The sequence below is a fragment of the Myotis nattereri genome (genome assembly GCF_964212035.1).
Source record: "Myotis nattereri genome assembly, chromosome: 1".
In the NCBI taxonomy this organism is placed as follows: Eukaryota; Metazoa; Chordata; class Mammalia; order Chiroptera; family Vespertilionidae; genus Myotis; species Myotis nattereri.
The window spans coordinates 132,183,713-132,427,505 of NC_138075.1; the positions used below are offsets into that span (position 1 = coordinate 132,183,713).

Here is a 243,793-nt window from a genome sequence, read left to right on the forward strand (position 1 = left end):
TCCTAATCCCCCTCTTCTCATAAGGATCAGGGCCCACCCATATGGCCTCATTTTATCTCACCTCTTTAAATGACTTCTTTAAAGGTCCTGTCTCCAAGTACAGTCACATTTGGAGGTACTTGGCGTTAGGGCTTCAACATATGGATTTGGGGAGGGGGACATCATTCAGCCCATATCTAGTGATCTTGATGTGGACATGCCTGAGAGGCAGAAGAACAAAGAAAATTCCAATTGTTAGCTTAGCCAGGAACTTGCCATCTCCTGAGACTGGAGACCTGCTCAGCATTTGCAGCTCAAGTTTGGCTGCATTTTCTGCATTTTCAATGAAGCAACAGATGAACTGCAGATACGGGCATAGCTCTACTATGGGTTACCATTTTCGGGGAGTTTAATGAGTCTGCCTTATTTCATGTGAGTGGGTTCTTCCTTTAAAATTATCTCTAATTTTGAATTTTTCTTCCTGAAATTGCTATCTACAACAGGTCCTTATGACCACATACCAGGATCCTCATAATAGCTTCGTGCATGATCTCCTGGCCTTCAACCTGTCCCAGTCCTCATTCATTCTATATTCATGGTCATTCGTTTTTCTTCGCAAGAGACCATGTTCCACCCTTCCCCCCATTTCCTGGAATCTTCAAAGGATTCTCAGCCCAGTTGTCTCAAGATAAATCCCCAAATCCCAACTTCACACTAAGTGTACTTTATCACCTCCCTACACCCTGCTTATGACTTTAATTTCTATTACTACCGAACAAAGGTCCTCTGACCACCTGGATTATTTCCTCACCTTCCGCTCATATATCTCACACCTTTCCCAGGACCAGGTCCTTGCTTATGTTACCCCATTTGAGATATCTTCAAAGGCTCCAGCTCTTAAGGGACAAACTATTCATCAAAAGAAAACTTTTATTCAAATTTTACTTCCTCAGAAATGTCTTCCCTGAACGTTCCTTCTAAAATACTGTTCCATTTGCCATTGAAACCCTATAACCCTGCTTTTTGTTGTGTTATGGTGCTTTGTGATGCTGTTATGGGTTGACTTTTCTCCTATGTGAAGAGTGGGTCTTTGGAGATATAAGCTCAAATGAGGTCATGAGGTTGGATCCTAATCCACCGTGACTGGTGACCTCATAGGAAGAGATAAGGACACAGGCACATAGAGGGAAGACCCAGTGAGGACAGAGAGAAGATGGTCTTCTACAAGGCAAGGAGAGAGGCCGGGAACAAACTCTCCCCTAGGGGCTCTCAGAAGAAAACAACCCTCCTCACATCTTGATCTCAGACTTGCAGCCTCCAGAACTGTGAGAAAACTTCTTTCTGTCATTGAAGCCACCCAGCCCATGGTGCTGTAATGGCAGCCCTAGCAAACTAACACCAGCGCATTCATTACTGCTAGGGTTTTTTGGTCTCTTCCCCTGACTAAAAAGTCAAGTAAATAAGGCCAGAAACTTAATTTTGCTCCCCCTCTATCTCCATATTTGAGTAGTGCTTGGCATATAGTTGCTGTTCAATAAATGGAGTTTGGAATGCCATTCCACATGCCTGGCCCCAGCCACCGCTGCCTAATTTGGGGGTTTAGCAAAGGATGTCCATTTGCCTGCAGATAAAAACTACATCCCCAACCAAGCCTTTATTGGTAACAAATGTCGTACTTCGGTTTCTGTTTGCTTTATATTGTTTCTCAGTTGGTTTAGAACTTGGGCCAGGAGGAATGCCAGCTATCAGTGCCCTCGCTCCCTAACATTTTGCTATCTTGCAAATAAATAGCAGTTACCCAATGAGTAATTTATCCAAAACTACCCTGTTTGCATATTTCCTGACAATTTCCACACATGTGTATTTTGATTCCCAGCTTCTAGAGGGCAGAGATTGTCCTCAGTGCCAGCCTTTCTGCCCTCTTGTAATAGTAGCTAATTAAATACTTAATTATTGAAAGACCAGTATATGCATTCACGGGAGCCCTGGGGGAAATATTAGCTCGGCTCCCAAAGAGTCCCCTTCTCAGAGAGTGTTCTCACTTCCTTACCCCTCATCTCCTCTCCACAGTGTACACAGCAAAGAGGTGAAATAGGTGAGTTTTTACTTTGAGTCTCTCTCTGTCCCCTTCCCCTTGGCCACAGACACTGGACCAGAGATGGACTCTGTGCCAGTAAGATGACTTTCCCCAGGAACTTGGATTGAGACCAAGAGGTTCATGATGGCCGTTCTGGCTGCATGACTTAATTTTTATATTCTCAGACAATGGAAGGAGGGCTATGGATGCCCACTGTATGGCACTGAGAAGGGAAGGCAATTCACAGAGAAAGAGGAGTATGTAGTCAGGCAGAGAGCAGCAGTGACAGGAGCCCTGAGAGCTTTCCAGGCATTTCCTGGAGCCACTTCTATTTCTGCCCATCATTTCCACCAGACAGCCCTCTGTTCCTGTCATCAATCCCCACATCTTTGCTTCAGTTGGTTTGAGTTTGTTTCTGTTGTTTATAAAAACAAAACAAAATACACACACAAAGATAAATAAAAAAAAGGACAAAAAATAAAACAAAACCATTAACTCACTCACTCTGTGATCGTTTTATTGTTTTGGTTTGTTTTTTAAATATGGGTCACTCCTTTCTGAAAATGTGGCATAAAAATCCCTTCCCCACTCCCCTACCTCTCACACCACACATTAAAGCCGCATCCTTTCAGGTAACCGAGGAGCATTGGCAAGCATCGGCCAATGTCAGGGTTGGACGGCATCTCTTTGCAATTCTTTCCAAATAGAAGGAAGTACACCTGCGCTCCCAGATCTACCAGGAGCACTCAATGTTTTTAAATCTATCTTTTCCTAAATTACCTCATAATTCTCACCATTCTCAGACTCACCTTTCTCAATGATACCAGCTGAGATCAACTCAGGTGGTTGCCCTGACAGTTCCAAGATGTTAAATCTGAAATGCTAAACAAAGATCTTTATGGGAGAAAGGCATTCATTTTCCCTCCCTTGTGTTTGCAGCTATACTGTTCAAGAGAAAATGGCAGGGGTGGGGCGGGAATCCTTGTGTATAAAATTAAATCCATGGTGGACTGAAAGAACCAATTGTGAGAATCATCTTCAAGGAGTCCCACCCATCTTCATTTGTATCTTATTGATAACCAATTAGGAGGTTGTTGCAATAGATCAGAGCAGATGGCAGCCTAGACCAGGTCTCAGAGGAAATGGTGATAAGTGGTCAGTGAGGGCTCAGTGAGCAAAGAACCAGGGGGCAGGGAAGGAAGTTGATCATAGGCACAGAAACAGAACATACCCAGCAATGAGGAGTTCTAGGAAGGAAATAAAAGCCGGGTGATGGGACAGTGCCCTGGGTGCTTCTGAAGGTTAAGGGAGCAGGGAGGACAGGACCGCTCTGAGGAAGTAAAATGTAAGCTGAGACCTGGAAACTCTGGGGAGGAAAAAGGAATCCAGGCTGAGGAAACATCTAGCGAAGGACCCCACGATATGAACAAGCCTTACATGCTGGTGAGCCAGACGTGAGGCTGGAACAGAGTGAAGCGAGGGGAGAAGAGGTCGGGGAGGCGGGAAGGGGACCACTTCTCAAGGTCCCTGGTAATGAAACATCTCTAGTGATTCAAGGGGTCTTTTTTTCCCTGCTTACATAGGATTTGTCCTTTTTTGAAAGAAAACCAATAGACTTTATTTTTTTAGATCAGGTTTAGGTGTCCAGAAAACAGAGTGGAAAGTACCGAGTTCCTATATAGCCTCTTCGCCCTCCACACAGTTTTCCCTATCATCAATGTCTTTGCTTTAGTGTGGGGTATTTGTTACAAAAGATGGATCAATACTGATCTATGACTACTGAAGTCCATAGTTTATATTAGGGTTCACTCTTTCATTAAAGGAGCCTTAGCATAGGCAGGGGAATGGAATGGGCTTGGTCTGATGTCCAATTTTGGAAGACTCAGGTTCACAAGCTACTGTTATTGAATTGTTTCTCCCCACAAAATTGATATGTCAAAGTCCTAACCCCACGTACCTCAGAATGTGACTGAGTTTGGATATAGGAGTTGTACAGAGGTAATGAAGGTAAAATGAAGTCTTTGGCATGGGCTCCAATCCAGTACAACTAGTATCCTTCTCAGAAGTCATTAGGACGGACACAGACACACATAGAGGGGAGACCATGGAAGGACACAGGAAGGCTAGTCATCTGTAAGCCAAGGAGAGAGGCCTCAGAAGAACCAACCCTGCCAACACCTTGATCTTGGACTTCAAGCCTCCAGACAATAAATGTCTATTGCTTAAGCCTCCTAGTCTACGGTGCTTTGTTATGGCAGACATAGCAAACTAATATGGCTATGAAGACCTGCTATTAAAAAAACCTGTTTAATTTCACTCAAGATTTAAAATTAGAGGGCTCCCTTTTTGGCTGTTACTGACCCTGCACAAGATAGCACTGTAGGTCCCACTGTGGGGCACCCTGAGTTAGAATGGAAGCTTTGGAGGGAGGGGACTTTGTTCTTGGCGCTGCTATAACCTCAGCCCCTGAAGTTGTGCTTGGAATTCAGTATTTGCTAAATAAATGAAATAGGCATGTGGCTTTACGCCATTCCATGCACATAAATCTATCCCAGGTTCTTATTCCATGTTCCCTTTACAAAATTCAGTGCCATTTGACCTCGGTTAAAGGTAAACATGACCTCATAGCTTTCCCTTATCTTCTATAAACAAGTCACAGGGAATGGGCATCAACACCGTCCAAAATCTGTCCTACTTTCATCTCCATGAGATTGAAAAATGCCACATGCTTCCCGGTGTTTCCTTTTCATCTAACCTTTATTTAATAGCCTTTCCATTTATAGCTTCTGTAGTGATATATATATATATATATCTTATGGAACAGCCATAAGAAAATAGATGTCAGCTTTTTCTCATCACTCTGCCCAGGGAAGTCTCCAGGGCACTGGTTCTCTAGGTGGTGTGCACCAGGTCCGGCCTTTCCTGGAGAACTCTTCCATCGCCTCAGAGTGCTAATGTGGCAGAAATACTCTAGTCCTAGAGCCCGGATGTACAAAGCACTGAGTGAGAAAGAAAAGTGGCCATCTTTGTCTTTCGTAGGTGTAAGAGGACCTTTGGGAGCTATTTAAGAATGACAAGAATGGATAGTTACGTATAACAATAATTTCCATGGGTTAAATGAGGCTTTTACAGTAGCCCATCATAGTCATATCTAAAGGCTCCAGGGTTATTCTTAAAGAAGAAACAGAGGCTCACTTCACAACTAAAGCAAAGGGTATGTATCATGAACATTTATCAGGGCTGAAGCAACATCAGGGAGTAAGGTGTCTTCAAGGACGGGCTTGACTTTCTCATGTCTGTATTCCCTGTGAAGTATTCTTATTTTCCTGACTTTCTGTGTGTGTGTGGGCACAGCTCTACTCTCAGTCCTATTGGTCATTCCTTTATGTAATCTCAGATTCTGGAGGAACCTTGTCTTCTTTGCTTAGTTTATTGATATAGTAACTCTGGGAGGAGTCCTTTGTATGAGGCCATGTCAGGTCATTGCACGGACTAAAGGCCTGGCTGCCCAGGGCCATGTCACAAGGCTTCGCAGGCTGTGCACGGTGACTCCAGGGCTACTGTGGGCCACGTGCACATGCTGGTCCAGGCTGAGCCCACTCTCTCAGAAGGAATAGTTGGAGTGTCTGGGATATGACAGGCATGTCTGGGACACCTTGCTTTTGCATCCCATTCATTTGAATCTCAGTTGCACTTAAGTTCTACTTGAAGGCTCACAGTCTGGAATGGTACATAAGGGTTGGAAATAAGCTTTAGATAACAATGAAGATCTCTATTGGTTATTTTCCTGTGTATTAACTTGATTTAACTTACTTTGAAAATTATACTTCATTTGCACATAAGCTAGTATATGCAAAACCCAGTCTTCTGTAAACACTTCAAATATATCTTAAGTTGAATGCAACATCTTGATAGTAATTTTTAAATATGTATCATCACTGGTAAACAAAAGCCTGATAGCAAATATTAAATATTACAGTAAATACATGGTGAAAACAGTCTCAGGCAAATAATGTTTAAGTAACTGATGAGGAAGAGTGAGGTCTGTATTTCCCTTGCCACAGAAGCAAGATCATGGTGTTGGTTTGAGGGACTTGAAGAAAATGGAAAGTTCCCAACAACAGCCAGTGTAACTGCCCTCCACAGCCCCTGGACTGAAGAAGGACTCACTGTCATTACAGCTCAGACAAACGCCCTTTCCTGCACCTGCACCGGTCCCTGGGCCTCATCTGAAGGCAGGCAAAGAGGAAAGAGTCTGTCTCCTGAAAAACAGGTTCTGAAGGTCCCAAAGGTCCTCTCAAAGAACCCAATTCATTTTCCAGCGACCGCTCAAAACCCAAGGGCTATATGGATCCCAGTTTAAAAGGACAGTCATTGTACAAGCCAAAGCATTGGGTTTAGAAAAACCGTAGGAACGTTTAGTCATTAGAAACACATTGAGCTGGTGCTTTATAGATTATGTGTATCGTATATAAAATTTGCTTGATGATGGGAAAGAAAAGAGGTGCCAAATCTGAGAAATGGCTGCTTCCATCAAATGTGTGAACAGGGAGAAAAGTTGATTTGTTTCCCACTGTCTGTAGAATTCCGGCTTTTGCAGGGATAAGGCGTCCTGTTTCCTTTCCACTGTACACTTGGCGGCTCCGCAGCTGGCCTTCTTTCCGAGGACTGAGGGAGATGGTGAGAGGCAAAGTGGGAGTTTTCCAGACTTTTGGTTGACACCCTGCTTTCCAAAATCAGTTATATCATTTCAAAGTCCCCAAGAAAAAGAGAAAGACAGAAATCAAGTGTTTTATTTTTAAAAATGGATGACGACAACAAGCAGTTGTTTCACATTTTATCTTGATCTCCGATAGCTAAATTTTGATCTTTGATGTCGTTTTATTTTTTCAAAAAACACCTCATATAAACTAAGAGTCATGTTTCTGCCGCCTCCTTTCTTTCCTGTTCAGCCTGGAACCCTCTGCAAGCATTTTTCAATTCCCCTTGGCTTGGGCGACAACATGTATCAGCTAGGGTGCTTTTTCCACACTTCCAGGTTCTCAAGAGCATTGTTGGTAGACTGCATCTTCCCGCATCAGAGTTGTGCTAAGGAAAAGGGTTGTTGACTGCAAAAATTAAGCTCCCTCTGCCGGCTGTGGGCTCCCTCTGCAGAAACAAATGCCTGAATATTCATTTAGAGGCGGGATTCTCCTTTCTCCTGCCCAGCCAAGAAAGCCTTGTTCACAATGGCGATGAAGAGGGTCAATGAACCTGAGACCTCGGACAGTCCGACAGGCACATGCTGGAGTGGATCCCGCTGAGGATGCTCTCTGAGGTTTTACGTGCACAACCTGGGATTCTGGACAGAGTTAATTGATAAGGTTTATAACTCTGAAAGGGACAGATGGCAGACCTACCCTGAAATAGCTTCTCTGGAAGAACAACACATGGTAGTTGCATTAATTGTAATAATCGCTTTTCATGCTTTGATAGAAACTGGCAAAGACCTTCAAAGATCTTCTAATCATGGCAAATTAGCACGGGACCCTTAGCAGTGACAGAGTTGCGATGCCGTGGCTCTGGCTTCTGCTAGGAGGCTGCGGGATCATAGAGCCTGGGAAGCACTGCTTGGGAAGAGGTGGCCGGGAAGCCCTGGGTATTCACAAGCTAGAGGAGGACCTTGTCACATCTGGGGCCAAGGGGCCACACACACACACACACACACACACACACACACACACACACAGTAGGTCCTCGGGTTACGTCGGAGATCCGATCCTAAGGCGCAACCTAACAAGATTTTCGCCGTAAGTCGGAACCTACCTACATAAGCACCTACGTCACTCACATGGAGCACATACACAGCAGTAATGAAGTGAAACAGTAAAAAAATTTAAAAGAAAGATACCAATTCCTGACCTTTACTTGTGGTAAATAAATAATAAAAAACATAAAGCACATATGTGCATATGTCAAAATGCTAGAACTTTTTTTTTTATAAATACTGTAAATGGGAGATAGCAATGTAACCACCAAACGACGTACATCGTGTCCGACATAACCCGAGGACTGCCTGTGTGTGTGTGTGTGTGTGTGTGTGTATTGATTTCAGAGAGGAAGCGAGAAGGAGTAGAAATATCAATGAGAGAGAATCATGGATCCGCTGCCTCACATGCCCTCTACTGGGAATTGGGCCCACAACCAGGGTATGTACCCTGACTGGAATTGAACTGTGACTTCTTGGTTCATAGGTCAATGGTGATGTTATGAGTCGAATTTATGAGTTGAATTTTCTCCTATTTGATGGTTGGGTCTTTGGAGATATAAGCTCAAATGAGGTCATGAGGGTTGGTCCTAATTCAATGTGACTGGTGACCTCATAGGAGGAGATGGGAACACAGACACACAGAATGAAGACCCTTGAGGACAGAGAGAAGATGGCCATCTGCAAGCCAAGGAGAGAGGCCCGGAACAAACTCCCCTCAGGGCTCCCAGAAGAAAACAACCCTCCTGACACCTTGATCTCAACCACTGAGCTGGTGGGGCGGAGTGAAGGTATTTCTTGTAGGTACAAATTCGGTTCATTAAATAACCATGGTAATGAGGGCTCCTCTCTTAGCATACACTGCAGGCGAGGGTTACGAAGGTTATGTTGGTGTCAGGGATTCATTCCTTTCAACTCAAAGAAACATGAGAGGGTGCCTTCCTATAACGTTGCTTTTTCTTCTGTGTTTTTTTGTTTAATTAACCATGTAACTGGAGGATAATTTCTACTATTTCTCAAAAGCTTTCCAATTTTTCCTTTTGTCTTTCTTCTATGAAGACTTCCATGTCCTGTATTTACTGTCCCTCCTTTAAGTATGTTGAGTCAAACATCTGCTTTGGGCATGGAATTAGTCTACAACATTGGTTGTTTCCCACTATTTTCATCTCTCAGGAATATTTATGTCTTTTTCTCTTCATTCACCCTTTCAACACGTGCCAGGAAGCTTCATGGAGAACGCACTAGATTCCAGGCACTCTCACAGCGAAGAGCATGTTAACGGCACCTGGGATACCAAGATTCTTTACAGCTGACATATTTGTTCCATTATTTGAAGCACTTTTGTAATATCTTATTTAATCTTCAAAGCAACCCTCTGAGGTTATTATTACCACCCTTGTTTTCCCAACAAGAAACCTGAGACCCAGACAGATGAAGCAATTTTCTCAAGGTCACACAGCTCACAAGTGGCAGAGCTACAACCAGAAATGAGGCGGTCTGCCTCCAGAGCCCCTGTTCTTCAGGGTTTGTATCTTCAAGAGCTAAGACTATGATGATGTATGTGGGCAAAACGGTGACTAAGCAAACAGTGTCAGCCTAAGATTTCAAAGACCTTACTATATAAATTTGGGGGAGGGGTAAGAAAAGTTTTCCCATCAAGGGCCAGATAATGAACATTTAGGCTTTGTGGGTTATAGGGCTCCTGTGTCAACTACCCAACTCCATCTTAGAAGCAAGAAATAGCCATAGACAATAGGTAAACAGATGAGGTGTCTGTATTACAATAGAACAGCGGTTCTCACCCTGTGGGTCACGACCCCTTTGGGGGTTGAACGACCCTTTCACAGGGGTCGCCTAAGACCATCAGAAAACACATTTATAATTACATATTGTTTTTGTGATTAATCTCTATGCTTTAATTATGTTCAATTTGTAACAATGAAAATACATCCTGCATATCAGATATTTACATTACGATTCATAACAGTAGCAAAATTACAGTTATGAAGTAGCAACGAAAATAATTTTATGGTTGGGGGTCACCACAACATGAGGAACTGTATTAAAGGGTCGCTGCATTAGGAAGATTGAAAACCACTGCAATAGAACTTTAATGATTAAAACAGGTGATGGGCTGGGTTTGACCAACAGGACTATAGTTTGCTTATCTCTATGCTCTGTGTTAGGGGATAACAAAGAATTGAGCATCAGCTAAGAGGTAGATGTTTGAATTAAGCCTTTGCTATCAGGCATCAAAAAAGGAGAAAGGCATTCTGGGCAGACAGAAACATATTTGAGAACTGGGGACATCTAAAAAAATGGATATTTGGAAACATGTGAAATTGTGAGTGACAAGAGATGCATAAGACAAAGGCAGAAAATGGGTTTGGAATTGAGGATTTGTTAACGAACAGTTTACTGTGAAATGTCTGCTTTCAACGTGTGGTTTAGTATATATATTTTTGGTGGGCTTTTTGTTTTCCTGCATGGACAACTTGTTTGTCTTCCCCTGAGACAACTTTGATTTTTTCCACTTAATTTCTAGCATGGAAAATATCTCCATGAGCCACTTTATCAGCAAAACAGGAAGAAGAAAAATCATGAAGGGTCTACCATCTACACATGGGTAAACATGGTCAAAGAAACATGGTATTTCAGAGATGCCAGGCTGCAGCATTCTAAGAGATACTCAGGTAAAGATGAGGACAAATTTTTGTCTTTTGTGAAACCCCGTGGGTGTAATTTCGCCATTAGTCAAGATGGATGTTTCAATGCCGAGACATGAGAAATCTCTGAAACACCAGTGGCATTACAAGAATGCTGCAGGGAAACAACATTGATTCCATTCTTTTTCTTGGGCTGTAAGTCAACTCAAGTTGCTTATGACAGCTTGCTGATGGAACATGATTTATAATGTTCACAGACACATGTCCAAGCTATTAACTTTATTAGAATGACTGCATCGGTCTGAAAGCTGTTGAATATTGTGTTGGATTCCAGTTTCTAAAATCCAGTGATCTTCCTGGGAGTATATGTGGGACAGCTTCTCAGAACAGTTTGAGCCTCTCTATGGGAGAAAAGAATGGGGCTGAAAAATAAATCAGCTTCCCTCAAAACAAGGGTATGTCCTTTCTTGATTTTAAGATTCTCCATCTGGAAAAAATAAAGTTGTTTGTTTGTGTTTTTTATAACTGAGACATCAAGTTAATTAGATGATATTCCTAAATCAGGTGCCAGACAAAGGTGCAAGTTTTCTCAAAAGAGAAGATCAAAAGGTATTATAGATTCTTAAGCCCTTACCCACATCTAAGGAATAAGCAGGTATAAAAATGAGCTATTAGGTTACATTGAGCCCTACTTCTCTGCACCCACCCAAGGGAGTTGGGTGGAGAGACTGTACCCTGCACTTACAACTTACTGGGGTCCATCAGGAACCCCACAGTTAGAATGACATGGTGGGCTCAGTGGGCTGGTTCCTAACTCCTGTCCTAAAAGATGAAGAACAGGCCAGCTAGCTCAAAGAAGTACAGTTTAGCTGGGCATTACCCTGACTATGAGAGTTTATCAGAGTAAAAGGGTTTAGCAGTGTCTCTTGTAGACTGGAGCTGGGTCATGTGGGAGAGAGCTGAGCAGCAACAGTCTGAATGAAGTCTAAGATGGCCACACAGCAGATGAAGGGACAGTGGCTGAAAGAGGCTGAGGGTAAATCCAGATTCACAAAGGTTGAGGAAACCACAGGGAAGAGAGATTCATTCTCCTGCGTTCAGGGAACTATAGGTGGGACAGCCATGAAGATATCACCAAAGAACAGAAGCATTCACAAGAGAAAGCACTCAACATCTGCCAGGCTAGAGAGCATGAAACCAACCTTCAACAGTCCCTGTGGGAAACTGTTTATTGTCTTCACTAACTGATAAGCGTAGACAGAGACACCCCCCCCCCCCACCAAGGCTGGGTGCCTTTGAAGCCCTAGCAGAGGTAGGAGCTAGGCGCCACCTCTCTTTGTCCAGACAGTGGTAGCTGAAACTACTCCCCCATTTATTATTATGTAAATCCTTGCTGATGGGCTAGTCTGCCTGTTGCCAGGGGTCACCTGCCTAAGGGCTATGCTATGGGTGCATCCCAGATCAATAAAAGCTTGGTGAGGCCTGAGCACGGGTGGAAGTCCTTCCCCTTGAGTTGGACTTGCCCGCCTGGTCCCCCAATATTTCCAAATTATCTCGAGTCTTTTCTCTTTCATTTGTGTGCGGCTCTGCTTCCAGTTCCTGAACCCTGACCCACACGGGACGTGGAAAGGAAACACTCAACAGTCCCAGCCAAATAAGAACCTCCCAGCCCACCTTCCACCCTCACTGTGAAACCCCACCCTCCTCTCTGCTTCAATGGGGGGGGGGGGTGTTAGAACCTCCACTTAGTAGCAGGGTGGAGGGGGAGAAGAGCAAAGTAAGGAAACAGAGCAGAAATTAATCACACCACCTTCCCAGACGACAGCATCTGGACTCCAGATGGAAAGAGGAAAAGCATCAACTTTGATCATCTTTAAAGTACTGACTCTTCCACACAACTGGACATTCCCACCACTAACTGACTCAGTGTGTTATGACCTAAGAATGATCAGAGAAGTCATGGGTCTGCTACCATCTTCATCAAAGGTAAGCAATTAAGGAGCCTCACTAATGGTATTTCAGCAAAAGGGAAATAAAGTTGCTTTGCTATTGCATTTGTACTGGTCCTGAATCTAGTTGCCTCCAAACCAGGGGTGGGCAAACTTTTGACTCGAGGGCCACAATGGGTTCTTAAACTGGACTGGAGGGCCGGAACAAAAGCATGGATGGAGTGTTTGTGTGAACTAATATAAATTCAAAGTAAACATCATTACATAAAAGGGTACGGTCTTTTTTTTTTTTTTAGTTTTATTCATTTCAAACGGCCGGCCCGCGGCTGCTCCAAACCCATGTTTTGCCTCATCCACTGTCTTCAGTATCACAGAGCTGTGGTAGCAGACTTTGGAACAGCCTCCAAATCTCCAACTGCTGGTATATACACTCATGGGGAAGGACTTGTGAAAATGATGAGATAGGTACCCTTTGACTAGGTTGTGTTGACTCTGCCTTAGCAGACTGGAGAGGGGGAATCTCCTGCTGGCTTAACAGAAGGAAGCTGCCATGTTGTTAGAGAGCCTGATTGCTAGGACATGAGCGCCACCTCCAGGAGCTTCTTGAGACTGCATAGCCACCCAGAAAACACAGTCCTACAACCAAAAGGAGTTTAATCCTGCCAACAGCCTGTATGAGTGTGGAGGAGGACCAGAGTCTCATAAAAGACCACAACCCTGGCCAACACCTTGATTTCAATATGTGTGACTCTAAGTAAAAGACCCTCCTAACCCAGTGGTTCTCAACCTTCCTAATGCCTCAACCATTTAATCCAGTTCCTCATGTTGTGGTGATATGCAGGATGTATTTTCAGGGGTCACGACCCACAGGTTGAGAACTGCTGCAACCCATGCCTGGACTCCAACCCAGGGAAAGTATGAAATAATAAATATGTGTTGTTGTTTTTAAATAGGATTTTACTCTTTTAAAATATATATTTTTTTGTTGATTTCAGAGAGGAAGGGAGAGATAGAAATATTAATGATGAGAGAAAATTATTGATTGGTTGCCTCCTGCATGCCCCATACTGGGGATCAAGCCCACAACCTGGGCATGTGCCCTAACTGGAAACGAACCGTGACCTCCTGGTTCATAGGTCAATGCCCAACCACTGAGCCACACGAGCTGGGAGATATGTGTTGTTTTAAGCATCTAAGTTTGTGATACCCAGTTATACAGGTACAGAAAACTAATACAGGAGAGTTAATTCTGGAGTCTATTTTCCAGGCTCCCGTGTAAGCGGGGCTCTAGCTGGGTTCAGTCAGTAAGAGGTACTGCAGGAAACAGAGGTGTTGGGAGAAAACAGGATATTTTCTCTGCCTCTCTGCGGCAGAGGGCTTCTGGGATAATCTCTGTGTTCCCATGGTGGTTCCAGCTGCCATGAGGTAAGAACTGTCTTCCACTGCCCCTCCTCTTGTCCCCCTTCTAGGGGTTAGAGGCATCGAAAACTGCTATAGGCACGATGGGGAAGGGAAGTAGACAAGTAAGGGAGGGGGATAGAGAAGAAGCGCATCGCACTTCACCCTGCCTGCAGGCTCCGGTGATTCCACCTCTTCTCACTGGCCTTGCTCCCTGAAGTTGCCAATTTTAGGCTCATCTTACTGCCCCACCTTTAGCTTCTCACTTGTTCTATACTTGGGAAACCCACTCCCATTAAAGCCCCTTTTAAAAAAATTCTAATGATTTCTGATTCCTGATTAGACCCTGACTGATAAAACATCCCACGAGTCATGTGTGTCCATATGACTATCATCTATCTATCTATCCATCTATCCATCTATCTATCTATCATCTATCTATCTATCTATGAATGAAAATTTTAAGTAAAAGAATGAACCAAGCAGATTCAGTGGACGGACTATCACCACTCCCAGAATGCTTTCAGGTTAGTAATAAACTTCTAAAAGAATACTGCTGTTTGCATTTAGTAAAACAATGTGTTGCAGGCTTTCACAGATGGATCTTTGAACTAATTAGAAATCCCATCTAATCTGTGGCATCACCAATCTTTGGGTGTTCTTAGCCTTCTCTACTAGAAACTGAGTCTAGAAAGGGAGTCAGAAGAAAATTCTACCCCCTCCTTCTTCTCTATCATCTTCTCATGTCTTCAATATTGACTTGTATCACTGGCCTAAATCTACAAAGTCCAGAATTAGCAAGTATCAGAAGCAGAGATATACAAGGTATTCTAGTTATTTAACAACATATTTTATCTATAGTAAAATGAGACATTTCAGAATCCTACTGATTTGATCATGCTGGCAAATTCCCCTAAGAAGTAGAAACACTTCCTCAAAGGGGTGAATTCCAGACTGTTACAAAATTTCAAATTTCCTTCCCCCTTTATGGCATGCTACATATGACTTAAATTTACAAAAAGAAAATGTTCAGAGGAAGAGACACTCCGATGCAAAGTCTCGGCAAACCAACAGAAGTGTCAGTGCTGCACTACTCCTTTACTTAACATGTGTTATGCATTACAAGCCAGTCCACGGCCTGGGCTGGGGATGGGTGTCCATACAGCTCTCAGTGTCTCACAGAGGTAAGGCTGGTTTGTGAATGCTGACCCAATTACTAGACTTACCCATCCCAAGATGTCCCACCCATCAGTAGCCTGATGAAAGCATTAGGCAGACAGAGGAAAGAACTATTCAATGTGATCTCACCCTAGTGGAAGAGCAGTACAGTCAACTCCTCATATGAAAATTTGCCAGGGAAAAGAAGCATCAATCAGCCTCTGCCATATCCCCTGTGGGCCATGAGAGAGCAGCCCACAGGAGAAGATGTTTGGTTATAAACAACAGGCAATACAGAGCACTTGCCCTCTGACCTTTGATTTTGAACTCACCATGATGCTAAGGACAGAAACAAATGACAATGGATTCAAACATGAGCAGATTGATTCTACAGCATGTTTTTGTTGACTTTTGATGAATTCTTGTATCTGTAGGCAAGCCATGGTTGCAAATGATAAATGAATTTAGTTCTGACATGAAAGTGGCTGATATTTTCATTTACATTAATGAATAAGAGGGAAATGAAACAACAAAGAAGACATATGTTGGAATTTCACTCATTTATCAATGACATGAGTAACTTCTCTGCTGAATCAGGTAATAATTTTGAATACTAGAATTCTACCTCATTTTTGTGCTACTCAATATATTAGCTACAAATATGACACAATTTTAAATTTCATCTGTGTGGTGAACATTTTATCCATCACTTAATCTTTTAACATACTAATTAACATTAATTTAATAGTTATTATAAGCCAGAAAGTATTCCAAGAACTGCATAGGTATTAAAACATTGAATCTTCTTAATAACATTATGAACTTGGTGCTATTATTATTATTCCAATTTTAGAGATGAAGAGATTAAATGACAGCCTGCTCTGTATGACTCAGTGGTTGAGCATTGACTTATGAACCAGGAGGTCAGAGTTCAATTCCTAGTCAGGGTGCATGCCTGGGTTGGGGGCTCAATCTCCAATAGGGGGCATGCAGGAGACAGCCAATCAATGATTCTCTCTCTTCCTCTCCTTTCCTCTCTGAAATCAATAAAAATATATTAAAAAAGAAAGAAATTGAGTGACAAAGGAATTTCCTGGTTCACCCACCAACAGTCCAATTCCCACAAAGCTTTCTCAAACTTGTCTCTTTAATATTCTTCACTTAATCTTAAGTCCAAATAATCAATAAAACAACCTCAGATGTGTGGTGCTTGCCAATTTCTCTGGTGTAAATCTTAATGTAATCCTCAGATGTTAATCACTAAGGTAGAAGCTCAATGAGGGCAAGGCAGAGCCTTATCTGCTGACTTAATGCTGCACATCAGGAGTTGGTACAGCTCATGGCACACGCATGGTAGATGCTCAAAATACACTTATTTAAAGGATGAAGTCCTCTCTATCTTCTCTATTCTGAAATAAATTGGAAACAGAAGTTCCTAACCTTTCAGTAGTTTCTTTTATTAAAATTCTTTGTTTTAGAGTTTATTGTTACTTTTTGTTCCCAGTTTGTTACTGAGATCAGGCAACCCCAACAGAGGCCTAAGGCTGCCTTCCAACACCTTCCCCTTTCTCGGTCAAGAACAGGGATGGTTGAAGAAAAAAAGTGAATAAAAAAATCCAAATTACATGTCTGCTCCTTAGTTCAGCATCAATTCCTGGCTGAACGTGGGTGACCAGAAAGGGATTACTAATCCCTTCTAAACTTGCCTTCTTCCTCCTCATATTTGTATCAGTTACAGTTTTTCTCTCCCTTTTGCCATCCTCATTCCGGTCCTAAGTGAATGCTGCCTCCGTCAGGCCTTTCCTTAAATATCACTTTGCTGTAATACAGGCCTTCCTTGGCCACCAACAGTCCGTATCTCAAATCACCATGATCTCTACCCTTTTTAAAATGTTCTCTAAAACTCTCTACATATTATATATTTTATATATAAATTATTTCTATAAAATTTATATATTTTTTTCTCTAAAATACTCCAAATACTATATACGTTTATATGTTCATTTGCTGCCTCCTCTGCCATCACCCGACCCCCAACCCCAATGCAAGCTACATGACGGTAGGGATTTTTGGGGGGGCAGGGAGGAGAGTGTATTTTACTTACAGTTATATCTCTAGCTCCTCAAACAATAAATACTTGTCAAAAAAATGAGCAAATGCTTCAAGTACCTATTTTGAGCCATATATTGTGCTAGGAATGTGTAATCATCATAAAGCAGACATGATTTTTATCTTTAAAATTGATATCATCTGGGAAAGACATTAAACAAAAATTAGACAACTAATGAATTAATTATAATTCTGTTCAATTGGAAGAAAAAGTACAGGGATATTAACTTTAAAGTCATGGAAGACACTGATTTTTAGGATGAGAGGTAAGTGGACACAAAAATGATCAAGAACAATAGCAACGGCGCTATAGCCAGGCATGCAGGGAGCACGGGAGCCCTTCTGGAACAGAGTCTCTTGCTGACAAGATCTAGCCAGTCATAAATGAATAAAATAAAACCTTTAGGAATAAAGCAGAGATAGTGAAGAGCTAGCTGTTGAATCTATTTAGATAAAGAACTAAGGATAAATATAGTGGCAATTATGGTTACAGACCACATTGAACATGTTATAAATCTTGACAATATAAAAACAGTAATATAACCATAAAAATAGGAAGAGAAGGGGGAAATTGTAGGAGGAAGTGTAAGTTCTAATTTCATCATTTTTGTAGCAAGGAGTTAGCAGATTCTGTTAAAATAAAAATACGCAGTTAAAATTTTATAATGGGTTGTTTATTTTCTTGAGGTTTGAGAGGTCTGTCTATATTCTGGACACAAATCCTTTATCAGATACATGCTTTGCAAATATCTAGTCCAAGTCTGTGGCTTGTCTTTTTATGCTTTCAACAATTTCTTTTGAAGGACAGAAGTTTTACATTTTGATGAAGTCCAATTCATCACTGTTGTAGCCTCAAGTTGTAAATAACCCAAATACCCATCAACAGGGTGTGACAAATAAATCGTTGCATATACATACAATAAAATACTATCTTCTATATATATAAACGCCTAAGCGACGGGAGTGACCGAACAATCGAAACGACCAGTCGCTATGACACACACTTACCACCAGGGGGCAGACGCTCAACACAGGAGCTGCCCCTTGGTGGTCAGTGTGCTCCCACAGCCAACCTCCCCCAGCTGGCCAACCTCCCGTGGTCCCTTTCCCTGGCCGGCAGGCCCCAGGCTGGAATGGGGAACAGGGGGTGGGTGGTGGCGGATGTGGCCCCTTTCCCAGAGGAGCTGAGAGCCAGCTCCCTCCTGGGGCCAGCGGCCAACCTCAGACCTAGGGTCCCCATCCATGAACGAATTTTGTGCACCAGGCCTCTAGTGTAACAATAAAAAGGAATGAATCACTGATGTACACACCAATACAGAGGAATCACAAAATAATTATACTAAGTGAAAAATGCCCAGCAAGCCCAGCTGGTGTGGCTCAGTGGTTGAGCATCAATTCATGAACTAAGAGGTCCTGGGTTTGATTCCTGGTAAGGGCATATGCCCAGGTTGTGGGTTCCATCCCTGGTGTGTGTGTGTGGAGCGCGGGGTGGGGTGGGGGCTGGAGGCAACTGATTAATGATTCTCTCTTATCAATGTTTCTATCTCTCCCTCTCCCTTTCTCTCTAAAATCAAGAAAAAGGAAAAAAGAAAAATGCCAGGCAAAAAAGTGTACATACTACATGATTCCATTTATATAAAACTCTAGAAAATTCAAACTAATCTACATGATAGAAAACACATCTCTTTGATGGGGCAAGGTTGGCAGGGAGGGGTGAAAGAGAAGATTTGCAAAGGGACATGAAGAAACTGCTATGGATGAAGGTGTGTTCTCTATCTTGAGTGTCATAATTTCATGGGTGTGTACACATGTAAAACTTACCAAATCAGACATCGTAATTGTATGATTTGTACAGTTTATATGCAATGGCACATTTTATGTGTAGCTCACTGCATGCCAATTATATCTTAATAAATGTTTATAAAACAGAATGGTTCTATTAATAATTTGAGTTTTTATTAACTTTAGAGGGATTTTCTAGGAAGTGATGTTACTTATGATGAAGAAACCTTTATCTTTCAGTTTCCCCTGAGTTTCTTTTAATTTATAAGTTCAAATAAATGTAAAACTTTTAACTTAAAATCTTTATATAATACAATCATATTTTAATAAAATTTTAAGCATTTATCTATCATTCTTATAAAAATGTAAACAAAATACATTATATATGTGTGTATATATATATATATATATATATATATGAAATGAATTTTTAAAAAACTATAGTTTGAACTTCTCTGTATCGGCTGGGTTTATTTCAAGCAGGCATTGTTTTCATAAGTAAATCTAGTTATTATGTTATTATGAAGAAAAAGGAGGGCAAGGAGAGAGATAGGAGGAGGGTCACCTGGACCGGCAGGAAGAGAGTTTGATGCCAGGAGAGGCCTACAGGGAGCAGCCTGCAGTAGGAGGGGCTTGGAGTGAAAACAAACACACACACAACCAAACAAACAAATAAATAAGCGTGCTCTCTCTCTCTCTCTCACTCTCCCTGGAATATGAGGGAGTAGCCAGAGATGAGGTGAGGACAGAGAGAGATCCCAGTTATGTGGGAACCTGCAGGCTGCTGTAAGGATTGAGGACTTCATCCAAGCTTGAAACAGGGAAATATGTTAAGATTTGTATGATACAAAGATCACTCCTTTAAAAATGTACCTAGATGGCTGCTGTTGTACAGAGGCTTAATATAGCGGGGGAAAAGTCATTTCTAGTGGAGTTAATTTAAAAATATCAGGGCTTGCTCCTGAAATGAGGTGAATTTGTTCAGTGTTACTCGACTCACCCATGCAGCCGGCACTTCCGCCGCGGCTAGCATGTGGCACTGGAGGGGAGTCTGGTCTTCGCATTCGGTTCTACCACCATCAGGAGAGTATATAGACAACTGGGTGTTCTCCTGGCAACTGTGAAATCAGGGTGTGCTTAGTTATGAGAAGTGAGTTCCGCCAGGTCTATCCATGTCTCAAAGGCTAAGAGGTCCTTCGTTAAGTCTCCGGGGCATGAACAGACTGGCATTTCTGGTGGGGGGCGGCGGTGGGGGAGGGGGAGGGGAGATGAGAAAAGAAACATACACTTATATGCATAGCCCATGGACATAGACAATAGTGTGGTGAAGGCTTAAGGAGGGGGAGGTGCTGGGCGGAGGGGGGGAAATGGGGGACATCTGTAATACTGTCAACTATAAAAATATATATTTAAAAAAGTGAGTTTTTCATTTAAGACTGGCAGAGAGGGGAAGGGAGGGAGGGAGAAGAAGAGAGGAAGAAAGGGAGACAGAAGGAACGGCAAAACTAAGCATAGTTCAATGAAGCACATAATGGCACTGAGGACAGAAATGAAAGAAAGAGAAAAAAAGGAAAGGAGGAAGGGATGGAGGGCAAGAAAAGATAAGAAACAAAATAAATGAAAAGAACCAATACCAGCAGAAGTGGTTGATCCCTTCAGGCCCTGGCCTTGCTATAATTATTTAGCTCAATGTGCTTGGGCACCAAGTGAGTCACCCTAAAGGGCTTGGATTAGAACCGTCACTGTGACCAATTAGTTGCACTGCATTCCCTGCTCGCTCAGCCACTTCCCATCACCTCCGGTCAGGTACTTTAGTTATCGGTTTGTCACCCTGAGATTATTTTCCTATAAAATGGGAGCATAGATCTTTTCTCTATCTCACAAGGCTGATTTTAAAAAATCTGTATAATTTACTTGAAGGAAGCTAGAATGTTAACATTTAAAACAGAATTCTCAATTCAGAGCTAATGATTTTGCTTTTCCTAGTTTGTAAATAAACAAAGATTGTCTAAGGGTCTACTTTTGTGTTCAAAGAGTTCTATTCAAAGTTCAAAGTTGTGGAGGAGACACGAAGCAGGTATTAAAAAGAGTCCCTTTTCATCAAAATTCAAATGACCATGTTAAAAAAATAAAAAGGCCCCATTGACCCCTTCTAGGCCACCTCCTTCCCCCTCGCCAGGCCTTCACCACACTGTTGTCTGTGTCCATGGGTTATGCATATATATGCATACAAGTTCTTTGGTTGACCTCTTCCCACCCAATAAAGGGGACATATGTAATACTTTCAACAATAAATATTTAAAAAAAAGGAAAGAAAAAAGAAAAGGCAATAAACTAATTGGAGAAAATATTATATAGCGGGTCCTTAAATAATATCATTTCATTCAGTATTATTTTGTTTTAACAGTGAAGAGATGTAGTAGGAATTTAACTCTTATTTATATCAATTAGCTTATAGTAAAATTGGTTTCATTATGTGTTGTTTTACTTCAAGTCACAGAACCTAACAATGATATTAAGTGAGGACTGAAAGTATATAAACTAGAGGCCCAGTGCACGAAATTTGTGCACTCAGGGGAGGAGGTCCCTCAGCCTGGCCTGCGCCCTCTCATAGTCTGGAAGCCCTCGGGGGATGTCCGACTGACGGCTTAGGCCAGCCATGGGCAAACTACAGCCCACAGGCCGGATCTGGCCCGTTTGAAATGAATAAAACTAAAAAAAAAAAAAAAAAGACCGTAACCTTTTATGTTATGATGTTTACTTTGAATTTATATTAGTTCACACAAACACTCCATCCATGCTTTTGTTCCAGCCCTCCGGTCCAGTTTAAGAACCCATTGTGGCCCTCAAGTCAAAAAGTTTGCCCACCCCTGGCTTAGGCCCACTCCCCCGGACATCCATAGTGCTGCCATGGAGATGGGAGAGGCTCCTGCCACCACCATTGTGCTTGCCAGCCATGAGCCCAGCTTCTGGCTGAGCAGCACTCCCCCTGTGGGAGCGTACTGACCACCAGGGGGCAGCTCCTGCGTTGAGCGGGATTGGGCCGAAACTGGCTTTCCAACATGCCCTGAGGGGTCCCGGATTATGAGAGGGTGCAGGCCAGGCCGAGGGACCCCACCGGTGCACGGTCAGGGTCTGAGAGGGACACGGGAGGTTGGCCAGCTGGGGAGGGACCACGGGAGGGCTCCAGGGTGTGTCTGGCCTGTTTTGCTCAGTCCTGATCGGCTGGACCGCAGCAGCAAGCTAACCAACTGGTCGGAGCATTTGCCCCCTGGTGGTCAGTGCATGTCATAGCGACTGGTCAATCATCTGCCCCCTGGTGGTCAGTGCACATCATAGCAAGCAGTTGAGTGGCCTTAGCATATCATTAGCATATTATGCTTTGATTGGTTGAACGGATGATGGGACGACCAGACACTTAGCATATTAGGCTTTTATTATATAGGATACAGTCATGTGCCACTTAACAATGGGGATACATACATTCTAAGAAATGCACCATTATGTGATTTTGTCATTGTGTGAACATCATAGAGTCACTTACAGACCCCTAGATGGTATAGCCCACTACACACCTAGGCTATATCGCATAGCCTATTGCTCCTGGGGTACAGGCCTGTGCTGCATGTAACTATACAAAACAACACAAGATTAAATCAAGCACAAGAAAAAATGATGTAACCAAGAGATAAGTAAACAGGAGATGTATAATGTTGCTGCTGTTTCAGCATACTATGTTACAGCAAACTTATTTTTAAAAGTAGAAAGGGTACACTCTAAAATAATAATAAAATGTATAGTAAATACAAAAGCCATTAACATATGTTGTCATTATCATAATCAAGTATTACATATCATCATTACCAAGTATTATGTACTGTACATATTTACATGTGCTACACTTTTATACACCTGGTAGCAAGGATTTGCTTACACCAGCATCTCCACACACACCTGAGTAATCAGCTACGGTGTTGCTAGCAATTGGGGTTACTGGCTAGGACAGGGGTGGGCAAACTTTTTGACTCCAGGGCCACAATCGGTTCTTAAACTGGACCGGAGGGCCGGAACAAAAGCATGGATGGAGTGTTTGTGTGAACTAATATAAATTCAAAGTAAACATCATTACATAAAAGGGTACGGTCTTTTTTTTTTTTAGTTTTATTCATTTCAAACGGGCTGGATCCGGCCCGCGGGCCGTAGTTTGGCCACGGCTGGGCTAGGACCTCGGTTCTTCTCATGGACGCAAAAAGATTTTAAGGTCAACGAAAATGAAAAGTAAAGCAAAATAGGGTTTATTGAAGATACACTCCAAATGAGGAGTAGGAGAGAGAGAGAGAGAGAGAGAGAGAGAGAGAGAGAGAGAGAGAATGAGAATGAATGGCTGGGCTGCTTTAGCTCACTGGGAAGTCAGAAAAAAAGGGGGCCTTGGAGATAGGTTCAGGGGATGAGCGCAGGAAGAGTTGCCACTGCCCATTGCTCCCCTGATTGCAGTCTCTTGGGGTCCCTTAGAGGTTGGGGGATATGTGTCTGTGGGGGAACTGCACAGGCATGCTCCTTAGAGGGAGAACGCACCCTGGGTCCTTTGTCCTGAGTGTATTTATCTCTCTCTCTCTCTCTCTCTCTCTTTTTAAAAAATATATTTTTATTGGTTTCAGAGCAGAAGGAAGAGGGAGAGAGACACAGAAACATCAATGATGAGAATCATTGATCAGCGGCCTCCTGCACGTCCCACACTGGGTATTCAAGCTTGCAACCCAGGCACATGCACTGACCAGAAATCAAACCTTGACCTCCTAGTTCATAGGTCAACACTCAACCACTGAGACACGCCAGCCTGGCTATTTATCTCTCTTTTGCAGGTGGAGATCTTAGGGGAGGTCTCAGGGGAAGGTGTCAATAGAATATTCAACAACTTTCCAGGTGTGCCCTTTCAGGTTGTGGTCTCCACCGATTGGCCAGTGCCAGGGCAGGGCGTCATTAGTCAATGTAGCTGGTCCTGAGGCAGCCATGGTGACATCTGTCTGGTTTTGGTGCTTTTCTGGGCCTGGATATGAAATACAACTGAGGCCTGGATGTTATCTTTAGGGAAGAAAAGGTCTAGGGTGTCTAAATCGCCTGACCTATGATATGAAAGATTAGTAGTCCAAACCACATGACCACTGATATGCTAGAAGAGGATAGGTTACTGGCTGGTTCCAAAACTGCTCATTGGCAGTCTGCTGGCTGCTGGGCCACCCACACAGAGGCAGGCTAAAGGCAATGTTCGTCTGACCCCTGTTCAGGACCCCAGGGCAGGCCCCACCCCAGCTGCTCCTGTCTAACTTCCTACCTAACAATGTTATATACAGCTATGATGTCACTAGGCCAGGGGTGGGCAAACTTTTTGACTTGAGGGCCACAATGGGTTCTTAAACTGGACTGGAGGGCCGGAACAAAAGCATGGATGGAGTGTTTGTGTGAACTAATATAAATTCAAAGTAAACATCATTACATAAAAGGGTACGGTCTTTTTTTTCAATAGTTTTATTCATTTCAAACGGGCCGGATCCAGCCCACGAGCTGTAGTTTGCCCACGGCTGCACTAGGCAGTAACACTCTAGATCCATTATAATCTTATGGGATCACTGTTGTATATAGTCTGTCATTGACTGAAACATTGTTATGGGGTGCAATACTCTATCTATCTATCTATCCATCCATCTAATAAAGGAATATATGTAGAAAATATAAAGAACTTTTACAACTACACAAGAAGATGAACAACCCAATTGTATAAAACTAGATAAAGATATGAAGGGACACTTTACCAGAGAAGATATGTTCATGGCTAATAAGCATATGAAATGATGCTCAACATCAATAGTCATCACCCATTTAGATATCACTCCACCCCATTAGAATGACCAAAATTAAAAAGATGTGACAATAACAAGTGTTGGCCAATATAGGGAATAACTGGTGATGGGGATATAAAATTGTTCACCCCTTTCAAAAACAGTTGGACAGTTTCTTATAAATATACACTTACTATGCGCCTTACCATACTACTAATGCATATTTACCCAAGAGAAATAAAAACATATATTCACAGAAAGACTGCTGGTTTAGGCCTGATCCCACAGGATCAGGCAATCAGGCAGGCAGAGGCAGTTAGGGGTAATTAGAAAGGCAGGATCAGGCCTAAGCTGGCAGTCAGACATCCCCCGAGGGGTCCCAGATTTCAAGAGGGTGCAGGCTGGGTTGAGGGACATGAATGTATAAAGCAGCTTCATTTATGGGAGCCAAAAAGGGGAAACAAACTAAATGACCATCATCAAGTGCATGGATAAACACATGCACTATCTTCAGATACCAGAGACCTAACAAGCCAAAAAAAAAAAAATGGGGGGGGGGGAATAAACTACTGATACATGCAATAAGGTAGATGAATTTCAAAAGCATTATGCTGAGTGAAAGAAGTTAGACACAATACACCATATGCATAAGATTCAATTTATATAAAACTCTAGAAACGACAAAATAACAATAGTGGCAGGAAATAGTTTAGCGGGTGCCTCTGTCGGAGGAGGAGGGGAAGCTGACTAGGAAAAGACAAAAAAGAAAGGAGGACTTTTGGGGAGATGAAAAGGTCCTATATACCTTGATTGTGGTGGTGGTTACATTTGTGTATAAATTTATCAAAATGTATTGAAATGCATGCTTTAAATAGGTACATTTTATTGTATATAACATATACCTTAATAAAATTGATTTAACTTAAAAAATGAAAGAATTCTTACATCAAAACCTTGCAGTCTAAGAAGAATTGTATCCTTAGGGCACTTTATTCCAAATTACATCAGCTTGAGGGCAGGGAGAATTTTTTAGTTAGGGGAATCTTAAAGCCTGTTCTAATATTAACATACTTTCTATATTAATGTTACCATCAATCATATCTCAATCTATAAAGTGACAAAGATGCTAAGTAAATCAAGTAGCATATCAACTCCTTCACCTGACATCTTGACTATACTTTATAATGTCATCTGCCTTCAAACAAATCAAATTTTGTCCTCAGAGATACTATTCATAATATTTGTGCCATCAGTTTTACATTTATCGTGCACACTGGCTAACAGTGAGGCTTTTTAAGTTTAAGAGACTTAAGTGACATTTGAAAAATATCTGAGATAAAAAATATAGTAGATGAATGGTTTCCTTAATCAGTATAATCGCCAAGAAATTGATTATCACAGTTTATAACTGATTCCTGAGAATATTTTTAAAGTCTTGGAGTACTGTCAAAATAAATGTATTACAAATGATCATTTATATTATAAAAAGATAATTAATAATAAAAAGCACCTTTTTCATATCCCTTCTACTCAAATTATTTCCAATTATTGTCATCAATTCTTTTGCGGAACTTCTTGCCATTACTTTTTCATGACAAGTTTGAGCTCTGGGTGCTCTGGGGGAGCAAGAATTTTGCTATGTGCAGAGTGTTGGTTACAGCAAAATGACAGACTGTAGTCACCCAAGGAAGACCACATTTCCTTATAGAACGTTCCTTGCGTGGTTCATCCTAAAGGTACTGACTCACCCTATCAGCCAACGTGGTGAAAAGATCCCCATTGGCCCCAGGATCCGGCAGGTTGCAGTGCCAGGGAAGCAGGCTTTTCACTTTCCCCTTTGTTTTTATTTGTAGCTGTTAAGGAAACTGAAGGATAGAGATGACTTGAGAGTCTCCTAGAGGTAACCACCTCGTGCACCCTACCTGATGTGGGAAACAGGGTTACTGGTCAGGCATCTCCGCTGGATCATATTCAGTACCAAGCTGCATGCTACTTGAGCCACATCCATCACTTCCCTAAAATGAACCAAGTGCCTACTGTTTGCGAGGTATGGCCTCAAAATGGTGAGACAAGTTTTGTGGGTAGCCATGAATCTCTTCCATATAATTGCAACTTGTACAAAGAAACTGAACTCACAAACTTAAAAACAAAACAAAAAACACCAGGTATGAAGAGTTTCCAATCCTATTAATTTCTCATTTAGACATTCCCTCCTAAAGCGCATATAGGATATAGGCTGAGAAGAAAGGATTATGCCTCTGAGGAGTTCATTTTATATTTTCAGATATCATCATTATCCAAAAGTATTTAGTCATTGCCAAATTAAGCTTGAGCTGTATCAGGTATTGCACAAAAATAATAGCACAGATGTGGTCCCTGGCTTCTAGACTCTTACTTTACAAATAGGTAAAGTATTTATAGACAGAATCAAAACTTCTAAACAATGCAGAAATAGGAAGTTTGCACATTGTACACAAGTTGAGAGCACTGAGAAGGAAAGCAGTATTGGGTAGAGAATTCTGTAATCACACCAAAAGCAGGGCAATGTGAAAGGAGGTGGTCAGGAGACCCCGCCCGCCAGTGAATCATGGGATCACGCCCATGATCTTCAGAAAAGCAGTTCAATTCATGGAGTTCTCATCTCTCCATCTGTTAAATGCCATGATATGATATGTTTAAGGACACATTGTTCTATTTGCTTATTCAACAAACACTGATTGAATTTTACCTCCACATGTTGATCCCTGTGGGTGGATCTTCAAATAAACGAATAAAAGCAACATAACCCTTACCGTCAGAGGAAGTTGGTAAAATGACATCTACTAGGAGAAAACTGTATAGTTAGGATGCTCTTGACTACATGTAACAAAAGATCTAAAAAGCTGTGCCTTACGTAATAAATATATTATCTCAAATAAAAAAGTCTCAAGATAGATTTTAGGATTGGTTAATTCCATGGCCCAGTTTCCTCACAAAGGACCCAGGTGCATTCTGTCATTCCCCTCTGACATCCTCAGAACAGTGGCTTCAGTCTCCTGGCTTGTCCATATTCACGTACACAAACGGCTGCCACAGCTCTGGGCATCACATCCCAAGGCAGCTGAGATAGAGATTTTGAGGACTAAGTCATGCATATATAAAGCATAGGTCCTGGCACATAGCAATTTCTTAATGGATGTTAGCTTTTACTATTTTTGGTATTATGTGATACTACTTTGCTGCACAGAAAACTGCTTATATTAGTCTGTTACCATAACAAAGTATCACAGACGCGGTGGCTTAAATAAACAGAACTTGCTGTATCACAGTTCTGGAGGATAAAATTTGAAATCCAGTGTTAGCAGGATTGGTTCCTTGTGAAGGCAGGCTCTGTTCTAACCCGGCTCCTTGGTTTGTAGACGTCTATCCCTTCCTTGCATCTCTTCACATTGTCCTCTCTGTTCTTGTGCCTTTCTCTTCAATGGCATCATTCTTTGCATAGACACCATTCATATGGGATTAGGGGCACATCCTATTGCAGTATGACCTCATCTTAACGAACTACACCTGCAGTGACTCTATTTCCAAGTAAGTTTACATTTGGAGGTACTAGGGGAAGTTAGAACTTCAACATATGAATTTGGGGGCAAGGAAATTCAACCCATAATACTGCTCATCAATTTGCTTTAGTCCAGGTGTCTTTACTAATACTTTTAAAAAGACCTTTCCTTTTAAGAAAGAGAAAATAAGAAATGGGCCAACTGTTCAGAGGACTAGATCTCCCTTCTAAGTAGCAAACTCTCTTTCTCTTACTATGGGTGGATTTATTTTTTTTAATATATTTTTTATTGATTAAGATATTACATATGTGTCCTTGTCTCCACGTTACCCTCTACCCCTCCCCCCATGCCCTCACCCCCCCGTTGTCCGTGTCCATTGGTTAGGCCTATATGCTTGCATGTAAGTCCTTTGGTTGATCTTTCCCCCTTAGCCCCACCCTCCCCTACCTTCCCTCCAAGGCCCGACAGTCCAATCAATGCCTCTCCGTCTCTGGATCAGTCCTTGTTTATCAGTTTATGTTGTTCATTATATTCCACAAATGAGTGAGATCCTGTGGTATTTATCCGCTCTCCAGTTCCATCCATGCTGTGGCAAATGGTAAGAGTTCCTTTTTCTTCTTCCTCTTCTTAAAGAATACCTTTCAGCATTTCATATAATGCTGGTTTGGTGGTGATGAACTCCTTTAGTTTTTTCTTATCCGTGAAGCTCTTTATCTGACCTTCTATTCTGAATGATAGCTTTGCTGGATAAAGTAATCTTGGTTGCAGGTTCTTGCTATTCATCACTTTGAATATTTCTTGCCACTCTCTTCTGGCCTGCATGGTTTCTGTTGAGAAATCAGCTGACAGTCGTATGGGTACTCCCTTGTAGGTAACTGACTGTCTTTCTCTTGCTGCTTTTAAGATTCTCTCTTTGTCTTTTGCTCTTGGCATTTTAATTATGATGTGTCTTGGTGTGGTCCTCTTTTGATTCCTTTTGTTTGGGGTTATCTGCGCTTCCTGGACTTGTAAGTCTATTTCTTTCACCAGGTAGGGGAAGTTTTTTGTCATTATTTCTTCAAATAGGTTTTCAATATCTTGCCCTCTCTCTTCTTCTGGTACCCCTATAATTCTGATGTTGGTACGCTTGAAGTTGTCCCAGAGGCTCCTTACACTATCTTCATATTTTTGGAATCTCTTTTTTTTTTTTTCTTTTTCGGTTGGGTATTTTTTGTTTCTTTGTATTTCAAATCTTTGACTTGATTCTTGGGATCCTCTTGTCTGCTGTTGGATCTCTGTAAATTATTCTTTATTTCAGTCAGTGTATGCTTAATTTCTAGTTGGTCCTTTTTCATGTCCTCCAGGGTCTCACTATACTTATTGAGGGACTCACTAAATTTATCGGCGGTTTCCATAAAATTCTTGAAAAACCTTATAAACGTGGCCTTGAACTCTATATCCAGTCGTTTGCTTTCCTCCATTTCTGCCATTTGTGACCTGTTTCTTTGTCTCCGCATTTTGGCTGCTTCCCTGTGTTGATAGAGTGGCTTTGTGTGCTAGGTGTCCTGTAGGGCCCAGTGTCTCAGCCTCCCCAGTTACCTGGGGTGGACACTCTTGGTGCACCCCCTTGTGGGCTTTGTGCACAGTCTTGTTGTAGTTATGCCTTGATTGTTGTAGGATCACTGGGAGGAATTGACCTCCAGGCCAATTGGCAGTGAGAATCAGCTGTGTCTGCAGTGGAAGAACTTCTGTGCTGGAGACACCCTTCTGGGGCAAGACTTGCTTCAGTGGGGCTTTGGTGCTCACTGAGTCTGGCCCCTGAGTGTGTCCCTTATGGATCTGAGGAGTTGTAATCTGAATGGTCCCCCTCTGACCACTGGATACACTGGCTCTTGGATCTAAGGAGGTGCTAATTTAGCCTCTGCCTGCGGTTACACAGCAGGAGCTACGAAGAGAACTGCAGATTCCCCTTCCTTTTTTGGAGTTTGGAGGTGCCCTGATGAGGCTCAGCTGTGAAGCAATGCAAGCCGCTGTGGGGCCTTGGGCCTTCTCTTGGAAGTTCTGGGTCTGTCTGGCCCGGCTGCAGTTAGGTAATTATCAGGTTGCAAAGGGGCGGGGCATTCATATGCAAAAGCCTCTGCCGCAGCCTGGGTGGGGCGGGGTCTCAAGGAATCAAAGGGCGGAGCAAGCAGCTATGGCAGATCCTTAGCCCTGCCCTAAGGAGTCGCGCGTCTCAGTGTCCCGGTAACGGCTGCAAGCACCTCTGAGGGAAAGCCGCCCTCAAGTTCGCCCACTGCCAGACAGTCCAGTTTCTCCCCGTATGAGTCCTGGGTCCCCAGAGACTTCCCGGAACCGGAGTTCAGAGCCATCGGGAGCTTGTGACTCCCTCCGGGTTCAAAAAGACAGCCGCGTCCTCAGGTGCCAGCCCCTTTCCACGCACGTGAGCCCCCGTACCTCTGCACTTTACTTTCGCAGCTCCTCTGGCTCTCAGTGTGCTTTTCTTTCCTTCTAGCTGTAGAATTTCCACTCAGCCAGCCTTCCTGTAGTTCTGGATGATGTCCGTTTTGTGTTCCTAGAAGATTTTTCAATTGTTGTGGGAGGCAGCAATTTCCCGGTGTTTATCTATGCCGCCATCTTAGTTTCCGCCACTATGGGTGGATTTATTATGATCCACCTGGAGGTGAAAGCCATTGTGAGAAATTGTGTGTAGACCTGGTGCTTTCATATATATAGAAGTAGAGGCCTGGTGTACAAAATTCATGCACTCGGGCGGGGAAGTCCAGTACCTCAGCCTGGCCTGTGCCCTCTCATAGTACAGGACCTCCATGACAATTGCCCCAAAGAAGTAGGTCCTGCCCACCTGGTCGGGGCTCTGTGATGGATCGCCCCTAAGAGGGAGGCCACACACACCTGCTGCAGCCCGCTGATCAGTGGCCTGGACCTCCTTCTTTGGGGTAATCATGGAGCCTCCCAATTGATTGATCACCCACCAGTTGGTGGTCTGGGCCTCCCTCTGTAGGGAGATCATGGAGTGATGGTCGGGGCCCTGACCAGTTGCATTGGCTGGCCTGACGCCAATAAGCGTCACAACGTGGTTGTCTGGAAGGTTGTCCAGGTGGTCGTTCTGCTGTTTGGTCAATTTGCATATTACACATATATTATTATAGACTAGAGGCCCAGTGCACAAAATTTATGCACAGGGGATGAGGGGGTCCTCAACCCAGTCTGCACCCTCTTGAAATCTGGGACCCCTCAGGGGATGTCTGGCTACCAGTTTAGGCCTGATCCTGCCTGCCTGATTACCCCTAACTGCCTCTGTCTGCCTGATTGCCTGATTCTGTGGGATCAGGCCTAAACTAGCAGCCAGACATCCCTCTCGCAATCTGGGACTGCTGGCCCCTAACTGCTCACCTGCCTGCCTGATCGACCCTAAACACTCGCATGCCTGCCTGATTGCCCCTAACTTCCTGATCGCCCCTAACTGCCTCTGCCTGCCTGATTGCCCCTAACCACTCTGCCTGCCTGTCAGATCACCCCTAACCACTCTGCCTGCATGAACGCCCCAACCACTCACCTGCCTGCCTGAACACCTCTAACCACTCACCTGCCTGCCTGATTACCCCTAACTGTCTCTGCCTGCCTGATTGCCCCTAAGCACTCTGCCTGACTGCCCCTAACTGCTTGCTTGCCTGCCTGATCGCCCCTAACCACTTGCTGGGAGGCAGCTGGCCGGGGTGAGGGTCTGTGGTCATTCTGGTCTCTGGTCGTTCTAGTTGTTCCACCATTTTGGCTGCTGGGCTCTTATTATATAGGATTATATTGTTTTCCCTGGTTTTATTCCTTTACTCTGTTCCCCTTCAACTGCATCTCACTTATTTCCTTGTCCTTTTTAAGAAAAGAAATCTCATTACAATAATTTGCATTTCTTCCCAACATGGGGGAGAAAACCAATGACCAAGAGTCTGTGAAAGTGCTGTTTGTTGCCTCCTTGTTTCCTGCTGAGGCTGTCCCTGGAATTCGGCCATGGTTCATGTTGACCACAGAGTAAACAAAGCATAATACTTGTTACCAGCTTACATGTTCTCCCAGGCGCAGGCAGAGTTTGTGAGCTATTAAACGTTCAGCGAGTGCTCTCAGCTGCTTGAGGGGAACACCAAGACCGTCTGCCCGGTCTGTCCAGCTCTCACCTAGGGCCGTAGGTTTCACTTCTGGAAAGAGAGGGAAGATAAGAGGGGACTCATGGGGCCTCTCCATGCTGCTCCTCGGCAGGACGGCACTCTCATTCGTTATGCCGACCTGAGCAGCAGTCTGGTCTCAGCACCCGCCCTCCCCCAGCCCCTGTCCACCTCCCCCTTCCTTCATTCTTTTCTACCAGACCTACTAGTTTTTGGGAACCAGAGCTTTTAAATGCTGTACGTTTGAACCACCCAAGACAAGCTGCTTCCACTCGTGCACCTGGGCACATGCTCTGCACCCCCGCCGGATGGAGAACCTGGCACTTGTCTTGCCGATGAAAATGATCAGGTTTGCTAATTGCGATTACTCACACACGCTTTATTCACAGTTAGATGTACAATTTATAACTTCAAACTTAGCTTTCAGAAAACCAAATTAAGTACTTTACCTTTCTTTTTTTTTTTAATGCTTACCATTAATATTTTTTCAGGAGAAATGAACAAAGTTTTAGCATCTCCGACAGTGTGTTCCATGAGTTTCCTGGTGGGAGGTGATAAAGGCATTTTTTTAACTGACTAAAAATGGTTAGCCACAACACCATGGAAAATATCTCAGAATGTTTTAAAATGAAAAAACTCTGTGACATGGAAATAGCAATTTAGAGGGGGGTCCAGCGGTGGCTGGCAGCTGTGAATGGCTGATTTTAGTCTTCCCTGGGCCTCATGATTTCCACACCAATTTCCATCTACTTCAAAAAAGCAAGCCTCCTGAGGTACAGAAGGGAAAAATATGGGACCATTTATTATTTTGGACACAGATACTTCCAACTGAGGGAGGACATTAAAATGTTTCAAGAAACACAGCCTTTGAAATACAGCAATAGGCTCACATCTATTATAGACTCTTCCGTAATGTGAGCCCCTCCACCAGCGCAGAACCCTTTGTGACTGGGATGCTTCAGATCCCAGCCCCTGGGCACCTTTATAAATAGTGGAATTTCGCCACAGCCTCTGCTGATGTTTAACAACTGCTTGCCCCACACACAGATCTAAGCCTAAAATTATGGTTGACAACATCATTCTATAAACGTCTACATTTTAAACTTTTCTGTGGAAAAGAGGTTGGAAGTACACTGCTTTGCTATGTATTCCCGAAAGACAACACCACACTTGTAAAGAGCTTTGTGTCCCTTAACCGGAGGGTTTCAGTTGATATGGATGGAAATAAAACAGGCTAGTTAGTATGTTGGAAATAGAGGTATGATGAAGGACACTTAGTTATTATTTATTGTTACTTCAAATAATACTGAATAAAAATGTGAATCTCATCATTCCAGTTGTCAATGGTGAATTATTTTATGGTGGATTTTTCATGACCATCTTTTTGCCATGCTTCTGTTTCTCCTTACTGTTATTGTACTAGGTTCTAGGTTTTGATGCCCATGAACCAGACTGCTAAGGGTTTTCACTAGAACATCCTTCTAGATGCTCATTTATTCTGGTCACCCCTGATTTTCCCTTTACTCAAGCTCCCCCAACTTAGGAAGAGCTGCTTAGGGCTTGTTGTAATCTTCTCTTGGAGGAGACAGGGTGCAAAGGGCTGGAAGAGAGAGCGAGCACAGGGGCAAGGCTACAATAAGACGCTTCTGCGAATGTCAATCAGGTTTAATGTGTAAGCCACCTTAGAACAATGAAAAAGAGCAATGACCGGAGATATGCAAAGCTAATATTTAGCACTAAGGCATGATGCTGGATTATTGAAATTTAGGTGAAACAACTTACACATACCCAGGCGCACATTAGGGGCCAGGTAAAATGAGCATTTTCCTTAAAAAGAAGAGATGGTCTTCTACCTCTTTGTTACTTTAGAGGAAATCTAGTCCCAACCTGAATAGATTGGCCCACAGAGACCTGCGGACGGTATATGTCTCTGTAAGTTAGGTTAGATGGATTTTTACTCAAATAGTTTTCTGCTTTAGGCAGTTTTCAAAATGTATGAAACCACCAGTCTCATTCCACTTGACTGTATTTAGATCTTTCTTTAGTTTTTTTCCCCCCAACAAAATGATCATCTTTGAAAGCGTGTTGCTCTATTTTGCTCAGATAACTGATGCAGAGGGTTTGTTTTTGCTTTTGGGGGTTGGGTCCCTCCCCCCAAACAAATCTCTGGGATTACACATATAAATATCCTGTTCTATTCTGTTCCAGGCAAGGGGCTTCGCCATGTGGCCGTCAGGAAGCTGAAATTGGATCCGAATGGATCCAGGAGGTTTGACTCATGTGCGCTGGTGGGGCTGAGGGTCTGCTCCAGGGCAAATAATGGTACCCGTGTTCTCAGGCCACTGACGCTGTTGACCTTTGGTAACTCCAAGCACTCCTGGAACATCAGATCTCTTAAGTAACTCAACTCCTCAGAGAAGAGAGAAGAGGCAGGTGTCATTCTCACTTTTCAGAGGAGGGAAGTGGGGTGCACTTCAGTGTGGTGATTACAGACAGTGTTAGCATACCTTCTGTTGCTTTTCTCCTATTCTTCCCCTTTACCATTTTTTAATGATCCCCAGATTATACTGGACATCCTGATTCTTGTCCTGATTTTGCTGCTCGTTGACCATGATCTTCTTGAATTTCTGGGATCACCTGACTTCTCTGGGCATCAGTGTTCTCCTATGTCCAATGCAGGGGTTGGATAAGATGATCTCCAAAACTGCCTGAATGAATCTCCAAGGTTCTCTTACTTTTTCCTGTTTTCATGCTATGATCTTTTTTTTTTTTTTTTAAGGGGGGAGGGTATAGATAAGATGGCAATATTTTATTTCCCAAACCTTTGATTAAACTAAATTGGCTGAATAGGAAACTGGTATCTCTCTACTTTGGTCTCCAGATATAACTTATAAGCTTAAGTTGCTAACTATATGCAAGAAAGCATTTTTTAGGGGGAAACGTGAAAAGTATAAATATGCTAAGAACTTTTATACTGCACACATATGATCTCTATAAAGTTGGTGATCTCTGTTCTCCTGCAGTGATAAATCATAAAGAAAAAAAAAATCAATGAGCTGCTTGCTAGGAGGGCTGTGTTAATGTCCTTGAAGAGTAAAGTAGCAAAATAAAAGTTGTAACAGAAATATCATTAATTGATCCAGTGTGATGATTTGGTGTCTTGTCTTGTTCTGGTTTCGTTACACAGCCCTGCGCTGATGACAGGTTGTTAAATGATGGTGCAACAGGGAACTTGTGCTAATTGATCTTCGTGGAGAAATAAAGTTTATTAGCTCCTTTGAAAGTCAGTGGTCAAAACAACCAGATTAAATGCCACCTTCTAAGTTTTTCCTTTCCTAGAGAAACTTTCTCAGAATGGACACACCATGACTGTGGGATCAGATGACCACCATTTTGCGAAAGCTGGTGAAATAAATACTGGTTTTCTTAACTTTGGAACCCACACAGCAAAGTGGCCTGACCAAGCTCACCGCCCAGGCGCTGCCAAAGCAGTCTGTACATCTGTTCTCCCCTTCCCCAAAGCGGTCTTCTAAATGTCTAAATCAGATCACATACAGTCTCTAGTTCAAATCCTTCAATGTTTCCATCTGAGCTTTTAATGAAATCCAGACTCCACCGATGGCTTATAGAGCCAAGTGCTTGTTTACTGCTGTGGTTCCGGTCCTGGGACCATAGAAGGCATGATCATTTGTTGGATGGATGACAATCTTGTGGGATCTGGTCCCTGCTCACCTCTCCTACCTCTCTTGACTCATCTCCAGCCACTCTGACCTGTTCTAGTTTGAGAAATGTCCCCAGTTCCTGGTCTGCTCAAGGCTTCAGCCTGAACTCGATTTCCCTCCTTCCTTCAGACAAAACACCATTCTCTCAGGCTTGCTGGGATGCCCTTATCTTATTTTGTCCCTTATATTATCCTTTCCTATAGCACCCACTTCTCCTCTTACAGAGGTTTATGACATCTGTGATTATATAATTATTTGTGTGACTAGTAATGTGTAGATGGTTTTTTCCATTAGACTAGACTCGTGATTTTCAACTGGTGTCCTGCAAGAATTTTTAAAACATGCAATATCTGACTGTTTAGTCAGGGGCACTGACCTCTTTTCCCTTAGATTGCCAAAACAAAAATGACAATAGGCAACACAACAATAGGAGTCTGCTGTGAATGAATCAAAATTATACCTATTTTTTTTTGCCAGATCAGCAAAATATACATTTTTTGGTGACCGCGGAATTTTAGTGATTAGTTTGTGTGTGCCATGAGATGAAAAAGGTTGAAAATCGCTGGAATAAACTATAAAATTCCCTGGGGCAGGGATTGTATCTGCTTTGTTTAAAACTGCATACTCTGTAATTAGTAGTGTCCATCTATACTGCATGCTCAACAAATATTTTAGAGAAACCATTGGCATTCTAAAATTAAATATATTTATTTATTCTAAATATTTATACATGTAGATACTTTCTAAAAAGGGCAGACAGTGAAAAATGTGTCCCCAATTCCTATCCCCAGAGGCAACCTCTGCTTCATTACCTGTGTCCTGCCAGAGATGCTCTGTGAGAATTAGCACATATTCCACACGTACCCAAGTGTTCTCTGATGAACGAGTTAATGAATCACCTCTATTAGCACAAAACCATTGTGAAAGTTTTCCAGGGGGCAGCTAGATGAGAGTTTTCAATTCTGTACACAAAACTGTATAAATTAAATCTTACCTAGGCCAAAAAGAAAAAAAATATATAATTTGGCAGCACAGAAAAAACCCTTTTCATATCGATTCTTTTCGTCTTTGTTTACAGTTCTGGGCCAGAAAATAAGCATGAATACAGACTGTCAACCAACACCTATAAAGAAATGAGATTTCTTTAATGAGGTAACCAAAAAGGTCTCTTTCCTCAAAAGAGAGAATTCCATTTTTAGACATTTCTGCAGGCAAAGAAGCTACCTGATAAAACAGGAATCACTCGGGTTCTTAATTGGGGAACTGGACGTACAGCCGGGAATGGGGTGCGGCATCTCCCTAGGACAGTCCAGGCTCACAGGCGGGAGCCTAGAAAGTGGACCACACCTCCTCTGGGTCAGCCTCCAGCACAATGAAAACCGCAGATGCCCTGCTTGCTCTGGCTTCTGTCTGATGAGAGGGGCAATCAAGGTTGGCCTCTCCCAGGGGGCAGCCATGTGAGTTCTGTGCTTGTTCTAGTGCCTGAGTTCCTTTCCTAGAGCCCCTGTAACAAAGTCCCACCAACTTGGTGCTTAAACTAAAAATAGATTATCTCAGTTCCATAGGTGAGAAGTCCAGAATCAAGGTGTCAGCAGGACCGTGCCCCCCTGAAGGCTTTGGGAAGCGTCCTTCCTTGCCTTTTCCAGCTTTGATGTTGCCGGCAATCCTTGCACCTGTATCATTCCAGCTCCTGCCTCTGGTCACTTGGCCACATTTCCCAAGAAGCCCCCCCACCCACCCCGCATCATCACATGGCCTTCTTTAGGGACAAAAGTTATTTGATTTAGGTCCACCTTATCCAGTATGACCTCATCTTAACTAATATATCTGCAAAGACTCTATTTCCAAATAAGGTCCCATTCTGAAGTCCAGGGGGACATGAATCTTTTTTGGGGGGGGGAACTATTCAACCCAGCCTAGTACCAAAGGCAGGCGACTTGTGACCAAGGCAAGCCAAGGCCAGGGCCCCTCTGAACGCCTCCACTAACACGGATGGCTCCCCTGACTGCAGCTCCCTCCCAGGCCTTGGGACCCCAGGCATCTTCGTGTGTCTTCACTGCAATTCAAACCACCTCTCTCAAACAGTTTACTTTGAGATCAAAAGTGGTTTCTATTGCCTTTCACCGAAACCTCTCCACTGCTGATGCTAACCACACAACCACCACAAAGCTGCAGCCCACACGAGTTTAAATTGGCTAGGCAATCTGGAGCCCAGACAGCGCCTCTGGGCAGGGCCTTCTGTAATGGGAGCCTCTGTCTCATGGCTGCGGTGTGATGGAAGTGGTTGCACAGTGACAAATACAGCAGCCCACACAGGCAGCAAGACCGGCCGCCGGGCGTGGCGGGGATATTTTGGTTGGTGCTCCGGGGGAGTTTGAATGGACGGACTGCTTCCCCTACTCTCAGCTGTAGCCAGTGGAAGCTGCTTTCCTCCTGGGCAGGAACCAGCCAGTGGTGCTGACCACACGTTTTCACAGAAAATGCCAACCTCAGAGCATGCAGGGCAGAAGCATCAAGAACCGGTGCCTCCAGAGACGGGCCAGGCTGGGTCTGTGAATGTGGAGGTGGGGATGCTCTCTGGGGTGGGAGAGCAGGCCTCGACCCCAGGCAGCAGTGTGTGCTGTCAGCTGTGGAACCAACAGCTTGTTCAGTTCTTACAGGAGGAGCTGACGCATTCCGTAAGTAGCAGGTGATGAGCAATTTTCCTAATTAGAGACCTTTCCTGATAACACTACGTTCTTACCCAATCCTGTTTACTTAGCTCACTCCTGATTCCTTAGCCTGCAAACTTATTAGACGTACGGCCCCATTCTTCAGGTCTCCTCATATCCCTAATTAGACATGGCCTACCGATTTATAAAATATGCATCGATGCTTAGATAAAATAGCAACAAGACATTTGACTTATCCAGTGGAAATGGCATCCATACATCCAATGATATCTAGATGTCTAATATGCTCTGAATATTATAGGTGACACTTTATTCAAACCTCTAAAAATGTCAAACTTTCACCTTCTTGGTTCTCTTGTAATGACTTAATTGTTGCATACTTAATTATTTAAAAGCCGCCCTTAAATAACTAGAGAGTTCTTGTGTAGCAGCTTGAACTGGAAGCGCCCTGTTCCCAGTTTACTTTTTATGAGTCTAGCCCAGGGGTGGGCAAACTTTTTGACTCGAGGGCCACAATGGGTTCTTAAACTGGACCGGAGGCCCGGAACAAAAGCATGGATGGAGTGTTTGTGTGAACTAATATAAATTCAAAGTAAACATCATTACATAAAAGGGTACGGTCTTTTTTTTTTTAGTTTTATTCATTTCAAACGGGCCGGATCCGGCCTGCGGGCCGTAGTTTGCCCACGGCTGGTCTAGAGAAAGGGCCCAAATGAAAAACCCAAAGTGCTCTGTCAGTGTGAGTTAATTGTAAGAGAACCTTCACCAAAATACACTCTGAGAAATGATGTTTAAAGATGGCAGGGCCAGCAGCCAAAGTACTACTGGCTTCTGTTCTACCCAGATACATTGTGACCTCAAATTAGGCATCAGTCATTCATGTATCTCTCTCTACATCTAGAATATGGTCATAAGGTCATACTACATATAATATATATACAAACCATAAAGACTCAACAAAAACTATTAGATCTAATAAATGCATTCAGTAAAGTTGCAGGATACAAATTAACATGTAAAATCAGTAGCCTTTTTATACAGTAACAATTAATTATCTGAACAAATAAAGTGAAAAAAATCTAATTTACAATAGCATTAAAAAACAATAATATACTTAAGGCATAAATATAACAAAAAAATGGATGATCTCTATACTAAAAATTATAAGACACCAATGAAAGAAATTGAAATAGAAAAAAATAAATAGAAAGTTTTCCTAGGATTGGAAGAAGATTTTTTAAATGTCCATACTACATGAAGACATATCAATGCAATCCATATCAAAATTCCAGTGACATTTTTTACAGAAGTAGAAAAAGCAATTATAAAATTTATATTTAACCACAAAAGACCCTGAATATCCAAAGCTATTTCAAGAGGGAGGCATTGGACTTCCTGATTTCAAGCTATATAATAAAACTATAGTAATCAAATGGTATACTACTGACAAAAAAAAAAGACATATAGACCAATGGAGCAGAATCAAGAGCCCAGAAATAAATCCATGCATATATGTTCAACTAATATTTGACAAGGAAGCCAAGAATACTCAATGAAACAACACAGTGTCTTCAACAAATGGTGCATGGAAAATTGGATATTCACATGTAAAAGAATAAAACTAAACTCCTATCTTACACTCACAAAAATTAACTTGAAGTGGATTAAAGACTTAAATGTAAGATCAGAAACCACAAAACTCCCAGAAGAGATAGGAAAAAAGCTCCTTGACATGGTTCTTGGCAATGATTTTTTTTTTTTTTTGATGACACCTAAAACACAAGCAACAAAATACAAAAAATACACAAGTGGGCCTGGCTGGTGTGGCTCAGTGGTTAAGTGTAGACACAGGAACCAAAAGGTAGCTGGTTCCATCCCCAGTCATGGCACATGCCCGGGGTTGCGGGCTTGATCCCCAGTAGGGGGTGTGCAAGAGGCAGCCGATCGATAATGTTCTTCTCTCATCGATATTTCTACCTCTCTATCTCTCTCTCTTCCTCTCTCTCTAAAAATCAATAAAAAATATATTAAAAAAAGAAAAAGATGACTCTCTTATTAAAAGAAAATACATAAATGGAACTATACCAAACTAAAAAGCTTTTGCACAGCTTAAGAAACAATCAACAAAATGAAAAACAGTCTACGGAATGGGAAAAATATTTGCAGACCATATATCTGATAAGGAGTTAAGAGCCAAAATATACAAAGAAATCATATAACCCTACATCAACAAAACAAATAATCCAAATTTAAAAACTGGCCAAACCCTGAATGGATATATTTCCAAAGAGGATATATGAATGGCCAACAGACACAGGAAAAAGCGCTCAACATCACTAATCATCAGAAAAATGCACATCAAAACTGCAAATGAGATTATTACCTCAAGCCTGCTAGAATGGCTACCATAAAAAAAACCCCAAGAGATATAAGTGCTGGTGAGGATGTGGAGATAAAGGAACCCTTGTGCACTGTTGATGAAATGTAAATTGGTGTAGGCAATACGGCAAACAGTTGAGGTTTCACAAAAAAATTAAAGATAGAAGTACCACATGATCCAGCAATTCCATTTCTAGAAATACATCTGAAGCAGAAAACTCTATGTTGAAGATATATTTGCATTTCCATGTTTATAGCATCATTGTTTACAGTAGCCAAGACATGGAAACAACCTAAGTGTCAATCAACAGACAAATGGGTCAAGAAGTTGTGGTACATTTCATATACAATGAAATATTATTCAGCCACCAAAAATGAAGAAATCCTACCATTTTTGACAACATGGATGTACCTTGAAGGCATTATGCTAAGTGAAACCAGTCAGATGCAGAAAGACAAACACAGCATGATCTCACTTATTTGTGGAATCTAAAAAAAAAAAAAATACCTCAAAAACTAACTCATAGAAAAACAGATAAGATTTGTGGTTACAAGAGATAGGGGGTGGGAAGTGAGAGATGACAGTGATAAAAAGTCAAACTTCCAGTTACAAATAAGTACTAGGGATGTAATGTACAACAATGACTACAGTTAACAGTGCTGTTCAGTATACTTGAAAGTGAAAAGAGTAACAGTTATCATAAAGGAAAAACATTTTTTTCTTTTTTTTATATCTGTATGAGATCATGGATGTTAAGTACACTTACTGTGGAATCAATATCTGTGTCAAGTAATTATGATATACACCTTAAACTTACACAGTATATGTCAATTATATCTCAATAAAATCAAGGGGGTTTTGGAAAAGCTACCTTTTAAACTGTGGGTCTTTTGTTAATCCAGGTATTAAGTAATTAGAACAAGTATGAAAAGATGTGGGAACCAACTTTAGTGACAAAAGAAAAAAGAAAACCATCCTGAGATTTTATATTATGCTTTGAATCATGTTTTCTGGATTGTGTAATATACCAATTTTATTTTTAAAAATATGCATTTAATACTTTAAAGATATACATGCTCATTACAGAAAATTTAAAGAACACAATAAGTATAAAAATAACATCTAAAAAATCTTAAAAGTGCCACACAGAGATAATTTATCAGCCATAAAATTCCAGTCTCTTTCTATTTAATTTTTCTGCACAAAAATATTACAATTTCTTTTTTACACAACCGGGGATATAGTTTTATACATCCTGCTTTATTTAACTGGATGATATAACTATTGTCCTTTGCCCTTAGATATTGTTCAATGATTTTCAATGTCTTCATAAAAGTTTACCATGTAGATACACCACAATTAACCCTTTTTCCATTGAGCATTTGGCTTTTCTCTGTTTCCATTTGTATATGCAGTGTTATAGGGCATTTTCCAAACATAGTTCTGTATGTGTATCTCTGATAATTTCCTCAGGGTAAGTTCCTAGAAATAAAAACTCTAAAGTTTTGCTACTTATTACAAGACAAGGATGCCCACTATCACCATTTCTATTCAGCATAGTATTGGAAGTCCTAGACACAGCAATCATATGAGACAAAGAAATAAAAGGCATCTAAACTGGAAAAAAAGAAGTAAAACTTTCATTATTTGCAGGTGACATAATACTATATATAGAAAACCCCAAATACTCCACCAAAAAACTATTAGAACTAATATATGACTTCAGTAAAGTTGCAATATACAGACTCAATGTACAGAATGCTGTTGCTTTTCTATATACCAATAGTGAACAATCAGAAGAAGAAAACAATTCCATTCACAACTGCATCAAAAAGAATACCTAGAATAAATTTAACTAAAAAATTGATAGATTGAAAAATAAAAGACACCAAAGAAAGAAACTAAACAAGATACAAATAAATGTTCATAGATTAGAATTAATAAAGGTACGATGTCTATACCTAAAATAACATACAGATTCAATGCAATCTCTAAGATACCAATAGCATTCTTCTTAGATTTAGAACAAATCCTAAAATTCATATAGAACCCCAAAGACCCTGGATAGCCAAAGAAATATTGAGAAAGAATAAAGTTGAAGGTAGCATGCCTCTGATATCAAACTACACTACAAAGCTAGAGTATGGTACTGGCATACACACACACACACGAAATAGAATGAAGAACCCAGAAATAAATCCTCACTTTATGTCAATTAGTCTATGACAAGGGAGGTAAGGATACACCATGGGGTAAAGACGGTCTCTTCAATTTGTGTTGGCAAAACTAGACAAGTACGCAAGAAAATGAAATTGGACCACTTTCTTACACAAAAATATACCCCCCAAAAATGGATTAGAGACTTAAATTAAGACCCAAAACCATAAAACTACTATCCAAAAACATAGGCTGTAAATTCTTTGACATTGATTTTAGTAATGTCTTTTTGGATATATCTCCTTGGGCAAGAAAAACATAAGAAAAAAATAAACAAATGGGACTACATCAAACTAAAAAAAGTTGCACAGAAAAGGAATCCATCAACAAAATGAAAAGACAACCTACTGAATGGGAGAAGATATTTGCAAATGATACATCTGATAAAAGGTTAACATACAAAATACATAAGAAACTCATACAGCTTAACACCAAAATAATCTGATTATAAATGGACAGAGGACCTGAATAGACATTTCTCTGAAGAGGACATATAGATGGCTAAAAGACTTATATAAAAGATGCTCAACATCATGGAAATGCAAACTGGAACCACAATGAGCTATCAAATTACACCTATCAGAATGGTTATCATCAATAAATCAAATAAAAAGTGCTGACAAGGGACAAGAAGAGATAAACCAAAGAACTTATACACTTAGATGTACAGCCCATGGATACAGGCAGTAGGTTAGTGAAGACCTGAGGAGATGAGTATGGCCTGGGAGGAGGAGGGGGAAATGGGAGATAGCTATACTACTATAACAATAAAAAATATATTTAAAAAAAGTACTGACAAGGCTGTGAAGGGAATCTTTATACACTGTTGGTGGAATTGTAAATTGGTACAGCCACTATGGAAAGCAGTATGAAGGATCCTGAAAAATTTAAAAATACAGCTGCTATATGATCTGCCAATTCCACTTCTGGGCATTTATCCAAAGAAAACAAAAACACTAATTCAAAAAGATATTTGCATCTCTATGTTCATTGCAACACCATTTACAAAATAGCCAAGAGATGAAAGCAAACTAGATCAACAGATAAATAAAAATGTGGTATAAATATACAATGGAATATTATACAGCAACTAGAGGCCCAGTGTATGAGATTTGTGCACGGGGATGGGGGTTGGGGGAGTCCCTCAGACTGGCTTGCACCCTCTCCAATCTGGGACATCCCTCTCACAATCCAGGACCACTGGCTCCTAACCACTCACCTGCCTGCCTGTCTGATCGCCCCTAACCACTCTGCATGCCGGCCTGCCTGCCTGATCGCCCCTAACCGCCTCTGCCTGCCTGATCGCCCCTAACCCCTCTGTCTGCCAGCCTGATTGCCCCTAACCACCCTCCCCTGCGGGCCTGATTGCCCCTAATCTCCTCTGCCTCGGCCCCCGCCACCATGGCTTAGTCCAGAAGGAGGACCAGATGACCAGAATATGTCCGCTTGACCCGGTCTAATTAGCATATTACCCTTTTATTAGTATAGATAAAAAGAATGAAATTTTGCCATTTGCAACATCATGAATGGACCTAGAGGGTATTATGCTAAGTGAAATAAGTCAGAGAGAGAAAAAAAAATTGTATTATTCCACTTGTAAGTCAAATCTAAAAATAAATTAACAAATAAATGAATAAACAAAACTAAACAGACCCACAGATATATAGAACAGGCTGATTGATGGATGCCAAGGGGGCAAGGATAGGGAATGGGAATTTTAAAAAAGGAATCTACACTAGAAAATTGAATTAGATAGAAAAAATATTGTAAACTCTTAAAAAAAAAGTTACATCCCTATGTTCCATTCCTTTAAATTATTCTTTCCAGTTATCAAAACTAATATTTTCAAATAGAAATGTCCCATCTTTTTCCAGAAAAAAGTTTTGCTACTTATTGTCAAATTGCTACCACTTACCTGGAGAGAAATTTATATTCCCAAAAGCAATGTGTAAGAATGTCTATCTCATGTTATTCCTCTAGCACTTAATTCTATCTTAAAAATGATTGCACATATTCCATTGTTACAGATTGCTTGATTTGTATTTTTTTTTTAATTACTAGTAAGTTTGGACTTTTTTTGCACATATTTTGGAGATATTTCCTCCATGTAGACTTATGTATATTACCCATATTTCTACCTAGAGTGTTCATCTTTTAAAAAATTATTCATAAGAGTATACTGATATTTTAATTAAACATTATGTTAAACTAACTCTCATATATTTTACTTTGCTTTGTTGTTAGTTTAATTTTAGATGTCTTTCCAATCAACAAGTGAAGCACTGCTCTTCCTCTTACAATTTCATGAGCAAAAAAATCAATTAAAAAAATTAGGCTGAGGCAAAGACTGCACCTAGAAAAATCACATCAACTCTACTCCCAAACAGGTGGTGGCAAGTGGGGACTCCTCTTCCCACAGCCAATGTTCGACCAGGGACTGATCCAGAAATAAGATCTTGATTGGCGGCCTCTCTCATTCATACATTTCCTAAGTAACAGGATTTTTTGTTGTATTTTGAGTTTGGCTTTTTACATGTTCCAGTGGTCCTGGCCTTGGGGATTCAACTGTGAAAGGAGATGATGCTGGTGTAGATCCACTACCATTCTCGAGTACGTTACATCTTCACACACCTTTTGTTTCCCGGCATTCCGGTGTTGGCAGCCCTCTTAGCACAAAAATTCTGCTTGGATGTATTTTCACTCACACACGTGTTACTGTTGATAAGAACAAAGCTGCCTGTCACAGCTGTTAAACAATCAGTGCTGGATGACTCTGCAAGTGCCGCTTCTACACGGGTGGGGGGTACAGTGTGCACATTTACACTTCTTTGGCATCACTAAATCCCCTTAGAAGAATGCTTTGATACGAGTGGATTTTTTGCAGTGACAAGAAACATACTTGAGCTTTTTTCTCTCTCCATTTCACAGCTCTTGACTGCCAGCCATGGGCAGAAGTCATCATTTGTCACCATTTCTTCAGCTAAGAAATGCTCCTTTCCAAAATCCTTTGGCAGAATCTCCCCGAGATCTGTTTTTCTGCTCCTTCCCAAATTAGCAACAGTCTTCAAAGAAAAAAACAAAACAACTGACAAGTCAATATGAGAAGAAACTGGCTCTAATTTTGCATTTTTTCATGGAAAGTTTCAGAGTTTATTATCTATAACCAATAAAAGTGGACAAGAAAATTTGCAGGAAAAAGTAAAAAATGTGTATACACATAAGAGAAGATTGTTCTTTATTCAAGAAACAACACATGATACAAATTCAAGATTTTATTAAAATCATTTGTAAGTTAAGTTAACATAATATCTCAGTGGTGCGGGGACATTTTTAATAACGCAAAAGAATGAGTTATGTGAATAAACAGAAGAGTGAACAGTGTTAACTGTGACATTAAATGATTACATGATTTAATTATTCTTTGGATAACAAGCAGCTTTGTGAACATCTTTTCAAGAAACTGAAACCTGTGCCTACTATGAAATTTGCAGTTGAATTGGAGCTTTGTTTCCTGCCTTTGGTAATTTTAAGGAAACAAATGGAAATGGTTTTAAGAACTTATAAAAATCTACCACCTACCAAAAGAAATTAAAAGGTAAGGTGGTAAACACTAGGAAGAAAAGTGCCAACCCCTCGCAACCCCCATGCAGCTGAAAATTCACATATAACTTCTGTTGTTGTTAATCCTCACCTGAAGCTATTTTTCCATTGATTTTTAGAGAGAGTGGAAGGGAAGGGGAGAGACAGAGAGAGAGAAACATCGATGTGAGAGAGACACACTGACTCTCGCACACACCCCGACCAGGGCTGGGGATCGAGCCTGCAACAGAGGTATGTCCCCTTGGCTGGAATCGAACCCAGGGCCCTTCAGTCAGCAGGCTGATGCTCTATCCACTGAGCCAAATCGGCTAGGGCAGTGGTCGGCAAACCATTAGTCAATAGAGCCAAATATCAACAGTACAACGATTGAAATTTCTTTTGAGAGCCAAATTTTTTAAACTTAAACTATATAGGTAGGTACATTGTTATTAACTTAATTAGGGTACTCCTAAGGCTTAGGAAGAGCCACACTTAAGGGGCCAAAGAGCCGCATGTGGCTCGTGAGCCGCAGTTTGCCGGCCACGGGGCTAGGGCCACATATAACTTTTGACTCCCCCCAAATTTAATACTAATAGCCTACTTTTGACCAGAAGCCTTACCAATCACATAAACAGTTTAACACATATTCTATATGTTATATTTATTACATACTGTATTGTTATAATAAAGTTAGAGGAAAAGTCTCATTAAGAAAAACCATAAGGAAGAAAAAATACATTTACAGTATTTATGGAAGAAATTCCATGAATAAGTGGACCCATTCAGTTCAAACCAGTGTTGTTCAGGGGTTAACTGTATTTGTTTGTGGGACAGAGCAAGAGAGAACAGAAGCAATAATGAAAAAAGAGACCAGAAGTCCAGGTCATACGAAGCCCTTACTTATTCTTGGCTGTCAGGGGTTTCCGGCTGATCTTTTTCGATTTGTCATTATTTTTCTTCGGTGGTTCTGGATTTGCCTGCATGTGTCTGCCATAGAGACTGAAAAGAAAGAGAGAAACAGTGAGATCTCCCTTCCTAATACAAGACATGCTTGTACTGGTAGAGCTTTAAACAACAGATTCATCTCCAGGAATACTCACTAAGCCAATAAAACAAAAAACCAAAAGATCACCTGCTTTCTCTGGGTCATTCACTGTATTTAAGAACTAAAAATTCTCTCTCTCTCTCTCTCTCTCTCTCTCTCTCTCTCTCTCTCTCTCTCTCTCTCTCTCACACACACACACACACACACACACAACATTCCAGGAGGTCCAGTTCTGGAATTTCACAGTCATTGGGCATGGTGCAAAAACACTGAAGGAAGAGAGACACAGGCCTGTGAGAACTGACAATGCTTAGCCCAGACATTCCAGACAGACTCTCCGAAGGCTGTGAGTGTTTAAGTAGACAATGACAAAAATTGGGTAGAACTGGAGAGATAGAGTATCCATTTAGTGAAAAGTGAGCATCCTGCCTGGCCGAAAGCTCGGGGGCTGGATAATGTGACAGAGAGCAATGGTGTCCGAGCCCGCGCTGGCTGCTCAGGCCTGATGGATAGTGCTGGGGTGGCGACCACACATCAGTGTCGCCTTAATAAGTACTGCTGATTAAATGTTGACAGAGCACCCTGCAATTACGGCGATGGCATTCGTCGCAGAGCAAGCTAGCTCTGTGGCTGAGAGGATTGAAATGAACAGCAGATAGTCATTAATTGATAATTTATGAGTAATTCTGATTAAACTGAATTAAAAACCACCCTAAAATAATACAGCTCAACCTCAACTCCCCTGACTGATATAACTGTGTCCCCAGGAGCCCGGCAGGTGTCCGGCCTCAGTAGGGGAGGCATTGCCTGACTCTGCTTGTTGCAGCTGACTTGTGCCAACCGAGGAGGGATGACAAAAAGACTGACCTCCATATTCAAGTTTTTCCTTGTCCTAAGGCCCATTCAAGGAAGCGGTGCCCTCCCTGACACTCACATTTCACCAGCGCACAGTGCGGCACTACTTGGCACGTGCATATCTCTCGATGACACCGGTGGGCCAGCTGAGGGGAGGACCTGGCACACAAAGTTGGGCAACTGGTCCAGTGCTTAGGGCAAGCTGGCCACTAGGGTTTTGACAGGTGATCCTGTATTCTGTCTTTTCCAGAAGTTTCCAAGCATCTCCTTAAAAGTGGTCTAAAGACCAATAGTGATCTGAAGACAGGTCTCTGCTCCCAGGAGCTCAGAATGCAGAGCCTGGAGCTGGCGGGGGACAGACCAGAAGCTGGAGCATGTGGAGCGAATGGAGCGCATACACCCAGCCAGGTGCGGGATGCTCGCCAGGTGCAGCAGAGGGCCATCTGTTGGGTCAAAGAGGTACGACATTTCCTGGACAGGTAACATTGGAGCCTGCAAATTAGCTTTCAACTTCTGTAAGTGCTTAGACTTTTTGCTAAATCTAACGGAGAGGCCCAGGCCTACCCAGGCCAACAGGGGGCCACCCTGAGCTTCTACAGGAAAAACTCCTCCTTCCTCAAGAGACTCTGCTACCAAGAAAAACAGATCCTTAAGCCCATGTTTGCTGCTTTCCCTCACACTTCACAAATGCCAGGTTTCCCTGAAGTCTACATCATGGACACCAGGGGCCCTGGATCCCAGATGTAGAACCACTGGTTTAGGCAGAGAGGCAAGTCCAGCCAGTCCAGCTTCACTGACATGGCCACCTCAACCCAGGGCTGTCCCTGTCCCAATCCCCGGAACCTATGACTGCCACCTTATATGGCAAAAGGGATTCTGCAGAGGCGATTAAATAAAGATCTTGAGATAGGAATATTATCCTGCATTATTTGGGGGGGGGGAGGCCTGCACACCCCCTTCTCTCATCCCTCCAGCATCCCTCTCAGGTACATCTGACATGGAGAGGAAACCCTGAGCCAAAGTAGACTTGTTGATTATAGTCCTTGATCACACAGTATCTGAAGCATGCTTATGGACTACCAGCCTGACCTCCTCAAGCTCAGGGGCTTGGAGCTCAGTGTGATGTGCTGGGAGGGAGGTCTCTGGTCTCTAGGCTCCTCTCATTGGGCACAAAGCAAAGATCTGCGTCTACTCTGTGCATTCACATGGCCCCAGGATCGTCAGTTATCCAGCTTTCTTACAGCTTCATGTAGCTCTCCTCTACTTTCTGAGTCCTTATCCCCATAAGGGAAAAAAAGCTACATGTTCTTACTCACAGACAACATCAAACTTTAAAAGTTACAAAAATCTGCATAAATTCAATGCCATGGTTTCTCACTGGGAAATGCAGGGCACTTTGGTGCTAGAAAGTGTTAATGACAAAAATGAGGTGGGAGGAAGGAGAAGCAAGATTTGCTAAGGGCCTGCTATACCATGTCCTGCCTCGTAGGCCTGGAAGGCTTCCCAGAGGGGTGGGGGTTACCTGGACCCTGACAGCGGTCATCTAGCAAAGTCATTTCAGAAGAGGGTGCAAAAGCTGTTGGGACTCAGCAAGGCTCCTCTTATTAGGAAGGAACTGGGATGTTTCAAAGTTTCCATTCCTTTTTCCAGACCCCCCTTTGTGCCTGAACTTCCTGGGGCTGCACAGCAAGTCCCTATGAAGGGCCAGGTGCACAGCAGTGCTGAACCTGATGTTTAAATCCGAGTTTTGTCACCCCCTAGTTATTGACTCTGGTCAAATGATTAGCGTCTCTCACTCTCACCGTGCCTAGGTTTCTCCATATGTAAAAAACAAATGACATGGTTTTCCTCACAGGGTGGCTGTGGTTAGAAGAGCCAGCGCCATGACAAGCCTATTGCAAGTGGCCAGCAAATGCCTGTTGAAAAATAGGACCGACGTGGGGTTACAGTCAGAGAGATTAACTATAGATAATTATATGATTACTTTACTTCTTAAGGGATTTTTCCTCTGAAAAAAATAACAAGGTGTTTTCTATCAACGCAAATCCCCAAGCATCTCTGGAAGAAAGGTCTTAATCCCCTTTGAAGAAAGCAACCATGGCAGAGCTAAATGCAGTGCCCCACTTCCTGGGTGAGTCACCGCAGAGCCGGGATGACACTGCCCTCCCTTCTCTGCGTGATCCTTTCACTCCTCCAGCTTTGTGGGCAGATGCAAGTCGCCGCTTTACTAAGCGGCCAGTCCCACGTGGAGACGTCACTGTGGCAGAGCAATAAGGACAAGCATCTCAGGGTCCAGAGCCTCAGACTCCATTCCTGGCCCCACCAGTGATTAGTCCTGGGGCCTCCCTCTGGGAAGTGTGGTAGTCAGAATAATGGCCCCCAAACGTCCACATTCCAATCCCTGAAACCTGGGAATGTATTACATTGCAAAAGAGACTTTGCACAGGTGATGAAGGATCTGGAGCTGGAAAAATTAACCTGGATTTTCTAGGCGGGCCCAAGGGAATGGCAAGAGTCCTAGAGGGAGGCAGGAAGGTCACGGTCAGAGAGATATTTGAGCCTGTGACCCTCCTGGTTTTGAGGATGGAGGAAGGGGCTCCTACCCAATGAATGTAGGTGCTTCCAGAAGCTAGAAAGGCAAGGAAATGTCTTCTCCCCTAGAGCCTCCAGAGGAAGCAACACTGTGGATCCCTTGATTTCAGACTTCTGACCTCCAGAACTATAAGATAATACATTTGTTTTGTTTTCAGATGCCAAGTTCATGGCCACTTGTTACAGCAGCAATAGGGAACTCATACAGTAAGTGAAACCCTCTGGGTCATACACAGGGCAGCCCACCAGGGAGATGCTGCTTAATTTAAGCAGAAAAAAATAGAAACTGTCTGAGGTAGCACTGAAAAGAAGGGAAAGTGAAAAATTACATTTCAGAAAAGACTCAAAGTGTACCCAAAGGAGTAATGGGCACTGTTTCTACCAGAAGAAGGGGAACAGGCAGGCAAACTGTCCCCTCTTTACTGTAGTTAGACTCGATGGTCCGGCTGCCTCCATTCTCTGAAGCTAACACTCACAGCTCATGTTTTGAATGTATCTGAGTTTAATTTATAGAGGGTCATGGAGGGTCACTGAGTGATGACACGGAGAGGTCAATGCCACTGAAAGAAGTTTTATTATATGCAGTTCCTGAGAGGAGGGGGATATACCACACCATGCAGGGCCACGTGGGGAAGTACGAGGGTCGGTCAGGAGACAGAAGGAGTCGTAGGAGAGAGCAGGGCCTGGAAAGGAACGGGTGAGGTAGAGTAGGCAGGTTTGAGAGAGTTTAGAATTGGAGAGTTTGAATAATTTCAGTGGCCTCTGGGCCACAGGGATGGTCTAGTTGTCCGAAATGGGGAAGAGGGGAAGTGTTGTCTTGGTGCGTGTACTTTAGATAAAGAGGGTGGCTGTGGGTAAGGGCTTTGGAGTGGTTGGTTTGTATGTGAAAGGCATACCTTCAGGCATGCTGGCTGCTGTCTCTAGGAGTTAACTAGCCCTGGGAAGGGCAGCCTCTCCCCAGTCAGCAAGACCTCCATATGTCAAAGCTTCACAAAATATAGAAAAGACATGATTAGTTAAAATAGCCCACAGCCGCCCTAACCGGTTTGGCTCAGCGGATAGAGCATCGGCCTGCGGACTCAAGGGTCCCGGGTTCGATTCCAGTCAAGGGCATGTACCTTGGTTGCGGGCACATCCCCAGTGGGGAGTGTGCAGGAGGCAGCTGATCGATGTTTCTCTCTCATCGATGTTTCTAACTCTCTATCCCTCTCCCTTCCTCTCTGTAAAAAATCAATAAAATATATTAAAAAAAAAATAGCCCACAGCCTTTGGGGTGGATTTTTGTCCTGATTACCCATATCCTCCTCTTGTGAAGTACTTTTCCCCTTAGGGCCTTGGTGACTACAGTTGCCTCCTCCACCTGGGAAATTCCAACCATCCTTCAGACCCTGGCACAAGGCACTTCCCAGACTAGCACATCGCCTCCGCACTCTGCTCAGAGGGACTGACCCGCCTGCCCTGAGGATCCCCGGGGAACAGTCCAGTCTTCACTGACCTCTCCTCCCCACACCCTGCCTGGCTCTGAACGATGTGTGACTTCGGGCAAGTGACTAACTTGCCACAGTTCTCATCTGCAAAATGAGGATAAAAATTTGCAGCTATCTCACAAAGCTTTGGAGAAGATTAACTCAGACACGGACAAGGTCTTGTCTATTCAGGCACGCAACAGGTGTTCCAGGCTGCTACGCCACTTTAACCTCTCATGAAGGTCCATGACTCAGGCCAAGATGGCCGGTTCCTTCCACTTCTCAGCCGCTGCCAGAGCACAGCCAGGAATGCACTTGCTCTGCCATCAATCCCTTCTCAGTGGAGATTCTGGTGGGCAATGAAATCGGCCATGCCAGCTTGAGAATGTTGGCAAAGGGAGCCTGGCTCAAGGTCACCAATGTGGCAGCTGCTGCCAGTGGGCAAACTCTTTAACCCAGAAAATGAAGAGAACCTATGGCACAGAGTCTTAGAAAATCTCTCCCCTGAAATCTGAGGTTTCTAGATCAGTGGTTCTCAACCTTCTTAATGCCGCGACCCTTTAATACAGTTCCTCATGTTGTGGTGACCCCCAACCATAAAATTATTTTCGTTGCTACTTCATAACTGTAATTTTGCTACTGTTATGAAACGTAATGTAAATATCTGATATGCAGGATGTATTTAGGCGACCTCTGTGATAGGGTTGTTCGACCCCCAAAGAGGTCGCGACCCACAGGTTGAGAACCGCTGTTCTAGATGATCACTGGGAGATGATTAAGGAGGAGAAAAAAGCCAAAAAAACCCCAATCTAAAACGACAAGAAAGGGTTCATTAAGCTCAAGGGTCTGATGAACAGGCTCCTGAGGCTGAAGAGAGTATGGAAGGCAATATGTGTGTGTATGCCCTTGTGGTGGGTCATGAGCGAGCCAGTACCACCAGGCCCTGAGGGCTCTCCATTCGTCCCTTTGGGATGGGCCCTGCCCTGAGCAGTCACCTGAAGACTCCTTGCCAAAGACCAGCATTAGAGGAATCATCCCGAAGTGATTCAGGGACTGCTGGGGTCACCAGCCTGATCCCTTCTGAGGCATCCTGTGCAAGCAGCCTGCACACTGGCCACTTGAAGCTCCATGCAACTGAACACTCTGCCTGTGTACATCTAAGACTGCACAGGAGAAAAGTCCAGCATGCCCAAATCAGAACACATTTTGCAAACAATTATTATATTAAGCAGGATGGTAAGCATGCTTTTCTATTATTGATAGGTAAATTTTATTTACTACGTGTAACTTCATTAGAAAAAAATCTGTATGTCTTATCATTTCTGTTGGATCCAAGGGTCTCTAGCAGATCCTCAATCCCGTCTTGGCTGCAGCAATGAAGACCAGAGTGGACCACCTCATTCCTTCTTCAAAATTGCCTCCTTGGTTGCAAAGCACTATCCTGGCTGCTATTCTCTCTGGACACTTCTTTGATTTTTGGGTTTCTGCATTTATCTCTTTGTGTTCTCTTCCCTGGAACAACCATCTAATTTTATAGCTTCAACTATTACTTCTGAGCAGCAGCCCTCCAAGTCACCGCCACCTTCAACCCCTGCTGTGCCTTGTTCCCACCTGGACAAGTTGCTCTAAAACACAAACAAAGCACATAACAGGTCTCTACCCCAACTTCCAGTCTGTCCCTCTATGTCTCCAGACCTTCAGGGTCAAAACTGAAGTCACCACTGAAGTCATTTTGACGTCTGCTTCTTTTTCCTGTCACCACATGAGTCAAGTTTGACTGACACTTCCTCTACAAAAGACATTCTTAGCCTGGGACCAGGAAAGTATCTGAAACTCCAAGCAAAGCTGCATTTTTCAGCAGAAGGGGAACAGTTTTCATTAGCTTCTCAAAAGATTCATAACTCAGTGGATTAATTAGTCGCTTTATGGTGAGTATTCTTACTTTCATCACCCAATGATCTTATCCATTCTTTTCCTCCTATCCTAATCCAGGCCCCTATCACATGGCCACTGGATTATTATAATGGGTCCCTTTTTTGTCTCCCTGATGCTAATCCATTCCCTCCTCTACAGTGTCCTACACACAAGTGACAGAATAATCTCTCCTTGGTTTACTCATGAAAAACAGCAGCCCCTGCCCATGGGATCAAGTACCCAGCCTGGTGTATGGCATACAGCTGCCACAGAACATGCCATGTCACACTTAATTTACCCAACCTCATCTCTGTTCACTAACACACCTGCATATAGTAAGGCTGGTCCAGAGGCAGGCAGCGTGGAGTGTAGGAGAGAGGGACCGAGTGCGAGTTCTGCCACGTATTAGTTGAGTAACCTAGAGTTGCATCTATTATTTTAGCTGGCATATGGGAGTATCTGCACGTCTGCCTTTCAGGTGTATCTGGCCAGCAGACTTGCTTCAGTTCACTGAAATGCTGTGAAAAATACAGAAGTGCTAAATCAACCCGAGTCCTGGGATTGGCTTTCCTGCCCGCCTGCATGCCTTTTGGTCCTTTTTTTGCTGATCTGTGTCACTATTTCTTGGAATGCCTGTCTGAGTCTTTTCTGTAATTCAGATCTCATTCATATTTTTAGGCATTCCACAGCCTCCTCCACTTCCCTTGTACCCCGATTTCTGTGGGATTTATCAGGATTTCACCATTAAGTCCTTGGTGATCCATAAAGTGATTCCTGCTCCTGGCTTGCTATTTTGAAGTATCAGTAGAGTGCCTTTACAGGGACACATTAAAATATGGCTACCATTCGTTCAACATTCGCTGTCACAGCAATCCAACGAAGTGGAGGCTTTATTGTCTTCATTTTTCAAATGAGGAAACCGAGGTGTAGCAAGTTTAGGCCCTGATCAAACCCAGGCAATCACTCCCGAAGATCAAACTCTTGATTCACTAAGTTACCTTGTTTCCCAACTTTGTGGATTTCTCAGTTTTGTCTTCCTAATAAGCTGTCCACTTTCTTGAAAGCTGATTTCACTTCTAATGTATTCTGTATACTCAGGCACTGCTAGGAGCACATGTGGGCTAGGTAAATATTGTGTTTCAGAATGCCAGGTATGTGAGGGGAACAATATGCTGTTCTTAAGTCATGTGCTCACGTCATCTGCCTCCCTCATGTTGTTTTAGTGGTTTCCATGGAAAGTCCTTACACAGACCAGGAAAAGAACCAATTTTAAAGTCTAAGTATATGGCCAGTGACAATGATGAAGAGAAATAATTTTGTTTATACTCTGTAATCTTATGGTAGGGTGCTAAATTTAAAATCTCCACAAATAAATCTGCGGACAGAGTGGGAAGCCGAGGTTATTAATAAGCATTTGAAATAACTTTATCCCATCTAGAAGCTATGAGGGGCTGGTGACAGAACCTTAGCACATAAACTGCTGAGTCTTAAAGAAAAAAATATTAACAGTTAGCACGAGAAGTCTCATTAATTCAAAAAGCAATGGTTTTTGGAGATCAAACCTTCAAGTGATGGTTCCATGTAATTCACCAACGGTAATATGTGTCTTTCACATTCACATTATAACCAACACACAGTATAAAAAAGAAGCATAAACATACAGTGCCAATGGCATCTACATAAATAGCCAAAAAACATGTAACAGCTGGCTTAGAACAGATGTTAAGCTACACAAAAATATAAAATATAAAGCAGATTTTAAAATATGCCGTATATTCTAGACTCGCTATCTGCCCCACTGAAGGACAGAAACAAGGATTCTGGCAGACCAAAACTAACAATCTCATGCACAAAAGATGCTCATTAAACTTCATCATCCTGTCTACTTTAATGACGCTTTTACTTAATAAAAATTCCCTGAGCAGTTGCAAGGATATTAGGCAAGGTCTTTGGTTATGTATCAGAGGTCTGAGCTGTCACCAGCAAGCATGCAGTTCAGAGGTATGGTCCCTGGGGAAGGAGCAAATACAGCTTCCACGGAATACATGCAGAGAAAAATCGATAACTGCACCTTGCTTCCCACTTAAGCATTTAAGAAAATAGGTAATCCTTTTAAATTAAACTGCAAAATGCTAGATGTTGCAATTCCAGAATAAGCCAAAAGGAAAAAGAAAACAAGTCTAATGGATTGTTTAAGTTCCCAAATAAGTTACTTCCTTAATAGATTTCATATCTGGAGATTAAATAATATTATTTATAAAAAGAATTACTAGTAATCTAGTACTTGCAACTGTAGAGATTTTAATAAAAAGATCCAACTGCATGTTTCTATGTGTTTATAATACACAGATATACAAACCTATTCATAAATGTGAGAAAGAAAAACAATTTTATATTTGCATACATCCTTCAAAATGATTCCTAAAACAAAACAAAAAACTACTGCCTTAAAATTCACTAACTTGAATCTGCCTCTAAAAGCTAAATAATAAATACCTAATACGTCCTTTTAATATGGAGCTGGATGTTAATACTATATAATTACAAATTACTGCTTTTGTCCGTATCACATAACCCACTTTAATTTTCACATTCTGCCAATACATATTTGGCTGGAGAGATTACAACAGTCAGGGTAAGTGTGAGGCACTACTCAAAATTTCAATATATTTATTTATTCTTTTTATTTTTATTTATTTATTGTTGATAGTATTACAGATGTCCCAGCCCCCAACCTACCACAGGCCTTCACCTATTGTCTGTGTCCATGGGCTATGAATATATGCACATAAGTTCATTGGTTAATCTCCTCCCATCCCCCCTCCCACCCTCCCACACCCCTTCCCTCTGACATCTGCCAGTTTTTTTCCACGCATCTATGCCTCTGGACTTATTTTGTTCATCAGCTTATTTTGTTTATTGGATTCCACATATAAGTGAGATTGTGTGATATCTGTCTTTCTCTCACTGGCTTATTTTGCTTCACATAATGATCTCGTGATCCATCCATGCTGTTGAAAGGGTAAGACCTCCTTCTTTTTCACAGTCATATACTTTCCACTGTGTAAATGTACCACGGCTTTTTTAACCACTCATCTGCTGATGGGCACTTAGGCTGCTTGCAGACCTTAGCTATTGTAAAATAACACTGCTATGAATATAGGGGGTGCATAAATTCTTTCTGATTGGCGTTTCAGGATTCTTAGGTTATATTCTCAGATGAGGGATCATTGGGGCAAAAGGCAGTTCCATTTTTAATTTTTTGAGGAAACTCCATACTACTTTCCACAGTGGTTGCACCAATCTACATTCCCATCAGCACTGTACTAGGGTACCCTTTTCTCCACACCCTTGCCATCACTTATTGTTTGTAGATTTATTAATAGTAGCCATTCTGACAGGTATAAGGTGATACCTCATTATAGTTTTAATTTGTATCTCTAAGATGAATAGTGATGTTGAGCAATTTTTCATATGCCTATTGGCCATGTGTATGTCCACTCTGGAGAAGTGTCTATTCAGATCCTTTGCCCATATTGTAATTGAAGTGTTTGTTTTCCTAGTGTTGAGTTGTATGAATTCTTTGTATGTTATGGAAATTAGCCCCTTATCAGATGTATCACTGGCCAATATGTTCTCCCATGTATTGGGTTTCCTTTTTATTTTGATGATAGTTTCCTTTGCTGTAGGAATCATTTTAGTTTGATGTAGTCCCATTTGTTTATTTTTTCCCTTGTTTCTCTTGCCCTAGCAGATATATCAGTGAAAATCCTGCTACATGAGATGTCTGAGATTGTACTGCCTATGTTTGCTTCTAGAATTTTTATGATTTCATGACTTATATTTAAGTCTTTTATCCATTTTGAGTTTATTCTTGTGTATGGTATAAGTTGGTGGTCTAGTTTCAACTTTTTGTATGTATCTGTCCAATTTTACCATCATTATTTGTTGAAGAAATTGTTTTTACTCCAATGTATGCTCTTGCCTCCTTTGTAAAATATTAATTGACCATAATGGTGTGGGCCAATTTCTGGGCTCTCTGTTCTGTTCCGTTGATCTATATGCTTGTTCTTATGCTAGTACCAGGCTGCTTTGATTACAATGGCATTGTAGTATAGTTTAACATTTGGTATTAAGATTCCTCCAACTTTGTTCTTTCTCAAGATTGCTGTGGCTATTCGGACATTTTTGGCTCCATATAAACTTTTGGAGTATTTGTCCTAGATCTGTGACGTATACCATTGGTATTTTAATAGGAAATGTATTAAATATATACATTGCTTTGGGTAGTATGGACATTTTAATGATGTTAATTCTTCTAACCCATGAACATGGTATATGCTTCCACTTGTTTGTATCCTCCTGTTTCCTTTTTCAATGTCCTATAGGTTTCTAAGTGTATGTCTTTTACCTCCTTGGTTAAGTTTATTAACAGGTATCTTATTGTTTTTGTTGCAATGGGAAATGGAACTTTTTTTTTTTTTTTTTTTTAGTTTCTCTGAGGATTCATTAATGTTGTATAAAAATGCCATCGATTTCCAGGTGTTAATTTTGTATCCTGCTACATTGCTAAATTCATTTATTAAATAGGTTCTTAGTGGAGTCTTTAAGGTTTTTCTCTGCACAATATTATGTCATCTGTAAATAATGACAAGTTTATTCCTCCTTTCCAATTCATATGCCTTTTATTTTTTCTTCTTGTCTGATCGCTGTGGCTAGGACTTCCAGTATCAAGTTGAATGAGAGTGGTGAAAGTGATCATCCCTGTCTTGTTCCTGATCTTAAGGGAAACACATGTAGTTTTTGTCCATTGATTATGATGTTGGCTATAGGTTTGTCATATATGGCCTTTATTAATATGAGGTATGATCCCTATTCTCACTTTGCTGAGTTTTTATCATAACTGGATGCTGGATTTTATTGAATGCCTTTTTTGTCTATTGTTATGATCATGTGATTTTTATTCTTTATTTTGTTTATGTGATGTATCATGATTATTGATTTGCAAATATCGAACCAACATGGCATCCCAGAAATAAATCCCATTTGGTCGTAGTGTATGATCATTTTAATGTTTTACTGGATCCAATTTGCTAATATAATGTTCATCAGGGATACTGGCCTGTAATTCTCTTTGTAGTGTCTTTATCTGGTTTTGGAATTAGGACAATGCGGGCCTCATAAAAAGAACTTGGAAGTCTTCCCTCTTCTTGAATTTTTTGCAATAATTTGAGGACAGGTATTAGTTTTTCTTTAAATGTTTGGTTAAACTTCACTGTGAAGCCATCTGTACTGGGAATTTTGTTTACTGGGAGTTTTATTATTATTATTATTATTATTATTATTATTATTACATCAATTTCATTATTTGTTAACAGCCTGTTTATATTTTCTGATTCTTCCTGATTGAGTTTTGAAATATTCTATGTTTCTAGGAATTTGTCCATTCCATACATCTTGTACAGCTTGTTGAAATCTAATTGTTCATAATATTTTTTTCATAATTCTTATGTGATGTCAGTTTTTACTTCACTGCTTTCATTTCTGATTTTATTATTTGGGTCCTCTCTCTGTTTCTTGATAAGTCTGGCTAAATGTTCATCAATCTTGTTTATCTTTTCAAAGAACCAGTTCTTGGTTTCATTGATCTTTTGTATTGTTTCTTTTAGTCTCTATGCCATTTATTTCCACTCCGATCTTTATTATTTCCTTCCTTCTACTTACTCTGGGTTTTTCTTGTCATTCTCTTTCTTTTTTAATTTTTATTGCTTTCAGAGAGGAAGGGAGAGGGGGAGAGAGAGAGAAAAATCAATGATGAGAGAGAATAATTGATCAGCTGCCTCCTGTACACTCTCCACTGGGGATCGAGCCTGCAACCTGGGCATCTGCCCTGACTGAGAATCAAACTGAGACCTCCTGGTTCATAGGTCGATGCTCAACCACTGAGCCCTGCCGACTGGGCTCTTTCTAATTCTTTTAGATGTAGAGTTAGATTGTTTATTTGAGATTTTTCTTGTTTCTCTAGGTAGGCCTGTAATGCTATGAACTTCCCTTTCAGGATTACTTTTGCTGTGTTTCATGGATTTTGGTTTGTTGTGTGTTCATTTTCAATTGTTTCCTGGAAGTTTTTGATTTTTCCTTGATCTCATTGGAAATCCATTTATTGTTTAATAACATGCTATTTAGCCTCCATGTGCTTGAATGTTTTTTGTTGTAGTTGCTTTCTAGTTTCGTGCCATTGTGATACAAGAAGATGCTTGATATGATTTCAATCTCCTTGCCCTAACCTATAGTCTATCTTTGAGAGTGTTCTATGTGCACTTGAGAAGAATGTATATTCTGCTGCTCTGGGATGAAAATGTTCTGTAAATATCAATTAAATCCAGCTGATCTAGTGTGTCATTTAGGGTCACTGTTTCCTTGCTGATTTTTTCCCCTCAAGATATATTGAGTGATGTCAGTGGGCTGCTCAAGTCCCCCACTATGACTGTAAGGCTATCAATTTTTTCCCTTAAAGTCTCCCAAGAGTTTTTAAAATATAGTTCTGCTTCCAGTATGAATACCTAAGAGAGGTCTTTTTTGCCCACATTATCTATCTTTAACCATATGTATTTTCTTCACACAAGTAGTCACAATATAATTATTTTGTTTATATGATTACTTGTTTCCTGTCTCCCAGGAGAGTAGGAACTTTGCCTTATTTAGTATCCTCTGTGACTGCTATGCCATAGGCACACAATAAATGATTGTTGACTGAATGAGTGACTGTATGATGTAATGGAAATATCCAACTATGTGAGTGTCATTAGTGCCTCTGAAACAGGACTATCTTAGTCATTTTGTTTCTCCAGTACCTGCCACACACTAGCCCACCTAATAAATATTTACTGGTAAATTGAGAGAATATCTTAGCCAAGGAACATTTCCCAATATCCCAATTCCGTGCTCATCAATTGATTATATATCCCTTTCACATTTAGAGCTGTCTACTGAAAGAATGTGTGCTGTGCAGGCCAACGGGCTGCTCTAGTCTGGTTCCTACATCAGTTTCTTACGTGTTTTCCTCAGTTACTGCAAGGGTTCTGAGTCTGGGAGGCTAAAGGTAGGGCTGGGGATGGAGTAAATGGGTCTTGGCACCATTTAGTGAGGCCACTGGGAGCCCAGTCAGTCATCCTCTCATGGAGGCTCTTTCACAGTACTGTGACCAGGGTTTCCATTAAATTCCTTTAAGGTACAATGGGTTTTTGTTGAGTGTTCATCATATGTGCGATTAGTAAGAACTAGCTGAAGATAGTAATTGCTTATAACAGAGAATTACGTTAAAATGAACATCATAAAACCAGTGGCTTTTTTTTCTTTTCCTTTGGACAAGTTAAAAATCAGAATAAATTTTTACTATGGATATATGAGTCTTTCTGGTAACACATGGTTCCTTCATGAATGGCTCCAGGTTGTTCACAACCTCTAACATTTTTAAGCTAGTGATCACGGTAGCAAAACTCTTGCAGCAATGACTATACTGTAGCATTGCCACATGCAGCCTCTGTGGAGTTTTCTATATATTAACTCATTTAAACCTTATACAATGTCACATGAATTAAAGAAACCCTGTGGGGTGCATATTTGTCCTGTGGCTCTAGATATCAATGATGTCACAGATATAGAGTTAGTGTCACTGAACTAGAAATGACACTGTGTAAACAGAGAACGCTTTTCCTTTTCTTTCCTTTTCTTTTGCAGATGAGGACAAGTGGTAAAATATAGAGGTATTACTCATTGTCCTCATCTTCCTCTTGTTTGTGGCTAACAATTTAGACTCTGCTCCTGGGACTGACAATAGTTCCCTCACAGTTTCTCTCAGTCCAGGGGACCTGATGATTTGACCATGGCAGGGGACTCATGGTTAAGTTAGTAGAAAGTTAAACAACTCTTTACCTACAAGCCTGCAGGTTCCAGAGTGCAGGGCAAATAACACCGAATGAGGTTCTTTGCAATTAATCCACAATTTGCGTTTCCCTAGTCAGAAAATGGGGCATGTGGACTTACATAGGTGGTGACTGTCTAGCACGCAGGCCGCCTCTTGCCCTCACACACAGACTGGGAGCTGGATCAGACTGCACCCACTTACAGCACTAACCTGGTCAGAGCTGGGCATCTGAGTGGAACTTGAACACTTCACATACAAAAATTATACCACACTATGTTTATCAGCTCTTTTAACCTTAAGCAAAATCATGTTAACTGAAACCTTCAGGGCTCACATCTCTAAGGTTCTTTGTATGTTCTGGTCAGATTATGGCATGATGCCTGAGATTTTAGACAGCACTGTATCATTTGCCCCTCCCCTTCTCCACTGGTTTTCTATGTGGAGAGTCACATTTCACTCATAGACAGAGGAAAGAGATTTAAAAAATAAAATAAACTTAGTAAACAAAACCGAGAATGCATCCATCTACCTTACAGATGGACTTATCTGGTGCTCTGACCAGAAGACTCTCACCAGGTGAATGTCAGGAAGAAGCAGCTACAGGTAAAACCCATGCATGACCTCTTATCATTTTCTGGCAGAGCAAACTCCCTCGCGTCAGCTGGGCTCTCTCTGAAGTGCCCAAACCCCATACCTGGGACATGGCATATGAAGTTGATTTGTGCTATGCCTCCAATCCTGATCCCAATCATTGAAATACTGGCCAATGGTAAGGAGAGACTGGCAGAATGGGAGGAATGAGGTTTTCATGGGCAAAGGAACAAAGTGGTATTTGGGAACAAACCAACAGTTGTCAAAAGAATCATGGAGAAGACATCTGTGAGAGCTCAAGTCTTTGGATCCCATCCCTTTTAAGAGTCCCAGAAACGTATGGTCTTCGAGTGAAAACAGGTTAAAAACTAAGATGCTCGTGGTTTATGCCTGATGTAAAAACGACGTCCTAGAAGATTCTATGCATCAGCAGTAAATCTGGGTGGGGACTCTGGGAATGCATCAAGTGGAGGGTCTGACGCTTTCTCAGGACTCAAGCCTTAGTCATTTGATGCTCCCCAGAGACCTTGTCAACTCAGAGCACAACTGTGGCTGTGGGTGGGGAGAGAAGAGCTAAAGCTTGTCACAACAGACCTTTTCGTCCAAGAATCTCAAGTGTTTCATCTAGGAATCTCACCCACAAAACACTCCTGGAAGGTGTTAGAGCATCTAAACACAGATGGTGAGAGCAAGGTGAAAGTCAAAGCATGAGGTGGAGGTGCCAGACGACCAGAGTACCCATGGAATACTGCCTGGGCCTGCCCTTGGTAATGGTTTCTAGTACATCCAGTGGGTGTGGTCATGAGGTGGCTGATACAACAACGCCTGGGTGAAAGATCACAGAGGAAGCACATGCAAAGTAGTTCTTTCAAATGTTAACAAACCATGTTCTGCAATAATGGACTCAAGCTCACCTATGTTCTCATGGAAAAATATTCTCCCTAAATAGCTATTATAACCAAGAAGATTTCTGCCCAACATATTTTCCAGAGAATAGTAAAACAAGCCTCTCTTATTAGGGAGTAGTTCTTGCTATGTTGAATATTTACAGCGAGTTAATTTCCCCCTCATAAATATTTCAAAAAACCAATTTTAAAAAATCTTAGCTACAGAATATCTCTGACCAAAATATGAGATTTATAAATATAACTTTACATTTTCTAGTAGCCACATTTAAAAAGTAAAATGACACAGATAAAATGAATATTAATAATATATTTCATTTAACCCAGTATATCCAAAATATGATCATTTCAACATGTAATCAATATAAACAATTAATGGTCAACTGTATCCTCAATTTAAAGATGAATGATTTGTTAAGTATGTCATATACATGTAACGATTTTTTGGTACTAAGTATCTTTGAAATCTGGTGAGTATGTTACTCTTAAGGCACATCCCAATCAGACAAAGTAGAATCCAGGAGCCACAGGTCGTCACAGTCACCGTTCTGCACAATACAGACAGAGGGCACGGGAGTCTGGTGGGATGGAGCCACCTTCTTTTTGAAAGCTGAGGGACCCTTTCTTGGCACATGGTTACTTTTAGTGCTTTAGGGAAAGGAAGAATGAATATATATACCACATAATTTTTTGAAAAAGTAATCTCACTTATCTAGAGGTCATTCCAATATCTTTAATTGTTTATAATAGTTCTGAGTATGAACCTGGGAAGTTCTTTAGGCCAGTACAAATGAGTCCTAAAGCCCATGTACACTGCTTGGTTGGAGGAAAGTATAGTCAGTCCCTCTCTTTCCCAAAAGCAAGAAAACAAACACACCTACAAAAGCCAAAAATGCTCAGCTTGACATTGGCCAGAGTACACATTCCAGAGGCTTATGCTAGGAGGGGTCCAAGAAGCAGCAGCTATAGGCTGAGCGCATTAATAAGATTTGCCATTTTCCAGGCAAGCCAGACCCTGTCACTCAGCTCTGCTCCTTCTAAAGTGGCAAATACTAAATCTGGACTCTGGTACTCAACCCTCTCCTGTTCCGTCCCCTGTCCATCTCCAACTGATGGTCCAGAGAGTGTGGGCGGTGGGCTGTAGGGAGGTCTATAGAATCTCACTGCAGGTGGCCACAAGGCTTTTTTAAAAATATAAGTTTTATTAATTTCAGAGAGGAAGAGGGAGAGAGAGATAGAAACATCAATGATGAAAGAGAATCATTGATTGGCTGCCTCCTGCACGCCCCCTACTGGGGACCAAACCCGCAACCTGGGCATGTGCCGTGACTGGAATCGAACCTGGGACCCTTCAGTCTGCAGGTTGACACTCTACCCACTGAGCCAAACCGGCTAGGGCAGCCATGAGGCTTTTACAAAGGAGAGAACAAGGTGCTCAGGAGAGATAGGGGACATATATTAAGCCTGTTGGCTATGTTGAGGTAACATTATTTTTAAATTCCCCAGTCCTTCTCAAGATATTTTTCCCCCCATAAAACTCAGAAATATGAAACTGAAAACTAAAGGAAGGGAAGACCCAAAGACCCATCCACTGTTGAACTCCCACAGATGCCTTCATTATTCTTTTGACAAATGCTGATTTGTTCCCAAATGCCACTGCTCCTTTCCCTGCAACAACACAGCCCCTCACCCATTAGCCTCACTGGGGTCCCCTGTGCTTGCATCTCTCACGTCACTGAGGGCCGCCACCCTCACCTGTGGCTAACATTACTGGGGAACCTCTCTTCTGAAGGCCATTTTGCAGAGCTGACTTACAAACTGCCCACAGTGAGCAAGGCTCATATGACTCCTGAACACTGGCTGTGCAACCTGGGCTCCTGTAAGCCTCAGTTTTTCAACCTGTAAAATGGGTATAATAATCAGGCCTACACTGCTTACAGTTGGGAGGACTGAATGAGGAAATCATTCTAGCCATACATTAAACATAAACTTTCTTTTTCATTACAACCACTGGCAAGAGAGGTTAAGTCACTCAGCCACTATGCAGAATCTCATCTCAAATGGAAAAGTAAAGGTCTAAGCTCCAATTTGCCTGATTTCAAAATCCAGCTGAGGAGAGAGAGAGAGAGAGAGAGAGAGAGAGAGAGAGAGAGAGAGAGAGAGAGAGAGAGAGAGAGAGAACACATAACTCCCTATGCTCAGCACCTACGTGGAATGTCTGGCAGACTGCTGGAGAGACCTAGTTTGGAGTTCATCTATAATAATTTGCAGCTAAATAAACCTGGTGAACTAAACCTCTCTGAGCATACTTTTTCATCTGGATAATGGGACTGTTAATAATAGTACATACTTCATAGAGTCATTAGGAGGATGAAATCACATAAATGATAGCTTCTTTCCAAAGACATATTTTTTAAATGTTGTAACATGTATGCTTGAGAGAAACAAAAACTGGCAGAGAACATAAGATGGATATAAAGCTTGGATATAAAGCTATCAACAAGTTTAGTCACTTTCTGTATCTAATTGATCACTTCGTAAAGTACATAAAAATGTCTGATCACTGTGTTGTATGCCTGAAATTAAGATAGTATTGAATGTCAACTATAATTGCAAAACAAATTTTAAAAAAGTTTAGTCACTTTCCGAGCCTGGTCTTCATATCACATGCTGGTCAGTGCTCAAGACGACCATGCAGACCTGTGGAAGAAGGGCCAGCCTCTGCTCTGTCCAGGGTTCTGAATGGGCGGCTCACTAGTATTAATTGAACGAACGAGTAAGGACACTGAGTGCATCTTCCATCCTCCTCTTGCTTCAGCTCTCCCATTCACATGCTAAGCTGTTCCCGAATCTATTCAGATGGGAACCACATTACATAAGAGTCAATAATCTTTATGGTAACTCCGCAGTGAGTGTCATTTGTTGTAATGAACACTGATCATAAGTTAAGCCCCTAGCTACTCTCTCTGTTATTTTTCATTACACTGTTCCTTGCTCTGTTATATTTCAGGAGTACTGAGGGAATTCAACCAACTATGTTCACTAGTCAGCTCTTCGTTGCTCAGATTAGATTCTGTAAGATGCAACGGAGCAATTTGCAAACACACTGAATCTTAAGGAAATGCGTCAGATGCTGGTTATATGTTCTCTGCCAACGCCAGTGGGCACCCCACCTTCCCCCAGGTTATTTGTCCTCTTAATTTGCTGTTTTTCTCTCTATTTATCTTCCCCTCATTTCACAGTATGGCTCTCCAGGCCCAAATCCGAGAGAGTATTAACAATGTGTTTCTGGTTATTTTTTCCCTCAGTAATGACTCTTTGTTCAATTCGACACCCAGAGTAGTGTTTCCAAAATCATCCTCTCATACAGCTCTCACTTGCAAACGCCACTCTGCTTACATTACAGTCAGTCCCTCTCCAGCTGCTCTGAAGGGCGCTAACTCCAAAAGGCACACCAGTGAGAAAAAGCTGGAATTTTCCCCATTTTAAAAAACCCAATGTGAACATTCATTTGGATGTTGCATATTCAGCCTGAGAGTGAAATGTCCATATGCCTCTGTGCTTCAAGCACTTGGAATTGCTTATAAGCAGGTTGTGAGTCCCTGGCGAGACCACGTCACGGCGACGCCTCAGGCCACCAGCACAAAGGCTCGGAGACCACACGGGCTGGACGCTTGGCCACTGACATGCCAACTTTACACTCTGTCTGGGCCTGAGGTTTCAGTCCACACCCACTGGATACTGGGCAGTGCTCCTTTTCATTAAGGCCGTGAGCTCTGGTCCTGTTTGCCATGGTGCTGGGGAATACTTTCAAATAGTGAGAATGAGAAAATGACACCTGCAGGCACCAAAGGTCTGGGCTTGCCTCCCTGGGTGTCTCTTTAATGGGTATGTGGCTAGGAATGCTCCCTTTTCAGGGAAATCTAGCTCGATGGCCTGAAGTCTATTCAGACAGGCATGCTGCAGTAATGCCATATTCTGTTACTGTACATTTCTTCTGAGGCACATCAGAGAAAAGCTGAGAAGAAACTGATATTAAAACGCCTACAGCTCTTTAAAAACAACATTTTAAAACTTTTTCCAGTCAGGACACAATGCTTTGGTGAGTGCAGAAGACTATCTATCTATGGGTGTGAGGATTGCATGTATGCAAACATATATAAAACAACCTCACACCAGGTGATATTTCTTGGAAACTGAGTGGTTATGGGGAGGGTAGGCATAGAATCAAGCCCAGAAAAAAAAAAAAAAGAGTTCCAACTATGGGTAAGAGTTCCTTTAAAGTTGAGATGAGCTGTATGCACCCTCCCATTACGAACAGGGGCAACATTAATAAATCACGTCCTCCTGTACTTAAGGGAAATAATCCTACTGAGCAATTATTTTTTTAAAATATATTTGTTTATTGATTTCAGAGAGGAAGGGAGAGGGAGAGAGAGAGAGAGAAACATCAATGATGAGAGAATCATTGATTGGCTGCCTCCTGCACGCCCCCTACTAGGGATAGAGCCCACAACCCAGGCATATGCCCTTGGCCGGAATCGAACCTGGGACCCTTCAGTCTGCAGGCCAATGCTCTATCCACTGAGTCAAATCGGCTAGGGCAATTATTTAACCAAAATCTCAATTTCAATTTAGGTGTACATGGAAACAGTCAATAAGCAAAAAGCATTACAAACTTTTAGCAGATATTAAGTGAAGAAATAGATAGCATTTAACAAGAACTATACACACCTAAAAGAAAGCTCCCTAAAATGGAACTGACTTATCCCATGTTCAGAAGGAATCACTGTGGAATATTCCACCATATAGAGCAGGTGTCCTCAAACTACGGCCCACATGCAAATACAAATATTGTATTTGTTCCCATTTTGATTTTTTACTTCAAAATAAGATATGTGCAGTGTGCATAGGAATTTGTTCATAGTTGTTTTTTTTTAAACTATAGTCCAGCCCTCCAATGGTCTGAGGGACAGTGAACTGGCCCCCTGTTTAAAAAGTTTGAGGACCCCTGATATAGAGCCACAGAGGTGGGGACTGTTACCCTGTCTGAGCCTCACCTTACTCACATATGAAATGGGCATTCTCCCTATCACCAACACAATGGTTATGAGGACTAAAGGTAAGATACTTAGCAAATCTTGAAAACAAAGTTCACGATTGTTACCCAAATACTCCACTCAAAGCACATCTGTCAATAATGAAGTACTAAGAAATTAAAAATGAATGGAAAGACATTGAGGGAAAAAGTTTAAATAAAAATATCATGTGCGATAACAGCCATGCAGTTTTTAAAAAAATGTACTGTGAATCCTGCAGGACAACAAGTGTCTATTTGGCTGACATAACAGGGCACACCATGTGTGCAGTTCAGTCTCATCAATTTGATGACAACATGGCCTACTATCACTACCCCTCTGTGACAGCAACATGAGCAATGGGTGTCACTAGGAGGGAACCAACCTTGCCTTGCCTTTCAGTAGGTAAGGCTTAGTCTCATCCCAGAGGAAACAAACAGCCCTGGCCTGTGTGGATCAGTGGTCAGAGCATTGGGTCTTGGGTTGATTCCTGGTCAACGGCATGTGCTGAGGGTGCAGGTTCAATCCCTGACCCTGTCATGGCGCATGTGGTAGGCAATCAATTGATGTGTCGCATGTTGATCTCTCTCTCTCTCTCTCTCTCTCTCCTCTCTCTCTCTCTCTCTCTCTCCCCACCCCCCCCCCCCCGCTCCACCTCCCTCCCCCTGCTCCCTTCTACTCTCTTTAGAAATCAATGGGAAAAATATCCTTGGGTGAGGATTAAGAAAACAAACAAACAAACCAACCACCAAAAACAGAGGGAGCAGACCCACTGCCTCTTCCATCAGTGCTTATTGTTTTGGCTGGGTACCCCATAGAAATATTCTGAGTTTCTTTCTGTCAACAGAGGTAGCTGGCCAGAGATAAAGCAAAAATTAAATCAACTCTGAAAGAATGTTGACCCCAAACATATGGACACATGAACGTTTGTACATGTGCAGAAAATACACATTTCTTAGCTAGAATCATAAGAAAAGGAAACTTGTAATTTGAACTATATGTTCCTTTGTTTTTAACTTAAAATTTTTGCTTTTTAAAGAAACAGAAACATACTTCAACCCATTTAGAAAGTCAGATGTCTTCTACTTAAACATAACTTTTACTAGTATCTCAGTAAATTTCTTTCAAGTTTACATCCAAAGTATTTTTTAAGCAGTAATGATTATAGTTTATAATTTTATGATTTTAAACAAAAGTACAGCATCGGTATCTCCCACATAATCATAAACAAATTACTGACAGGGTACCTGTGAATCCATGCTGTATTTCATCATTAATGTAAGCGTTTCTTTGTTGGGGACACATAGCTTCCAGTATCCCCTTTAATGGGAAAGTAACTTCAGCACTGTGGCTCTGGGCAAGCCACTTAACCTATCTAAGCTTAGGTTTTCTCACAGGAAATAAAAAAGAACTTCTGGAAAAGTAAAAAAGATAATACATTTAAAGTAGTATCGCACAAGAATGCAGGCCTCCATTGATGTAAACAGTGTATAAAGTCACTTGACATTGAATTTTCTTAAAATGAAGCATATCTGCATATAAGCTAGAAACATGCCAGGAAGATCAGTCTTTCATTCACCAAGGAGTCCTGTGGGAACTGACAAATAGTGGGCAGAGGCAACTCATCTCAACAGGGAAGGGACAAAGTGTGCCCAAGGCAGTCTCAGGAGAGAGCGGCCAAGGCCACTTCCATTTCCCTATAACCGGGGAGTTACACGCATGGTCACAAGAATGCTACCAATCAGGGTCTCAAACGCTGCAGTGTATTTTAAATATGCACACTTACTAAAGTAACAATTCAAGACAACCACCACAGTAGTAAAAGCAACATAATGACTTGTATATTTACACAATGGCTGTCAACCAGGCAGACCTGCCCTCCACCAGGGGCCCGATTGGCAATGTCTAGACACACCTGTGGTTGTCACACTGGGGGTGTGCCACTGGCATGTAGTGGTTACAGGCCAAGGATGCTGCTAACCATCCTATGATGCATAGGATAGTCTCCAACAAAGAACTGTCTGCTCCGAAAGGTCAACAGTGCTGAGGCTGAAAAATCCCAGTATAAACGAAACTAGCAAGTGAAATTAAACTTGAACATTAAAGCAAGGGATAAACGGCTGCTTCCCTCACCCCTCCCAGCCCTTTGATATACCATCTCCCCCAAGCATGTGTCTCAGAGGTGTTCAGTGAGATGAGTGATGCAAACTTTACATTTTAATTCTACGTACGTATTTTTCTCAAGTGCAATATAGTTTCTTTTAAAAATTAATTTAAGGATGTGAACTGATTTCAGGAAAAACGTTAAACCTTATAACAACACAGGGGTTTGTGGATATGGCAAAATCTCTCTCCACAAACAGTGTTTCTGTACTTCTTTTGTTTTCCGTATAGATCCCGCTCATATGTAGCTATTTAACAGATTCAACCTGAGGAAGAAGGTGACACCAAGTTAGTAAAATTCTCCAAGTTACAAAACAAAGAGAAAAGCAGGGGTCCCCTAGTTCCAAGGCTGCTTCTCCTCTGAAGGAAACTGTCTGTAATAATAACAAGATTTCAGAGCCACGGAATTAGGGCAGCATTCCAAGCAGGGCAGCTGATCGGGACTTCACCAAAGCACCAGCAGGTAGGGGTCCAGAAAGCCCTCGGTGAAAAGTGTTTTATTTGGGAAAAAAGCTTGTTCTGGATGTGGCGATTTCGTGAAAACGGCTGTTTATAAACCAAGGCTGGAGGCCGCACACACACACACACACACACACACACACACGCACACGCACACGCGCGCGTGCAGCCTGAAGGAAATGAGCACCAGTAGAACAGACGGGAGAAGAAAGGGTCAGCAGCAGAGCTCACAGAGACGCGCACATCCAACTGCTCCCTAAGCGGAGTCCAAGTCTACAGAGAGCAAACTTGTGAAGAAGCCCGGCTGGGCTCGCACTCAGGGGCTCCCAGCCTGCAGCTCTCCGAGGCCATCTGAAGGAAGAGCTACCCAGAGAGTGTGAGGGAACATGGAGGGCTGCAGATTTCTGGGCTCAGGACCCCTGCAGGAGAAGACCTAAGCACTCACTCCCAGATCCAACTCAGCCATCTGCGCTTCTACGGATGAAATGAAGAGAGATTTACGGATTTCAGAGGGAGGGCAGGGTGGGTGGGGAGATATAAACTGGGAGATTTATATGCATATATGCATAGCCCATGGACACAGACAATAGTGTGGCGAAGGCTTGGGAGGGGCGGGTGCGGAGTGGAGGGGGTCAATGCGGAAAAACAAAAATAAAGGGGACATCTGTAATACTTTCAACAATAAAGATAAATTAAAAAATAATAAATAAAATAAATAAATGTGGGCATATTAAATTAAAAAGTAAGAGAGAATTACAAACTGACCTGCAATTTGAGATTGAAACACACACACGCACACACACGCACACACAACCCCTGCTAAAATTAATACTCGCCAGGCAAAGTCAAAAGTATATTACAACTTCATCTTCATATAATCCATCTTCAATTGCTAGGGGTTCAAGAAACTAGAATTCAATGGATATTAATGTATCAATGTCAAGAGACTTAAGAACACAGGGATATGGACAGAGGTACTGAAATGCTTCTTATAAAGCCCCTCATTCTAAGACCCGAGAGTATGAGTCCATGATCCTGCCACTGCCCTGCCACTCCCCCCACCCTCCAGCTCAGGGCACTCAATCCCTGCAGGAGGCCACACTGGGGATTTTTTTAAAAATCACACTTTAAGTATGTGCAGATTATTTTGAATCAATTATATATACATTAACCTGTCTCAAAAAACAAAACTTCTCACTTTCTTATGCTTATACATCTTATTCTTTTTTAAAAAAATATATTTTATTGATTTGTTACAGAGAGGAAGGGAGAGGGATAGAGAGTTAGAAACATCGATGAGAGAGGAACATCGATCAGCTGCCTCCTGCACGCCCCCAACTGGGGATGTGCCCGAAACCGGAATGGAACCTGGGACTCTTCAGTCCGCAGGTCGTGGCTCTATCCACTGAGCCAAACCGGTTAGGACAACATCTTATTCTTTTCTATGCTCTTGAGGTTATTTGCAGCTACTGGATCAGTGCACCGGAAATAGAATAAACGGATGTATGTACCGCTATTTCCAACTCCATGCCCAGTGCCATCATATTGGCAGCTTGAGATTGGCCATGGTAGGAAACTGGAAAACACTACAATCATGGGTTTCATATACGGTACTGTTGATCATCTAGACCAGCCGTGGGCAAACTACGGCCCGTGGGCCGGATCCGGCCCGTTTGAAATGAATAAAACTATTGAAAAAAAAGACCGTACCCTTTTATGTAATGATGTTTACTTTGAATTTATATTAGTTCACACAAACACTCCATCCATGCTTTTGTTCCGGCCCTCCGGTCCAGTTTAAGAACCCATTGTGGCCCTTGAGTCAAAAAGTTTGCCCACCCCGATCTAGACTAAAGAAAGTGATTGAAAATGTGTTAATAATGCAGATGGAATTTAAAAGTATATTAGTACATGGCCACTGCACTGTGTCCAGCATGAAAACATTGCGGAAATACTGCCATATTAGAAAGTACATGTGTGGAGGCATGAACAGCACCAACAGAACCATCACCCAACAGCTGGGAAGAGGCTGGGCTCTGAAGAGCTGGGGTGAGTACCAGCACAGCCCATTCCTTCCCTTTCTGGCCCACTGGCTTGCTCCCTTTCCTTCCACCTCTGAGGGCTGCCCAGGGCTCATTATCCATTGAAAATCTTGTCCCTCTCTCTTCGCAGCCCATTCTAGTCATCCCCACTATTTCATCCCATGATCCTTATTCCTTCTTTGGAACTCCAACTTTCCAGTCTGCTGGGTGGCCCTCAGCCTTCGTCCACCCACCACGCCTAGGGCTACAGGCCTTCCCATCACTTACACTGGCGGCCCCTGCGACCCTGGCGGAGAGAGGGCACCTGTGGAGTGTGAAAGAGCTCCCCCTCACTGCACCGCCACACTCCTCACCCGGCCCTGATGATAAAAAGCTGCGTACGCTTCACTGTCCTGAAACACTGCTCTGCTGGTGCGCGCTCCTCTGAAGGCAGAGACTGTACCTTATAAATCTCTGTCCACATGGCCTGACCCCACAGACAGAGTATACTTAATAGATAATTGCTCATGGCTGATTGATTAAAAGAGGCTCAGAATTACTCCCTTCAAAGGTTCCTAAGAAGAAATATACCACAGAACTGAAGGATACAGCTGGCTTCCTAATTAATATTAGTCACTTGGCAATTCTTAATTAAGAACTCTAAAGTAAAGACCTACCTTTCTACCATGCCAAGTGGATCTCACCTTCATTAGTATTTAGGGGCTATAACCACTACTTCATTTTGATGCCCCTCTCTGTGCGCTGCCAGATGGGAACACTAGGTGCACCGTATTTATTAATAAACAAAGGCAAGTGGAGGAGCGTGGGGAAATTCAGGCAGAATCAGTCACTGTGCTCCTTCACGCTAAGCCTTCCATACATGCTGAAGGGAGCCTTCTCTTGCCTGCTTCCCAGAGGATGGGGACCAGGTTCGAGCAGGAGGCAGGCTTCCTCTCCCAGTGTCCACCTATGAAGAGCTCTGTCCCCTGGGTCCAGGGAGTCCCCACCAGGCCTGCCGCCTGTCTACTCTCACAATGCCCTGTGCTGCAGGCAGAGAAACACACCATTGCTCAATATTAATAAACCTAATATTGCATCTGGTTTATGAGGTCTGCCTGTCTGGGCCTATGAGCTCTTGGGATGGGTGGAGTTGGAAATTTTAAACTGGAAAAGATCTCAAGACAGAAAAATTACTGTCCTTCCAACGTGGTCAGCGCCTGTAAGGGCAGAGGCCCGGGGTGCTCTGACGGAGGTGGTAGCACCTCCCTAGCTCTTCATGTGAGCAGCACTGATAAACTGGTGATGTTTCCTTCTTCAAAGCTCCGAAAAATGGAATTACAGTGACTTTTTCAAAACAATGACATGTGGAATGCAATCTGTTTCAGGACCGCAGTGGCCTGACAAAAACATTGGTTACAAAGAAGGGTCTGAGAGGTTTGAGAAATGTGCCCCTCCTCACAGAGTTGCTGCTAAGACGGAATGAGTGAGGTAACTGAAGTTAGAGTACTGAGCACAGAGCCTTGCATGCAGTGACTGCTCAGGGAACGTTGCTATTAAAATCATTCATATCACCAGTGACCATCTTTTCCACCTTGAGTTGCTTGACTGACCACTGGCATTAAATGAAGTTCATGCCCAGCTGGCATGGCTCAGTGGCTGGGCGTCAACCTATGAACCAGGAGGTCACAGTTCGATTCCCAGTCAGGGCATATGCCTGGTTGGGAGCTCAATCCCCAGGGTGGCGTGTGCAGGAGGCAGCCGATCAGTGATTCTCTCTCATCATTGATGTTTCTCTCTTTCTCCCTTTCCCTTCCTCTCGGAAATCAATAAAAATACATTAAAAAAAAATAAAATGAAGTTCAAGTTCTAGTTCTCCAGATACCCTCTCCATAGGTCAGACAGCGATGCTGAAGGACATTCTTCCCTGCGTCGGAGGGAGAGTAACAACGTGTGGCAGGACGCTCAGGAGGAGAGATTTTTCCCAATAGCTCTGACACGCATGAGAGGACTTCATTAGCCTGTCTATTACAAACCACTTAAGAGACATATTTATTGACAGGAGTCTGCCAATCGATTAAACATCTCAATATATGAAGCTGACTTTACATTAATTAGCAGTTTGGAGAACATGAGCCTAGATGTTGGCATGGAGCGCTCTGGGAATCCTGGCAAAGGGGCCACCTGCTATAACATATCAGCACACCACAAGGTCAAGGAGTCTGTAAAACTCTTCCTCCGCATCCGAGCACATTATGTACACACGCGTATTAACTCACTTACATTCCCCCAGTTCACAACAGATTTGATTTACACTATCATCCATTTATGTTTTGTACACAATTCTTAGTTTTTTCAGAGTAAACCTAAAAACTTCACTGAACACGTAATTGACCTCCTCTAAATAAGCTAAGCTTCAATGTTCACTGGTAGGTTAGACTAAACTGACTGCAAGAAATCTTATATAGTTTACTCTATGTTAGAATATAAAATGTTGTGCATTTAAGAAACAGCCGCATGAGACAGGGAGGAAAGGCATTTGGGGCTGCATGCTGTGTATTTCCTCTTAACAACAAATACGGTAATTATTTCATACGACACATATGATTTTTCACTTTGGAGTTGTTTCATAGGAAATGTGAATTTTTAGGAGAGAAAAACACACACAAAGGGGCTAGGAGTCCTGCAGTGAGCTTAAAATGAGAGCCTTAAGAAGTGTTTTATAACTAAGTTTTCATCTTCTCTCTTTTTATTAATTCTCACTTTTCACTAATTGGACTTTGTTGTTTGAACTTCCAAACACTCTAGAATGATTCTTTCCAAAAGAATAAAGAATATTTCTTCCTCAACTGTGTAACAAGGCCCATGGAAATCGATTTTTATTTTACAGCTTTTCTTGTGCTTGGATCAGCCTCACTCTTCCTGGCTGCCCCGCTCACTGCACCTTCCCCCTTGGTCACAGCGCTTACACTACGATCATGAGCGGTGGTGAGTTTCTCTGCCTGCAGCACAGGGTTCTCTCGGGACCCACTAGACACGAAGAGCTCCCCACCCCATGCACGTGGAGGGAACCTGTGCGCGTGCGAAGTCTAATTCAGTGGCTCTGAGGAGTTACCGGGCGATGCCAATGCCGCTGGTTCAAGAGATCGCACTTGAGTATCGTGCTGCCAGAGGACTACATCATTATTTTTTTATTTTTTTTAAAATATATTTTATTGATTTTTTACAGAGAAGAAGGGAGAGGGATAGAGAGTTAGAAACATCGATGAGAGAGATCGATCAGCTGCCTCCGGCATGCCCCCTACTGGGGATGTGCCCGCAACCAAGGTACATGCCCTTGACCGGAATCGAACCCGGGACCCCTCAGTCCGCAGGCTGACGCTCTATCCACTGAGCCAAACCGGTTCGGCTACATCATTATTTTAATTAATGAAGGTTTATCACTGGAACCACTGGCAAGAAAATGATCTGGAAACACTGATTCCTCTGTGCCCTGTGACACAAAATAGTCAATAACGGGAAATACACAGAAAGGCCACATGAGTACGTCTGCAGTGATCACATTCAATCCTTTCAACCTTATTCCACCCACCACCAGGCAGGCACTGGAGCTCTCCACTGTGACGGGTGCTGTGTCTAGAAAGCTGATTAGACGATGAGTGTACAGGTGCTGAGGCACACAGAAGGACTGGACTCAAACCCCATCTTAATATTCACTGATCTCTGAGAAGTTGCTTAATCTGAGTCTTGATTTCCTCACCTGTACATTGGGGACAGTATGAACACTCTAATGGTACAAAGGTAATCACAGAACCTCCCTCCTAAGTTGTTGTATTAACTGAGATCATGTCTGTTAGGTCAACACATTTTAATTGTTCAACAGATGATAGGTGTTATGACTGAAATACTGCTTCTGACCTCAGGCAGCTCAGATGACATTTTTGAAATATATTTTGTCCTAAAACGGGGAAAAAAAGTTTGGTTGGGTTTTCTTCCCCATTACGGTAACACAATTGTTGGGTTAAACTTTAAAATCACTGGGATGATATTACCCATTAAAGTAAAAAGCATAGATTTTAAAAATTAGGGCCTTAAATTTACTTTGTTTAAACGTCTTATTTTACAAATGAGAACCTGGGACTCGGCAGGGGCACCAGTCAGCTAAGGTGACAGGGATAGTCAGTGGCAGAAACATGTTCAAAACTACTGGAAGTGCTGTAGCTGGGGGCTCAGCTGGTTGGAGTGTCATCCTGTGCACCAACAGATTGCGGGTTCGATTCCCAGTTAGGGCCTATACGGGAGGCAACTGACTGATGTTTCTCTCTGCCCCCCCGCCCCCCGTCCTCCCCAATCAATTTAAAAGAAAAATCCTCATGTGGGGATTCAAAACAAAATAAAACAAAGCAAAAAACTGCTGGAAGCCTGGTGCAGGCTATTTCAGACTGACTGCATCACTCTGCCCAAAGTCACCCGGAAGGTCTCACCCAAAAGCTGACAGTGTCCAGAGGTACACTGATTAAACCACTGATGCGCGTCGTAGTTTTCCAATATTCAGAAACTGGGGAGTGTAAAGTTGTAATTCCTGTGCCCACTCATAAAAGGGTGTGCCCAGCTCTCGGGCTGTATTAACCTGGTTCCCACATGCTTCATGTCTATGGAAGTTGCTGGTGTGAGGTAATAAGGCCACATGGTTGCTGCAATGCTTGGTGGGGAGTTGCACCCTGTGGGTAGGGCCCATGTCTTCTTCACAACGATGGATGCACAGTTTCTGGCACTCTATTCACACGCAGCCAGTTACTGTGAGCCAGTTAGTGAGTGAACAAGTGTGTGACTAAATGAACGAGGAAACTTGTGAACAAATCCCGGTGTCCATGCTGCCGGCTTAGCCCTTACGTGCCTCACCCTTTCCAACAGAGCCAAGCTCCCCATCTCTACCTGTGCCAGGTGACGCTCTGCTGCAGCACAGCTTCCTTGGAGCAGAACTAGGGCAGACTGGAGGCACTGAGTCTCTTTAAACACAGAGGGCTTTGCCCTCTGGCTCGTGAGAGAGAAAACTGGGGTCCTGAATTGCTGCATGGTAAGAATTAAAATTATCAAGAAGAAGTTGGAAGAGAAAAAGAGAAATGAGATTTAATAAGTATAATTCTCTAAACTTCCATTTGTTTTATCTTGCACTCATACCTTGGAAGAAAAAGTATCAGGAAATTCAACCAAAGTGTAATTGGAGGAAAACTTCAGAGCCTTTAAATAGCGCCGTATACAGAAATGTGTCCTCCACTCCAGCCTGTTCTGCATGGAACACTGCCGCTTACTTTATACTCCTGTCTTTGCCTCTGTTAATTTCCCCAAAAGTGATTCTGCACTGACAGTGGTTCATGAGTGAGGACTCCACGCACTGCCATGTCCATAAGTAAGACCTAAAGGGCAGTGCATGTTTCTGCCAGACAGTCTATTCTGACGAGTAATGTCTCAGATGCAACATTAGATACATGTACTTTTCATATTTTTATTTTATATCAGCCACCTGATTTAACAAAACAAACAAACAAACAAACCCTACTTGTTTAAAAACACTATGGAATCTCCCAAAAGTATTCATTTTCTGGGTGACTTTTGTTTATATATTTATTCAAGATTTTTCTAGATTTATGCTCGGAACATTGCCTATATCACATCTTAAGCCTTGCAAAAGAACACCAGCCCAGCCCTGGCAGGTTTGGCTCAGTGGATAGAGCATTGGCCTGTAGACTGAAGGGTTCTGGGTTCAATTCCAGTCAAGGGCATATACCTCGGTTACAGGCTCTTGGCTGACCATGTGCTGGAGGCAACCAACTGATGTGAGAGTGTCTCTCACATCAATGTTTCTCTCTCTCTCTTCCTTCCACTCTCTCTAAAAATATCCTCTGGTGAGGATTTACACCCCCACTCCCCACCCCCTAAAAAAAAAGAAAGAAAACCAGCTCAGTCACATACCTATGTGAATTGACTAGGAAGTTCCCTGTCCTTATTTTCTCTATTTTTCTGCTTTCCCGTTAATACTTGGTCCTCTTCCTACTTTTTGAACAGTATCCCAATAGATATCATCCCTTCCAATGATCAAGTGTCTGTGGGTCTCCTCGTTTCCTCCAATGAGATCCAGTGAAAGCATCCACCATCTGCTGTCACAGAGCTCCAGGCGGGACCCCCCACCTTCCTCTCTCTACCTCATTAACGAAGCTGTTGATGGGAAGGATGAAATGATACCTAAGGCCAGTATCAGCACAGGCCCACTCCTAAACCGTGGCTTTGTGAGCTGGGCAGTTTTGTTCACACCATGACCCCACACCACAGGTGCGTTTCATGATTCTCTCTCCAATGGTCATGATCCATTTAATTGAAAATAGTTCTTCCCAGGTAGAACTGGCTAGAAAGACTTCACAAACCTGGGACACATCATGCAATCAAATCAGGTAATCAAACTTAGAAATTCTGAGAACACCTCCCCAAATGTCACCTCCAGTTTAATCAGTTTTTTGTTTTGTTTTTTTGCTTTGCATTGAAATATCCAAACTCAATCCCTTCTTTACCAGAAAGTAGCAATTAATTAACCACTTCTTCAATCCCTTTCCCCACAATCAAAGATTAAAGAGCTTTAATGGAGGTCACAGTTTAGCACAAAGTTTCCTGGCCCAATCTGCATCACTTTCAGTTGTTAAAACAAAACACCAGCATAATTCTTTTAATATGTTATGGTTTTTCATTTTTAACAACAACAAACAACAGATCTGGGCTTAAGGGCCCCAAAGGTCCCAATCATAATTAGCACCCAACTGTCTGCAGCAAACCATTTCTGATAATTAATTCGGCCATCACAGAGAAACTGTCATGTTCCATGGGAGGATCAGAAGACAAGCTTTTGCATGAGAGCTGCAATGCCATCCTGGGTGGGGCTGGCTCAGAGCACATCTCCAGAGGGAGGAATTCAGAGCACTGAGATGATTTAAGCCAGGAACAAGCCGGGCGCATGGGGGCTGGTGCTGCTAGCACAGCAGGGAGCAGTCACTCTTCAGAGAGCACACTGGCCCAGTGCCTTCCACCATCAGGACCCAGCTGGCTGTGTGTGTTTCTGTGAGCCTCACAATAAAAGAAAATGGAGAAGGGGATATATATATATATACACACACATATATGTGTGTGTGTGTCTCCACCACCAAAGGAGGATTTCTAGAACACCTTCAAATTCCAATGGGTCCACCACTACTTAACAACAGTTCACTAACTTTAGTTTTGCCAATTTTCATTTAAAAGTAAAAAGAGTCATTCAATAATTATGCTTACAAGCCAGGAAAATAAAAAAAGGAACTCACTTGATGGAGCAATTAATTTCTTTGTTTATACTGCAGATATACTATCCCTGTGTTATTTCATGGAGTTACATTCATTGTGAATCAGGCGTCCCCTTCTTGCGCCTACTTTTATGGCCCCAAAGAATGTGTTTCCTGTTTCCCATTCTAATACCCACACCTAACACAGAGTCCAGCACAGAGTGGGCACCCTGTGAATGTTTACCCCATTCATTTTCAAGTTAGGATTGGTTTGAGTCAAAGGAGTTGGGGAAGAAGGGACCTGCATTGACACTCCCGGCACATGTGACAGGGCCTGTGTCTGAAAGCTGTCCAGGGAAGCACTGGAGCTAATCTAATTAGCAGCTGCCTAGGCTGACAAGCTCTTCTGAGGCCTCTCTCAGCAGGGGTTCTACCCCAAAAAGGGTGGTGGTGGGGAAATGATCCAATGTTTATGTCTGTTATGCTGTTATATATCAAAACTGGCATCAAAAGTAATTTTTCCTTCTTAAGACAATGTGAAGGAAATAAAAACCTCACAAGATTTTATTCAAAAAATTCTTTTGTCTTCTCTCCTACACAAATAAAACCACTGAAACAAAACCCCTACCAACAATCAATGGTGCAACAGATTTAGAATTCTATGTAATTTATTAAAAAAAAATGCTCTCTGAAAGCTTGTACCTAACCTATTGAAAAAGCAAAGCCTTTTACAACTCTGCTCTTGACTGCCCACTCTGCTCTTGGCTGGGCCTTGCCTATATGAGATGAACTGATTCCATAAGAGAGCCACAGGCAGGGGCTTACGGGAGCCAAGCAGGGCCGCTGAGTCCAGGGTGCAGTGCACAGCACGCAGGCACAGGTCACCAGGAGTTGGAGCTGACCAGGTAACAACAAACAACCTGTACCAACTAGGTTTATTAGCAGTAAATAGGAAAGATCTTAAAAAACCCAGCGGCCTTTAAAAAATCCCCATTTAAGATTCAAAGATACCCACACCTCCATGAGGACAGTTATGGATTAAAAGTGAGCAAAGCGCATTGCCACTAGCATCATATATTACAACCGCGTCCCCAACAACTGATTCTTTTTTTAATTTTAATTTATTATTTTTTATTAAATCTTTATTGTTCAGATTATTACATTTGTTCCTCTTTTTTTCCCCCATAACTCCCCTCCTTCCAGTTCCCACTCCACCCTCCGCCCTCACTCCCCACCCACTGTCCTCATCCATAGGAGCATGATTTTTGTCCAGTCTCTTCCCACATCTCCCACACCCTTTTTCCCCCCAAGAATAGTCAGTCCATTCCCTTTCTATGTCCCTGATTCTATTACAATCAACAGTTCATTCTGTTCATCAGATTATTTATTCACTTGATTCTTAGATTCACTTGTTGATAGATGCATATTTGTTGTTCATAATTTGTATCTTTACCTTTTTCTTCTTCTTCCTCTACTTAAAGGATACCTTTCAGCATTTCATATAATACTGGTTTGGTGGTGATGAACTCCTTTAGCTTTTCCTTATCTGTGAAGCTCTTTATCTGTCCTTCAATTCTGAATGATAGCTTTGCTGGATAAAGTAATCTTGGTTGTAGGTTCTTGGCATTCATCACTTTGAATATTTCTTGCCACTCCCTTCTGGCCTGCAAAGTTTCTGTTGAGAAATCAGCTGACAGTCGTATGGGTATTCCCTTGTAGGTAACTGAGTTTCTTTCTCTTGCTGTTTTTAAGATTCTCTCTTTGTCTTTTGCTCTTGGCATTTTAATTATGATGTGTCTTGGTGTGGTCCTCTTTGGATTCCTTTTGTTTGGGGTTCTCTGCGCTTCCTGGACTTGTAAGTCTATTTCTTTGACCAGGTAGGGGAAGTTTTCTGTCATTATTTCTTCAAATAGGTTTTCAATATCTTGGTCTCTCTCATCTTCTGGCACCCCTATAATTCTGATGTTGGTACACTTGAAGCTGTCCCAGAGGCTCCTTACACTATCTTCGTATTTTCGGGTTCTTTTTTCATTTTGCTTTTCCGGTTGGGTGTTTTTTGCTTCTTCGCATTTCAAATCTTTGACTTGATTCTTGTGCTCCTCTGGTCTGCTGTTGGGAGTCTGTATAGTATTCTTTATTTCAGTCAGTGTATGCTTAATTTGTAGTTGGTTCTTTATCATAACATCGAGGGTCTCATTAGATTTCTTGTAGATCTCATTAAGTTTATCGGCAGCTTCTAGACAGTTCTTGAGAGACCTTAAAAGTGTGGTTCTGAACTCTATATCTTCCATTGACAATTTTTTCGTGTTTATTTGTCTCCGCATTTTTTTTTTTATGCTTTCTTGGTGCACCCCCTAGTGGTCTTTGTGCGCAGTCTTGTTGTAGTTAAGCCTTGATTGTTGTAGTTAATACTGGGGGGATTTGACCTCCAGGCCAACTGGCTGTGAGAGTCAGCTGTGTCTGCAGTGGGAAAACTTCTGTCCTCTGGGGAGGTGCTAATCTAGCCTTTGCCTGAGGCTATCCGGCAAATGGCTCTGTGCAGGGCTTGGGCGGGGCGGGTCGCAAGGGATCAACAGGGTGGGTGGAGGGAGCAGTTATGGCTGCTCTCAGTCTCGTCCCCAGAGGCTCTGCCTCTCAGAGTCCCAGCAACCACTGCAAACCTCGGAGAGAAAGCTGCCCTCGCGTTCCGACTGATGCCAGACAGTCACGTTTCTCCCGTTTGAGTCCGGGTCCCTAGAGACTCGCCCAGAACTGGAGCTCAGGGCCTGAGCCTCCCTCCCAATTGAAAACGACAACCGTGCCCTCAGCCACCAGCCCACTCTGCGCGCACCTTTGCACCTTTGTATTTTCCGCACTGCGCCTCCTCTGAGTCTCGGTATGCTGTTCTCTTTCCTTCTAGTTGAAGAATTTCCCCTCAGCCAGTTTTCCTGTGGCTCTGGGTGATGTCCGTTCAGTCTTTTAGTTGTATTTTTGAAGTGGTTGTGAGAGGCAGCATTCTCAGGTATTTACCTATGCTGCCATCTTGGTTCTCTCAACAACTGATTCTTAATGAATCTTTTCTGTGGCAAACTTTTTGAGTCTACTCTAACTCTTCTGTAAGAAGCATGAAAACAAACACAAATGCAGAAGCTCTTCTGCTTATGAATTAAAACTCTTGAATCTTCCTAGGTCCTCATAAAGTTTTGTGCCCGAGGGGGATAAAAGTCAACTACGCTGGCCACTACTGGATGGTACTACTATACTACTGGTTGTTGGCTGGAATGACTGATTCCTTTAGACCTGCGCCTCTCAATCCCAGTGCAAAGACATTTTGGGACAAATAATACTTTGTCTGTGATGGGGCTGGGTGTGGAGAGCTGTCCTGTGCACTGTAGGGCTTTAGCAGCATCCTTGGTCTCAAACCATCAGATACCACAGCAACCCTTATACCAGATGTGACAACTGAGACATCTAGAGACTGCCAAATGTCCCCCAATAAACAAGGTTGATCTGGTGGAGAATCACTGCTTTAGAATTACAATAGATAGGCTTTTGAACAGATAAGAAAAAATACAAGCCCAATGTGAGAAAGGAGTCATCTTTCTAGAATCTAGATCAATGGAAGGATATATCAGGGCCACTTAGGATACAATGGTCCCTGACTGGGGAACTGGGGGGGATGACCTTATTTGTGCTTCTTCAGACCACCAAGAAAGATCAGAAATAAAATGCTTACAGTGCCCACAATCCATCTCCACCTGAGGAAAAAAAATCACCCAGAACTGCCACCCATGGAGCTGTGGGTTGATTTTGTGTTTAGATTCTTTGATGGCGCCATAGAAAAAAGGTTGCATGGTACTGGCTTGGTGAGGCTGCACCTGAGAGAATGTCTGAAAAGCACACGTGTGTGTCCTACAGTGACGGTGCTGAGGCAGGGAATTCCAGGTCACTGTAGGTATTCAAGTGGAGGCCAGAAGGCAGTGAGGCCAGAGATGCTGTGGAAGGGAATCCACATGTGACAAGAGGTTGGCATAACTGACCTCTCACATTCAAATCCAACTCTCCATGGGCCTACGTCTGCCTTGCAATGCTCGGACTCTTCAGAGACCCTTCTGAGAAAGGGCATTCGTCCTGCCCTGTCGGGGCAGGATTTCATAACCCCAGGACCTGGGAGGGTGATGGACAGCAACTGGGCATTTATCTTCCCCACCAATCACAGCTGAGTCAAGACTCCCCACCTGGCTCAGAGTTATCTCCAACTGGTTCCCCCGCTCCCACCCCGAATTCTCATTAACTCGAAAGACAAATCACAGAAGTACGTGATCTCACACTGATGCTCAATCTGTCTTTTCTAGCTTCCTCTATTTATCAGGCGGCTTCAACCAAGTGAACCGTGACTCCTCAGTCTTTACCGTTACTGCTGAGGGGCAGGGACAGGCAGCCAAGAAGTGGCAGACAAAGACCTGCCGGCGTGCATATAGATCTGTTGATACACAGGATGTAGGGAAAGGTGGCCATGGGCCATCACTCCTGGAGCTGGAAGGACAGGCATTTACTTTGCTCTTGGCTGGAGGGAGCACAGATAACTAGAACTACCCAGTAGTTCTGCAAAAGTGAGAGAAGCCAATGTTTTGTTTCTCTAGTTTCAAAGGAAGCCACACAATCCAAGCATTGGATGTGTAAGCAGGTTTTTTTCTTGAACCATCCAATTGCATCTCCTAGTATATATTCTAATGAAAACAGAGTGGGAGCTATTCATAGGTATTACAACTCTTTATATCAAATTTTGAGTTGAATCCTCTATCACCTTACAATGTTTTCTTTAAAGGAATATGTGATTTTCACAGGCAACTGTGTGCTTCATATAAGCCTAATCATTTTGCCTCTGTACCTTATGTTCTAAGATTTTCTTCCTGTGTCTAGTACATTAAATGCTGCTGAACTCCTACAGAATAAAAATGTGCAGAGATATGGCTTTCTGTTTATTTATTTACCATGTAGTTGAATTTCACCAAAGTGCAGATTTTGGGATCTGAACAGACCTAGTAGATTACCTAGCTGATGTCCTCCATGTAGCTTTTGGGGAAATTGGGTCCATAGAAATTCAGTGACTTTCCTAAGATTAACGAATGACTAAGCTGCGACTGAATTCCTACTACCTTGCACTTTCCATTTACTAGAGCTGATTTTCCACCCAAGGGTGAAGCATTTGCCTGGTTACTTTTGCAGAACCACTTGAGACTCCTACGAAGTTACATATATATCTATTCTACAACCCAGTGGTTCTGCTTCTAGAACATTACCCAGGGGAAATAAAAACATATGTCCATAAAATGACTTCTGTAAAGATACTCATAGCAGCTGTATTCTTAATAGCCCCAAACTGGAGACAACATTAATATCCAGAAGTAGGCAAATGGATAAACAAATTGTGTTGTATTTCTACAATGGAACAGTGGTTACTTCTGTAGATATCCCGGGCAAGTTCTCCTAATACAGTATGAAGAAAGGAAAAATTTCAATTCTCTTGGGTTTTACCAGGAGCCCTTTGTACCCCTGGTCATTCAACCTCACTTCTTCAGGCCAGTCTTTCTCTCTTTCCTAGCCAACTATTGTATACTCTTGTCTCTCTCTCAGATCTGTGATACTATATAAAATACTTTCTCCTCCATCCTCCTTCTTATCCTTGCTCACCATTTCACTGAAAAAACAAATACTCCAAAGAGAAGTCCATCAGTTTCAGCACCGATTCTCAACCCACCTGTGTCTGTGCCATACACTCTGCCTTCTCCCCCTCACTCTGCATGAACTGCCTGCACCCCTAAACAAGGCCAACCCTCTACTTCCATTCCAGACACCAATGCCCTTTACCTACACAGTGACATTGTTCCAACAACTATCCCTTTATCCTACAGCATCTAATTCTACTAGCCATTCACAGTACCATAAAACATTGTATTATTGCCCATCTTAAAAACATCATCCCCCAGCCCAACATCTCCCTCCAGCTATGGCCCACCTTCCTGCCTTTACTTGGAGCAAATTCTCAAGGCTGATCTGTATTGAACCCATTCCAAGCTATGTAAGCTGTCTATTTCAACTCCCCTTTGTCACAAAAGCAAGTGCCGAGCCTTGGTAAGACCTCCACACTGTTAATTCCCAAAGGCCCATCTCAATCTTACCTTACTCCGGTTACCAATGACATTGGCAATGCTGATAATTTCCATCTTCTTGAGATCCTTTCATTCACATGGTTCCTGGAACACCATACTCTCTTCCTTCATTGCAAGACTCGGTTTCCTGTGTTGCCTCCCCTCACTGTCTCCCCACTGACTCTTAAACATTGGGGGGGGGGTTCTTGAGCTCTGCCTCTAGAATTCTCTTTATACTCACTCCCCAGATGATCTCCTCCAGATTCGTGACCACCAGTCAGTCTATACACCACTGACACTCATGTTTGCATCTCCAGCCAAGATCCCAGTCCTCCCACCGGACTCAGAGAGCCACCTGCCAACTGAATATCTCCCCTTGGCTGTCTGAATGCACCTTTCTTTAACTATTCCCAAACTGCCCCCTCTCTCAAATCCACCCCATCTGAGGATCCCCCATTTGAGTAATGCAGACTTCATACTTCTAGGTGCTCAGCTATTAAGATAAAGTCAAACCTGACTCCTTTCTTTTCCATCCCACATCTAATTCATCAGCAAATTCTGTCAGCCTCTCCCCCTGAAGTAAATAACTATAGTGTTGAACCACTTCTTATCATTTCACCACTGCCATCTGGGCACGGCCACCATCATCTCCTGCCTAGGTCACTGCAATTGCCTCCAAATTGTTTTCTCTATTCCCCTTTTTAACCTTCAGGTAACAGTGGTCCTTCTAAATGGATAACCTATATTGTCACTCTTCTGCTCAAAATACACCAGTAGCTTCCTAGCTCATGAGAGCAAAACCAAACTCTGATTCCTGTCACTTCCTTGACCCCACCATGGCCTCACTCCTGTGCACCTCCAACCTTACCTCTGGAGCCCTCTTCCCCTAAATTTCTGCACATCCTTCAGGTCTCTGAGCCTCCTGGACACTTCCCCCCTCCTCCCTCTTACCACCGTCTACCACACACCCTGGAGTTTACTCACTGTCTCTCCCCGCTAGCATGCAAACTTCAGGAGGGAAGGGGTTGTATTTTATTCCCTGTTTTATCCATGCCAGTAGTAGGATCTATAAATACTGGTTAAGTGAATAAATAAACAGCAAAAGAATACTATGCATTGGATGGGTGGAACTTGTCCCTTCTACTTCCTGCAACCACAGCACTATAAATAACTTATATTATCAACAAATTAGTTCACTGAGACCACTGTTAAAAAGCTGTACGTTCTCCAAATTACATAAGAGAATCAACAGCATTGAATCGAACCATGAAGAAATTCAATCTTGCCTCCACATGAAACCAAAAGAGCATTTATGGCACGCAAAGTTACTTATTAATAAGCATTTATGAATATGCTATGGTGATCACTAAAGAGGAAAAATCAGGCAGCTGAAGCCAGAAGGAGGTTCCTTGTAGGGCTGGCAGTCTACAGATCTGTGTAGCAGGAAGTTGCTGTGAGCCTCACTTCCCCACACTCCCCTTTTTAAAGCTGAAACCAACCTGGAAAAGATGACTGCAGAAAACTGAGGCAACATGCAGATAATTGCAGGGCTGCCTTAATATAAAGAAAAGCTACTTTAGGTTTTTGGAACTGACAGGGAACATGTCGCGAAGGCAGCGGAAACTCAGCTAGAAAATCCACTTAAAATGAATGCTCAGATCAACCGCAGACTAATGATCATTTTCTGTAATTAATAACATGAACCCTCAAACTAAGAAGTGATTTGCCAGTGCGGAGGGCAGAAGACACAAACGGCAGTCTCCACATCAATGGACTCTGAACAAGTAAAGAATGTGGTACATGCTTTTTTGACACCATTTCCAACAAGAGCAAGGGAGAAAAATAACCATAATCTGTTACATTTTTATGGCACTTTACAGCTCATATTGAACATACAATATTTCCTCTACCCTGACAAAATCTGTTGTGGACTAAACAGTGTCACTGTGTACTTTTTATACATTTACATATTTATATATTTTATAGAGAAAAAAACCCAGGGTAAGGCACTCTCCCCAAAAGGGTTCTACGTCAATAACATTTGGACAATACTGCACTCTGTATGCCCCGGCTGGATACCGAACCTGGGCACTCACATATGAGAAAAGTTTCCCCAAGATTCTGCCAGCTTATTGGAACGTAACATCCTCTTCAGCTCAGAACCTATTCATATCTGTGCATCTTACGCAGATTGCTCTAGCCTGGAGATTGTCCAATATCACTTGGTGGCCTCAACAGGCTTTCCAGAACTAAAGCCCCATTGGGCCCATGATTTTAAATAAAACCTTTATGAAATGACAGGTGTAAACTAGCCCCGTGCCTGCTGTAAAGCTGTCAGCCACGGAGTGAGTGTGTTGGCTTCCGCTCAAAGACAGGGCCCTGAGGTGTTCCCACAGGGGCCCTAAAAGAGGTTCGTTTAGGATAAGATGAGGGTGGGCTGTCCCTGAGGGTGGCAGTGGACACCCAGAAGCGAGGGTACATGGAGGCTTTGCAAAACCTAAGCTAAAGTCTGATACACATGCCATTAAAACACAGACAGCTCAATCGAGCGCACAGAACAGCTTCTGACACGCACCAAGGCCTGCCGGGGCTGGGGGCGGGGCGGTGTTGGACAAGGAAATTCTCCAGTACAGCATGAATTCAAAACCCGCAGTTTTCACAACGGGAAAAATGGATGTTTACCTCACTGGATAATTCATGCTCATTAAATACGTGTGAAATGATTGTGATTCGTCTTCCCTCCAGTTTCTTAAATGACTTTGTGAAACCAGACTTGGCATCCACAGAATTAAGTGTAAAATGACCTCATTACGGAAAGTATTGCATCCTGCTGGACTCTGCTCCTTTACTGAGCGGTAACGTATGGGGTAAATGATTTCTTTGATATCACGCAAATACAACTTCTGACCTCATTATGTATAAATTATTATAAGTTATAAAACACCACTGCTAATGAAACCGGCTACAATAAGAAGTGTGATTAAAGACACATGTGACTGTGACCTATTAAACAATAATGTATTAATTCATAAAGCTGTATACAGCTATTCCAATAACTATAATTAAAATATGCTTCACCCTTAATTGCTTTACCAATCCTTAAATCTCCCCTGAAACTATTTGCAAATGATGGCGAAACAGCAGCTCTTGCTATTATTATAAGTCTTCTCATCCTGGTATCTAAGAAAACCCTTCTAATAAAAATCTTCCCATCTCCGTTTTAATGCAATCCTATTGATTAGTCACAGATTTATAGCTGGCAAATATTTTGGTAAATCAATGTATGTTCAAAGATAGACAAAAATCCATGCACAGAAATTTAGGGGAATAGCAACATTTCACACATTTCTGCCAGCATATTAACTAATCCTGCAAAAAAGATCCTTGATATGTCATTTGCTGACTGATGAGTGCACAGAGCAGCAATGCAAGCATGGAATTTTATTGCTGAAGACATTTTCATCTGCAGCCAAATCACCAGGGAAACACTTTGTCAAATAACTTCATTCTGCATGGAGACTCTGTGACAATATTGGCATCTTCAGAATTTGTTCGGGTTTTTCCTATTGCATCTACCTGTCTGTGCCCGGAAATATTTACAGCAACACTGCAATTCATGCGGACTTTAAGTGTACCAGCTAGAAACCACCCAGCCAGCGCATGTTTTATCTCGCCAGCGATTTTAAAGTGCTCAAAAGTTGTATGCTTTTAACAAGAATGAGACAATATATTTTAGAATGATTTCGTATCAAACCCCCATTTCATAGTAATAGAAACTGATCAAGATTTGGTCATTTCCAAGTTACTGACCAAAAATTCTTTACAAGTACCCATTCTTTCTTCCTGAGTTCAACCAAAAAGTTAAAAATATTATAAAAGAAGGAAAGAGGGAGAGAGAGAAAGAGAGGGAGAGGGAGTGAAAGAAGAAGGGGTAAGGGAGGGGATGGAAAAGTAAGGGAGAGGAAAAGAGAGAGAGAGAGAGAGAGAGGAGAGAGAAAGAGAGAGAGAGGAGAGAGAAAGAGAGAGGAGAGAGAGAGAGGAGAGAGGAGAGAGGAGAGAGGAGAGAGGAGAGAGGAGAGAGGAGAGAGGAGAGAGGAGAGAGGAGAGAGGAGAGAGGAGAGAGGAGAGAGAGAGAGAGAGAGAGAGAGAGAGAAAACAAAACACATGGCTGTTGGATTCTGGCTATTTTGAATTCTTGACCCTGTACTTATTTTGCCTGCAGTGGGAACAGAACAATCCTTGACCCTCCTCTACCCAATCATCACATAAGTGCTACCAGCTTCTCGGCCCTCAGTAATGCTCTCACCCTCTTCATCAAACTCTAGTCCAAGCTGCCATGTCTCTCACATAGGCCTCCGAGACGGCCCAGCAATGGGTATTCAATTCTACTGGCCCCTTCACTCCATTCTCTCCATGTAGTCTAAAGTGATCCTATCAAAGAGCAGTCTCCACACTTTCACACTTCCCACTTCCCTTTGCTCGGGGATAAAAACCCTTAACATGGGCACAGCCAGTACGCGCTAGTTCCTGCCCAGAGAGAATTCGGACTTCACCCGGGATGTCAGCACTGTCAATTCCTCGGATAAGCCTGCCCTCTGTTGCCAGAGGGACGTTGCATGTGCAGCGGTCCCTGCCAGGAACACCTACAGGCTTCATGGTGGTATCCACCCATCCTTATTCTTTCACCTGGTTAGCTGCTGCCACCCTTCAGAGCTTCGTTCAGCTGGCAAATCCCCTGGGACAAGCTCTCAGAGCACAGTGTACTTTTCCATTTCCGTACTGACCACCTTTTATAACACACATCAATCTATGAGATATTTGATTAGGTGTACCCAGCTCTTATGTGCAGGGGACATATGTATCTTCACCTATGAATCGCTTAGCAGAAGGCCTGTCGTGAATGTAAAATAGGTGCCCAATGAACACAGATGACTGAAGGAATGGAGCTGATCAATGGGTCCCCTCACCACATTAATAGTAAATGATGAACATCCTTCCCACTTATCACCACCAGTAAATTCAAGGCTCTGCAGAACCCCATACATCAGACAGGACGACCTTCCACTCAAATATTTTTTCCCTCAAAGAATTAAAAAAGGTTACTTGCAACACACACACACACACACACACACACACACACACACTCTCACGCACTCCAATATATGGTAGGAGTTGGCGTAAGCACATCTCTTTTAGAACAACCACAGAGCAAGGACTTGGGTCTTCCTGTTCATGGACCCAGCCCTTGGGGGGGGGGGGGGGGGGCGGGGTCAGAAACCTGCCCACATGGCAAAGGGGTGTGTCCAGGCCCCGCCCAGGGACTCCTGTAAGCTGGCTGCTTTCAGTTTAAGAAGTGTCCTAGGTGATTCCTTTCTGTGCTAAGAGCCTAAGATACAGCTCATTATTGTAAACTTGCCATTCTATGCTCACAAAAACTCCTGCTCTTGACTTTTCATGGGCATGGAAACGGGTGGAAGAGATCTGGATATCAGTCTGATTTTAGTCTACTTTTTATTTCCTCTGCCACCTAACATACATAGCCACTCTCTGATACTCACTTTCTCTTTAATAAAGGGATTAAAAAAGCAATCAAATGTGCAAAGGCGGGCAGGTAGGGGAGGAGCAAAAGCAGCGAAGAGCCTGGTAATCAATGGTCTGGAAAACCACACCCTGAATAACACAGAAGATCCGCTACAGAAAAATGAAGCCCTGCTCCGTTAGAGATCCACACAGTGCCCGTGAAAGGTAGAAACGGCACCAACACCAGCCTTTGACTTTGCGCTCTGCTCAGCAATAAAATCTACTACCAGCCATAGAATTGGCTCTCTAACTTCCCCCATGAGTGATTGTTCACAGGCTGTCTGCTGCTGCGTGCTGGGGAAGAGCCGCTTCCTTTTGTCTAAAATTTTCTGGCCATTAATTATAACCCAGATGACATGTTTTCATATGGTACATAAACAAAGAAACATCATTCTTGGCTTTGGAGGAATAACAGTGTTATGTAAAATTAGACCATTATTCTTGAAACTCTATCTATAACATTCTTTTCTACTCATCTAGATAGATATTCTCCAAATGGCCCAGAAATAACAATTTATTTTATCAAGGCACTAGACTTAAAACTATTTCCAAAAGACTAACCACCACAGAGAACAAAATCCTTGTGAATTTCCTATTTTGAATTTATATATGTTTCTTTGTTGCTAGCCTCAAGATTTCAAATATTTATGCTTTACTTTTTAAAAGCCAGGTTTCCTGGGATATAATTTATGTACAGTAAAATCTCATGCTTCTTTTTTACATAACAGAATAAGGCCAGAATAAGGATTTAGGGGTACTTTAAAATTAAAATAGTAATTCTATTCAATCTGTTCATGGGTTTACTGTTTCATTTACTTCGGAGACAAAAAAAAAGTGATCAAAATTTTCATAACAAAGGGATTTATAACAAAATGGCTATCAAAGGTACTACCATGAAGGACAGTTAAGAACCTGTACAGAACTGCTTTGTACAGGAATCAGAATACAGTAAGAATAGTCAGTCCAACAACGCCTGGCCATGTGGATCTGACAGATTTTTCTGGACAACATGAAGCACACCAGGCTCTGACCAGACCCCGTGGATCTCTGAGGCCTAAGGAATGAACCGCCAGGCAGGGGCGGAGTTCTGAGTGTGTGCATTAAATGGTCTGCAGGAAGAAGAAAAGGCATATGGGTGGTGAGCCAGAGTAATTCTAGTCCCTCACTGCAGAGGGACTAGAAATAAAATGTCACCTGCTATTAATAAAAGTGATTTTTAAGCAAATACATATATATGTTAAATTACTATATATATTTAAAAAAAAAAAAAAAAACACCCACCAGTGATAGAACTTTAATTATTATGGCATTTCTGCGATAGCCTATTTTTTCATAAAAGCATTCCAGAAAACCCATTGTACTTCATCTAATTTTATCTACAGAATAATCAAATAAAGTAAATTGTGCATATTTAATAGCTCTGACTTCTCAGACCCCCTTTTTAGGGGGTGGGGAGCAGCAATGTTGGAAAGGGCCCAGAAGTCTCGAGATACAAATCTTGTTTTTCCTCAAGCCACCAAACATCCTAACCAACAGGTACCGTCATTTTATATGGCTTTCTAAAATATCACATCAGAGGACTTGGGCTGGTCAAGAACACTGCAAGTCAGCTCTGTGTAACTCCTAAAGACCATTAGGAGAGTTTTAAGAAGTGCTCCACGTGAGTTTCAGTACATTAAGTGGTTCTATCTGCATGCTTCACAAAAGCTGATCTTTTCTCCGAAACCATCATAAAAGCTATCAGAAAGAGAAAGAATAATAGTAAAAGCACAAGAAAAAATTTCATGAATGCAAAAGCCGTAGGGAGGTCATTTCATAAACTGAAGGTTACAAATCACTTTTTTTTTTTCTAAAAGGATTTTTTCCCCCCAGATATCAACTGGGCACTAAAAGGAATCCACATATGTATTAAAAAACAACAACAAAAACAGTTTCTGGACCAAATGGACACAGCTCTTGTTCAGCTTTGTGACATCTGGCCCCGCTCTTACCTGATCCAGTCTCTCCCCAGTCAGGGAGGGTAAGGAGAAACAGGCCAGCTCAGAAGAGCTGTTACATGTTAAACTGTGCTCTAAAACATCTCGATGGTGAAAAGTCAAGACTACAACGACCACTGATAGCTCTTAACACAGGCAGGGGCCGTGTCCTTCCATTCTCACACCCCCTCCTCGGTTCCATAGCTGAGACATAATTGTTCACAGGAAAACCAGTATCATCTCTGTGACTTTTTTCTCTTGACCAATCCTTCTCTTTTCCTCTAGCAGAATTAAATCTTTCCACCCTTGCTTTCCCATTGTTCTCTGCCCACACTTCCTTTCACAATAGCTCCCCAAAGACTATTTCAGATATCAGTTAACATGGTTTTTCGGTCCTTCCACCCTGTACGTCACTGAGACAGGGCCCAGAGCTCTTTCCAGCTTCAGGGGTCAGTCCATACACAGTACATGCTCTTAGATACTTCTGAGCACTGGGGTCATCAGGGACTATGGCAGTAAGCATCAGTTTGTAAGATACATTAACTGACAATATTAAAACATGACATGCACACGAAAAGATGCTCAATATCATAGCCATAGAGAAATGCAAATTAGAACCACAAGGAGATATCACTTCACGTCCAATAGGATGGCTGTCATCAGAAAGACAAATCACCAATGTAATGGCAGGGGTTGGAGACATTGGAACCATCATAAATAGCTGGTGGGAATGTAAACAGTGCCCATGCTTTGAAAAACATTCTGGCAGTTCCTCAATTGGTTAAAAAACAGAGTTACCATAAGACCCAGCAATTCCACTCCTAGGTATATACCTAAGAGAAATAAAGACATATGTCCACTCAATAACTTGTGCACAAATGCTCACAGCAATGTTATTCACAAAAGCCAAAACAAAACAAAATAAAAGGTGGAAAACAACCTAAATACCTATCAACCTATGAATGGATAAATGAAATGTGGCATAACCATACTCGGCTATAAAAAGAAATAAAAGACTAATTCACGGATGAACCCCGACAACATCACGCTGAAGTGAAGGAAGCGGTCACAAAGGAGCACATAATTTATGATTCAATTTATGTAAATGCCCAGAGTAGGTAACTGTCTGGAGACAAAAAGTAGATAGTGGCTTCCAGGGGCTGGGGAGAGGGTTGAGGATGATGCTAAGGGTGTAGGTTTTGTGGGCAGTAACAATCCTAATATACAAGAAGCCAGGGGCCATCACAACCGAAACAACCGACTGACGACTGAACAATAGGCTGTGTGTTGCTACCAGGCTGGCAGGGGGATTAGTGAGGGATGACCAAACAACTAAACAGCAGGCTGCGTGGGGTGACCAGGCCGGCAGGGGGGACAGTTGGGAGTGACCAGGCTGGTGGGGAGGGGCAGTTGGGAACAACCAAGCAGGCAGTGGGGGCAGTGAATGGTGACCAGACCGGCAGGGGGGGCAGTTGGGGGCGACCAGGCCGGCAGAGGGGACAGTAAGGGGCAACCAGGCCAGCAAGGGGGGCAGTTAGGGGTGACCAGGTCAGTGGGGGGGGCAGTTAGGGGCGGTCAGGCAGGCAGGTGAGTGATTAGGAGTCAGCGGTCCCAGATTGTGAGAGAGATGTCCCTGGGATCGGGCCTAAACCGGCAGTTGGACATCCCCTGAGGGGTCCTGGATTGTAGAGAGTGCAGGCTGGGCTGAGGGGACACCACCCCCCCCACCCGCCCCCGTACATGAATTTCATGTACCGGGTCTCTAGTGTTCTATAATTGACTGTGCTGATGGATGCCACAGGAAGAACATACTACAGGTCACTGAACTGTACCCTCTGATAGAGCGTATGGTTTGTCAGTTATATTTCAAGAAAACCATTAAAAAACCAACAACACGTGAGCTCTATGGCATCTGGCCATTCTTTGGCACATAAGAAGGAACTGGGGTGGTCACTAAGCTTAGACCTCAGAATTAGGTCTCTCTGAATCACTTTTTTTCTTCAGTTTCTCAAAGACTGATCACTTTGGGGAAACTAAAGCAGTTCAAAGATAGTTAAAACTATCAAGGTCAGCTAATGTGATTTCTCTGATGCTCACTAATGTGCTGACTCTCTGGATATACTGCTTATTGGTTTTCTCCCTCATATGCCTGTGAGGATATGTCAAAGCTTGTTAGGAGCTTCTGAATGTAGCTACTTTCAGGAGAAGCTGCAATCCAATTAGTCAAGTTTAGAACTTGCCTGGAGGAAGCATAAAGAAGACAATAGTGAGAGAGGGGGGATGAGATGGCTAAAACAAATATTCATTTTTTATTAAATTGAATAGAAAAATCCAATCATTCATCTTATACTTAAAAGCAATGGTTTATAGAGAATTAAATGTACCTGAAATATGTACAGAAGATTTAGAACAAGAGTTTCCATAATTACTTCAAAAAGCAAAATACTGTTTAATTACTAACCTATCAAAAATAGGAAATAGTGGGGCAACAAATGTTAAATTTGCCCAAGTCACAAAGTTTAAAAGCGTTAGTTAAGGCAGGTGACTTTTGGATTTCATTTATTTACAGAGAAAGACTTTTCTGTAGTATATTCCTCTTTTTCTTTCTACTAAGTGTCCTGTAAAATGAGATTCTGTTCTGAGACTTTTAAACAGTTAAGAAAAACCCATTTAAATATTTCTTTAAAATATGCCATGAGAACCATATAGACTTGCTCAAAGATTTAAACAATCTCATCTTCATTTTTAATTTATTTTTTGAACCATCTGCAAGCTTTTACTTCAAAAGGTTTTAACTCACATTTACTCATAAGCAAGCCAAACACCTAAACAAAATGCAGATTAAAGGTGGCCCTTGTGAATCACCAAGACACAATATTCAGCATGTGTGAAAACTGAGCATTAAATTACTCTACCTCTGCAAGATATGCATCTTATTTCTTCAATACCCAAACAAGTGGAATAACTTATTTATCCAAATCAATTAACAAAATTAAAAAGAAAAAGCACATTCAAAGGGGAGAAGAATCTTATCAGAATTAAAAAGAAATGCACCAGAAAGAATCCAAGACACAGCTTTTTAAATCCCAAGAGGTATTTAAAATCAGAGCTAATAAAGGAGACAAAACAAACAAAAAAATTTAACTTTCTTACTCAGGAGAAGCACAAAAGGAAAAACTAAATCAAAGGCTTTGTTACCAGTATCTTGAAAATAACAAAGTGAGATTATAGACTCCTGTCTTCCCTATTAAGTTCTTTATAGGGAAGTAGACAACAACAACTGAATTCTTCACTGAATTCAGTATGGAAATCTTTTGCAGAAAAGAATACCACTATCTTCACAAATCATTGTTTGACTCACATCCCCGTCTCACTGGAAATCACTCCTTAATCTTGGTTGAAGGTTTATAAGAGACATAAGGACGTTTATTGGGAATTATGAACAAGCACAAACACAAAGACAAATTCCCAACTTGCCATTGTCAAAAACTTTTATAGCATTTAACTCTATTCTAGGACTTAGGTTTAAAACACACACACACACAAACCAATTATACATCCTGCCATTTCAAACTTCCATTCCTCCCAAACGATAACTTAGGACAAGACATTTCTCACCAGGCACTTGTAGAGTCCTCTGCAAAATTACAAGTATGCAATTATCTGATTAATTTTGACAATAATTAATTTACCTTTTCCATCACGCTCAATCTGTAGTAATGAATAATACTAATATGAAACTAAAGTAAAATATACAGACATGTCCATTCTGTAAAAGCAGAGAGCTCCTTAACTCACTGAGGTTATTTTTTAAATTCCTCATATTTGCAGGCCTGTCATAAGGCTGACAGGAATAAGCAGGCCCATAGAGTCTCATTAATCACCTTTCTGTACAATAGAGGTTTAAATGAAGATGTACAGTAGTACAGCTAGGCATGATTTTAACAACACTTTTCCTCCTACTCAAAATACTATTGACCTATTGTCAATGTCTATCAAATATGGCACATAGTAGGTACTGCATAAATGTTATGATTGATAAAGATAATGATAAAGGTATCTTTTGGGAAGAGACTGTTTCACAAGTAGATAGGCACAGAAAAGAAAGGCATAATAACAAGAACTGACTTCAAATTAACAAGCTAGAAATTAGCATCAATAAGGAATCATGAAAAACTTTTTCTTTTTATCTAAAAAGAGAAAGCTGTGGATTTTTCACAATATATATTTCATTCATGTTTTTAATATTTATAACTGACACATGCAATTTACGAACAAAAATGTGGGCTATGAAATTTATTTAGATTTGATTTACTCAAATCATCTTTATTAGGTAAATTAATTTTTTATTATAACATATACAAGATAATCCTCTGCACATGAATTTTTACTACAAAATAGTTTAAAAATTTAAATGCTATATGCATCAAAGCTTTTACTACTGAGCTATCATGTTTCTTTTTATGCATTTATAAAACCAGTTTTTCAAGCTTGTGTCAAACAAGGCATATATGATTGAATCAATGATCTGAAATAACCTCTTTATTCTCTTCTTTCTGGTTAAAAGATGTTCTGGTGTGTTTTTTTCCAGGTTAAAAAAAGTGTTCGGTGTTTAGTGACGAAACTTATTCATTTATTTTGCTAACTTTTCATTTAAAATTTATTAGAGGAAGAGCCAGTTCTAATTTGCATTATTTGAAGGGAAAATGCCAAATGCTCACCCTTCAAGATTATATATTTTTTACCTTCCTGTAGCATAAGCAAATAAATTCTCAGTGTCACTGCCACTGAGTTTCCCTGCTATTTTTATATGCTACTGACAAAATATTAAAAGCTGACAAATGTTGTAGAACAGACATAGTTATTAAAAGCTTCAATTTACAGCAAATAGTGACAAGTATGTGTTTGCTGCTCATAAAGTAGAATTGGAGAGGTGTAAATATACAGGGAAGGTGGAAAAACACACTGTACTATACAAAACAGTTTCAATAAGCAATGCTCATTTGAAATATTACTCTAAAGGTATTAGGTTAGCTAGTAATTCAAAGAATAAAAATAGAATGATGACTGGCAACTTTTAATAGTACTTAAAAAATTTTATTTATGGATATCATTTTTATATAAGGAAGGTGTTTTTCCAAATCATAAATAATTGATTGAAAATACAAATGAAGAATTTTGAACTAATCAAGAATCACAAGAGGGAAAAAAAAATGAAGCCAATAATAAAAATGTTTATTTCCACTGCACAGGAATGGTTTGCTATTGAGTTGAGTTTCCTAACATTAACAGTAACCCACACTTTTACTATGCTACCACATTTTTTAAGGGGATAAAGCATTTATGTATCCCCAAAATAAATAAATTCTGAGTAATTGCAGGGGTCAGATGATGTAAGATCAATTTCAGAGACGATACTAAAACATTTCTTATATGGAACCCTTCTTGACCCTCAATGGCCTCTTTGGAAGCTGGCTCTCAGTGGTGCTAAACCACAAAATATATTTGCCAGTACGAGTGGGAAGAGAGACAGGCAAAATGACAGGAAAATTCATGTAGAGAAAGCAAGCAAACTTCCTCCCATTCAAAAAGCATGTCAGCAGCACAAGGGGCTACTTCAGACATGTCTGTTCCGAAGCTATGGAGGGGCACTGACATTGTGAAGCGGTGGGTGATTCACCTGGCCCAAGGCAATGAAACCAAGTAAGAATCTGGCGAAATAAGCCATATCCAAACACAGATAAACTTTCGGGGATGATGTCAATTTTCCACAGCATTATCCCCCCTTATCCACAGAAGTTGTGTTCCAAGACCCATCAGTGGCTGCCTGAAATCTCAGGTAGTACCGAACCCTACTGTGTTGTTCCACATACATACATACATACATACATACATACCTTTCACTTCAATGGAAAAGTTTACAGCTTCTTTTTGATATATCCAAATTGCCAGCATCACTACTGTTGGGCTTTGAGGCATTGTTCAGTAAATAAGGATTACCTGAACACAAGCACTGTGATACTGCGACCACTGACATGATAACCAACTGCTACTAAGTGTCTAATGAGGGGACGTATACATTGTGGATGCTGGACAGAGATGATTCATATATTCATGAGTGGGATGAAGTGAAAAGGAGCCAGATTTTATCATATTACTCAGAACTGCATGCAATTTAAAACTTATAATAAGCTGCTTATTTCTATTTCTTTAAAGATTTTTAATTGATTTTTAGAGAGAGAGAAACATCGAGGTGAGAGTGAAACATTAATCATCCACCTCCTGCAGACCTCCCACTGGGGTATCAAGCCCGCAACCTGGGCATGTGCCTTGACCTGGAATCAAACTGGCAACCTTTCAGTACACAAACCATGCCCAACCAATTGAGACACATATTTTCAGATCACAGTTGGCCATGAGTAACTGAAACCATGGAAGCAAAACCACAGAAAGTGGAACTAAAGATGACGGCACTACTGTACTTTGACCAGCGTGTTGGTTATCCTGTATTTTAAAAGCCTAATATGCAAATTGTTCGACCAGGAGTTCGACCACTCGCTATGATGTGTGCTGACCACCAGGGGGTGGCGCAGAACATAGCGGGTGTTGGTGATGCAGTGCTGGCAGTGGGTGGCAGTGGAGGCACTACCAGCCCCGATGGGCCCTAACGAGAGCAGGACTGTGGCAGGATGGTGGAGCAGGTGAGCGGGCGGCGCCAGGCCAAGGCAGGTGTGAGCGGGGGCCCAGTTGCCCTGCCGATCATCCCCAAAACGGCGACCAATGGCAGCGGCAGGGGGCAGGGCTGCCACACGGTTCCCAGGCACTGAGGGAGCAGGGTGGGGGGTGGGGGGGTGGGGGGGAGGAGGCATCTAGCCACAATTGATCGCCCCACAGACGGATGATGGAGCAGGTGAGGGGGCGACACCAGGCCACCACGACATGCCAGGCAGGGCTGCGAGGCTGAGGGCATGAGCTGGGGCCGGATCCCTGCAAGCCACCAAGGGACCCCACCCATGCATGAATTCGTGCACCAGGCTTCTAGTACAAATATATTCATTTGTCAAAACAGGGAACTATACCCCTCTGGTCTGTACATTATATATGCAATTACATTTTAAATTTTTTAAAACACAAAAATATGTGCTAATTGTAAAGCATTAGATGCAAAATTAAGAATCTCGGTTAATTTTTTTTATATAGCATTCTTTAAAATAGGAAAATGTAAAAGGGAGAAGAGAGAACATCTAGGGAAAAAACAGGAGCAGAGCAGAGAAAAATCATTAAACTTTGAGTCACCATTGGAAAAAAATATTTACAAAGGCTTAAATATTTAGTGCTCATGGGGGCAAGTGAGAAAAGAAAAGGAGTAATGGCTCATATTTGAACACCTCTGACATATATTAGCTATTTTTCATAAACAAGCTTCTGCCTTATAGTAGGCTACTCACAGTATCCCCATGTAAAGGTTGTGAAATATACAGAATAGTTCAGAGATATGCCTAAGGATACACAATTAGGAAAAGGCCACGATGCAAACAGATCGACTCGTAATTATTCTCACAAAACAATACTGTGTGCATAACTGTGTGTGTGTGTGTGTGTGTGTGTGTGTGTGTGAGTGAGAGAGAGAGACATATAAAATACGGACCACTATGAGCTTCGCACAGTGGTGATAAAACTTCCCCACCTCACCACCACACAGGACTGGTGGGTGTTAAAGTTCTGGAAACTGAGTGCATGAACTGAAACAATCAAGGACTTCTTTTTCTGAAACATTCATCCATGCACTGGTTTAAAAAGCTGCCACACGGTGTACTTGGGCATGCAAATGTGTATCAGCTAAATACTTATAGCCCAAAGGGCTCTTTGACTAAAAATATTAAGTATAATTTTATTATTTTTAGTACAATTTCTATTATGATTTGATTGAAGTTAATTGTAGTTGATTTCAGAAGAGCAGAAAGAAGATAATACCACAAGACGGCATTATCTGTGAATTACTTAACTGAGATGTACTTTCTGAAAGTTATAAAAAGTGGGGGAAATGGTACGCCCAAACGGATTTCCCAGAAGTTGACCGAGGCCCAAATGTGACACCAGAGCTAATGGGTACCTTGGCTGGTGCCCGAAGCCATGTTCTCACTTAGACCACTCGGGTTCCTAAACACAGAAGCAGGATTCTGCATTAATATGTTCTTTCCATACAGCTTCCAGGAACTCCAACTGTGCAGCCTAGGACGGTCAGGGTGACCTCGAAACACACAGAGTTTGCATATTTGGCTCACTGTGCTTACTCCTCAATTAAAACACATACACACACATAATGAAGGAAACCCATTAGTGTGGATTTCATAATCACAATCATTGATACAACCCACATTGGCCTTTCCTTCCTCAACAGAAAAATGCATTTTGACCAACTATATATAAGTATATATTTTAAAAAGCTAGGATATCAAAAATATATTTTATATTATTTGGTAAAATGTGCAAAATTCAACCTAAAGCTTAGGAAATTCTTGAGGATATAATATAGATGTGAACCACCTGTTTCAACTCAGTGGTGACAATACTGAAAATTTCCTCTCAAATGAAATTTGTATCTTTTTCCACAATGAGGAATGAAAAACAAGAAATGGGATGATCAAGGCAAAACCACTGCTAATACATAATAACACAAAAGGTATAAGAAAAGCGTGGTGATTAAAAGCATGGACTTGTGCCCTGGCCCATGTGGCTCAGTTGGTTGGAATGTCGTGCTGTGCACCAAAAGGTCTCAGGTTCAATTCCCAGTTGTGGCACATGCCTGCATCATGGTTTGATCCCAATTTGGGGTGCATGCTGAAGGCAGCCAATCGATGCTTCTCTCTCACATCAATGTCTCTCTCTCCCTCCCCTGACCCTTTCCACCCCCCTTCCTTCCCTCCCCCTCTCCCTCTTCCTTTCCTTTTCCTTTCCTCTCTCTCTAAAAAAAACAAAAACACAATAATAAAAAGCACAGACTTGTGACTGGACTTGTTCAAAGGAGCTACATTACTGAAGGCAAAGAACTTAGCCAAAGCCTCATTTTGCTGATCTATAAAGTGGGGATGATTATATTTTCTGTCAACCTCAGATTATTCTGAGGAATCAATTAAAAAAGTTATATAAAGGCTTAGCAGAATATGTGGTATATGTATTCAATGGTTACATAATTACATTATGTGTAATTTTGCATATATATAATGCATATAAACTGAGAACTCTATAATTATTTTGAATATTGCTGTGATAATAAAAATAGAGTATGAGGTTCCTTTTTTCCTCAGCACATTTTTAATCATGAAATTTTTACAAACATGTACATGTTGTTAGTGAAAATAATTATAAAGTTGCATATAATTAGAGAAAAATTAGAAATAGAAAGCATAAAGAAAAGAACAAAAATGACACACAATCCTGCCACTTGAGAACATTTCTATTAATACTTAAGGTGTATCACTTAAACCTATTTTTAAAATACAAATTTGCTAAGAGGTACTAGAATATAGTCTGCTTTTAAAATTTATAATGTTATAAAAATTCTCCAATTCATTAGACAGTCTTACACAAAACAACTTTCTTTTTTTTTTTACAACACAACTTTAAATGGCTGATTGCTTTTGATCATATTGTTGAACAATTATTTACTCAATTATATATTGTGGAGCACCTTGCTATTCCCAACTGTTGTTATTATAAATGAGGTTAAGTTTTTGTTTGTTAAGAAAATTATTACTTCATATGCAAAATAAAGTGAACACCAGCTAAAGAATTCTACTTCTGTTCAACTTTTAGCTTGTGGCTGTAGGGGGTTGTTTTATAAAAATCAATGTATTTAAACAAGTGATTTTAGGTAGTTTCATGCATCCTTGACCAACCAAGTGTACTAGTACACCAGGAGATGCCCAATCAAGTATTGCACTTATGGAGGTAAAACTGGAATGACTTACCTGACCTAACAGAATTGGCTTACAATGTAGTTCTATGCATCCATTATGTAATTCAAAGAGAAAAATAGCTTTATCAAAAGTCAAACATTTTACTGAAAATTATTTGGAAATACGTCATATAATAAAACAAATTCCCTTTATTTCTGGTACTTTTTAATCAACAAAATTGACTATCAGCAGAAAAAAAAAAGGAAAGGCAGAAATATATGTAGCTGTCAATAATGTTTTTCAGTATCATACTGGTATAAGCAGGAGAATTAGATAAATAATGTTCCAAGGAAAAACACATTTCCCTTTAAATCCTAGAAATATGCAAATATAGTATAGCTTTACATGCTCAGAAAAATCTCTTCTTTATTCTGAAGAGATTTTTCTGTTAGTGTAAAAGCCAAAAACAAAGTTATGAATGACAAGTGCACATACTTAGCTGATGGAGGACACAGAGTCCGACAGCAACCACATTAATCTCTCATGGAGGTTATGTGACTTCCAGGCAGAAATATTGAACGATTCAGGACTAGTCTACTGTCACGCACTTTGATAAGTACTCAAATCCACGCTGGGAAGTCCCCTCCTCCCCCCACCCCCTGCCCCAAAATGTAACTTCTAGTACTTCTTGTAGCTTATCTGCCTAATCTGGTAACTAACTTGAGTATCTAGTTTAATTCAAACATTAAGAACTGTTAATAAACAGACTATTAAATACAAAGAGTATGTATACGTATACCTCATTAGATAACAAAAGTTATTTGAAAACTAAAAATTTGAAGAATTAGGCAATAGTCAATGTCATTATTCTAAGTTAGATTTTAGCTTTCTGGGGAATTTGGAGTCATTTTAAAAGATTACCATAAAATCTTTATCATGCCTCAAAAAAATGAACAATTCCAGGCTAGATTTTATAATTATATATTAAAATTGTGTGTTTGCATCCAGCTGGTGTGGCTCAGTAGTTGAGTATCAACCCATAAATCAAGAAGTTACCAGTTCGATTCCTGTTCAGGGCACATGCCTGGGTTGTGGGTAGGGGGCATGCAGGAAACAGCCAATTGATGGTGTTTTTCTCTCATTGATGTTTCTACCTCTCTATTCCTCTCCTTTCCTCTCTCTTTAAAAATCAATAAAAAATAATTTTTAAAAAATTGTGTTTGCATAAACTAAGAGTTCAGGAAATTCTGTTTCCCCTCTCCCACAACTGTCTTCAGCTGCCAGGTCATCCTACAGACAGCTCTTGTACCCATGGTCATCAGGTCCTATAACCTTTCCCCATTGCTCAGGACGAGACCCAACTTGATCCTATTCTTCTGGTTGGTTTTGTGGCATAATTTCTCTTCACCTCAAACACAAGGAATTTTAGTGCCTATTCCTTTATATGAATCACTGTATAGCTTGAGTTTTCATTTGGTAAGCCAAGTTCTCAGATTTAATTACACTAGAAATAAAACCACAATATATTTTAGAAGATCAGTCTTTAACTAGAGGCCCGGTGCACGAATGGGGTCTAGCCGGCCTGCCCAGATGGGGGCCCATCGGGCCAGGCCGGTGGGGGGAGGGACCATGGGAAGTTGGCCAGCCAGCCCCATCCTGATGAGGGTGTTGGGGGCTGACTGGGGGCTGGGCCAGCTGGGGGGCGGGAGAGAGGCCGATTGGGGCCCAGATCAGGCTGGCTGGCTGCCATAGTGCACGTCATAGCCACCCATCATTCTGGTTGCTGGGCTTTTATATATATAGATCTTCTCTTTTGAATTATCTAACCTTGGGGTTTGAGATTTAAAAAACAAACAAACTGGTGTCATCAGGTCTGCTGTGGATCTTCCTCTAAAGATATTTCCTTCCCCCTTGAAATTATAAATCAAGTTTGTCTAAAGGTTTAAATTTTGATCAGAGAGTATTCTAGTTTAAAAGATAACTTGGTGGTGGTTAAAAAATACAGAATAACAATTTTTTAAATTATTTTTCTCATTATGTATGACACAACAAAAGATAAGGCAGATGATCTACTTGGGTTTTTGAATGAACTCGACTGCGAGAACATGAAAATTCCTGTGGGCCCACATCCTTGCCCACAAATAGTAGTATTCCAAATTTCAATTTTACCAACCTGCTGTAAAATGGCATCATTGTGGTTTTAACTTGTAGTCTCTAATTAATAATGAGGTTGATCATTTTTCATGAATAATAGCCATTTATGTTCTTTCTTTGAATTGCTTGTTCGTAGCTTTTACCTTTTATTTGATTCATATAATTTCTTTATCTGTGTTAAATCCGTTGTCAGATATAAGTGTTGCAGATAATTCCTCCCATTCATGGCTTGTCTTTTCAATTTGTTAATGTGATTCTTTGATAAATCAAAAATTATTTTAATGTAGTAGAATTTATCATATTTTTTCCTTCATTGTTTGTGTCTTGTGTTTCGAGTAAAAAAATCCTTCCTAATTTATTTTATTGTTTTACATCCCGAGTAGCTTTTATTTTATAAAAAACTTATTTCAAGCCCTAGCTGGTTTGGTTCAGTGGATGGAGCGTCAGCCAGCAGACTGAAGGGTCCCAGGTTCGATCTGGTCAAGGGCACATGCCTAGGTTGTGGACTCAATCCCCAGTAGGGGGTGTGCAGGAGCCTGCCAATCAATGATTCTCTCTCATCATTGATGTTTTTATATTCTCTCCCTCTCCCTTCCTCTCTGAAATAAATAAAACTATATTAAAAAACACACTTATTTCAAATCTACATTAAACTAAGCTGAATGCAAAGTCTTATCAAAAGAGGCCTGGTGGTTTCTCACTTACAAAACTTTATGACCACTGCCTTTGGCCTTCAAATTTCGGGAAGGACCCTTCAAATGGCTTTGTGTTTGCATGTTTCCATGCCAGAGCACAGGGATAGACTCATGTTCACTGGAAGGTGTTCTTCAACTACCAGAGCATCAGATCTCTTCAGTAGGTCATTCTTTGGTAAATAACTATGACAAATTTGCTATGCTCTGGCTTTGGCTTAGGTCTTACATTTTCAGCCTCATCTCCATTAATAGTTACTCTTAGGATGTGTGTGGTACAGTTTGACAAACCTGGATCCACACATACAGCTGGAGACAATTCAGCAACATCACCTTTACAGCCAGTTCTTCCTTCAGCTCCCGAAGAGCTTGAGGTCATAAAGATATCCTCTTACTTTTTCCTTTTTGATGTTGTGCTTGTTCATTAAAAGCTTTATAGTTTTCCTTTCTCTTTAAAACTTCTGTTGGTAATTTAAAGGTTCAAATATTTAATCTACCTGGAAATGATTATTTGTATATATGTCACCATCAGGTCGCATTTGTTTCCTCCACAGTTATAATCTTATAACTGCCTTATTTATTGAATAGTTTATCTTTCCATTGATCTGTCATAAGTCAAGTTTGCATATATGCACGCGATTATGTTTGGGCATTCAATTCTGTTCCATTGGGCTCTCTGTCTATAACTACACTACTAACCTAATAACACATTGTGTTAATTACTATAGATTTATAATAGACCTTGGTCTCTAGAAAATAAGGCACCCCCTTCTCTCCTACTCTGGTTCTTCCTAGGAATGTCTTGGTTAATTTTGGCCCTTCACTTCTCCAAATAATTATAGAACTAGCTTCTCAATTTGAAATGTCTTTTCTCTGTGGTTGCTTTTAATGTCTCCTCTTTTGCCTTTGGATACATATCCCACCGGGAGTTCGACTGCTCGCTATGACGTGCACTGACCACCACGGGGCGGCACAGAACATGGAAGGCATCCGCGATGCGGCGCTGGGAGTGGGCGGCAGTGTAGGCACTGCCGGCCCCAATGGGCCCCAATGAGAGTGGGACTGCGCAGAGGTGGAGCAGGTGAGCGGGTGGCAACAGGCCAATGCAGGCACAAGCAGGGCCCAATCGCCCCGCCGATGGCGACCAGTGGCATTGAGGGAGCCAGGTGTGGGAGCGGGAGGGGGCAGGCCTGATCAATTGCCCCACAGCGCGGGATGGTGGAACAGGTGAGGGGGCAGTGCCAGGCCCCGGCAGGGTACGAGGCGGGACTGTGGGGCTGCAACGCTGGGGGTGCAAGCTGGGGCTGTGAGCTTGGGGACATGAGCTGGGGACCGATCCCCGCAGGTCACCCCGAGGGACCCCACCCATGCACGAATTCGTGCACTGGGCCTCTAGTGTCTAAATGTTTATGTTGCATAGTGTAGAGTGTGCTCCTACTAAAGAGAATTCCAATCTTTCAACATTTTTGGAAAATTCTGTCTTTATACTTTAAACAAATTGCCTCGGCATTACTGATAAGTAATTTCCCACAGGACTCTCATACTTCTGCATATTTTGTGAGCAGGGGTACTGACAGCTTTAGTTCTGGGATAACTACTCAAGGACAGCTGTACAGGGAAGAGCCTTAGAAGATAGAGGTGGAGGTTCCATGGACAGAGGGCAGATTTGTTTACTGTCCTAGAGAATAAAGATGATGCCTCCCTCCAAGAAAAGAGCATATCTGATTACAGTCTCTTCTCAAAGACTGTTTGCCCAAGCTCAGGTGCCTTTAGATGTGACTGTAGCTGTGCACACCAGGGCCCACCGGGCACTCTGCAACGCCCATGGGGCTTGGAGATCAGAACGAACTGGCTTCACCATAAAGCTCATGCTGCTCACTGTGCTGAGTACTAAGAGTCCATTGCATCTGACCCAGGAATCTCATCTTCAAACAGCAGTCATAAAACTCTAACAAGCTAATTCATTAAAATAAAAATTTTAAAAATTATTTTTATTTATAAAAATTAGACCTTTTCATTTAATTATCCCTATGTCTTACTCTCTCTTCACTATTTTTCATCTCCTCTGTCTCTGTGTTTCATTTTGGGTAAGTTTTTCTTGATCTTCAAGTCCATTAATTCTGTCTTCAGTTGTGCGTAAGCCTCCATTTAACTTATCTATTGAATGTTTAATTGTAATGATTATATTTTTCATTTCTTATCATTCTATCTGGTTCTTTTTCATATCTTTCTGATCACTTTTCATGGTGTTTTATTCCTTGCTCAATTTTTTTCTTTATATATTTCACATGCATTTGTTTTATATTCAGTATTCAGCATCCAAGTGCCATAAGGCATAGGAGATCTAAATGTTTGTCTCTATTGACGCTTGTAAAATTTGGTTTATGTTATTCCCTATTTGATAACTGTTTCTGTTGAGTGTTTGATAATTTTTATGGTAGCTTCATATAAGCTGAATCTGTAGGAATCTAAGAGAACTGGATGCTAATGTGTTCCTTAAAAGAGGATTCATGCTTATCTCTCCACTAAGTGACGGGGCCCCACTGATCTGGAACCAGTTATTTAAATGTGTTTAGGCTAGGGTTTACATGGCTCTGCAAGAATTATAAATTTATGCCACACATTCATCCAAAAATAAACTTAAACAATAGCAAAATCTCAGGAAATATGATTATTATTTTTCCTCCCCTAGAGCAATAGCAAAGACAGACCTCCTCCTCATCTGCTCCTTTGCTTGGTGAGCTAACTTTTTTCCAGTTCTGACTTTCACTGAGAGTGCAGCCTCTGTGAACACTCCAGCTTTGTGAGAATGTTTCATGCCTGGTCCTCTAACCTTCCCCAGAGCCCAGGGCTAGTCATGGCTGTGAAGGGCTGACTCCTCACACCGGAGTGCATGTGGCAATCCTGGTCTCTACCACACCCTTTGGTTTCACATCACTGCAGACGTTTTGTCCCTTCGGGATTTGCCTTCCTCTCCTACATGTTCAACAATATTTATAATAGGCATGTTCCTTTGATTTAGTCTACACCTATCATTCATGTTGAGAAAACCATAAACTATAATTTCTTTGTTGTTGTTTTGTCCATACACCCCACCGCCATGGTTGCTTTTTTTCTTTTTTAAAGTGACTTTTAGAGATGGTTAAAATTAGTTAACCATGCAAACAGGCAGGAAAAACTTTGAAATGATAGCTTTTCTGTAAATTACAAAGTTTAGACTAAAAGCATTCTGCAACACCCATAAATCTGTTATAATCTAACACATTTATCACATTGACATTCCTATTTTTACAAGTTTAGGACAAAGCATTTTCACTGACCATTTTACCCAATGTGCCCTTGTTATCTATAGCACTTCTCCTGAGAAACATCAGGGAATTTTTTGAATGAATTTCTGATATAATGAAAGACTAGAAATTCTTATGAACCAATACTTATTTGAGACATCAAAACTCCTATTATATATTTGAAAAAGATGTTACCTTATATTTTTGTTAAATATACAAGGTAGCTTCTTATTGATCCCACAAAGATGTTTGTATGTTCACTTTCCTAACAAAATTATACTGCCACTTTTTGACTGTCCTTCATGTATATAATCTAACCCATTTTAACTCTTAGTAGACTGGTGGGTGTTTTAATTGTGGCTAATTTCAGGCACAGCTTGAGAAGTGTATTTTTGGTGACTTGATATACATTTTTTTAAATCCCAGAATATAGGAATCAATCAATGAAAGTGCTGTTAAAATGCTATGCATTTAGATCAAAGGAGCTTCCAAATTTCAATTAGTTAGACATTCTCTGATAGTTCATAAACCAACTCATAAGGATTTATTTTATTTAAAGAAAAAATTGGAAACTATATTTTAAGACTACAAGACAAAATAATCAAAGAAGTCAAGCAAAAAATAATTATGCTTAGAAGCTCAAGATAATATTAAATTTAACTATAATCCATGATTGACATGTTGGCTATGGTGATGTCAATGATTTTGGGGACATCTCTCAGCAACCCCTCAAGAAAAACCTTAAGTTTGAAAGGATAAAAACATATTTGTTCAGTATAAAAATAGAAAAGAGACAGAAATAATGATGTAAAGAAAAGTCCATTCATGTTCCTCAGACTGTTGCTTCCACTTCACGTGGCCTGTACACCTTTAAATATCTTTCAGCCAGATCTGTGTCATGGCCAGCCTGTCAGACATGCTCACTGCTGTTCTGAAAATGTGTTCAGGATGGTCCAAAGTCATCCTGTTTTAAACGTGGGTGGGGCTCAGGCTATGTGTGCATGTACGCAAGGAGGAAGAATCTAACATTCCCGTTTGTTCTGCTCCTTTTCATGCATCAGACAGAAGACTATTTATTTTGCAAAGATGAATGAATTGAAAATAAAGATGGGTTACTATTTAAGGTTGTAATTTGCTTGTTTGGATATATCTGCTTTTTTAAATGGAAAGAGCTGTAACCAGACTCTTTGAACATTTCCTCCTAATGCTCTTGATAATGGGTTAAAAATATTCTCCAATTAAGCCTCCGCGCGGCTCTGCAGAGCAGGGCAGGCCCATTATTAGCTCTGCCATTGTACAGTGCAGGAGGCTGGCCAGCTGGGAGGCTGTGCTGACAACCAGAAAGGTCATAAAAATCGCCACTCGCTGAGCAGAACAACTACCTGTGTTGTCCCTTTACAAAGGTCACCCCTTAGTCTTTCTTATTTTCACACATGGTCTCTATCAAAATACAGGAGTCCACCCACAAATTGGTGTGACGACAATCTTTTCACTTCAACAACACATACAAAATGTAGTCCAGCCCAAAGGGAGGCTCCTAAGCCCATGCTGTTAACAAGATGAAATCACCTTGTTTTCATTTTCCCCTTTGGTAAAAGGCTGGCCCCAGAGACAGTGGGTTAGTACTGCTAAGAAAGAGAGCGTCCAGGTGGCAGTGGGTCGTTTAAGGAGGTGATGGGTCAGGGCTATTTTCAAAGAAGAGTTCAATTACTATACACTCTGCGAACCACAGAGACGGGGGTTAAATATACCTCCATGAACACTGTTTATGGTACAAACTCTGACCTTTATTGAGTATTTTATAGAACCCATTAAACTATAGCTCAGAAACATCTAATGCATCTCTTTGAACACATGACTCTATTTTATAAGGAAGAAATGACTCATTTTAATTTCAGGAGTTTATGCAATCTCAAGGGAAATCCTAGACTTCACAAACATTCCCCTTTCTGTACCCTCCCCAGACCCACAGCTGCAGTCCCACTGAGGCATCCGGATGGAGCTGCTCATACTCACTGATTGAACCATTTTCTGCATGAAATACTCCTAGAGGATTAATAGTCACTAGGACACCAAACCAAGAAGAGCAGGTAAGTGCTATATAGTGAAGGTGTCATACACTTTGGTCTTCAAACAATGACCACATCCGGTAGGGGTTCAGTGAATCTTTCTTGTGTTAAGTCGGTATTTTAAAATAGACAGAGAAATAGAATTTGAGTGAGGAGTGGTGAGTCTGTGGTCCTGGCTACTGGCTGAGTAATCCTGGGAGGTCACTTACGGTAAATTTTCTGGAGCTGCACTTCCCACCCGTGCAAAGAGGGCATTAATCTAGATTATCTAAGATTTTTTGAACTCTCTATTATTATTATTACTACTATTTTGGGGAAGATTAGTCATCATCTGAGGATATTTTTTTTTTCCATTGATTTTTTTAGAGAGAGTGGAAAGGAGGGGGAAAGATAGAGAGAAACAGCAATGTGAAAAGAGACACATTGATTGTTTGCCTCCCACACACGCCCCAACTGGGGCCGGGGAACAAGCCTGCAATTGGGGTACATGCCCTTGATCTGAATCAAACCCAGGACCCTTCAGTCAGAGGGCCGATGCTCTAACCACTGAGTAACCAGCCAGGGCTGAATTCTTCTATTTATAATTAATATTCTATTTTTAAAAGTTGCATCTATTCTTCTTTCTTAAAATGACCTAAGTTTTTACCAGTTTAGAGAGACATGTTACTGGAGATAAACATCTCTTCCGTGTATTCTTGCTGAAACCCCAACCCACACCTTCTATGGCATTTTTTGATATACTAGTGGCCCGGTGCATGGATTCATGCACATTGAAAGGAAATTAATTAGAAGAAATATTTTAATATTGCTATTTGCCCTTTCTCTATAATAGAAGTGTCAACCAAATTCATGATCAACAGTGACAGATTGAAACACATGCATGATTGGCGCCCATGAGAGCTTTATATGTATCACACATGCACAAGTCAACTTAGCCTTATATAGATATAGAATAAACTTGCTTAATTAGACCTGCTTTCTGATGTACCTAAACTTTTTCCAGCCCAGTAAAGCACCCCAACTTCTCTTTCAGGTAATTGTCAGCAACACAGCAGTAAATATTAACACGAAGCAGATTGTTATTGTAGATCATGCAGGGAGAACAAAGGGTAAAATATTTAACTGCAGCAGTGTTTGACTATATTCTGCGCAGTGAGAAAACCTGAAGTCATTTTCAACATCCACCATTTCTTACTTCTTTTCAGTTGGGTCAAGTTTCTAAGCTTTCTAAATCTCCGTTTTCTGGCTAATGAAAAAAAAAAAAGATTCCACTGAGTCAACTATCTACCTACTCCAGGACTTCTGTGAGGATCAAATCAGATGAGGCATGGGAAAACGCTTCAGACATTTGGTTAAAGTGTAAATGTTTCCACCTGGCTATAAAGCAAGTCGTGTTCCTAGGCTGAAGAAACTGCAAGGAGGCTAGTCGCTAGGGAGAGGAAGCCAGGCGTTGCTATGTGATGTCATTACCTGGCACCTACAGCGACCGTTTCCCGGCTGGGCTGGGTTGTGGGCCGCATTTTGTGCCATGGGGATCTTGACAGCATTGGCTGTGATTTGGTGGGCTGTGGCTCTGGGGTTGTGGCGGGGCCTGTGTCCCACTTGGGGGAAGCTGAGTGTTGCTTTGTGGGCACCAGGCCCATGGTGCCGTTTCTTTGTAAATGGCCAGTGTGCATCACGGTAGCTCCTGCATTGTCTGCCCCCTGGTGGTCAGTGTGCGTCATAGTGACTAGTGGGACGGGTGGAAGGACAGTTAGCATATTAGCCTTTTATATATAGAGATTAACATTTATAGCACCTAATTGATATTCATTGAGTGCTTACTGTGTGCCTTACCCAGTTCTAAGTACTCTATTGCTTTATATCATAAAGTCTTCTCTAATAGCCCTCTAAGGCAGGCATTGTCATTCAATTTTACAGATGAGATCATTGATGCTCAAAAGTTAAATAAAATCAATAGCAAGTGGTGAATTTAAGGTATCAACTGAAGGCAGTCTGGCTCTTGAACTCACCATGCCAACTACACTGTTATACTGATCACAGTGACATGCCAAATACTCAATGAATAATACAAAAGCAATCAGTTCTTCATAAAATCCACATAAAGACCATGAACTTCCACTCTTTTTTTACTATTCCAAAGAATTCATGTCTTGTCCAAATTTTTAGGTAATAGGAATATTTTGATTCCTAAATATTAATGACTTATAATAACAAATGTTAAATAAAGATTTTTGTCTAAAATTTATTCCTTAAAGGAAAAAACCTGTAGTTTTGCTATAGAGATAGATGATATCTTATAAAGCTATGTAAAAGATCGCATTAGGCAAAGTGGAAATGATAAAATATGTATTTAGGAGATGCTGATACTGAAAATATTCCATGGATCACTCTAAAATTTAGACAAATTTCTATTACAGGGCCATGATAAAATGGGAAAGATAATATACTGGATCAAGGAATAAGAACTCAACAGTTCATCTAGGCAGCTATGCAGTTATGAATAATTTTAATAAATATGCAAAGCTGGTAATCTGCCATATAAAATAGCTAGTCAGTGTGAACCTGAAATATATTTTTTAGGTATAATGTGTCTGTCCTTGGAATTAAATAATTAATCATCATGAATACTACTATTTTGGATTCTAAGATATCTGCATCTTGTCTTGTGCTTTAAGATTAATTTTGATCTCTTCACCATTTATCTGTGACTACTGTATAGATTAATTTATAGCTCAATTTTTATTCTACAGCTAGGTTCTACACACTAGAATACATTGCTGACCACTTGCCAAATGCATATCTCGCCTCTAAAGATAATACTGCTGAACTAACTGCAAGGATATGATCTGAAATATTAAATCCTATCCGCACCACCCAAAATATATACAGGAAGATATGCAATACATGGATAAATAAATGCACCTAAAAGACGAACCAAAGGCTGAAGAAACAAGCACTCATCTGCTGCCAATGTTATGAGGACATGACAACTACTCCCAAATAATGTGTTGATTTGACAACTGACTTTAGCCTTTGCTAATGGTGCAGGCTCAAGAGACTGGTGCAGAAAGTTACCTGTAACCAACACTAGATCATAAAGACTTGGGATCTGGTTTAGACTTAAGGATGAAATCAGCACTCGCCAAGAATTAAACTTGTACTTTATCTGTCTATCTAATTAAGCAATCAGCTCCGGAAAGCGATATATTTTCTAAGATTCCCTTTTCTAACTATTTTCATTATAGGGATAAAAAGGAGTGAGGTAAAAAAGTTAAGAGCACTAAGCACTTGAGCAGAGATTCTGTTTTGTGTCTTAAGTTGCCACTACTGTTACAACCATAGCCCTGCAGTTACTGGGCACTTACCAAGTGACTTGAACTAGTGAGCACTTTGTGTGCATTTTCTCACTTAGTTCTCACAACAGTGCAACTGTATGAGAGTACTCTATGCAGTGGCACTACAGGACAATGCAACTATAACAAATAGCACCATAAACATACTATGATTAACTCAGTTTTACATATAAAAAAGATATGTAATGAGCCTGCTAGGCATTAAGTACTTGGGAGCTAAGCAAAAATGCTAAATCAAACGATACATGATCTGAGGCCTCCTGAAGGTTACAATCTAGTAGGAAGAAATGTATTACGTGACCTCACAAATAAATACAACATTAAGAGCAGTAAGTGCTAAGAGAGATACAAGGTATGCAGATAGTAGATAACTGGTAGAATAGTGTGGTGAATTGACTTAGATTTTGCAGCTTGAATCCTGGCTCTACCACATATTAACTGTAACCCTGAGCAAGTTATTTAACCCTCTCGTATCTCAGTTTCTCCTCCTATAAAATGGTGATACGATAGTACCCACTACCTCAGAGTTGCTATGATGATTAAATAAGTGTTAAATAAACAATTGTGGCTGATTTCTGCTATTATTTGACCTTGATGAGGTGTGGGGACAGTGGTCAGGGAGGGTAGACCACTTAGAGAAAGTGAGAAATGACCTAAAATCTGCAAGGCAGTGGGAATTAGCCAAGCTATAGGGGAGGACAGATGTTGGGTAGGATAAGTGTGTCAGACAGTGGACATGCATTTTTACCACTATCTGAATAGGTTCTGTGAGCACAATATGAAGTTAACTAGTTAGATTATCTTAGATCACTTAACCATTTTGGGACTCAATTTCATCATCAGAAAAATCAGGAGAAAAATTAGATTTATTTCTATGGTTTTATGATATTTGGAATTCTATAAAATTTGAGCATTTTACTCCTATCCATGGTTCTAAATGCAGCCAAAAGGTCCTTAGAGGTAAATTTTAAGAACATTCCCATTTTATCTCTTTTCTACTCCTCTTGCTCTGATCTCCCTCATTATTAACTTTCTTACATCTGTAAATAAAAGAAATCACACTACAGTGGCCTCATTTTCTGCCTTTGAAGGTGGTTTACACTTCTCCAACTGTAATGCCAATTTTCTGTTTCAGGAGTATCGTCCATTGGCATGATTCCAGGCAGCTGTATCCTATCAAATGGCCTACTGTATACAAAGATGGACAAACACAAGTTTAAATTAAACAACTGTTTAACATTTCATATATTTATGGCTGTAAGATATTCTCAACTCATTGAGAGGCATATACTTTTCCTTCCACACAGCTGTGTATTGCTTTCTGTAGGAGTTCAAGCCTCACTACTTCAACCTCTAGTCAACTGAAAATTTTTTGAAATTTCTACTGTTTAAGATGAACAGTGACACAAAATTCAGAATTCAGAGGTGCTGGTGCTGTCAGAGCCTATTTTTATTAACCAAACTTTAGACCAGGATTATTCAGAGTGTGGCCCATAATCCTGCAGACCTTCAAATGTTACAGATGGGCAGATTCAGAGCACTTAAATATTGTGGCCACCCAGACTGTGGAGCTGTGATGTAAACCCAGGTCTCCTCACTCTGAAACAGCACTGCAAGTTCCCTTGTAGTGTTTCCTTCTCGCAATCTGGGACCCCTTGTGGGATGTCAGACTGCCAGTTTGGGCCCGATCCCAAAGGACTCCACCAGTGCACAAATTCGTGCACTGGGCCTATATATATATATATATATATATATATATATATATATATATATATATATATTACAGAGAGGGAGAGAGGGTAGAAACATCAATGATGAGAGAGAATCATTGATCAGCTGCCTCCTGCACACCCCACACTGGGGATTGAACCCACAACTTGGGCACATGCCCTTAACCAGAATCAAACCCAGGACCCTGCAGTTTGCACGCCGATGCTCTATCCACTGAGAAAAACTGGCTAGGGCTTTTTGATATATTTTAAAGAGGAGAGCACAAGGGCTAGATTTGGCTTGGTACCTAAAAGGAGAAGACACAGAGTCTACCCAATCTTCCCCATGCTTGGAAGATTTCACTCATACACAAGTCAAAAGAGCAATATAACTGGACTCCTTTTCATTCACTGGTAAGATCCAAAATATAGGCACTTAACCTCTGACAAACAACTTCCTCAACTCAGCTAGTGTTGCATACATATAGATATGAATTGATCAGATGATATCTTACTTCTTCAAAGCAAAAAAACCAAGCAGTAGAAAAGTGTTTTGCTACCTATCTTGGGCTACACATCAATTACGGGCTGGCAGGTGACTAGTCAAAGCCCTGGGAGAACTGATGGACCTCATGAATCTTAGGCCTATAAAACCTCTTTTCTACTAGATATCTATCCTTCTAGGGATATTCAGAAACTTCAAATTCAGCGTATATAAGACCAAACTTATTGTTCATGCTACCCTGCCCTTTCTTCTAGTGCAGAGGTTCTCAACCTGTGGGTCGCGACCCCTTTGGGGGTCGAACAACCCTTTCACAGGGGTCGCCTAAGACCATCAGAAAACACATATATAATTACATATTGTTTTTGTGATTAATCACTATGCTTTAATTATGTTCAATTTGTAACAATGAAAATACATCCTGCATATCAGATATTTACATTACGATTCATAACAGTAGCAAAATTACAGTTATGAAGTAGCAACGAAAATAGTTTTATGGTTGGGGGTCACCACAACATGAGGAACTATATTAAAGGGTCGCAGCATTAGGAAGGTTGAGAACCACTGTTCTAGTGTGTCCTTGGTCAATACAGGTCAGCACCATGGATAGCTCCGCGGGGAATTTCAGCTCCAAGCAGGACTGAAATGAAAGAATCTTTTGTAGCTTGGGGCAGGGTAGGGGCGCTGGGGTGCAATGCATGGGATCTGAGCTATTTTTATTTTCTTTTTTAAGGTCCAGTAATGTGATGACTTTACAGACATTTTTCCTCACAATTCCATGGTAGACATGTTATTAATTTTCTCGTTATATTTAAAATATTCTAAAACTTTATTTTGGAAAATTTCACTCATACACAAGTCAAAAGAGCAATATAACTCCTCATGTCCCATCATCAGCTCCCCAAATTATCTATTCAGGGCATATCTTGTTTCATTTATTTTCACTTCTACCTGCCTCCCCGAACCCCACTAGTTTGTTCTGAAGCAAATCCCAGAAATTGTATTAATTCCTCCATAAACATTTAAGTATATAGCCACAAACTTGATCACACATAAAGAATTAATGATTCCTTATTGTCTTCAAATACCCAGTATTCAAATTTCATTATTTGAAAAGAAGTTTTACACCTTGTTTCTTTGAATGAAACTTTCTAAAAGCAGGTTGGAAGTGTTTTAACATTTTAGTTATTATTTTTACTAATAACCACCAAACTGTCCCACTTTTTGCCAATGATACTTCTTTAAAGTTGGCACCCTGAGTTCTCTGACACAGTCTTTGATAGCTTTCTTGCTTTCTGAATTGACAAGATATTTCAAGCTCCTGATAGAGATCTGGAATTAGTCATTTTCCTAAAGATTTCAGTTTTCTTAGTGGGAAATAGTATTTACAAAAATGTTCCAGTATACCTGGGTGTTCATTGCTACTGTGTTGGTTATTCTTTTTCAAGGCCTCTTTGGTGCAAAACAAAAAACCATTTTTTTAAAAGGAAAAACATCATGAATTCTTACTGCTTTTCAAATTCAAGACTTTAGATTTAATTAATTTCTCTAATTTTTATTTCCTCTCTCTTTTGCTGAAAATCTTAGTCCCTAGTGGCATTAACATAATTACCTATTTGCTCTATATTATTATATGCAATTATTTAAAAAATAATAGAAATAATATTATTAATAATGTTATCTAAAAAGTTAATTTTTGCAGTTCTTTAGTCACTGGAATTTAATTCAATAGAATATACTACCAAATCTCTGTATTTTTAAACATTTTTTAAACTATGAAAATACAACCATTACCAAAAAGTGCATTAAAAATACATGCTCATTTAACTGACAAAATTTTAAAAATGAATGACCATGTAACCATCACCTAGGACACCTAGAATGAGCTGGAGCCCCTCTCCTGAAAGCTCCCTTTCCTCTGGAGTTAATCAGTAACCTGTTAGATGATATAAAAGAGACCCAAAATAATAATGAGACAAAAATGTATGAGATAAAAAGATTAGTGAATTTCCAAACAAAGTAACAGAAATCATCTAAAATAAAACTCAGAGAGAAAAAAGGATTAAACAAATAAATAGAACACAAGTAAGCTGTGGAACAACTACAAGAGGATGAAACAGGCACAAAGAGAAAAGAGAGGTGGGATATGGAGTTGGGGGAGACTAGAAAAAATATCTAGAAGAATGTCTGAAGATTTTCAGATTTAATGAAAACTTAAAACTCACAGATGAAGAAGGACAACAAACTGCACACACATACACACAGAAAACTACACCAAGGCACATTACATCAAATGCTCAAAACCTGAGGTAAAGAGAAAATCTTTGAAGCAGCCATGGTGGGAAAAGGGTTGCAGACAGAGGAACAAAGACAGAGGAACAAAGACAAATTTCTTGTCAGAAACAATGCAAGTGAGAAAACACTGGTAAAAAATGTTTAAAGTATGGAAAGATAAAAACTCTCTCCAAGAGTCTATATCCAGTGAAAATATCTTTCAAAAACAGAGGTGGGATAAAGAGTTTTGCACATATATAAAATCAGAAAGAATTCATACATGGCAGAGCTACATGACAAGGAAGCCCTTCTGCTATAAGAAAAGTTATGCTAGATAGAAATATGGATCTACCCAAAGAAATGACGAGCACTAAAAGAAGTAGATACATAACAAGATATATAAGATGCTTTATTTGTATTTATATTTCTAGTAAAGATATTTCACTGTTAAAACAGAAATGGTAAATATGTCATGTGGAGTTTATAACATTAGTAGAAATAAATGTATGACAATAGAAGTGTGAAACCATGGAAATGACAATACATCATTTTAAGGTTGCTACATTATATGTGAGTTGGTATAGCATCACTGTGAAATATCAAAGATGTAAACTATAAACCCCAATGAATACATTAAAATTAGAGAATAAAAAAACTATAGCTACCAAACCAACAAAGGAGACAAAAATGATATGTTAAATGAATACATAATCTAAAAGGCACAAAAGAAGAAAAAAACACAGATGCAACAAATGCAAAAATAAAGTAAGTGGATTAAAATCTACCCATATCACTAACCACGGTAAATGTAAATGGTCAAAATACTCGAATTAAAAGACAAAGGTTGTCAGATAAGACGAAAAAGCAAGACCAAACTATGCAACCTATAAGAAACCCACTTTAAATATGAAGGTACAAATACATTAAAAGCAAAAAAATGGAAAATAATATGTATGATGTTAACATTAATCCAAATAAAAATGAGGTGGCTATACTAATATTTGATAAAGTATATTTCTGCCCAAAAACTAGGGTTAGGGAATTTCACTTCATAATGAAGAAAAGGTCAATTAATAAATAAGGCATAAACAAGCTTCAATATTTCTGGATATAACTACATAGCTTCAAAATATGAAGCAAAAACTGATAGAATCAAAAAGACAAATAGATAAATCCATAATTATAGTCTGAGACTGCAATATCCCTCTCTCAATAACTAATAAAACAAGTAGACAGAAAATCAGTATGGATATAGAAAATTTAAGCAACAGTATCAACCAACCTGCAGTTAAGTGGTACAAAAATAATTGTATATCTATAAGCAAAAAATATAAACTTTGATGTATACCTTATACCATATACAAAAATTAACTCAAAATGCATCATAGATTTAAATTCAAAACCCAAAACTATACAGCTTCTGGATAAAAACACAGGAGAAATTCTGAGAAACTTGGATTAGGCAAACAATACTTAGAAATGATATCAAAAGCATAATCCATAAAAGAACAAACTGATAAAATGAACTTCAACAAAATTAAAAACTTATTCTTCAAAAGACACTGGTAGGAGAATGAAAAGACAAATCGCACAGAGAGATAAGCCTTGCAAAGCATACATCTGATAAAGGATTGTATACAGAACATTTAAAAATCTCAAGACAATAAAAAATAAATTATTCAATAAAATAGATTTAAACAAAAATGTCACTAAAGAAGATATAGGAGTGGTAAAAGCTCAACATCATTATTTATTAGCTAAAGGTAAATTAAAACTATTTGAGAACATATTATAACAAATAAAATTTAACAAAATTAAGAATGTGGAACAACTATACCTCCTATATGATTCACCATTCCATTCCTAGGTATTTACAGTGACAGTGCATGTTCAAAGAATTAAAATAAAAGTTCATAGATGTTTAATTTATAATAGCCCCAAATGGAACTAGCCCCAATGTCTGTCGACAGGCAACTGGATAAACAAATTGTGGTATACCCACTCAACAGACTATTAATTATATGTAACAATGACTCTCAAAATAATTATGCATCTCTCTCTATATAAAACCCTCTACAAAATGGGATTCAAATCAGGCAGATCAATGAACACCCAACGGCTTACACTGTGGAGGGGAACCCTGCCTGCTTCCTGGAGCCAGCTTTTTCTCCAAGGGGAAGGCCTTCTCTTCCTGGGAGACATTTACAATTTGTTTCATTGCCCAGGGGTGTTCAGCAGTCCCTTGGCCCCAGGGAAATGCTTCTCTAGGGTCCCCAAGTTCCTTTGGCAGTTTTGGCCTCCAGGTGTTGGCAAGGCTCTGAGATCAGAGTTGGGTAACACTGGCTGCAGTAGTCTCTGGTCTCTTGTAAAGGAGGCAGCTGCACTGATTTTCAAAAGCAGGAATGTTGGCATAATGTAAATAAAGCAGCTATCTCTCTCTCTCTCTCTCTCATAAACATAATTAAAACCAATTCACAGTATTTATACTCTTAGGAAAAAATATATAAAATGCCATCTTTTTGTCCTCAACACAGTTAACAATGAAAATTTGACTAGGAGGACTTTTGTTTGAAATACAGAAAATTAATGCAACCTCTTGTGGACGAAAGGGGCCACATGCTGACCTGACAAGCTCAGGGAAGGCCTGCATGGCAGTTTTGCAGACTCGGAGACCTAAAGTAACCACAAAGGATGGTCTGAAATTCAACTTTAAAAGCAGTTATGGCGGGCAGTTATGTCCTAGGCTGGTGTCTTCACTGACAAGGTCAACCTTTACCTTAACTGAGTCCATCTGTCTTTTTGCATCTGTGATAACATACCCTTGAAATATCTGGGTAACTTGTAACTTCCCTTTTTCTGGAGGCCCTGGAGCACATCCAAATGTGCTGGTCGCCAGGACAGATACCAAAGATTCCTTCATTATCATGTTAATTGTCCTTCACCCACCTAAGTATTTGTCCATCATTTTACTTTTTATCCAATCCCAGGGGTTTCCCCTGCTTTGCTTTATCCCTCCTCCTTAATCTATCACCAATGAATTTCATGTAACCCACCTATGTCCCTCCTCTGATTGTAATGCATAAATACAAATGTAACCCTGCCATTCTCCGGAGCATTATCTCAACTCTTTGAGGTTCTGCTTCCCGGCATATGTCGACAGTTTGGCTCACAAAAATTCTTCACAGGTTTCAATGTTTTTGAATTGACACTCTGAAGAATTTAGTAAAAAATTGGCAGTGGTATTATTGACAGGACCTTTCTGTGTGGATAAGCCAAACACTTCTTTAAGCACACCATCATGCCTCACCTTTGTTGGGCGTCTCCCGAATCAAAAGGACAGACTGCACTTCACATGCCACAGGTGAGGGGGTAAGTAATGACACTCCACCTGCTGCAGGTGAAGGCTCCTCAATGCAGCTGACCAGGAGTCCTCTGGTTCCCCAGGACTGAGTGGGGACAAAGGATACCTTAAGTGTCCTTGCACATCAGCTTCTTGGGTTGAGAGATCAGTTTTTCTACTTGCTAACAAAACACATTTTGAGGACTGGGAGAAAGAGCTGCCTCCCCTCCTGATTCTTCTCCTTTGCTGTTTACTGCTAAGCAATTGCTACAGCCATAGCCTGCCGATTCACCTTTTATAGACTCATTCCCACCACCATAAGGGAGGACAAGGGCCACCTGCATCCTGAGGTGCTCAGCAGTCAGTGCCGGGCTCCACACACAGAGAGAGAGATCTGCTAGAGCAGTGGTTCTCAACTTTGGCTGCACATTAGAATCACCTGGGAATCTTTTTAAAATCCTGATTTCTGGGCCTCATTCCAGAGGATCAGGAGTTTAAAAAGATTCCCAGGTGATTCTAATGTGCAGCCAAGGTTGAGAACCACTGTGCTAGAGGCTGGAGGCCTGGATGATTCAAAATCAAAACCAAACAGGCAGCTAGGCTGAGTCCAGGTCAGATACCCTCCCACAGTGCTATTTTTCCATATTACCCTCAAAAATCCCATGGATGCAGCTTCTCTCAAAGTCTAGCTAAACGGAGCTACTAGGCTGGGTGGGAAATAGCTGGCTGGCGAAGGCTGAAGCCTTGGAAACATCACAGAAACATTCATGGTGATGGGAGCAGCTAATAATATTGTGAAGTCTCAGCAACTCAAGGCACGAGCAGAAAAAGGGAAACACTAAAAATGTGTAATGAATGTGTGATGGAAGGTTTTAAAAAATTTCCTCTTGCAGAAATGTCTAAATTGCAGGCAACAGTGTGGTTGAAAGAATCACTCTCATTCATCAAGTATTTTGGGAACCAACGTATTTTGTGGCTCTTGGGGACACAGCAGTGCATGCAGCAAAGTCCCTGCTCCTGGAGGAACCTCCATTCTAGAAGGGGCAGAGAAGTGTGAGAAGAAAAGTGAGGTTAGGGGTGGGTGGGTGGTGGGCTGTTTCAGACAGAGTGATATGGTAGTATTTTGTGAAGAAACATCTGAGCAAATACTTGAATGAGATGGAGGAAAAAAAACAAAAACCAATCAACCAATCAATAACTTGAATGCAAGAGTAAAGCTATTGGTGTTAAAAGACTCACATTAGTGCCCAAGAAAATGACCAGGAAATGCACAAAACTTCCAAAGGCTGTATGGGTATGTTTTCCTGCTTTGCTATCATTGTCTCTTAACCTCATAGGATTTTATCTAGATACTAGAGGCTTGGTGCACAAAAATTTGTGCACTCGGGGGGGAGGGGGGCTCCCTCAGCCCGGCCTGTGCCCTCTCGCAGTCTGGGACCACTCGGGAGATAACGACCTGCTGGCTTAGGCCTGCTCCCGGGTGGCAGAGGGCAGGCCCAATCCCTAGGTGCAGCCCCTGGTTGGGCTTAGAGCAGGGCTGATTGGGGAGTTGGGGCGCCACCCCTGTCATGCACAGAGCAGGGCGGATCAGGAGGTTGCGATGCCACCCTCAGTCATGTTCAGGGTAGGGCCGATTGGGGGGTTGGGGCACCGCCCCGTCACACTCAAGGCAGGGTCGATGGGGAGGTTGCGGCGCCACCCCGTGTCACGCACAGAGCAGAGCCAATCAGGGGGTTGGGGCACTGCCCCCTGTCACGCACAGAGCAGGGCCCACCAAGGGGGTTGGGGCTCCGTACCCTGTCATGCACAGAGCAGGATCGATCAAGGGGTTGGGGAGCTCTCCCCTGTCACGCAGAGAGCAGGGCCGATCAGGGGGTTGGGGAGCTCCCCACTGTCACTCACAGAGTAGGGCCGATAGGGGAGTTGGGGCACCGCCCCCTGTCAGACACAGAGCAGGGCAGATCAGGGGCTTGGGGCACCACGCCCTGTCACACTCAGGGCAGGGCCAATGGGGAGGATATGGCTCTACCCCATCACACACAGAGCAGGGCCCGTGGGGGCAGTTGGGGTGTCGCCCTCTATCACCCACAGAGCAGGGCCGATCAGGGGGTTGGGGTGCCGCCACTGTCACACTCAGGACAGGGCTGATGGGGAGGTTATGGCTCTACCCCGTCACACACAGAGCAGGGCCCGTGGGGGGAGGGGGGTTGGGGCACCGCACCCTGTCACACACAGAGCAGGGCAGATCAGGGGCTTGGGGCACCACACCCTGTCACACTCAGGGCAGGGCCAATGGGGAGGATATGGCTCTACCCCATCACACACAGAGCAGGGCCCGTGGGGGCAGTTGGGGTGTCGCCCTCTATCAACCACAGAGCAGGGCCGATCAGGGGGTTGGGGTGCCGCCACTGTCACACTCAGGGCAGGGCTGATGGGGAGGTTATGGCTCTACCCCGTCACACACAGAGCAGGGCCCGTGGGGGGAGGGGGGGTTGGGGCACCGCACCCTGTCACACACAGAGCAGGGCCGATCAGGGGTTTGGGGCACCGCAGCCTATCACACACAGAGCCGCAGGGCAATCAGGGGGTTGGGGAGCTCCCCCCTATCAGGCACAGAGCAGGGCTGATCAGGGGGTTGGTGCGCCTTCCCCTGTCACGAACAGAGCAGGGAAGATAGGGAGGTTGTGGCCCCACCCCCTGTCACACACAGAGCCGCAGGGCGATCAGGGGTTTTGGGCGCTGCCCCCTGTCACACTGATCCTGGTGCTGGGAGGCCTCGAGGCTCCACTGATCCCAGTGCTGGGAGGCATATTACCCTTTTACTATATAGGATAGAGGCCTGATGCACGGGTGGGGGCTGGCTGGTTTGCCCTGAAGGGTGTCCTGGATCAGGGTGGGGGTCCCCACTGGTGTGCCTGGCCAGCCTGGGTGAGGGGATGATGGCTGTTTGCAGCTGGTCACACACCCTTCAGGGTTGGGGTCCCCAATGGGGTGCCTGGCCAGTCTGGGTGAGGGGCTGAGGGCTGTTTTCAGGCTGGGGTGACTGAAGCTCCCAACTGCTCCTTTTTTACTTTTTTTTTTTTATTCTGGGCCAGCTTTAGCTCTGAGGCTCCTGCTCTTAGGCCTCTTCTGCTGAAAAGCAGGTTTCTGGCCTTTGTTTACATTCTGTATTTGAAACAATGTTGCAATCCTGCTGGCTGAAGCCCGGCGACTAAAGCAGGTTTCTGGGGTTTTGTTTAGCTTCTATATTTGTAACGTAGTTGCTTAGAGTTGCAGCTCAGAGGCCGGCAGCAGCAGGCGGGGAACGTTGGAGTCCTCCATCACTGAAGCAAGCAAGCCTCATGTTCGCTTTAAGCTGCCTGGCTGCCGGCCGCCATCTTGGCTGGCAGTTAATTTGCATATTGCCCTGATTAGCCAATGGGAAGGGTAGCGGTCATACACTAATTACCATGTTTCTCTTTTATTAGATAGGATTAGGTGACCTACACCTCTATATTACTGAGTGGCCCAAACTTGGTTTCTTTAAAATAAAACCTGGAAGGGTGTTACTATTTCTTTTTATTTTCAAGTATTCTGGAGACAGTGACAAGATTTCTGAACTTACCCACTTAGCCAATTTTAAAACACGTGAGTCCAGGGTCAGGTAAGGAAGAAAATGAAGACATGCAAATGTGGGGCTGCTTGTCATGTAAACACATGAATGATTTAGTATGTGTAGACTGGCAAAGGGGGAACTGGATTAATAAATTCCAGTAAGAGAGTAAGGGCAAAACAAACTTACCAAAGATATAAAGAAATGGGAGGCATCAAAATGCATGCATGCTCCTTTGGACATAGCTAATTTTTTTGCTCTCACTCAAGTGGTTGGCATACCCGAGTCACTCTACCCTTGGTACTCTTTTGGAAAACATGCACTTCTAGGCCTCAGATTTTGAATTTTAATGCTACTGCTGCTCAACATAAGTAAGGCTCCTTGGAAAAGAGTCAGTTCTTTGTTGGAGCAAATTAGTTATACCCTCAGTCTGAAGCTGAAAAGAAAACAAAAACACAAAGAAGAGACCACAGAGAAAGACTGATACTGGTCATTGGGACAAGATGAGCTGAGAGAGACCAGGCGTCCATATGATGTCAAAAGCGATAAATAATATAAAGTATGGTAGGAAAAGGTCACACCCTGGAATATGCATTTATTGCTTGAATTCCAACTACAAAACAATATAAACATGTAGCCCTCCATGGATGAATACACAAATGTTGAACCATAGTCTGTATGTAGCTGGCAAGAAAATGAATTTGTATTGGCTGGACCAGGCCACCCGATAAGAGGCTGTTAAATCAGAATCAGGGTGGATGCAGGAAGATAGACGTGTGGGAATGAAAAGCTGGTTACAAGAATATTGTTTCAGGACCCCTGAATGCTGCCTGTGCCTTCAATTCTAGGATATGGATATGGCCTCGCTGGAGGTTGAGTTTAGTTCAAGAACAAACAAGTGAAATGATCACATGTAAGCACCCCTAAGTTCCATACACCAACTTCCTGTGGAGGACATCATCATTAACCCAGCATTTCCTCATTTTCCTCCTAGATACTATTTAAAAGCAACAAGGAAAGTTAGAGGCAGGACAGATGGACTCTGATCTCTGGCTCCATCACTAGGCTACACCACTGGTCATTTTACTTGTTTTGCGACTGGTTTTCTCATTTGAAAGCTGGGTGAACACCTACATTTCATGGAGTCATGAGCCTGTGGGAGCCAAAGCCTGTAAGGAACCCACTGGGTCCTGGGACACAGCAAGAAGTCAGTGACTGTCAAGTCTCTCCTTGGTGTGACACAGGGAACTGTGACACACATAAACCCACCTGGACGTTAGCACATGAACGGAGGAAACTGAGGGAGGGAAGGATGGGGAGTAGCTGACTTTATCATGTATGCTCTGAAGTTTTCTAATAACAGCTGCTCTGGATCATCAGTAATGTAAGGAGCAGGCACATGGTGGCCTTGAAGCAGCACTTTCCCATCTGCCATTATTTCTTTACCTAACTACATTTCAGTTTAAATTAATAAAGGCTATTTTTACTCCATCAGCTTGATGATCAGTATTTTTCTTATTGACCTATCTTGTTAATTAAACTTATAAAAATAAAGCAGAAGCCATCTTCAAAAAAACAAACTTAAAAAATTACAGTTCCAAAATTAAGTACTTCAAAACAAAAACTTTTATTGATAAAATTTACATTCCTTAGGAATTATCTAGAATTTAGTACCAAAATAAACTGGCTAGTTACAAGACACATACTATTAAAAGATCACCACTCATGTTATTAAACTATAAAAAAAAAATCACCACTCATGCAGTTTCTATTGAGTATGCACAAAAACAGATTTAAAATGCTCATAAACAGTCTAAACTGCACACGCTATCTTAGCATACAGCCAAAAAATAAAGAAATAAATGAAAGAAATAAATTTTAAAAATAATTAAAACAAAATATCCATGTCTTGTAAATGGGAAGTTGAAGCCCAGTCTCACCCTCTAATACACAATCAGTTCTTCCAAGATTCGTTTTTCCTTATTTCAACCATCATGACCTCTCAAGTGCAGAAAACCTTACCTTTCAATCACTTACAATAAAGAAACTCAACGAAGAAGTATGTTTTCTTGTTTATTTTTCCTATTCTCTTTCTTAGGTCTTTGTGAATGACCACCTTTTCCTAGTTCACGTAGGATTCGGAAGAAAAAGCAATTACTATATATTTGTCCAAGGATATAGGAAAGCCTGAGAAGTCTTACAAATGATGGAAGATTTCACAATGCTTAAGCCAAGAATAGGAAAGATCCATGCATCCTGTGAGAAACCTCTCAAACTCTCCTTCAGACAGTCCCTGTCCAAAATTTGGGACACATTTAAGAGGCAACATCACTTACTGGTAGAAGGTATCTGGTGTACCTGGTTAAAGAAAGACCCTTAAGAATGGATTCCACTAGGCCAGGGGTAGGGAACCGTTTTTTTCTGCCAAGGCCCATTTGGATATTTATACCGTAATTCTCAGGCCATACAAAATTATCAACTTAAAAATTAGCTGCTATATTTGGTCAAACGTTTAACTAATTCACCCCTGATGCCTTGGCAGGGCCACACCAAATGCTTTCATGGGCCTTAGCCCTCGGCGGGACATTCCCCACCCCTACATTAGGCAAACAAATGGAAAGGGGACATAACAGGAGCCAAAACTAGTTATATAGCTGCATTTTTTGTGGTTCTTCCTTCTAAACTCCATAGGCCTTACTGGTTACTAAATTTTTCTTTTTAAATAATCTCTTAGAGCAGTGGTCACCAACCTGTGGTCCACAGACCACTGGTGGTCCGTGAGGTCCGAAAGGTTGGCGACCGCTGGTTTAAGGAATCCTTTGGAGTTGCGGTGGCCAACCGGTGGTCCGTGGGGACCGAAAGGTTAGCAACTGCTGTCTCAGAGAATACATGTACAAAATAGAATGTTAAATAGATACAAAGGATAAAAGAGAATGTGCCCTCCCCTTCGTGCCTCTAGCCATCCAATTTCCTTCAAAAACATAACCACCAGTACTAGCTTACTGTGTCTTCCTCAGAAATACACTAAACATTACAAATACAACCACACAGTCCACACACCCAAGAAACACTCCCTGCATGGACAAAGAGAGGCACACAAAATGACCACAGAGCCTGTATAGTCATATAAAGTCTCATTTTCATACATAATTCATTTCTTTGTGAAGCTAAGGAACTGTTTCATTTCTAATATGAGAGTAGTGTGGGAAATAGAGATCTATACAAGCAATGAAAGACTGTTGTGAAGACAAAATCTTCACTTCATACGATCTATTGAGAGCACATTTTAATGTTTCGAGTATTGTTTATTATGAACCAGCAAAAACAGAGAACTATATTGTGGTCCATTCTGGATGTCAGAACAGTTTTCTTTCAGAAATCAGGGCAACCTGCCAGAGGCTCCTCTGTATGAAACGGGTCATTTACATATGACACGAGGGCATGCCCCATGCTAAGCCCAGGAGGGCCTTGCTTTCAAAAAGATTCCAGTCTCCTAAGGGAAAGAAAACATGTATTTAAATACCACCCCCCAAGTAGAAATAGTATTCACAGAAATAAATACTGAGTTACACACTGATGAACAGCACATATGAGTTTAGCACAATGTCAGTCACACGGTAAATACTCAATAACTGACAACCATTATTATTGTTAAAATTGCCATGAAGAAAAAGTAAAGGCTCTGCAGAAAGATGGTAAAAGGGACCTAGAGTACATGGAGACCTGAGAAACAAGGTCTCTGAGAATGCAATATTTAACTTGACACTTGGTGAATACCCGGACATTCAATAGGTAAATGTGGGCAGAAGGAACATACCAGATAGAAAACATAGCACTTATGGAGATCTTAGGTGGGAAATAGGCTGCAACTTTGATGGGAAGTAACCCAGCCTTGTCTTGCTGGGTCCACTCCCAGTGTATCTGGGTCAGGCACTACGGAGCTAGTTCAGCTCTCACTTGGCTCACTGCCATGATCCTTGTGTCCTGGCAGATAGTGAGATCCTGGTACTATCAGGACAGGGTTAGGGTGATGAAAAACTTTCCTCAAGTAACTAATCTCACACAATGAAGATAAAAGTCTTTATTATACCGTCAGAAAGTTGTCAAAACTGGGCCAGGAATATGGTAGACATAAGCCCGGGCCTCACATTTGTTAGAAGGTCCACAGGGCAAGCATCCACAAGAAAGGGGATGTGCATATATATTGCTATTTCCCAAACCGTAGCAAAGAGTTCAAGTTTAGCAATCTTGTCTGAAAGGAAAGGACTGAGTTTGATAATTCTTAACTTTGGAGGACTACTATAATAAAATTCTGAAGAACATGTAGACACTGTTTTAAAATAAATACTGTAAGTTTAACATTAGAACATGATGTTTCCTACCGTCTGTATATTTAGCATTCACAGTCTACACTATTCTACTGAAGAAAACAGAAGATTTTACGTAAGAAGATAACTATCACACCACTGACTCTTTGCACGAAATTATGAGTAAGTTCTCTGACATTGGTTGTAAATATAACACACAACTGACAAAAGGCATAGTCTTAAACGATCCTTTACATGCCACTTTCTCTACCCTATTAAGATGCTCGTTGTTTCTTTGATTTATCTGATAATAAATTTTTGATGACGGGAAAGTCTCATAAAATTGCTCCGGTGCTGACTACACTGATTAATAAGTCTGAAGAATCGAAAGTGTCAGGAATTCATGTGTACTATTAAGTTACTGCCAAACATATATTAGGTATTCCATAAAATATAGAATAAAAGGGTTGATCTGATAATTTTATCTTATACCATTTTCCTGTAACAATTTATATTCAGGGTCATCATCATCTTCCATTCCCTTTAAAAGAAAAAATCAATAAAGTAAATCCAGATGGGAGAAAATTCAAGAATTAAACTAAATTTAAAAAATAATGAATTGATATGCACCATACATCATGTTTCCCAGAAAAATAAAGAACTCAGAATTAGAAACCATTGCTGGGGCAACTCTAAGATGATCTAGCTTGAACCTCCTGCCCTCAAGATGGAGAAGCTGAGCGTGGGTGAGATGAGGTCACTTGGCACTGACAGAACTGGGACTGGAAGCTCTCTTTACGCCAGCCCTTTAAGAACAGCCTCACTGCCACTCTTCTCCTGCACAGTTTCAAGCAGAGCGCAGTCCTGCGTTTTTATGCCATGTATACCACATGGAAATACGCACCCCCTTTCTGATGTCCCCATCTCCTCTGGGGAAGCAAACAGCTTTAATTACATGAGAACAGAACTCTGTGCCCTGTTATTAGTAGTCTTGAGTTCTCCTGAGACAAGGTAGGAAAATTAAGCCAAAGTTATAAAGGGCTCCAGATGTGGTTATTAGAACTCCAAGATGAGACAGGAAATCCTGACTCCACATTTTACAGGGCAAGGCACCAGCAGCTACCACTAAGGACACAAAGTCAGAGGGACAGTCCACGCCTCCCAGTGGGGATCCCATCACAAGACCCTCCACACTGCTGATTCCCTCCATAAGGATTTTGTGAACAAAACAACGTCGGGTCCATGGTGGGTGACCCTCCCTTCTTGAATTTTCTAGCTAACTAGGATGAAGCAGGGGATTGTGTTAGGTGCTTTCCATTCCCAAGGGGCCTTCAAATTCTAACCAGCTTGCTTTAACATGGTCAATTCTTGTAAGAAGATTGAAGTAACATTACCTACCCCTCTCCCAAGAACAACAGCCCATACAGTGTGTTCCTAAAATGAAACATCGTTGAATTGCATGTTTTGGAAAAACATACAACTCAGAATGCCAAGCATATGCTGGGGGACCAAGCCTTAGAGAGTATTTAAGCACATTCACTAATAAACAGAATTTGCCTACCCAACAACAATGCCCGACTGGAATAAGAGACCAGAGCTCAATAAAAAGTCAGCACATAATAAAACAAGATATTACTTTGTAGAGAATAGAAATCACAGAGTTTTGTTTGATTATAAAAGTGCCAGTTGTTAATTTATTTATCAAATAAAAAAATCAAATGCTGGCAATAACTCATCTTAGCTGGAGAGAAAGCATCAAGCATTGAATTTTTGAAGATTACTGGGAGTTAATAAAGGTTATCAATATGTAGGCTAAACAATTTCATCTCATTGAATAGGTCAATATTCAATAGTTCAATATAATTACATCAAATAAGTAGCATCTAAAAATGGAACTCAAAATAGCTTCTCTGGAAGAGGAAGTAACCCAACACTTTTCCTTTTGTTAAGTGGGACAAACGATATTCTATTGACCCTAAAGTGATACTGCAATATGTCACACTGTACCACAGGGCTGCACAAAACATGCTGAGTACAGGCCTGACAATCAACAGACAGGTGAGGTGGAGATAAGGACAGAGGTGGACAGAGAGACCACCCTCTTCAAAGTCCTAAGTGAAAGCCTTTTGTGGTGCAAGGTTCAGAGTAAACTCTTTTCCCCCTGCTGCAGCCGCTGGTCTGTCTCCCTTTTGCCCCTCCGAATTTATTCAGAACCCTAATGACACGCGCACTAGTCAGTGAAGTAGGATGAAGAAAGGCTGACATGGCTCTTGCTCATTGGTCCAGCCTGATCCTCCAGGTCCCTGCAGAGCTCACAGGCCAGCACAGAGCCGGAGGCGTGACCACATTAGAGGGCCAGAGAATGCACACAGATATGTGAGGTGAACCTTTTCCAAGTCTGGATTTATATCTAATGTACATCAGAGCGAAAAACATTCCACAATATACATAAGATGAGGTTTCTTAGATGAGGTTCCTGAGATTTCTCAGGAATACAAGCTAGCCTCCTGAAACTGATTTTTAAACCCTAACAGGGTTCACCTTTGACCTTCCTAGTGATACCACTGTAATTAGCTAGTTATTAATAATGGGAAAGGAACAAAGGGGGGCTTTATAGGTATGCCATTTCGGCAGCTGCACCAGAGAGCTTCAACTTTACATTCCCCAGGGAACCACTGGCGTATTCCCTGCAAAACACTGGGAAAAGGACTGGACAGAGGGGAGACAGATGCATGCCTGTCAATCACACTGGGAACAGAAAGCATTAGCCAGAGTGGGCATGGCCACTGCAAGTGCATGAAAATTTGGGAATATGTAAGCCCCTAAACAAAGGAATGAACTCTCTTGGCACCCTTGGCTCATGATTCTGGTGACTCTTGGGCTTGTGGCTCACTTTTGGCTTCCCTACATCTGCCCCTGGGTTCTTCACAGCCATGAGGCCCTGAGGACACCACATGCAATGGGCAAATGAACTGCAACAGGAAACACAAGCTAAGCTAGCCTGACGCTGGACTGGACCCGGCTCCAACACTGAAAAGAAATGCTGGACACTGACGCTCATTTCAGCTCTGCTGAAGCCCCTGCTGCACTTCTTCTACCGCCGGGCTGAAGGAAAGGAAACCTTGGGAACTCGGGGATTTAATTCACTCGTTCTCCCATGTGAGTCTCAGAAAATTATTTTTTCTTGTGATATTGCAAGAAATCTAAGCAACCAGGAGAGATGAGGACCGTCCCCACCATTAACAGTAGGACTGGTGTGGGGGAAGGTGTAGGGGTGGGTGGAGGTTCCCTACTGTAACTCCCCCAGAATCCAATGGAAATGCCAAATGGGAAGCACCTTCCCTTTAAAAACTGAAGCATTCTGTATGAGCTATAAAATTATAGAAATTAAAGCTGTGAAAGCTTGCAAAAATCTTTATGTATCAAAATAAAATTGTGAAAATGCATACAGAAAAAAGAAAAATACAAATTATCTCTGAATAATAGTGCTAAACAAGTTAAAAAGCAGAAATCCTTTTAAATCTAAAAAATCTTGAAAGAGGTAGAAAACTGTTATGTACTCTTCCTCAAATAGTCTGTTTTCTTCCTGTTACCTGAAGAGGAGAGATATTAATTTACCAGGGCAATTAATAGCTCATGGCGTCACTGAGAAATAGTTGAGTGACTACATCATAGGTCAACAGTTGCTATTACATCCTGACTTACATCTATTCAATAGCGAAATAAGCATTCTTAAACTCTGTGCACTGGTAATAAACTATCTGGAGAAAAGGAATGCTATATAATTTTACCATTTAAGTAAACATGAAATAAGGAATATGACACAATACTACCCAAAATACTAGTATAGCATTTTATGGGTTTACCTTTTCTCTTAGACACTTCTTAGCAATGTTAGTTATATGCAACATATTTGCATAAAAATAGGTCCAGAGATATCAAGTTTTAATCACAATTTGTATTATAGAAAAAATATGATAAACATTTGTTAGCATAAAAAGGAACCAAAATATATGTGTAGGAAATATAAAGGAAATATAAATTACCAGGAACACAATACATAGTCAACTTATAACTATAAAAACAATTTCTATGTCAAAAGCTGTAGGAACAAAATTGGTTCTTCATTTTCATGTTACCATAAAGAAATATTGTTTTTCTCTGGCTTAATTTGAACTATTTTCAGATGTAGTGCAGATAAAGAAAAGTCTACATTGTTCTGCTTACTAACTGTCACTATATAAAATTCCCTCTCTGCTAGAAAGGCCCTGGCAGTTTAACCCTCTCCTCCATTTTTCTGTGATATTTATAAAAACCATCTGCTCGCTCTGTGCAGCCATTCATACTTCACCAGAAAATAATAAGGTTTACACCGTTTTGTAAGACAAAATCTCTTCTGCAAAGGGCTGTCGTAAAATGAATGGGATCACCAATTAGGTTGAAATGCTCCAGCCTTTTGGTAGACCAGATAAATCTGTTATTTTAAGGATCTTCTAGGCCACTGTCTCAGAAGCCATTAGAGGATACAGCAGCTGTTTAATAAAACCCATTTATGTCCATAATAACCTCTAACAGGTTTGCACACAATACAGAAAAAAGAAAACATTACTTAGTCTTAATACTACAAGTAAAACAATTTGAGAAACAACAACCAAAAAGTATCCTTCCTTACAAATCAAACAGGATGATTTATTTTGCTAGATTGCTAGTGAAGAGAAATTGCCAGCATTTTTCTCATCGTTGCTCACCATTCACCAAACATTGCTTTGTTAAAATGTTTCTATTAACTAACATGAATAACAGTATAGCCAGTCTTCATTTAAGACTAAAAATCAAAACAAAACAACAAGTGAGCGTGGCCCTCTCTCGGGAGAAAGGAAGTCACAGACAGGAAGAATGACAGAGAGGCTTGCTGAGTTAGGCTGCCCTGGAAACAGGACTGCCATGCTTCACAAATTGCAGCCTTCATGAGGATTCCTGTTTTCCAAATGCCTCATCCACCAACACGTTTTCAGCCTAACATTTGTCAAACCTCTCCTTTTGTTAAGAGTTAACTTGTCAGCTTGCACAATGGCTTGTGGCTTGTATCCACCTTCCTTGACAGAAATGAGAGAAGTGTGAGTTACTCCCCTTCACAAAGAATCTCGTCAAGGATCCTGACTCCAATCTGACTTCTCCTCCTAGGGGGAAAAAATCTATCTTCTGAAAACTTAACACGTGGTGACTATTCTATCATAATTGTGCTGCACAGAAATAAAAGAGGTCATAGAGAGATGAGGACTATCAAATAATAAGTTAAGAGGTGTCTGTATTACTCTACAACAGCCTGAAAACAGTAATGTGCTTGTAGAGCTTGACCCTCAACCACCCAACCAAGCAAGTTATTTTGCTTTAACAGAGGGAGTAACTCATAATGAATGGGCAATGCTGTGACTCCAGCCAGTATGTTCCCTTGGGATCCTGACTCCAATCTGACTTCTCCTCCTAGGGGGAAAAAATCTATCTTCTGAAAACTTAACACGTGGTGACTATTCTATCATAATTGTGCTGCACAGAAATAAAAGAGGTCATAGAGAGATGAGGACTATCAAATAATGAGTTAAGAGGTGTCTGTATTACTCTACAACAGCCTGAAAACAGTAATGTGCTTGTAGAGCTTGACCCTCAACCACCCAACCAAGCAAGTTATTTTGCTTTAACAGAGGGAGTAACTCATAATGAATGGGCAATGCTGTGACTCCAGCCAGTATGTTCCCTTGGCTGATAGTACGATAAATGAGCAGAGTAATCTCCACTTGAGAAATGATGAGGATATTATGATGAATGCCCAAAATGTACTCCAAAGAACCAACTCCTAAGGAACTATACCACAACATGCTCCCAGCCACTCCTACCCTCATGTCCTCTAGCCTAACTACACAAGTTCACCTCTACATCAAGTTCAATCACCTCACAGTGTTTAAACTTTTCCTCAACACTAACTTCACTGTTTTGTTTCAGATGTCCACGTCTCCTCTTGGAGTCCATTAGAACCTGGAAATCACATAATCCATCTTCTCTGACTGTTGCTACTCTAGACTCAGAAAGCCTCTGAGGATATGCTTAGAACACAAAGGTCACTGTGAAAGTCAACTACAGACAGGAACAAAAATGAAACATGCTAGTAAGTTCTTTACTAGTTTTATTTAACTAATTAGAGGCCCCGCCCCCCACCGCCACCCACCCCTGGCTCCCCATTCACCATTGGGCGATCGGAGCCTGCCAGCCAGGAAAAGGGACCAAAGGTGGTCAGTGCACCTCATAGAGACTGGTCAAGAGGTTGTTCTGATCATTCCACCATTAGGGTCAATTTGCGTATTACCCTTTTATTAGATAGGATGTGTCAATTCGTCAGAAAAAAAATAAATTTAAAGGAAGGAGATTCACTAGTATTTTCAGTGCCCAGACAAAATTTAAAATATGCTATCATATAATCTGAAGATCTACATAATAAAAAAGGAAATTTTATTGGATGGAGGTGTTTATGGTTTTATAAAGACAAAGAAGTGAAGATTGGAAACCACAAGGTTTAGACTAGAGTTATGACTAAGGTACTGAATGTAAAATTTGCTTTTTTAAGAAAATTATGAGTATAATGAATACATTGCCTTTTTGAAGGTCACTACAAGTACAACTTTTAAAAAGTAGCCAAGTACCTGATAATTACATAATATTTTTTTCAGATAGTTGAAAAGGATACTAAAAGTCCTCTAATTATGAAGTGGCTGCTTAAGAACATTAAAAACTTCAGTTGGGTTCTAGTTACATGACAATACACATTTTTTATTTATTTAAAAAAACTTGAATTTTAAAAATCAAGGTAATTAATATACATTAATAGCTGTATACATACTATATTCATATAAAAGACGAGCTTAAATTTAAAAATCGGGGAAACATAATAGTGGTATTTTTATACAAGTATTTTTAAAAGACTAAGATTCTGATTAGTGTCTTAGTTACTAGTCCACGTGTTTGGCTGGTACATTTGATAAAGGAGTGAAAATAACTACGGAAGAATGGGTGAAGAACCAAAGGGCTGAAATGCAGGAAGTGGTAAACATTCTCCTTCCCAAGGAGAGAAGAGATGATCTCTCCGGGCTCCAAAGACCAGCCCTTGAGTTCACCACAAGTGTTTTCTCCCAGCAGAGGCTCACAGACTCCTCTAAAAGCAGTGAGCGGAGTACAAACTGGTCCTCCTAAAAATGGGACAATGACTCTCCTAAGCTTATTTAAGCTTTTTAATACAGATTTAACTGTATAAAAGATAATATAATTCTTCATGAGGAAATCAAATACAGAAAGGCATGCTAATAGGCAAATTGCTTAGATTACTCCAATTCCCAAATGTAGGATACCAGTAATAGAGATAAGAATATACATACATCAAACTAGTTATTGATTAAAATGCTGTGTCATATAGTCCCTGTCAAATAACATACCAATTAACTCAATCAAAGAAACATGCCTCTCATTCATCCAGAATCCTAATCATCATCAATAAATAGAATTAGTCATCTAATAGTGACTAATTGTCCAATAATGACTGAGGTAATATAAAATTAACAAATTCACAACTTAATCTTTTAAAATGAAATTAGAAGCATTTTATGTGCAATATATTTTAATTCTCTGTAAATTATAAAGTATGGTAAAATAAAAAAAAAATGGTTAACCATAATAATAAACAGTATTTCCCCCAATTCTGGTTTAACAGGAGCTCATTTGTGTACTTTGTTATAAGTTAAAATATATACAATGATTTTCTAAAACAATTCCCTACAAACCAATTAGAAGTAGGCTCCCATTTACTAACAAAAATTAAACCTCTACCTCAAACCAATGATGGCAATGATTAACAATTTAAGAGGAATAAAATGAACAATAATCTTCTAATTTGCAATTACATTTTCACACATTTTCATAACTAATTAAACCAATTTCCAAGGATGAGCTATATTCATATTTAAAGAAACTATATATCTATATATTGCACATAACTTGTGGCTTGTGAAACATAACACACATCCTATACTTCTCTCATTTCACTCTAATGGTAAGTCTTAAAATATATTGTCAATGTCATAAAAAATCTAAACCATGATTTAAGCTTCTTCCATTTATGAAGATATGCTATCATTTTGGCAATTTTAGTCTATTTAGTTTTAATGTCATTGTTCTTCAGAGCTCATCTTCTCTGTGATTCTGTAAAATAGGAAATATGAGTGAACTAAGCCCTAGCTTGTGTGACCAGGAGCATGGTGTCCGGGGAAGAGGCTACAGGACCACAGCTGGTCATTTATAAACAGGAAGCCTGCCCTGTCAGTCAGCACTGCCCCATGGTCCACATTGAGTGTGGGGCATTTTTCTTATACAAAATAAAAAAAAAAGACAGACTCCCACCTGAATGTGACCTTCAATGATCCTGTAACTTTTCTCTAATATTTGGGATGTTAAATTCTCAAATGTTGGTAACAAAGTCAAAACAGATTAAATATGACTGTGGATTTTTATGTCTTTTGCATTTGCTTAAAACTAGAGGTGACTAGATTTCAGCATTAGGGGGCCACTGAAGCATAGGATAAATATTATCTCAACAGGGGTGGAGGTGGGATGAGGGGAAATAATGACAGAAGATGTAACAGAGCGGATGGGGCCAAGAGAGTTCCTTCCAACCAGGACACACTGGGGAAGAAGGGTAAAACCAGCTGGGTTTTAGGGCGGGCTCCTCACAATCTCCTTTGACCTGAGGTGAAGAGTTGAGGGATTCTAATGCTGTGACTTGAGCTAGCTGACTCCTCCTCCTCTTTTTCTGCTCTTCCTTCCTTTTTCTCTTAGAGATAATACCATCTCACCAGAGTGGAAGCTTCTCTAGAATAGAATAGTGTGTTCTAGTATTCTCTACTCAGTTATAAACAAACTGCTTAACAACTTTGTTCATAATAGCTGTTATTCTTTGCATTCAAAGGAGAAAAAAAGTATGTTCTGATCTTAATGTGTCTGACCAATTTCCTTAGTGTCATGAATATTCAACTAATAACTTAAATTTTCTAAACAAACTTGGTATAAATTCCCTTTGATAAAACCAATTAAAATAGTCTATCACTACAAGATAATTACTACATGTAGTTATTAATAAAACATGTAAAAATGCTATGAACTAACTGCCACCAAGACGACAATGTCACATCATAGTCTTAAAATCACATAATTACAAATACTATAAAACCACAGTGTACTATTTTGGAAAACAACTAATCTACTTACTACTTATACGTCTCTGAACGGATATATTCAAAAACGTGGGACACGCCAAGCTGGAACTGGTCAGCAATTGGGGTAACCCAAGGATTGTTCTCTGCTTTGAATACCTGCTTCTGACCAGTCAGATCCAAGTTTCCTGAAAAAGATGGAGAAGAAAAAAATGAAGGTCCTTTCATCCTACACGGATCAGGACTAAGAAGTCCTGCGCAGTTTACCACAGCACAATCCTAAGTACCTTTTGGTTCACTTGATTTATTTTTAAAAATTTCTTACCCCAACTCATCACTGATACACAAGTAATTAGTACCATAGACCAAGAAATGAAGAACAAAGGAAAGAAGGAGGGAGAGAGGGAGTGGAGGGAAGGAAGTAGGAAGAAGGTAAACCTGGAAGGAATTCTTACATAGGTAGTATATGCTTTATTTTTCCTAGGTATTTGCTAGAGACTAAAATGACCCCATCCAAAATGAAGAGAAGTGCTATGAGAACTTCCTGAAATTCTGTCTTGGCAATGTGAATCACTGCTTGTTCAATCTGATCTAGACCCACCCGATCAACATCACCATTTTTCATCAGCCAAAGAACAATATGAATGAAGAGAGATAAAACTATTGCCCACGTAAAATTATTATTACATTTCTCAGATACCATAAGAACATCTCACAGTCAGCACCAAATGGATTTCGTTAACATGGTTATGACAGAAACTCACATCTGTATAGTCCTCATCAGTGTATACATTCAAAGCATCTCCTCATTTGATTCTCCAGCAATCCCTGAGTCCACTTACTAACAGCACTTTACAGGTGAATAAATAGAAACGTGGGGAAATTGTGTAACAAGATCAGAAAATGACAGTGGGGATGTGAACCTGACTCCTAACTGCAAATCTCATATTCTTTCTATAAAGTCTGGTGAAACTATCAGGTTACATCAGTCTAGATCAACCAAAGATGAGTTAATGAAGTAATATCAAAAAGCCAGTAAGTGCCACCATCTGTTGATGATCAATTGACTATTTTACTTATTTACTGGTATACTGAAACATGGAAAAGGCAGTGTGTGAATGAGCTTCCGATAACTTGCCTGCTTATGAAAGGGACAAGGACAGAGAAGCTAAGCAGCAGAGATATATGTGGTTTTACTTGACACCAGCCTCACCAAAGGCCTTTCCCTAAAAGTCCTACTGAGGAAGTCTTTTTCAGACTCCTGATCCACAGTCTAAAGCTTTTTAAACACAGACATCCAGCAATTATTCTTCATAGGACACAAACAAAGTAACATTATTTGTCCTATTTTGGGGTACTACTGCAAATTTTGTCATAACTTTGTTATAATTTTGACAATTCAGGATAACGAAAACACATTCTAGGATGCAAGTATACCATGAAGCACAAAATTTCCTAGGGGATCTGATCTTTAGAAATGAAAACAAATTAATATTTTTATGAGGATGATGATATATTTCTCCTTAAAACAAAAGAACTGATTCTTTGAATCCATATTCTTTTTGTTATATGAACTTGTAACTACTCAAGAAAATGGAGAAAGAAAAGACCAATATAAAAGTGATTATAATTTCATAAAATGCTTTTAAAGAAAATAGATACTACTAAATATCAAGAGGGAGCAATTCATCATGATGTTTCCAAAGCTACTTAGAATCTGTTGGTGTTAAGTACAAAAATAAGCAGATACAGTTCTCTCCAAGATTGTCAATAATGTCAATGTCCTCATCTTAATGGTTAAACATCATTAGTCAGATATTTAATCATTTGGGAGATTAATGGGCTTTATTCTCTAAACCATGAATCAGAAAACTGCCTAGGGCAAATGAAAATCCAAGAGTTGCACAGAATCTGTTTAGTTGGGTATCTTACCTGGGTGTGACCTTGCCTTTTATCTTTTTAGTTTTTATCTTTACTTGGGGAGGGGGTTTTTAGAATAAAACCGATCTGCTTAAATTTCTGTATAATTCTTATTTCCTCTTGGATCTTAATTGCTATAGTCTATGTCCTCTCTTCCATATCATTCATTTTCCTATTCTTTTTTTTTCCATTTCCACTTTTCCTAAAAATGAATATAATAGAAATTTCTGGAAAAGTCTTCCATTCAAAAAATAAGTCTCTTTCTAAAGTGTCCTGTTTTACATGCACAGTGTCTATGCTGCCCACTCTTCTCAGGAAGCATGGCCACTGAGGAGGGCTGTGTACCAGGTGACAGTAAGTGCACTGCAGCAATTCACTAATAAGTTGGGCATGGAGGCTCTAGAGATGAGCACATCTCTCTTAAAACATTCATCCAATTAACAACTTATGCTTACATATGATCATCTTTCTGCTTCTAAACCCTGCTCACTGACATCAGAATGGAATCAACTATGAAAAATTACTAAGACCTTTGGGAAAATATATGCAATTCAAAGTGAAAAAAAGAAAAGAGGCCATGAAAAGCATAAATTGCATAAAGAAATTAACTAATTCATAAGCAAAGAGGATCTCCTTGTTGGTGACTACCTGTGACCTAAACACCTTTGCTCCTTACCCCACAAAGTAAGTCATCCTAAAGAGAAGCACAGTCTAAATTTCTAATAGGTAGAATCGGATCAGCTGCACATGCATCTGGAACTCGCATCATTCACACATTACCATGAATTAACCCAAATGGATGGCTTTCCTCTTAACATCTATTTCAGATGGGGACACGGGAATCGGATTGTTTTACTCTGGGGAAGAAGAGAGGAAAGAGGGAAGACAGCTACATTTGGAACACAGAGCATTCCTCACCATGCTGCACATTCAGGGTCCTGGCTCTGCTGAGAGCAACAGGACCAGGGAAACTCTCTGGGAAGGACCCTACAGACAAGCCTCAGCTAGTCCACATCTGTCCAGGGATGACTTCCAGGGGACAGACAGTGAGAGAGAGAAAGAGGACTCTTCTTTCCCACTCAGGCCCAATAATCCAAAAGTACAGCTGTTATGAGCGATGCAGGTTTTAATTATCCTTGAATTTAAGGTACAGGTGCATATTCCTATGGAAAAGGAGAGCCTGCATTCTACCAACTACCTACATACCCACTTTGGAATGTACACGGCCTCTTGTTAACTTATTAACAGCTTCCGACTAAGCCTGCAGCCTTTTGAGTAATAATCCTCTAAAAATGATGTACTCAATTCTATGCTCCCTGATTGCAACACATGGAAGACAGAGCTAGGGGAATAATGCCAAGAAAGGTCAGCCACGATCTTGGGGCCCTTTTGTCTGATGCCTCTAACCCCCGGAGATCTGTCAATCCCTAGCAATGTCTCTATTAAAGTGCTGTCAATGGAGACAGAGGAGGCGCGTAGGGGTTGCTAATGACTCCTGCTAACTCCTGGAGCAGGCGGGAAACACGGGATGCGAGCTGGACACACTCCCTTCAAGGCAAAAGGAGTCTTATATGGATGTCTGAAAAGTCAGGGTACACAGAGAGACCCACAGGCTCTTCATGAGCATTTTCAATGGCATCAGTTCCAACGCATCTGTAACTCCAGCTGTTTAGTTTAGTCTCAAACAATGCTACAGAATCACATTCACAGGGGTTTCTCACAGTGACCAGAAACAGGGAGCCTAATGGAAAAGAATGATTCGGGTTCACTGGGGGAAGAAAAAACCCCAAAACAATAGCTTTGTCGTTGACAGTGTTTTCTTTTTAACAAAGAGCCATGAAAACCATGTTTAATGTCCATAGCAAACCTTGAAGCAGACTATTCCAGATGACAGAGATGGAAACCGTGTGAGCCTAACCAAGCGCTGCCTCTTCAGAGTTATCACCGGCTTGCCGTAATAGGGCATGCTTATTTTGTTTTTCCACTTAATGTCACTGGTGGAGAACACAATACCTGCTTCTGTGCAGCCGTAATCCTCCCAGCCAGCTATTTGTCTCTGGCTTTCCTGCCTCACTCAGCACCAGCCTGGAATGCAGCCATTTCAGAAGAGGGTTAATATAATTAGAGTAAAGCTAGACCATTATACTGTGTGAAAAGATGACACCCGTCTCATATTGGCCTAGCAACAAGTTACCCTTGCCTCAGCAAAGCTCATCTGTCAGCTGTCGGAGGTAAGTTCCCTTTCAAGTAATAACATGCAGGAAGCATCTCACCCCACTGTCAGTCGGGCTGCAATCGCCCGAACGGCTGCACGCTTCAGCGCGTCTAGTTAGGAGCCCTCACCCATCTCCTTTATTAGAAGCCTGAGCGGCACTCCGGCGCTGTTCTAACAAGGATCAGGCAGCAGGATTAAGCACTGTGACAAAGAGGATCTAATAAGCTAGAAAGTGGTGCATCTACAGCCACGCTGGCTGCCTCCCAAACAGAGATTCCCCCTGCGCACTCTTCAGCAGGATGGCCCGGCCACAGGGGAAGCCAGCCAGCGCCGTGATTAGCGATGACCCTCTGACCGATGCTACTATGAAGATCATATATCACTCAGAGGCTTATTCTGCAATTGCAAATTGGATTTTCCATTTTATTACCTGCAAAAGGACCACATATGCTTCAAATACAGTAAGCTTTGCCGTGCGACTGTAATTTTGTAAACACTAAATCATGCAAAACAATCATTCTCCTTGGGAGTTATAAATGTGACTGAACGCACTAGGCAATTGCATTAATAAGCATGCTCATTTTCACTTATAGAAACTGGTTGTTTTCATAACCACATGATTAAGAATTCTCCCTGAGTATTCAAAAATCCTGAAACGTATGGCCAGTAACATTACGATCACATATTAAGTAATTAATGGTGTCAGGGCAAATTTTTCACATCATCAAAGCAGGAGTTCCTTCCTTCCTAATTCTAAAATATCACAGAGCTCTTTTAAAATTAATTCTCTCTACAAGCCAGGCTCTCTCACTCATAAAAATGTAAGGCCACGGCCTAAGAAGGTAAAACCAGCAAACCCTGGCTGAGTGGGCAGTCCATCATTAGATTACTAGATTTGCCCCAACCCAGGAATCATTCACCCTTGAAGGGGTCTAGATGGGACGTTCTGACAGCTGAAAGATCACTTCTGCTCTGCAGTGAGTCCACACAGAAGCTAACCACTAATGACTCCCGCACAAAATAAAAGCTACGTTTGCAGCTGCCCCAGATATAAAGAGATCTCTATAATTCTTATTACTAGGTAACAGGTTACTAATTATGGAAGTGCATGATTACAGAAAATAGCTGAAGATGGGAGGTTCCTACTTTTTCATTTCTTTAACAACATACTTTACCGAGTGGAAAATGACCATAAGGCTTACAAAATGATGCTAATATTGTAATAGTAAATGTTTGCAATAGTAAAACAGTAGAAACAACCAGAATGTTCAACAACAGGTGAGAAGCTGAATTATATCTGCTATAGCCTTACAACAAAATGTTATTCAGTAATTAAAATGAATGAAATAAATTTATTTGCCTATACAGACTTAAAAAGAGAGCAACACTTTAATTAAAAAACAAACAAAAATTTGTTGTTTTTTTAAAGACTAAGTTTGCTGATTTAATTTTTGGAAAAAAATACAGAAGAAAGAAATCCCATATATGTGTATGAAGAAATACCCATGTGAAAAAGAGAAAGACAGTAAGGATACATATCTAATTGTAAATGGTGGTTTCCTCAAAGAGGGGAAATTTGGGTGGAAAAGGAATTTGGACCAGCAGAATGAGAGGTAAACATAATTTTCTCTTTTGAAAATTTCATGTGATTACACGTATGGGTTATTTTTTATAATTAAAAAAAGAATAAAGTACACTGAGAGGAAACAAACAAACAAACAAACAAACAAACAAATTCAAGACCTGGCCGGTGTGGCTCCGTTGGTTGGAGTGTTGTCCCATGCACCAAAAGGTTGTGGGTTTGATCCCCAGTCTGGGTGCTTACAAGAGACAACAGATCGATGTTTCTCTCTCTGTCTGTCTCTCTCTCTCCTTTCCCTTCTCTCTAAAATCAGTAAAACATATCTCCCGGTGAGGATTAAGAAAAAAAATCCGAGATACATGGCATGCACTAATTAGTACAAAGCAGTGCATGTTATTAGAAACGGCATCCTACTGCAGTGAAAGCCATGCTTTATGGAAGACAGTCTATGAAGCCCTAACAGTACTGAAAGCCTACGTCTGAGGATGCTTCTGTCTATGCATCATCAATGCAACCACAGTGAGCTGGGAGTCTCATGACAGCTCTCAAATTTATTCTGTGGGGAATTCGAGGCTACACTGTCATTCTGGCAAGTGTCTGTTTATAGCTTTCTGGCATCACATTTTTTAAAATGGGCATTTTGTTCATTTAACAATTACAATGCATTGCTGCTTTATGAAACATACTTAAATGAACTGTTACTCTTCTGATTTAGGCAGGGAGAGTACGAGTTCAATAAAAAAGATTAAAAAACAACCACAAAACTACCCTGCCAAATGGCTCCAACAAAAACAGCATCCGACTTAATGTGCATGTTGATATGAAAGGGACCAAAAACCTATTTACCAATGAGGAAAAATAGTGTTTTACATAGTTTCCCTGGGATGTTCTCCTTGGCCATTGGTATCTGTATTCCATGATGACCCAGCAACAGAGCACTGGGCACCCCCAACACACACCACCGCAGTTACTTTCTCTTGCAAGTCTCCTTCTATGGATATTAAATAATTCCTGTTTTAAATCTGATATTCATGTAGGATTTCCCAACCATTCTTCTAAATGTGGGAGGTCATCATATTCTTGCTTGCCAGATTTCCTTTATTTATGTAATGATATCAAATAAGGAGAAATCCCAGTGGATCTGGCCAGAGACCTGGTTCCTCATCCCAAGTACATTCATGGACTTTGATCAAGAGACTTTGGGTAAATACCTGAGCTTCAGTTTCTTCATTGGCCAAAGTAGGGATTGTTAGGGCGAACTACCTACCCCTAACCTCCCCTGCTTGGACATGTTTTCTGAACTATATATTATTATTAGGGGCCCAGTGCACGAATTCATGCACCTTGAAAGGAAAGCAAGGGTGTGGTGGGCACAGGGGCAGGTCTCGGCCCATCCTCCGTGCTCCTGCCTGGCTCCAGCACCAGCAGCAGGTGTAAGCGCCCAGCGGGACCACGGCACACGGGAGCAAAGAATTTTCAGTAACCACCAGAGGCTTGCCCCGATGACAGCCACCAGCACCCCACCTTGGTCTGGTGCCACCGCTCACTTGCTCCACCATCCCGCCATGGCTGATGCCTGCCATGTTCCGCGCACGCCGCCTGGTGGTCAGTGCACGTCATAGTGACCGGTTGTTCGGTTGATTCACCGTTCATCTATTTGCATATTAGTCTTTTATTATTATAGATAAGCTTTTCCCATAGCTTGGGGGAGATGGCCAAGATAAGAACTCCTCTCCCCCTGACTAACTCATGCACCCACACACTGACCCTATATTGCAAACTTTTACCATATATAAGAGAACCTAACCACCCCCCTTGGGCTGACACCACCACACTGGTCTCAGCCCACTGTGAAAGAATGCAATAAATTTTCTTAAACACTCAGTGTCTCTTGGGCTGGCTCCTTTGGGTGTGGACCTAACAGGGATAATAGTACTAAATGACAGGATGGTGGACAAAAGCGTATATACTAGTTCTGTAATCTGGAAATCACTATAAATATATACTATTCTTTACATTATTCATTATCCGTTGAAATGAGATATGCAAAGGAGAGATAATATATATTTGACAATAAGTTGCCCAAAACAGGGATTGCTCAAGAAATTAATAATCTCCTGAAACTGAATGAACAATATTTTGCAAGGTGGCACTTTTCTGTGGAAAGTCCCCTCTACCCCCCTGCACCTTCATAAGAGTCTCCAAGGTCCATGATCAAAAGCAGAACTAGGAACTAATTTCATTTCCTAGAAGACTGAAAGATTTATGAACAGCAGCAGTCTAGAGCATCCCTTACGGTTGGTCCCCAGAGTACACTTCCTCACTCTAACCCCCACTCCACTCAAGTTCTCAGTTCACAGGGACTGAGTTCAGGACATCTTTCTGACCATCTGCGATGCTGGAAATATCAGCACCAAGAAAATATCAGTCATCCATTAAACTGAAGACCCGAAGGAGAAGTCACTGATGAATGCAACATAAACCTATGTTCAAAGAATATCACTTCTTATAGGATCCAACCAGCCTTCACCATAGCTGTTTAAGTTCAACATATACAGGAATACCATGTTCTATTCTGCTTTACAGATGTTGCATATTTTTACAAACTCAAGGCCAAAAATATCTGAATTTTTCAATATTCCTAGCAATTCTATTAAAGGTATGAAGAATAAACCCACAAACCAATGAATACTTACCATTACCATCATCATCATCGTCATAATTACTATTATTTGTAGAACATGTATTAAGTACAGATGTCATTTAGGAGCTGTCAGGGGCTTTACATTATTCCAAGAAGCCACAACCATCTTTCACGGGAAGGATTATTAATACCTCATTTAAAAAAAGAAAAAACAACAACTAACATTCAGGGAGGCTAAAACCCACACACAAGGTCACATAAGTAGTGGGATTCAAAGGACAATTTATGTGGCTCATCCAAAGACCTGGGTCTTTCGGGTGCATGACACACATTTCCTCGAGTGTGAAAAGGTATTGAGATAGTGTTGAAATAGTCAATAATATGTCATGGTTTAAAGAGTACTATTGAAGCATTTCTCCCCTACCCCATCACTCAACAGAGCCCAGAATTCTACCATCAGAACCATTTTCTTAGAGCCCAAAGCCTCAGTTGCCTCCAGGAATTTCTTTTTAAATTAAAATACCCTGGCAGAAAAGCAAGTTAGGGTGATAACACTTTCATTATCATGACTGTGAATATTTTTAACAGGCTGCAGTAATATAGGCATGCACTTTCCTATTCAAGTCAAAACACCACCCAGTCTAGGAATTATTTTGTTTAAATTAAAACTAATTAAATTAAAAATATATAAATTACTTTTTATACAGTTTTTAAAAAGAATAGAATCTCATGTAATTATACATTCAACAAATCATTATTTTTAAAAGAATAAAACTTCATTTAGTCAGAATGTTTAGGAAAATCACTACATGATTATGAGAACTGAAATTACCCAGGGGGAATTTTGATCACAGGAAAAAGCAGGATAGGTCTGGCTGGGTAGGGCACTACAGACAAGCTGTCAGGGGCAGGTTAAGGGCGGTGCCAGGGCCAGGATGTGAATGTTGGGGGCAGGAGTGGTTTATTTTTAAAAATGGGAACCTCTACACTATTGCAAAGAAACAGCCATGATTCCTGTTTCAAACTCTCCGTGCATGGCTAATTATAAGCACTTCTGAAAGGTCTCACACGTTTCTGACAGTTTTCAAATGCTGCTTTTGGGGAACTCTAGAAATGGGAGGTAAGGGAATTATGCCCCACCTCACCCCTATCTTTTGTCACCTCCCATCACACCATGATATCAGCACCACATGAAGAGGTGTCTAACCAAGCAGACCTTAGACTCCTCCCTTTTCACCCAAATATACACTTTGAGATTCCACATGCGCGGACACAGGTATTGTCAGCAAAGGTAGCTAGTTATTGATATAAGGAAGATAGCTAGTCTACACTAAAAGAAGAGAAATATGTAAATTGGTCATCACTCCGCTACATCCACCAGCCAATCAGAGTGAGTATGCAAATTAACCCAACAAAGATGGTGGGTTAATTTGCATACACAGGCACGGAGTGAAGACTGAAGACTCCAGCCTGAGCGAAGACTGGAGACGACTGAAGACTGAAGACTGAAGAGGCTTGGCTTCTCCGCTGCGGCTGGACGAAAGGCCTGGGTCCCGGGTGCCGGAGGATAACCGGTGCCAGCAGCCAGGGGAAGGAAGGCCTATTGCGTGAATCTTCGTGCAACGGGCCTCTAGTTATTAATATAAGGAACAAAGCAAAAGGGAACTAAGTAATTTTAATAAACTGGTAACAGAGCAGAATTCCATCTAGTTTCCTGGTAAACAGATGTGTTCACACACTCCAGGGGACTGCTGGTCTCCCAGGTGCCCAGGGAGTGGAGGAAATTCCTTTGCGGGGCTCCTGGGCAATAGAGACTCAATGAAAAATGGAACTTTTGGACAGATGCAAGGAAACAGAGGGGCAGGGCCTAGCCAGGAACAACTGTAAGGTACTTGGATTGGATAGAGGACATGAAAGGCCAACAGAAATCAATGGGAAGAGGGCCCAATCCAGGCAGGGAAAGGTTAGGAATTCGGGTTGGATAATTTGAATGGTTCTTTATCCTTAACCTTTACAAGAAGATAAATGGAGGATTAACAGGATCCTCGGGGCAGTGCTTTTAGAGCCTGCCCACCCTCTAGGTCCCAGAGGGTGTATTAATTCCCCTTAATTCACAATAAAATCCTACCATTACATCTAAAGTTATCCAAGTACTTTGGAATTCTTTTCTCAAGTCACCACAAAAGAACCTATCACATTCACCAGCAACGGATTGGCAAGACAGCCAGGAGGTAGAAGCAGCTGCGTGTGGTAAGATCATGGAGCTGGAGGCTCATCCCCTGTATCCCCCGTCCCCACCTCCATTTCCCCCTGCCTCTCTGTCTCCTTTTTCCATTTAGCCTTAGGTAATTTCAAGCCACAAACTGATGGTGGGCATGGTCAGGCATTTAAATGCCCTTAAGGCGCCTGCCACCAAATAAAGAAGTCTCTTTGTGAGAGGATAACCTGGTAAGAAGATAAGCCAGATGCATAAGACTGCCTGCCAGAATCAAGACAAACTCATTCACTGTTCACCAAGGAACACAGAGTTCACAAGCAAAACTCAGAGCCCAAACCCTGAGGCAATCCCCTGATAGAATTACTTGAAGACACTGGGGTGTTCTAACCAATTTCTTCCTAATGTCATCTCACTCTCCTTGCTTTGCCTCTGCTGCCTGGCTGACTGGTATTTTAGTTCCATTTTACACCTTATGTGGGGGTCCCGCATTCCTGATTTTTGCAGGCGGTCATGACAGAGTTGGAGTTTATATCCTTTTTGTTGTATATGCCCCTCCCAGCAGTTCCCTCCAGTGGCTGGAGATGCAGAGATGCACTCCTTTTCCCAGTCTCCCTGCTCCAGCTAGGACCCAGAACTACCCCCCTTCCCAAGGCCTCATCTCTGCACAGGCCATGGGGCACAGCATGGAGCCCCCTCCCTGGGACTTGGGCCAGCCGCCACCACCTCCTGCCAGGAGCTTGGGCCAACCATCACTTCCCCAGGGCCCAGGCACCTGCTGCACTTGCACCCTTCCAAGGGTTTAGGTCAAGCAGTTTTGGTAGGGCCCTTACTGATCCATGTGCCTTGCTTATTTCCATCCTCTCCCAGCACCAATCTGGCAACCTGGCACAATTGCTTTAAGCTAAGACATCTCTTCATGCTAGCTAGCAAAGCCTCCCAGCCAGACTTTGCTCTTATTGCACGTTTAATACAATACCTCCTATCATGCCATGGGGTCTCCGTTTCTGAGCACCTCGGGGAGGGGACAGAACAAGGGACATCTTATAAGATATGGGACACTGAGATGTTTATCCAGATTCCGGAGGGGGCCTCACGACGCGCCAGAAGCCCTCGTGGCCCTGGCCAGTCTCTCCCTACTGAGGGCAATCTTAGAACAGGGAAAATGGGATCTTTGGAGATCTGGGAATCTCAAGGATGCCTGTTCCCAAGGTCTGCACCCAGGTACTTCTGGCATTATTGTGGGGCGTAAAGCTTGCCACGCTCTTGGAGAAGGTCTCCGCCCTTTGTGTGGGAAGGGCGAGACTCAGGTCTCCAGGCACTGAGACTGGCAGTGGGGGGTTGTGCATCATCCTAGGCCCTGGCGATACCACCAGGGACCTAGGGAAAACTGGGGACACCCGTGTCCCCAAACACCTCCCTCTTTTTGAAGGGAAGGAAATTCTCTCTCCTCGAAGATAATGGGTAAATTTGTCTCCACAATGGCCTACATGCCACCCCCACTCACTCATTCACCCCCAGGCCCTCGCACTGTCCAGATGCCTCTACTGGAGGTCTGGAATCAAACCTTCTCTGCGCCCCACAGGAAGTCAGGAGGGCCGGATGGGATCACCTGAATTCATATTCCCTTCTCTCTGTCAGATTTAAGAGACTGCAGGGCATGCTAGGTAGGTTCTCAGAAGAATGTGTGAGATTTATAGGGGAGTTTCAGGTGATAACTCTGACTTATGATATAACCTGAAAGGACTTCATGGTCCTTCAACTCCCAATGCTGCCAACCTGAGGAAAGACTCCATTTTGGGAGGCCACCCAGGAATATGCAGTTTCTTTACACTGAGCTCAGCCGAACAGGTTTCTTGTAGAAATGACTGCCATATCCTAGATTGACCCTAATCAACCGGGGCAACGAGAACTGGCTTGTAGAGACCATATGATTTTCTGCCTTTTAGGAGGCATGAAAAGAAGTATCGAGGCTGTCAATTATGGCAAAGTAAGAGCAATTACTCAGCTCCCAGATGAAAACCCCTCTCTTTCTCTCTCGTCTAACAGAGACCATCCACAAATATAGCGGCACAGATCTGGATTCACCTGGAGTGGAAATGGTGCACATTGTTAATCAATCTACCTCCAAGATCTGGAGGAAACTCCAGAGCCTGGCACTAGGCCCCCAGACCTCAATAAAGGAATTCATAGCTGTGGCTTTCTCGGTCTTCCACAGTAAAGATAAGGTTGAAGAAGACAAAGAAGCGAGCCAATCTTTTGGCAGCTGCTTTACAAGCGGAGCGGAAGGGTCACCTCAGGGACTACCCACAGGTCTCTCTCCCCAGAAGTTGTTAGGAAAGGGCGCATGTTGCTCCTGTGGGAGCCCAGACCACTGGAGCCAAGAGTGTCCTGAAAAGGGCCACCCAACGTGCATAAGACACCTTGTCCCCTGTGCAAGGAAAAGGCACTGAAAGAGGAACTGTTCCATCCCCAAGGAGGAGGGAAGAGGGAGAGGGCCCCTCTCCACAAATGGTGCCGGAGGGCTGAAGAGGCCCAGGGTCCTCAGAGGCTCCCAGAAGAAACATCAACATCAAAGGGAGGAGCCGTGGTCATCCTGAAAGTATCAGGTAAGCCTGTTCCATGTTTAATTGATACGGAAGACGCTTACTCTGTTTTAACCTCTTATTTGGGTTCTTTATCTTCAAAAACGTGCTCCATTGTAGGGGTAGAGGGGATAAAGTGTTCAACATATCCAGATTTTTATCTAATTTTAACTTCCAAATTATGTAAAAAAAGGAAACAACTTCTTAGCTAACTTCATAGGAGATAAAATGTCAGATAAATGCAGACTGATTCAATCAGTGTGAATATGAGCACATAAACTTAATAATCATCTTAATAACCTTCCCAAATGACAACTTACCTTTTTAATGCCAATCCTTCTACAAAAGTATGCCATTTTTTCAACCAATAGGAGTAATACTGAAGTTTAAATGTCATTGTAATGCATTACTAGGCACTTGCTCGCATGGAAGTATGAAACAAAATTAACTTTATTTTTTTATTTATATATAAATACCCTTGAATCCAATTTTATTAAAGGTTAAGTAAGGGATCAACCTACTACACAGAACCTAAACTTAAGTTATATGTAAAAACGGCTTGTTTCGGCTTTGCTTCCCACTCTAGAGCTTATATTTTTATTACTTTGGTGCCATGTGCTATGCTCTCTGAAGAGGCTGTAGATGGTAAGAGTGCAGATATCATGTCACATAAAATATGTAGTAAGATAATTAAGAATTCTGAGTGACTACAAATGCTAAGTCTCCATGAAAAAACTGCAAAAATTGTTAACTTAATTTCCAGTAAATTCAAAATTATTCACATTAATAAAGTGCCAAATGTTTTTTAGGTTATGTATTAGCAAGCTATTTTAATATATTTTGGTAAACTTATTTTCACTTATTTTCAAGTTTAATAGTAAGACCTGAGAAGAGACATGGAAAGAAAAATTTTTTTATCTGAAAGTAGTATTTTCATGTGTATAAATACACACATACACACCCACATCCACACACCCTACCGCAGAAATACAATAAAAGCAAACACTACATATTATAGCAGAAAGAATGTAGTGGGGAAAATGTAGAAAAAAATTTGATGTTCCTACTTTTATAGAAGACTATGTACTTTTTTTGGTATAAGTGATAAAAGGCCAGTAACTACCTCAAACTAATATAGACAATAGTATCTTATTCTCTAGTGCTAATCCAGAGTTAAGAAACAGGCCAAAGACATAAATTAATATGTTTAAAAACATTAATAAGGCTTAAGAAAAATCAAAGCAAAATAACTATGTTGCTCAGAGAAACAAGTCTACCCCGCTTCCCTAGGATCTACTTAGACAATTCATCAGTCCTCCCTCACATATGAAACAGCGTTACCTATAAATAACAGAGAGAAAATGGAGCTTTACCACGCTCTGGGATTCGGGTGAGGAGGATTACATCATGAATTTGTTCCTTGTATTTTTGGAAAGCCAACTAGCTTGGGTTAAAAATATGAAATACTGTCACAGTTAACACACAACAAAAAAGGAAAGTACTATGCTATTCTACTCAAGGGAAAAACAATCAACAAATACAAAATCATCTTCAATGTGTAAAGTTGTTTCAGAAGCTCAATTTATTTACTTAAAAAAAATAGAGCTCAAATTAGCCAAGCTTTGGTGTGGCTCCAGGCACTGGCACCTCTAAACAACTCTTCTCATTGCTACTGGTTTAAGTGTTGCCAGTCCCCAAATTTCAGACTATCCTGATATTCCTTATTATCATAAACACTGTTACCAGAATTTATAAGTGTTCAATGAATTTTCAATTGTAATTTACAAAATAACAATCTTTCATAAATAAATTATTTATATACGTCACTTTATTTAATCTTCATAATCTGGAGAACTAGAGAGATGTTCACAAGAGAAAATTTGGGGGTAGTAATTGGACATCAACAAATATAAACAAACTAGAGGCCTGGTGCATGAAATTCATGCACGGGTAGGGTCCCTAGGCCTGGCTGGCCATCAGGGCCAATCGGGGCCTTCTGGCTGCCAGCCGGGGCCTTCCTTCATTCCACGCTGCCCCCTGGTGGTCAGCGCATGTCATAGCGAGCAGTCAAACTCCTGGTCGGTCAAACTCCCAAGGGGACAATTTGCATATTAGCCTTTTATTATATAGAATGGTGTCCTACATGGCTTCATCAAGAGCCAGGTCTCCTAGTCAATGATGTAAATGTAAAATAATAAATGAAGTCTACAATAAACAAACTAGGCTCTTCACAGTGGTCAGAGCCATGGCTTCAATACTGAAACAATTATACTTCATAAACTATTAAGCACAGGACAACCAAACTCACTTTCCCAGACAATGTGTGAATTACTTGTGATGACCCAAACTCACCAGGGCCTTTCTTGCTTCTGAACTTACTCAAATGCCCACTCCCCTGCAGTTCCTCACACAAGATAACTTCATTCTATGTCACCTCTTCAGAGAAGCTTGCCTTGACTTCCCCACTGAAACCTGATCCCTCGCATCTTAGAATATCACAGCACGGGTTTATTTTGTAGTACTTGCTACATTTTATAATTATTTTGTTGAATTTATTTTTTTCTTTGGTTTGTTTCTATAACTTCACCATAAGCTCCACGGACACAGAGGCCACGACGGTCGTGTTCTGTGCTTGGCACTACTTCAAATGCCCTTCTCTGGTGCTTTCCATGCTCCCCGGGGCAGCACTGACTGCTGTGTCTGTCCTCCACAACAACCGAGCTTCAGCTTAGTTAGCAGGATGGGCATTTTCTTACTCATCCTTTTTCCCTGGTGTCTTGCACACAATAGGGATGTACTTCTTGACTGGGATGAAATTCGATCCCTCTAAAGGTGTCTTTCACATGATCCCAAGGGAAAGGGTTTTAAAAACAACTGTACACTAGTTTATCTACCCTTACCTACCCCTACCACAGATTCTGAAATGCCCCCTTTCCGTCTCAACCGACAGTTATGACACAACAGAGATGAGAACTGGGGGTGGAAGACACAGAAACGAGGCTGAAAGCACTGTCACAGCACTCTAAGGTGAGTCAAACTGGATGACTATTAGCGTTTGTTTATAAGTGCAACTCCACTTCATCCAAGGATAAAAAAGATACACTTTTTTTTGGCTTAAGTGATAATCTAATAATTCAAAAATGGCAAAAATTCTTTTATTACACTTATGTACCAGAGACCAGACTAGATGCTTTACTGTATGCATATAATTTCAGGCTGCAAAGGAATCTGCAAACTGAGGGGGGTGCCTCACAGTTAAGGAAAATGAGGTTCAGAGAGAATTCCAAAGGCCACAGAGCCACAAAATAATAGAGCTGAGATTCACACTAAGGCATGTTCCTTTCTACAGGACATGGTCAACTGTCAGAAAGGACCCATTTGACTGCTCATTCTCTTCCCTCCGCCCAACTCTAACCCATTTTGACTCCCTTTTCTTCCCTTATAAATAAATAAATACATAAATAAATAAGACTGATAATGGCAAATAGACTTTGATGTGTGCTGGGGTCAGGACACCTGGCTCAATAGTGCACAATCCTATTATAATATAAAGTATATAATGCAGCATATAAAATGTCCTGAATAGCAAATAAATATATATTTTAGGAAGATATCTACAAATAGAAATACTAAATAAAGTTTCAAATAGAAATGCAGAAAATCATTAAATCACTACAGATAGTGATCAAATTACATAGGTCATCTTGGACTATTTTATAATAGAAAACAATTTGTATAATTAAAAAGTCCTATTAATTTTATAGATAATACAGGGTAAGCAGAAAATTATCTTCTATTCTTGCTAAACATTTTCTCACATACTGGAGGAGTTTCTCATACTAGTAGTAATTCTACTAGAGAGAAAATAAATTATTTCAAGGACTGCAACTCTCTTTCATGCCTGCACGTGTGCACACACACACGTACATACATATCCAAATATCACACTGGTTTTTAGAAGTTGTTTCTATGCCAATGTATTAGTTTGCTAGGACTACCATAGGCCTGCAATGGGGCAGGAGCCAGGTAGAGGGGGGCAAAGAGAGAAAATATGGGAGACATCTATAATACTCTCAACAATAAAAATAATTATTTTTTTTTTAAAGTCACAGACTAGGTGGCTTAAACCAGTGGTCACCAACCTCGCAGACCTCACAGACCACCAGTTGGCGACCACTGGCTTAAACAGCAGAAATTTACCAGTATTATCTCACAGTTCTAGAGGCTAGAAGTCTAAGATCAAGGTACCAGCAGATCTGGTTTCTCCTCAGTCTCTCTTCATGGTCTGGTGGATGGCCGCCTTCTCACTGTGTCTTCTCATGCTTTTCCCTGTGGGAGTGCAGCCCTGGTGTCTCTCGGTATGTCCACATTTGCTCTTTTTATAAGGACACCAGGCAAACTAAATCAGGACCCACTTTAAGGACCTGATTTTAGCTTAATCACCTCTTTAAAAACAGCTACTATTTTTATTTTCTTTTTTTTTAATCCTCACCCGAGGACATGCTTATTGATTTTAGAAAGAAGGGAAGGGAGATGGAGGGGGAAAGAGAGAAAATCGATGTGAAAGATAACATCGACTGATTGCCTTCTGTAAGTGCCCCGACAGGGGATCGAACCTGCACCCTGGGTATGTGCCCTGACCAGAAACGGAACCCACAACCCTTTGGTATACAGGACAATGCTCCAACTGAGCCACACCAGCCAGGGCTCTTTTATTTTCTTAATAGCTGAGTGACTGGAGAAGCAGAAAGTCTGCCCTACATATCTGGTTCTAATTAATCAAGGTATTCATTCATTCATAAACATTTGTTTAGTACAGCCTGTGTCACAAAGACCAAGAAGAAACTGTCCCTAGGGTGCTCATGCTTAGTGGTTCAAGTGGATAAATGGCACAAATAATCAGAACATAATAAGCACTGGATCCAGAATGGAGATGGCTGCAGAAGTTAGGAATGGCTGTCTAGGGGAGGTGATACTTAATCCCAGCCTTAGTGGCATCTCCAGAAAGAGGGAGACAGTTCTACAGGCAAAAAGCAAATGATAGTGAGAACTGGGAAGCATGGGAGATGAGCCCAGGTTGGCAGGCCGGGGCTAGATCATCAGCAGCCTCGTCAGCCACACTAAGGAGCATGGGCCTTACACATGCTATGAAACCAGGAAAGGGGTAAAGCCTGACCATCAGCGGGTCGGACGCTGTTCCTGATAGAGCACTTCAGTCATCCTGTACAGAGGGGCAGTCTTTGCTACACAGGCACACTCATTCGTGGCCTCGAGCTGCTTCCCAAGCAATTTGTTCCCAATGATAGCTGAATGATTTATAAAATGTCTTTTATAAATCAGGCTAGGTCCAGGACTAACTCTTTAATGACAACATGCTCATACACTTGGGTGAGAAATGGGTGGGAAACAGCTAGTGTGCCTGTAATTGCAATGGGAAAACAATGCTCTGAGGTTCCTTATCCATTTCTATACATTTCCATTCACATCCCAGATGCAACATTTACTAACACAGACTTTGTACAAGTCACGAATCCTGCATGTGTGCCAGCTGCCTCGTCTGCAAGATGATGATTGTGTTTACCTCACAGTGCTACTGAGGGATTAAAATGTTTAATAAATGTATAAGACTTTTAGAACAGTGCCTAGCACACAGCAAGTACACGAGACAAACACTTTATTACTGCTACCACTTCTACACTATTATAACGAAAAAGGTAAAGATGAGAACTTCTGATCTAGAAAACTGATTTGAAAAAATGTAAGAACTGACACTGGGGCTTTTACCTAGCAAATGGATGAACGGTGGTGTCACCAACTTCAACCCAGAATTCAGGAAGAACAGCAAAGAGCACAATGACAGGCACGTTCGATGTGATGTTCCTGTGGAATGCCAAAGTGGAGAGAGCCACCAGGCAGCGAGGCATACAGCCTGAACAGCAGTCACGAGGGGTAGCTAGGTTGAGGATATGGAGTTAGAACTCATGAGTAAAACGATTCACAATTAAAGTTAAACATCTTTAAGAAATGGGTCCATATAACATTTACAGATGGGCCAAACACACAAATATCCCAGACAAGAGAGGTTAGAGAAAGTCAAGCTATCAAAAAGCCCACTATTTGTATATATTTCAAACTACTATATCTTTATATAAAATAAACAATTTGTTTTATTAATTGACAATTTAAGCAGGGGAGTAAAGGGCATGGCAATCTGACTTCATTATTTGTATTGGCATTTTCAACTAGGGGTACTGCTTTGGTGGATTGGGAAAAGAAGGATGCAATCAGATATAAAGGTTAAATTTCACTTACACAATATACACTATTTTTTCATCCTTTAAATAAAGTATTTCCTCAAAAATGTTGCTGTCACTTTAAATCTTTAAGTTGTGTATATTCTTGCAAAAAGGACTTCTCCTTTGTAAAAGTTACGGCTCCATCTTCAGGGGGCTGCCACATTGGCACCAAATTATACACAACACAACAAAAAGCATCTCAATACAATCCAAGGACGCACAGGAGCGGGAGCTCCAATGGCAGTTTTCAGATGCTTTCCGATGATGAATAATATTTAGCTCCTACTCAAAGGCAGCATACAATAATTCTCCATTCCCTGATATTAAAAACCTATCAAGGAACATAGAGCTTGATTCTAACTATAATTTACCCACTCTGGTTAAAGCACGCTTCTGAGATCACCAGCCTCAAAGAAGAATGGGAAGCTTCAGATAGGATGTCAGGTGTCAGGGCTGACACAGGACAGAAGAGAGACGGGCCTGTAAAGAGATGGACACAGAAGGGAGCAGGTACCATGCTGGGGTGAGTAAGCGGAAAGAATGCAGACCGAGATGGCACCGAAAGGAACCTGAATGTTGGTCCACTAGTCTTCCATATTGGTAAGTCTGTACTATTGATGTTAGATTTTAAAAGTACTTATTCGTAAGGTAAGTTATGAGTCATAGTTAAATAGGATGGAATAAAAGCATTTTTTTTTTCTATATTCCCCCTGCCTTAAAACCCACTAGGAGAAGGGAGAGAATGATTTCTTAAATGAAACAAGTAAAAAGTCACGGTCTCATATCATAAATAATAATGAATAGTAGCTGACTTCAGAGAAATTTAGACCAAAAAGAGGGAGAACATTTGTAGATGACATACAGCTCCCCAGAATTCAGACACAATGTCAATTTTTATTTTTTAAAATATGTATTTTATTGATTTTTTTACAGAGAGGAAAGGAGAGGGATAGAGAGTAACATCGATGAGAGAGAAACATCCATCAGCTGCCTCCTGCACACCTCCTACTGGGAATGTGTCCGCAACCAAGGTACATGCCCTTGACCGGAATCGAACCTGGGACCTTTCAGTCCACAGGCCGACGCTCTATCCACCGAGCCAAACCGGTTAGGGCACAATGTCAATTTTTAGAACAGTCCTAGAGAACCGTCATCAGGCAAATGCAAATCAAAACCACAATGAGGTATCACCTCATACCTGTTAGAATGCCTCTATTCCAAAGACAAAGACAATAAAGACAGTAATTACAGCATGGAGAATATAGTTAATGATACTATATAGTATATTTGAATGTTGCTAAGAGTGTAAATGTTAAATGTCCTCATCACAAGAAAAAAAAGTTTTTAAGTGTAGTGAAGGCTGTTAACTAGACTTATTGTGGTGATCATTTCACAGTCTATACAAATATCAAATCATTATGCTGAAGCTAATGTTCTATGTCAATTATACCTCAATTTTTAAACAACCCAATCAAATGAGTCTTTGGTTGAAGCACTGATGTGTAAGGGTGGAGGCTTACCAGAAGAAAACAGAAGCAGTGATTATCCCCAGAGAAACCCTGTTCCACAGCAAACAACAGAAGAGGAGCTGTAGGGTAAGCTACAGGGTAAGTCACTGTCTGAGGGAAAGTGATGGTGCTGCATCAGCACCCTGAGAGCTTACATTCCACTGAGGGCCACAATGGGGAAGGACTGAAGTGAGAGGGATGTTGTTCAAGCAAATACATAGCTCAAATGAGAAATGGGGCTGATGCATAGCTAAGTCATATCATGGAAGCAATGACAATGAGTGAAATACAGCTAAAGGCAACTATATAGATAAACCTCAAAACATAATGTCAAGAGAAAGAAGACAATACATAGCAAATGGTTTCATTTACATAAAATTCAAAAAAATAAAAACTAAGTAATCATATTTGAAGTTAAGAGAATGGTTACCTTGGGGCAGAAAGAGAGGCCCACTGATTAGTGGGGAGGAGCCCTGAGACTGGTGGGATTCTATTTTTGACCTGTGCAGCTGCAGCTTGAGTTTTTTCATGTTGACAATGCATTGAGCTATAAGCTAATGTTGTATGAATTTTTATGTATATGTATTACACTTTAATAACTACTAGTATAGAGGGGAAGAGAGAGGGAAAGAAAAAAGGAGAGGGAGAGAGGAAATAAATTAAGTAATCCTATAGGCACCCTAGTAGAAAAAACAAGTCACCCAGTATGTAGAAAATTAAGCTGACCTCTGATGTCTCCCTAGCAAGATTCAATGTCAAAAGACAATGTTTATAAAGTTCTAGAAAAAGAAAAGTTTATTTAAGACTTTTATACCCAGACAAATTATCTATCAAATAAGAAAGGGCACATATTCTCAAATATGCAAGAACTCAGGACATAAAATAACCTCTTTGAAAAACAATTTGACAATTAAATCCAGCTAATTAAACAACAAATCAAAAAGCCATCAAACTATTTTGAAAAATGTAGTTTCAAAATTTGGTTATATATATTTATGTATAAGGCATATGTAGCATACATATAAGTGTATATCTATGTATAAAATACCTCAATGTTGTCCATAATTTTTATTTTTAGAGTGATCATTTAGAGAATATTAAATATTCATATATTTATTTATATATTAAATATAAAATACAATATTAGTAAGCATTAAGAAATTAATACCTTAATATTCTTGATCTCAAGTAGTAAAACTTTAGTAATTTCATTTCTTAAATTCAAATAAAACTTAATATTTTAAAAAATATTATGTTTTTTTATTTATCAATATTTGCTTTTCTGCCTTTTGACTCACCCTTCTGTTTGTGCCACATATCTGAATAACGGCCACCAAAACATAGTAATTGTCATTTCAAGTTGGTGGACATTGAGGGAAGTTTTTGAGCTTTATGAAGGTTTTAGTTCTTTAAAATAATGAATATAAATTACTATATAACAATACATTTTTCCAAACCAAAACATGGTATCCCTTCTCCTTCACCCACCACCCTCCATTCTCCACAAATTTTAATGTGCCTAAAACACAGACCTCGTTCTCTACAATCTGTACCCACACCATGATGTGAACCCCAAGGTCCAAGGAAGATCAGAACCCTAATGACAAAATGGGATCTCCCTAAGGAAAGAAACTGTATATGATCTGACTATTTTACAAGCAAAATGGCATACTCTGATGACAACTTTTTTCATGTTATCAAAACCAACAATCCAAACTCCAGAATATATTCTCTAACAATTTACCTAGAGTTAACGAGGGAAGACTTTCAAGCAATTAATTAATGCACATCCCTCCCAACACAGGTTGCTGTTGGGTGGTTTCCACCGAGGTGTCCACCAATTAAGGAGCAGGTTGCTACCCTCTCACCTGCAGTGACAGCAGCCGTCCATGCAAAGTCAATCACCTGGGTGGGAAGAGTAAGGATGTTCCGCCTGGCTGCATCTTTTGTAATAATTATGTGGAGTAGATAACTGGAATGGAGAAAAGTCCTCCCATAGCACCCAATTCAATTTTTATATTAAACAAAAATAAGCATTATCTTTACTGAGATAAATATGTGTTTCTGGCAAATTCACAATCACAATGAAGGCCAATTAAATTCAAACAGAAGTTAGCAAGAACTTTAGAAATCATTTTTCAACAGCAGAAGGCTGTTCAATTGTGGATTACAGCTACAAACATCTAAGTATTACCGATTACACAAGGTAAAAATGGAGGTGGAATTTCAAAGTCTGAATCTCAAAATATACAAAAAATCTAACACAAGCACTGTTCTGGCACAAATTTCATGAGACTCTTAAGGAAAACTTTTGCATTCTTCACTCCAAATCCATACTGTGAGCTGGGCCCTGAAATTACCAGCAGTGGTATGAGTAAACATTAAAGTGAAATGATAAAATAAGAAAAAATGCAAAACAGTATTCAAAACACCACTAGCCAAACGATGTCGTGCTAATGACTTCTACTTTTAGCTGACAAGTTGTGCTATTTAAACAACCCAATTTCACTGCAGACAGCCTTCAGGAACAGGTACCAAGGCAACCACGCTGGTGCCAGGCTGTGGGAGCTGTGGGGGACTGGAGGAGGAGCACACTCGATATACTGATAACGATCCAAAACACCACCACACACTTAAAAAATTATCTGAAGAAAAACTAAAAACTGGACCTAATTCAACATCCATCTGCCATCACTGAAAAAGAAAGAAATAACTTAGGGCTCCCTGTCTTTAACACATTTGATATTTCAAAACTGCAAGTAAAGAAGATTCAAGTCCTCTGAATGAGATTATTTTAGAGGATTTGTGCTTGACATTTTAGTGATATTTCCAGCCATGCCATCTTTGGTTGATTACTCAGGTAGGAAATATTAAGCTAGGAGTCCCCATAATTCACTCTTGTTAGAACAGTTAAAAGCATGACATTACTGCTGTCAAAATACATCATAAAAGATTCCTATTTAAAACAGTTCTAGGTCAAAAACCATTAATCATAATATCAATATATAGAATGAAGGAAGTAGGCAATATAGACTTCATTTCTCCCCTATATGAATCATGAAAATCAGTCATACATACACCTACGCTCTTCATCAAACCCAGACCTAAATTTGAGTGGAATTAGAATCTGAAGTCAAGAGGAACCACAAAACCAGCCAGCTACATGATCCTAGAGCAGGGGTGGGCAAACTTTTTGACTCGAGGGCCACAATGGGTTCTTAAACTGGACCGGAGGGCCGGAACAAAAGCATGGATGGAGTGTTTGTGTGAAATAATATAAATTCAAAGTAAACATCATTACATAAAAGGGTACGGTGTTTTTTTTTTTTTTAGTTTTATTCATTTCAAACGGGCCAGATCCGGCCCGCGGTCCGTAGTTTGCCCACGGCTGTCCTAGAGTATGAGATGTGGGACCACCAAAATTTTAAGGTGGCTTTAAAATAAATTATTTTCACAAATGTGACCACATTATCCAGCTCATGTGTGCACTACTATGAGTGATAGGCTAACTAGCGCTCCCCCAATTCCCCAATATGTTCATATCCCAATCTCTGGAACCTGTGAATATCAGCTTACATGGCAAAAGGAATTTTGCAAATGTGATGAAGGATCCTCAGAAGGGAGACTACCTGGGTGGGCTTGATCTCATCAAAGCGGATCTTCTATGAGGAGTGTGGGAGGAACTAGTGTTGAGAGAAGGCAATGTGATGACAGAACAGAGGAAGGAGAAGCAAGGCCCAGGTATGCAGAATCACTAGAGCTGAAAAAGGCAAGGAAACAGATTCTTCCCTGGAGCCTCCTGAAGGAACCAGCTCTGCCAATACTGTGATTTTAATCTAGTGACTTCTGACCCCAGAACAGTCAGAGAACAAATTGGTGCTGTTTTAAGCTACTAAGCTATACTAACCTGTTACAGCAGCAATGGGAAACTACTAAACAAGAGCATTCCGGGTGCTTAACTACATTCTCTCTTTCAGCTAGTCCCAAGGTCACCTTCTTCAACGTAGGAAACGTTTCATGTTCTCAACGCACTATTCATAAATGTCTATGAAAATTGTTACCTTCTGTTACATAAAGTAAGGGTAACATTATATATACATTTTTATCTCAGCACAGAAAATTTTCAAAAAAACTTTTTCACAGAAGGCTATAAAACATTATTAGCCACATTATAAAAACATGCTTCCTTATCAAACCCATCAAATGGGCATTCTTCTGTTAAATTTCCATTAACCTCCATGTCATTCTTGCTATTGATTCTTCTTCTGTGCATGGTAGAAAGTTTTAGTTAAAGAGAAAGAAAAATTGCCCAGCTAGTGTGACTCAGTTGGTTGAACATCCTCCCATGCATCAAGAGGTAGCCAGTTCAATTCCCAGTCAGGGCACATGCCCAGATTGTGGGTTTGATCCCCAATAGGGGGTGTGCAGAGGCAGCAATCAATGATTCTCTCTCATCAATGTTTCTCTCTCCCTTTCCTTTCCTTTCTCTATTAAAAAAAATAAAAAATAAAAACATATTTTTTTAAAAGAGAGAAAGAAAAAATAATGGATAAGCCAGAGCTCTTGGCTACCCAGGCTGAGGAATGGAGTGGTAGGGCGATGAAGGCAAGAAAGCTAGAGGAAAATTAACTATATGCCCGTTACTTTCTTACTCATCATAACCACAGGAAAGAAAAAAATACAGTCAATGTCTCTAAATGATAAAGACTCAGAGGTTGTAAAGTCAGGACTTCAGGTTAGTCAGGGGTTTCTTTTAAAAATTTTTATGGCATTTATTTCATTGTTTATGTCAAAGATCGCTTGCGAAGATGGCAACCATCTCCCCGCTACCAGCCATTAGATCCTTGCACATGGATTCTGGGCTTAGTCATGTGAATTGTGGACCTTAGCAAATGTGAACAAGTGGAGACTTACAAAGTGCTTGTGCACCTGGGCTCATACCACGTGAATGAACCCAAACTACCCTTCCAGAAGACGGAAGTCACATGGAAGGGCACAGCTGAGCCCTGGCTGAGAGCTGCCAGACACCAGACACCAGACATGGGAGTGATGTGAGTGAAACCAACCTGGATCATCAGCCACCAGCCAGCCCCCAGCTGACTCCAAACCCACTGCAAAGTCAATAAATTTCAGCTGACACAGTTCTGACCAACAGAATTGTGAGCAAATAAGATGGCCTTATTTTAGGCCACTAGGTGTTGGGGTAGTTTGTTATGCAAGAAGAGATAACTTGATAGACTCTATAAAACTAACAAAAATACTTCATAGAAATTTGGAGGGGAAAAAACAAACAAGTAGATAAAAGATCACCTGGAATCCCAACATACAAAAACATAAGTCAATAATGTTCTGATTAATTCATTTTCTGTAGCTATGTAAATATTCTCTATAATTAGACTCACACTGTAAATTCAACCTAATAACATGCTAAGTATTCTCATGTCATTTTATATTCCATAACTTACCAGTTTATTTATCCATTCTTGTATCATTGGACTTAAAGGTGGTTTTAAAATTTCACTATTATAAATACTGCTAACAAAACAAAACAAAACATAGTCGTACAAACTTTTGTCAGAGTTCTTGATGACTTCTTGATGACAGATTCCCAGAAAGAAACATGCCACAAAAGGTGGAAAGTTTTCACAGAACTGGATATATATGGTTCAAATACAGTCTAATCAACCACTAATTTACAACCCAACAGCATTGTATAAAAATGTCCATTTCACCAAACCTTCACATCATTTGAATAATTTTCTAAAATCTTTGTTAATTGGTACACTAAAAATGACATCTTGTTTTAATTTGCATTTGCTTAATTGCTAATCAAGTTGACCCATTTTTCATATGGTTGGCCATCAATCTTCTCTTGTAGAACATCTTTTCTTGCTAATTTTTTCACACTGAGGTATATAAAGTAACTCTGCCAGCACCTATAAGGTCAGTTAAGATAAATTGATATTATGGAGCCAAGGCAGGGATTTTTAACACCAGGTCCAAAGATCATGCATACACATTCTTTTCAAGAGAGGATCCATAGCTTTCATCAGCTTCTTTAAGTGGTCTATGATCTCACAGACACTGAAAAAGCAACTGGGCTAAACGAGGAAGAACAGTAGGAGCAGGGTTCACCATGGAGATACTCAAAGGTTCCAACCAGTCACAGAATACCTATCTGAATGAAGGTAGATGTTTTGATGAGTGCCAAAGGAAGGTTTACAAGGAAATGGGGACGATGGCATAATAAATAAATTAAATTGTATGTAAGTCATGAAATTTAATATATACCATTGCCTTCCCTTTTCTTTTTCTTGTTGTTGACTTGCTGAAGGTCAACCAAAGTCTCAGCTCTGCTTGCTATACTAGTAAACGGACTGTTTGTAATTGAAGCCCTACCCACCAATGTCATGGTATTAGGAGATGGGGCTTTGAGAGTTGAGTAACTCATGGGGTAGAGCCCTCATGAGTGGGATTAGTGCCCTTAGAAGAATAGACTGGAGAGAGAGATGACCTCTCTGCCACATGAGGACACAGGAAGAAGGCATCTGCCTACAAACTAGGAAGAGGGTCCTCACCAGGAACTGAATTAACTGATATCTTGATCTTGGACTTCCCAGCCTCCAGAACTTTAAGCAATAAATGTGTTGCCCTAACCGGTTTGGCTCAATGGATGGAGCATTGGCCTGCGGACTGAAGGGTCCTAGGTTCGATTCCGGTCAAGGGCATGTACCTTGGTTGTGGGCACATCCCCAGTAGGGGGTGTGCAGGAGGCAGCTGATCGATGTTTCTCTCTCATTGATGTTTCTAACTCTCTATCCCTCCCCCTTCCTCTCTGTAAAAAAATCAATAAAATGTATTTTTTAAAAAAGAAATAAATGTGTTATGTAAGCCACCTAGTATGTGGCATTTCTATTAAAGCAGCCTAACTGAAGTCTTTTCTGACTATCTGAAGCCATGATAATTTTTGCGCAGCCTGCAATCATACTGCAATGACATTTGGTGTCCCAACTAAACAGTTCCTTAATTGTTCTTCAGATTTCATTTTGGTCCATAGCTCTGTTACAAGAGAACTTTGTGTCTTTCACAAAACCTGCAAAGATATTAGATAATATTCATTTTATAAACATTTAATAGATTCCTAACCTGTTCCAGAACATGAGTAATGGTTAAAAGCACGGAGTCTGACAGATAAAGATTCTGCCTGTGTAACTTCAGCAAGTCACTACCTTTGCTAAGCCTCGCTTTCCTCACCTGTAAGACGAGTAAAACTGTAACACCACTTCAATATTTGTATACCTATAAAGTGGTGTTACTTCAAATAAATATTTTATTTAGAAGAGATAAACACTGATAAATGGTATTTGTTATTTATTATTATTACTGAAGTTTTCAAATTTATTCATTTATAAAAACTGATCAAGTGTATTTGGGATGGGAAGCAGTAATTCAATGAAAGGCAAAGTTATAAAAAAATCTTATTAACACAGAAAACTCAATGTTATTCAGTGGTGTTTGCTGCAGTCCATGTAGTCATCCTAAGGTTATCACTTGACAGTGCAAAATCTGCTAGTCTGAAGAAAAAAAAAGTGGTAAGTTGAGGTTCAAAGAACTGTTATGAAGGATGCAAACACAGACAAGATTTTGTGAAAGAACCATGTGAACAGCTGAAGTTAAAAAAATCAATTAAAAGGAAAGGATACTGAGTACGCAGTTCTGCACTATCAATTAAAAGAATGAACCAAAAGAACAAGGCTGATCTTTTGATCATTGTCCTAGGAACACAGTAAGCTGAGAAATAACATTCTCCAAGATGTTGTAAAGTTGAGCAATTCACTTTTCTGCATTGTTTTACAGAAAATTATAGCTAGGGAAGGCTTTTGTATAGCAATTGCTTTCACTTGGGTCACCCGAAATGACCAAACAATGAACCTTTAACACCAACCATTGATCTTGCTAATTGCATCTGCCACTATATTTGCTTCTTTTGTTCTCAGTCAGCCCTCCTTTCTAACACTATCCCAATTGTTAAATGGTCAGAACACACACAAGTGACAGATTTAGTGTTTCACTGGCAATTTATATAGCTGAATGCAATGCTGCTGTTGTACTGAATCATGATTTATTTGTCTCACACTGTAGCATATAACCTTTTAAATGCAAGGGGAGAAAAGCTAACACCTCTTTAAAGTTTATATACAACCATCTACCACTCTATCCTATGAACTAGATTCAAAAGAGAACCAATCAAGCGAGTGATGGATTTCTCTTTAGATGGCTAGAACTTAATGAACAATCCCTTCCTGTGTCCTAGGCTCACACTGCTCTTTATCTGCATGTAATTCAGAAAATAATTTAGGAGGTACACATAAATGATGACCGTGATACTCAGCTAGTAGAATCTAGAACACAGGGTTTAAAACTAAGTGTATTTGGGTGGGAATTCTATATTGAAGGGTCTATGAATGAACTTGGGGACATCTTAAAATTCCCCAATTTATAAACAAAACTTTATATGCAAAAATATGCATTTCAGGGAATGTAGCTCTAGGGATTTCTTTGGTTTCTCAAAGGGATCAGTAATTCATGGAAAGATTAAAAATAATGGCATAAGGGAACATGACCTTCTGTTGCAAAATAAAAAGAATTAAAGGCATAAATTAGGATCTAAACAATGAAACAATATCAAGAAACATCAAGCTCTACATCAAGGTTTATAAATAAAAAGTAAGATAAGAGAAATGGTTAGTATTATGGGTGAATTGTGTCCTTTCCTAAAATATTCATGTTGAAGTTCTAACCCCCCATGCCACAATGTGACTATATTTGGAGGCAGCTTTTTACAAAGGTGAGCTAGTAAAAATGAGGTTATTAGGGTGGGAACTATTCCACTATGATCAGTGTCCTTATAAGAAGAGAAAATGAAGACACAGACACCCACAGAGGGAAGATGATGTGAAAAGGAGAAGACGGCTGTCTACAAGCCAAGGAGCATGGATCCTTTCCTCAGAGCCCTTAGAAGGGACCAGTTCTATTGATACTATCTAAGATCTGGAACTTCACCTCCACAACTGTAAGGAAATATATTTTTGTTGTTTAAACCACCCAGTCTGAGATACTTATACAGGTGATCTTAGCTGCAATAGTGGATTAAGAGATAATTTAAAAAGCAACAAACATGAAGAAATAATTCTGAGGGTTAAAAATGTGGTAATACCAAGAATGAGACTGGAAGTGGTCTTAATGACCATTGTAAGTAACATGGAGGATGATATGTATGATAACATGTCCCTGTCTGCTATGGCGCCAACCACTAAATAAGGCTGAAGGGAAAAACAGTAAAAATAATTTCTTGAAGCTGTGTAAATAAATGGGCAAGGCCCTAGCCCAGGGGTGGGCAAACTTTTTGACTCGAGGGCCACAATGGGTTCATAAACTGGACCGGAGGGCCGGAACAAAAGCATGGATGGAGTGTTTGTGTGAACTAATATAAATTCAAAGTAAACATCATTACATAAAAGGGTACGGTCTTTTTTTTTTTTTTAGTTTTATTCATTTCAAGCAGGCCGTAGTTTGCCCACGGCTGCCCTAGCCGGTTTGGCTCAGTGGATAGAGCGTCGGCCTTCGGACCAAAGGGCCCCAGGGTTTGATTCTGGTTGAGGGCATGTACCTTGGCTGCAGACTCCTCCCCGGCCGGGGCCCTAGTTGGGGCGCGAGCAGGAGGCAACCAATCAATGTGTTTCCCTCACATCAATGTTTTTCTCTGTCCTTCCCTCTCTCCTCCACTCTCCCAAGAAATCAATGGGAAAAAATATCCTCAGGTGAGGATTAACAAAAAAATAAAAAATGAAAAATAAATGGGCAAGGAAGAGGCAGAAAAATAATTATATTACACCTGCCCACACTGAAAGTTTTCAAAAATTAATTCACAATTCTAATCTGCTTCTAGCAAAAATGAAGCAACGGGACAAAGTAAATGATATAACTGCTTGTAGCTATGGGGCAATAGGCAGCACGGGATGATGATCCCTGAGAGAAGGGAGCTGAGTGGAACCCCATGATCACCCTACTTTCTCCTGGAAGCCTTTCCAGATAGTCATGAGGAAGTGGGAGATGTAGCAGTACGGTGGCATTACGGAGCTGAAAGGAGAGAGGTCAGAGCTGGAGGCTACTGAGGGAGCGGGGTGTGTGGGGAGCGTAGTAGGAAAAGAAAAGTGAGAAAGCAGGAGAACCAGAAAACGGCACAGGGGACCTCGTGAGTCTGGCTGAGTAACTGCGAATGTCCAGGGCAAGGTTCCTCGAAGCTGTCAGTGCTGTCAAATCCCAATCATCATCCCGCAGGCTGATTCTAAAACACATAAGCATGTCCACGGATACAGAATAGCTGAAGTAATTCTGAAAAAGTTAGAGGACATACACTATGTGATTTCAAGACTTCTTATGGAGCTGCAGTCACCAAGACAGTGTGGTCCTGCTATAAAGGTTTAAAAATGGAACAGAGTCCAGAAATATACCCACACGTATAGTAAATTGGTTTCATGCCCACACATATGTAAATGGGTTTTTATACCCACACTTATATAGTAAATTAGTTTTTGACTACGCACTAAAGCAATTCAATAGGAAAAGGAAATTCTTTTCTATAAATGGTGCTGAAGCAATTATTTATATGGAAAAAACTGATCTCATATCTTACACAAAATTTTATCTGATGATTATAGACCTAAACCTGCATCAGGGCTGGGATCTTTCTTTCTTGCCTTCCCACCACACACACTGATATCTCCCAAGGGACTTAGAAGAGTACATGACACACACAGCTGGTAATGAACAAATATTTGTTAAAAAAAAAAAAAAAAAAAAAAGAGCTGTGCCTTCTTTAAAAATGCCATAGTAGAAAATAACAGAAAGGGACTCTTGAGAATGGCAAAGAAAGGGCTCATGGAGGGAAAAAATCATGTGAGTTGGCACCTGGCCAGCTCTGCAAATATTCAGTAGATAAGAATTCTAAGCAGAGAGCAAAGATCACAAGGAACTGAGAGGAGGCCACTGGGAGTTGCCCATGAGTGAATGAGGAGGAAGATAAGCATAAAAACAAACAAACAAACAAACAAACAAAAACACATACACACACATGGAGACCTGGTCATAAGGGTTCTTACAGCTCACAAAAGCACATTAAAGAATTCTAACCACAGCCCTGGCCAGGTGGCTCAGGTTGGTTGGAGTGTCATCCCATACACTTAAATGTTGTGGGTTTGACTCTCAGGGAGGAGTGTATGGGAAGGCAACCAACTGATGTTTCTCTTTCACATCAATGTCTCTCTCCTCTCCTCTCCTCCCCTCTCCTCCCCTCCCCTCCCCTCCCCTCCCCTCCCCTCCCCTCCCCTCCCCTCCCCTCCTCTCTCTCTCTCTCTCTCTCTCTCTCTCTCCTCTTCCCTCTTCCCCTTTCTCAAAAATCAATGAGCATAATTAGCATGTCCTCCAGTAAGGATTTTAAAAAAAAAAAGAGTTCTAGTCACAGAAGTGACTTCATCCAATTTGTGATTTTATAAAATCACCTTGCTGGCTATTTGAAGAATGGATTGGAAGGAGCCAGGTAGGAAGCAGGGAAACCAGTTAGGAGGCTCTTAAAGACACCCAGTTGAGAGAAGAGGGTGGCATACTCTTTTCTTCTTAGGATGGACACTCAAGGTTTACACAGGACAGACATTCTAGAGATTTGTTTCTTTCAAAGATTCTCTTTATGAGGGCAGAGATTATGTCTATTTTATTTATCCCTGTTCCCCAAACCCAACAGATTATAGGAACACTGTATATGGGGCCACAGGTGAGAATCAGACATGGTAAGTCTTGTCCAAGGAAAAGAGCCTTTCTTTATAAAACAGCAAATATAAAGTAACAGTGAGAGTAGTGAGGCCCATTAAAATCATTAAACATATGTTGAAAATGAGCAAAGGCCTGTTTACTAATATTAGAATGTGGCTACTGTCTAAAACTTTACAGAAGCACAAATGGCACCATTAGATGCTTTTGTGCAGTAAGTGATCAGCCTATGGAACTAATACCCAACTGAAAATGTGAACGATTCTGGAAAGGTCTAAATAAAGATGAACAGGATGGCTGATCCATGATGAGTTATGATAAGGCATAACTATCATGAGTCTCTTCCTAAGTTCTGGTGTTGACAAATCATCCCCCCAGTCACCCTTTCCTCAGCCCCAGCCCCCAAAAGAAACCCACATTCACACAAGCAATTCCACTTGAGTCTGGCTCAGAATAATATTGCTTATCTTTTATTGAGGCATAATATATTGGAGATGCTTTGAGGGAGATGCTACATAAATGTAAGATATTATATATGTATGCAAGTGATAGAAACTGTATTTACAGATATACCTCTGGAATAAAAAAAATTAAATCTGGAATCTCATATCACCGGCATATCTCCGAGGGCAAGAATACATTTAGTGTCCTATTAAATCAAAGGATGGTCCACTGTCAACGGAGGCATGCTTTACCAGCAGGTGTTAACACAGATTGATGCGCATGTTCAATCACACTTAACCCGACACTGGACTTCCTGAAATCCATCACGCCGAATGGAAACGTTTTATGTGCTGCATCTTCCTACCCTCTTTAAGGCAATAACTCACCAGGTAGAAATATAATTCACTTAGCATTTTTTAAATCCACACTTAAAGCATTTTCCAGGGCTAAAAATTCACTGAAATGAATATATAGAAAGTGGAACTTGTTAAAAAAGATCATGGAGGAGACCTGACGGGAGTCATTTTTGATTATCAATTAAAAGAACGGGGACAAAGAATCTATATATATAAAAGCCTAAGGGACTGAATGGCTGAACAACCGGTCGCTATGACACGCACTGACCACCAGGGGGCAGATGCTCAATGCAGGAACTGCCCCTTGGTGGTCAGTGCGCTCCCACAGTGGAAGTGCCACTCAGCTGACCGATGGGCGCCAGACTCTGGGTTCACGGCTGGCAGCAACAGCCCGACATCCCCTAAGGGGTCCCAGATTGCGAGAGGGTACAGGCCAGGCTGAGGGACTCCACTGGTGCATGAATTCATGCACTGGGCCTCTAGTGATATATAATTTTGTGTAAAGTATGACAAAAGGAATCTTAAAACAGAAATAAAATGTAAGAGCATGTCATATAATTCAAGTCAAAATTTAAAGTTGGGGAAAGACTTCCTATCCCTCATTTTTTTTATTTTTTAAAGAAAAAAAAAACAAGACAGATATTTGGAACCACTGCAATCTGTTACCTAAAGATAAATGATACCGTTACCGGCTCAGTATTGTACATTTATGGATATCCTACTAAAAGGAATAATTATTTTTGAAATCAAAAGATTTGAATTAAAATTTGATTCTGTCAATAACAAGCCATGTCAATACTATAGCTCTGGGCAAGTCACAATCTCCCTAAACACTGGTTTCACCACCTTTAAAAAGTGGCCAAGAACTCTCCTTCCCCACATTGATAGAACTGAGATAAAGTCTATGAAACCATTTTGTAAATGATAATCTTTTGAATATAAATTGAGATACTTATAATCCTATTTAGCTTAAAAGTAGCTTCAAAAATATTCATTATCAATTGACAAATTCAATTTTGTACAAGTGGCAGAATTTATAATCCCATTACTACCTTCTGCTCTCTTAACCTAACATATCACGGCACTTTGCGACATTTCACAGAATAACAGTTATGTCTTTGGAATATGTATCTTCATTAATTTCTAATCCAGAGAGCCTTTTTTCCATAAAGTGCTGTTTCTTTATATAGACTAATTTATACTTTGACCTAGCATAAAACAAAAGCAGCAAATGGTGCTTCCCTCAGTTAACCTGGTACCGTTATCACAGATCGTGACATGAGTTCTGCGTCTCAGGTCCCAGTCTAACCAGCCGTGGGACCTCAGCAGGCTACTCAACCTCTCAGAGCCACATGCTCCCTCCATATAAAATGAGAAGCCCCACCCTCCCACAGCTATTGAGATTTAAGTGAGAAGACACATATAACAATGCCTAATGGGACAATTTATGGGCTCCACAAATATTAGCCTTTCCCCCATATATCCTTTTGGCTTCTTCATATCAATGCAGAAAAACTAAAATAATAAAAACAAAACCATAGAACTTCTAACCCATACACAATGTAAACTTACAAATACTGTAGGTGCACTGTCATTTCCTAGCTCCCACTGCAGGACCTCCTGTCTCCTCTCCTCCTCCTCCCTGCCCAGGCTCCTCTCGGAGGACCTGCACCCACTTCTCCCTGCAGACCTTATGCCAGACGCCTCCGCCACACCCAGGCCTGACAGCAGTTTTCTCTGAAGGCTCCCGCAGGTGCATCTCAGCCAGAGTCAGTCCCTACTTCTCAAAGGCAGAGACAGAGGCGAAGAATATGCTGAAATACCTAGGAGGCAAGTAACTGCGAGAGCGATTGTTATGGAGCAAACACGTACCCAATGCTTCCTGCCAGCTGGCCGCTGGGCTCCTGTGGCCAGCGATTCCCACATTAGAAGACGGGGTCCAGAAATAAAATTAGGGTCCAGAAATAAAGTAAAACTCAACTGTACACAGTGGCCAGTGAAATTAATGCAGTAAGAGGAGCAAAAGAAACAATAATGTGAGGAAGGGAGCTAGACTAACAGCATTTTCAGAGGAGTCTCAAGGCTACATTCTCTATTTTTTTTAAATATATTTTTATTGATTTCAGAGAAGAAGGGAGAGGGAGAGAGAGATAGAAATATCAATGATGAGAGAAAATCATTGACCAGCTGCCTCCTGCACACGCCTTGCTGTGAATCAAGCCCACAACCCAGACATATGCCCTGACCAGAATCTAACCATGACCTCCTGGTTCACAGGTTGACACTCAACACTGAGCCACTCAGGCCAGGCTCTAGGGGACATCGTTGACATTTGCTAGAAGAGAGCTTGAAATGAGACTGTTTATTGTATAATCTTACACTTGTGCACCACTATTTTGACATGGCCAGTAGCACTCCCAACTGAATTTTATAAAACCTGTAATTGTCCAGTGAATAAGAGGATGTCATGCCATATTTTTATATATTAAAACTTTGACTATTAAATTTAAAAAATATATATAAAACACTGTATAACCTGTTATGTAATTTCTTCTTTTTCATTTTACCAGGAATTGTAAACAATCAAAGTGACTCAGCTGAAGTTCTGGTGGCCTAGCAATTGTACCCCAGTTGGAAAAGGCCACACACTTCATTCAGCTCTGCTGCCCACATCCTGACTTCATTCACAGGACTGAGATGGACACGTCAACAACACTAAGGAGGCCCTGGCAGTCCTGGGTTCAACTCCCAATCTAGGGCAAGTACTGGGGTTGCAGGTTCGATTCCCAGCCTAGGTCATGGCACATGTGGGATGCAACCAGTCCATGTGTGTCTCTCTCACATCGGTGTCTCTCTCTCTCTCTCTCTCTCTCTCTCTCTCTCTCTCTATCTCTATCTCTCGCTCACCCTTCCTTCCACTCTAAAAAAAAAAAAAATCAATGGAAAAAATATCCTCCAGTGAGGATTAACAAAAAACAAAAACAAAAAAAGGAGTAGAAAAGATGGCCAATTCAGTAGTGCTACTTCTCAACCTAATTAGATAAACATGATCCAGCTCTACCTTTCACAAGTAGATGGATTTACGCAGAGAAAACCAATTCTGGTAAATATAAAGATGGCTTGGTGCTGAATACCTGAGACTAATATAAAATAATGTTGAATGTAAACTGTAATTGAAAAATAAAATAATAAATACCAGGAATACCGGTTAATAATGTGGATTTTTTCAATAGATAAAGTAACACATATGTTGATATATATGCAATTTGATAAGTATGCTATTTTGCTGTATTGACAACAAGCTTCAAAACTTCATATGTCAAATTTTCTGAAGGTGTTAACATCAAGGATATTTTTACGCTTAAAAATGTCGAATTTTGTGCCAAAGAAAGGGCATTTGTGGGAACTTTTAATTCATTACTTTATTTTGAAGAAAAAGTTATCGTATACTTCAGGAAGCTTACGGTGAACATGCTCCATCTCAAGATACCTGTGACGCCGGTTTAAACGCTTTAAAAGTGATGATTTCGATGTGAAAGACAAAGAACGTCAAGGTCAACCGAAAATGTTTGCAGACCAACAATTACAAGCATTACTGGATGAAGATGCGTGTCAAACTCAAAAACAACTTGCAGAAAGATTAAACGTTGTTCAGCAAAAAATTTCCGATCGTTTACAAGCAATGGGAAAGATTTTAAAGGAAGGAAAAATAGGTGCCACATCCACTGAACGAAAGACAAATGGAAAACCGAAAAGTCATCAGTAAAATGTTGCTTCAACTGCACAAAATGAAGTCTTTTTTGCATCGAATTGTGACTGGCGATGAAAAATGGGTTTATTTTGAGAATCCCAAATGCACAAAATAATGGGTTGATCCAGGTCAACCATCAACATCAACTGGAAGGCCAAATTGCTTCAGAAAGAAAATAATGCTCTGCATTTGGTGGGATCAGGAAGGTGTGGTGTATTATGACTTCTAAAATCAGGTGAAACCGTTAATACTGATTACTGCCAACAACAAATAATCAATTTGAACCACACTTTGATCGTGAGACGACAAGAATGGGCCAGAAGACACAGCAAAGTAATTTTGCTTCATGATAACGAACCATCACACACTTCAAAACTAGTTAAAGACACGTTACCTGGGAAGTATTAACCCACCCGCCGTATTCGCCAGACCTTGCTCCTTCAGATTAACACTTGTTCTGATCGATGGCACACGCACTTTCTGAGCAGCACTTCAAAACGTACAAAGAAGTGGAAAATTGGGTCTCTGAATGGTTTGCCTCAAAACAAGAAAAGTTCTATTGGGACGGTATCCACAAATTACCTGAAAGATGGGGGAAATGTGTAGCTAGCGATGGACATTCCTTTGAATAAAGCACTTTTGATGTTTCTCTTGAAATTATCGTGTTTTCTTTTATTACAAATATCCTCATTACTAACCAGTACACCTGGTAAATAACTACCTTGGGTAATGGCAGGTAATTGTCTAAAATGGAGAATCCATGCTAATAAAACCTCATTTTTAATTTCTTATTATGGCCTTTGTGCCCGCTTATTCTGGAGGTGCTTAATAACTGCCATTACATTTTTTTTCTTAAGACTTAAGAGATTTCAGGTGGTAGCTAAACTTGCCCAACTCCAGAACAATCAGACTTCACACTGAATGTTTAGTGGTTTTAATTTATAACAAAATAAGACAGATTTTTTAAAAAATGGATTTATATAGTATGCTTTAAACATGAAGCAAATTACTAGTATGTAGACAAATGACAAAAGGACTGTGTATACACACATCAGTTATATTAAAAAATGAAAACAATTAGTTCAGAACAGTGATTATCCTGAGAAATTCTGGGAGAACAGAATTGTTGATGAAATGAGCACTGTCACAAAAGGTAACATAAGACAGTGACAAATTAAACAACTGGGAAGCAAAGCTGCCACTTGTGGAAATCTAAACATGGTTTAACAAGTGAGTCTAATCAGTGCAAGCACGACATATTCCACACTTAGGGACAAGTTCATGGTCACACAAAGGATGTCAAAAAGTAAAGAAGGGAATCACTAAATAAAGCAAGCAACCAATGATCCAATCAGAAGGTAACTACAGAACTTTCAAGGTAGAAGAACCAGCTGACCTGGTCCCAGCCTCAATATAAAACTCACAAAAAAGCATAGACTAGGACAGTGATGGCGAACATATGACACGCGTGTCAGAGGTGACACGCGAACTCATTTTTTTGGTTGATTTTTCTTTGTTAAGTGGCATTTAAATATCCTATCCAATAAAAGAGAAACATGGTAATTAGCGTATGACCACTACCCTTCCCATTGGCTAATCAGGGCAATATGCAAATTAACTGCCAGCCAAGATGGCGGACGGCAGCCAGGCAGCTTAAACTGAACATGAGGCTTGCTTGCTTCAGTGACAGAGGACTCCAACGTTCCCCGCCTGCCTTGCCGGCCTCTGAGCTTGCAGTTTAAGAAACAATGTAACATATATAGAAGCTAAACAAAACCCTAGAAACCAGCTTTCAGCAGGCCGGGATCTCAGAGCTGGAGTTATACATTGTTTCGATTATAGAACCCAAACAATCCAGATACCTGCTTTCAGCAGCTGAAGCCTCAGAGCTGGAGCCAGAGCTAAAGCTGGCCCAGAATAAAAAAAGAAAAAGAAAAAAAGGAGCAGTTGGGAGCTTCAGTCCCAGCCTGAAAACAGCCCTCAGCCCCACACCCAGACTGGCCAGGCACCCCAGTGGGGACCCGCCCCCCCCCGCCCCGAAGGGTGTGTGACCAGCTGCAAACAGCCATCATCCCCTCACCTAGGCTGGCCAGGCACCCCAGTGGGAACCCCCACCCTGATCCAGGACACCCTTCAGGGCAAACCAGCTGGCCCCCACCCATGCACCAGGCCTCTATTCTATATAGTAAAAGGGTAATATGCCTCCCAGCACCGGGATCAGCGGAGCAGCGAGGCCTCCCGGCACCGGGATCAGCATGATAGGGGGCAGTGCCCAAACCCCCTGATTGCCCTGCGGCTCTGTGTGTGACAGGGGGCGGGGCCACAACCTCCCTATCTGCCCTGCTCTGTTCGTGACAGGGGAAGGTGCTCCAACCTCCTGATCGCCCTGTGGCTCTGTGTGTGACAGGGTGCGGCACCCCAACCCCCCCACCCCACGGGCCCTGCTCTGTGTGTGACAGGGTAGAGCCATAACCTCCCCATCGGCCCTGCCCTGAGTGTGAGAGTGGCGGCACCCCAACCCCCTGATCGGCCCTGCTCTGTGGGTAATAGAGGGCGGCGCCCTAACCCCCTGATCTGTCCTGCTCTGTGTGTGACAGGGGGCAGTGCCCCAACTCCCCTATTGGCCCTACTCTGTGAGTGACAGGGGGGAGCTCCCCAACCCCCTGATTGACCCTGCTCTGTGCGTGGCAGGGTGGAGCTCCCCAACCCCCTGATCGGCCCTGCTCTGTGCATGACAGGGGGCAGCGCCCCAACCCCGATTGGCCCTGCTCTGTGCGTGACAGGGGGTGGTGCTGCAACCTCCCCATCAACCCTGCCTTGAGTGTGACAGGGGGAGGTGCCCCAACCCCCCAATCAGCCCTACCCTGAGCGTGACTGAGGGTGGCATCGCAACCTCCCAATCCGCCCTGCTCTGTGCATGACAGGGGAAGGCGCCCTAACGCCCCAATCGGCACTGCTCTGAGCCCGACCAGGGGCTGCACCTAGGGATTGGGCCTGCCCTCTGCCACCCAGGAACAGGCCCAAGCCAGCAGGTCATTATCTCCCGAGGGGTCCCAGGCTGCTAGAGGGCACAGGCCGAGCTGAGGGACTCCCCCCTCCCCCCGAGTGCACAAATTTTTGTGCACCGGGCCTCTAGTATAAAATAAATATCAAAAATATACATCTTTGTTTTACTATGGTTGCAAATATCAAAAAATTTCTATATGTGACACGGCACCAGAGTTAAGTTAGAATTTTTCAAAATGCTGACATGCCGAGCTCAAAAGGTTCGCCATCACTAGACTAGGACAATCTTTTATGAAATTAAAAGAATAACATTAAATTTGTGATGATGATGGAATTGAAAGGATGGCAGTGAAACCCATCTTTTGGGACTTCGCGTCCACTCTGAGCATTCCCCATGTGGAGCCGCTCCCCATTAGATCTTCACTCTCTTCTTGCCCCTCCTCTTCCCATCCCTAGCTCTTCTGTCACCTCCAATGAGTCTTCTCAGCTTTCACACAAGAAGCTAATTCACAGCTTCCCTTTTATCTGTGTGATAAACCGACCAATCAAAGTGTGTGACAGAGACTGGCTCTTGGACCTTCCAGGTCAATCTTTCTCACCAGGTGCTCAGCCACTAACTGCATTTCTCTCCTGTCAAAAGTGTGGGATTCTGAGCAACCTCTAGGCTTAGACTGTTTTAGAAGAGCCCAGGAGTTTCAGAAACCAGCCTCTAAATCAGGGGTGGGCAAACTTTTTGACTCGAGGGCCACAATGGGTTCTTAAACTGGACCGGAGGGCCAGAACAAAAGCATGGATGGAGTGTTTGTGTGAACTAATATAAATTCAAAGTAAACATCATTACATAAAAGGGTACAGTCTTTTTTTTTTTAGTTTTATTCATTTCAAATGGGCTGAATCCAGCCCGCGGGCCGTAGTTTGCCCACAGCTGCTCTAAATACAGCCTAATAGTATAAAAATCCTGTGTGTATGTACCTACACACACATGCACCAGTGTACATATTCATTTACTTAATATTTACTGAGCATTTTTATTTAATCTTGGCACGAGGCAAGATTACATAGATTATTCTTTTAATCCTACAAAAAAAACTATGAGAAGGGGCTATTACTACTCTCATTCTATAGGAGACAACTATGAGAAGGTAATATAACTTATCCACAGTCACAGAGCATGAACTTGGGGTTAAGAGTAAGATTTGAGCCCAAGCCTCCATGATGAGTCAAACCTCTACAATCTACTGCATACATTAAAATGTGTTAAAACATCTGGATATACAGATCTTGTAACATAGAAACTCACACATGAAACCTATATTTTCATGTTGACCAATGTCACCCCAATCAATTTAATTTTAAAAAACACAAAAAAAACACCTGTGTTTAAACACCTGAATAAGATAACTGGGAATCTACTGACAAAATGACAATAACACAAGAGACAATAAGACATTTTAAATCAGAAATTTGAAGACCAAAAAGAAAATACTCATTTCCTTCTTGCTAGCTTCCAAGAGAAAGTACTTTAGCTTCTTAACAACCATAAAGAAAAGGATTAAGAAGTATAATAGGAAGAAATTTACACTGGTATATCTACTCTTTCTTAATTCTGTTCATTCTACAGAATACAATTGGAGGGAAATTCTCAATTCATGACATCACTTACTCTCTGAATGTGATTAATATTTGTTTCCACCCTTGAGAGCTAGAAAGAATGCATATGCTCCTCATATTTCTGTAATAAAAGCTGCCATTGACTACTGGCACCATGAGTAGGACACTAGGCCCGCTGGCCCCAGGTGCCTGTAGCATTGCATACAGCCCTCCCATGCACTGCTCCAACTCGGGTAGATAAGGCTCTGATACCTAAAACACGTGCTTCATTGCATGCCTCGCCGACCTATGCCATTTCCTTCTCCAACGGCAAACACCTACAGAAGAAGAGGTCCCATGACTGTGCAGAAGCCACAAAACCAAAACCTGTAATGATTCCATCCAGAACAAGCAAATGAACCCTGGAGAACTTAAGGAAGAGACCAGGCGAAACACATTTCACATCTTCATCTCATAGGACAACTGTCTTGTGTGTAAGAAAATACAGAAGTGGAACAGAGGACTGCCCATAGAGTTACCAGCTCTGACATCACCGTTAGGCTGTCTATTCTGGGCCTCATCTACTCTGAGATGAGGTGGGGATGCCTGCCTTTCCTTCCTGCCCTACCAATGCCTTTTCTCCATTCAGCTAATTAAAAGTGGGTGAAACTCCAGTTAGGCGTGTTGCTGCTTTTTCAGAGGAAGAAACTGGCTGTGAGCTGAAAATACTGGTCCCAAAAGAGACATTGGATTTAGGCAGACTCAGGAAATGTCAGTTGTGTCTACTTCACTCCTTCGCTGGCACAGTTAACTACACACATTGGGAAAAGCAGTTTTCCTATGAAACACAAGCGTCCCACTGCACTAGCACTTGAGCTGTCGTGGGGCCTCCAGGGGAAGCCACAGTCCCTGACCTGGCACAGATGCCTGCCTGGGAGCCAGCCCGGCCGTCAGGTACCCGACTCTTCTGGATTCAGTGCTGAGGAAGCACAGTGCTGCACGGACCAATCTTCCAATCTCTACAGTCACATCCAAGCAATCACATCCAATCTGTGGCGTTGCAGGCTGCTGATAATGCCCCAAGTTACCTATGTATCCAGACCTCTCCTATGAATTCCAGATTCTAATGTCCAATTGTCTTTTCGATTAAAAATCCCCAAAGGATCTCAGACTTAAGACACCCAAACTCTGCCCATGACTAACTCCTCTCCTCTCCCCATCTCCTAATCTACCCTTCCCATGATGTTCTCCATCCTTTCCATTCCCCAGGTCCAACTCCTCACAGGCAATCCTCATTCTTACACCCCTCACCGAAATCGTTACCAATTCCTGTCAGTTCTGCCAGAGACAGGCCCAGAATCTGACGGTTACTGCCAGCTGGATGAATGCAGAGGGTGGCATTCCTCTGGAGCTTCAGGGGGGAATCCATTCTCTTGGCTTCTTCAGCTTCTGAAGGCTGCCTGCATTTCTTGGCTCATGGCCCCTTCCATGCATGACTATACCCTCGTGATTCTGTCATCACATCTACTTCGTACTGTCTCTTACCATCCTGCTTCCCTCTTCTAAGGACCCTATAGCTATACTGGGCTTACCTGGGTAATGCAAAATCATATCCCCATCTCAAGATTCTAAATCACATCTGTACAGTCCTTTTACCAGGCAAGGTAACCCCAGGTTTTGGTGATAGGAGAAGGGCATCTTTGGGCCATTATTCATGCTCCTGCACTGTCTCACCCTGAGTAAAGGCCAAAGTCCTTACAATGCACAGAAGTTCCCACAGGATGCAGTCCCCACTTTCTACCTAAGCTCTTATCTTCCAACTCTCCCCTCTGCTCACTCTGTCCCAGCTACACTAATCTTGCTGTTACCCCTCAACATACAAGCCCACCTCATTCCCTGGCACTTGCTATTCCCTCAGCCAGAGAAGCTCCCTCCCTAAGGTCTCTGATTAAAAGACATCATCATAGTATTGAGGCTTTCCCTGCTGACTCTGTAATAGAGCAACACCACCTACCCCAATATGGACATTCCCTCCCATGCTGATTTTTCTTCCTAGAGCACTTGTATCTGATATGCTACCCACCCATCATCCATTCATCCTCCCCAACTAGAATGCCACAAGGCATGCTTCATCTCTTGTTGTAACCCCAGAAAATAAAACATGAAGCCGGGACTCAATAAACAGCTGCTGAATATGTGAATTTTACTTTATCCAAAAAGTAAGTTCCTTAGAGACAAGACCTGGTCTAAAGTAGGAACTCAGTAAATGTCTAAATGAATGAATAAATGGATGGGTAAATGATAGACCCAATTTATATCTAATTTTCAATGGATAAACTGGACTAACATCAAATCAAGTGAGTTACTGTGTAGGAATCTGACACAATGGTTAAAGTAACTTATTCGGGGTTACATAACAAAAAGAAAGTAATAAAATTACATGTTAAACTCCATTCAAGCCCCTGACTTTATTTTGCTGTGTCCCTGCTTGTTCTTATATCTGACAGGTCAGAGCCCAATTGGATCCCCTTGCTTGGCCCAAATACTCTTACCAACCATGTTTCCAGTTAATAAACTCTGAACTTATTTTTAAAGGAAATTTCACAGAAATCTCCAAAGCACTAATCTTGCTTTTTCAGATACATAAAAAATAAACATATAGGGGAGAGACCATTATCCACACTTTAAAATGCACCCAGAGCAAACCTGCAGCCAGTGGATGCTGGTGGGACAGATATAGGAAGGTTCAAGTACATCAGGCCCCGCACTGGCCCTTAGCCATATGAGCACGTTGGGCATCCAACACACAGACAGGCACGCCTGCTGTGGCTGGGTGTTTACTGGGGAAAGAACGACAGCGACGATGCAGTTGGCTTGGAGTGGAAAGGGGAACAGCAATTTGTTTCCCAGGGGCCATCTCATCAGCATTTTGCAGTTTTACCCTAGCCCTGCTGCTTGCACACCAGCCTAGTCGGCCACGTGACTGGCCATCTCGTGTCATCTGTCCCCCTGCCACAGCTTGGGGAAGCGAGCAGTGCCACATCGTGTGCACACTCGGAAACCGCTTTCTAGGAACCCTTCTACTGGCACAAATGGGGAGGAGGACCGCACATTGGTTAGGAATGTGGACCTGGCGGACAGTCAGTCGGGGTTCAGATCTCCCCTCTGTGACTCACTGTGTCCCTCCGAGCGCGTCACCTACCTTCTCCAAGCCCCAGTGTCTTCACCTCTAAAAAGTCAGCTTACTGTGCTTATGGCAATGGCAGGAGAGAACACATGCTGGCTAGTGATATTATTATATCGCTATTTATTATACTTGACTTTAAAAAAAAATCAGTGTAAAAATAAATAATACATCTGTCTTCATCTTGAGGTTATATTTGTAACAGAAACTCCCAGGGGTTTATCATTTATTTCCAGCTAAGTGTTTACCTATAATTAGGGAAAACTGCCACCAGGCAGATGTTAAGATAACGTTTTTCTAGATATGGCTCACACAAAAAAATAAAGTTATTTGGAGCCTTTCTCCTTAATTCCACTGCTGAGTAAAAAACATGTAAGTTGTTATCAGAGAGCTTAACAGAAATGTTAGACAAATATGATAACAAGCAGTATTTAAATAGGATAAGCAATGTAAGATTTTAAGATATGAATACATAGGTATGTGTAGGTTCAACTAGATTTTTTTCTAACAAATTATTATCTGATAGAAATAATTGAATAATCTAATGCCCTACACTGCCTCACTGCTTGACAAATGAAGTAAGATAAAACAAAATACACTTTATTTTTCATTTCTCCTAATCACACTAACCAAGGATACACCAAGTAAGCTTTACCAAATTAGACAAGAACTATTCTCCTGCAGGGAAATTCTCATTTCACAGGTTGGGAGGGAGCAGGTACTCCTATTGTGCAAAAGCTTGCCTGGTATTACCAAACTAACACCTGTGGTTACCAACCACTGTATAGAATCTTTCTTTTGAAAGAAGTTTTCTGCCTTAAAACATTTGTGCCAGGCCGGTGTGGCTCCGTGGTTGAACTTTTACCCGTGAACCAGGAGGTCAAAGTTCAATTCCAGTCAAGGGCACATGCCTAGGTTGTAGGCTCGATCCCCAGTGTGGGGAGTGCAGGAGGCAGCCAATCAATGATTCTCTCTCTCATCATTGATGTTTCTTTCTCTCTCCCACTCCCTTCCTCTCTCTGAAATCAATAAAAATATACATTTTTTAAAAAGTTTCTTGATCCTGTAGCCTGCTCCTAAAGTGAGACTGGGCTCCTTCTAACTCAGAGAAGGGGAGGTGCTGAAAAGCAGCACAACTCTCTCTAGACCTTTTACACTAACAGAGGAGCTCAAGGATATAGGAAAAGTGGGGGTAAAACTTTCCATTTGTTCCGTATAAGCATGTGAATGCTTTCCCTTTAGACCAGCGCTGCCCAACAGAATTTCCTGTGCTGATGGAAGTGTTCTCTATCTGCATTTTCCACACGTGGCTACTGAACACTGGATATGTGGCTCGTGGCTGAACAGCACAGCTCTGAACCGAAGTCAGACTGCCTGCTCACAGCCTTTCCAAAACCTTGCTAGCCTATCTGAGGGTCTCACTTCATCAATCATTCAGGACATATTCCTTGAGCACATACCCATGTACATAGTAAGCAAGGGAGAACAAATATAGAAGCCCCTGCTCTGAGTGGGCTTACATTGGGTTAAGTGTGTTTTTTAAAATGATAGTATTTGGGGGCAGGAAAGCAAAGTCTTAGTTTGAGAAACAATGCAGTTGGATGTATAGAAGAAATGAGAGGATACCGAGGGTATGCATAAGCAAAGTGAACTCATGAGCCTTTTTCTGGAAGAGTAGCGTAGCCTAGTAACAGAAGAACAGCTTTGGATGTTATTTCCGAGGAAGGTCAGAGGCCAAAGGGGCCACTTGAGTGACCAGGCAGAGGAGTAAGATTCAGCTGCCAACGGGAAATGGGATAGGACAGAGGAATTCCCAGCTAGAACACATTTCAAATTCCCACTGGAGGTGGAATCAGGAGGAAACCAAATTCATGACTGGGAAAGGTATTCAAGCAGCTGTAAGAAACACAACTATTTAGTAAGTTTTCAAGAGATTAAAATTTTAAAATACAGGATTAAAAAAAGCAAGAGTGCTTGTTTGATTAAAAAACCAAAACCCATCTCCAGCTAGTAAAGGAGGAGCCATAGGTAAGAGGATCGCCACGCATCTGGGCTCTTTTCACTGCAGGGTGCAGGCAGCTGGGCTGGGTCATCTCTCATCAGCCACCTCGAGACACTGCAGTGGCAGCCACTGAAAGCAGAGCCAGGGCAAGCCAAACCTGGCACAGCTGAATGCTGGTCGATGACAAATGCCAGTAAATGATCAGAACTGGGTGCCTCGGTGAAGGGTATGGCCAACAAGAGGGAGGGAGGGTTTTTCAGAATTGTTGCATTTGGGTAACTGGTATTAATTAAATCCAGAAGTAAGCTCATTCATCAGCAACCTTACCTAGTTCTGGGGGTAGAACGGTCAGGCGGTTCCCCTGAATGTGGAGCTCCTTAAGCTGAGTAAGCTCCCCGATTTCCTTAGGCAGCGAGATCAGGTCGTTATCCCTAAGGCTGAGCTAAATACAAGAAAACAAGGAGTTGTCAAAACAATTTCACATAAATTCCCTTAAAGAGGCGTTCAACATAAACTCTGTCCTCTTCCATGCCCTCTTTTCTTTAAGCCTCAATCCTTTCAATTTATTTACAAGTGACTACAGATGAACAAGAAACAGTACCAAGAGTAGTGGTTTATTCCTGCAGAACAAACCCTACTCCTGTTCAAATTGACTTGATTCTACTCCTACAGGGACTGCAGAAGTGAATTGATTTTCTCAGAATTTAGATAAATTACTTACTATCTGCAACTTTGTGAGCTTCCCAATATCTGGCGGCAGGATTTCAAAATCGTTGTCACTTAGATAGAGTGCACGCAGGGTGGCTGCAAATTAAACAGCAATATATAAACAGGGTGACATGGAACCCAACCATTTGAGGTCTGATCAATACAAGGGAGTCAGCTTTGATTAATAACCCTGGCTTGGTGAGAAGCCTGTGACATACCTAGGGCTCACAATAATAACAAGCAGGTCAAACTTAGATTTACTGGCTTATTGTGGGGCTGGTGTGTTCAGGAAAACATCTATATCCAAGAGGACTGATACAATTAACAACTGTGGGCACCAGTAGTTTTTGGCACAAAATGTCAATATACCCTCAGAAAAGATAGCTATTTTTCTCCTATTACTTCCGATTCACATTTCTTATCCCATTTGCATCCAAACTAAAACAAAGAAAACCACTGTGTCACTTATATCAATACTTAAGGCAAAAGGGCTCTTTCATGTAAAGAGAACTATTATATATATAAAAGCCTAAGCGACTGTTACAACCAGTTGACCAAAGGACCAGTCACTATGAGGACGCACTGACCACCAGGGGGTAGGCACTCAATGCAGGAGTTGCCCCCTGGTGGGTCAGTGTGCTCCCACAGCCAACCTCCTGCAGTCCCTCCCCCTGGCCAGCTGGCCCCAATCAGGACTGGGTGAGGCGGCACGGATTGGCCCCAATCGCTGGCCAGGCCAAGGGACCCCACCCATGCACAAATTCATGCACTGGGCCTTTAGTGTTAAAAATAAATCAATTACCAAAAGGCTTTCCGGTGGTGGAAGCCATAATCACTGTTCACTGTTTCCATGATCAGACTCATTACAGTTGACCCTGACCCATGAGGAGGTTAGAGGAAAGGACTCTCTGCACAGTCAAAGACCCACACATAACTTTTAACTCCCCCAAAACTTAAATACTAATAGCCTCCTGTTGACTGGAAGCTTTACTGAAAACATAGCCAATTAACACATATTTTATATGTCATGTGTAGTATATATCATACCAGTATTCTTACAATAATGTAAGCTAGAGAAAAAAAATGTTATTATGAAAATCATAAGAGAAAATATATTTACTGTATTTATTTTTAAAAATCTACATATAAGTGAACCTGCCTTTGAAGTTCAAGTCTGTGTATTCAAGGGTCAACTATATTATTACTTGTTTCTATGGCCTTACCAACAAAAATAAATGAAGACAAAGGGCTAAAATAATGACCTGGAGTCTAAAAATAGAGAAAACACTAACTTAGGCAGAATACCAATAATCAGAAATTTGTTCACAGTACTACATAATGGTAACATGATCCAAACTACTAAAATCCCAAAGAATCCTTTTATCCTCAACCAAAAAGGAGTATAAGCAGATGTATGTTTTCTTGTTGTTGCATTCATTTACATTCTAATGTTTTAAAGTTCGACAGAATTGTATATTAATTTACATAATAAAAAACAATATATTCCACAGCCCAAGAAAATATTTTAGAGTTGCTTTCACATGCTTGAGGAAGTCAGAGAGAGGGTATAGATAAGGTAAAAAATGTAACTTTAGAAACTAGCTCAGAAAATTCAATATTTCTGGATGCCATACATGTCACTATTTGGACAAGCAGAACACTCATTGAAGGAAAGTAACTCTTTCCTAAATATTTCCCAAGTTCTTGAGAAAATAAGTTTTTCCTAATATTTATGAGCATTTGCAACAAGAATCTGTTTGCAATATGAAAAGCTAAAAGTGTTTAATTATATACTATCAACAAAATAGAATACATCAATAAGAGCACTTTTTAAAAAAATATATATATATATTAAATATATTTTATTGATTTCTTACAGAGAGGAAAGGAGAGGGATAGAGAGTTGGAAACATCGATGAGAGAGAAACATTGATCAGCTGCCTCCTGCACACCCCCTACGGGGGCTGCGCCTGCAACCAAGGTACATGCCCTTGACTGAAATCAAACCCGGGACCCCTCAGTACGCAGGCCAACGCTCTATCCACTGAGCCAAACCAGTCAGGGCTTAAAATACATTTTTATTGATTTCAGAGAGGAAGGGAGAGGAAGAGAAAGACAGAAACATCAACGATGAGAGGGAATCATTGATTGGCTGCCTCCGGCACCTTGGACCAAGCCCGCAACCCAGGCATGTGTCCTTGACAGGAATCGAACCTAGGACCCTTTCAGTCTGCAGGCCGATGCTCTATCCACTGAGCCAAACTGGCTAGGGCAATAAGAGCACTTTTTAAAAGGATTAAGACAATAATCATGGCTGGAAATTTTAAAAATTCTGTCAGCGGTTTATTGATAGATATTTTTATAAGTGACTGGAATATCTTTGGGCAAATATCCAACAAAAAGTTACCTGCAACACATATATTATTACATATTTCATGTTCTTTAAAAAAAGAAACTCAAACTCCTTAGCTAAATATCTCATTTAGATACCTAATCTCTATCAGAAAGTTAATATGACATTATTAAAGTCCACTTCAGTGCAATGGTGTCAGATAACTATATATCAAGTACACATACTGCTGAGCTACGAAAGAAAATTCAAAAGGAATCTGTAAAGAAAAAAAATCTATATACCCAATTTCTCTTGGAGTTTGGGCCTTGGTAAATAAATATATTTTTTAGAACACACAGTACCATTTTAAGAATTACAGAAGTAAAAGTTTCTTACTCAGGTAGAAGAAGTTTCCAGGAAGGGAATTTTCATTCAAGTTGTTGTAAGTCAAATCAAGGACCTCAAGAGCTGGGAGAGAGCCAAATCCTCGAGGCAAAGTGTTTAGTCTATTCATGCTGTGGGTGGAGAAAAAACCAAGACATCACATATAAAACATATGTTTAGACAGAATATTCAGATCACCTATGTCACAAGCCTAAGAGCCATATGTGAGGGGCTGAAAGCTTAAAAGAAGTCATAATTCTATGATCACTATGTTATTTAACTAGCCTAGTATTTTTATTCCAGGCCGTGAAATATTTGAAAATGTCTTCGTTGTCATTTTCTCCAATGGTGATGCTCAATCACTGTTTTACACAGAAAATTAAATCTTCACAAAAATATCTGTCTTCTAGAGAAAACTTCCTTATGAATGTAGCAATAACACCTCAAAAGACACAGTGAGCTTTGTAGTTTTCACACTTGACTTTATTTCACTATTCCTCCCAAGGGGAGAGGGGGAGAATCACTTTTTTGTTCTGCAGCTCCTAACATTCAAACTGATGTCCAATTAGAATGGTGGTTACAAGCGACTGAGGGAGGGAAAACGGGGAGCAGTGTTTCATGGGTGTAGAGCTTCAGTTTTGCATGATGAGAAACTTCTGGATATTGGCTGCACAACAGTATGAACAGACTTAACACAACTGAGTCATACACTTAAAATGGTTATGATGCTAATTTTATGTTATGTGTATTTTACTACAACTGAAAATTAAAAATACATATATAAAATCTCCAATGAAATCTAAGAAAAATTTTTCTATTACTCTCTTTTATCATTTTTCTCAAGAACCTATTTTTCTTAACACAGTTCCGAACTTTGTGCATAGTTAAAAGTGATTTTAAAATCTTTTTTTTAAAAAATCTAATACAGACTGGCAGATGTGAAAAGGTGGGAGGAACTGTGACACTACAAATAATTCTAGACATCCATCCATCTCATATGAGCTACAATCCTGACCACACCCACCAAACAAGCCTTGAAAGAAAGAGTGACCACCTCTGAATGCTTAGAAAAGTCCTAGGTTAACTTTACATCTAACAAAATAACCTCCATGAATTCACAATTTGTGAAGCATATTTATATCATGTATTTCACCTGAATCACCAAAACTATTGTGTAATATATGCAGGACAGCACTTATAATCATCTCTGTAACGTTGAGATGGGGAAACAGGCTGAGGGAGGTTAACGACTAAGGACTTTTGACTCAACTGACGAGGGTGACAGATGTCTGAGAGCACCTAGCACCTCATGGAAGGCAAGGCACTCCTAATCATTAGACTACGATGCAACTGAAGAAAAAGTCCGAAATAGTGGGAAGTACACAGAAGTATACCTTACCTACGTCGGCGATTTTCAAACTTTTTCATCTCATGGCACACAAACTAATGACCAAAATTATGCAGCCCACCAGAAAAAATGTTTTTTGTCGATTCGACAAAAAAAGAATAGTCATAAATTTTATTCATTCACACCTGATGGCTACTGTTGCATTGGCTGTTGTTATTCTTTTACTTGACAATCTAGGGGAAAAGAGCTCAGTGCCCTGACTAGTCAGGTATTGCGTGTTTAAAAATTCCTGTGGCACACCAGGTGAAAATCGCTGCCTTGAAAGCAAGTGGCATCTCATTGAAGAGAGTCCCCATCCCATCTCCACATACAGTGAGCCTGAATCTACTAAACTGTAGGTTTTCTTTCTCTTTGAGCGATAACCCCCACCCCCCGCCCCCAAATGTCAGGAACACAGCAGAGCCCTGTAAGCTGCCAGCAGTACGTGACAGGAGTAGGCCCTCTGACCTGGTGGGTGGAAATGAAGCCCTGACTGAAATGATGCTGAAAGTCCAGAAGCGGTGCTGCCAATAGCCCGAGCTACAAACAATGCAAGAAGCCATAAGGATACTGGCTGGTTCCCTCGACACCAGCACACACAAAACAACCAGAGAGAGTCTATCTCCGCAGAATGACGGGGTGTGCAGGAGGCTTCCCCCACAGTGGGCACTAACATCTACCTCCATCCACATGTGTCCTCAGGGTCCCCTGAGCACTGTCACTCAAGATGTCCAGGAGAGGTTACAGTAGGGGCAGTGGAAGAACAGATCTAGGTTTGAAGTCCAGCTCTAGCACCTGCTCCAATAACTTGGAGAAGTTATTCAGCTTCTCTGAGACCCAATTCCTCTTCATCTGTAATATAAGACTAGCAATACCTTCCCGGCAGGCTCACCAGGAGGATGAGAGAAAACACGTGAAGCGTTTAAGACAATCCGTGGCTCCTGAGTGGGTTCTTGAGAAATGACAGCTATAACTACAATTGTATTTCAAGAGGAGGTTTGAGAGGAATTCTGACTCAGCCCCAAAGAGGCAAGCTCACCTTAGGAGAAAAGATCACAGTAGAAACCTCAACTATCAAGGATGGTTTTTCTATTTGCACCAAACCAGCTTACCCTAAGTCACTCCAAGGTTGTGGCTCAACCACGCCAAGTGGCATCAATTCTTTGTTTGCATGTGGACATTTTCCACCTGCGTACTGGAAACAGGAAAACGCCTGCATATGACGGAGAAACTTACAAAATCAGATTTTTTTTTTCTCTTCCTCAAAAGCCACAGGAAAGCCCATACTAATGCTTCCCTTTTGGAACATTTGGATCTCTGGAGGTTCTCCTGGGCTCCTCTTAATTCAATAAAACCTTAGCTGAAGGCAAGAATCTTTCTCACCTCCACAGTGACCGGTTCATACACTTAGCAGGATAAAAATCAAAAATCCAAATCCATAACACTCAGCGCTGTGCTTGGTGAAAACTCCTAACTGTTCATGAGATGAGCTCCAGCCTCTCAGAGCAGAAAGTTATTCCAGACAGCTGGCCACGGTCCTCTTGAAATGCGATCATCCTTGAAATAATTACTAACATGTAACCTATGTGGCTTTACAGTTTTTTGGAAAATAATTCATAAAGTGAGCCACATTTAAAGAATTAAGAACATAACTCAACTTTATTTATTCAAATGGCCTAAAAGTCCTTTCACCGGAATATGCAGCAAATAGTACTATATAAACTTGAAAAGCAGAGTCTGGTGGAGTGTGCCATTCAGATTAGGCACGCACGTGGCCTAACTGTAGCATCTCATTTTATATATTTTCACTCAGGCTGCTTAGTAAGGAGTATGCTGTTTATATCCTGCCTTAAACAGACCTTTAAGTATAATTTCTTATGCCATTGAGGACAGAAGTCTCCTTTCTTGAAACCCATCTTAATTCTTTCCCAGAGAACTAAGAATTTAGTTCAAACTTTGACAATCCTATCTATGTAGCTAGGTAATTAAATACAGAAAACTTTACACAATCAATAAAGCACTGAGAGCCAGAAATATGCAAACAGCTCCCAGGACAATAAAGAGGTGACTCAGACACATTCAATAAAAAGGAACCTTTACAACTCCATCCTGAGGCATCTGGAACCCAGCCAAACAAATTCTGAGCTCAGGACCTTCCGAAACCTGGCTCCACCTGTATTTCTATTTCAGCTGCCCACAGCAGATATCTAGGTATCATCCCATCTCATCCGTATCCGTCTTGCCAGTTTTACCTCTTCTGTATTTTTCACATACCATCCCTCCCTGCCTCCGTTCTCACTGCCCAAGTTCACAAGGAACGCTACTTTAGCATTCTGACGAGGCTCCTGACCTCCAGCCATACCTCCCTGCAGCCTCTCTTCACACATCCTTCATACAAAAATCTGAACCCATATTTTCCCGCCACTCCACTGTGCAAACTCTTCAATGGTCAGCGTGATAAAACTGGAGCTCCTTTATTTGATACTCAGGCCCTTCATTAGCACATTGACTCCTTGCTGATGATTTATTTGTTTACAGCCTACTTCCCCAACTGTGATGTATGCCCCATATGGGCTGGATGGCCACTACCTACAACACAGCCTGGTACATAGTTGGAAGCTCAAGAAATACTCATTAAATGAAGAGCAGAGATTCATGCTCCTCTTCTCCCCTCTTACCATACCATACCATCCCTCACATTTCATACTCAACAACACCAAACCACCTGTAATGCCCGGAACATGCAGGGCTCTGAGCTTTCAAACATGTCATTCTCACAATCACTGCTTGTAGTCTGAGAAATTCCTTCCTGATGCATCCAGTCTGGGCTCAAATACTACCCTTGCAGGATCTCTTCCCCTGAGAATCTTCCCTGTAGACTACTGTGCCCCTGCGCCCTCTCCCACTGCACTTCCAGAACCTGCCACACATCAGTGACCCAGCTGTACACTGTCACTGCTCGCTAACAGTCAGCTCTGCCCCCATTCTTACCGCCAGGGACTGTAATTTTCACCACTGGCCCCCAACACTAGCAAAGTTCTTGATGCAGAATAGGCACTTACATAGTCACAAAATAAATGAATTAATTAAAAAAACAACACAAAAATGGTGATGATAATAGTTAACACGTACCACTTACTATGTGCCAAGTTGTGTTCCTAGCACCTGATATGTAAATAACAACTAATTTAATACATGAACAAATTAATAGTAAGAATATATCTAGTTTTATATATCTAGTATATGTATCTAGCTTTAGATTCTTTACAGATGCAAATTAAATAGTATGACAATTTTCAAAACAAAGATCTAAAGAAAAGATCTTTTCTTTGGGTATATAGTCTCCATATTTATAGGGGGAAATCCCATCCGACATAAAGTGTTCTTTCCCCTCCTTTAAACACTATCTCCCCTTTGACATTAGGGAAAAAAATGCTCATGGATCTTAAAAATGTTCATCTCTCAACCAGAATGAACATCAAAATAAAGAGTGTCTCACCAAAAACTCCCCGTGGAAAGAATGAACTAAACTAAAACTCATTCCATGAATGAGATTTTTCTCCATGATTGCTTCTTATTAAATTGATAAATACCTAGCCAGCTTCTATTACCACTCCATGTAAATCACTACCTTACTAGAGCATTTAATGGCTATGATTTCATGAATATATTACTTTGCACAGTGAATAAAGCATGAGTGGGCACTTTTATCTGAGAGCTATAACAATGAAGCTGGCATTCAGAAGCCCACGTTCTGGGTGCTATCTATGATGTCTGATGGACAGGGTCCTCTGCCTGGCATGACCCCTAACCATAGGGGCCATTGGGAGCAAGTCACTTCACCTCTTCGAAAGGGCTTGGCTTCCTCTCCTGGACATGAAAGCAGGAGTGCCTGCCTGCCCTCCTTTGTAATGGCTGAGAGGGCCAAATGCTGGCTGGCATGAGGGCTTTGAAAACTATCAAGTAATATACAGAGCAAGGGATTATTCTTCACTGACACCTGCTTCTGCAACCTCCACTGAACCAAACTTCCTCCTTCATCTTTGTATAAAGACAGACAAGATTAGAACCTCTTGACTACATAAAAGAATTGCAAGAATCAATAAAGCCATGTTAAGAAATGTACCCTCTCCTCAGAGAAGGAAGGTGCTTTGTGAACTACCTCTGCTTGACACAGAGAGCAGAGTCCACCACATTACAACTGGCCCCAACAGTTACAGCTAAGCAAGTAAGTCCCTTCAGGATCAATATCACTGAAATAAAATTTTATTGGAAACAAAATACAGTAAAAAAAAACACAACCCTTATTGCACCAACAATTAGCTTCTCAATTAGTTCTCAAAGAGATCTGCGCTAATGTAGGCCATTGTAAGGATGTATTAAAACAATAAAACTTTCTAAAAACCTAAAACACAAAAGGAAATGAGGAATCAGCTCCTGCCACGCGGGAACCCCTGCCCACACCACAGTCCCTCCACCTCCTCCTCGCTTCCCTGGCCCGACACTCACCCGAGGTTCAGGTGCTTCAGTTTCTGAAGGCTGCTGATCTGCGTGGGCAGCTCCTCAATCTGGTTATTAAAGAAGTTAAGCACTTCCAAATTCTTCAGCTCTGCTATGTTTGCAGGCACAGCTATAAAGACAAAAATGCTGATTATGAACTCAGGAACCTCACTCCTCACAGGGAATGCCAGCAACACACTGTATTTTTCTTCACATGAAGGAGAACCATCCAATATAATCATCTAATTCACGTATACTTACATTTTGTACGTTTTTCCTAGATTGTAACTCACCACTGAGTAGAAAGGGAAATGTTTCTTCAAAGGGCAAAGAGAATGTCTATGCCACAAACAGCCTATAAGTGCATATTATGAAGCATATAAGCTTTATAATCGTCATACAATGTCTGATAAGTGCACTTTTCCTTCCTTTTGGTCTCCTTGCAGCAAGCCAACTCCAAGTCCCATTCTTAATGATACGTTCATCAAGCTGTGTCAATACTCTGGTATCTGAAGAGCTGTTCTCTTCATATTGCACTAAATCACAATTTAAGTTCAACCTTAAATGCTAAAATTTTCAACCTACCCAGTCTCTTATTTTGGTCCTGACCTTTGCACTTGATCAGTACACACACACACACACACACACACACACACGTTATATCAGATTAGCAACAGATCAATGCACTGTTATTATACAGAAATAGGAAAAACCAACTCAGTAGCATGATAGGAATACTAATAGGCAGGTCAAAGGTTAACATATAACAGACAGGGCCTGACAGATTCTTCCTTCCCTACAGTATACCTGCAAATACAAATTTAAAAGCAAAGGCTTCACCCCGACCGGTTTGGCTCAGTGGATAGAGTGTCGGCCTGCAGACTGAAGGGTCCCAGGTTCGATTCTGGCCAAGGGCATGTACCTGGGTTGCAGGCACATCCCCAGTGGGGAGTGTGCAGGAGGCAGCTGATCGATGTTTCTCTCTCATCGATGTTTCTAACTCTCTATCCCTCTCGCTTCCTCTCTGTAAAAAATCAATAATATATAATATAATATAAAAAATAAAAGCAAAGGCTTCTTTATCTCAGAAGTACTAACTCTCGATTGGTAGCAGAATACTTCCCATAGATTGTACTTCATGTATCCATTTGCTGATTCAAGTTTTCTATAAATATTTTACTGGCCATGAACTTACTGTCCATGATTCATACAAACACCAATCCCAAGACTATGCAGGTAACTGAAGCCATCGACATGGGCCTTGGGCACAACACAAGAATTCTGTCTCATGCCAGTACATGTTCTTTCCATCCCACCAGTCCCCTGCGGCGGAGGCTCCGGACCGCTGGGAAAAGCGAGGAGCACCACTGCTTAGCGCCACCGCAAAGGTGTGTGTGAAACCCCAGACAGACATCTAAAGTGCTTACGGAGAGCGCATCCCAAGAACTCCAATGTGTAGCTCCGGGGGACAGAGTAAAGAGGACAGGCACACTGTTCGATCTAGCCTGGGGTCATCACTTCAACTTTATAAAACGTCTAAGATATCGATGACAGGATTTCTTTTAAAGGGAGGCGGCTTGGTAAGAGGTAAGGGAAATGCTTTCCTTGGAGGAGGGGACTGTGAAGAATACACATCATTCTAGACTAAGGGACGAGGAAGCAGTAATCCAGATGGAAAATGAGCAAGGCATGTAGATTTGTTTCCAAAGTGGCTGGTGGTAGGGATGGAGACAAGAGGACAGATTTTAAGGGGATAACAGTGGCAGCTGGGAAACCACGCTCTTGGACACCAATGTGAATGAATGCATGTGAGCCCTGCCTATACAATTTGACTACAAAAGCACATTTTTAGATGTGTAGTCAAAAACACACTTTTATGCAAATGAATGGTATTCACTTTATGTAAATGATCATGAAGAAAATCAGGCTGTGCCTGCGGAGTCGCCAGGTGTCCGCTTACCTTTGCTGAACCTGGACCACGAAGTGTCTGAGCTCCACAGATGACAACACTGCTCAGAGGCCCGCCCGCTCTCCTGTGCCCCCTCCAGCTACCACAAAGTTTCTCTCCTGCCTTCATCTGATTAGTTTGAAGAACATTAAAGAAACTTAGTGCAACCAGGAGAAAATGATGATCCCAATTTAGCCACAAACCAAGAATAATGCAGCCAGAATTACTGCTGCCTTCCCAAAGTTACTTTGCCAATGCAATTAAATGTTGGTCTGAAGGTATCGCCTTTTTGACAGGATGAGAGATTATTTCACTCTCCTTGCTAAATCAGTCCAATTTAAAGCCACAAATTATGCGAAATGTGATTTAGGGCCCTGTTTTGTGGACATAAACAATAACCCCACATTCAATTTACTAAACCTCTTCCAGCCTTTTGGTGTGCATGTGAATTGTGTGTTTAAGACTCCATTCAAGCTAGACAGGAGAAAAAATTACACAGCTAATATTCTCCCTAAACCATAGTTTTTCCCATGGCCAAAGTAAAAAGCAAAAGAAATTAACATTCAGATCTGTGTGGATGGGATAACATTCACTCTTTCAACCAATATTTAGCGAATGCTTATTATGTGCACAGCACCATACCTGTAGCACCTAGCATTTCAATACTTTGAGAATAAAGTAAGAGAGGCATACTATTTAAAAAAGTAATCTACAAAAGGAGTAGTCGATAAATGGAAACAGGCCTAGAGCTTAGAAAACAAACTACAACAAAACTGCCCATAAAAAATAACCAACTAACATAATAACTTGTGCAATAACTAAACCATACACATACATGGCAGCACAATTTATGAAATGCTATCATGAAAAGATGGCAGCAATATGTCACTGGTCAGAATATTCTGGTGGAATTTTTCAAGATACCTATGCGACACATTAGCAAGGGTAGTATTTTAAACTATTAACTAAACAATGAGCACCTGTATATTTCTTATTATGGGTTTGTAATGTTCCTTTCTCATCCATCTGTCCAGATTCTGACAGTGATCCCAGCAGTACATGTGCAGCTTGTAGACAACCCCGAACTTAGCACACCGATGAGAGGCAGCATAACATAGGAACACAGGAGGCCCTCCTGGCCACCTGGGCTGGCTTTGGCCTCCCCTGATCAGCCCTAAAATCTCAGTGTGCCCTCACTCAACTCAACCTCTCTGGGCCTCTGCTTCCATCAGGCTGAAGTGAGAAGGCCAGATTGTGACCATTTGTAAATTCTCTACCTCCTGGCTTTGACATTCTATGATTCTTAGAAGAGATGGACTATGAAAATCAAGGATATGGATTTATATAATGCAACAAACCGGGCCCTCAATCAGGAAGCTCAGTCATGTAGAACTTTGCTTATGACAAAGAATTTATTTTTTTAGTATCATTTTCTGCCTAGCAATGATGGCTGCTTTGATTTCGGTTGCTAGATTTGGGAGAAAAGTCCCTGAGTACCCTCATGTGTCCTCTAGCTTCTAAATGCCACCTCTGCTCAGGTCACAGGAGCACTGGGCACATTCTAAGTCCAGAGCCTCCACTGTGTTTTAAAAAGGTGACAAAGATGTGATGATGTCACCCCCAAAACTATGCCCCAAGACGGGTCTCAAAGTATCTTTGGTCAATCTAAGAATCTGAAGGCTACTCACACTAGAGTCCCGTCTCCCCAAGAATCTCGTGCAGGCCCAGACTCAGCAGTCAGCCCCCCAACCGTTTTTGGATGGTTCCACAAGAAGCCCAAAGTGCCTAGCAGGACTCAGAAGTGGGGGGCACAAAGGGGACTCACCTAATCTCCTACATTAAAGTCTCCTTAAAAAGCTCCCTCAGGCAGAAAACACTTGCTGTACACAGAGGATAGACCTGAGCTCCACCTGTAAGAAACCTCTGACCCAGCTCTATTCCTGAGTAAGAGCATGACTTCCAGAAGCATACAGATCTGTCCTCATCAGTTACATTTACAGCAGGCACTGCTCCCAGGCCCTGCGCAGCCGAAGAGCAGGCCAGAGTCAGTGCTGCACACAAGAACATGCTGCCCCAGCAGCTGGCAACAGCGAACCACCTCCTCCAACAGAAGAACCTAATAAACTACTGTACTAGTAGTAACAACTACAGATCACTCTAGGAGCATTTTATTCTGAAGTATAAATTTAATAATTCCACAACCAATAACTTATTTGTAAAGCATTTTAGGAGTTTATCCACACAATAATAAATAGCAGGGTATGCTCTGGGGTGCGCTGTCCAATATGCAGCCACTAGTTGAATTGAAACCTAGATTGGGAATGCAAATTGGTCTAGTCACTACAGAAAACAGATGGAGGTTCCTTAAAAAGTTAAAAATAGAACTACCATATGATCCAGCAAAATTTACTCCTGGGTATTTAGCCAAACAATCTAAATGTCCATCGACAGATAACTGAATGAATGTATGTATGTATATATATATATATATATATATATATATATATATACATATATATATATGTATTGGAATATTGTTTAGCAAAAAAAAAGAAGGAAAAAAGAAAATCCTGCCATTTGTGACATGGATGGACCTTGAAGGCATTATGCTAACTGAAATAAGTCAGACAGAGAAAGACAAATACTGTATAATGTCACTTATATGTGGAATTTAAAACAACAAAAACAATTCATAGAAAAAGAAATCAGATTTGTAGCTACCAGATGCAGGGCTTGGGATGAAGGAACTGGATAAAGGTATTTAAAAAGAAATAGAAAAAAATAAATAAATTTAAATCTAGATTAGTTGACATTAAGTAAAATTAATAATATAACTCCTTGGTCACACTAGCCACATTTCAAGAGTTGGTAGCCACATTTGGCTAGTGGCGACTGTCCAAGGCAGCACAGATACGAAACACTGCCATCGCAGATACCTAGGAATAAACTAAACTAAGAAGGTAAAGAACCTGTACTCAGAAAACTACAAGACATTGAAAAAAGCGGTAGAGGAAGACAAACAAAGGAAGGACATACCGTGTTCATGGATTGGTAGAATCAACATCATTAAAATATCCTAACTACCCAAAGCAATTTATAGATTCAATGTAATCCCCATTAAAATACCAACAGCATATTTCACAGACCTAGAACAAACTTTCCAAAAATTCATATGGAATAAAAAAAGACCCTAAGTAGCTATAGCAATCCTGACAAAGAAGAACAAAGTTGGAGGGATCATAGCAGCACAATTTATAATAGCTAAGATTTGGAAACAGCCTAAGTGTCCATCGGCAGATGAGTAGATTAGAAAACTGTGGTACATCTACATGATGGAATACTAAGCTGCTATAAAAAAAGAAGGAACTTTTACCATTTGCAACAGCATGGGCAGACCTGGAGAGCATTATGCTAAGCAAGATAAGCCAGTTGGAGAAAGATAAATATCACATGATCTCACTCATATGTGGAATATAATGAACAACATATACTGATGAACAAAAATAGATCCAGAGACAAAGAAACACTGAACAGTCTGTCCAACCAGAGAGAGAAGGTGGGGTGCAGGGGATAGGGGGTAAGAGATCAACCAAGGACTTGTATGCACGCATATTAGCATAACCAATGGACACAGACACTGGGGCAGTGGGGACTTGTCTGGGGGGCGGGTGTGGCCGGGGAGGATGTCTATCAGGGAAAAAGGAGGCATATGTAATAACTTAAACAAACAGAAAAAAATTCATCTTAACGTAAAAAAAAAACAAAACAAAACACTGCCATCGCTACAGAAATTTCTAGAGTGCTGCTCTAAAGCAGTGTACAAACCTCAAGTACATCATAATTACCAGAGGGCTTGTTCAAACACAGACTGGGGTAGGGAGTACTGCACAGTTTCTGATTGAGTAGGTTTGGGATGGGGCCCGAGAATCTGCATTTCCAACAAGTCTCCAGGACATGCTGATGATGCTGGCCTGGCGACAATATTTTGGTTCAGAAAACTTTTAACTCATTGTGACATCAAAATCATTAACCTAATAGACATGTCCCTTACCCTGCACAATAATGCTGAATGAGATTATAGCAATCAATCTTATCCAAATTAAGACTCCTCTGTCACTTCAGTGCTACTGAACCCACAGGATGACAGTAAAACACAAAAAGGACACTCTAGGTGGCCAATGCATCCGACCTAGAGGCTGCCATCTAGCCATTCCCAATGGACTTCACTTCCCCACACAGATCTCTAAGGTGAATCACTATGGAGGAGCATGGTGAAAAACAAAACTGAATTCCCTAGTCCACGGCATTAAGTCGCTCTGCAGCAACTTCATCATGCCCAAGGGTGGCCACGAGGTGAAGTGCCCCTTGTTGTACTTCTGGCCTTTGAAACATGAGCCCTAACTGTAGAATCCTAGGAGGCAGTGACAGCAGACAGGCCAGCTGGGTGCAGCCGATCGGAGGTGGGGGCTTTTGGAGCAAAAGCATCTTGTGGCCCCTGAGGCAAAGAAACAACACTGTGAAGAGTGACAGGCTCTGACAGCAGCAGGCACCATGCAAAACATAAGGACAGGAGCTCGCCAGCGTGCAGCCCACAGAAGGGCCGGTGGGGCACGCATGGGTCTTGAGAGCCGTATGGTCGGCACTACAAAAGGGTGGTAACAGACCAGGCACCATGTTACCACCCACGGCTCCCGGGAAGCCAGAAGCTGCTCAGAACACATGTAAGTTTTCGTCATAAGCACGGGCACGAAACCTGGAGGTGAACTCCATCACCACCGTCAGCAGCCTTCTGAGCAGTTAGAAGTACTCTCTGCCCAACTATTTCTGCAGAAGCACCCAGACTGTTTTTAGCTCTGGTGATCCCTGCAAAGGAGAGGTGTTAGGCTGGGACATGAAAACCAGGAAGCTACCCACATGCCTCTTTGAAAACCGGAATTCATGGTTCAGCCATTGCCCCTTCACGGGAAACCAGGGATGGCCTGGGAAGCACCCTGTGAAGAAGAGGAACACTGAATGGGAAGCAAAGGCTGAGAGGGGCACACAACCGGCGGTGGACTTGTTCCCTGGGCTGCGATGGTGACACACTGCGAACATGTGCCCATTTCCAGGGACACCAGTATTACAGACCCAAGGGCCAAACAAGGCCTGAAGATACCGTGTCTGGGATAAGGTAAAGCAAAATGCAGTGACTAGCACGCTGCCCCAAATCTGACATGACTTCTATGAATGCGTCATTCAAGACATCTACCTTACTGCAGAATGCGAGCTCTTTGAACATAAAAATGTTTTTAAAACACTTCAATTATTGCTTCTTACTGGTTTGGCTCAGTGGATAGAGCGTCAGCCTGCGGACTGAAGGGTCCCGGGTTTGATTCTGGTCAAGGGCACATGCCGGGGTTGCAGGCTTGATCCCTAGTAGGGGATGTGCAGGAGTCAGCCAATCAATGATTCTCTCTCATCATTGATGTTCTCTCTCTCTTTCCTTCTCCCTTCCTCTCTGAAATCAATAAAGATATATTAAATAAAATAAAATAAAATAAAATAAAAATAAAACTTCAATTATTTAAAAAAAAACACACAACAAAAAACATGAAGTGGAGACAGACTCATGGATACAGAGAACAGACTGACAGCTGTCAGAGGAAAGGGTTGGACGCTTGGTGAGAAGACTAAAGGAATTAAATAAATAAAATAAAACTCATAGACACAGACAATAGTACGGTGATTACCAGAGGGAAAGGGGGTGGTGGTGGAAGGTAAAACGGGGTAAAGGGGGGAAAATGGTGATGGAAGGAGAACTGACGTGGGGTGGTGAACATACAATACACTATAAAGATGATGTATTATAGAACTGTATACCTGAAACCTATATAATTTTATTAACCAATGTCACCCCAATAAATTAAATTTAAAAAAATATTTTTGTCTGTTTTCACAAATAAATATGCCTGGTCAGATTTTCACATGCTTCTGTTGACTTAAAAAATATTTTTAAACTTATAAAGCTTTAAATTTCTTACTTTAACAGAGAAGAGTAAAGTAACAGAGAGGGCCTGTAAAGGATATTAAAATGAGACAGGGTGTTTCGATTCCTAAGTTACACTGCTAACAACAAAGTGATTAGAAAAATTACAAAAATCATGAGAATACATGAAAATGAGTGAGATTATTCATCATACATACAGTGGGGAGGAAGACCATCTGAGAGAAAATGGTGAAAGCAAACACTGCTTTGCCTCAATATCTGATGAATGGGATACTGGATAGCAACCACCCCCCTTGCCCTGAATGAGGCAAGATAGGAAGCAGCAAAATAAGCGGGACTACATAAAACATGACTTGAGACATTGTTGTCAGAGTGAAAGGACAGTCCTTTGGCTCCTCAGCCACAATAGCTAGCAGACATAGTCTATTCACACCACAGGGCTAATGTCTAGACTAATTATACAGATGCCAATCCTTTCCGCCAATTAGGATCATAGTCTTGAATGCCATTTCAGTGATAACATGTAAAAGAACCTCTTCATGCTCACATATAAATAATTATGCTCTTCAGAATTTCATGCAAATAAACTCATTTGTACTTATAGTGACTAATGGCTTTTGTTTTCTGGCCAAAAAAACACAAGGTAAATAGTGAACTAACGATATGTTAGCATAAGAATTTGAAGTTCAAAAGTATATACTAATGATAACTTTGCAGATTTTATGGGATTTCCCCCAAAGCAGGTATTAAAACAGTGAATTACAGTAGTTACGGGTTATTTAAAAACATAAAGTTTATGAAACAGTAAAGCAAAATCTCATTTAAAATGATCTGCATGGTCCGCAAGAGAAAAATAAAGTTGCAAAATATCTAAATATCCACCCTGTAAGAGCCAGCACCCACCCCCAAATATTTATCAGCTTTATAAATAACAATAGTAATGCTACCTTCGTTTACTCAGCAGTATTTACCAAGTACTCAAATCTACAAGTACATACTTACTGTATTCCATCATGCGCCTCCTAAGATTCTGCAGCTTAAGTAATTTTAACCAAAAATATCCATGACTTAATTCACTACAAGAAAAAAAAATGATCCTACTCTTTCAGCAACAATAAGAATAATCAATTATACAAAAATTAGGTGGAAAAGTTACAAGTAAGCAGTAGGCAGATTTTTACAGCATAAAGTCAAACATGCAAAAATATATGTCCCTGGGCTATAAAAAGTATACACACAGAGCCAAACAAATCTAAAAAGCTGAGGAATCTCAGAGGGAAGGGTGGGGAAGAGATTAACCAAAGAACTTACATGCATAATCCATGGACACAGACCATAGTGCCGTGAAGGCCTAGGGAGGAGGGAGGAGTGGGCTGGAGGGGCTCCATGGGAGGAAAAAGGGGACATTTGTAATAATTTCAACAATAAAGATAAATTTAATTGAAATTACACTGCCAGCAAGGCCGTGCAGCAATACAGAACTCAATAATTTGGGAGCAGGTTTGAAGAAGCAGCACTAAGAAGAGGAAATGACAGTCGATAACTGGAAGGAAGTGACATCTGGTGAAGGGCAAGAAATGGATAGGAGCTCCTCTAGGAAAAATACCTAAGAAGTTCTAGAACACGAGAAAGAGTGAGAAGTAAAAGGAGAACATGGAAAACTTCCACTCCATCAACAGGGGTGCAAGCTCAGTCATAAAAAATGGCTCTGTAGCCTCTCAAATAAATAAATAAATAAATAAATAAATGTAATTACAATATATTATTTTATACATACACATTCTCAATCCTTGATTATTATTACCATTAAGAGGGAGACAGTAAACAAGTCAAATTCTCACACACACCCACACGCTCTGCCAGTAGTATCTGCCTTCTTTCACAGCTAAGAGTTATTTCAGCAAGAGGCCACACTGGGTTGCTGAGCTTCCTTCCTTGCCTTATGTTGGATGCTGCGGAAAGAAGTAATTACATGAGGAAGGAAGGAAGGAAGGCTGGGGGTGGAGGGAGATGCCCACTGCTGGAAAAATCCACACAGTAGCTTTGTTAACTCCTTCTCGGAACCTCAGGAATTCTCCCTGCTCTTCTAGTTGAACAAGTGAAGACCCAGGGCCAATGCTTCACCCAAGGAGCTCCTAGATTTGCCTCAATGGGCGTTCAAATGCACACATACAGCATTGGCAGAGGCGGCAGGGGAATGGCAGGCAGATCCATACAAAGCAGACCCCTTCCCCTCTTCACCGCCGCCACCCCTTCCCCCCCACCCCCGCCCCAACAGCCTCTCCTTATAGAATCACTTTAAGTCTTTTGCTCCCATGGATACAGAGGAGGGTGTCAATAAACACTAATTGTTTTCTCCCCATCCTCTCACCCTGAAGTCATGATATGCTTGGAGAGTGGTCCTTCGGAGTCTGTACGCTGTGGGGTGCCTTAACTACACTCTCCAGTGCTGGCTCCCAGGCTTCATGGAGAAAGGTGAGGATGCTTCTCAATTTCTTGAAGGAAGAGCAAGATTTGGAGAGAGGGGCAGGCAATTCTGATCAGAGAAGAATCAGGTGATTAAAACAGAGAATATATAGGCAAGATAAAAGGGTAAAGAAACAGCAAAAAACTAGACAAAAGAGGATTCACTGAAAATAGCTGAAAAAATGGTCCATGAGTTTAACTAGTGGTCAACCATATAAGAGTGGTGTTCTGTCATACTAAGTTAAGTAACAAAGAGAAAAAAAAAAGAAATGGGAAAGAGATTCTCAAGGTTTTATTGGAGTGTATATATATCCTATCTAATAAAAGAGAAACATGGTAATTGGCATGCGACCGCTACCCTTCCCATTGGCTAATCAGCGAGATATGCAAATTAACTGCCAGCCAAGATGGCGGCCAGGAGCCAGGCAGCTTGAAACTAACATGAGGCTTGATTGCTTCAGTGACGGAGGAAACCAACCTTCCCCGCCTGCCTTGCCGGCCTCTGAGCCTGCAGTTTGAAACATTGTTACAAATACAGAAGCTAAACAAAACCCCAGAAACCTGCTTTCAGCGAGCCCGGGATCTCAGAGCTGGAGTTGATACAGTGTTTCGATTATAGAATGAAACAAACCAGATACCTCCTTTCAGCAGCAGAGGCCTCAGAGCTGGAGCCAGAGCTAAAGCTGGCCCAGAATAAAAAAAAAGAAAAAGAAAAAAAGGAGCAGTTGGGAGCTTCAGTCAGCCTGAAAACAGCCCTCAGCCCCTCACCCAGACTGGCCAGGCACCCCAGTGGGGACCCCCACCCTGAAGGGTGTGTGACTAGCTGCAAATAGCCATCATCCCCTCACCCAGGCTGGCCAGGCACCCCAGTGGGGACCCCCACCCTGATCCAGGACACCCTTCAGGGCAAACCAGCTAGCCCCACCCATGCACCAGGCCTCTATCCTATATAGTAAAAGGGTAATATGCCTCCCAGCACCGGGATCAGCGGAGCTGAGAGGCCTCCCGGCACTGGGATCAGCGTGACAGGGGGCAGCGCCCAAACCCCCTGATCGCCCTGCAGCTCTGTGTGTGACAGGGGGCGGGGCCACAACATCCCTATCTGCCCTGCTCTGTTCCTGACAGGGGAAGGCACCCCAACCCCCTGATCGGCCCTGCTCTGTGCCTGATGGGGGGAGCTCCCCAACCCCCTGATCGGCCCTGCTCTGTGGGTGATAGAGGGTGGTGCTCCAACCCCCCGCCCCACGGGGCCTGCTCTGTGTGTGATGGGGTAGAGCCATAACCTCCCCATCGGCCCTGCCCTGAGTGTGACAGTGGTGGCGCCCCAACCCCCTGATCGGCCCTGCTCTGTTGGTGATAGAGGGTGGCACCCCAATCCCCTGATCCGCCCTGCTCTGTGTGTGACAGGGGGCGGTACACCAACTCCCCTATCGGCCCTACTCTGTGAGTGACAGGAGGGAGCTCCCCAACCCTCTGATCGACCCTGCTCTGTGCGTGACAGGGGGGAGCTCCCCAACCCCCTGATGGGCCCTGCTCTGTGCGTGACAGGGGGGAGCTCCCCAACCCCCTGATTGACCCTGCTCTGTGCGTGACAGGGGGCAGTGCCCCAACCCCCTGATTGGCCCTGCTCTGTGCATGACAGGGGGTGGCACCGCAACCTCCCCATCGACCCTGTCTTCAGTGTGACGGGGCGGTGCCCCAACCCCCCAATCGGCCCTACCCTGAATGTGACTGAGGGTGGCACCGCAACCTCCCCATCGACCCTGTCTTCAGTGTGACGGGGCGGTGCCCCAACTCCCCAATCGGCCCTGCTCTGAGCCCGACCAGGGGCTGCACCTAGGGATTAGGCCTGCCCTCTGCCACCCGGGAGCAGGCCTAAGCCAGCAGGTGGTTATCTCCCGAGGGGTCCCAGGCTGCTAGAGGGCACAGGCCGGGCTGATGGACTCCCCCCTCCCCCGCAAGTGCACAAATTTTTGTGCACCGGGCCTTTAGTATACACACACACACACACACACACACACACTCACACACACATTCCACTATTCCACTCAAGGTTACCAATTCTTATTTAAACTCTTCTTTAAATTTAAAATTTTTAATTGAAGCAGACAAGTGGTGCTTATGAACATTTTTAAAAAAACTATCAACAATGAACTTCACATGACATTAGATATCATCATTTTAAAGATTGTACAAATTTCCAGGAAACACTCCTTTAAGAAATAGCATCAGTATATCCACACTACAAATACAGAGTGGGGCAAAAGTAGGTTTATATTTGTTCATTTGGAAAATACTACAATAATTTATAAATAAGACAAAGACAAGATAATAGGTACTCACAATTATAAACCTACTTTTTCCCCATCCTGTACACTAATGTTATCTTTCCCCTATTCTAGTGTTTCTAAATCAGAGCTAAATGTACCCCTAAAGAATGCATGGATAATTTTAACAGGATCCACAAACTGGTTGAAATTATAACCATTATGTGCACACTTCTAGGAATCACGAACACAGCTTTCACCCTATCCTATATAATAAAAGCCTAATATGCAAATTGTCCCCTCAACCCTGAGTTTGACTGCTTGCTGTGATGTGTGCTGACCACCAGGGGGCGGCACAGAACATGGTGGGCATCGGCGACGCAGTACTGGCAGTGGGCAGCAGAAGCGCTGCCAGCCCCGATGAGAGTGGGACCGTGGCAGGATGGTGGAGCAGGTGAGGAGGTGGCGCCAGGCCAAGGCAGGTACGAGCGGGGCCCGATCACCCCACCTACTGCCTTGCCAAAGGGGACCAGAGGCGGTAGGGGTGGGGTTGCCACCTGGCTCCCAGGCGCTGAGGGAGCCAGGTGGGGGCCCCATGACTCAGGCGGAGGGAGGGCAGGGGGGTGGGAGCCCAGAAGCCCGGGTACTGCCCAGGGCCCAGAGGTCAGCTGGGACCTGCCCTTCCACACCAGACGCTCACGCTTCAATCGCTGGCCAGGCCCAGGGACCGCACCCGTGCACAAATTTTGTGCACTGGGCCTCTAGTTCTTTATAAAGGTCAGTGAGTTATGAAATGTTAAGAAGAGCTGTTCTAAAAGAATGTTGTATATAGGCAAGTGGGGCACCTCTTAGATATCCTCTCTCAGCCTCCTCAACACTACACACCTGTGTACACACACACACACACACACACACACACACACTACCTCGGACCAAGAGATGATTGAACATACATTTTTGCTATTAAGTCAATTCTGTTTGAGAGTTCTATTGTAAATAGTAAGAGAAACCCTCTTCAGCATCAGCTCCCCCAAAGGACCTAGTTATGATTTGGAAAGGGACAGGTTCAAACTGCCCCCACGTTATTTACTCCATAGCCGACCAGCATTCTGGAATTAACACGATGGAAGTCTTCCACTTAGAAATACACTGCGGAAGGATTAACATTCCACACTTAGCTAGCTTCCTCTTAGCACAGAGGAGGACTCCAAGAAAAGGGATTCCCGAAAAGGTCCACTGTGGATGGTGGGGCTGCCAAGAAAGACATCAGCCTCTGAGCTGAGGACACTATACCATTGAGAGCCTATTTCTCCAATGTCACCCACTGACTGGGACTGTGCTGGCCAGGCCAACAGATTCTTTTACAGGATGACTTTGCATGCCTCTTACTACAACCAAAAATGACACCAAACTGCCAACTATAGGCAGCATTTTATGATAACCTAACCCACGGGTACCATCCAATAGTGTGTAAGTCAAAGCTGAATGACTCAAAAATGCTAGGTATATATTTTTTTCAAATCCAGTCTTTCAAATAATGGCATGGTAACAAACTGATAAATGCACACTAATTAAAAAAATAAGCTATTGATCAAAGCCTCTGTATTATAAATACATTTATACTTTGTTAAAATGCAAACAACAAGTTGTTTTGACATTGTCCCAAGATAAATTCATGACAGAGAAATGATTTATTTTGCATATTCCTCCTCAGTTTAATTTCATACAAGCCATGCACAAGAACTTTTGCATAAGGGCATGACAAATAATCTGTGAGAGAGGAAATAACTAGAGACTTTGGAACAGGAAGGTGTTGAAAGACTGGTGAAGGTCATCCTATGAATTGGAATAGTTAAGTTTTCTCATTCATCTCAACAATCAATTATGTCTGTAGGAAAGCGTTTCAATTTATTATGCTTTTAAAAAACTGCTTAATTTTCTTCATTATAATTGGATCTGCATATTGGGAGAATGAATTATTTTATGTAGATCATGGTGCTTAATTCATTTATAGTAACACTTATGGAAATCCCATCAATATGTGCATTTGCATAAAATTTCAAAACATTACATTAGCTTCTATGTACTTAGAACATTATCTTTGATAAAGAAATTATTGAAATCACTAAAAAAAACCCCTAGCATTTCTTGTTCACTGTAGTTTCAAATTCATACATCAGCTAAGTAATAGGAAATAATCTGTTTTAAAAAACACACGTTTTGCCATAAAACCTAAGTTTACTGCCTGTCTAGCCATTTCCGATACATTAAATGACAAGATATGGTCCCATTAAGGCCTGAAACTGCAGGCAAAACTGCTAGTACCTCAAGAAAAGGTTTTACATGGCAGTTAAAAGTTCAAAGTATAAAACCTAACAATTATATTCAGAGACCCGCACTTAGAAAAGGTTTACACAGAGTGAACTGCTAACGGTTTGCACAGAGCAAAAAAAGATATCCTTCGTATTTCTTGCACAAAATGATGAGTGCTTCATCCTCGATATACATGGGTCACAAAACGAAAAAAATATTGTTGTCATATTTAAGGTTCTAGCAATATCTACATATGGATTTTGCTGTAAGAATAAAATTATCTTTAATATTAAGTAAAGCTTCATGTTAGAAAATTAATGCCCAGGGATTGCTTTATTACTGATGCAGAATATAATTCATTTCATAATGTACAGTGTTTTTTCTTAGACAGTGGTTTTTGGTAGAAGAATCAGTATAAATATGCACAAAAGGCACATTCCTAACTTATTTTTAAATTCAATCTGATTACATACATACATACATACATACTTATTTTAAACTTTCTTCCACAGGAGGAAAATCATATATACTCAATACAAAATACTGCAGAAGGCAATAAAATCCTTCCAATAGAAAGATATTGGAAGGAAAGTTTCTAACTTGAGAAAGTAGCCATCATAACACTAAAAAAATGATGTGTGAAAATGAATGTACAATTTTAGGAGCAAAACAGAAAAATAACATAGCTCCTTATAGAAAAGTCTACTTTAATTATGGTAAACTATACATGTAAAATGAAAGAGCAACATGCCCTGCTGAACAGAGCTGAAAAGCTTGGAAAAAATTTCATCTGATACCATTTTGGTTTTTAATCTTTAGTTAGGCCCAAGACCAGAAAGGGGGGAAAAATACCTATCTCAACAGTGACCTCTAGTGGACAAGTGTTAAAATGGCTGTTTTAAAAAAACTTGTCTACGCCTGAAAAGGAGTAGGAAAGCACTTACAAAACCAACACTTCCAAACACTGTTAAGAAGCAAGGATAAGATTAAAGAGTAGATTAAAAGGCTGAGCTAGCACTGGCTTACAGGAGAGGGTAATCACACAGGCAGCAGGTGGAGGAGCAGGGCAGAGGCTGAGGAAGACAGGCTGGAATAACTGCTATGTTTCCTTCTTTAGAAGCCCAAAGCCAGCCCTTGGAGGTTTCATCTTGGTCTGCTGGGACTTGGCACAACTCATCAGCTACCAATCCAATGCTCCATCGGCATTAACTGAGTACCTATTTCATGTTCACCATGCTTTGGGCACTTTTGTCGGAGGTAGGATACATAGCATCCGACAGGGCTCCTCACCTCAAGAAACATCTAAAATAGTTAATTATATGAAGAAATTAGCAACTAATTCGGGACCTTAAATACAGAATATAAAGCTAACTTTAAGTGACAGAGTAACGGGCCTAGAAGACGTGAGGCCGAGGGTGGTAAAAGGAGGCCCACGAGGTCCCTGGGGGAAGAACCATGAGCAGCTCAGCGTGGTGCCAGCTGCCCTCCCTGCGGATCTGCGGGTGTCTGTGAGGAGCGCCAGCCCGCACACCATTCCTCAAGTCTGAAAGGGCCCTAATAACTACAAAGATGACATGACACAAATTTCCAGGACATAAGGTAAAGTTTCTTTACAGCGCTCACAGCCCAGCACGTTTGAAATGGGCCCATGAGTTAGAAATAGAAGTTTGTGGTGACCACACCTATTCAACCCCTATACTGGGAAAGCCTGAAAAAACCGTCCAGTTCCTACACTGACCATTCACCTCGGGCCAACTTTCCTCTCCGTCACGGACTGCTTCCTCCCATCAGCTGGTCTACACAGGTAATTACTGGGAGGCCACTGTGTTTTCAGCAAGAACAGGACATGAAAGAAGACTAGGACACAGTCGTGCTTTCAATAAAGCCTAAGATCTGTTTAGAGAGAGAGAGAGAAGAAAGATGAAACACGCGGACAAGGATGTGCGACACTGGTGTAAAGAATCTATGAACAGCCCTGACCGGTTTGGCTCAGTGGATAGAGCGTCGGCCTGCAGACTGAAGGGTCCCAGGTTCGATTCCGGTCAGGGGAGTGCAGGAGGCAGCTGATCGATGTTTCTCTCTCATCGATGTTTCTAGCTCTCTGTCCCTCTCCCTTTCTCTCTGTAAAAAATCAATAAAAAAAAAAAGTATGTTTTTTTAAAAAAAAGAATCTATGAACAGTAGGAGTTTGGGGAAGAAAGATTTCAAGTTGGCCAGGGTAGTCGGGGAGCCTGGAGGGGAGGGTGGGGGCAAGGCCACTGCAGAATAGAGAGTAAGGGACAAGGTAGCCTAGAACAGAGCAGGGCTAGGCACCTGTGGCAGCACATAGTGAGGAAAGGCTGGCTATAGGGTGGGGGCCAGAGCAGAACTGGTTTGGAGAGGCAAACAGCGCCTTCTACAGTATATGTGTGGTATCACAGGGAAAGTGGAGTTTCTGAAGGGTTGGTCTGGTGGTGAACCTCATCTTTACTCTGAAACCATTCCCATTGGGCCAGAAGGGAAACTCTCCGTTGGGTTCTGAGATTGTACCTGTCCAGTCATAGCAGAAGGAAATGGCCCAGTGGCTACTCTGCCTCCCACCTCCTGGACATGCATGCACCTAGGAAAGTGGTTGCAGGCAGGGCCATTTGCCACTGACTTCCCAGTTTCCAAAATTCGTCAACATTGCCCCAGTGCCCCAGGTTTAAATTTCAGTAATGTCACTGTACTAATGATGAACCTCTATCAGTGATTACCTTGACAATTTTGAAATATTTCTATGAACTGTAATTTAGAAAGCATCAAGGATTTATGCTTACAAAATCTTGAGGAATTTAAGGACCATCAGCCCACTTTCACCTTCCTCATGGCCTCACTTGTACTGTTGAGTGGACCTGTCAATATCAAAACTAGCAGCAGGGAAAGAAAGTTAACACAACATCACAGTGTCCCCACAGATACTGACTCAAATGCGTGAAGTCAATCGGTGTCCCTGATCAGGGCCCCACTTTTAGTAAGCCAGTCATTCATCCCATAAGTCCACAGCAGGGATTTTAGAGACCAGTGGAACTGGTATGCTAAGAGAAAAACACAAACACTTTAGCAAGATAAAAGCAGTACTGAGGCAGCCCCTATTAAAAACACAGAAAGTGAAAGACACTGATTACAATAAAACATGACAGGAGGATGTGCTCAGTCACTTACACATAATGCATATTTATATTGCCATCAAATGGACATATTTACTATAAACACTTGAAAAGCCATTGTAAAGTCATTCATTTAAATGCCAGAAAAACAGTAAAAGATGCTAATTTGACCTTAGTGGAACAGACCGGGTGTCACTGACACTACTCACAATGGCATGAAACAGAATTTACCAAGATGATTAATTAGAGTTTACTGGATAAGTGTGTCTCAAACGAGGAAAGAAGAAGAAGAAAAAAAAAACAGGAAGGAAGAAATATGAAGTTTGGATCCATTCACAGTCAACCTTTTTACGAACACAATGTAAGTCCATATTTGTGTGTCTCTAAGTTAATCTCTTATCATACGCCTGGAGAAGAAACTGGTCCACGGGTACCTGAGATTCCTGTCTCTGTGGAAGTATAGAAACAATAAGTTACAACCATCTGAAAGAACAGATCAACTAATTAAATAATACGATTAAAGCAAGTTTTGCTTTCTTGTTTAAACGTAAAGTGTTTCACTCTAATAATGATGCATAATATAAGCTTGGCAATTAAGAAATATTTTTATAAACTACTGAGTATAGAGCTTCAGGAATTCTGCTCACAAAATCTTGGGGAAATCAGGAATCATGCTGTCCACCCTTCTAAACAAACAGCAAAACCCTCCGACTGGGATTAGATTCTCAGTGGACAGCAGGCCCATTTGCTGCAAAAACAATAAAAACAGCTGCATGTCACCTGTTACAAAAATGACCACAAGTGACTGTCGCCCTCACTTTCAGCTTCAGTGGTCCCTACTACTAAAATGTGACAATTGTGGCTCTCTGCCTTTGCCTTACAAATATGCACTTTTTGCTAAAAATGAACTAATCTGCCCGTCTCCTGCACATGAGGGGCCCTGCCACTCCTAATTCTCAATAATCAACAGCTCTGTGACACTGCTTCAAGCTGCACACAATGCACATAAATTCATGGCACAAATCCCTCAGGATGACATTCTGCTCAATTTCATTGGACTCAGAAAGCTCCCGAACAAATTCTTGCCACATGATTAGAAAATCACTCAAGGCTGCAGGAAATATGGCAAACACAAAGAAGTGACAGTCAATTAGGAATAAGAAAGGAGAGTGGGGCCCTGTCATTAAAAAATCTTTAAAGCCACAGCTAAGAATAAAATGGCCCATATCATTCATGCAAGATATTCTTATAAGAGCTGGTATTAAACCTACTATTTGTTAACCATACCATGACTCTACTAATGTCCAATAGAAACCAGACTCAATAATTTTTTAAAATGCAGATTCAAATAAATATATATATATAGTTTATACAACTCTTTGGTTTCTCCCCCGCTCCGCTCATTAAGCAGGGAAGGAAAGTACATCAACAGATAAATTTTTCCCCTTTGAAGAGGAAGTATAGATGAAAGCAAAAACTCTTATTCTAATTATTTTTTTACACTTTTTTTTTCATAAAATACTAATGAATGGCCCAGCAGTTCAGGTCACTGCAGCATTTATCATCCCTAAATGGGACTAATTCCACAGAAACAAAATGTCACTTTCTTTCTTCAGCTTACACACTCAATAAGAAAGAGTCTTCAAAATAGAGCAATGTACAAAATATGGGAAGACAATATGCTCATGTATCTTAGTGTCACCAAAATAAACTTTAGGATTCCCCAAATAAACATGTGTCTTTAAAGGAAACAAGAGAGTCAGCAGTATCACCACATTACCGACAAGGCAGACACTGTGAAACAAATGAGAAAGTCAACTCACTTGTCAGCTTGTTGTGGCTGAGGACCAGTTGTGTGATGTGGGATAAGGAGACTGTAAAAGAAAAAAAAAAATCACACAATTAGTTAATGTACCCAAATTATAGTTACACTCCTACAATGTAAAGTGCTAAATTATTTTCACAGGTTGAAGTGTTACCTCTCACAAAAACAGACTCAAGAATTCATATAACACTGTCGGTAAATGTTAAACCAAATTAAGAAAAGTCATGCAATTAGCAGTGCAATCAGCACAGCAAGTTGGAGCTAATGAGATTAATGAGCAGGATCAGACATTCTAAGGGCCAGTCAGCTTTGCTTGCAGAGCTGGTTTCTGCTGGCCCAGCCTCAGTGGTCCATCTCAGTAACTGTGCCAGTCAGAGAACCGGCCAAGAGTGTGGAAGGCACAAAGCCCTCATTCAAGCTAACAAACCATCACACCAAGACAAAAAGATCACACCACAGACTCATCCAATCCAAACTGTCAATGGTATTGCTGTTGGAAATCATGATTTACTTACTTATCCTTGTATGACTTTGATCTATCTTAGTCAACGAGTTATAATCTAAAATTACTATGGCCCTGGCCCGTTTGACTCAGTGCATAGAGCGTCAGCCTGCGGACCGAGGGGTCCCAGGTTCGATTCTGGTTAAGGGCATGTGCCTTGGTTGTGGGCACATCCCCAGTAGGGGGCGTGCAGGAGGCAGCTGATTGATGTTTCTCTCTCATCAATGTTTCTAACTCTCTATCCCTCTCCCTTCCTCTCTGTAAAAAAATCAATAAAATATATTTTTAAAAAATAAGATAAAATAAAAATAAAATTACTATGTACGTTGATGTTCGAACTGTCCCAGTTGGACAGTGTGTGCCCATCTAACCTGGTTGCTAAGCTCCTTTGGCAAGTCCTATTACTCTGAGCATGTCCTTGCTTTCTGCACAAGGTATTCAAGCTCTTCTGATACTTTTCTGCCACAGCCCTGGAATCAGCCATTTCTAAAATGAGCTCTGGTTCCTTTTTGTGGAAAATGTATATATAAGCCAAAATCTGGGCACTAGATGTGCTCATTGCCATGTAGGACAGTGGTTCTCAACCTTCTGGCCCTTTAAATACAGTTCCTCATGTTGTAACCCAACCATAAAACTATTTTCATTGCTACTTCATAACTGTAATGTTGCTACTGTAACATAACATAATGTTACATTATGAATCATAATGTAAATATCTGATATGCAGGATGGTCTTAGGTGACCCCTGTGAAAGGGTCGTTTGACCGCAAAAGGGGTCGCGACCCACAGGTTGAGAACCGCTTATATAGGGGCTCAATATTCTCAGCCCCTCTCAATGGAGAGAGCTAAAGAACACATGAACACACACACACACACACACACACACACACCTGTGTTCACTTCACTATTTATATTATTGAATTCATACCAACAAATCTGATTTCAATATGCAGTTCATTCAAATTTTCTTCCTTCCCATGTCTGTAATCCCCTTCTCGAATACTGAGACCTCTGACTTCCATTTCCTTTAACCTACTTACTTGCTTCATTGATACCTCTATACATAACTGCATAGAGTTATCTTATAGCTTATGCTTATCTGCAGGGAAACCCAGAAGTCTGGTAGATTCTTGGTCACAAGCAGGACAAGTAGGTTGGCTAGAGATGTTTAGTGTTTCATTTAAAGTTGAAACTGCCCCAGAAGTCCCCAGAGCCAGCTTATACAAGTCGAGGGACATGCAGATTGATGGTTTACACCTGGCTACAGGTACATGACCAGTCGGGCATAAAAGACACTGCTGGACATTTTTGGCTGGGCTTCCCTGATTGATGTTTCTCTCTCATCAATGTTTCTAACTCTCTATCCCTCTCCCTTCCTCTCTGTAAAAAAATCAATAAAATATATTTTTAAAAAATAAGATAAAATAAAAATAAAATTACTATGTACGTTGATGTTCGAACTGTCCCAGTTGGACAGTGTGTGCCCATCTAACCTGGTTGCTAAGCTCCTTTGGCAAGTCCTATTACTCTGAGCATGTCCTTGCTTTCTGCACAAGGTATTCAAGCTCTTCTGATACTTTTCTGCCACAGCCCTGGAATCAGCCATTTCTAAAATGAGCTCTGGTTCCTTTTTGTGGAAAATGTATATATAAGCCAAAATCTGGGCACTAGATGTGCTCATTGCCATGTAGGACAGTGGTTCTACCACATGTCTTGATGGTTCATATCTGGAGACAAAATATGTTCTGAGCAGCTAAAAAAACCATCCTAAGGAATCACCAGTGAGCCTCCCGGACCCCAGAGGCTCACTATGTTTTCTTACTCCTGCTAAACCATGTATGTTGTGGATTCTTCTGAGTACTTTCAACCATCCAATGTAATAATGCAGCAACAGATCTTCCCCCACCTCCTCCTTCCACCATCACACTCTGTCAGACTCACCCTCCTCATCTGCCCTCACCCTCCTCGCCCTGCCTGGCTTCAAACCTCCCAAGCCAGGTTTGCCACCCCACACAGATGCCCCCCTCATCCCACTCAGGTTTCCACATATGCTGTAGGCCATCACACCCCCAAATCTGAACACCTTTCTTTTTCTGTCCCACTTACTGGCTTTTGGACTGAACGACTACAGAAGGGGGAAGAAAAAGGCAAAGAGGAAGGAGAAGAGCATGTTTGTGATCTGTAAGAGTCACATAACATCTAAGAGTTTAGACACTGCAGAACATCTCATACATCTTTTGCTTATAAAAGTTAAATTTTTTTTTGCCCACCAAACAAAGCATTCCTTTATCTCTATGTTATATAGTCTGATAAAAAAAATCAAAGAGCTGCTCTCCTACCAAACAAGATGAAATGGATTCACAGATAAATCAGTTGAGACTACGATCAACCTCATGTGAGAACAAACTACAAATAACAAAGGTTACACATAACAGGAGTTTCTCTCTTTTTTATACATAGGCAATCCAGAGGTTCCTGGTATCTTGTTGATCAACCATCCCCAATGCATGGATCACATCTCATGGTCTACAATGGCTACATGAGCTTAGCCATCATGTCTGCATTCCCTTCAGAAAGACAGAAAGGGAAAAAAAAATGCCTTCCTCCTTTAGCAAACTTCCAAGAAGTTACACACGGCACTTCTACTTATAAGCAATTAACCAAAATTTTGTAATACAGTCATGCCTAGCTGCAAGGGAGGCAGGGAAATGCAGTCTGTATTCTAGGTGACCATGTGCCAGCTAAAATTAGGGGTTTTATTATCAAGAAAGATGGGGCAAACTGAAACTAGCAGACAATTAACAACCTCTGCCACTAGCAAACTACTCCAATTAAGTGTCACAGAAATCAACTGTGATTATAAAGAAAACTAATAATCCTATCTCCTCCTGTCTTAATTTTTCCTAAAATATCACAACTAATTAAAAACAAAGAAATTTTGCTCTCCTCCCAACTAACATTTACGATGAAAGATTTAAGTAGCGAAAGCTGGTTCTCTTCAATCATTTCAGTGTGTCATTTCAACAAGCATTTAGCAAGAATAAAGTGGTGAAATGTGTAAGTTTCTTTTTTTTAATAGAGAACAGAAATCCAGTTGTTGCTTCAGCTGATCACATTACTAGAATGTACTTTTTTTTTTTTCTTTTCTTACTATTGTTGCAGGGCTACATGCTAAAGTAGGTAAGAGGGAGAAAAATTAGAGCAAAAAAGAAAAAGTTAATGAAAGGCCTTAGAGGAAATATTTAGGACAACAAAGGACTCTGGGCTGGGCTATGGGGAGAGCAGTAAGATTGGACAGAATCAATCACAAAGCCTGGTGCAGGCAAAGACTGAGTAGAGACAGGAATATTCATAAAAGCCACGGCTCACTCCCACTTGGCAATGTTGAGTTCATTGTGAGTCTCCTATGGAAACTGCACTGTTAAAAAAGAAGGGAGGAGCATTTTCTCAGTCCTTTGAGATTTTGCTTCCTGGCAATTGTCATCACTTTGGCTCCAACAAACTCATAAAAATTCTTCAAAAAGGGGAAAGAGGGGAGAAAAGGTCTACCAAGATAGAATGGATTATTTAAAAGTACAAAAGCCACTCTAGTCAAACAAGTTGGGAAAATGGGAGCAGGCTGTACCCTGACCTGGCTCACACACTGGGAGACCTTCCACTGTATGAATAACACACTTTAATGGTCCTGCTAAGCCATTAACTGTCAAGAATGGGCACTGCCAGAACAGTGAGGACTGTTATTGAAATTCCTACAACGATATTAAACTATGCTTTGCCCAGCCATTTTCAAAGACGAGTATATTTCAAAAATCAATAACTAAGAAGTATGGTTGAAAGTAGAATATTTTCAAAAGTCAACTAAATAACTAAGAATTGTGTTGGCATACACAGTTAAGTGTTAGCATGCCTTGACTGTCATTCTATCTCTAGCCTTCAGAAGCTGGATTTGAGTGAACACTATTTCAGGCCCAAATGAATAGTGGGAAACAAAACCATTAGGAGGGAGGTGCTTGTGAGGGAAATGTGGTGGGGTGAGGTTGCTAGCACTGTATACATGATTTATGATCATTTGTTGTCTAGCCAAAAGGGGAATCAGCAGGAAAATGCTCAAAGAGGATCTGGCTGCTTCAGAAATTTCACAAGAGAGACAGTCAAGGACTCGCTGACTGGGTATTTACTGAGCACACTGAGTGTCGAGGTGTCGCTATCTTGGAGATCCCTGTAGAAGTAATGTTGACCATACATCCTCGTTAGCCTGGGACAGTCTGAGATTATGTCTGTTGTTCCTCTCAGAACTGTACTGGTTTGGATGACAAATTACTTAATCACTCAATTTAGTGAACATGCCCAAAATCTTAAAATGCAAGGGAAACCCTACAATGTGAGGTATAAAAGGATTACTGAGGAAAGAAATATATCTGCAGGGATAACGGCAGTTGAGAAGGAAATGTTACTCACTGTGGGGTGAATGACACATCCAAAAGGCTATAGGGCAGAGGTGCACCAGGCCCTGAAGCTGGACGTGGAAGACATATGGCAACTGGAGGAAGCAATCCCAGCTTCCATATCTGAGATGGAAAACGGGGAAGGTACAGGGCAGGAGGGAGCAGCCAATATCTTAATGAAATACACTCAGAAAAATCAAAGGACTAACTAAACACTACTAGAAAAAGAATTGCCTTTTCTAGATAACACAATGGAAACAGATATTATGTAAAATAGGTTCAGTTTTTTTCTTCTTCTGCAGCACAAAGTAGGCAGCATGAGATGAGAAAAATAAGCATGATAAAATCCACAGCCCCCTAAGATGAAATTATCGACTTACTTTCAAAATAACCCAACATATCACAAAGATGTGGCACACTGGAAATTGTCTCTAGTTTCATTTTGGTAAATTAGAAAGCAAATTATCCCTTTGGTAGCACTTTAGAGAAGGTAGAAAGTTCTGGCTTTACAGCATGACATTTACAGCCAGAGAAAAACACGGCCAGGATGGCACTAGGGGGATGAGGCTTGAAAACACACAAAGTGGTATGAGGCCTGAAAATTTCTGCAACCTTGTTACAGGTCGGAACCGGCCATCTTTGGGTTACAAGCGAAAGGTTCTGTAACACTGGTCACAAAAACTGGACTGCACTCTGAATTGAAGCCATCAGAAAAACACTGCTTTCATCAGAAGGCCAATGGTCACCCCTTCTTGACAGCTCCTGTGGTATCAAATATTGCCATGTTGGGAGAACCACTGTACCTCCTGGGCTATTCAAAGAGGGCCACCTTGTTTGACAACTCCAGGGGGCACCATTCCAATTCTGTACTACACCGGCTGGCGTTGCTCAGTGGTTGAGCATTGACCTATGAATCAGGAGGTCACAGTTTGATTCCCGGTCAGGGTACATCCTGGGTTGCAGGCTCCATCCCTAGTGTGGGGCTTGCAGGAGGCAGCCAATCAATGATTCTCTCTCATCACTGATGCTTCTCTCTCTCTCTCTCTCTATCGCTCTCTCTCTCTCTCTCTCTCTCTCCCTCCCTCCCTCCCTCCCTCTCTTCCTCTCTGAAATTAAAAAAATAAATAAATTCTGTGCTACCCCTCGAATTACACTACATATAGTATCCTATGTTAATTTGTTTCCTCCCGAGTTGCAGACCAAAAAGAATTAATTTGAACTTTATTCTTTATGATAAAGAATGGTCCAAGTGGCTTTTCCATTTTGGCTCCCCAGTCGGCTACACATAGCAACAGCCCTACACAATGCTGACTCAGGGACTCCACAGGGATGTGGGAGCAGCCAGGTGTCAGCACCAGGAGGCAGTGCTGACCAGTTTGGGTTCTGTGTCTCCGCCACGCATGATGACAATGCCTGCCGTGTCACATGGCTGACGGTATTTCACCCATGGTAGGAAGATACCGATTCAGATCTTCTTAAACATGCACCTTCTGACAATATATTAAAGTGAAGACAGACAACAAAATGTTTCGTACCAAGATATAATACAAATACCATGTTCATCAACACACTCAGAATCAGAAAAACATTTTTTAAAAATTTCATTCGAATTTAAAACTTCAAAAAAAATCACCACGGTATGAAAACCTTCCTTTACTTCATAATTAATTACTTTGGAGAGTTGGAAATTCTTTAGTAGCAAGTTTTTAAAACTGATTACTTAACTGAATTCTATTTACAGATAAAGGGTCCATCAACCATAATTAATTGCTCTTTCACTCAACAGAAAGCAATTTATCATATGTGGTCATTGAAAAAAACCAATACTCCTTTCGATACATAAATAAGAGCAGAGATTCACATGTGAGAACATCCCGTGAGCTGGTCATTGAAGGGGTGGTGGGGGGGGGAGGTTGCATCAATTGTGACATTAAGTACTAACTGTGGTTTCAGGCATCCACTGGGGGTCTTGGACTGTATCCCTTGCAGGTAAGAGGGGACTACTGCCTATGACAGGCAAAGGTTTAATATTCTTAATACATAATGATTTTTACCACTGGTAAAATGCAAAAAAAAAATGCTGCTCCTTAAATACAGGATGATGTCAGTAGTACCTGGTACAGAGTAGGTTCTCAAAAAATGGCGGTTATGTTTATTAGTAACTAGGAAATTCTGCATTGGTTCAGCTGATGCACAGGTTGCTGTGATCATGTTGTTGGAGCTCTGCCGGGCAGAAGGCTGGGGGTGAGGAGTCTAATGGTCTCTGGAGTGAGGCGTGGGTTTGTGGGGGCCATCGGGGACACATCAGTGTGTGTGATAGGAGAAGGCAGGGGAAGAGGCTGGAGCCGGACTGTGGGACAGACATCATGCCAGGAGAAGATCTAGGGAACCTGTAGCTGGTCAGAAAAAAATATACACCAGGTCTGAGCTGGGAACAGCTGAGTGTCCATCCAGGAAACTAGTTATCTGAGGCTGGGGAAGGAAGCAGCTGGAGGTCAGGATAAGGCATGCCACAGGGTGAGAAGCTGAAAGCCTAGGGTAAAAATAATGAACTGCCCATGAGACCAAACCATGGGTGCGAGTGAGACAGGTGGCACAGGGGTTCTCAAGCATCCAGTGGCTGCCGAAGGACTCCCAGCTCTTTGAGCTCCGAGGACACCTGCTGTGTAGGTAGCAGGTCTACGAGTGCACGCTTCCTGCTTCTGAAGGAGGTGTGCCTTTACAGGCAAACCCAGACTCTGGGGCTGAGGTAAGAGGTATGGAGGGAGGCAGATCTGGAGGCTGCTCAAGGAGAGAAATGAGTCGTCGGAGAGAAACATCTCCCACCAGGCCCCGGGAAGAAAAAAGTGCCTGTGCCCTACCAGCTCCTTACTCATCTCCAGAGATACACAGAAGTTGAGAATGCACCGGATTGTCTGAAAAGGAAAGCATGTGCACTTGATACTGCCCATGTCCTCGTTTGGGGAGAAAAATGGACTGATGGACTAAGATTCCTTTTTATCTTTTGGATAAAAATGCCATACAGTTTGGCCATTTGTGGATATTTGTTTGCTCTATTTGTTTGGCCAGTAAAAAACAGGGTCAGAATTAATGACTTTCTTGTTTGGAAACAGCATTTAAAGGGTTCTCTGCTCATGAGCTCTGAAATCATGGGCAAGGTACTCAACCCCTCTGTGCCTCCTTGTTCTCATTTAAAATTCCACAAGAGGTGGTTAACAATAGGACTCTTGTGAAGGGTTATTATGACAAATAGATGAGGTAACAAAGTGCTTACAACTGTTCAGCCACGTTTTAAGAATTTGGTAAACGATAGTTATTAATGGCATTACCGTATTTTACTTTAACATTTTTGATTCTAGTGAGTGGCTATAAAGTGCTCAACATAGTATACTGATGGAGTAGGCATCACAAAAGTATTAGTTGTTTCTTATCTCTTTTTAAAAATTTGTTTCAGAGAATCAAGTAAGTGAATTCAGACTTTCATCTTCAAAATGAGGAAGGTGTGCTCTAGAGAAATGCAGGGATTTTTATCGGGGTCTCGTGGGATTACAATCTGGGTCTCGGGCTGCTTGAGTTACTTGATGTAACTGTTATATTTCATTCAAATAGAAAGGAATTTTCCCATTCAGGTTAATCCTCATTTTGGTAAAACAGGTGTTTCCATCATCTTGAAGAGAACACTCCATCCTGGTGTGGACAGTATTTTCCCATATTGGAAAGAAGCTGAAGATCTGGAATCTGGAAACCTGGGCTGCAGTTCAGTTCTGATTCTGGTGCCTGTGGAACCTGAGAAAACTCACTTTACCCTTCTGTAAAATCACTTTACCTGTAAATGAGGAGCTTAACTTTTTGATTTCTAGGGTTCTAGAACTGGTTTCTAAAAATACACCTAGCCCTAACAGGTTTGGCTCACTGGATAGAGCGTCGGCCTGCGGACTGAAAGGTCCCAGGTTCGATTCCGGCCAAGGGCATGTACCTTGGTTGCGGGCACATCCCCAGTAGTAGGTGTGCAGGAGACAGCTGATCGATGTTTCTAACTCTCTATCCCTCTCCCTTCCTCTCTGTAAAAAAATCAACGGAATATATTTAAAAAAATACACCTATTTTATGTTACACAGATAAAATAGTTCAAGCAAGAAAAATGAGTCAATACAGACAACCCATAGAAGGAGGGGGAAGCAGAGAGGAAGGTAGATATAGAATAAAACTGACTCTGGACCTTAAAGATTTTACTAAACTTGAAAAAACTTAAGTATTTCCCTTTTAACTTATATATGTATATATGCATATATATATTCTAAGACAACATACAAATTGACCGTACCTCCGCTATGTCTTAAGCCACGCCCACCAGCCAATCAGAGCGACTGTATGCAAATTAACCAACCAAGATGGCAGCCAGCAGCCACGGAGCTGAAGCGAGCAGGAGGCTTGCTTGCTCCAGTGATGGAGGAAGCCAAGGTTCCCCGCCTGCCGTGGCCCAGCTCTGAGCTCCACTGAAAGCAACAAAGTTTCAATTATAGAAGGTAAATAAACCCCAGATACCTGCTTTCAGCCGTCCGTGACCACAGAGCTGGAACGAGCAGGAGGCTTGCTTGCTCCAGTGATGGAGGAAGCCAAGGTTCCCCGCCTGCCGTGGCCCAGCTCTGAGCTCCACTGAAAGCAACAAAGTTGCAATTATAGAAGGTAAATAAACCCCAGATACCTGCTTTCAGCCAGCCATGGCCACGGAGCTGGAGCAAGCAAGAGCCGGCTCTCAGCTTCCCTGAAGGCAACAAAGTTTCAATTATAGAAGGTAAATAAATCCCAGAATAAAAAAAAGAAAGAAAAAAGGGAGATGCTGGGAGTTCTGTAGCCAAAGGGCTTGGCCAGCCTGAAAACGGCCCTCAGCCCTTCACCCAGACTGGCCAGGCACCCCAGCGGGGACCCCCACCCTGAAGGGGGTGTGACCAGCTGCAAACAGCCATCAGCCCTTCACCCAGGCTGGCCAGGCAATCCAGCGGGAACCCCCGCCCTAATCCGGGACACCCTTCAGGGCAAACCAGCTGGCCCCCACCCGTGCACCAGGCCTCTATCCTATATAATAAAAGGGTAATATGCAAACTGACCCTAACAGCAGAAAGACTGGGAATGACTGGTCACTATGACACACACTGACCACCAGGGGGCAGATGCTGAATGCAGGAGCTGCCCTCTGGTGGTCAGTGAGCTCCCACAGGGGGAGCTCTGCTCAGCCACAAGCCAGGCTGACGGCTGCCAGTACAGCGGTGGTGGTGGGAGCCTCTCCCGCCTCCTCAGCAGCGCTAAGGATGTCCGACTGCAGCTTAGGCCTGCTCCCCGCTGGCGAGTGGACATCCCCTGAGGGCTGCTGGGCTGCCAGAGGGATGTCTGACTGCCAGCCTGAGCCCAAACCCCCTGGGAGCGGGCCTAAACCAGCAGGTGGTCATCCCCTGAGGGGTCCCAGACTGCGAGAGGGCACAGGCCAGGCTATGGGCTTCCCCCCACAAGTGCACAAATTTTTGTGCACCGGGCCTCTATGTATGTCTGTGTGTGTGTATGTGTGTATATATATATAATTTATTTCAGAAAGGAAGGGAGAGTGGGAGATAGATAGAAACATCAATGAAAGAGAATCATTGAACAATTGGCTGCCTCCTGCACAGCCCCTATGGAGGATCAAGCCCACAACCCGGGCATGTGGCCTGACCAGGAATCAAACTGTGACCTCCTGGTTCATAAGTCGATGCTCAACCACTGAGCCATGCCAGCCAGACTCAAGCATTTCCCTTTTAATGGGAGTTTCAGATCAGCTTACACATTTGATAATGTGTCATGGTGTTTGATTGCCTCCCTTACTACAGTTGTTCCCCCTTATGCACAGGGAATGCATTCCAAGACCCCCCCAGTGGCAGCCTGAAACCACAGATAGTACAGAACCTTATATATACTGTGATATTTCCTATATATACTTACCTATGATAAAGTTTAATTTATAAATTAGGCAAAGTAAGAGATTAACAATAATAAAATAGACTAACTGTAACAATACACTGTAATAAAAGTTACATGAATGTGTGTGTAAGTGTCTCTTTCCATCTCAAAATATTTTATTGAGTATACTCACCTTTTCACTTAAAGGAAGCACTTTCGGGTTTCTCTCTGGCATATCCAAACTGTCAGCATCACTACTCTTTCGCTTTGGGGCCATTATTAGTAAATAGCAAGCACTGCAGAACTGCAATAGCAGATAGGTTACTACTCAGTGACTAACAGGCAGCGAGCGCCTACGACATGGAGACGAGGGGCAAAGCGATGATTCAGGTCCAGGGGGACGGAGTGAGACAGCAGATTTCACAAGACTCAGAACAGCACACAATTTAAAACTTGTTTATTTCTGCAATTTTTCTTTTAATATTTTTGGACCAAGGATGACACAGGTAACCAAAACCACAGCAAACAAAACCACAAATAAAAGGGGACTTTTCTGAGTTTCAAATATTTCCATTTTGGTGATTCTTCTCTTCCATTTTAACAAGTATGTAAGACCGTACTCCACGACCCAACAATTCCACTCCTAGGTCTACAAACAGCAACGAATAAAAAGACATGCATCTGTCCTGGCTGGGTGCACTGGATGGTCATGGGTTCAATTCCCAGTCAGGGCACATACCCAGATTGCAGTTTCCATTCCCAGTCGGGGCACATACCAAAGGCAACCAATCGATTTCTCTCTCTCACATCAATGTTTCTCTGTTTCTCTCTGTCTCTCTTTCTCAACTCAGTCAGCATATCCTCAGGTGAGGATTAAAATATAAATAGATAGCAGCACTGTCTTTATCAGCCCTAGCCTAGAAATGACCCACATGTCCGTCAACGGCAGATGGATGAATACTGGTAAACTGACGGAGTCACTCACTGGATCTATAACCAACTTCACAATGTGAATAAATCTCATGAACATGATGCTGAGCAAGAGAATCAGACACTTGAGAGTGCACGCTATATAATCCTTTTTTTTTTTTTTAATGGTGCGCAGACAAAACTGATCTATGCTTTCAGAATCGGGAGAATCACTGAGGGGACAGCAGCTGGGAGGCGCAGGTGCTCCTGGGTGCTGATCCTGTTCTGCTTCTTGGTCTGAAAATGTGTTAAGCTGAACATTATGCATGCACTCATCCATATGAATACCTCAATACATTTTTTTGAACTGGATTTTTTAAAACTATGTGTAAGTGTTTTGGGAAAAAGATTCCTGTGTCCTCAGCCAGTTGGCATGAGCAGGAGCAAGTCCACTTCTGTGGACATCCAGAAACACATTCCTAAATCAATACTGAATCACTTTTCCATATAGGCAGGTGCCATGTCTTCTACAATGAGACCGGTGTGCCCATAGACACACAGTGTACACTTACTGAATTAGCCTTTTTATCTTTATACTAGAGGCCCGCTAGATGAAATTTGTGCACGAAATTTGTCCCCCTCAGCCCAGCCTGCACCCTCTCCAATCCGGGACCCCTTGGGGGATGTCCAACTGCCGGTTGGATCGGGCCTAAACCGGCAGTTGGACATCCCTCTCACAAACCTGGACCACTGGCTCCTAATTGCTCACCTGACTGCCTGCCTGGTTGTCCCTAACTGCGCCCCACTCCCCCCACCCCCCACCCCCGCCGGCCTGATTGGCCCTCATTGCCTCTGTGTGCCAGCCAGGTTGCCCCCACTGCCCCCTCCCTGCTGGCCTGGTTGCTTCTAACTTCCCCACCCCCATCAGCCTGGTCACCCCTTACTGCATGCCCCTGCCAGCCTGGTCGCCCCTACCTGCCCCCCTTTGCAGGCCTGGTCACCCCCAACTGCCTCCCCCTGCCAGCCTAGTCACCCCTCACTGCCCCCCTGCCAGCCTAATCTCCCCCAAGTGCGCCCCCTGTCGGCCTGGTCGCCCCCAACTGCAACCCCCCCTGCCGGCCCAGTCGCCCCTAACTGCCCCCCCACTGGCCTGGTCACCTCTTACTGTCCCCCTGCCAGCCTGATCGCCCCCAACTGCCCCCCCCCCGCCTGCCTGGTCACCCTCAACTCACCCCCCCTGCTGGCCTGGTTGCCCCCAAATGCCCCCCGCCCCGCCGACCTGGTTGCCCCTCACAGGCACCCCGCCGGCCTGGTCGCCCCACACAGCCTACTGTTCAGTTGTTTGGCTGTCCCTCACTAACCCCCCTGAAGGCCTGATCACCCCACACAGCCTGCTTGTTCAGTCGTCTGGTCATCCCTCACTAACCCCCCTGCCAACCTGGTTGTAGGCAGCCATCTTGTAAGGGCGTGAGAGTTAATTTGCGTATTACCTCTTTATTATATAGGATGTGACGTGCCTGTCAAAAATGTTAGTGACATAAATAAGGTGAGATAGCATAAGCTAAGAACACAATTTCTGAAGTCTGACTGCCTGGGTTCCAAGCCAATGCTCCACTAGTTATTAGCTGTGTGACTCGGAGCTAGTCACTTAAGTTCTAGAAATCCCTTTCCTCAGGGATAACCTGAAAGACGATGAGGAAAGGATGATAATATTCATAATGAAACTGTGAGGTTCAAAAGAAATAAGCCATAAGGAGAGTTCAGTACAGTGTCTGGCAAATGGCATGTGTGTGTGTTTGTGCAAGTGTATTAATACACTCCATTATACATGGCATTTTAATTGTATTATCTGTTTTTTATGCTTCTAATAAAGAAGGCACAACTTGTAGAATACAAACATATAATAGGCTAAATAAGTAACTTTCACACAACCTGAAGACTTAAAAAACCATCTTACATATGAACATTTGCAAAACAATCTTTTATATACTGAGGTTGCAAACCAGGTTACCAATCTCTGGTCTGCACTATGCCTTAAAAAAAAAAAACAAGAGGCCAAGACCTCTTACAGTTAACTATGTGGTCTGATGTGTGTCTTTCATGTGGCCCAGTTTGGACTTAAAATTGAGACCTATTCTGAGCTTAGAAGAATAATTAACAGATGTGGAGAAAAATATATTAAATGAAAGCTTCTTTACAAAACAGAGGTAAATGATAACTAACAGTACCATTTGATGTAATTCAGGTTTATTTTGTTGTGATATACTAGAGGCCCGGTGCAACTCGGGGGGGGGGGGGGTCCCTCAGTCCGGCCTATGACCTCTTGCAATCTGGGACCCCTCAGAGGATGTCCACCTGCTGGCTTAGGCCCGCTCCCAGAGGGACCGGGCCCAGGCTGGCAGTCAGACATCCCTCTGGCAGCCCGGCAGCCCTTGGGGGATGTCCACTCGCCAGCGGGGAGCAGGCCTAAGCTGCAGTCGGACATCCTTGGTGCTGCTGAGGAGGCGGGAGAGGCTCCCACCACCACTGTACTGGCAGCCATCAGCCTGGCTTGTGGCTGAGCAGAGCTTACCCTGTGGGAGTGCACTGACCACCAGGGGACAGCTCCTGCATTGAGCGTCTGACCCCTGGTGGTCAGTGTGTGTCATAGTGACCAGTCATTCCCAGTCTTTCTGCTGTTAGGGTCAGTTTGCATATTACCCTTTTATTATATAGGATAGAGGCCTGGTGCACGGGTGGGGGCCAGCTGGTTTGCCCTGAAGGGTGTCCCGGATCAGGGTGGGGATCCCGCTAGGGTGCCTGGCCAGCCTGGGTGAAGGGCTGATGGCTGTTTGCAGCTGGTCATACCCCCTCAGGGTGGGGGTCCCCACTGGGATGCCTGGCCAGCCTGGGTGAGGGGCTGATGGCTGTTTGAAGGCTGGTCATACACCCTTCAGGGTGGGGGTCCCCACTGGGGTGCCTGGCCAGCCTGGGTGAGGGGCTGTGGGCCGTTTTCAGGCTGGCAAAGCCCCCCCGGCGATGGAAGCTCCCAGCCTCTCCTTTTTTTCTTTTATTCTGGGATTTATTTACCTTCTATAATTGAAACTTTGTAGCCTTGAGAGGAGCTCAGAGCTGGCCAGGGCAGGCAGGAGGGAAGCTTGGCTTCCTCCATCGCCATGGACAACCCACTCCTGCTCACTCCAGCTCTGTGGTCACGGTCGGCTGAAAGCAGGTATCTGGGGTTTATTTACCTTCTATAATTGAAACTTTGTTGCTTTCAGTGGAGCTCAGAGCCGCAACAGCAGGCGGGAAGCTTGGCTTCCTCCGTCATTGGGGCAACCAAGCCTCCTGCTTGCTCCAGCTCCATGGCTGCTGGCCGCCATCTTGGTTGGGTTAATTTGCATATAGTTGCTCTGACTGGCTGGTGGGCGTGGCTTAATGCATAGAAGGTACAGTCAATTTGCATGTTTGTCTTTTATTAGTGTAGACTAGAGGCCCGATGCACGAATTCACACGTGGGTGGGGTCCAGCCGGCCCACCCCAATGGGGCCCATCAGGCTGGGCAGGTTGGGAGGAGGGGCCGTGGGCGATTGGCCAGCTGGCCCCACCCCCGATCGAGGTATTGGGGGCCAATCGGGGGCCAGGCTGGCTGGGGATGGGGGGCCAATCGGAGCCCAGATCAGGCTTGTTGGCTGCCTCAGTGCGCATCATCGCCACCAGTCATTGTGGTTGTTTTGCCTTTCCAGTCGCTGGGCTATTATTTATATATATATATATACCAATATTTCCCAAACACAATCTTCTCTAGCACCAGACTTCAGAGTGTTCTGAACTAATGTTCTAAGTTTGAAGACAGACAGAAAAATGAATATACAGTGCAAACACATCTCACATCTGATCACTAAATTCAGTTAAGATTAATAGTTTTTTTGAAAACCATAAGGAAAAAGAAGGGTTCACAGTTAATACCGACCAGATAGAGAATAAGTTGCTTCTAGTGTTTTCCTCCACAGTTAAAGCTCTGCAACAATATGGTAAGACAGACTTATAGAGAACAAGTTGACAGTTCTGGGAGCGAAGCTGAGGGAATAGAGGGATTGAGCCAAAAAAAAAAAAAAAAAAAGAGAGAGAGAGAGAGAGAGAGAGAGAGAAAGAACTCATGGATGTGGACAACACTGGGGTGATTCCAGGGGGTAGACAAAGATGGAGGAGGGTATAAGGGGGAATAAATGGGGATGAAAAAAGTAAAAAAAAGAAAAAAATATGATAAACCTAAGTTTCCAGGCTGCAGGCTACCCAAATGATGCTTTTTTCCCCCCCAAGTTTTCAAGAATTCTGAAAGTGAATGCCTTGTAGTAAGGCCTGCTGTCCCAGGCACCCCAGAAATCCCACTCCTTAACATCTGAGCCAGAACTCTGTTACACTTCAGTGGTGGGAAGCAACACAGCACGGTTATTATAGAACAAAGGTGTTAGATACACTTAAGTGTGAACTCTGATTCTGCCACTGTGTGATCCTGGGACTTACAGCCTCTAGATCACATTCTGCTTGCTCATCTGTAAATGCTGCAGCAAGGGGTGATGTTATAAGTGAGAAGCATTTGCCCCAGTGTAAGCACTCAAGCATGAACCATTCAGAACCTCTAATGTAGATGTGATAGAGTGAACTATGGCTCCTAAGATTCCTGTATTGAAGCCCTAACCCCCAGTATCTCAGAATGTCACTCTATTTGGAGACAGGACCTTTAAACAAGTTAAAATGCAGCCATTAGGTCAGCCGTAATCCAAACTGTATCCGTATGAGACAAGGAAAGTGGACACACAGAGAGACACCAGGGACAGGCATGCTCAGAGGGAACACCATGTGAGGACACAGAGAGAAGGCGGCCACTGCAAGCCAAGGAGAGATGCTTCAGAGAAACCTGCCCTGCCTACACTTCGATTTTGGACTTCCAGCCTTTCAAACTGTGAGAAAAAGTCTGTTTAAGTGCCCTGCCCCCCCACCCCCAGCCCCTGCCCCCAATCCCATCTGTGGTATTGTGCATGGCAGCCCCAGCACTGTTAAACATCACACACTGATGAAATATGCCCCAAGGGGCAATGGCAAATTACATTAGCCCTATCTTTCACTGGGAAACTCACTGATCAATGCCTCTCTATTCAGAAGCCCCTGTGCCTCTGCCTCCAGCAGAGGCTTCAGGCTGCACTGCAGTTATGAAATGCCCCAATCATAAAGATGCTTTGGATCAGACAGACCATAGCAAGGGGAGGTTTCTTTGGCTATAAGCTTCTAGGAGGAAGTACCATAAAAGAGGATATCCCTTTACCTGAAGAAAGAGGCATGACGGGGCAAGAGGACGCAACTGCCCAAGCAGAAGTGAATGATGGTGAGTGTGAACTGAGGAAGCCTGAGGAACCCGCAGAGGCTCAACGCTGACCCATGCTGGTCTGGCACTTGACCTACATGGACTGTTCCTAGGCCACATTTTATGCTTTTGCATTTAAAAAATAAATCAACCTGCACAAACTTGCTATTCAATGAAGCAAGAGACCTTTATGTGATGTAAAGAAATCAATTCTAGTTTTTGCTTTGTAATAATGTATCTCAGATATCTAGATTGAATTCTTTAAACCAGGTTCTTGTAAATTTATGAAAAGAGGATCTAGGACAGCCGTGGGCAAACTACGGCCCGCGGGCCGGATTCGGCCCGTTTGAAATAAATAAAACTAAAAAAAAAAAAGACCGTACCCTTTTATGTAATGATGTTTACTTTGAATTTATATTAGTTCACACAAACACTCCATCCATGCTTTTGTTCCGGTCCTCCGGTCCAGTTTAAGAACCCATTGTGGCCCTCGAGTCAAAAAGTTTGCCCACCCCTGATCTAGGATCTGGTTTGCAATTATTATCCATATCAACTCTAGCACTTTTTATCACAATTAAAAGCTGGCTATTATGGCAAAGTAATGGGTATTATGATTTCTTATAAAAATCTAACTACTATTAATCCATTAACTAGCTTACAGTTTCCTTAACTTAGCAAATATTAATCACTGGGTAATGTAAAGATTCAACAGGGAAGAAGCTCCCAAAGACTTAGCTTACATTGTGCTCATCACAAAAATAAATAAATGCATTCAATAAATAGCTATAGGATGACATACAGTATCTTAATTATTAGCTGAAAAACTGCCAACAGTTTTAATGCCTGTCATTCTCAACAGACAGGAACACACTACAACTAAAATCCTGTTAAAGACCCAGCTGTCCAGCCACCTCCCACATGTCCCTGGCTCCTGACCCCATGACACTGACATACCCAGTAAATGTCTCCCAGGAATCTCAGTCAGATGAGGAAGGAGGCACTGGGTGCCCAGACATTAAGAACCAGCGAGACAAGAGGTGAAGACCACTGGAGAAGTACCAGGACTGAGAATTCAAAACGCTACAGAGACACTGTTCTGCATATTTTATACAATCACAGATGAAAGCTTAAAATATTAATAGCGAATATTAAGACTAATATGTGCCATGAGGTAGACTGAACGCTTCGGTTTCCCCCTAAAAGTGATAAACTGAAACCTAACCCCTATTCTGTGATGTTATTAGGAGAGGGGGACCTTTGGGGGGTGATGAGGCCATGAGGGCCGACATTCATGAATTAGGTATTAGTGCCCTTTATAAAGAGGCTCCAAAGACAGCCTCTGTCCTTTTTACCATGTGAGGACACAGTGCGATGGCCATCTATGAAACAGGAAGTGGGTCCACACCAGACAGGGAATCTGCCCATTCCTTGATCTTATAGACTGCCAGTCTCCAGAACCATGAGAAATTCTGTCACTTATAAGCCACCCAGCCTCTGGTACTGTTATAGCAGCCCGAATGAATGGACCAAGACACACATGCTAGATGGTATTCAAGGCATTTCACAGATAATGACTCAGTAATTCTATGAAGTAGCTACTCTTACTATTTCCATTTTACAGATGCAAAATCTGAGGCACAGAGAGGTTAAGTGACTTGCCCAAGGTTAGGCTGCTAGTACAGGGGTGGTCAAACTTTTTGACTCGAGGGCCACAATGGGTTCTTAAACTGGACCGGAGGGCCGGAACAAAAGCATGGATGGAGTGTTTGTGTGAACTAATATAAATTCAAAGTAAACATCATTACATAAAAGGGTACGGTCTTTTTTTTTTTTAGTTTTATTTATTTCAAACGGGCCGGATACGGCCCACGGGCCGTAGTTTGCCCACGGTTGTAACATAAAGCTGCTCACAAAAAAGAAGCCATGGCTAACTGGAACCGAAATGCCCAATGATTGAAAAATTGTAAAAGGTCATTCATTATTATTTCAGTTACATTGAAGGGGGTCACAATTTCTTCTTCATTTTCTTTCCTACCTGGATGAAGCATTTTGTTTCTACTCTGTCCTAAAGTAAAAAATTGAACACTGAACAGTTCTATGTTGTTCCGAATGGTTGTAAACTGTTCCCTCTGGACAGTCGGGGAGAAGTCAGTGGCAGGGACACAGAGACAACCTTCCCTCAGCTGTGCTATGCTGTCCACCCCAGCTCAACTGAACTCTTAATTAATGCAATAGCATCCTTCTTCAATCAACTTTCCCCAAGCACAATGCCAAGTACCGAGATAGCAGAAGCAAGCACACCTGGCCCAGAAGAGCCACTTGGCCCAGGCAGGATGGGATGGTGGGGAAACATCTCAATGGAGTTACGTAGATAGATAAATAATTCTTTCTTTTATAAGCATTAAGTGACAAGGGAGGGGTTAGTTAGCTGGGGAGAGAAAAGGGCTGCCCAGGCCAAGATATTGCAGGGTGGAGAGGGTCAATGGGAAAAAGAGAGGGGACATCTGCAATACTTTCAACAATAAAGATAAATTTTAAACACACACACACACAAAAAAGAAACACAAAGGTGGGCATATACAGGCAACTTAGAGGAGTCAAAATATAAAAGGTCTTAATAAAGATTACAGCTAACAGGACATGGTCTTCCCAGCTCTTTAACTTTCCCCTTGAAGACAACCTACAGGCATACTCAGAGATATTGTGGGTTCAGTTCCAGACTACCTCCATAAAGTCAGTATTGCAATAAAGCGAGTCATAATCTCTTTGTGCTGGAGGGTCTTTGACTTCAATTTGTAAAAATCAGCAACATCTGTGAAGTACAATAAAACAAGGTATGTCTGTAACTGACACACCTAACAGAAGTGACTACTTCCAGGTTTAACACAGCTTCTGAAACCAAAGAAACTATGAGTACTTTTGTGGATTATTTTATAAGCTCCTTTAGAAAGACCTCCAAGGCAGGTTATTTTCTAAGATTGATCTGAAAGATATTTCAGCCTAACCTGAAAAAAAACTGATAAAGGCCTGAACACCCAGAGGGTAATAAACTTGAAGAGATTAAAACGTCACAAAAGACTTAAGTAAAAGAAATGGGGGAAATCTTGCAGGCTCCTGATGGGATTCTTAGCTCCCGGAAGCTGATTACAGGACCCTTCAAAAGCAACTTCATCACCCAGTGAAGACAGCTGCTGTGTGGAGAGTTTCTGCAGTTAAATTTTCTTTAATAAAAAGAACAAAATCGGTGTCATTACACTTGGAAGCTTTAAGGAGAACATGTGTGCAGATTACACGTCCTATAGAAAAACAATGAAGAGAAAGAAAAAATGAGGGGTAATTAAAAAAATAACAGCCATCTAAATCTATAACAACCCTAGGCAAAAGTACCATACCCTCCAGATCCTAATAAGCCACATAAAAACATCCACACAGGCCCTAACCGGTTTGGCTCAATGGACACAGTTGTCGGCCTGTGGACTGAAGGGTCCGATGTTTGATTCCGGTCAAGGGCACATGCCTGGGTTGTGGGCTCGATCCCCAGTGGGGGGTGTGCAGGAGGCAGCCGATCGATGATTCTCTCTCATCATTGATGTTTCTCTCTCTCCCTTCCTCTCTGAAATAAAAAATATATATATAATCACACACATATATATACATAGTATATGTATGTGTGTGTGTGTATATACATACATATATATATATATATATGTATATATATATTCCTCATAGGACACAAATCCCTCACTCTGTCTAATTAACCATGCTATTCTTGGTTCAGGCCGATATGGTGGAACTGGTGATAGCTGAGGCTTACCAAGTTCCATCTGGAACTTCGCATTAATAGTTAACATTTCATGTGCAGGCATAGTGCTCAGCAGCTGACATACATCAGTGCCTTTAGTACTAAACCAATCCAACCAAATGGGTACTTACATATCCATTTGACAATGAGGAAACTGAGGCTCAGAAAGGTTAAACAGCTTCTCTGACGTTTCACAGCAGTAAGCAGAAGATGGAGAATCTGAAGCCGCACTATTCCACTCCAAGGCCCCACTTATGAGTACTGCACTCTCCTGCCTGGCAAAGCAGGATTTGGCCATTTCCAGAATCTGACAGGAAACTCTAGAACCTGTCTACTGGCTGTCTCTGGCCTAGGAAGTTTTCTCCATCAGAAAGCTTTTGGTATCTAAGCTCCTGAAAACATTTTTTAAGGCCAAGTACTGTCTCAGAGGCAGTGCTGCGCTTCTTAGACACAACTCTCCCAGTAGACAGACAGATGGACATCTCATATGAGAATAAGCACAAATCTCCATTCTTATCTTTTGGGAGATAAGAATGAACATACTTCCTGGGGAGTTCAGTGGATTAGAATGGTTATTGTGTCTCATAATTTCCCTTTAATGCCCTTACATTTTTTTCAGTTTCTCCAAAGAGTCTTATCTTAGCACTAAACCAATAAAACTATTCATAAAACTACATGATAACAGCTAAAAATGTTATAAGGAAAGGCTGTGGCTTCTCATGCTGCAATAAATATAATCTTGTCAAATATTTTAATATGTAAAATATGATGTGCACTACTGATACCTGAATTCCAGTGAGGAATAATAGGCTTTGGAAAGCATTCAGAACCTCCCAGCTCCAAAAGTCAGGGAGCTATAGCAGAAAGCAGCCACTCCTTGGGTCTACACACACCACAGAGGCCAAACTCACGTCCCCTGAACTCCCCAGGAAGTACATTCTTCCTTTAGTATGCTCTCTAGGAAAAATTAAGGATGATCTTACTTTCCACCACCTCATATTACAACGGAAACATCTTTTTCAGGAAGCAAGTGGCTCTTTTTTCTTCAATAAAAGTCAAGGCCTCAAAAAGATAATGCAACTGAACCAAAATAGCTACACCACTCTCCCTACTTATATTACAGAAAAAAAAATTTTTCTTGAAAGCTGAGAAATATAATGTTTTTCTGCTGAAAGCAATCTCTTTCTTCAAGCCCATGAGAAAATGAGTGCCAAGGAGCAGAAAGCCATGGGGCCAAGAGTACAGCAGAGCCAGGCCTCCTGCTGGCAGCTCTTCACCTCCTCCCTCCACTGCAGCGGTGTCCCCGGTGATAACCAGGACCAGGCAGGGGCAGCTCGGGGACACACCCAGATCCACAAGTGCCAATTCAGTACCAGAGACATCTGCTCTGTTGCTGCCCCAGGGAAGCCATCACCACTGAGAGAGGCCAACACATAGCAAGAGGCTAAGATGCTAATTAGTACAAAAGCTAAGCCTAATGGCAGATATCTTCCTAAGAGCTTACAAATTTTCATCAACTTTTCAGAGATGTATCAATGGCACCATCCCCATGTCTGTCCCAGGCACAAACCATGGAGTCACAGTAAATCTGACTCTGCTCTCTCCACACCTAACAAGCAATCCATTATATTTTCGGGTCTCCTGGACCTCTCCCCTTCGTCTCCATTGTCACAAACTAGTGTGGATCTCATAAACTCACAGGCCTAAGCCAGTCTTCTCTCTTTCATCCATCAACCATTATGAGCACCTACTGTGTTCCAGGCAATATTATAAAGAAGGCAAATATAAATTTTGCCCAGCTGTAAGCCCCTGCAGGCTCCCAGTGGGGAAGAGAAACAGTTAGGTTAAAAACAGATTACAATCCTATGTAACGAGGGTCATGAAACAAGGTATGTCTTCTAGCTTCATAGGAGAGAGGGTTAACTATGTCAGCTTGGGACAGACAGAGGCTTTACCTAGGCTGAGACGTCTGAGCTGACTCTTGATAAACAGTAAAAATATTTTGGGCCAAGAAGAGTGAAGAGGGAGGAAACAATACTTGTAAAGGTATACAAACCTGAAAGGGTGTGCCCTGGCTCAGGAAGGGCAATGAGGTAGAATGGCTGGGACACCAAATACACGGAGGGGACGGGACCTACGGTGGGTTGTGGTCAGACTCAGGAAGGCCCTGCATGTCACGCCAAGGAAACTGGAGCATTGCTGTTGGTAATGAGCAACCAGAGGTGTTTAAGAGAGAAGGTCCAAACTGAAGCCACATTCAGCCTGAAGAGTATTTTATTTCACCTTTATAAAGTATTTTTCAAATACTGAAATGAATCACCAACTTCTGAAAATTGGTAAGTTTCACCCAGATACTTGTTTTCTTAAAAAACAAAACAAACAAAAACACTCTGGCAACACTGAGCAAACTTCTCCAGGTGGTAGCAACTGTTTGGATCTGAGTAGTAGGTGGGATACCATTAAGGCGGTCATGACTACCCCCCAGACCTTGAGTTTGTATTCCCTGGCTTAAAGGACAGAGTAACACAGAGACCTGTGTTACTGAAAAAATAGCACTGCGAGCAATAGAGACTAGACCACAGGGTCCGTAAACCTGGAGGCAAGTGGGAAGTTAGGAAGACATCACCGTAGCACAAGCTGGAAACAACAAAAGCCTAAACGAAAGAGGACAGACCCACAAAATGGTAATGAGTGGAGAAATGTTTAACATACTCAAGGCACAAGAACACTTGCCACGTAACATTTGTGCGGCATTTGTTCAAGGGCCAAAACCTATATTAGGAGAAAAGAAGAATGATATTTTTAAAAAGATTTTCAATTAAAAAATAAAGTGGCTATTAAGTAAACCGAGTGGGCAATCCACCCAAACGCCATCAATCCGCACAGACAACTGCTGAGACGCAGCAGCAGCAGCCATCTGTGTGATCCCTGCCCGGGCCCCCACGCGCGTTTCCCAGGCAAAAGAGAGCACGTTCTGACGGCAAACTTTGTGAGCCAAGGTCTTGACAAGTGATGTGTACAAGCAGAGGGTGGCCTATAAGCCAGGACAACCGCTCACACAATGGCCGGCAGTTACTTGGAAAACTTACACGCCCTTCCAGCCCCTCCAAGGGGAGGGCGGGGCCCCGGCACTCACACAGGCCGTGGACGTCCAGCATGTTGGAGATGCCGCGGTCACTCATGTCCACTTCCGGCTGGTTCTTCTCCCGGCTCTCCTCTACCAACTTTTTCAGGGACTTGGACATGATCTGCACCAAACGACAACAACAAAGCACGTGGGTGAAGGCAGGAGGGTGCGGAAACAGAAAGGAGGGAACTCTGCTTGCCACGCTCGGCTTCCCCCGCGCCCTGCAAAGTGGGCATCCAGGGGCAAGGACCGGGTGCAAGCGGGAGGATGGGGCGGGGGCGTGGAAAGGGTCCAGCACCCCTCAAACCGCGCGGAGACCGGCGGAGCCAAGTGCACTGCCACACACACTCACCTCGGCGGGCAGCACCTCACAGGTTGTACGTGGAAACGGCCGGCTCCCGCGGGGCGCGTTTTGCGGGTGAGAGAGATGCACCCCGCCCGCCGGAGCTGAAGCAACACCCAAACAGAGAACGCTCCCGGGCGGACGCTCTGCGCAGGCGCACTCGGCGCCGCCCCGCCCAGGCCCGCGCCGGACCCTTCCCAAATTAGGAGAGGAGTTCACTACATTTGGCCGGCGGGCGAGGCTTCGCCTAAAGGAGAACGTGTGTCCCCTCCACCGACCAATCACGGCCGTGGTTCGGCCTGAAGATCCCGCCCCTCCCCGCGAGGAGTCCGCCCACCTGGAATTTGGGTTTGAGATTCTGATTGGACCGGCGTTGGCGCGTGCGCGTTAGTGCTGGCGCAGGCTCAGTTAGGCAGGAGCGCCGCGGATGAAAGGGGGGGAAGCTGAGCGAGAGACTGAGTGTTGGGTCCTGGGGAAGCTGGAAGGGAACCTTTCCGCAGGTCCTGCGTCTGTAGCTGCGGGTCCACTCACCGGAAGTTGCCACCGTGAGTCCCTTACCCACGAGTGTGCCCCCCGCTATAGCAGGAGCTCGTCCAAGACGGACTGCCTGGGGGTCCGTGCCCCAGCGCCCAGCCAAGGACCTCTGTGTCACATGAAGAGGGAAATCCCCAGATAAAGAATTGACCTCTCTCTTCTAATACTGCTCTCAAAATTGTCCCGTGCTTTATTTTGCTTTCTATTGAATGGTGACTCCATTATACCGTTTCCTTTTTTTTTTTACTAGCGTTTCTAACTGATATTCTTTTTCTTGCATCCTTCACGATATCTCTAGGATCTTGCAGCTTTACATTCGTCTTTATTGCTTGAAATCCAATGAATTGTTCTTGAAGATTAGGAACCCACTAAACTTAGTGCTCTAACTTAGACTGGTTCCGTCTTTCCTGCTGAGTGGTTATCTGATTTCACGTGATTTCTGGGTTCCCACCGACATCTCTTTGGATACGTCTTGCTGGGGTCCCTCTGTTTACTAAATTATGTTCCCTCAAGTATCCCTTTTTATGCGTGTTTCGTTCTTTCCCATGGTTGCTGCTGTAATTCTCTGTCTGATGATTCTTGGTTGACATTTCATATTCAGGCATGAAGGTCTGAGCGGATTTTCCTAGATAGCTAGTGTGGTAGCTCTTCTGTTGTGGATGTGTTTGTTTCCCTCCTCGATCAGCATTAATTTTCCCTGGGCTGTTTGTCTTTAGAGGTGAGAACCCGGTGTTATGACTCCCTGTAATCACAAGACTGCCTTTGCTGCTGGAGGGAAATGAATTATGAGCATCAGCTATGGCTGTTCTATTGCCTCTGGTCTCATCTTCTCAAACTGCACTTACCAACCCCTCATCTAGGTAGCACTCAGAAAATCGATTCCCAATTCTGCTGCATTTCTCTCGATATTATTTTGGGCTGCAATGTCTTTCTGTTTCATTTGTCAGCATGCTTTCATTCACATCATGTTTTCCAGAAATTCTTTTCACTCCCTTGTAACTCTCCTCTCATTCTCTTCACTTTACCAGTGCAATCTATAACAATAAAAGGTTAATATACTAATTAGACCGGACGTCCTTCCAGAC

General features: G+C 41.8%; 1 protein-coding gene across 1 annotated transcript; it reads right to left on the reverse strand.

Annotated features, from left to right (window-relative positions):
• Window positions 1-46,642: 46,642 nt before the first annotated feature.
• Window positions 46,643-242,326, reverse strand: RSU1 (Ras suppressor protein 1). The gene is made up of 9 exons (XM_081098283.1): window positions 242,184-242,326; window positions 241,841-241,952; window positions 217,770-217,820; window positions 197,848-197,968; window positions 191,964-192,082; window positions 189,249-189,331; window positions 188,855-188,969; window positions 141,459-141,591; window positions 46,643-47,963 (listed from the first exon to the last, which is right to left on the reverse strand). Exons 2-9 carry the CDS (start codon window positions 241,947-241,949, stop codon window positions 47,861-47,863), a joined length of 834 nt encoding a protein of 277 aa, XP_080954409.1. The 5' UTR covers window positions 241,950-241,952; window positions 242,184-242,326; the 3' UTR covers window positions 46,643-47,860.
• Between the last annotated feature and the right edge of the window lie 1,467 nt (window positions 242,327-243,793).

Bases quoted from the DNA above. Each gene is read 5' to 3' on its own strand.
- RSU1 (XM_081098283.1), bottom strand. From the start codon at position 241,949: ATGTCCAAGTCCCTGAAAAAGTTGGTAGAGGAGAGCCGGGAGAAGAAC. The intron at 197,969-217,769 runs GTGAGTTGACTT...TTGTCTTTATAG, and splicing joins CAGCCACAACAAGCTGACAA to CTGTGCCTGCAAACATAGCA. The intron at 188,970-189,248 runs GTAAGTAATTTA...TCTTGTATTTAG, and splicing joins AGCTCACAAAGTTGCAGATA to CTCAGCCTTAGGGATAACGA.